General features: G+C 40.9%; 1 protein-coding gene, 1 non-coding gene and 1 pseudogene across 3 annotated transcripts; 1 reads left to right on the forward strand and 2 right to left on the reverse strand.

Moving 5' to 3' along the window:
* Positions 1-14,291: 14,291 nt before the first annotated feature.
* TTC27 (tetratricopeptide repeat domain 27) lies at positions 14,292-186,568 on the forward strand. 2 transcript variants are annotated; one of them, XM_040224606.1, is made up of 21 exons: positions 14,361-14,645; positions 16,202-16,382; positions 19,065-19,194; positions 25,852-25,992; positions 31,159-31,261; positions 47,379-47,543; positions 49,690-49,823; positions 57,498-57,610; positions 61,889-61,955; positions 84,600-84,713; positions 98,775-98,870; positions 102,116-102,238; positions 127,533-127,760; positions 147,775-147,873; positions 151,558-151,610; positions 158,126-158,291; positions 176,931-177,128; positions 178,408-178,519; positions 182,511-182,611; positions 183,794-183,855; positions 186,329-186,568. In XM_040224606.1, exons 1-20 carry the CDS (start codon positions 14,546-14,548, stop codon positions 183,812-183,814), a joined length of 2,445 nt encoding a protein of 814 aa, XP_040080540.1. In that variant the 5' UTR covers positions 14,361-14,545; the 3' UTR covers positions 183,815-183,855; positions 186,329-186,568. The 2 variants fall into 2 exon arrangements, with proteins under 2 accessions (XP_040080539.1, XP_040080540.1); XM_040224605.1 differs by lacking the exon at positions 183,794-183,855 and having other exon boundaries at positions 14,292-14,645.
* A 15,833-nt stretch (positions 186,569-202,401) lies between these two features.
* Positions 202,402-203,259, reverse strand: LOC120851657 (annotated as a pseudogene).
* A 41,196-nt stretch (positions 203,260-244,455) lies between these two features.
* TRNAW-CCA lies at positions 244,456-244,527 on the reverse strand. Its single transcript has one exon. It is a non-coding gene; the product is annotated as a tRNA-Trp (tRNA).
* Between the last annotated feature and the right edge of the window lie 43,831 nt (positions 244,528-288,358).

The raw sequence follows: 288,358 nt of genomic DNA on the forward strand, positions 1-288,358 counted from the left end.
CTACAGTTGCTTTTTTTTTCACCATATTATAGTTTTCCACAATTTAATACAGAGTTAATACTCTGGTATGTCCATGAGACTGGTTAGACCAAAAGATTCCAAGATAGAACAGACAGGCCTGCTGAATCAGCCTAGAGATGGGAATAGACCAAGCTGCAAACCTTGGTGGAGCTATATACTCAGGGCTGAAGTGGCAGCCAGGGTACAAGAGGACTGAGTTGAGGAGCTGCTACACCAAAGATGGTCAGAACATGGCAAGGCCTCAGGTTCATTTGGTTTGGTTTCAGTAATAGTGATAGTCATAATTCCAATGAGTGGAAAATACTGAAAAATACAAAAAATGAGATTAAACATTTAATTTTCTGGTATCTTCCCTTATATTCTTATTTTCTGTACTTTTCTATATAATTGGTATATTGTATGCTCAGTTTTATCACCTTTTTAACATATTACACACTTTTTATCATAAAGTTAATGGCTTCATAATATGGATGTACTTAGCTTCTTACTGTTGGACATTCAGGTTATTTCTGTTTTGCTAATTATAAACAATGCTCTAATGAACATGGTCTATATCTTTTATTTCCTTACGATAAAGCCTAGAATTACCAGGTCAAAAGGTTTGATATATAATTACTTACTGCTTTCCAGAGAGGTTGTATTGATTCACACTTCTAGCTTCAGTTAATGTTCCCATTCGCTGGCCAGCATAGATGATTATAATTTTTTAATCAGAATATTTACCTATCTTCATTAAACATGCTTTAGTCTGCCTTTTTTTCAACATTGTTTATTAGCCATTTGAATTTCTGCTTTGTCAATGATCAGTTTGTACCTTTTCCCCAGTTTGTTATGTATTGTCTTTGGATATTTTGATATAAATGAGCTACTTAAGTGACAGAATGTTAATTTTTATCATATTTGTGTATATTTTTTCCAGATGGCCCTTTAACTTAATTTTTCTCATAGAAGTTTTAAATTATCATGAAATCATCTATTGATCTTTTCCTTTGTGATTTTAATTGCTTTCTACTCTTTTTTAAGAGCTCCCCTCTGCAAAGACAAAAGAACCATATATTTTCTAACTTGGATTGATTCTGGTGTTGGTATAAGCCTGGCTGGACCTAAATTATAATGGGCTTAAAAGCTCCCCGCTTCCCCACCATAGGAGTCCAGCAGGGTGGTAAGAGTGTAGGGGCCACGCTTGAGTTTTAAGGTGTACAACAGTTTGAAAGGAAGCTCTTTCCTGTTTTCCTTGCTCTCAGCTTCCTATCTTCTGCTTCTTCAAACTAAAGGAACTCTCTGAACTTATGCATTTCTTGGTCAGAAGAGGCACCCTCTGGCCTTCTTCCCCTAGCCCCTGGATGTGATCCCATGGGCTTCACCAAAAAACGGGTTTTCTTTGCTTTCACCTATACGTGTCCATCCTCAGGTTACACCAGCTGTGTTTTCCAGTGCAGGAAGAGATTGTGTCAGGCCACCATTTTGATGGTGAGTTAGTTTTACTCACCTGATGATTCTCCAGGGAGGGAATGCCTAATCCAGGGGTGTCAGCTGCAGGCTGCCCTGGGCCACTAGAAGGCCCAGGTCCTGGGATAACACCTCTGCCTGCTGGGGTTCCTAGGAGAGTGATTTGATCCTCTTCACCTCCCTGGCCTCTTCTCTTTTCCAAGGGATAGGTCACAAGGATAGGTACCAGTCTCCCTCAAACTTGCCACCCCCACTCCCCTTCTGTTCCTTGCTACTGCTTTTCTCTAACCTTTCCATGGGTTTTGTTCTTTGGTTTATCTCTTTCTCTTTTTACCTCGCGGTCTACAAAGTTGGCAAACAGCCCCAGAGCACCTCCCATTTCCCTGGAGTCATTTTCATTATTTATAGGGACAAGCTAGAGCTCCTTTATCATGTTGGTGCCCCTTTTCTACAAGTGATTATTCTTGTTATCTTAGCTGTAACCATATACAGTTAGAAAAAGGTAAAAAAAAACCTTATAAGGTTTTTTGACCAGTTGGCTCCTGTAATTTCTCTGAAGCAAAGAGCCTAAGCATTGGCTACTGAATTAAAGGATATGCTTTTTCTGGCAGTGGTTCTTCAATATGTACAGTATTATTGAGATAATGCCCCTAAAGCACAGATTTAACATTTTCAATATTTGTACAAAAATGAAGATTTATAATTATCTAGGAATAATCAAACTGGACTCTAATGTGCTGATAATCTTCCTGTGTTTGTCCTATATTATTTATAGAGATTTATCTATAGTCTTGGTATTCTAATATCTAAATCAGCTATAATCTGATCCTCCATAAGAGCTACAGTACATTCTGTCTGGGAGCAAATCCTGAAATTGTAGGTGTTATGTCCCATAGAATAAAGAAATAATTCTAATAATGATTCCAAAAAATCTGTCATAGCTTAGGACATAGGCTTATTAGAGATTCTTACTACTTGAATGCTTCTCTTAAACCAATGCGAAAGTTCATTTCCCTTCAAGCTCTTTATACCCTCAAAAACACTTTTATCTTTTATTATCTTTTCCCCCCACACACTGGCAATTCCTCTTTTTTTCTTAAGAATAGTGAACTTGCTTTCCTTTTTGCTTTTCAGCTAACTTTAAAATTTTTCACTACAAGATTTTATGTTCTACAGTCAGGAATGAGGTAGATAAGGTGGCATTATATCAACAAGAATTATTATCCCATTATTATAGACAATTCTCCCTGGGAGTTAGAGGAAGGACACAACATTGTTTGGTGCTGATATCTCTTGAAGTTGTGTTATTAGGCCGATTTTGGACACTTGTCTTTTTTTTTTTTAAGGCAATGTGGATGAGTGTTTCTTTGAAAGGGCCTTCTGCTTGTAATCCATTCCATTATCCTTATATGTAGACTCACAAGTCTTAAAGAAGAAAGCCTCATTTTGTTCTTTTATATAGAGAGACAAATTATGTGGATTTCTCCCTTGTTTACTTTCTGTCTGGAAGTTAATAACTATACATTGAATTTTTTTTAACTGGTAATTTCATGTATTTTTTCATGTAGATTTCTGATTGAATTCAATAATTCATGCTTGAGCCCGTTTGTAAAAGAGGATATTAGGCTCCCTTTACCTTGGGTCTAGCATATTGGCCGAAACTTTCTTCAAGTCTTTTTGAAATCTTTACTTATTTCATGATTTTGAATCTTTAGGTTAATCCAACCTTAACAAAAAGGTTTCTGAACTTACTTTATGTAGTGTAATTTTTATTTTTAAAGTTTACATAGAAGCTTTATTTAAATCTTTTTTTTAATCCCATTATTCATAAACATTTTTTTGCCATCTTAGAGGAGTCTAACAGTTAATTGAACCAGTTGGTACAGGTCCAGTGTTATAACCTGCTTTAAATATCTTATTCCTTTATCTGTTTTCTTGAAGTTGGTGAAAATCCTTAATTATAGCCCTCTACTTGATTCTTGAGGGTAGTTTTAACTATTACACAAATGCAACTTCATGTCCTAGCCATTTTCTGATGTAATTGCTTTTTTGTTTGACTGGTTTTTGTTTGCTTTGATCTTTTTTGGGGTATTACACAAAAGTAAATTATTTACATTGAGAAAAGAGACCCTAATCAATGAATAACAAAATGCAGAAAAATAAAATACTTGAATTAACTGACAAATATCTTTATAATAATTTTTCCTTACATGTTTTGACTGAAATTAAATTTTTTTTTCTTGGCTGTAATCTTTTGATTACCTCTTCATAGAACCATAATTTTTGTAATATTTCCTAAGACTGAATAGGGAGAGAATTCATTATTCCTGCATGGTGGAACAAAGTCTTTTTTATTATTGATGGTAGGGATGCGTAAACTTCTCCCATGGACATATTCACTATTCATAGTATTCCAACAGGTTTGTGGCCCACCAGCACATAAATTTTGTATTCTGTGGTTCCCATAAAAAAAGAGGGGTGAGAGGTGGGAACGGGGTTCAAGAGGGAGGGAAGATATGTATACCTATGGCTGATTCATGTTGATGTATGGCAGAAACCAACACAACATTGTACAGAAATTATCTTAACAATTAAAAATAAACGCTTTAAAAAAATTATGATGGATATTTGGAGAAGGAAATGGCAACCCACTCCAGTACTCTTGCCTAGAAAATTCCATGGATGAAGGAGCCTGGTGGGCTCCAGTCCATGGAGTCACACACACACAAAAAATTATGATGGATTTATAGTGATACCCATTCTCAGTGTGAAAATCAAGTATATTCCTGATAGTGGATTTCCATTTTGGCCAGGAATTGATGAGGATTGAAACTTCTCACAATTTTACATTAGTCTGATTACTGGAAGAATTTTACATAGCTTCTGGTTGTGTGCACTTCAAATCTTGTTTTTCTTCCATTATCCACCTACTTCTGGTGTTGAGCAGCACAGAACTCATTCATTCATTTCATTCTAAGATCGCCAGCCTTCATTTTTGTTTCACGATAGGTCAGTACCAAGGCTGTAGGAATATTCTTGGAAGCCATTCCTACACTGAAGTGGTTAGCAATAGCCATAGAAATGACTGCATACTATATAAATCTATCTCACTAAACTTTGGCCACCTCATGTGAAGAGTTGACTCATTGGAAAAGACTCTGATGCTGGGAGGGATTGGGGGCAGAAGGAGAAGAGGACGACAGAGGATGAGATGTCTTGATGGCATCACCAACTTGATGGATGTGACTTTGAGTGAACTCTGGGAGTTGGTGATGGACAGGGAGGCCTGGCGTGCTGCGATTCATGGGGTCGCAAAGAGTCAGACATGACTGAGCGACTGAACTGAAACCAAAGTTAAACACGTCCCATCTCAGCTTCCCGGATTCCCCAGATTCCCACAGCCACTCTAGAGCTACGTGCTTAGAGAGAAGTGTATCTGCGTGGAAGACAGATTGAAGCTAACTGACATGACAGTATCTTCCTTTTTTGACTGTACAACTTGTGGGATCTTAGTTCCCTAAACGAGGATTGAACCGTTGCTCCCTAAAATGGAAGTGCTGAGTCCTAATCTCTGAACCACCAAGGAATTACTTAAGGTAACATTTTTTAAAAAGTTGTATTAGGATATATGTCACGCACCATATAGTTTACCCATTTGAGGTATACAGTGGTTTTTTAGTATATTCATATGGGCAACCATCACCACAGTTAATTTTAGAACATTTTCATCATCTCAAGAAGAAACCCCGTATCTTTTAGCCATCACTGTCCTCTCTCGCCTGTCCCCTCACCAGCCCTAAGTAATCATTAAGCTACTTTTTTATTACTTTTGCAGATGTTCTGCAGTCTGAGGATCGGGTTGTCAGGACTACATTATTAGGACCCTACCCAGAGCCTTGAGAGGGGCCATAAACAAGCTGCATTAGCTTTGTGGTTTATCTGCCTCTATACCTTTATTCTGCCAAAATCTGTGTATGTGGTTCCTTGTTGTTCACAGAGTTGATTTGATCTACTAGAGTATGTGAATTTTTTGTGAAAACTCTGGGGATAAGGAGGAGCTCATTTGGAAAATTAGGTAAAGCTGAGTAAAGCAAAAGAGTAACCTAAGGAGTTGGGAATGTCTTTCAGACTGTCTTGGAGTTTGAATTGCTTTGTTTTGTCTTTTGGGAGGCCTCACTTTTTCAATAAAAGAAACCAGTGTTGTCTATGTGGTGTTCTGTCTCCTAATTTTTTTTCCAGAATGCTTCTTAAGCATATTAATTTATTCTTCATGACATGTCAAAAGCTCCCCATGATGCCATTGTTATTCTAAGTTTTAAAAGATTAAATTTAAAAAAATTCTTCCATTTATCAAAGAAAATTCAAGAGTTAGGATTATGGTATAGCACTGTATAAGAGGCAGAAGTTCTTCCAGGAAGAAGTTTAGACTTGGACATAGACAAACCTATGACACACTGAGAAGAAAGCAGTGCAGTTGGTTGGTGACAGTATCTCACATTTTCCTTTGTCAGAATGACATCAGTCTCTTTGAATGAGGGCCCACCCTAATGACCTTATTTTACTTTGATTCTTTAGAGACCTTGTCCTCAAATACAATCACATTTTGAGGGGGTTCTAACTGGGGGTAAGACTTCAACATAGGAATTTGGAAGGCCTACCACAATTCAGCCTATAATGTATAGTGAGGTGTTGATGTAAATAATAAACAGTTTACAATAGGAATAGGAAAGAGTTTTATTTGAGCCAAACTGAGGACTATTGCTTGGGATACACAAAATCAAGAAGCACTTGAATTGTGTTGACTAGACTACAAAATTGGGGAGACTTATACAGGCAAAAATCAAAATGTTGCCTAAGTTGTTAAATATTAGGATTGGAGCTGGCAAGAACAGTGCAAGGACTGATTGGAGTCCAAAATGATTGCATATTTACAAGGGGGAACTTAAAGCCATCTGGTAACTGCTTCTGATAATTTTTTGAAAGTGGCTTAAGTTTGAAGCCATTCAGAAAATTCAGATTCTCAGTTGGTGTAGGAACATGTCTGAAACCACATCCACAGTGGCCACCTGACTTGACTTTGAATGCCTGAACCACAGTTAGTTCCACTTTTATTTTTATTGTTCAGCTGCTAAGTCATGTCGGCTTCTTTGCGACCCTGTGGACTGCAGCACACCAGGCAGACTTCCCTGTTCTTATCTCCTAGAGTTTGCCCAAGTTCGTGGCCATTGAGTCGGTGATGCTATCTAACCATTTCATTATCTGCCAGCCCCGTCTCATTCGCTTTCAATCTTTCCCAGCATCAGTGTCTTCTCCAACGGGTTGACGCTTCACATGTGGTGGCCAGAGTATTAGAACTTCAGCTTCAACATCAGTCCTTCCAATGAATATTCAGGGTGACTTTGATTTTCAAGTGATCTTAGCTATGTCCAGAGGGAAAGTCGTGCTGGCCAGGCACAGTCTCTCCCAGCAGAGCGGAGTGTTCATCTGACATAGGTTTGGGACAGTGTGGAGTTCAGGGGCCGGGAGACTCTGAGGAAGCAGGAATCAGAAATTGACGTCATCTGAGGTACGACTACCTAGTTGGCACTCATTGGTTAGTTGGCACTCAGAGGTGTGTTTATTTGAGTGAATCCATCCCTGACAGGATGACTGAGAAGCAAGAGGCTAACACTGATTGGATGGCTACAAAGGTCTATTCTGTGAAACAAATTTTCATTAATTGAGTAAATAGGTTTAGTGACTGGCAGAACAGCCATTCTTTCCCTAAGTGTTTGGGGATGTTATTCTCAAAAGTGGCTCTCGTATGTCCCAATTTCCTCCGAAAGTGGCCAAATATCTCTTAGTTCTAAATAAGGGAATTTGTGGAACTTTCTAGGCTGATTGACAGATTTTACACTCTGAATCCAAGTCAGTGATATTTTGTTGAGCAACAGAGGTTGGAGTCATCCTGGGTCCTGAGATCACTAGTTGTGTGGCCTCAGACAAGCCACATAACTTCTCTGAGACTCAGTTTCTTTGTCTGTAAGGAAACAATAACTGTCTCCCTGTGTTGTTAGAAGTACCAACAGCATAACTTAAGGGAACTGCCTAGTACACTGTGTGGTACACACCAGTTCATGGTTCTTGTCCCTGGCTTATTAGACTCACCTGGAGACCTTTGAAACCTCCTGAGAATAGGAGTCTCCCCACTTGCCAGAGCTTCTGATTTAATTAGGGTCAATTCCAAACAGGTGATTACAAAAGTCCCAGGATAGTTCTGATGGCCAGCCTGATTTGAGAAGTGTTAGTGACCGCTCCCCAGAGAAGGCAATGGCACCCCATTCCAGCACTCTTGCCTGGAAAATAGCTGGTAGGCTTCAGTCCATGAGGTCGCTAAGAGTCGGACACGACTGAGCGACTTCACTTTCACTTTTCACTTTCATGCATTGGAGAAGGCAATGGCAACCCACTCCAGTGTTCTTGCCTGGAGAATCCCAGGGATGGCGGAGCCTGGTGGGCTGCCGTCTGTGGGGTCACAGAGTCGGACACGACTGAAGCAACTTAGCAGCAGCAGCAGCAGCAGTGACCTCTCCCAAGAGTGGTGATGCTTTCTCAACCCACTCTCTTCTATCTGTATTAGTTTCCCCCTGAACTTGATGCCCTTCCCAATTTTCCCCCATAAGCCTGAGAAGAAAAAGCCATCCATATGCCATATGTGCCCAACTTTCGATAAGATGTCTATGGCTCTGATGTATCTCTAAAGTGGCTATCCTATTTTTTCAGTTAAGGGAAAACTGCTATATAACATTATATGTCTCAGGTGTACAATCTTTAATTCAACATCTGTATACTCTGCCAAGTGATCACTCCCCAAAGTCATTACCATCTGTCACCAAGCAATTGAACCTTCCCCTCCACCCCTTAGCCTCTTTCCCCTCTGGTAAACAGCAATCGGTTCTCTGCATCTATGAGTTTGTTTTTCTTGTGTTTCTTTGTTTAGATTCTGCATATGAGTGAAATCTTATATTTGTTTTTCTCTGACTTCACTTAGTATAATATCCTCAAGTTCCATCCATGTTGATACAAATGGAAAGATTTTCCTTTTTTAAAATATTCAAGTGGTATTCTAATTATATATATAAATATATATACATTTATATATACATCATATCTTTTTTATCCATTCATCCAGTTGATGGACACTTGTTTCCATATTTTGGGGATTATAAATAATGCTGTAGTGAACATAGGGGGTCTGTATGTCTTTTCAAATTAATGTTTTAGTGTTCTTTGGATAAATACCCAAAATGAAACAGCTGAATCATATGGTAGTCCTATTTTCAATTTTTCGGGAATCTCCCTACTCTTTTCCATAATGGCCGCACCAATTTACATTCCCAACAATAGTGCACAAGGGTTTGCTTTTCCTCCACATACTCTACAAAACTTGCTACTTTTTGTCATTTTGATAATAGCCATTTCAAGAGGTATGAGTTGATATCTCATTATCATTTTGATTTGCATTTCCCTGACCGAAGAATTGATGCTTTTGAACTGTGGTGTTGGAGAAGACTCTTAAGAGAGTTCCTTGGAGTGCAAGGAGATCCAACCAGTCCACTCTAAAGGAGATCAGCCCTGGGATTTCTTTGGAGGGAATGATGCTGAAGCTGAAACTCCAGTACTTTGGCCACCTCATGCGAAGTGTTGACTCATTGGAAAAGACTCTGATGCTGGGAGGGATTGGGGGCAGGAGGAGAAGGGGACGACAGAGGATGAGATGGCTGGATGGCATCACTGAGTCGATGGACGTGAGTCTGAGTGAACTCCGGGAGATGGTGATGGACAGGGAGGCCTGGCGTGCTGCGATTCATGGGGTCGCAAAGAGTCGGACACGACTGAGCGACTGAGCTGAACTGAACTGATGATTAGTGATGCTGAACATGTTTTCATGTGCCAGTTCGCCATGTGTATGTGTTTGCAAAAAGCTATGTTCAGAACCTCTCCCCATTTTTTTAAATTGGTTTGCTTTTTGTTGTTGAGTTGTATGAGTCTTTATATATTTTTCATATCAATCCTTTGTCAAGTATATGGTTTGTAAATATGTTTTCCCATCCAGTCGGTTGCCTTTTCATTTTGATGGTTTCCTTCACTGTGTATAAGCTTTCTATTTTGGTGTAATCCCATTTATTTATTGTTGCATTTGTTTCTTTTGCTTTTGGAGTCAGAGCCACAAAACATTGCTAAGACCAATGTCAGTGGTGGTGGTGGTGGTTTAGTCACTAAGTCGTGTCCAACTCTTGTGACCCCATGGACTGTAGCCTCCCAGACTCCTCTGTCCATGGGTTTCTCCAGGCAAGAATGCAGGAGTGGGTTGCCATTTCCTTCTCCAGGGCATCTTCCGAACGCAGGACTCAAACCCAGGTCTCCTGCATTGCAGGCAGATTCTTTACCGACTGAGCTAGGAGGGAAACTATGTTAGTTGGTTTACCGCTTTTACTTTCTTCCAGGAATTTTATGGTTTCAGGTCTTAAATTCAATCCTTTCAGCCATCCATTTTGAGTCAATTTTTGTGTGTGCTGTAAGATTTTGTATGTGGATGTCCATTTTCCCCAACACCATTTATCAAAGAGACTGTCCTCCCTATTGTATCTTCTTGGCTCTTCTGTTGTAAATTAACTGTCTGTATACATGGGTTTATTTCTTGGTTCTCAGTTCTGTTCCATTAATCTGTGTGTCTGTTTTTTTATGTAAAGTGGCTTTTTTTTTGGTATGTGAAGTGATTACCATTTTAATACATGAAAGTACATGTTACATTGATCACATGGATAAGAGAAGTGTCTTCAGATCCAAAACTGGAATTCAGAAGACAGGGAGACTAGAAGGTAACTTGTTCCAAACTGTAAAAGGACAATCACACCGAAGTCTGCCTACAACATTTACAGGGTTGTGAAATACATTCTATAATATGTCTTTGAGAAATATATCTTCATAGCAAAAATATGTGTTAAACTACATGTTTATATAAGTGTAGCAGCAGCAGCAGTCATTAGACTAATTAATTAAAATAACTTAGTGGGCCCTGGAAAGGCTAGTAATGTTCGGAGAGGGCTTCCAAGGTGGCACTAGTTGTAAAGAACCCATCTGCCAATGCAAGAGACATAGAGATGAAGGTTTGATCCTTGTGTCAGGAAGATCCCCTGAAGGAGGGCATGGGGACCCACTCCAGTATTCTTGCCTGGCAAACACTATGGACAGAGGGGCCTGGTAGGCTACAGTCCATAGTGTTGCAGAGTTAGACACAAATGAAGTGACTTAGCAGGCATGCAATGTTTGGATAAGTAATGAAATAAAGATATACACAATTAACATTACATGTTTATTCCATAAAATATATTTATCTTGCCTTTACTTCTATAAAATCATCAATTATATTTTAATACTTATATTAGTTCTTAAAGATGCTCTAGAAAATTACCACAAAGTTGGTAGCTTAAAGCAACAGGTGACTGGGGATTGGTGGTCCAGTGGTTAAGAATCCACCTTGTAATGCAGGGGACACAGTTTTGATGCCTGGTTGGGGAACTAAGATCCCAAGTGCTCTGGGGAAAGATCCCACAGTGGAAGACCTGATGCAGACAAAATAAATATATACATATTTTTAAAAAATAGCAACAAATATATTCACTCTCAGTTCTTAAGACCGTAAGTTCAAAATCAAGGTGTCAGCACGACTACTCTCTCTTTAAAGGCTCTAGGTGAGAATCCATTCTTTATCTTTTCCAGTTTCTGGTGACTGCCAGCATTTGTTGGCTTGTGTATGCATTATTTCAACCTCTGCCTCCATCTTCACATATCATTCTTGTGTGTGTGTGTTTGTGTGTGTGTAAAATCCCTTCTTCAGCGATCAATGCAAAGAAATAGAGGAAAACAACAGAATGGGAAAGACTAGAGATCTCTTCAAGAAAATTAGAGATACCAAGGGAACATTTCATGCAAAGATGGGCTCGATAAAGGACAAAAATGGTATGGACCTAACAGAAGCAGAAGATATTAAGAAGAGGTGGCAAGAATACACAGAAGAACTGTACAAAAAAGATCTTCATGACCCAGATAATTACGATGGTGTGATCACTCATCTAGAGCCAGACATCCTGGAATGTGAAGTCAAGTGGGCCTTAGAAAGCATCACTACAAACAAAGCTAGTGGAGGTGATGGAATTCCAGTAGAGCTATTTCAAATCTTGAAAGATGATGCTGTCAAAGTGCTGCACTCAATATGCCAGCACATTTGGAAAACTTACCAGTGGCCACAGGACTGGAAAAGGTCCGTTTTCATTCCAATCACAAAGAAAGGCAATGCCAAAGAGTGCTCAAACTACTGAACAACTGCACTCATCTCACACGCTAGTAAAGTAATGCTCAAAATTCTCCAAGCCAGGCTTCAGCAATACGTGAACCGTGAACTTCCTGATGTTCAAGCTGGTTTTAGAAAAGGCAGAGGAACCAGACATCAAATTGCTAACACCCGCTGGATCATGGAAAAAGCAAGAGAGTTCCAAAAAAACATCTATTTCTGCTTTATGGACTATGCCAAAGCCTTTGACTGTGTGGATCACAATCAACTGTGGAAAATTCTGAAAGAGATGGGAATACCAGACCACCTGACCTGCCTCTTGAGAAATCTGTATGCAGGCCAGGAAGCAACAGTTAGAACTGGACATGGAACAACAGACTGGTTCCAAATCAGGAAAGGAGTACGTCAAGGCTGTATACTGTCACCCTGCTTATTTAACTTCTATGCGGAGAACATCATGAGAAACGCTGGACTGGAAGAAACACAAGCTGGAATCAGGATTGCTGGGAGAAATATCAATAACCTCAGATATGCAGATGACACCACCCTTATGGCAGAAAGTGAAGAGGAGCTAAAAAGCCTCTTGATGAAAGTGAAAGAGGAGAGTGAAAAAGTTGGCTTAAAGCTCCACATTCAGAAAACGAAGGTCATGGCATCCGGTCCCATCACTTCATGGGAAATAGATGGGGAAACAGTGGAAACAGTGTCAGACTTTATTTTTGGGGGGCTCCAAAATCACTGCTGATGGTGACTGCAGCCATGAAATTAAAAGATGCTTACTCCTTGGAAGAAAAGTTATGACCAACCTAGATAGCATATTCAAAAGCAGAGACATTACTTTGCCGACTAAGGTCCATCTAGTCAAGGCTATGGTTTTTCCAGTAGTCATGTATGGATGTGAGAGTTGGACTGTGAAGAAGGCTGAGTGCTGAAGAATTGATGCTTTTGAACTGTGGTGTTGGAGAAGACTCTTGAGAGTCCCTTGGACTGCAAGGAGATCCAACCAGTCCATTGTGAAGGAGATCAGCCCTGGGATTTTTTTGGAAGGAATGATGCTGAAGCTGAAACTCCAGTACTTTGGCCACCCCATGCGAAGAGTTGACTCATTGGAAAAGACTCTGATGCTGGGAGGGATTGGGGGCAGGAGGAGAAGGGGACGACAGAGGATGAGATGGCTGGATGGCATCACTGAGTCGATGGACGTGAGTCTGAGTGAACTCTGGGAGTTGGTGATGGACAGGGAGGCCTGGCGTGCTGCAATTCATAGGGTCACAAAGAGCTGGACACGACTGAGCGACTGAACTGAACTGAACTGAAAATCTCCCTCTTCCTTTCTCTTATAAGGACACTTATAAGTGCCATCTCTTAGAACAGCACTTTGAACCCATCGGGTTCATTTTAAAATCCTTTTTCCAAATCAGGTAACAGGAATTAAGATTTTATATTTTTGGGGCAACTAGTCAACCTACTATAGTAATCAAAAATTTCCTGCTTCTATTAACACTAATTGACTAAAGGATTATAAAAATGTATTTTTATTTGAAGTATATAAAGTTTAAATGCATTTTTGGCCAGAAACAAATAGACTGCCAGATAGTGTTTCTAGCAAAGATAGGTTTATTCAGGATCATCAGAGAATTGCATTTTGGTACGCACAACCATGGTAAGTCATGGGTAAGTTCCCCTTTCTAATCTCCAATGTCTATTTAATTGAAGTATCTGTTTGTTACTTTTTTACATTTCCTTCTGTTGATCAAGATCTTTCTCTGAAAGTCTCCCTAATCGACAGTCAGGTTTTCTAGTTTCTGTGGGTTTTTGTTCCTCTATGACAGGAACGAGCTTTCTGGGGTGCAGAGCCTCACGTCAGAGGGAAAGTGAACAGATTGGACCTTCCTCTGATTGCAGGGAGCATGGGCTTCTCTCTAGCTGTAGTGCCTGGGCTTCTCATTCTCGGGGCTTCTCCTGTTGTCAAGCAGGGCCTCTAGGGAATGGGGGTCCAGTAGCATGGGCTTAGTTGCTTCATGCCATGTGGAATCTTCCCAGACCAGGGATCATACCCGTGTCCTCCTACATTGGCAGTCAGTTTCTTAACCACTTCATCACTAGTTAAGTCCAGACAGAGTTCTTATATGGAATTCACTGGACTCCTCTTCGTTGGGTCTCTAATTCCCTGAAATGGTACCTCAGTGTTGGTAGTAAGGGCCCACGTGCTTTGGCAGGATCGACTAAGGCTTTCATCAGATCGTCTGGAGGGTTCGGACTTAAAGAGGTTTAGGAATCAAAGCTGCAGTCTTTCCAATTATATGGCTGCTGGGGCAAGACCAAAACTCTGACCTCTTCCACCGGCCTCCTGGGTGGGCGGTGCAGAATGACTCCACGCCCTCCACTTCTTCCACAGCTCAAGGCTACGCCTCTGGGGGTGGGGCTGAGCGGACCAAGGCCCCTCCCCCAAGTCCCGCCCCTTTCCCCAGCTTGGGGCGGGTCATCCTCACTGGGCATGCTCGGTACTAAGGGCTCGTATTGGTCTCCTAGGCGGAAGCAGGTTCAGCGGATAGGCGTGTACTTCCCAGGGTTCTCCGCGCTGCTGTCATGGCCGCCTCCTTGTTTCGCTATCCGCACATGCTGTTCTAGGCTTTGTGTTTACAGGAACTGTCGCCACTAGTCGTCGGTGTCTTGGTCGCTCTTTTACTTTCTTCTTTTTGACTCCTGTGTGACCCTCGTAGGAATCTTTTGGCTGCAGCTATGTCCGGGGTGATGTGGATCCCGGAGCTGGCAGTTCTGAGGGGCTTCCCTACTCAGGCGGAGCGGCAGCAGTGGAAGCAGGAGGGAGTCGCCAGTTTGGGTGAGAGGGGTGAACTTGCCAGGGAGGGACTTAGGCCGCCGTGAGGACCGTGGGGAGAAGAGGTGGCGGCGGCTGGGTTGTCATCCCTCCTTTATGTTTTTCCTGCCTAAATCTGCATGATTTCTTAAGGCTTCAGGTTGTCGCATCCTTGATCTGGTGGGCGTGGTCTTCAGGTTCCGTACTTGTCTTCACCCTAAATTTTTCCCGATCCAGAGGTTCTTTACCGTCTGAGCTACCAGGGAAGCCCTCAGTAATAATGTCAATTATTTTTATAATCTCTTAACACTTATTCAGTTATTTAATCCTTATAATAGACATATAAAGTAGACAGTACTTTTGTTCCCTTTTTGCAGATGAAGACATTTAAGTAATTTGGTTAAGTAATTTATTCAAGGTCTCACAGCTGCTAAGTACAACAACTGAAATGAGGCAGCAAAGATGTAATCTTGTAAGCAAAGCACATTTACCTGAGAAACAAAGAGTTAAAAGGCACATTTACTACAGGGTTATAGGTACACGTTGTTGTGGGATTTAAGCTGGACCCAAAAGAGAAATAACAATTTAGGACAGTGTGAGTGTGTGTCTGTGTGTCTGTGTGTCTGTGTGTGAGAGAGAGAGAGTTTAACACGGTATATATGTATAAGTGGGATGTGTGTGTGTGTGTGTGTGTCTGTGTGTGTGTGAGAGAGAGTTTAACACGGTATATATGTATAAGTGGGATGTGTGTGTGTATGTACACACCTGTGCTTGCGTGTTATATACAATAGGTGCTTCAGGTGAGAAGTAGTTTCTGAAGTCTGAGTCTGGAAGTCTTATGGAAGAAATCAAACTTGACCTGATTTTTGATCCAAGGGTAAGACTAGTAAGTGGAGAAGAGATCTCCAGGAGGAAATCGCCAGTGTAAAAGTGTGCAGGCAGGAATGTGCATTTGGATATTAGGGGAACCATAAGTGCACCAGCTTTTCACCAGGGAGTATGGTTGGGCTTCCTTGGTGGCTCATAAACAGTAAAGAATCTGCCTGCAGTGCAGGAGAACATCAACCCAGGGATCCTGGGTTGGATCCCTGGGTCTGGAAAATTCCCTGGAGAAGGTAATGGCTACCCACTCCAGTATTCTTGCCTGGAGAATTCCATGGATAAAGGAGCCTGATGGGCTGCTGTCCATGGGGTTGCAAAAAGTCAGACAGGACTGAGTGACTTATCACTTTCATGGTGGGGGTAGTGGGGGCCAGATGGTAAAAGGAAATGTTCTAAGGAAACTTTTCTGTTCTCAGTAGGATTCCATTTGAATTCTCAGCAGAAGAATGATGTTTCTTGCTAATGAGAAATATTTTTTCTAGGTCTAACTTCTGCCTTACTGCTCATGATATGGATGAGCTCCTAATTCTAGGAGAAGTGATGGGAATTTGCACAGTGCTTTGTGATTAATTTATAGGAAGTGTTCTAGATATATACCTTTTTTTTTTTTTACATACTGAAATGGTAATAGTGTTACCCTTTACAATATGAAAATAGTAGTTTTTTGGATTATTGTACAAATTTTCTTTCTGTTACAGAGAGTGAATCTTACCTACAGTTGTTGCTGGAAGGGAACTACAAAGCCATATTGTTAAATTCATTGACTCAAAGCATTTTAAATTCAGCAACAATAACTGAAGAAAAGATTGACAGCTACCTAGAGAAGCAGATAGTAACATTCCTGGATGATGACTCAGCAGATTTGGACAAAACCAGAAGGTAGAATTTTATTTGAAATTTTCATAGAGAAATGAATTTTGAATACATTTGGTAGTGTCTTGACAATGTGTAAGGCACACTGACTTTTGTGGTTTTTGGAAAACCTGGCTTTACATTTAGTCAATACTCTTGATGTACATAATAATCTATGTAAAAGGTTCTGTCCAGAGGACCATCAAGAATGAAAAGGTGAAGTGGTGAAGGATGTCAGAGGATCATATATAACACTAACTTATGACTGGGTGGTAGCTGCCAACCACTGAGCTTCCAGTTGCTTAGGTCTCATAGGTTTTAGCCATACTTAAGACTTCAGACCTTCTTTCCTTTTAACATGAAAGTGTACACTATCCATCTGGCTATTTGTAGATTGCTGAGTGAGAATTGTAACTACTTTTATTATTTTTAGATTGTTATCTTTAATGTTTTTATTATGGAACCCTTGGTTTATCTTCTTCCACTGATGTTTATGTAATTTAATAGTATTTAGTATAAGGGATGGAGAAGGCAATGGCAACCTACTGCAGTACTCTTGCCTGGAAACTCCCATGGACAGAGGAGCCTGGTGAGCTGCAGTCCATGGGGTCGCAAAGAGTCGGACACGACTGGACGACTTCACTTTTCACTTTTCACTTTCATGCATTGGAAAAGGAAATGGCAAACCACTCCAGTGTTCTTGCCTGGAGAATCCCAGGGATGGGGGTGCCTGATGGGCTGCTGTCTATGGGGTCGCACAGAGTCGGATATGAGTGAAGCGACTTAGCAGCAGCAGCAGTATAAGGGATAGTTGCACGGCAGTTAACCTAATTTTTTCAGTGGCTTATATTTTACTCTTGTAAGTTTGTTAATATACCTTTCTTTTCTCCACTGGCTCTGGCAACCGCATTGTTTTAGTTTTCTTTAAAACATATGCAGTTTTGTTTTATCATAATTTGTAAGAAATGACTTCATTTTAGTTCTTCAACAAATCAACTACCGTGCTTGGTGTTGAGGTTGTAAAGATGAATAAAATGTAATCTGCATCTATTAGGAGTTCATAAAAGAATACTACTATAGACATTGTATTTTACTTAACAAATGTCATTCATTTTTATTTTTCTGGCCTTCTGGTAGCTTTTCCTTCCTCTTGTGTCGTTCCTGTCATTTTGCTATCAGGTGTTTGTGTGTTACCATAGCTTTGTGTGGTGCACGTGGGAACACACGTGTATACACAAATGCATTATACACTGGTTGACCAGAACTCTTGCTTGTCACATAGAGCTGAGAAGAGACATTTCAGTTACTTTATTTTGAGGTATTTGAAAATTAAACTGTATTCTTAGCTCTCCTTGAGGATTTTGATTTTTAGTTATGACATTTATTAAGGCTTACATTAAGATCTTGCTGCACACCTATTTCCCCAAGTTTCCTAAACTTCTGACTACAAACAGCCTCTATTCTTTCTTTGCTCTGCTCTCAGTTGCTCTGTGTCCAGAGCATTCTGGATACCATGGCTTGTCGATTTGATTTTTTTTTTTTTCTTAAAGAATCTTCCTTTTTGAGGTAGGGCCTAGGGAATATAAGAGGATTGCTATAGCTTCATGCTGAACAAAAAGTGAAAGCAGTCATCCTCTTCCTCCAATATTCCCTAGGCCCTACCGCAAAAAGGAAGATTCTTTAAGAATTCCTTGAACTGTATAGTCCATGGAGTCACAAAGAGTTGGACACAGCTGAGTGACTTTCACTTTCACTTGTGTCTTAATCTAAAGGTTGGCAAATTACCTCCGGTGGGTCAAGGCCAAAGTGTCTCAGAGTGTTGCTTACATTTTTAAAAGGGTTAGGGAAAAAAGAAACATATGTGACCTGTAAAGCCTAAAATTTTTTCTCCTTTACAGAATAAGTTTACCTACTTACTCCTGTCTTCAGTCAAAGCAGGATTGAAAAGAAATAGGTTCAAGTGAAGTATCTATGGTTTTTTTTGTTGTTGTTCTAATAATTTGTAGTGCAGATCAAGAAAATGTTTGGAAACAACTTTTTATTGTCAGTTTTCTTATGTATAAAATCAATTTTTCACCCAGTCAGTGTCAGAGCTGTTAAATAGAATGCAAGACAAAGTTCTCAGGATCTGATCAGGTGCTAAGCCAGTGCTGTTCGAGAGAATGTTCGTGACGATGGACATACTCTGTATCTGCTCCATCCAGTGCGGGAGCCAGTAGCCACGTTTGGCCATTGAGCACTGGAAATGTAGATGGTGTGACTGAGGGACTGAATTTTAAAATTTTATCTGTGTGTGGGTACATACATAGTTGTGTCCAATTCTTGGCAGCCCCATGGACTGTAGCCCACCAGGCTCCTCTATCCCTGGAATTTTCCAGGCAAGAATATTGGGTTGCCATTTCCTTCTCCAGGGGATCTTCCTGACGCAGGGATAGAACCCACATCTCTGGTGTCTCCTGCCTTGGCCCGTGGATTCTTTACCACTAGTGCCACCTGAGAATTAATTTAAAGAGCCATATGTGACTCAAGGTGATTGTGTTGGACTTTGTGGACCTAAACTGTGTAGATTTCAGAAATTTCTTTTGTAATACTCTCAGATAATCTCAATGTTGATATCTTACATTTTTCTTAATAACACTGAAATGAAATAGTAGTGTATTTGTGGTTATACATAATGGTTTATGTTTATTTCTTTATTCTTATATGCAGACAACAGAAGATATTCCTACTTGGTGTGAGCAGTTTGCAACTTTTTGTTCAGAGTAACTGGACGGGCCCTCTTGTTGATTTACACCCTCAGGATTTTTTGCCATCTGTTTTGTTTCAGCAGTTCAGTGAGGTACGCTTCTTGGAAATGTCATATATAGGTATTATTGTGTTTATTCTTTAGAAATGGATCTTTGTAAGCCAGAGTTAATAGTAGGTCAGAGAGAAACATGACTTTGTGGCTTGTACAGAACCTACTAAGAATGCTTGTTCATTGATCAGAGTTTTATGTAATTCAGAAGTTCCACTGTCAGTCTCAAACTCCTCTTCAAACGCTCCTCATTTTATGGAGCTCTGCTAGCTGCACTGTTTATTAAAGAATGGACTGCTGCACCGGTCCTCCAGATGAATATTTTACCACAGCTACACAAAGATGGAGAAGGCATTGGCACCCCACTCCAGTACTCTTGCCTGGAAAATCCCATGGATGGAGGAGCCTGATGGGCTGCAGTCCATGGGGTTGCTGAGAGTTGGACACGACTCAGTGACTTCCCTTTCACTTTTCACTTTCATGCATTGGAGAAGGAAATGGCAACCCACTCCAGTGTTCTTGCCTGGAGAATCCCAGGGACGGGGGAGCCTGGTGGGCTGCCGTCTGTGGAGTCGCACAGAGTCGGACACGACTGAAGCGACTTAGCAGCAGCAGCAGCACACAGAGATACTTTCTGAAGAAGTAGAAAGTCTGGAGATCTGTTTAATTTTGTTGCAGAAAAGTTTTGTGGCTGTGTTTAAAACAGTTCCTGGGGAGGTTTCCTTTGTGTCACAGATATTCTTATTTGTATGTACTTAAAGTGTCTGGCTCGGAGATGCCCCATGGTGATAATGAGTCTTAATATCCGTGTATGGAGATAATGTTATTCACCTGCATCCGTAGGTCATCAGTAGGGCTTGCAGTTTGAACACCTCAGTTGTGTTTGAGCACATGTACCCAGGGCTTGGGGGAATGTGACATGCCCTAAGAAGAAGAATGGTAACTGAGTTATCCAGCCACCTCAGAGAACTGGAGCATAACTATTGATCACTCAGCCTGGAAAAAGGGCACCTTAACATCTAGAACTTAGGCAGTCAAAGAGACCTGTTTACTGTTTCCTGGTTTCTCAGAATTAGAAATAGCTGATGAAAGGGGAATGGAGTTGTTAGAGATCAGTGTTAATAATTTGATGAGAATTGCAAGAGCAGTCATAATCTGAAGCCATAGCAGTCACTGCTGTACAGTCAGTTTACTGAGTCATAATCTTATATTGTGATAGAATAACTAAGATTCATAGTGCTGGCTCTAAATCATTATTGAAAGGTTAAAAGCCTTCCATATTTTATGTCTAAGAAGGGAATTTAATCTGTACCTTACAAAAGTTTTCATCCAAAATGATTACAAGTAAAATCCCCAAGATTTTGGCACTTAAAGAGATGCTTTGATTATCTAGAAGTTTACGTATATGGAACATCTCCCTTCCTCTTTGTGTATGAAACAGTTTCTGGCCTCTGTTGCTGCCCAGTGCAGGTTAGAAACCTACCAAACAAGCTTGCAGTTATGTACTGAGCACTGATGTGTGGTTGGAGTGGTGCTTCATTGCCGTGTGTTGTATCAGTTTGACATTTTCTGTTGATGAGAAGACTGAAGCTCACAGTGGTAAGAGAAACTTGCAGAGGTTTTATAGTTGGGTGATTGGAACCCACATTTTCTGGGTCCAAATCCAGTACTCTTTCTGCTGTGCTAGTGTGGAAGCTCATGTGGAGTCAGATAGCAATTCAGACAGTACAGAAATGGGTTACATGAGAGAATCAAACTATAAGAAGCATTGAAATGAATAAAGAGATGTGAGGAAAGTGAATTTTGCCTGAGAAGACCTTTTAGTCAAGAGTGGACCTTGAGGTAGAACCTGAAGGGTGATGAGGGAAATGGATCGGTAGAGAAGAGGAGGAAGTACGTTCTAGTTGTAGTCACGTGAGCACAAATTTAGAGGACAGAGGACTATGGTGTTGCGAGGGCTGTATGAGAGGGCTGCTTTGAGCCTGTTGGGGCAGTAGTAAAAGATGGGGCTTAGGCCACATTGTAGGAAATTTTCACTAAGACCTTGATTTTAATCTTTTTATTGTAAGTACATCTTACTCTCAAAAAAGCATACAAAATGTGTGCAGTTTAAATAATAAAACATCTTTGTTTCCACCACCTGGCTTGAGAGAGGGAACATCACCGGCCTTGGAGAATGGAACTTTCTGACTGCTCTTGCTTAGGTGTTGAGCCCCTTTGCCATTGCGGTGGCTCTGTGGCCCAGGGCTGGGAGAGCCTTGGAACTGGTCTCGTCTGGCTTAGCAGCCTTCTCTAGCTACCTGGTGTACACCACAAATCATAGCATCTTCTGCATGTGCTCTGACTTGGAAAAGCATTAGAAGGTCTCCTGTGTGTGCTTCTTGGTGACATCCCCAGCCCCCTTTCTCATGAAACATCTCATGAATTTGATGTTAACATTCCATTGCTTTCTTCATAGTTTTAGCACTTACGTATGTATGTATCCTCAGAGAACATACTGTTTAGTTTTGCCAGTTTCTGAACTTTATATAAGTTAAATAAGCAGGGTGGCAATATACAGCCTTGACGTACTCCTTTCCTGATTTGGAACCAGTCTGTTGTTCCATGTCCAGTTCTAACTGTTGCTTCTTGACCTGCATACAGATTTCTCAGGAGGCAGGTCAGGTGGTCTGGTACTCCCATCTCTTGAGGAATTTTCCACAGTTTGTTGTGATCCACACAGTCAGAGACTTTGGCATAGTCAATAAATTAGTAAATAAAGCTTATTTAACTTATATGCAGAGTATATCAGGAGAAATGCTGGACTGGATGAGGCACAAACTGGAATCTTGATTGCTGAGAGAAACACCAATAACCTCAGATATGCAGATGACACCACGCTTATGGCAGAGAGTAAAGAACTAAAGAGCCTTTTGATGAAAATGAAAGAGGAGAGTGAAAAAGTTGGCTTTCAACATTCAGAAAACTAAGGTCATGGTATCTGGTTCCATTACTTCATGGCAAATAGATGGGGAAACAGTGGAAACAGTGACAGACTTTATTTTTGGGACAGACTTTATTTTTGGGAGCTCTGAAATCACTGCCGATGGTGACTGTAGCTATGAAATGAAAAGACGCTTGCTCCTTGGAAGGGAAGTTATGACCAACCTAGACAGCTTATTAAAAAGCAGAGACATTACTTTGCCAACAAAGGTCTGTCTTGTCAAAGCTATGATTTTTCTGGTGGTCAGGTATGGATGTAAGAGTTGAACTATAAAGAAAGCTGAGCACCAAAGAATTGATGCTTTTGAACTGTGGTGTTGGAGAAGACTCTTGAGAGTCCCTTGGACAGCAAGGAGACCCAGCCAGTCCATCCTAAAGGAAATCAGTCCTGAATATTCATTAGAAGGACTGATGTTGAAGCTGAAACTCCAATACTTTGGCCACCTGATATGAAGAACTCACTCATTTAAAAAGACCCTGATGCTGGGAAAGATTGAAGGCAGGAGGAGAAGGGGACAACAGAGGATGCGATGGTTGGATGACATCACCAACTCAGTGGCCATCAGTTTGAGTAAACTCTGGGAGTTGGTGATGGACAGGGAGGCCTGGCATGCTGCAGTCCATGGGGTTGCAAAGAGATGGACACGACTAAGTGACTGAACTGAACTATATAAAAATGAAATAAATTGTGTTCTGTGACTTGCTTTGCTTAGACGTATATTTTTGGTATTATAAACTATTCATTTTTACTGTTGCATAGTATTCCAATTGTATGACTGGACCACAGTTTATATATCTGTTCTACTCTTGATGGCCACATGGGATGTTTCCTTTTTTGGCAGTATATTATGTACTATGCTGTTGGGAGCACATCTAGGATTCATTTGTAGGAGTTTCCAAGCACAGCAAAACTTAAAAAAGAATAATGTTTGGTGCAATGAGCTAAATGAAGGAGGCTGTTTTTACTGCCTGCCTCCTTCCTAGGGCTATAGTTAGGCTCCCTGAGGGCTGAGAGGACTGATGTTTTACCACACTTGTCAATGCTTCCCAGGACTGAGTTGGGAAGCTCTGCTGAGGGCAGGTACCCATGAGTGGAGTTGCTGTGCCCTAGGGTGTACGCACGGTCAGCTCTTCTTTCTTGTGTCAGGTTGTCTTGGAGAGAATTATTCAGTTTATACTCTTTACCAGCAATCTGACAATTTGGAAGATCGAGGGAGTTGAAGTTTTTAAATTGGGGAGTGGCATATCAGTATTTTCCAGTTGTCATTTTCCTGTGCTTATTGATGTTTTATAGTTCTTGTGAGGACAGATATTTGTGAATATACTTCATGGTCTTCGAGTATAGTCATCAAAGCCAAATTAATTTCCCCTGCCTCCAACTTAGGGCCTTGGCATTTTTAGCACTGCCGTGTGACCACTGGTCTAACCAGCCTCGGGAATAGCACTAGAGGTTAACGTCTGAGTATGTCCCTCTCACACATAAAAGTTGATCTTCTAGTAAACTGGTTTTATATCAGATGTATCTCAGGCTTCCAGATGTTGACTTTTTTTCACTGTTCTGATTAATAAGTATTTTTATATGTCTTATGCTCTCGTCACTGAGGAATTGTTGCTAAGGGACTTGTAACTTTCATTTTATCTGTTTTAGTTGAAAATGTAAACAGCCCTCTTTAAAATTCAGCCATTTTTCCAAACCTCTGTAAGCATGGTTAGAGCTTGGTTGGAATATCAGTGTTAGATCACAGGAGTAGATAGAGACTGCTTCACTTAAGCAGAAGATAGAAAAGCATTCAATTTTTTGATAATAATGATGCAAAATAACTTTGGGAAAAGAAATTTGTTTGTTTATTCATGCATTCACTCCTTTACTTATTTATTGTTTGTCCTGTTAATGACATTGTCTGAGAACTTAAAGAGAAGGAAGTTTAGTAACCAGCCTCTGACTTTGAGTATCAGAGGAAATGAGGTCCAGGTAGTATATCACGGAGTATCTCTTTGTGTAATTTTCTGTTTGTTGCCCTGTTAAGTCACCTGTTTGTTATCTTTAAGGATTTCATTAGAAGATAGTGATCTAAATTTGTGCTACAACAGGTGGATGTCTTTTTTGTCTCAGTGTGATTAGAAAAGGGTTCTTTTTCTTAAAGTCATATCTTGTACTGACCAGTTTGGTTGGGATGTTAGGAAATAAAGATTGTTAAGTCCACCTAAAAGGCAAGATGATTTGGTGAGGCTTCAGGTCCAGCTTGGGCATGTTAGGCAGGGTCTTCTCTCAAGTCCTTAAGCAGTAGACTTGCTGGTGTAATTGGTACGTCCACTTGGAGGTCTCACGGGGAACCTCAGACTCATCGCGTCCACACTGGATTCACGGTGAGCTTCTTCTCCAAACCAGGTCCTCTGCTGTGTCTGTGTCTCAGTTGCTTACCCCTCATCATGAGTTGTCCCAGTCAGAAGGCTGGCAGTGATCCTGGCCCTGTCCTTGTGCTTAGCCGAGGTCTGAGGGGAAGGTAGCATGAGATGGTAGGAAGAATACTGGCTTGGGAGTTGGAAAACCTGGGCTGTAATCTCTGTTCAGACGCTAACTTTGGTGTGATTTTGGACTGAACTTAACTTTTTTTGTTGTTTTCTTCTGAGATTGAGGCAGTTGTAATACTTCAGAATAGTCCCTTGATTATTGAACTTGAAAAAAAAAATTCATTCGACCCCCAGTGTAGGTTAACAGTAAGCTTTATTGGTGGTTTGCTGGTGGTCATTCACATTGTCTTTATTCCTCAAGTACACTTTTCAGTGATGATGAAGGGGCTGTTCCTTTTGTACCTTTATTGAATGTTTTTATAAAGCATTGAGCCTGGCACTGGCATCACTTGGATTGTTTAATCCTTATAAGAAACGTGTGAGGTGTAGATACTGTTATTTGATTTTATAATTCAGAAAACTGAGGCTCAGTTAAAAGAAATCTGCCTATGCCCACAAACTAATAAATGGGTAAAAGTAAAACTGATAAATGGGTAATAAACTAATAAACTAGTAAAAGGACTCCATCCTGTGTGGGTGACTTAGAGCCTGTGTTCCTGATGTTGAGCATTCCTGCTGTTAATTTTGTGGCAACTGTCAAAATTATTCAGCCCACATTTTAAAAACATGAGTGTCTGGTCCAGTGTAGAAAATCCATTCAGTTGAGAAATGGATTTTTCACAGACCTTCCTGTTGGGCAGGCTCTGTTCACGTTGGTCCGTGACTGTATGCCTGCTCAGCGTCTGATATGTAGGCTTTGTTCTTCTTTGGCCTGATAGTAGTTAAGGGGCAGCTGTGGTCTGTAATGACATTAGCTGACTGGTGAAGCGCATATGAAACGGAGGTGTTTAATATGAATACTTTCACATAGAGATGGCTTTACTGAGAAAACACTTTTAAATCTGGAAGATAATGGTGCCTCTTCAATTGTAGCATTTTCTTGATTGTTCTGTTCCTCTAAAGTATAAGCAGATGGGTGGTCATTGGTCAGGGCAGGCTGGAGTTGTAGATCTCTAAAGGCATTTATAATATTAGGACTTGGTCCAGTGCCAGTTGCTGTGTAATAGATTAATGATTGTGTTTCAGAGCTGATTAACTGGAAAATATGTATCCTTATAAGACATACAAAGGTTAATTTTTTTCTAAATTATTTGATCACACACACATATATATATATATATTTTTTTTTTTTTTTTTTCTTTCCAGATCAAAGGACTGGATGCATTTGTTCTGAGTCTGCTTGTTCTAGATGGTGAATCAATCTACAGCCTGACTGCAAAGCCTATCCTGCTGTTATTAGCAAGAATTATCTTAGTGAATATAAGACATAAACTGACAGCTATTCAGGTAAGGAAAAAAAGGAGCCAAGAGATTCAGACCCAGGTGTGACTTTTGTGCTGATTAGCATCAGACTTTAGATGTGATGCTGACAATGTCTTGGTATATTTATTTTCTAAGTCTTCCTTAGGTATTTAATTTAATCTCCCCTAATGAGATTAATGAGATCAATGCAAAGAAATACAGGAAAAGGACAGAATGGGAAAGACTAGAGATCTCTTCAAGAAAATTAGAGATACCAAGGGAACATTTCATGCAAAGATGGGCTCGATAAAGGACAGAAATGGTATGGACCTAACAGAAGCAGAAGATATTAAGAAGAGGTGGCAAGAATACACAGAAGAACTGTACAAAAAAGATCTTCATGACCCGGATAATCACAATGGTGTGATCACTCATCTAGAGCCAGACATCCTGGAATGTGAAGTCAAGTGGACCTTAGAAAGCATCACTACGAACAAAGTAGTGGAGGTGATGGAATTCCAGTTGAGCTGTTTCAAATCCCGAAACATGATGCTGTGAAAGTGCTGCACTCAGTATGCCAGCAAATTTGGAAAACTCAGCAGTGGCCACAGGACTGGAAAAGGTCAGTTTTCATTCCAATCCCAAAGAAAGGCAATGCCAAAGAATGCTCAAACTACATCTGCTGGATCATGGAAAAAGCAAGAGACTTCAAAAAAAACATCTATTTCTGCTTTATGGACTATGCCAAAGCCTTTGACTGTGTGGATCACAATAAACTGGAAAATTCTGAGTGAAATGAGAATACCAGACCACCTGACCTACCTCTTGAGAAATCTGTATGCAGGTCAGGAAGCAACAGTTAGAACTGGACATGGAATAACAGACTGGTTCCAAATAGGAAAAGGAGTACGTCAAGGCTGTGTACTGTCACCCTGCTTATTTAACTTCTATGCGGAGTACATCATGAGAAATGCTGGACTGGAAGAAACAAGCTGGAATCAAGATTGCTGGGAGAAATATCAATAACCTCAGATATGCAGATGACACCACCTTTATGGCAGAAAGTGAAGAGGAACTCAAAAGCCTCTTGATGAAAGTGAAAGAGGAGAGTGAAAAAGTTGGCTTAAAGCTCAACATTCAGAAAACGAAGATCATGGCATCCGGTCCCATCACTTCATGGGAAATAGATGGGGAAACAGTGGAAACAGTGTCAGACTTTATCTTCTTGGGCTCCAAAATCACTGCTGATGGTGACTGCAGCCATGAAATTAAAAGACGCTTACTCCTTGGAAGAAAAGTTATGATCAACCTAGATAGCATATTGAAAAGCAGAGACATTACTTTGCTGACTAAGGTCCGTCTAGTCAAGGCTATGGTTTTTCCAGTAGTCATGTATGGATGTGAGAGTTGGACTGTGAAGAAGGCTGAGCGCCGAAGAATTGATGCTTTTGAACTGTGGTGTTGGAGAAGACTCTTGAGAGTCCCTTGGACTGCAAGGAGATCAGCCATGGGATTTCTTTGGAAGGAATGATGCTGAAGCTGAAACTCCAGTACTTTGGCCACCTCATGCGAAGAGCTGACTCATTGGAAAAGACTCTGATGCTGGGAGGGATTGGGGGCAGGAGGAGGAGGGGACGACAGAGGATGAGATGGCTGGATGGCATCACTGACTCGATGGACGTGAGTCTGAGTGAACTCCGGGAGTTGGTGATGGACAGGGAGGCCTGGTGTGCTGCAATTCACGGGGTCGCAAAGAGTTGGACACGACTGAGCAACTGAACTGAACTGAACGAGATTAGTATAAAATGAAACATTGTCTCTTTAACAGAATTTATATATGTGTTGAATGTATGTATACATGTGTGTAAGTGTTCATTCTCTGAATCTTAAAAGTGGGTTTAGAAACATCCATCACAGTCTTTTATGAATTTCATGTAAGGATAATGAGCAGTAGCCAGAAGTATGCGTAGCACTTACAGTAGATCTTAATTACTATTACTGTTTCTTGGCTCATGTCCTGCATTGATTGATATTTGGGTTGGGTTTAGTAGAGCATTTGTTCAGTATCCATTGTATGGTTTCTCTAGGTTACATATAAATTAGTGAGAAAAGCTAATATGCAGTAGGAGGTGATAAGAACCACAAGGGAGAATTGAAGGAAGTCCTTGAGGTGTGTTGGTTCTGTTGCAGCTTCTCAACTATGTGCAGCTAACTCTCCAATCTGCCTTGCAGTGTGAAAGCAGCTGCAGATAATATGTGAATGAGTGTGACTGTGTACCAGTAAAGCTTCATTTATGGACTTGGAAATTTACATTTAATATACATTCACATGTCACAAATTTTTCATTTCTTTCTTTCAAAAATGTAGGAACCAGTCTTGGTTTGGGGCTAAAGGAAAACAGGTAGAGGACTGTTTCTGACCCACAGGCTTGAAGCTTCCTGATTCCTATCCTGATCATTGCAACATAGGCATGTAGACCTTGTATTGCCAGAAATAGTAAATCTAAATTTTATGTGAAATCTCCCAGTTTCCAAGTGTTGGCTGAGAAAGTTTAAGAAATAATATTTCTATGGATAAAATGGGGACTTGGTCTGTACTGTATAAGGGCTTATTTTCCTGAGTATTTAAGTTGAGGCAAAGAAGAGGTAAAAAGGGAATCATGCCTCTTTCAGCAACTCTCATGAGAGCTAGAAGGTTTGGAATCCGTTGTACCGGAAGGGTTTTTACTTGATGGGTTTCAGTGTATACTAGCAGATATAAGGCCTTATCTTTGATCTTTTTAGTGATGTTAGTTTGAATAAAAAAAGTATTTCCAAGTTGATTTGAGTTAAATGATCTTATAGACTGAGTAGTACTTGACCCTAAAGAAAGTATCATCAAGACATGAGGTTGCTAAATGGTATCATTTTCTTTCTAGTGAGACTAATGGTCATTATTGAGTTAGTGATACAGTTTTCTTGCTGGAAAACTTTCATCAGCAGGCATATTAAGCAGGAATGTATCAGGTTGATTTTTTATTAAAAATAACAATGATTTTATTTTTGTGAAATAATAAAAGATGATTTTTCCCCACTCCCTAGTCTGTGAAGTATATAGACCATTATTAGTTATATGTTAATGTTGAGTAAAAGGAATTTTGGCTTCGGAATCAGACCAGAGTTTGTCTGGCTTAGCCTCTCACCATCTCTGTGACCTTAGGCCAGTGAATTACTCTGAATATCAGTTTCCTCATTTATAAGGGGGACTTGAGTTGGCAGGCAGTTACTGGGTTTCTTTTGAGTACACTCATGCGCTCTGCCTTCTAGAAGATTACTCACTAGTATGACTTGTCAATCAGAACAAGTAATAAGTGATCTAGTCAGGAGACAGGATCTGGGAACTACCTAAGCAAGACTTTAAGTTTCCTTTTTCATTAATGCCTCAGATTTTCTATTAAGTGATTCTTGACAGATAGAAAAAGGCACTTTTATTTTCTAGTAAAAAAAATAGATCATGCTTTCTTTCTTTGTTTCACACTCCCCCTTCTCTCATGTGAAGATTTTGGATTAAAGAGTTAGTTTATGGATCTGATTTTTAAGAGCTGAGCATCTTAAGTCGTATGTTTTTTTAACAGGGCAGTCTGTTTGACTGGATCTGTCTTAATTCCCATGTCTAGAAAAGGAAAGAATATGTTGCCAGACCTGACTCACTTACTGCTGACAGCAGATAAGTACGGATAATTGGAATATAGACTGACTTCATTAGCTTTGTGATAGGAAAAGAATGAAAACGAGGCAACAACTCAGGGAATTAAATTAAAAATGATGTGCAATTTCTTTCTATTAGATAATTCTACCTTTCTTTTCCTTACATGGCCTGAGGAAATATCATTAGTAATTAGAAAAGTTTTTGTCATAGAGTCAAAATTCATTTGTGATTTTATCATTGTTGCAACAATTGTGTGTAGCAGTTTAGAAGGGAAACAGGCAGTTTTACCCCTTGATCAAATTAAGAAATTAAATTCAAGTAACAGAAAATGCTTTTGGTAATTAAGCATGATTTCCAATTAGTAGGTATTGCTATAAAAGAAAGAAAATTTTTCACACTTTTAGACAGTATAATTCAAAGTAACATAGTTGTAACTAATTTAGATGATTCAATGCATGATCATACTTGGTAATTTAATGAACCTATCAAAAATAGTTAATACTTCTTATTTGCGCACACAAACGTATGTATAGAGGAAGAGCCTAGAGGAATATAAACCTTTGTCATGGATTTTTCTGGGGACGGAGGATGATGCTAAGGCAGCAGAAGAGAGACTTTGATCTTCACTGTGTATGCTTCTGTATCGGCTTGTTTAATCAGGATGTGTTGAAAAGTAAGACAGTACCAGAGACTGAGAAAAGGCTACTGTGCTGTCAGCCTGTGCATTAGTCAAGACAGTGTACAGAACGCGGTCTCCACCCTCCACACTGTAAGGACCAGGTACTTACACACTCAAAGAACATGAGCTCTCCCGTGTGGTGCTAACTTCTAGCCACAGTGTGGAAGTTCAGGGGAGTGAGAGACCAGTGTGTGCTCTAATCTCTTCTCTGGGAGAAGAGGTTCCATGGAAGAAGGTGTGGCAGAGGTCTTCTCAGTGTGTGGAATAATCTGAACCCAGGCTATTTCTTACCTTGTAGCGTGCTCAGCATGCATTGCTTCAAGGAGGATACAGGGATGAGTGAAGCATGGTTCCTCATCTTGTTGGCTAGCTGGCTGACAACACTGAAAAGTAGGATGACATACACGAGTATGGAGGGCTGCGTTTGCAAAGAGAGGTGGAAACACGTGCTAGAAGTTGAGACAAGGGGAAGAATTACCCCACAGGAGGTTCTAGTGGGGGGCCTCCTGGGATGGTGGGTGTTGGATCATGGTGCTGGTAGAGTGCTGTAGCAGAGCTGGGCGATGACAGTAGGCATTTTAAAAGGGGAAATGGGAAGTTGAAAATGATGTCGGGAAGCCCAGCTGGCTTTGAGTAAACAGAGAAGAGATGTTGTTCTCGTGAAAGACAGGGCAGTGGATTTGGTGTTATTACTGAAGACGTAGCCGTGGGTGGGTAAGCTTCCTAAACAGTGAATTTAATCTCACAAATGTAAAAAAATTCTAAAAGTTGATTTGAGTTAATGTAAAATTTTTTCCCAAAGGGTCCTTTTATTTCAGCTTACGTTAATATTTCCTTTTTCTAGAGCTTGCCATGGTGGACGTTGAGATGTGTGAATATTCACCAGCAGTTGCTTGAGGAGCGCTCACCTCAGCTTTTTGCTCTTGCTGAAGACTGCATCGATCAAGGTATGCTGCAGATTTTGTCTGCTTTGAGCATGTAGCTCTGTTCTGTTTCCTTGGCTGAGACTTTGCTTTTTCATTTATTGCTTGACAGCATATGGTAACTTTTTGTCTGAGGTGGCTTCTCCACTCTTTCTGAATTTGGACTGTCACAAATTATTAGTGTCAGATTATAGGATTTCTTTTTTGAATTTCTTTTCTTTGAATTTTTAAAAAGTCAATCAGTGTTATTTATATTATTAATACAGACTTAAACAAGTGATTTATTCTGTGTAGTTCACCTTGATTTTATTACAAATTGCCTAAAGGTATTTAAATATTTTCTTGGTTTCTTAATGTAAGAAACCTTGTTAGAAACAAATGTAAACTCCCTTTATTAAGAAAATAATCCCTAACTAACTGGAACTGGAGTAAATTGTGCTGAACTACATGCAGAACAGGAAATTATTTATCCTATATCCTGAGTACATGAAGAAATAATTCATTTTTTTAATTAATAATATTTGGTAGAAAATAAGTTTAGTGAGGATGACAGTAGGTAGAGAGACATTTTTGTAGTTTTTTCATTATTTTCGTTGTAATATATAATGTACATATGGAAATATACCTAGGATAGAAATGTAAAATTTACCAAATACTTGTAAACCACATGCCCCTGTAAATGCCTTTGTTGCAAGTAACCCTTAGGCTTTTTAGGGAGGCATTACTTGTTTATGGCTATGCTGGGTCTTCCTTGCTGCTTGGACTTTCAGTTGCGGCGAGTTGGGGCTACTCTAGCTGTGCACAGGCTTCTCATTGCGGCGACTTCTCTTGTTCTGGAGCACGGGCTCTAGGGCCCGTAGGCTTCGGTCGTTGTGGCTTGCAGGCTCTAGAGCACAGTCTCAGTAATTGTGGCACAGGGCTTTGTTGTTCCTCAGCATGTGGAATCTTCCCAAATCAGGGATCGAATCTGCATCTCCTGCACTGGTAGGTGGATTCTTTGCTGAGCCACCAGGAGAGTTCTCGGGAAGCATTTTGAAAATAGGAGGAAATCTTGGACTTAGTCTATATTTGTTCAGGATTTTAGGTTATGTAAGACTGTGGAACACCCAAGGGCAATTAGATCTGACTTGTATATGTAAAAAAATATATTCTGAGCTTGAACTTGGTATATAGGAAACAATATTTGTTCTGCTATGAGATTTAAACCTAACATGTGGTAGCAGATTGACTTATTAAATGTAAGGAGTTTATTTTTCTATACAGTGATATTTCACTAAGTGTACAGTGATGCAGTGAAGTAACAGAACTGCGAAATGGTATTTCTTTTTCCTGTAGAAGTCTTTGGTTTAATGCATTTGGATGACAAGAGATTTTTATGAGCAAATATAGGCTACAGATGGGGAAACAGTGGAAACAGTGTCAGACTTTATTTTTTTGGGCTCCAAAATCACTGTAGATGGTGATTGCAGCCATGAAATTAAAAGACGCTTACTCCTTGGAAAGAAAGTTATGACCAACCTAGATAGCATATTGAAAAGCAGAGACATTACTTTGCCAACAAAGGTCCGTCTAGTCAAGGCTATGGTTTTTCCAGTGGTCATGTATGGATATGAGAGTTGGACTGTGAAGAAATCTGAGCACCAAATAATTGATGCTTTTGAACTGTGGTGTTGGAGAAGACTCTTGAGAGTCCCTTGGACTGCAAGGAGATCCAACCAGTCCATTCTAAAGGAGATCAGCCCTGGGTGTTCTTTGGAAGGAATGATGCTAAAGCTGAAACTCCAGTACTTTGGCCACCTCATGCAAAGAGTTGACTTGTTGGAAAAGACTCTGATGCTGGGAGGGATTGGGGGCAGGAGGAAAAGGGGACGACAGAGGATGAAATGGCTGGATGGCATTACCGACTTGATGGACATGAGTTTGAGTGAACTCCGGGAGTTGGTGATGGACAGGGAGGTCTGGCGTGCTGTGATTCATGGCATAACAAAGAGTCGGACACGACTGAGCGACTGAACTGAACTGAACTGATAGGCTACAGAATCATCGGTATTTTCAAGACTGTAAGCAACTGTCTAGATTGTGAGTTCCTTGCAGGCTGATTTTTTCTTGTTTCTGCTTAGCAGAATGCCCGGAAAATAATAAATATTTAGTGCATATTTGTTGAATAGTGATAGCTAGCATTTATTGAGCCTTTACTTTTTAAATTTTATTTATTTATTTTGGGCTGCACTGAGTCTTTGTTGCCTTGAAAGTGGAGGTTACTCTCTAGCTGTGTTGTGCAGGCTTCTCATTGCAGTGGCTTCTGTTGTGGTGCATGGGCTTAGTTGTCCCGAGGCACGTGGAATCCCCCAGAACCAGGGATTGGACCTGTATCCCCCGCATTGGACCACTAGGGAAGTCCTGTTGAGCCTTTTCTACATTCACTTTTCAGAGGAGACATTGTAGAACTCCATTTGCCCTCCATCTCGATAGCAGTTTTTATCTGAGTTAACTTCTGTACGAGCGTTTTTCAAAAAGTGAAATACAGAAGTTATGAGAAAATTAATCCTACCCAGATACCATATGGGATCTTGAATCTTCTCATAATAGTGTTGCCTAGGCGCGGAGTTCTCTTTCAAATGAAATATGAAGTTGGACTTGGAGAAAATTAAGACCTGATGCTCAATTTACTGGCATCATTGTCCTCTTTCTATTTTTAGTAAAATGAAAATTGTGTAGACTAAGTCTTCCCCCCATTCATGTCATTTCACATTTTTTAAATGAAGTGAGATACATTCCATAAACAAAATGCAAGGGAGAAAGAGAAGTGGGGATAAACTTCTAGTTAATGAAATTGGATGAAGTTTTGAAAGCCAGGGATGGGTTGAACATTACTGATTCTAATAGGGGAGAAAGTTGATTTTTCCAGAGGATAGTGAAAGCATTTGAAAGAAGATGGCATCAGTATTCAGCCACTATTTAATTTTGTAAAAAAGTAATTACGTTGTACTGTGTAGCATATTAAACAATTTCATATGCTTCATTATACTTTTATGGAGTGATGGTAAATGAGCAAAACACAAGATATCACTGGGAGTTTTATTTCTTTCTCTTAATGCAAAGGAAATCAAGTTTGATGCAGTTGCCAGAGGGAAAGCCACATCTTTTCCTTTTATCCCATATTATGTAAATCTACATTTATGTCTCTACCTTAACCACATCTCAGTGACTGATGTTCTTAATGATGACCTTTAATTATTAAAAGAAAAAAAATACCTTCTTAATGTACCATATTAAAAGGTAAGAACCATATGATGTGTTGTAGAGAGAATTCTAAGACGTAAAATATAGTTCTCTAAACAGAAAGGGTTAACTAAGATATCTGGAAAATATGAGTCTAAGTGACTCATTCTTCAAGTGGTCTGTTCTTTTCTGCAGTATATTTCAGCATATCATTTGCTTTGCCTTACAACTAAGTATTTTTTATGTTGCTGTTCTAGGCTAATCAGTGACATTTTTCATTTTATCTAGTCGTAAATTGGTCCATTTTGGCTATGTCTAAGTAAGTCTGCACATGGCATATTTTCATGGACAATTTTATTTAAAAAAATGTTCTGGGATTTAACCCAAATATTGACCAAGCATTCAGTTATATTGAAATATTGTTCAGTATCCAGAGAAGAATATTTTTGTATTTGAAATATCGCCCTTGAACAATCATCAGAAAGTTGGCAAAATTTTTTTTTTCAATCTGTGACATATAAGCAAGTGTGATCTTTATATTTTTGTCCAGGAACGTTACATCAGTATAGTGTAGTGGAATAGAGCCCATCAGAGTGTCAGCATAACTTTGCTGGACTGGTCACATCTATGAAAGGAGTGAGTTAGAATCTTGAAAAGTCTGCTCCTCAGCACACTCTGAGGTCCTCTTTTGGATCTCATACTAATGAAACTGTGATTCTCTGAAGAACTGCTTAAGGGCACACAATCATTTATTGAAGCATCTGGTACTGAAAACGTGTTCCATATAGCACATGAGATGTAATATTGAGGTTTAGGTGTTTGAAGATGAGCTTATGAAGAAGTCACTGTTCAAAGAAAACAGGCTAAAATACTTTGTCTGAGATTCCACTGTAACATCTCCAGACAGTTCTGTGACTCTAGGCTTATATTGTCTCCACATCCAAAGAGTTCAAGAGATTAGTTTCTTGGTGACTGATGTATGCATAAATTTAAAAAAATTTTTTTGATACTTTGGAATGAATGTCATTAAATATACTTATAATCTAATCACAAGTATCTGATTATCCATATGAATCCATAGGGATTTCATTTTTAAAATAGCATTAAAATAATCTGATGAGAAGAGATTTTGGTTTTAGCATGCATTTTAAATATAGTGGTTTGACATTTTGACCCAGAAGGTTATGATTATTCTTTATCATGGAGCACCTAAAGATTTATTAAAATGATAACTATATGTCTGTTGGGTCAACATGCTTTATTTGTTTATTTATTTCATCTTTTTTTTAAACTTCAGTTATCCAAATCTCAAAACTTTGTGTTCATGGTTGACTCACTGTTTTTCATCATTCTGTGTATCTCGCCAGTTCTTAAATCTTATCAGTTCTTGCCTAAGGGTTCCATATCCATCCTTCTTTTCCATTCCTACAACTCTTATCCTAGTCAGTGTCTGAAATCTGTAGTTTGGAAAGACCCATTAGAGATTATCTTGTCCAGCTACTCATTTCCAAAGAATTGAAACTCAAAGAGATTGTCCATGAACCAGAACGATGACCTGGAGTTTCTGACTCCCGATCCTGCTTATCTTCTCCAGATCCTCCAGATCTTCTCTTCATTACTTTTCTCTAAACTGGTCAGTAGGGCAGAATTCTAATATCTAATAGTTATAATGCAGTTCCCATTGCAGTAGTCCATACTCCATACCAAGCACTGTTCTAGGTCTTTAAATATATTAACTGGCTTATTCCTTGCAACAGGTCTGAGCTAGAACTGAAGACTTGACATAGGAAGGTGTAGTGGTGGGTTTGTGTGCCACCCTTTTTTAACAGTGTTTCTGGAGGGTAGTTAACCAACAGTAAGACAATCACGAAGGTGTGATCACTCACCTAGAGCCAGACATCTTGGAATGTGAAGTCAAGTGGGCCTTAGAAAGCATCACTACGAACCAAGCTAGTGGAGGTGATGGCATTCCAGTTGAGCTATTTCAAATCCTGAAAGATGATGCTGTCAAAGTGCTGCACTCAATATGCCAGCACATTTGGAAAACTCACCAGTGGCCACAGGACTGGAAAAGGTCAGTTTTCATTCCAATCCCAAAGAACGGCAATGCCAAAGAATGCTCAAACTACCACACAATTGCACTCATCTCACATGCTAGTAAAGTAATGCTCAAAATTCTCCAAGCCAGGCTGCAGCAATACGTGAACTTCCTGATGTTCAAGCTGGTTTTAGAAAAGGCAGAGGAACCAGACATCAAATTGCCAGCATCCACTGGATCATGGAAAAAGCAAGAGAGTTCCAAAAAAACATCTATTTCTGCTTTATGGACTATGCCAAAGCCTTTGACTGTGTGGATCACAATAAACTGTGAAAAATTCCTCAAGAGATGGGAATACCAGACCACCTGACCTGCCTCTTGAGAAATCTGTATGCAGGTCAGGAAGCAACAGTTAGAACTGGAGATGGAACAACAGACTGGTTCCAAATAGGAAAAGGAGTGCGTCAAGGCTGTATATTGTCACCCTGCTTATTTAACTTATATGCAGAGTACATCATGAGAAACACTGGGCTGGAAGAAACACAAGCTGGAATCAAGATTGCTGGGAGAAATATCAATAACCTCAGATATGCAGATGACACCACCCTTATGGCAGAAAGTGAAGAGCAACTAAAAAACCTCTTGATGAAAGTGAAAGAGGAGAGTGAAAAAGTTGGCTTAAAGCTCAACATTCAGAAAACGAAGATCATGGCATCCGGTCCCACCACTTCATGGGAAATAGATGGGGAAACAGTGGAAACAGTGTTAGACTTTATTTTTTGGGGCTCCAAAATCACTGCAGATGGTGACTGCAGCCATGAAATTAAAAGACGCTTACTCCTTGGAAGAAAAGTTATGATCAACCTAGATAGCATATTGAAAAGCAGAGACATTACTTTGCCGACTAAGGTCCGTCTAGTCAAGGCTATGGTTTTTCCAGTAGTCATGTATGGATGTGAGAGTTGGACTGTGAAGAAGGCTGAGTGCTGAAGAATTGATGCTTTTGAACTGTGGTGTTGGAGAAGACTCTTGAGAGTCCCTTGGACTGCAAGGAGATCCAACCAGTCCATTGTGAAGGAGATCAGCCCTGGGATTTCTTTGGAAGGAATGATGCTGAAGCTGAAACTCCAGTACTTTGGCCACCTCATGCGAAGAGTTGACTCATTGGAAAAGACTCTGATGCTGGGAGTGACTGGGGGCAGGAGGAGAAGGGGACGACAGAGGATGAGATGGCTGAATGGCATCACTGACTTGATGAACGTGAGTCTGAGTGAACTCCGGGAGTTGGTGATGGACAGGGAGGCCTGGCATGCTGCAGTTCTTGGGGTCGCAAAGAGTCGGACACGACTGAGCAAGTGAACTGAACTGAAGACTCATATTTAAAGTGTAGAATTGGTGATATTTTATATGTGTATATATGTATGAAATTATCAGAATCAAGAGAGTTAACAGAACCTAGAGTTTTAAGATCTGACTTTCAATTTCTATTCTGTCATTGACACCCTGTGTGATAAGGGAGCTTGTCTTACTTCCAAACCAAGAGTTTCTTTCTGTGTAAAGATGGTGTGTGAGTCTTTTCCAGGTGTAAAATGATGGGTTTCTTTGTAGGCCAGCTTCTTAATGCTGGGATCTGTTGAAAGATTGTGACCAAAAAAAGTTGTTTCCTCTTTCTTTGGGCTTTCTTGTTGGGATCCATAAAGGCTACAGAGTGCTTCCTTTTAGTAAATTAAAAAAAACTACTATTCTGTTGCCCGTAAGTGCTGTCTGGAGCTGTGCTGTCCAGTGTAGTGGCCACTAGCCACTACTGTGGCTAATTAAGAGAAGTAAAGAATTCAGTGTCTCAGTTTCACTAGCCCCATTTCAAGGGCTCAGAAGCCACCTTGATGGTAAATGGTTACCATTCTGGACAGTGCAGCTGTATTTAATATCATCACAGAAAGTTTTATAGGATAGCACTGATGTTGAGCAACAGACAGTTTCAGAGTAGATCTATCTATCCTTCCTTCTGTATGGTCAGTCTTGCAGCTCCTGAAGGGTGTTATCACTATCACTTCGAGTCTAAGGGTTGCACGTGACTTGTAGGCTCTTTCTTGGCCTTCCTTTCTTCTCCTTGTACAGCAGTACTGGACTGTTGTTATTTTGTTTGTTTGTGTTGTTTACCTGTTATTTGGCTGCACCAGGTCTTAGTTGCAGCATGTAGGATCTAGTTCCCTGACCAGGGATTGAACCGCAGGCCCCCTGCATGAGGAATGTGGAAGTCTCAGACACTGGACATTAGGGAAGTCCCTGGATGATTATTTTTACATACTGATTTCATCAGATCATTTTTTTAAATTAGGAAAATCTTTAATTATTCTCAGTTTTATTTTTGACTTTGTATTTCATGTGTAATTTGATACTTAATTAAAAAATTTTTTTAAATTTCTCGCTGTGATCTGGTCATTGGTAGTTGCTAGGGATATCATTGAACTCAGTGCGATGGAGGCTAAAATACAACAAGAAGAAATGGGCACAAAAAGAAGGGAATGACAGCCATTTTAAAAAAATGAAGCCTTGCTATTCGTGACGATATGGATGGGCCTTTAGGGCATCATGCTAAGTGAAATAAATCAGAGAAAGGCAAAAATTGTGTGATCTCACTTACATAGGGAATCTAAAAAACAAACAGAATAACGAAAACCAACTCATAGATACAGAAAACAAATAGGTGGTTTCCAGAGGAAAGGAAGGTGGGAGGGGCAGTATAGGTAAAGGACTCCAGTTATAAAATAATAAGCTATGGAAACTTAATGCAGCATAAGGAGTGTGGTCAACAATATTGTAATAATTTTGTATGGGGACAGATGGTTATTAGGCTAGCGTGGTGATCATTCATAATGTGTACAAATGTCAAATCACTATGTAGTACACTTGAAGCTGACATAATATTGTACATCAACTATATTTCAGTTAGAAAAACAGAGGAAGGAATGAAAGAAAGGATATGATTAGTCTAAACTTGAGACCAGAGAAGGCTTTGCAAAGTGGCTAATACTTGAACTGATTCTTGAAGAATGAGAAACAATTCATTAGGTAGTTGGAAAAGGCATGTAAGATGTACACAGAGAGGCACAGAGACTCGAGACATGTTTGTGTATTTGGGATTTCCAGTAAACAGTTTGGAATGGCTGGACAGTGTTGGGAGTTTGTGTCAGGTGATGTTGCAGCAGGCTGATAGAGCTAGGTGGATAGGAAATTGGAGCTCTGTGTCGTTGGTGACAGCCATCAGAGAGTTTCTAAATATTTGCCCACTGTTAGGATATTTACTGAGCACCAGCTATGACAAGTGCTAGGCTTAAAGAGCAGTGAACAAGACACATGTGGCCCCTTCTTTTGTGACCCTTACAGTCTAGAGGTGGAGTTATAACCAAATTCTACCTGTCTTTCAAGGCCTAGCCCTTCTGACAAGGTTTGTTCAACTATCCCAGCCTTACAGATTTTCCCCCTATGGTATTTATGGCCAGTACCTCCCAGTTTCAAATCAAATTTACTGTATATTGAATAATGATTATGTGTCTTTTCATCCTAGTGCTTCTTCCATCTTCCTTTTAGGGGAGCACAGGGCTTAACTTTGCTGTAGGATCTAGCCCAATTCTAAGCATGTAAAATAATTCAGTAGATACTGATTAGAATTGTAGGATGGAGAAGGGAAAATTGGAAAGGGGTGAGAGGCAGGAGGAGGATGGAAAAACCAGAGGGGTGACAGTTGGAGGCAAGCTTGGGAAGTATGGAGGTCAGGGAGAAGAGGATTTTAAAAAATTTTTTGAGGAAATGAGTTGGAGTAGGCCGGCACTTCCCTATGGTTGTGTGCCTCCCTGGTCTTCATGGCTTATGATGGATACCCTCCATCCAGCTATCGAGGATCCTACGAAGTTTCCATTTGGTTGGCATTTTTACTTAGGTGACTGCATTTGGCTCTGAAGGTGCCATCTGTCTATACATTGTAAGTACTTATCTAGTGATTTTATAATTCAGTCATTCCTTTTTTTTCCCCCTAGAATTCTTTTGTAAAGAAGAACTCCTCAACCAGGGTTATGTGAGAACCCTAAAATTTAGTCTGTTTAGGAAAGGCAAGATATGTTCTTAATTTTTTCTTTAATTGCTAATATTTTGGACTTAAATTTTTTTTTGAAACATAAATCTCTAGAAAAGTTGCTAGTACAAAGAACTTTTTCCCTCTGAAACTGTGTAAAATAAGTCATTGAATTGATGCCCCATCACTTCTGCACATTTTAGGGTGTTTTTCCTACGAAGGCATTTTCCTGTACAATCACAATACAACCACCAATATTAGGAAATTAAAACTGATTAAATACTAATATCTAATTACTGCTGTTCAACATTAGCCATTTGTGCCCAAGGCGTCCTTTATAGCAACATGATCCGGTCCAGATCATGGACTGCAGTTGTCGAATCTCTTTAGTGTCTTTCAACATAGATCTATCACGGGAATTGTGCTGTGGCATTCTCACTGCATCCTACCAGGTGGCACACGACTTCAGTTGGTCTCATTACTGGTGATACTGACTTTGGTTACTTGATTAAGATGGTATCTGTCAGTCTTCTTCCTTAGAGTTACCGATTTTCTCTGTACATTTTTTGTTTCTGAAACAGCTTTACTGAGATATAATTTACATACAATACACCTGACATACTTAAAATGTCAATTTGTAAAGTTTGGACATGTATTTACACCTGTGAAACCATCATCAAAACTGAGATAATGAGCATATACTTTGTTCCCCAAAACTTCCTCATGCTTGTTGGGAATCCCATCCTCTTATACCCTTCCTGATCTCTCCTTCAGCCTCTCAGGCTGCCACTGATCTGCTTTCTGTTACTACATATTAGTCTGCATTTCCTTGAATTTTATAAAAGAGATTTCATATAGTCTCACACTTTGTGTGTGTGTGTGTGTTTAGCTGGGTTTCTTTGACTCAGCAAAATTATTTTGATTCATCTATATTGTCACCTATAGCAATAGTTCATTCTTTTTAATTGCTAAGTAGTGTACCATTATATGGAAATACCATAATTTGTTTGTTCTTTTATCTGTTGATGGAAATTTGATTGCTTCTAGTTTTTGGTTATCATTCTTTATAATTAATTGTTGTATGGTGATGTACTTAAATATGATATAAGTCTCATATTCCTCAGTAAACTTTGAATTTATGCATTTATATATTGACATTAGTTTGCACTCACAGATTCCAAATTCATTCAATGGATTACAATTTGGCGTTCATTATGTCCCACATTTGGCCAATTGAGACTTGTTCAAGTTGGCTTCTGTGCCCTTTCAACATATCTTTGAGTGCTTCTTTATTTTCTGACATAAGAAGATGCTTTAGCCTTCCTCATTTTGTATTACTTTGCTCTGGCCCTGTAATCAGTAATTTCTCCACGGAGCTCTGGTTCCTTTTAAAGTCTTTCAATAGCCATAGCTGGAAAGTATGTATATGTGTATATGTAAGTACACATGTACATCTGTGTCTATTTCTATATTTATCTATGTATTAAAAATCATGAATTGCATCATCTCCAATTCCAATCCAATGTCACAGAATTTATTTTAGTCTTCTCTCTTCCAGATTTCTAACTCCTTCCTTTGACAGTGAAGAACCAGGCTCCCATTAGCCTCAGTGTAAGTGTGTGTACAGTCCTCCTGTACACAGTCAGTCTCTACGTTCAGGCTGCTCCCTTGGCCCTGACCTTGGGGAACCCACAGCTTAATCCGTGACCTGGCTCTTTCGAATGTTGGTTGAGTCCCTGGCCCTTTTGAGCACACCAGTTGAGACCCCAGTCCCCACAAACACTACTCTAGCCTCTGACTGGCCTCGAGCAGACTCTCTGGGTGAGCTGTGGACCTTGCAAACACGCTGGCTGAGCCTTTGGTCAAGTCGCCAGACCTGGTTTTGGGAACGCATAACACATGTTTCAGACTTAGGCAAGCAGCCAGCTGAGGCCCTTTTTTGAGACCGTTCTTAGCAAACACATTGGTTGAATCCCAGTCAAGTCCCTAACCCTGACCAAAGAGCTCCAATTAAAATTTAACTGTTCAAAGTGTTTATATTGATGTTTGTATGTTTTTCCTAAACTGAAAATCTTGTTAATAACAATGTTAACGTAATTATTTGCTTTACATATAAAATATTTCAATGGGAAAAGAATAGTCTTTTTAGCAAATGTGCTGGGACAGCTGGGTAACTATATGCAAGAGAATGAAATTGGACCCTTGCTGCTGCTAAGTCGCTTCAGTCGTGTCCGACTCTGTGCGACCCCATAGACGGCCCCCCATCAGGCTCCCCCATCCCTGGGATTCTCCAGGCAAGAACATGGTGTGGGTTGCCATTTCCTTCTCCAGTGCATGAAAGTGAAAAGGGAAAGGGAAGTCACTCAGTCGTGTCCGACTCTTAGTGACCCCATGGACTGCAGCCTACCAGACTCCTCCGTCCATGGGATTCTCCACTATATAGAAAAGTTAAATAAAAATGGATTAGAGTCCCAGTGTAAGAGCTAAAACTCTTAAGACTCTTAGGAGAAAATATAGGGGTAAATCTTTATGACTTCAGACTTGGCAGTAGATTCTTAGATGTGACACCAAAAGCATGAGCAACAACAACAAAAAAATAGGAAAGTTGGACTTTATAGCAAGATTATGAACCTGTAACAAGGTCTCTGCAGAAAATTTTCAAAACTTTTGTGCTGCAAAGGACACTATCAAGAAAGTGAAAAGACAGGCCATAGAGTGGGAGAAAATATTTGGAAATCATATATCTGATAAGGAACTTGTATCTAGAATATATAAAGAACTCTGACAACTCAGTAATATAAAAGACAAATAACTCAATTAAAAAATGTGCAAAGGATATAAATAGATGTTTATCTAGAGAAGACATTCTAATGACCAATAAGTACATGAGAAAACATTTGATATCAGTCATCAGGATGATGAGAATCAAAACTACAATAAGATATCACTTTACACCCATACGGATAGCTGTAATTTAAAAAAAGTGAGATAATCACATTGCTGAGGATATGGAAAAGTTGGAACACTGCTGGTGGAAATATAACATGGTCTAACCATTTTGGAATACAGTTTGGCTGCTGCTGCTGCTGCTAAGTCGCTTCAGTCGTGTCCGACTCTGTGCGACCCCATAGATGGCAGCCCACCAGGCTTCCCCATCCCTGGGATTCTCCAGGCAAGAACACTGGAGTGGGTTGCCGTTTCCTTCTCCAATACATGAAAGTGAAAAGTGGTAGTGAAGTCGCTCAGTTGTGTCTGACTCTAGCGACCCCATGGACTGCAGCCTACCAGGCTCCTCCGTCCATGGGATTTTCCAGGCAAAAGTAATGGAGTGGGATGCCATTGCCTTCTCCAACAGTTTGGCAGTTTCTTAAGTATAGAATCATCAAATATTTATCATCGATCAGCAGTTCCTAGGTGTATATACCCAAGAGAAATGAAAACATAGGTCCACCCAGAATTTTGTATATGAATGTTTATAACAGCATTATTCATAATAGCTAAAAGATGGACGTGTCCATCAACTGATATATGGGTAAACAAAATACTGTATGTTCATACAGTGGTTTCTGTTATACTATTTTTTAGCCATAAACAGAAATGAAGTGTGAAACATACTTCAGCACAAGTGAACCTTGAAAACATCATACGAAATCATAGAAACCAGATATGAAAGACCACATGATAAATAATTTCCTTTATATGAAATGTCCAGGATAGGTAAAGTTAAGATCAGAAAGTAGATTAGTGGTGTTTAGGGCTGTGGGAGGGATGAGGGGAAGAGAGTGATAGCTAAAGGGTTCAGGATTTATTTTTGAGGTGATAAAAATGTTTTAGAGTTGACTATGGTGATGGTCGCACATTTCTTGGAATATACGAAAAGCCATTGAATCGCACACTTCAGATTGGTGGACTGTCTGTGTATGAATCATCTTAGTAAAGCTGTTGAAAAATTTCACCTTACATACACAGCATAGTGACTATAACGAATAATTCTGTATTGTACATTTGAGAATTGCTGAGAGAGTGGGTCTTAAGAGTTCTCATCACCAGAAGAAAAATTGTAACTGTATGTGGTGGTGGATGTTAACTAGGCTTACTGTGGTGATCATTTTGTAGTATATTCATATATTGAATCATGTTGTACACCTGAAACTAATGGCATGTTATGTGTCAATTATATTTCAAAGAAAAGGTAAAAAAGATTTAACCGAGGAATTTCTTAAAATGTTCAAAACCAAAATGAAGTCAAGTGTACAACTTTACTGAAAAAATGTTAAAGGCATACTGTTGTCTCGAATAGGATGATCACTATTGTCAAGATGCCAATTGTGAAATTACAATTAGTGCAGTTACAAACATTTTGAAGAGAGAACTTGCCAATTGATTCTGGAAGGAAAAGTGTGTAAGAATAGTCAAGACAGTTTTTAAAGAGAAAGATAATCATGGAGACTTTCAGGTATAAAAGTTAGTTAAAAACTAGGGTAATTTCAACAGTATGATACTAGCAAAGAAATAATATGATTTAAAAAATTTAACCTTGCATTGTGTCACTATCTTTGATTTCATATGTGTGTCCTTTTTTTAAACTGAAAATCTTGTGCCAAACAATATAAGTGTAATGACTTGCTTTGTTGCATGTATAAAAAATTTGAGAGCAGCACCAGCATGCCAGCTAACAGTAAGACCACTGAATAAGGCTCAAGATGTCTTTGCAACTGTCTTTGTCCTTTCAATATATTACATTAAGGATATATACTGTGCTCTAAGTCATTTGCAATTACTCTTTGTCACCAACTTGTTATATACAGTTTTAGTTTTCCATTTGTTTTCAGTTTTTAGGGATTGCTTTTTTCTTTCTGATTTATTTTTTGATATGTAAAATAATTACATGATTCCAGAGTCAAAACTCTGTAACAAGATCTGTTCAGAGAAGTTTCCCGTCTGTCTCTATTTTCCTTCTACCCTAGTCTCCCTGCACCTCCACCTGCCTCTTTTTAAGAAAAGAGTTTATTGATTTATTTATTTGGCTGTACTGGGTCTTCGTTGCTGGGCTGGCTTTTTCTTGTTCATTGCTGGCAAGTGGAGACTACACTCTAGTTTGGGTGTGCAGACTTATTATGGTGGCTTCTCTTCCTGTGGAGCACAGGCTTAGGGCACGTGGGCTCAGTAGTTGCAGCTCCTGGGCGTCACAGAACAGGCTTAGTTGCTCCACAGCAAGTGGGATCGTCCTGGATCAGGGATTGAACCTGCATCTCCTGCACTGACAGTTGGATTCTTTACCGTTGAGCCACCAGGAGAGCCCAGATCCAGGTTTTCTTGAGTTTGGTTTGCATGGAGGGAATCTACTGAAGGATTTTCGCAGTGAGAAGTTCGTGTTTGGATGCCTGTCTGCCTTTTAAAGTAAGACATGTACGTCTTGATTTAGCTTCTTTGAGTTAAGAATCTCTTTAAAGGACTGGCAGTATATAAAAAACAGTTTTTTTCAGGCTCATTTTATTTTCACTTCATGATAAGATAAAGGGTGTCTGTTTCTTAGCTATAGGTTTCTGTCAGATTACTTGGTGAGAAAATGTATAGATTACGTTTTGCAACATCACCTCTACACCTTAGTCGTTCCTCTGCCAACTCCCTCTTCCCCTTTTCCCGACAAGTTTGGATTCAGATTTTGGCTTTGCCACTTCTCAGCCGAGGTGACTAGTCAGTAGGCTGACTAAGCTCAGTTTTCTCATGAGTTAAATGAGGTTGATGTCAGCCCTAAAGACATCATTGTGTGAATTAGCACGACATGTAAAATGCCTAGTGCCAAGCAGGGTAGGTGTCAGTCGATACCACTTTCGTTTCAGCTTGAATAGTAGAAAATGGATTCTCAGTCTTTGGACATTGTAAGTGTATCTTCTGTCATCCACCATCCTTCTGTTCCTGTGAATTGCTTTGTGAAATGCTGATCCTGTTACTAGAGACATTGTGAAGGACAGTTTGTCAAGGACATTGTAGAGGGATGGACGAGGTGGACAGCCCCTTGGTGTATGCCAGTAGCCCCTTTATTATATATATATATTTTACTTTGAAAGTCATCTTCTTACAGATACTATGTTATTAGGCTATTATACTCCCATCTTTTCATCTGAGGTGTTCAGAAAAATACAATATGACTGCTAAGCCAATACTTACTCATTTTCTACTTGATACTCATATTGTCTTAGATATATCCAGATACACATCTGTTTCTCCTTTTAAGGGAGAAATTCTACATTCTTTATGTGGAAAACTGTATATTGATCTCCTCTTCATTAGATTTTCATGTTGTTTAACTCTTTGCAGATTGACTTGGTAGCATCACCTATATTGCCATATTTTGGGCGGCATGATTAAGACAAACACTCTAAATAAGAAAGAGCAGGGTCATGAATGATATCTCTTAGGACTGTGTGGAGTAAAGGAGATAATGTATGTAATGTCCTTAGCTTCTAGGTTGGAACATATAAGTGCTCAGACAGTGCTTGCTATGAACTATTACAGTACATGTTCCTCATTTTCCAGATGTGAAATTCTTTTAAGAGTAGGAACTATGTAATATATGTATTTTACATATTATGGCCTAAATGTTTTACTAACTAATATATTTTTATTCTCATACTTAAAATATATATATATATTTTATTGAAGTATAGTTGACTTAAAATGTTGCAAGTACACAGCAAGGTGATTTCATTATTCAAATATACATAAATCATTTTTGAAATTATTTTCTGTCATAGGTTATTACAAGATATTGACTACTTTTCAGTGTCTCATCTTTTGTCTTACAGTGATGAAGCTAAAGGATCTGTTTGTGGATGATTCAGGTCGATGTTTGGCTGTTCAGTTCCATCTGGAATGTGCATATATATATTTATATTATTATGAATATAAAAAAGCAAAAGATCAGTTCAGTATTGCTAAAGACATCTGCAGATTACAAATTGATTTGACAGGTAGGATTTTTAACCTTTTGTGGATAATTTATGTATGATAAAACTAGTATATACATTGATGGTTTGGCTGTATTTTATGGTGGTATTTGATTATCTGTGTTCTCTTGGTTGCTTTACAAAAATACGTTTTTAAGATTTTATTTAAAGAGTTAACAGGTTTAGAACAAAACTGAAGCTATATTTTCTTTACTCTTGCAAATGCTCACGTATTTTCTAATCTGGTTAGACATTTGGGTAATGTACGATAGCTAGGCAGTACACAAATGAACCTCGCCCACTTAGTTGTGACTGTGGGCTTCCCAAGACCCCTCCAGATTCTCAAGTGTAGTTTGGCTTCTTACATTGCCCTTTTCTGCAGATACCCACCTGTAGCTTCTATCTTGCCTTTCTTGTATTCCTTAAGAACAGAAATTTTTTGACTTATGTTTAGATGCTTCTTCACTGTCTTAGAATACTGACTGGCATATAGTAGGCACTCAATAAACATTTGTTGGATGAACAAATAAACTACAGAATTTTTCCTAAAATCTGTGTTTCTTCTGAGTACCAAACAAGACACATTGTTTTCTTTTAATGTATCTCCTTGTCCCTAGCCTAAAAATATTGACATTCTCTATTGAAAACATTGATGAAAGGTAAACATCAGCAGTTGGTCACACCATTTACACCTGTTGAACTTGCACTGTGTGAGTGTTGAAACAACGATCTGTGAATGTTGAAATGATTGAACCTGTTTTTCCTCTCTAGGTTGGGTCTAGATGATCTTTGAGGCCCATTTTTAGTCCCTAAACTCTGTGCTCATTGAGGTAGTCCTGTCAGTAAAATCCTTAAGATATGAGGTAAATATAACTTAGTGGCCTAGTCTGGAATATTAGCCACCTTTTATTACATTGTTTGGGGAAAATTATTAAATATCTAACATAACTTTGGGAATAATGGCCATGTGTAACTTGGAGTCTTATATTTGAGATATAATTATATGTGATATGGATTCCTGGTGACTCAAACGATAGAGAATCTGCCTGTGGTGCAGGACACCCCGGTTTGATTCCTGGGTTGGAAAGATCCCTGGAATGGATCTGAAGAATGGCTATCCACTCCAGTATTCTTGCCTAGAGAACTCCGTGGACAGAGGAGGCTGGCGGGCTACAATCTCTGGGGTCGTAAAGAGTCAGACACAGCTGAGCAACTAACATTTTCAATATCAGTTGTGAAGTTAGTTTTAGAAATTATGTTTTGATCCTAATAGACTTTTTGGGGGGATCATTTATAAAACTAGTATCATGGTACTCAGCATAGTCAGCTTTAACAGTTGATGTAGTTACTAGTTAGTTCTTCATATTTTTTTTTCCAAGATAAGATTGAAAAGCTTAAAAATACAAATGTGCTCACAAATATAAAATGAGAATCAGATTATAATTTTTTTCCATTCAGCTCTCGCCTTACTATAAAAAAGTAAGCTGTGCTAGACCATCTCAATAGCTATTTTTAGTATAACATGTTTCAATGGTTGTTGTATAACATAGAGCCAGTCTCATCACAGGATGAAATCCAGACTTCTTAGACTGGTCTTTGTAATCAAGAGTCTTTGTAATCTGACTCTCACCAGAGAATAGATGTTAGAGCTTGTGCTTCTCTTAAAGCTGTTCTGCAGCTAGCTATTTCAGATACAAAGTAAAAACAATATTTGGCCTTATATGGAGCCAGATAATGTAATAGAAAGACTGGGATTTAGAATCTGCCAGACCCTGGCTTTAAGCTCTGGCTCTGATACTAAAAACTGTGTAATCTTGAGCAAACGAGACTACACTTCAGAACTTAACACTTTTTCATCTGTTGTATGGAGAGGAGAGTATTTCTTCTCCCTGTTATGTTGAATGCATTCTTTTTTGAGAAGGGAGGTAGTTTAATGCAAAGGTAAGTATGGGGAATTTCTAGTGGCAGAAATTTGAGTTCTGGGCCTATAGCTTCCTGGCTTTATAATTTTATGTCACTTTAAAGTCATCATGTGGCTTCAGGTTTCTCTTATTTGAAATGGGGAATATACCTCATAAGCTCTAAAGTACTCTGAAAGTACTACTGTTTATGATTGTATGGTATTCTGGTTGGCAAGTTACTAAGTATAATTTAATATATGTATTTTCAGGTGCTTTAGGAAAAAGGACACGGTTCCAGGAAAATTATGTCGCACAACTTATTCTAGATGTAAGAAGGGAAGGAACTGACTTTTCAAATTGTGAATTCACTCCAGCACCCACTCCTCAGGAATATTTAACCAAGGTGAGTAGGATCATAAGCTGTTTAAATTAGCATCCAAGTCTAATAGTTTCCATAGGGAAGTTTCGTAGAAAATACCAGATGGAGTGGGAAGAGGCTTTTTTGGACCCTTCTTGAGCTTTTACAAGGTGGCTGGATGTTAAAAAGAATCTAAAACAGAACCCATTTTAAAGCTGTTTTTATCCTCAGAGATAAACTATTGTTTCTCTTCTAGATTTCTGTAAGTATGAATTAATAATGTAGTTACTTATATGTTACTGCCCTGAAAAAAGTCAAAAAGGCAAACTGAGTAGAAACTAATTTTTCTAGTGGCTACTCTATTTTTTGCCTTCTGTTGATATTCTCAAGTATTAAGAGCCTTGATATTTCTTATGCTTCTTCTAAATATGTAAACAGATGATCAGAATTCCTTTTTACAAGTTTTCTGATCTGTCTTCAGCTACTCTTATTATTGGGCTGGTTTCTGCCATAGTATGTGTTTCTGACTTCGGTAATATATTCTCTTGTAGCTTAAATTTATAGTTTTTGGTTAGTTTATCCACTCAATAGCCTTTCCATCTGCTTCTGTGAAGGCTATTAGCATTTATATTTTCTTATCCCAGAGACCCCAGACCAACATTTCTGCTTGTAATTTGGTTGATGTTACTGTCCTTAAAGCCTGTGTTTTCCCACTTTTCATTCCAGACCTGTAAACAAATTTGCTTGGTGCATTGAGCACTAAAATTCTAACTGTACTGAAGATAATGCCAAGAGTAGGGGCTGGGAAGATGGGAAAGAAGAGTGGCAGCAATAGGCGTCCTGAGGAATGTCTCTGATGAGATCTTACATACTTCCTGGGCTTGCTCCAAGTTTTCTGTTTGTTTTTGTGATATTTTGGGGGCTGGTGAGCAGGGACAGCTATGGATTCTTAAGAGAAGAAGGAAGGGAAGAAGGGAAAGATGGAGAAACTCAGGGATGAGACCACACAGAGGGACAGCCTGTCTCTCCTGCAGTAGGAGAACCATGGCTGAAAGAGTGTTTGTACCACTGTGTGGCTGCTGGTCAGGGAGCTGTGATATCTGCTCCCATCCTGTCTTTACTCCTTGTATATACCAGACCCTCCTCCTGCAGTTTTTTTTTTTTTTAAAGCACACTGGCTTTTGTTCATTTATTTTGAAAGGTTTATTTTTGGCTGCGCTGGGTCTTAGTTGTGTATGGGCTTTCTCTAGTTGTGTCAAGTGGGCACTGCTCTTCATTGTAGTGCACAGGCTTCTCATCATCATAGCTTCTCTATTGCAGAGCACAGGCCTTAGGCACGTGGACTCAGTAGTTGTGGCCCATGGGCTTAATTGCACCTCAACATGTGGGATCTTTCTGGACCCGGGATCGAACCTGTGTCCCCTGCATTGGTAGGCAGATTCCTAACTGCTGGACCACCAGGGAAGCCCCTCCTCAACTTTTTGATGTAACCCAAGTCCCTCCCTGAGTCTTAATTTAACTACCATAGACTTGGTGTTTAGGCCAAAGCACAGCATCAATGAAAAAAAGTTAGTTCTGCAATCTAAGAATTTAATTCAGTAATCCATCATTGTTTATTTATGTGTGCATGTATACTTGTATGTATGTATTTATGTGGAGTTGTATGGAAAATTATCTCCTGTGATTATAAATAGAATATCCTGACTGTTATGAGAAATGCATAAAAATAATGTATAATTTAATATGAAATTTATTTAATCTTTCATATTTGAATAAAAGATATTCAGATAATCTTGTGATCTTCATTACCACTTAAAGATGGAAACTATAAATTATGTAGGTAAGGATTAGATAGAAATAGCTTTATACTCATGGATGGAGGATAAACTTGTTTTGTTTGATTAGTTATAGATCTTAATTCCTTTTGTCAAAGATACTGTTAGATTATGAAATATACCAATTCTGCTTGATAATGAAACTTTTCAGGAATAAAGGAACACTGTGATATCAATTATAATGATTATAAAATATATCATGATTAGAAATGTTAAAGTGTGAAGATGTATATCTTAATAATTGAGGAAATACAATAATTTTATTGTCAGTGAGGAGCATAGTGTTTCCCTTTGGGCCTTCCTATTTTTAATCTGTTATTAGCGGGGAATTTACATAACCTATAGTTACTAGACTTTAGGCTTTAATAATCCAACAGTTATGAGGAACCCCAATGTGCAAATCACAGGCACAGATTCTGTTCTTTATTGTTAAATCATCAGTGTGCAGTCTGAGGAGGGAGGATAAATTAAAATTGTACATTGAACAGGAAACACAAACACATGATCGGCATCACTGGTGAAAAGTATGCATTAAATGCTGAACAGATTGGAGATGTACTATGTACTAGTTTTTTTCTTTTATTTTATATTAAGCACAATACAGCAGTTTATTAAGATGCTTAGAATGACTACAAAGGGAAGTAAAGACTGCAAAATTATACATTCTACAGCTGTGTGTCATGTATAAGACAGTGTAGATGAATACATGAAGATGGTGTTTACAGGTAAAACTAAATGTCCCAAATGGCACTCACTGATGTGTTGCTTCAAGACAAAACCCTTTTGTACAGATCTTAAAGATGTCAAAATTAGTAGTCTCATAGTCAATCCTTGCATGTGATTTTAGCATAAAAGATTTTAGAAAAATGATCTGAAATATCACAGTTTTCATTTTTGTCAGCTGTAATGTCAAGGATTTTCAGAACAAGAAAAATGCAGTAATACAGGACAATCCAGATGTGTGTCTCATGTGACTAGCCTCTGTTGCGAAATTGTAAATGGTTATGGGCAAAAACTAAGTCTGTCCAGAAGTGCACACCTGTGCAGTTTCATGTTTTAGTTTAATAATCTAGATGGGCTCCAAAATCACTGCAGATGGTGATTGCAGCCGTGAAATTAAAAGACGCTTACTCCTTGGGAGAGAAGTTATGTCCAACCTAGATAGCATATTCAAAAGCAGAGACATTACTTTGCCGACTAAGGTCCGTCTAGTCAAGGCTATGGTTTTTCCAGTGGTCATGTATGGATGTGAGAGTTGGACTGTGAAGAAGGCTGAGTGCCGAAGAACTGATGCTTTTGAACTGTGGTGTTGGAGAAGACTCTTGAGAGTCCCTTAGACGGCAGGGAGATCCAACCAGTCCATTCTGAAGGAGATCAGCCCTGGGATTTCTTTGGAAGGAATTTTGCTAAAGCTGAAACTCCAGTACTTTGGCCACCTCATGCGAAGAGTTGACTCATTGGAAAAGACTCTGATGCTGGGAGGGATTGGGGGCAGGAGGAGAAGGGGACAACAGAGGATGAGATGGCTGGATGGCATCACTGAGTCGATGGACGTGAGTCTGAGTGAACTCCGGGAGTTGGTGATGGACAGGGATGCCTGGCATGCTGCGAATCATGGGGTCGCAGAGTCGGACATGACTGAGCGACTGAATGGAACTGAACTGAACACTTATTACACAGCAAGGGCAACACCAAAAGAAGAAACAAATCTGCGATGGGTACACAGTAACAATATCATAAGCATCATTTGAGTAGGTCTGAAAGACTGTAGCTGGTTTTTTTTTATTTTGGCCATGCCAAGAGGCATGTGGGATCTTAGTTCCCTGACCAGATATTGAACCCATGTCCACTGCATTGGGAGTTCACAGTTCTAACCACTGGACCTCCAGGGAAATCCCTGTAGCTAATTTTATGGTTCACTAGAATATTACGAGGTTGGCATGAGTCTAAAGTAGAGCCATCTTTTAAATTTGCAGTGTGTAGAACATATAGGCAAGTAGGTGCTGCAGCCGACCGGTTTTAATTTCAAAAAGTGCTAAATAGGAACACAGAGAATCTTGAATGAAGATCGAAGTTGTTTTGATCACCCATCTGTAGCTGACAAATAAATGCTGCTCTGTTGCTAAGGCTGACCTGTCTCAGGTCTTCTGTGGAGGGGTTGGGGGAGTCCTTGCTGGGAGGTGGAAACTTGGGTCCTTGTCACATCTTTATTGTCTAGCCGGACTGAGAACCTGGGAAGGTTATGATATTTTTAGCTTCCTCGTTTGTTTTCTCCCACATCACACTTTTTAAAGGGATCAGATTATATCTATCAAGACACTCCACAAACACTGGCTGTCATTAAGTAGGTTGATACATCCCTATCAGGATGTGAGAAGGTGGGAATTTTGAATACTGTAGAGCTTCACTGTCCAGTGTTGTAGCCACATATGATTATTAATCACTCTAAAGTTGCTTGGTCCAAGCTTAGATGTGCTGAAGTGTAAAAGATGTACTAGATTTCATAAACTGTATGAAGAGTGTATAGTATCTAATTGATAGTTTTCTATCAATGAATGTTACAGGGATAATATTTTTGACATACTAGGTTGCTGCTGCTGCTGCTGCTGCTAAGTCACTTCAGTCGTGTCCGACTCTGTGTGACCCCATAGACGGCAGCCCACCAGGCTCCCCCGTCCCTGGGATTTTCCAGGCAGGAGTACTAGAGTGGGGTGCCATTGCCTTCTCCCGACATACTAGGTTAAATAGCTTTTATTTATTTATTTTTTAAAGTATAGCTGTTAGAAAATTTAAAATTACATATGTAGGTTTAAAAAAAAGTTCTGAAAAGCATATGTTGAAAATGGTTGGCCACCAGGGTGCACTGTGTGCCTAATAGCCCAGCCTTTTGAAGTTGTACAGGCCAGGGAAGAAGAGGTACTTTCTCAGTGCCTAGCCGCCTGGAGTTCTTTGTTCCTCCTGTCAAGAGTTGTTGAAGGCTGTATTCTTTTCCCAAAACCTTATAAATAGAGCTAGGCCTACAGTTTAGTCTTCCTAGTTTAAGCTACTTTTATTGAATTGGAAGAAAAAATTAAATCGATTTTATTGAGGAATAATTTACATAAAATAAAATGCACTTATTTTAAGTGTCCAGTTTGGTAAGTTTTAACAAATAGACCCACATAACCACACTGTAATCAAAATACAGAACCATTTCCATTAGGCAGAAAAGTCACCCATACTTCTTTGCAGTCAGTCACTTTCCCTCCCTGCTTTCTGTCACAGATTAGAGCTGGTCTTTTTCCATAGACTTTCAAATAAATGGAATCAGATAGTATGACTATTCTGTGTCTGGTTTCTTTCACTTAGCATAGTGTTTTGAGATTCATCTTTGTTTTAATACCAACAATTAGCTCCTGTTTATTGCTGAGTGTTTATTATTTCATTGTATGGATAAGCCACAGTGTGTTTATCCATTCTGTTGGTAGATAGCTGAGTGGTTTCTAGTTTTTGGCTATTAGGAATAAAGCTGTTCGGAACATTCATATGTAAGTCTTCATGTGAATGTATGTTTTTAATTTTCACAGGTAAATGCCAAGGATTAGAATGGCTTGTATTAAGTATATTTTTAACTAGAGAAACGGTCAAACTGTTTTCCAAAGTCGCTGTACTATTTCACATCCCCACCCTCAGTATATGAGAGCATTAGTTGCTCTGCATCCTTGCTTGTGCTTGGTATTATCAGTTTAAAAATTTTTGCCGTTTTTGTGAGTTGTGTGTAGTGATTTCTCGTTGCTATTTTACTATCTTTTGATGATTGATTTTTAAAAATCTATTTTATTGAGATATAACTTACACATAGAAAAATTTTACTTATATAATTGGGTGGGATTTGAAAAATACATGCACCCAACCATTGCAGTCAAGATACATTTCATTACCCTAGAAGAGTTCATCCTGCCCCTTTGCAGTTAATTCCACACCTTCTCTGGCCCTAAATAATCATTGACTTGCTTTCTGTGACTATAGGTAGAATTTTATGTGACTAGAATCCTATAGTACATATGTCCTCTTTTCTATCTGGCCTCTTTTGCTCAGCGTGATGTTTTTGAGTTGAGATATGTCTGTGTGGTTGTATGTGTCAGTACTTTCTTTTTATTGCTGATTAGAATTTCATTAAATGCATATAGCATAATTTCTTTTTAATTTGTTTACCTGTTGACAGACATTTGGGTTGTTTCCAGTTTGGGGTTGTTACAGATAAAACTGCTATGAACACACACATACACACACACATCTTTGCGTGGACATATGTTTTAGTTTCTAATAGAGAACTACAAAGGAGTTGAACTGAGAGCTCATATGGTATATATGTTTATTATAGGAAACTAGCAAACTATTGGAGAAGGCAATGGCACCCCACTCCAGTACTCTTGCCTGGAAAATCCCATGGACGGAGGAGCCTGGTAGGCTGCAGTTCATGGGGTCGCTGAGGGTCGGACACGACTGAGCGACTTCACTTTCCCTTTTCACTTTCATGCATTGGAGAAGGCAGTGGCAACCCACTCCAGTATTCTTGCCTGGAGAATCCCAGGGACGGGGGAGCCTGGTGGGCTGCCGTCTATGGGGTCGCACAGAGTCGGACACGACTGAAGCGACTTAGTAGTAGTAGTTAGTAGTAGCAAACTATTTTCTGTGGTTGTACCATTTTACATTGCTACCAGCAATGTATGAAAGCTTGAATTGTCCCAGATCCTTGGCAACAATTGGGATTGTCAGTCTTATAATTTTATCTGTTTTATGCATGTGTACTAGTAGTTCATTCTGATTTTAATTAGTATTTGCATGTGGACTACTGTTATTGAGGCTCTCTTTGTTTGCTGATCAGCCAACCTTTTGTAAAAGGTCTTTTGTAAACTTCATATTTATGTTGAGTTTTTTATCTTCTTATTAAGCTGTAATTCCATACTTTGATTACAAGCCTTTTCCCAGATATTTGTTTGGTGAGTATGTTTTCTCAGTCTGTAGCTTGACTTTTCACTTTCTTAACAGTGTTTTCAAAGAGCGGAAATTTTTATTTGATGGTTCAAGTTTTTTTGTATCCTAATTAAAGACTGTCTGCCTACCCCAAAGTTGCAAGTCTTTTCTCCTATGATTTCTTTCTTAGAAGTTTTTTAGTATCAGCTTTTACAGTAAGGTCTGTGATTCATTTTGATTTAATTCTTGTGTATGGTATGCAATCTGGGCAGAGCATTATTTTTTCCCAAGTGGATATACAGTTCTTCTAACATCATTTATTGAAACAACTTTCCTTTGTTGAGTCATCTAGGCACCTTGTTGAAAATCAGTTGACCATATAATATGGGTCTGAAATTTTGGACTCCATTCTCTTTCTTTCATCTACATTTCTGTCTTCATGTTACTACAACACTGTGTTGGCTTTGTAGTTGTTCTTGAAATCAAGTACTCTACCAAGTTCTCTAATTCTTCAGGCTTTATTTCTTTTTCAATTGATTTTCTTTTTTTCCTATTCTAGATCTTCTTGAGAAACAGAGTTGGAAATCGATGTTTCAGATTATGATTTAGAAACCAATTAGAAAGATCTGAATATCAGTAGAGAAGCTTTTGCCTACTAGGCTCAATCAAACAGGGAATAGCAGTTATTGCCTATTATTGACGATGTCAGTGCATTCCTGGCGTATATAGATGGCATGTCCTCCATTTCTACACAGTAAATTGTCCCCATATATGTGTTTCACAAGGAGAACAGCCTATTGACTATGTATAGACACTGTAAAATCTTAAACAAAAAAATGTTATCCTACGCAGCAGTCTGTTGCATATAGTCTGTTGAATAAATCAAACTTAGTTTTTGTTTTAAATATTTTCTTTGGTATTCCACCAGAATCTTGAGCTCAATGATGATACCGTTCTAGATGAGATAAAGTTAGCAGATTGTGAACAGTTTCAGATGCCTGATTTATGTGCTGAAGAGCTTGCTGTTATCCTTGGAATCTGGTAAGTTAATGACTTACTTGGCCACCTTGAATTTCTTGCGTATTGATTCTCTTGTGTTGGGGAAATCTTTATTCAAGAAGGTCCCCAGAGTTCGGGATGAATAAGGAGTCTTGTAACGGTTATGAAGATAGAGAAGAGTTGGGCTACCAATGAAAGGGTTAGAGATTAGGAATCTCCTGTAAGTTGGTATACTTATCCGTCTCTTTTCTTCATAAAGAAAATTCCTTCTGTTAGCCTTGGCTGGTCTTCCCTCGTGGCTCAGCTGGTAAAGAATCTCCCTGCAAAGCAGGAGACCTGGGTTCAGTCCCTGGGTTGGGAAGATCCTGTGTAGAAAGGAAAGGCTACCTGAATAGAATCTTAATGAAATATTTAGGAGAGGTGACTCCTTTGATCTTTGAGGATATGTACATTCAGAGGATAGAATTTTTAATACAGTAGAACCTTATGTGTGGTAGAAATAGTTTTTCATTTTATGTTTTATTTTATTTATTTTTTAATATAAATTTATTTATTTTAATTGGAGGTTAATTACTTTATAATATTGTATTGGTTTTGCCATACATCTGCATGAATCCACCACAGGTATACACGTGTTCCCCATCCTGAACCCCCCTCCCTCTTCCTTCCCCGTACCATCCCTCTGGGTCATCTCAGTGCACCAGCCCGCCCCAAGCATCCAGTATCATGCATCGAACCTGGACTGACGATTCGTTTCATATATGATATTATACATGTTTCAATGCCCTTCTCCCAAATCATCATTTTATGTTTTAAAGTGATTTCAAATTTGGGCAAAGGTTGCAAGGGCAAGGCATTGCAAAGACTTTTTTGAGAATGATTTTTTGACATGATGTTCTCTCACCCCTAAATACTTTAGTGTGTGTCTTCAACAAACAAGGGAGCCATAATACATTTATAAAAATCAGGAAATTAGCACTCATGCTTTACTATCACTTTGTACTCAGACCCCATTCAGGTTTTGCCAGTTGTCCCAGTAATCTCCTTTATAGCACAGGATCCAGTCTAGAACATATGTGTTACATTTATGTTTGTATTCTTTCTGTCTGTTTGGAATAATTCTTTATTTTTGCTTGACTTTTATGATCTTGACACTTTGGAAATTTATAAGCCAGTTATTCTGTAGGATTACCCTCAACTTGAATTTTGTCTGATTCAGTTCAGTTCAGTTTGGTTGCTCAGTCATGTCCGACTCTCTGCAACTCCATGAACCGCAATACACCAGGCCTCGCTGTCTATCACCAACTCCCGGAGTTCATCCAAACCCATGTCCATTGAGACGGTGATGCCATCCAACCATCTCATCCTCTGTCGTCCCCTTCTCCTCCTGCCCTCATTGTTTCCCAGCATCAGGGTCTTTTCAGATGAATCAGCTCTTCGCATCAGGTGGCCAAAGTATCGGAGTTTCAGCTTCAGCATCAGTCCTTCCAATGAATATTCAGGACTGATTTCCTTTAGGATGGACTGGTTGGATCTCCTTGCAGTCCAAGGGACTCTCAAGAGTCTTCTCCAACACCACAGTTCAAAACCATCAATTCTTCGGTGCTCAGCTTTCTTTATAGTCCAACTCTCACATCCATACATGACCACTGGAAAAACCATGTCCTTGACTAGACGAATGTTTGTTGACAAAGTAATGTCTCTGCTTTTCAGTATGCTGTCTAGGTTGGTCATAACTTTTCTTCCAAGGAGTAAGCGTCTTTTAATTTCATGGCTGCAGTTGCCATCTGCAATGATCTTGGGACCCAGAAAAATAAAGTCAGTCACTATTTCCACTGTTTCCCTATCTATTTGCCATGAAGTGATGGGACCAGATGCCACGATCTTCATTTTCTGAATGTTGAGCTATAAGTCAACTTTTTCACTCTCCTCTTTCACTTTCATCAAGAGGCTCTTTAGTTCTTCTTCACTTTCTGCCATAAGGGTGGTGTCATCTGCATATCTGAGGTTATTGATATTTCTCCCGGCAGTCTTGATTCCAGCCTGTGCTTTCTCCAGCCCAGTGTTTCAAATGATGTACTCTACATTGTCTGATTAAATATATATATGTGATTAAATTCACATTCTGGGACTTCCTTGGTGGCTCAGTGGTAAAGCATCCAACTCCCAGTGCAGGAGACATAGGTTCAATCCCTGGATCGGGAAGATCCCATATGCCATGGAGCAACTAAGTCCGTGGGCCACAACTCCTGAGTCTGTGCACTAGAGGTAGTTTCTGGGAACCGCAACTACTGAGCCAACATGCTGCAACTTCTGAAGCTCCCTTATCCTCCCTAGAGCCTGTGCGCCCCAGCAAGAGAAGCCAGCCCAGTGAGAGCCCCATGCATCACAGCTAGAGACTGGCAGCTGTTCCCTACAACTAGAGAGAAGCCTACATAGCAGTGATGACCTAGCACAGCCAAAAATAAATGAATTCACATTCTACACCATTAGCAAGGGTATCAGAGAAGGGAAGTTTTGTGGTTCTTATAGCACCTCAGCAGGTAGAACACAATTTTGAATTTTATTAATACAAATAATATGTACATACAAAATAACTTATATAATATATAAACATAAGTTATATAATGTAATAATAACACGAATCCACCTCCCAGTTTAAGAACTTGAAGATTGCAAATACCACTAGCTCAGTCTGTGTGCTTCTTTGCCATGTTGTCTTCCTTCTTGTCTTAAAAGGTAATCAGTGTCCTAAATTTTGTCTTTGTCATTTTCTTTCCTTTTCAAAAAATTATTTACTCACATGTCTTTTATACTTCTCAGTCAATTATTTTATTTGTCTTTCAGCTTTATGAAAGTGGTATGTTACTATATGCAGTCTTCTGTGATTTGTTTTTTTCTCTCACCGATGTCTTTATGTGACTCATCCGTGTTGTTACTTATAACTGCAGTTTACTTTGCAGTGTAGCGTTCTCTTGGGTATTTTACAGTGTATTGATTTCCTTTTTGGACATTGGATTGTTAACAGGTTTTTCCTGTTACACACAATATTACTATGGATATTTGTGTGTATGCTTCCCGGTACAGCCGTTGAATTTCTGTGGGCTCTATATCTAGGCTGGAATTACTGAGGTTAGGATATGTGAATGTTCACTTTATAAGACAGTGCTGAATTGTTTTCTAAAATTATTCATACTTGGATCAGCAAGATCTAAGAATTCCCATTGTTCTGCCTCTTTGAGAACTTCTTAATTTTTGCCTGTCTCTTGACGATAGTAATTTTTTTTTTTGCATGAGTTTAATAAATAGGAATTGGTGCCATATTAATTATTTTCATTTTCTTTGTGGAGTGGCACAGATTAAATTTTTTCTTATAAAATAAATTGTGTTAACATTTAGTACACCACCACATTTACTTGTTAGCATTTTATTACTTCTGTGCTTATCTTTGGCACAGTCATCTCTACATTTCTAAATAATACAATAATATTATAATATGTGAGGAGAGTGAAAAGGTTGACTTAAAGCTCAACATTCAGAAGACTAAGATCGTGGCATCTGGTCCCATCAATCATGGCAGATAGATGGGGAAACAGTGGAAACAGTGGCTGACTTTATTTTTCTGGGCTGCAGAATCACTGCAGATTGCGATTGCAGCCATGAAATTAAAAGACGCTTACTCCTTGGAAGGAAAGTTATGACTAACCTAGACAGCATATTTAAAAGCAGAGACATTACTTTTCCAACAAAGGTCCGTCTAGTCAAGGCTATGGTTTTTCCGGTAGTCATGTACGGATGTGAGAGTTGGACTGTGAAGAAGGCTGAGTGCTGAAGAATTGATGCTTTTGAACTGTGGTGTTGGAGAAGACTCTTGAGAGTCCCTTGGACTGCCAGGAGATCCAACCAGTCCATTCTAAAGGAGATCAGTCCTGGGTGTTCATTGGAAGGACTGATGTTGAGGCTGGAACTCCAGTACTTTGGCCACCTGATGCGAAGAGATGACTCATTTGAAAAGACCCTGATGCTGGGAAAGATTGAGGGCAAGAGGAGAAGGGGATGACAGAGGATGAGATGGTTGAATGGCATCATCAACTCGATGGACATGGGTTTGGGTGGACTCCGGGAGTTGGTGATGGACAGGGAGACTTGGTGTGCTGCGGTTCATGGGGTCACAAAGTGTTGGACACGACTGAGCGACTGAACTGAATGTGCTTTCAAATATATAAATATAGTTTACTTGCCTCTTTAAAAATTGTATTTCATTCATTATGGCATGCATTCTGAAATTGATTTGCTTTTATTAATTTTTTAAATTTAAAGCACAGATTTCCAAAAGAATAACCCAGTGCATAAGTTAACTGAAGAGGAACTGCTGGCATTTACATCAGTGAGTAATGTCTTTTTCCTTTCTGTTTCTTTTTTTTCCTTGTAAATTATTTTGCCTCTGGTATGTTCTTGCCTCAGATTGCTGATTGAAATACTGTCAGCTAAGGAAATTAAGGCAGAAAAAAAAGCTTATCATTTTAGTTTCCAAGCTGCATATATCTTGATGCTGATTTAGACATAAGCATTTAAAATTTTTTCTTTATTTTTAATTGGAAGATAATTGCTTTACACTGTTGTGTTGGTTTCTGCCATACATCAACATGACTCAGCCATAGGCATATACATGCTACCTCCCTCCTGCCTCCTCCTCCATCCCACCCCTCTAGGTGTCAGAGAGCCCTGGGTTTGAGCTCCCTGTATCGCAGGAAATCCCCACTGGCTGGCTGTTTTACATATAATAATGTATATGTTTCAATGCTACTCTCTCAATTTGTTCCACCCTTTCCTTTCCCCACTGTATCTGCTGGTCTGTTCTCTACAGACATAAATATTTTTGTTTGTACTTGCTTGAATTTAAGGGCAGCGAATAAATATTTCTTTTTCTTTGTTTGATCTTTGTTTGCAGGGCTGAGTCCAGTATCTTGCACATAATATGTGCTCGATTAATGCTTGTTGACTGAGTAAATGAAGTGACAGAGCAAGAGTTGAGTCTTTACTCCAAAGCCAGTGTAATGTGCAACTCTTTCGGTTAAAATTTGAGGGTGATGCTTCATGGATGTAGTGGGTCCACGGGGTTCAGAGAGTGAGGGGCAGAAACCGGATAGCCTGGTTTATGGAGGCTCAGGCAGGAGACAGTGTCGAGAGCAAGGGGCACTTGTCAGCGTTCAGTGGTGGAGAGCAGTCAGGAGGAAAGGCCGAGGCTTTGATGGCTGGAGTGCATTGCTTATCTCTATGACAGGTTTGGTAAAATAGCTGGGTAGTCACCTCACTGCAGAGAAATAAGGAGAGAATGGTGTGTGAGAAAATAAAGTTGATAGATAAAGACCACAGTTGGAAAAAAATGGCCATGAAAAGGAAAGATAGGAAAATAGATGTTTGAGGGTTTGATATCAAAGAAGGCTTTTCAGAAGAGGAAGGCCAGAACAAGAGGGCAGTTGGTATCTTTAGCTTTATAGATAAAAAGATACACACGTCTTTAATGAACCCAAGTTACTCAAGATACATCATTTTTTCAAAGGCATTTTTATTATCATAGTTAGGGATCAAGTTAGAATTCTGGTGTTTTCTTCCTTTGTTATTTTTCAGATAAGGCAGAACTAAAGAACTTTTATCTGGTAGAAAGAAAGGCTAGCTTATTTTGTGCTGTAAAATAAATTTTGCAAGTTACTATGTCCTACATACAGTTTGAGAACTGGTTGATGTTAATCTTCTGAGTCCTCTGAGTGCCTGTTGTAGTTTCCCACTTCAGTGTTGTTAGAAATTTGCTGATTTTCATTATAGCATATGTGTGTTTAGGTAACTATGAGGAATGTCCCTAATTAGTTGTTACATAAATGGTAAGGAATTTGACAAGTAAAGTATTAAACCTTTTTTAAAAGATACATTTAAAAAAATATTATGCATCTCTTATTTACTTGTTCAACATAGATTAAATACTTAACACACGCCTTAATACTTAAAACTTAAGGCATTGTACTGGCTATTTGAGGATATAGCAGCCTTTTCCCTCTTGGAATTTTCATCCGTTTACATTCTTGTGAGGGAAATATATGGTAGACAAAGAAAGACAGATATCTGATAGAAGTACTCATTGTAAACAGAAAACAGTGTAGCAGAGTAAGAATGGGTGAGGGGTGGCTGTTTTAGGCGAGACGGCGGGGGAGCATCTTCATGGGAAGGTGATGCTGAACACGAGTCTTCCTGATGTGAGGCACCAGGAAGGACACATGGGGTCTGGTGTGGTGGGAGTCTTGAGTCAGTGTCGGGAAGTACAGAGCTGGGTGGGGACAGTCACTGGTGTGTAGCTGGTAAGTGATGGCCCGGGTGCTTGGGCCCATTCTGATGACAGAGGTAGACAGGATGCAGCCTATGACAGGAAGTGTTCCTGTTGGCCTCTCATGGAAAGGTGGTCACAGAAACATCTTCTTGGGATTGGCTTCATAAGCACATTATTGTGGAATATAGATTGTCCACAGTTAACCTGAAATGACATGAAAGTACTCTCGTCACATTCAAGCAGTTAACTTATTAGTGCTTTTTGTGGATGTGATATATTTCTTCTTTTCTTATCCTTTTTCTGTCCTTCCCTGCCCCCCCCCCTTTTTTTTTTCCATTAAATACATTTATTTATGTAGCTGTGCTGGATCTTGAGTTGTGGCATATGGGATCTAGTTCCCTGATTAGGGATCGAACGCAGGTCCCCTGCATTGGCAGTGCAGAGTCTTAGGGACTCTGGGACCACCAGAGAAGTCCCTCCCTTCCTTTTCTTTTTCTTTCCCTGTTCTTGTTCCTCTGTAAAGTGAGGTACAATCCTGCTGAAGTAATTAACTCTAGTAGCCTCTGCTGGTAGTAGCTCAGCGCTCCTAGCTTGCAGTGAAGGTTGTATTCTCTGGTTTTATGTTTTCCCCCAGGGCTTTATGATACATGATTGTTTTGCTCTTCTCCTCTAGATCTCCTCCAAGTCAGCACTGACCTGAGAACTGATGTCTATTTCAGGAAAAACTGTTCAGTGAAAGTGCTCCATAGTGCCAGTCCTAACACTTTCAAAGAGATGAGTTGGTTAATGCCAAATAAATTTTTAATTGATGAGAAGGAAGGCAAGGAACTTAAGAGTGAAGAGAGCTCTGAGGAGCTCCATGCATACTTTGGGCTGTGTAACACCCATTCCATTCCTTGTCCCCAGTGAAGCATACAGAATACTCCAGAAAAACCCAAGTCAGCTCTCCTTTTGTCATTCAGTCTTTCCGCCCTTCCTGTGCATGATTCTGAAGCAGATAATAAGGTGAATTGTAAATGGCCCCTGGTTTCAATAATTTCACTAAAATTTAAATCCTAAATAACTGTATATCCTGTACATAAATATCCTTTATTTATATCCTGTATAACTGCTGAGGAGTGTCTGAGGCAAGAGGGACCACCTTTAGCTGCTACCTTGCTTCTGAATTCTCTTTTAACAAAGATCATATTTGGGCTTACTGTAATTATTTATGTGTATGTCTTATCTTCCCTGTAAGACTCTAAACTTCCAGATTTAGGGACGGTCTCTGTCTTTCTCTGGGTCTTCTACAAGGCCTGCTACAAAGCTTTACTCATAGTTCTTGCTCAAGAGAAGTATGCAAAATACAGGAATGAATGAAGTATACTGAACCAGAAACTGGAGCTGACTACTCCACTTAGTTCTCCGGTGTAGGTAGTATGACAACCCAGTGTACAGTTGATACCTGGTGTGTCCTTCTCATCTTTCTCTTCTGTAAAATAAGGGACAGCATGTGTCCCTCCCTCGGCACTGAAAACTTGTTCTTAGGATCAAATCACAGAATATGTCTGAAAATTCTTCAGAGTGGGTAGATAGAACCTCATGCCCCCATAGCACTCAGTGGTGAGTCAGGTTATCTGGTCGGTGGTTTGTAGGACCATACTACTGTTTTCAAGGAATGGGAATTCCTAAGTGATTAAGGGCTTTTGGAACTGGCTGTAGATGTGGAAGAGAAGGGAATAGAGAGGAGAGAAGCCATGTCCTTTTCCTGAGCATCCATCTCCCTACTCTGGCTGCAGCATGGTGCCTGGGGTCTAGAGCAGTGAACTCTTGAGACTGTGAGGTGTCTCTCTCTGTTGACAGGAGAGCAAGTCCAGTAGAAATTTCACTCCCCCTACCAGAGGATTGTGAGCACTTGGAGGGACAGGAACCACAGTTGGTGGCCATCTGATAAATACTTAGGAACCAAATGAGTGGCTTATTGGTCCTGAATTTTGTTCAGTTTTCATCAACTGTCCTAAAGTTTACTATAACAGTGGTGAAATCTCTTTTCTGGAAGAATTTTTGCCAGTGTTTCCAAGTTGGTGTAGCATGTTGAGGTATGTGTGAGATGCACTGGGAAAAGGTTTTAATTCAGCAGTGGCAGAAGATTGTCCTAAGAGGTACACTTTCCTTTTTTTATTAACATTGTCATTATGTAATGCTATTCCGAGACATTCTTTCCTCACATTTCAGGAAAACTGAATGAGTCATAGTAAAAATAACCCACATTGTTCTAAAGAGCCATTTATGTTGTATTGGCTTGATAATTTAAAATTAGCTGTGTTATCTACGTTATTTCCTTTCAGATGAGCCAAGTCAATGACATTCAGTAATGCTTTTAATTTCCTTTCATTGTTGAAAATGGGAACAATTTAGTTAATTCATACAGGTGTTTCAGTTTTCATTGGCAAAAGTTTTGCTGAAGTGTGAATTGATACTGGCAGCCTGCCTTCTGACTGTCTGCCTGAAGCCCCAAGGACTCTGTCAGTGAAAAACGGAAAAAGACCTTTAGAAGTTATATATTATGTTGTATATATTTTCTCTTTCTGCTGTTAATTTTAAAGCTATTTAATAATCACTTAACTGTGAACTCAGAAGTTTGCTAGCCATTTTTTACAAATAAAAATGATACTTTTTTTTCTTTTAGGGTATTCAGTTCAGTTCAGTCATTCAGTTGTGTCCTGCTCTTTGCTACTCCATGAATCACAACATGCCAGGCCTCCCTGTCCATCATCAACTCCCGGAGTTTACTCAAACTCATGTCCATTGAGTCGGTGATGCTATCCAGCCATCTCATCCTCTGTCGTCCCCTTCTCCTCCTGCCCTCAATCCCTCCCAGCCACAAGGTCTTTTCCAGTGAGTCAGCTCTTCACATGAGGTGGCCAAAGTATTGGAGTTTCAGCCTCAACATCAGTCCTTCCAATGAACACCCAGGACTGATCTCCTTTAGAATGGACTATTTGGATATCCTTGCAGTCCAAGGGACTCTCAAGAGTTTCCTCTAACACCACAGTTCAAAAGCATCAATTCTTCAGCACTCAGCTTTCTTCACAGTCCTACTGTTAACATCCATACATGACCACTGGAAAAACCATAGCCTTGACTAGATGGACCTTTGTTAGCAAAGTAATGTCTCTGCTTTTCAATATGTTATCTAGGTTGGTCATAACTTTTCTTCTAAGGAGTAAGCGTCTTTTAATTTCATGGCTGCAGTCACCATCTGCAGTGATTTTGGCGCCCAAAAAAATAGTCAGCCACTGTTTCCACTGTTTCCCATGAAATGATGGGACCAGATGCCATGATCTTAGTTTTCTGAATGTTGCTCTTTAGGCCAACTTTTTCACTCTCCTCTTTCACTTTCATCAAGAGGAGCTTTAGGGTATACTTACTTCTTAATTTTAATTTTTTAAGATAGGCAATATAACTGCAAGATAGCCATGAGACTTCTGATAGTTTGTCCTCATGTTACATGATGACATGTCTGTCTGTATTAAGCGAGGTAACCCAGGATTTTGGTTTTCTTTCTGGTTTGAATACTTGTCCCCTCAGGTGTTACTCATGCATTTTAATTTAACAGGTGTTCTGGTCATGGGCCTTGTAGCTATATCTGGGTGATAACTTGGTAGCTTTTAGAGAAGGAGGAGATGGGTATGCTTTGTTTCAGTTTGTTGGTAAACTATTTTTAAACAAAGGCTTAAAAAATATTTTTTGACTAGAGTTGAACTAGATTACTTGTATGTATCTTATTTCAAGAATAGACAGAGCAAGAATGAGTAATAGGATTTGTGGGATCTTACATGACTCTCTTACCATCATCTACTTTGGTAACTGCTGGACAACTTATTCACAGTTAACCATGGCTTAAGCTTAATGCTTATTGGTGGCCTTATTTCTAGCCATGGTGGAGTAAAGTACTGGATGTGAACACTTGTAAACAACCACAGATCTGGGGCAAAATATATGAAATAGCAGTATATAAAAAGGATAAACTTTAATCCAGTTTTCTGTTGATGACCCACCTTCTGATAAAACGTGGTCCACTGGAGAAGAAAATGGCAAACCACTTTAGCATTCTTGCCATAAGAACCCCATGAACATTATGAAAAGGCAAAAAGATATAACACTGAAAGATGAACTCCCCAGGTTGGTAGGTGCCTAAAATGCTGCTGAAGAAGAGCAGAGATATAGCTGTAGAAGGAATGAAGAGGTTGAGCCAAAGCAGTAACAGCCCAGTTTTGGATGCGTCTGGTGGTGAAAGTAAAGTCTGATGCTGTAAAGAACAGTATTGCAGAGGAACCTGGAATGTTAGGTCCGTGAATCAAGGTAAATTGGAAGTGGTCAAATGAGAGATTGCAAGAGTGAACATCAACATTTTAGGAATCAGTGAACTAAAATGGACCAGAATGGGCAAATTTAATTAAGATGACCATTATATCTACTACTGTGGGCAAGGGTCCCTTAGAAGAAATGGAGTAGCCCTCATTGTCAACAAAAGAATCCTAAATGCAGTCTCAAAAGCAACAGAATGATCTTGGTTCGTTTCCAAGGCAAACCATTCACTATCACAGTAATCCAAGTCTGTGCCTCAACCTAATGTTGAAGAAGCTGAAGCTGAATGGTTCTGTGAAGAACTACAACACCTTCTAGAACTAACACCAAAAAAAGATGTCCTTTTCTTCATAGGAGACTGGAATGCAAAAGTAGGAAGTCAAGAGATACTTGGAGTAACAGGCAAGTTTGGCCTTGGAGTACAGAAAGAAGCAGGGCAAAGGCTAAGAGTTTTGCCAAAAGAATGCACTGGTCATAGCAAACACTCTCTTCCAAAACACAAGCGAAGACTCTACACATGGACATCACCAGATGGTCAATACCAGAATCAGATTGATAATATTTTTTGCAGCTGAAGATGGAGAAGCTCTATACAGTCAGCAAAAACAAGACTGGGAGCTCACGGTGGCTCAGATCATGAACTCCTTATTGCCAAATTCAGTCTTAAATTGAAGAAAAGTAGGGAAAACCACTAGGCTTTTCAGATATAACCTAAATCAAATCCCTTAAGTTTATACAGTGGAGGTGACAAGTAGATTCAAGGGATTAGATCTGATCGAATGCCTGAAGAACTGTGGACAGAGGTTCATAGCATTGTATAGGAGGCGATGATCAAAACCACCCCGAAGCAAAAGAAATGCAAAAAAGCGAAATGGTTGTCTGAGGAGGCCTTACAGACAGCTGAGAAAAGAAGAGACGTGAAAGGCAAAGGAGAAAAGGAAAGATACGCCCGTCTGAATTCAGAGTTCCAAAGAATAGCAAGGAGAGATAAGAAAGCTTTCTGAACTGAACAATACAAAGAAACAGGAAAACAATAGAATGTGCAAGACTAGAGATCTCTTCAAGAAAATGAGAGATACCAAGGGAAAATTTCATGCAATGATGGACACAATAAAGGACAGAAATGGTATGGACCTAACAAAAGCAGAGGATATTAAGAAGAGGTGGCAAGAATACACAGAAGAACTATACAAAAAAGATGTTAATGACCCAGATAACCATGATGGTGTGATCACTCACCTAGAGCCAGACATCCTGGAGTGTGAAGTCAAGTGGACCTTAGGAACCATCACTATGAACAAAGCTAGTGGAGGTGATGGAATACCAGTTGAGCTATTTCAGATCCTAAAAGATAATGCTGTGAAAGTGCTGCACTCAATATGCCAGCAAATTTGGAAAACTCAGCAGTGGCCACAGGACTGGAAAAGATCAGTTTTTAATCCAATCCCAAAGAAGGGCAATGCCAAGCAGTGTTCAGACTACTACACAATTGCAGTCATTTCACATGCTAGCAAGGTAATGCTCAAAATCCTTCAAGTTAGGCTTCAACAGTATCAGTATGTGAACTGAGAACTTCCAGATGTATAAGCTGGATTTAGCAAAGGCAGAGCAACCAGAGATCAAATAACCAATGACCCATTTGATCATAGAAAAAGCTAGAGAGTTCCAGAAAAAACATCTACTGCTGCTTCGTTGACTATGCTAAAGCCTTTGACTGTGTGGATCCCAACAAACTCTGGAAAATTCTTAAAGAGATGGGAATACCAGACCACCTTACCTTTCTCCTGCAAAATCTGTATGCATGTCAAGAAGCAACAGTACCAGACATGAAAAATGAACTGGTTCAAAATTGTGAAAGGAGTGCGTCAAGGCTGTATATTGTCACCTTGTTTATTTAACTTATATGGAGAGTACATCATCCGAAATGCCAGGTTGGATGAAGCACAAGCCGGAATCAAGATTGCAGGGAGAGATATCAATAACCTCAGATATACAGATGACACCACCCTTAAGCAGAAAGTGAAGAGAAACTGAAGAGTCTCTTGTTGAAGCTGAAAGAGGAGAGTGGAAAAGCTGGCTTACAACTCAACATTCAAAAAACTAAGATCATGGCATCCGGTCCCATCACTTCATGGCAAGTAGATGGGGAAACAGTGAAAAGAGTGAACAACTTTATTATCTTGGGCTTCAAAATCACTGCAGATTGTGATTTCAGCCATGAAATTAAAAGATGCTTTCTACTTGGAAGAAAAGCAATGACAAGCCTAGAAAGCATATTAAAGAGCGAAGACATTACTTGCGTACAAAGGTCCGACTAGTCAAAGCTATGGTTTTTCCAATAGTCATGTATGGATGTGAGAACTGGACCATAGTGAAGGCTGAGTGCTGAAGAATTGATGCTTTGAAACTGTAGTGTTAGAGAAGACTCTTGAGAGTCCCTTGGACTGCAAGGAAATTAAATCAGTCAATCCTGCTGCTGCTAAGCTGCTGCTAAATCACTTCAGTTGTGTCCAGCTCTGTGCGACCCCAGAGACATCAGCCCACCAGGCTCCCCCGTCCTTGGGATTCTCCAGGCAAGAACACTGGAGTGGGTTGCCATTTCCTTCTCCAATGCATGAAAGTGAAAGGTGAAAGTGAAGTTGCTCAGTCATGTCCGACTCTTAGCGATCCCATGGACCGTAGCCTACCAGGCTCCTCTATCCATGGGATTTTCCAGGCAAGAGTACTGGAGGGGGTGCCATTACCTTCTCCTAGTCAATCCTAAAGGAAGTCAATCCTGAATATTCATTGGAGGGACTGATGCTGAGGCTGAAGCTCCAATACTTTGGCCACCTAATGTGAAGCACCAACTCATTGGAAAAGACCTTGATGCTAGGGAAGATTGATGGCAGAAGGACAAGGGGATGACAGAGGACAAGTTGGTTGGATGGCATCACTGACTCAGTGGACTTGAGTTTGCGCAAGCTCTGGGAGATGCTGAAGGACAGGAAAGCCTGGCGTACTGCAGTCCATGGGGTTGCAAAGAATCACACACAACTGAGTTATTTAAGAACAACAAAAAGGATGATTAGTCATGACCAAATAGTTTTTATCTCAGGCATGCAAAATTGGTTTAACGTTACGTAGTCATTGAAGTTCATCTTTTAATACAGTAAAGGAGAAACCCTGAATGATTATCTCATTATATTTATTTATTTCAGCATTTGGAAAAATTCAATACTCTTTCATTATAAAAAACTTAGTAAGCTCTGAGTAGAAGAGAATATCATCAATCTGATAAAAGGTTTCTATGAAAAATCTAGAGTTAAAATCATCATTGATGAAAAACAATTTTTTTCCTCTAAGGTCAGGAAAGTGGCACTTCTTCTTTGAACCGAAAATCCCGGCTAGTGCAATAAGACATGAAAGAGATACAGAATGAGTGCAGATTGGAAATATACAAAATTATCATTATGCATAGTGAAAGTGAAGTCACTCAGTCGTGTCCAACTGTCAGTGACCCCATGGACTGCGGCCCACCAGGTTCCTCCATCCATAGGATTTTCCAGGCAAGAGTACTGCAGTGGGGTGCCATTGCCTTCTCCATTCTATAGCCATACTTTGTCCCTTATTCTTTCCCCATTCAGAATAGCCAGCTCTAGGACAAAATTACCCTTTTCCCTTTCAACAAAATATATTTGCTTTCCTCATACCTTCTGAAAACACACATCCTACTTTCCTAAAGCAACCATGAACTGTCCTCTATATTAGCATACGTCTCAAGGTGGCTCCAGCATTAGTTTCTCACAGGAAGACAAAGTGAAGTGAAGTCGCTCAGTCGTGTCCAACTCATAGCAACCCCATGGACTGCAGCCTACCAGGCTCCTCTGTCCATGGGATTTTCCAGGCAAGAGTACTGGAGTGGGATGCCATTGCTTTCTCCAAGTCATTATGCATAGACAACACAGTTCTTTACATGGGAAACCCTAAAGAATAGACATGAAAGCTACTAGAATTAATAAGCAACATCTGAGAATATAAGGTCAATATAAAAAGTCAGTTATGTTTGTATATACTAGCAGTAATAATTGGGAAAGTAATTTTAAAACCACACACAACAGCATAAAATATCAAATATTTAGTGATGAATTTGACTAAACTGTAAGACCTGTACACTAAAAATGACAAATATTGCTTTAAGAAATTGAAGAAATTTAAATAAATGGAGAGACTTACCATGTTCATGGATTGAAAGGCTTAATATTGTTGAATTGACAAGTCTTCCAGAATTACACAAGAATAAATCCAAACCTGAAAGATGGTGCTGTGAAAGTGCTGCACTCAATACGCCAGCACATTTGGAAAACTCACCAGTGGCCACAGGACTGGAAAAGGTCAGTTTTCATTCCAATCCCAAAGAACGGCAATGCCAAAGAATGCTCAAACTACCGCACAATTGCACTCATCTCACATGCTAGTAAAGTAATGCTCAAAATTCTCCAAGCCAGGCTTTAGCAATACGTGAACCGTGAACTTCCTGATGTTCAAGCTGGTTTTAGAAAAGGCAGAGGAACCAGAGATCAAATTGCCAACATCCGCTGGATCATGGAAAAAGCAAGAGAGTTCCAGAAAAACATCTATTTCTGCTTTATTGACTATGCCAAAGCCTTTGACTATGTGGATCACAATAAACTAGAATATTCTGAAAGAGATGAGAGTACCAGACCACCTGACCTGCCTCTTGAGAAATCTGTATGCAGGTCAGGAAGCGACAGTTAGAACTGGAGATGGAACAACAGACTGGTTCCAAATAGGAAAAGGAGTACGTCAAGACTGTATACTGTCACCCTCTTATTTAACTTCTATATGGAGTACATCATGAGAAACGCTGGACTGGAAGAAACACAAGCTGGAATCAAGATTGCCGGGAGAAATATCAATCACCTCAGGTATGCAGATGACACCACCCTTATGGCAGAGAGTGAAGAAGAACTGAAAAGCCTCTTGATGAAAGTGAAAGAGGAGAGTGAAAAAGTTGGCTTAAAGCTCAACATTCAGAAAACGAAGATCATGGCATCCCATCACTTCATGGGAAATAGATGGGGAAACAGTGGAAACAGTGTCAGACTTTATTTTTGGGGGCTCCAAAATCACTGCAGATGGTGATTGCAGCCATGAAATTAAAAGACGCTTACTCCTTGGAAGAAAAGTTATGACCAAACTAGATAGCATAGTAAAAAGCAGAGACATTACTTTGCCAACAAAAGTCCATCTAGTCAAGGCTATGGTTTTTCCAGTGGTCATGTATGGATGTGAGAGTTGGACTGTGAAGAAAGCTGAGCACCAAAGAATTGATGGTTTTGAACTGTGGTGTTGGAGAAGACTCTTGAGAGTCCCTTGGACTGCAAGGAGATCCAACCAGTCCATTCTGAAGGAGATCAGCCCTGGGATTTCTTTGGAAGGAATGATGCTAAAGCTGAAACTCCAGTACTTTGGCCACCTCACGCGAAGAGTTGACTCATTGAAAAAGACTTTGATGCTGGGAGGGATTGGGGGCAGGAGGAGAAGGGGACGACAGAGGATGAGATGGCTGGATGGCATCACTGACTCAATGGACGTGAATCTGAGTGAACTCCAGGAGTTGGTGATGGACAAGGAGGCCTGGCGTGTTGCAATTAATGGGGTCACAAAGAGTCGGACACGACTGAGTGACTGGACTGAACTGATAGCATCAGTAACTCAGGCCTAACTAAGTTTCCAGTGGTCATATATGGATGCGAGAGTTATACTGTGAAGAAAGCTGAGCGCTGAAGAATTGATGCTTTTGAACTGTGGTGTTGGAGAAGACTCTTGAGAGTCCTTTGGACTGCAAGGAGATCCAGCCAGTCCATTGTTTGGAAGGAATGATGCTAAAGCTGAAACTCCAGTACTTGGCCACCTCATGGGAAGAGTTGACTTATTGGAAAAGACTCTGATGCTGGGAGGGATTGGAGGCAGGAGGAGAAAGGTAAGTCAGAGGATGAAATGGCTGGATGGCATCACCGACTCGATGGACGTGAGGTTGAGTGAACTCCAGGAGATTGACAGGGAGGCCTGGCATGCTGCGATTCATGGGGTCGCAAAGAGTCAGACACTACTGAGTGACTGAACTGAACTGAAATCCAGTAGCAATCAAAATCCAGGTTACCCCCCCACCAACCTTTTGTTTTTCTTAGAAATTGACAGGCTGATTCTAAAATTTTTTGGAGTGCTTCTATGATGGCCAAGTAAGTTCTTTGGAAGCATTTGTCTGCAGATAACAATTATAAGCTATGGACAAAAAAAAAAAAAAAAAAAACTACCTGATGACTTTGGGATAAACAAATGACCCATAAAGAGAAGCTACGATGGTTAATATAACTAGTCATTGGGAAAATGCAAATTAAAACCACAACAATATACAACTATCTACCACTTAAATGGTGTGTTACCATGTGAGGTAGTTGAAATCCTTGTACATGGTAAATATAATGTGACATAAAATGGCACCACCACTTTGGAACACAGTTTGGCATTTTCTCATGCAGTTAATCAATTCCACCTTCAGGTATTTATCTATGTGAAATGAAAACGTATGGCTGCACAAAAATATACACAAATGTTCATAGCTGTTTAATTTGTAAGAGCTTAAAACTGGAAACAATGCAAATGTCCATCAACAGGTGAATGATAAACTGCACTATATGAATTTTATAAATAATGATAAGCTAAAACAGTCTCAAGACTCACATGTGTTTATAGTATACTTTATAACTTGCATTTTAGTTATGCTTAATCTTCTTTGTGTATCAAATAATAAAAAATAAAGTCTAAAAACCATTCTGCACAATAGCAAGATCATTTAAATATTATTTGATGAACCATTTTAAGGAATAGCACTGACATCCTTGTGTACATTTTACTTTTAAAGTGAATTTTACTGTTTTTTATTAGGGTGGTGAGAGGCAGAATCAGTAATGTGAAGGAAAAAACCTTATTTCAGTGGGTCTTTCAGTCCCCAGATAGGAGAAATATAAGGGGATTATAGTTAAGATGGTAACGCATTCGATATGGAGGAGTCTTATTCAAACTCATGGTTTTGTGCTTCTGCTTTTGGCCATCATTGAAGCTAAAAGTGTTAGGCCATCTGACATTATGAATTAACGTTGTGTTAAAGGATGAAAAATTCAGTTCAAAAATAATTTGTAAGATTTAAGTATATCTGCTTTTCATGACCGTGTGAAAGGTGCATCTGGCATTGCTGATGAAATAGCATCTCCAGAATGCAGATCTTTCTTTTTTGAGACAACTGAATGACTACCAGCTCGATCTCCCTGGTGTCTGCTTTGTATATAAAAATTTGCAGAGTGGAGAAAAGAGCTTTGAGAGCATTGTAATAGCAGGAATCCAGAATCTCAGGATTTGCCAAGCATGTTGCTAAATACTGTGGAAGAAATAAAGGTATAAAACATAAGACTTGCCTTCACGGAATTTTTAATTTAGCCAAAATCCGATAAACTTACGAAAATGTAATTAACAATACCAGGCAATTTAAATTACATTGATAGCACAGATAAATCCCTAACTGTTCAGAAAATAAGAAAATATCTGGAACAGGGCAGTCAAAGAAGGCTTTGTTACCTCAGGGAGGATCAGAGAGGCCTCGAAAGACAGAAGGGATCCAGATGCAGTGATAAGGTGGGAAAAGGCAAGGAAACGGGTGAGCTGTGTGGCTTTGTTGGGAGGTTGGTTTAGAGCAGTAGTAGGACTTGGGGGGAAAATAGCTTTGATTTTGAAATGGTCTACAGAGCAAGGACAGAGTGTTTGTACCACTGTTCTTTGTCTACTGGAAGTAATTTATAGACTACATTTGGAATTTAAGCTTACTGTCATTTGGTACTGATTTTAACAAATGAATGCTCTTTTAAATTGCTCATTAAGAAGGGGGAATAATTCTGCTTTTTATAGTGTTTCTTTGATCCTTGCTTTTATAAGGTCAGCCTGACCTGGGTGGGCATCATTTGATTTGGCTTCAGTATAGCCAAGCAGTTACACACTCACAGAAGAGATCTGAGTTGCTTTGATTTATATGTGGAAAAAGCAACTATCTGGAAAGCTCCTTCATATTTAAACGAACAGACTGGCTGGCTGTCCTGTAAAGGGCCCTAGTGACCTCTGGAAGAAGAATGTTTGAAATGTTCAGTGATAAGAATGAAAGGAAATTGTTTTTTATAGAAACAACACTCCAGGTCCTTTTTGATGGTGTTATAGAATTTTCTTTGCTACTTTTCTGGGAGTGAGGGCAGAGTTGCATATGGTGGGAAATTGTGAGCTAAATAAAATCGTGCCTGACTATGCATAACATGTCATAGTATTAAATTTTACTTTTTAGTGTGAGGTAAAGTGTAATAACACTTTACACATTGACTTTCATTTCAGGTAATGGCATTTCCTCAGATGGTAGATGATTAAAGCTCCTTTTTAAAATCTGAGCCCAAGCATCAGCTCAGGTGGCATATCTCAGTGAGAAACTCCTGCTGAGGCATGCAGAGCCTGCTCCTTTTTGTTCTCAAGGTATCTTGTTACACTCCTTATCAACAGTTGCTGAAGTGGATTGATTCTTTAACTTATAAAACATTCTAACTGTAAATAAAAGTTTATTTCAACTTTTACAGCAGCAATAGAAATATTAAAATGTATATGAAAAGTTATACACTTGTAAAAGCCTACTGGCTCAATGAATCACCTTTTGGAGGTTTTGGTCAGTGAGATGTGAGCAGTGAGAGAACTTTTAAGAGACACACAAATGTTACCATACACTTTTTAGGGGGTTTCTGACCTCTGCCCTGGTGTGTTAAAGTGGTGGAAATTCCATCTTACATACAAGTTTGTTTGCAAATGGCACAGTGTTCTGTAGCCTTGTCCTGATTCTCAAATTGCTTCCGGTTGAACACACCAGATTTCTTAAGTGTCTGATTTTTACTGTATTTTTAGATAGTACTCAATTTAGTAAAGCAGTGTTTCATCAGATTGCTTTAGTTAATAAATTCCAGGTAAAAATAAATGAACTTGTAAAAGACAGCACTTGCAACTGCATGATTCCATTTGTATGAAGTACCTAGAGTAGTGAAATTCATAGAAACAGAAAGTAGCATGGTGGTTGCACCTGGGTGGGGTGTGGACAGTGGGAAAATGTTTAATGGGTATAGAATTTCACTTGCAAGATGAGAAGAAATCTAGAGATTAGTTGTACAACTATGGATATATATAATTAAACTGTACACTTAAAGATGGTCAAGAAGGTACATTTTATATTACATATATCTTACCGCCATTAAAAAAATTAAAGAGCTTCTTGATAAAGATGAAAGAGGAGAGTGAAAAGCTGGCTTAAAACTCAGCATTCAAAAAACTAAGATCATGGCATCTGGTCCCATCACCTCATGGCCAATAGATGGGGAAACAGTAGAAACAGTGGCAGACTTTATTTTCTTGGGCTCCAAAATCATTGCAGATGGTGACTGTTGCCATAAAATTAAGATGCTTGCTCCTTGGAAGAAAAGCAATGACAAACCTAGACAGCATATTAAAAAGCAAAGACATTATTTGCCTACAAAGGTCTGTGTAGTCAAAGCTATGGTTTTTCCAGTAGTCATATATGGATGTGAGAGTTGGACCATAAGGAAGGCTGAGCACTGAATAATTGATGCTTTTGAGCTTTGGTGTGGTGAAGACCCTTGAGAATCCCTTGGACTGCAAGGAGATTAAACCAGTCAATCCTAAAGGAAATCAACCCTGAATATTCATTGGAAGGACTGATACTGAAGCTCCAATACTTTGGCCACCTCATGTGAAGAGCTAACTGATTTGAAAAGACCCTGATGCTTGGAAACATTAAAGGCGGGAGGAGAAGAGGACAATAGAGGTTGAGATGATTGGATGCCATCACCAATTCAATGGACATAAGTTTAAGCAAACTCGAGATGGTGAAGGACAGGGAAACCCAGCGTGCTGCTGTCTGTAGGGTCACCAGAGTTGGACACAGCTGAGTGACTGAACAATAGCAACAAGACATTATTAAGAGAAATTGATAAGGACCTAAATAAATGGAGGGATATACAGTATTCATGGGATATACAGTATATACAGTATATATATATATTCATGGGATATACAGTATTCATATACAGTACTCAATATTGAAATTTCAGGTCTTCTCAAATTAACCTCTGTTATCAATGCAATCCCTAACAGAATCCCAGTGGCTTGATTTTTGTTGTTATTGTTTCCTTTGTTGCTGCTGCTGCTGTTCTTTTGATTTTGTGGAACTCAAGCTGATGTTAAAATTCACATGGAAATGCATAGGGCTAAGAATAGCTAAGGGAGTCATGAAGAACTGAATTGGAGTACTTAGGTTGGCAGATACCAAGACTTATTATAAAACTGTATCAATGAAGACAGCTTAACATGTAGTGGTTCTTGGACTGGCAGCATCAGCATCACCTGGGGGCTTGTTAGAAATGGAATTTCTCCTGCTTCACTTTACTCCCTGTTGAAGCCGAGTCTTTGGGGTTGGGGCCAAGGAGTCTGTGTTTTAACAATCTCCCTAGATTATTCTTGTGCACTTTAAAGTTTGAAAAACACTGAATTAAGACATTTTGACATGAGGAAATAAAAACTAACCAGTGGAACAGAGAGTCCAAAAAACAGAGCTATACATACGTGGTTCATCTGACTTATGTCAAAGTTGGCACAGCAGTGCAGTGGGGAAGGGGTAGGTTTTTAGATAAATGGTACTAGATGATTTGTATTTGTATGGAGACAGTCTGTCTTAACCCCTATATCATACTAAATATACAAAAATCAATTCCAGATTGAATATGTAGAAGTGAAAAGCAGAACAGTAAAGTTTTTAAGAGGAAACTGTAGGAGAACATCTTTGAGACTTTAGGACAGTCAAAAACAACAATAAAGCTCTAACCATAAAACAAAAATGCTGAACTAGATTATTATTAATATTAAGCACTTTTTAAAAATTAAAGGATGCCATTAATATCTGTAAGGCACTTAGACCAGTGCCTTGCCAACACAAGTATGTGTTGTGTAAGTATTTGTCAAATAATAGTAATCTATCACCCTCCTCCAACAAAAAGACAGGGCTTGTGTCCAAAAAATAAGAATATTTAACAAATTATCAAGAAAAATTTTGACAACCCAGTAGAAAACAAGAGGCAAAGAACTTCAGTAGGAACTTATAAGAGAGGACTAAAATGGTTATTAACATGTTAAAAGGTGCTCAACTTTATTAATCATTAGAGAAATGTGAATTTGTTACAACATACAAGTTAACCATATGGAATACTACTAAATATTCCCCAGAATGGCTGAAATACAAAAAAAAAAAAAAAAAAAGTGTTTGAGTGTTGCAAGGTTGTGAAGCAACAAGAACTCTAATGTTTCTAATAAGAGTGTAAAGTAGAAAACCTGTCAGAAGATTGGAGTATTCATGAAAGCTCAATACTCTGACCTAGCAGTTTCACTCCTAAGTATTAATGCATGTCTAACAGAAATACGTGTTGAGCTAAAGAACCTGTTTTAGAATGTTCATGATGGCACATTCTGCCAGCACATTAGAATATTCATTGGACATCTGGTAGTTCCCAGATTGGAAAATACCTAAATGCCCATTAGCAGTATAATGGTTAAATAGATTGCATATTGCAGTGAAATATTATTCAGCAATAAAATGAACGTTCTGCAGCTATACAGAGATACAGCTATTAAAGCATGTATCACCTGTTTAATTTTCTTTTTGTGTATCCCATATTCTGATTGAGTCTTCCCTTGTGGGCAGCAGTGTTTTGTAAGATATATTAAACAAACCCTATCTGTAATTACTTCCTTTAGAAAGACTTTCCCAAGTCAGACATCTCCTAGCCAAACGTAAGATAAATGCATTCTTCAGTGATATCATTATCCAGCCAGTTCTTTCTTTGAAGCTTTTCAAATGTCTGTTTTTCAGATTGCATTTTACTTTCAGCATTTAGTGAGAATGTTTTGCTTGACCCTCACATTAAAGTCTCAGGCAAACTCTTGTTCTCATGCCAGCATAGAAAACAGTCTGAGATGGTAGTTTTCCTGAGGCAAATATCCCCCCACCCCCACTTTGGTGTACAAATCTTTTAAAGCTGGAATTTAACTGACAAGCCTACCACCTGCACTGGTCTGCCCCTTGATGTTATTAGTAAGTGACTGTGTGGCTGGGAGCTGAGAGTTTTCCTTAACCTTCTTAGGGTCCCAAGCTGGGTCTGAAAATTAAACTGACAAAGATTAACAGGAAAAAAGCACACACATTTACTTAATATAGGTTTTGTGTGACATGGGAGCCTTCATAAGGTTATAAGATCTGAAGAAACAGTTCATTCTGAGTATTTTATGCCTGGTGGCTCAGACGGTAAAGAATCTGCCTGCAATGCATGAAACCTGGGTTTGATCCCTGGGTTGGGAAGATCCCCTGGAGGAGGGCATAGCGACCCACTCTAGTATTCTGGCCTGGAGAATCCCCATGGACAGAGGAGCCTGGAGGGCTGCAGTCCATGGGGTCGCAGAGAGTTGGACATGACTGAGCGACTAAGCACCTGCTGGGTTTGACGAAGTGTGGGCAGTCATGGAGGAATATGATAGGGCAGAGGTAAGGACTGTGAACTGGGGGAGACTTAGGAAGGCTTGTTGGGATTCTCAGCATCCCTTTGTCTTCAGAGGTAAGAATGCTTCTTCCCTCTGGGTGTGAGGGGGTGGGCACCTCTCACAGAGTTTTATGACCTATTTCAGAGGTGAAGGTCAGAGTGATCTTCTGCTTCTGCTGATTCCTCAGGGTCCTTCAGCTGAAAATACTAAGTATGCCTGGGTGCCCTGTTTTGGGCGTTGCCAGTGGTTAGGGCTATCACCTGTGCCCACTCTGGATGGTGCCTTTCTTCTGAGGGTGAGAGAAAGCTTTGTAGGAGGAGAAATCCCGGTGGTAGGGGATGTGTTTTTCAGTAGGTACTCTCAGAGGCTTATTAAGCATCACCTATTCTTGCTTATCGTTCATAATCCTCACAAATTTGTGAGAGATGGGAATTACTGTTCCTATTTTAGAGAGATGAAAATTGAGATCCCAAGAAGTGAGGTGACTTCCCAGCTAATCACTTCCCTGGGATTCTGATCAAGCTGTGGCTGACGTGAGATGATCTGTCCTCTTTTACAGAGTCTTTTCCTAGGTGCTCTTCCATGATGTCATGAGGTTACAGAGACAGTCCCTTTAATAAAATGAAGAGAAAAAAGGCCACCCACTGTGGGTAGGAGAATCACTGTGCAGATTTACCTCCTGAAAAAAGTTTCATTCTTTGTTTTGAACTTAGTTAGATTAATAGAAGAATAAGATTACCTAATAGTCATTGCATTAGAATGTACATTCTCTGAGGGCAGGGACCTTGTTTGTCTTGCTTACTGCTTTGTCCCTGGGGCTTTGAGCACATTGCCTTGTGCAGAGTAAGTGCTCAAGTGAATTAATGAATGAACACACTTCAGTAAGAATGAGTTCTTCTGATTCTCTTCCTTATTTGTATATTTTTTGTTTACTCCTTCTACTTCCCTTTAATATAGCAGTTTCCTAAAGTTGTTTTTCACTGAATGCTCTACTTACATTGCTCTACCAGTGTTTCTTGGGTTCTGTCATCCACTCCCTTGGAGAAAGTGTTGAGAAAACAATACAGACGTTCTGCGGCCAAAAAAGGTGACATCTTGCTATTTGCGACAACATGGATGGATCTAGAGGGTGTTATAAGTCAGACAAGAAGGACTGCTTGACCTCACTTATATAGTGACCCTAAAAAACAAAGCACAAACACAACGAAACAGACTCAGAGATTCAGAGAAGAAACAGGTGACTGCCAGAAAGTAAGGTGGGGTGGGCAAAATAGGTAAAGGAGATGAACAGTTACAGACCTCCAGCCATATAATGAATAAGTCATGGGGATATAATGTCTTTGTATGGGGAAAGATGCTTACTGGACTTCTTGGGGTGATCCCTTTATAATGTATGTGAATGTCAAACCATCATGTAGTACTCCTGGAACTGGAAAAATATTGTGTCAACTATTTCAGTTACAAAGTGAAAATGGTTGCAGCTTATGCCAAAAAAAAAGTGTTGTTTTGGGGAATCAAGTGACCCCAAAAGTATTAGAATCAGCTTTTGCTACTAATGAAGGTGTGACATTGAGCACGTAACCTAATCTATTGTTCTCTTTTTTATGTCACGCGAGTGTACGTTCCTCAGTTCTTTGTCTTGTCACAACAAAGGTTTGGAGCGACGGACATTAAAGCCCTTGGCACGTCACGGCTCTGAGGTCTTGTACAAACCGTTTTATAGCTCTTAGGCAAATCAGTGTTACAGCTCTATTTTATTTAGAAGATAGCAGGAGAATCCATCCTCGAAGCGTGAGGGCATGCCAACCCACAGACTTGAAGGGAAGAGAGTGGAGGAGCACGTGGGGGAGGGAGAGAGAGAGGGGGAGAGAGAGAGAGAGAGCGCGCACGCACAAGGGAGAGAGAGCGAGAGAAAGTGCTTTGGCTCCTCCTTTTATATGTTTTTTCCTCCACCTGGGCCTGCCCTATGCAAATTGGGCTTAGCCAGGAGTGTTTGTTCTACCAGAAGTCTTCACTCTGGTCCTCGGACTTTCTTTTGTTCTGTTTTCGTGGGCTTTTCCCTTCCTTGTCTTTCAGCCACCGCCATTTTGGACTCCTTTTCCCTATTTTACCTACCTAACAATTATAAGAAAGTAGGCCTACATTTGGAGTTGAAAATTCCAGTACCCATAGGGTCAGGCAAATAATAGAAATGATGAAAGTGAGCTGGCCATTCATGGTACAGTAAAGAGTTGGAGAGACTGTGATAGAGTTTATACTCCATTGAAGAACTTATTGCTAGCTTTTAATGAGAATTTGTAGTTATTAGTACCTTTAACCAAAAAACAAATAATTGTGTTGCTTCCCTGGTGGCTCGGTAAGGAATCTGCCTGCCAATGCAGGAGATAAGAGTTCATTTCCTGCATCAGGAAGATCCCCTGGAGAAGGAAATGGCAGTCTACTCCAGTATTCTTGCCTGGAGAGTCCCATGGATAGAGGAGCCTAGCAGGCTACACTCCATGGGGTCGCAAAAGAGTTGGACACTACTTAGCGACTAAACAACACTTGTATTAGCTTAGCTTCAAAATTCTTCAGTTTGGCTGTCTTCGAATTATTTGGAGAGTGTTTGAAAAAATACTGATGCTCAGATCCTGCTCTCAGAGGTCTGATTTACCTTTTAAAATACCAAAAGCTTCTTCTAATGCACAGCTAGGTTTTGAATGACTCACTGGACTCTAGTTAACTAGGATTTTTTTTTTTTGATTTTTATAAATAAGTAAATAAGTATGTAGTCAGCTGTCAGACAGTTACGCCTTTTGCCTTTCTTCGAAGCAACCTTCACTGTAAGTTACTCTTGGGGAATGATCACTCAGGGTCGCAGTTGGTTTCCATGTCATCAGCAAAGAGCTTAAATTGTGTTCATTATACTGAGCAGTCCCTACTGTATCAGGATACATTTCCCCCCTGTTCTTGTGCACCCAGAACTCACTCACCCTCACCCTGTGCATTTGTGGACAGATTCAGTGGTTTCTACTGCACTCTCTGAACTGATGGTGGTCACAGCTTTCTCTGGGTCTAGGTTTCAGTGTGTGCATATTCATGATTTTCTTATAAGCCAGTCTTTCTTAAGATGTCCCTCTAGGATAACATTTAATTAAAATTAGAGACTCTCTACCCTAACCAGGACTAGAAAGTGTTCTCAAAAATGTTAGGATGGTTTCCTTAAACTTTGATGTGCTTTTGCATCAGGAGATTAAGGTATTTTTTAAGTGAAAAGGTACTAGATTTCTAATTTATTTGTTTTCATTTGTGAGTTTGGATAATTTTTAAAAATTTATTTCAAATTTGAGAAGTATGGTCTTTAACATTTGTATAACTTATGAGATAAAAAAGATATATTAATTAATGGTATGATTTATTCCATTTACTGTTTTGATTATCTGGAAATAATTCTGATTCATTCCTTAAGGAATTTAATCAGTTGAACAGGTCAGCTCAGTTAAGTAATGATTCTGCTCAAGTGGACACATTCTTTTCCAAAAACATTTGAAAGCACACGTCTTTTATTTTTCGCTGAGATGATTTTCAAATCGTCACTCAACTGTATCCTGACATATTAATTTTGTTATATTCAGAGTGGATTATCCAGTTTATCCATTTCTTTTGTGGTCTTTTTTTTTGCCCCCTCCCCATCAGTGTTTACTTTCACAACCCAAGTTCTGGGCCATTCAGACATCAGCTTTGATCCTCCGGACAAAACTTGAGAGAGGAAGCACACGCCGAGTGGAACGAGCAATGAGGCAGACACAGGTAAGAATTAATGTTGCAATTCTTGTTTTCCAACTCTTTATTGTTATCAGTAACCATGCATGTTTATTATGAGTATAAAATAATGAGATGGCTTTCATTTTACTCAAACACATTTTATTGTGTGAGAGTGTTGTTCTAGAATTTGCTTGACTCCAAAGCCCAGCTATGTACTGAGCTCTGTGACTCTAGTGTTAAACCTCTCTAAAGGAAAGCTGTTTCTCTGCTCAACACTTCTGACACCAAGTGTGTGGGTGTTTCCACACCAAGTATGTCTTCACTTCCCTGTGGACATCAATTGGGTGTCCTACAGTTTAATTCAATTCTGACACTGCATGGAGTTATTACAAACCCCATACATGAAGGGCTTAGTCCCATAAGACTGCCTCCGTTTTCTGATTCTGATTTCAAGTCTGATACTTCTGACTGAATGGCTATAAACTGGGAGTTTTCATGACCTCCTTCTCAGCTCGGGTTTGATCATTTGCTAGAGTGGCTCACAAAACTCAGGGAGACACTTAATTACTATTACTGATTTATTATAAAGGATATAAATGAGCAGGTGAATGAAGAGGTTTTGGGGCAAGGTCTGGAAGGGTGCTCAGCAGAGGAGCTTCTGTCTTTGTAGAGCTTAGGGTGCCCCACCCTCCTAGAACTTGGGTGCGTTTACTACCCTGGAAGCTCTGTCTATCCATTCTATTAATTTTGAGAGTCTGATATTGAAACTCCAACTAAAATTGGGTTGCTCTTCTCTTTTCCAGGGGATCTTTCTGACCCAAAGATCAAAGGTGGGTCTCCTGCACTTAGCAGGAAGATTCTTTGCAGTCTGAGCCACCAGGGAAGCCCACTTTAGGTGGTGGTGGTTTAGTCGCTAAGTCATGTCTGACTCTTGTGACTCCATGGACTGTAGCCTGCCAGGCTCCTCTGTCCATGGGATTCTCTAGGCAAGAATACTGGAATGGGTTGCCATTTCATTCTCCTTTCTTTATCATGAGAGCACATCTTTTCCTTCTTTGCTTTAGTATGGTAAAAGCAATATATTATGTGTATAATCTAAATCTGAGGCAAATTAATTGAAACCTCATACATTCAAAGTGAAAGAGAAAGTGTTAGTTGCTCAGTCATGTCCAATTATTTGCAACTCCATGGATCCCCACCAGGCTCCTCTGTCTATGGGATTCTCCAGGTAAGAATACTAAAGCAGGTAGCCATTCCCTTCTCCAGGGGGAGTCTTCCTGACCCAGGCATCGAACCGGGTCTCCTGCATTGCAGATAGATTCTTTACCATCTGAACCACCAGGGAAGCCCTACATACATTCATCTAACTTTTGTTCAAACCGAAAAAAAAAACAAAAAAAAAAACCTTGTGTAAACCAGATGTCATCCTTGTCTGATAATATTCATATTAATGGTAGATAAACTCAGCTCAGTTGTTGAGAATTAATGTTAGGTTACTTTATGTTCATTATTAAAATAGTTTTGCTGTTGAATTTTAATTACCCAGTTATCTCTTAAACCAGTTAATTTAAATTTAAATCTGCCCTTTTCCAGGTAGTTGTGCCTCTGAAGATGATTTCATGGCAGGAATCTTTTCCTTCACCCTTGAATTTCTGGGAGTTTGAGATTATAGCAGTTTTCTGTCACTGGAGACTATTCATGCTGCAATTTGACTTTCTTAATGGTAGAAGATAATTGAGATTTCACAACTTTTGAATGAGTATTTTTAGAACATCTGTTCTTGATATGTATTTTAGCATTTACTAAATTATATTTTATTCGAAAATCTTTCCATCATCACAGCTAGAATGTGAGCTTCTTGAGGGGTCCTATTCTGTGTCTTACTTATTTTGTATACTCAGAATAAGCACTTGGTGGATGTTTGTTGAATGCAGGATGTTGTATTTATTTATACCCTGCTCTTTTTGCCAACAAAGTATATAAAGTACTTATTTCTCTGTCATCATTCAGCTTTTTCCTCATCCCACTATGCAGCTAAACCATGTATGCCAAAAAAAAAAAAATCCATTTTGAATTATTTAGTCAGCAGCAGGAATAATTAAGAGTTAGCTGAATTGAAAGTTATATTCTCATCTGGCACTTGAGCAGTCTGAGTTGTAGAGCCCGGCCTTTCTAGTATCATTGCAGTCCAGATCTTCAGCCTAGTGCCAAAGCTAACAAGAACAGAGCAGTTGTTGTGATCACACTGAGGGTAAGGTCGTGGTCTTGGCGGGTAGTAATTCACGGTTTGTTTGGTTGTATTTTTTAAGGGAAAAGAGATAAAGGAATGTCAGCTTTTCTTACAGGGTTTCCTAAAAAATGATAAACTGCAACTACCCTCTGAAGTGATTAGAAGTGATAAGAGACTGGAGTCCATGAATTAAGTACTCGATTAACTGGAAGTATGTTCACTAGTCTATGGGAACTCGAGTAGAATGTGTATCTTCTGTCTTACAGGCTGGTCATTTGTTCTGCATTCCAGTCTTCGCTCCCATGTTTTAGTGTCAGAATGTGCTGTGCTGTATTATGTTTTCACATATCTTCTTCATGAAAGTACATCCACATGTGTTATGCTTGGCAGGCTCAGTATTGACCTTGATATGTGACTGTTTGTGTGGATGGAAAATATATGGCTGCCATTATGGAGCCACTGACTGAGGAAGGGAGGTGGGGTGGGAATGTGATCTAGTAGTTCAGGCTGACCTTGGTCATGTTTGGTTTGCCCACCAAGGGGGTGTGGCTTCAAAATTTGAGAAATTGTGTTCAATCTTTATACTTACTTTGAATATCCTTTTCCTAAATGCATGGTGCTTATAGAGGACAGATTGAAGCTCAGAGCTTTTCAAGACTCTTTATACTTCTACTTTAGTGCAATTTAAGAACAGGTCTTGGTAAGGAAACTTAAGGGACAAAAACCCAATTCAAACTTGCTATGAAAAGGGATATTTGTTGGCTTTTATAGCTGGGAAGTCTAGAGGTTCCAGTCCCAGAGGTAGTTGGATTCACGGCTCAAACAGATCATCAGGTCTTTCTCTTTTCCTGTTTCTCTGCTTTTCTCTGCCTGCTTCAGTATCAGAATGTCTGTTGTCAGAAAAGCACCAGATTTTGTTGTCTGTAGCCCTCACAGTCTAAGAGGAAGAGAGATCACGTACTGTGGTCAAGGCTGAGCCCTCTAACCTGTGCTTCACTTCCTCACCTGGAGGATGGAGAGAGCCGTCATTCAGATACCAAAGGGTTAAATGACTTCATTTAATGCTTGAAATAGTACCCGGCACATAGAAAACCCTCAGTGAATGTTAACTGTTACTATTATCCTCACTTTAAAGAGGGGGAGTCTGGGTACAAGAAAATAAAGCTGTCCAGTCCTTCACAGCTCACTGAAAGCAATCATTACTGCCTGGAAGATCTAAAAACATTGGGGTAATGACAGTGCTTCATGTTTAGTGTGCTGTGTCCTGCCGTGGAGCTTTTCAGGTATCTGAGATAAGAAATGTTGTCTTCCATTCTATCTCTGTACTTCACCTGCATGAATAACCACACGTAGCATTTGAAAGTTGTTGAAAAGCATACCAGAACTTGCTCCTGTGACTGTGGCTGTGCTTTAATTTTATTGGAATCATTGTAGTTACCATTCTTTGTTCAGAACTGTGTATAGTTACTGCCATTTACTGATCACTCAGATGGCCAGGTGCTAGATAATTCTAGGAAGTAGGTGCTACTTATATTTTTATTGATGAAGATAGTAAAGCACAGAAAATTTAAATGACTTACCCAAGATCTAATAGCTGGACTGGAATTCAAACCAGGTCTGCCTTGGGTTTCAAAGTCCATGCTTTGATTGACCATGTTGCACCCGTCTATGAAAGACTTGGCATCATCTGGAGGAAGGGGGTTGAACCAGCTTAGACAGGAAGAAGTGAACAGAGGCTTTTTTGAGCAAGGCTTGGTGGCAGAACTCAGCGTCTCAGGGCGTACAGTTCAGGTGAGAGGAGGGGAACGTGGAGTGCCCATACTATCAGGATGTGGTCCTGTGTGGGAACGGAATGTGCACGTGGCTGACTGAAACAGGCCAAGGCTAAGGCCAAGAGAGGATGCTACCCAGAGGGAGGCTGGTGGGCCGAACCAGGGTGTGAGTTTCATAATACTAGATTGATAAAAAATAGGCGACAGTTGGTTCATAGATAAGTGAGGTAAAAGAAGGGAGAAGCGATAAAATATATTGATAGTAAAAAAAAAATTTTTAATTTAGAAAGTACAGAACACTGAAAACTCAGGAATGGCAGAGGAACTTACTAGTGGGGTGAATAATGTCCACCACATGTCTAAAGGCACTAAATGTTCACTTCAGTCAGATTCCAGCTGGGGCTCTCAAGATTCTTTGACAGAATCAGATTGTGTTGGTTGAACTGACACACTGGTTTCCCCCGGGACAGCACCCTGTGTACATCTTAAGAGCCTTGTGCAACTTCCCCAAACTTGCCTGAACATAGGAACCACTTGCAAGGTGCTTATTCAAATAGAGCTCTTTAGCCCAGCCCACAGAAATTGAGGGTCCTGTGAGGGTGGTGATTATGGTCGCCTTTGGAAGAGCCTGCTCCTGGCTGAGACCGGCTGTTCATCTTTAGTAGCTCCAGATGTTTTCCAGTCTCATACCCAGGTCCATACAGAACAGAGGCTAAAGGGGCATTTGTCAAGGCCTGGAGGCCAGCGTTGTGATTTAACAGGGGACTGAGACCTGGAAGGAACCTTAGAGGTGTGTGTTGCCGAGGGCCACAGACTGGAGCCAGATTGAGCTCACTGAGGAACGGGCGCTCTGCATCTGACAGAGACTGCTTAGGAAAGTAGGTATAACTGTTATTAGATTTGACTGCTTTAACTTTCTTAAAAAGGATGATATTAGGAATTTAAAACATGCACTTAGGTTTTAATAATAAACATTCTTTGCACTCTTACCCCACTTTCAGACTATAAATAGACTAACTTTTCTCACTGAACTTTTAAGACAAGATAGTGAAGGAGAACTTCCAAGAAGGTCTCCCGGAGAAGTTTTGGGAGAAAGTTGGAAATGGGCAGAGCCTGGGAACAGCACGTGAGATGGTGCATCTCCCAGTTCTCAGAGGGTGATTGTGGAGCTCTGAGGCTCCTTAAGACCTTTCAGAGAATCCACAGGTCACAACTATCTTCACAGCAACATTGTTGTTGTATAGTCACTAAGTCGTGTCTGATTCTTTTGTAACCCCATGGCCTGTAGCCCGCCAGGCTCCTCTGTCCATGGGAATTCTCCAGGCAAGAATACTGGAGTAGGTTGTCATTTTCTTCTCCAAGGGATTTCACTGACACAGGGATCGAACCCATGTCTTCTGCTTGGCAAACTGATTCTTTACCACTGGACCACCTGGGAAGTCCCTTCACAACAATACTAAAATACTGTTTTACTTTGTCACTGTGTTGATACTGAATCAACAGAAGCAATGGAGGGTCAAACTGTTGGCCCCTTCACCAGAATCATGGTCGGGACTCCACACTGTGCTCTCAGGCAGCCTGTGCTTCATAGCCACGCATTTGTAGCTTTAAAAAAAAAAGACAGTTTTGTTTATGATTGTCTTTGATAAAGCAGTCAATATTATTTTATTAAATCTTTATTTGTGATGGTTTGCTTTTAAATATTTTATGTGGTGAACTGGGAGGTACTTGCAAAACATTTGTGCTGTGTGAAGTGCAGTGGTTATTCCAAGAAAACCTGAGCGAATTGCCTTTCCCGTTGTTGTTGTTTAGTCACTAAGTCCTGTCTGACTGCAACCCTATGAACTGCGGAACACCAGGCCTTCCCTGTCCTTCACTATCCCCCAGAATTTGCTCAAACTCATGTCCATGGAGTCAGTGATGCCATCCAACCATCTCATCCTCTGTCTTCCCCTTCTCCTTCCGCCTTCAATCTTTCCTAGCATCAGGGTCTTTGCCAATGAGTCTGCTCTTTGCATCAGGTGGCCAGAGTATTAGAGCTTTAGCATCAGGCCTTTCAGTGAAGAGTCAGGGTTGATTTCCTTTAAGATTGACTGGTTTGATCTCCTTGCTATCCAAGGGACTCTTCAAGAGTCTTCTCCAGCACCACAGTCTGAAAGCATCAATTCTTCAGTGCTTAGCCTTGTGGTCCAACTCTCATATCTGTACATAACTCCTTGAAAAACCATAGCTTTGACTATATGGACCTTTGTTGGCAAAGTAGTATCTCTGCTTTTAAATATGCTGTCTAGGTTGGTCATAGCTTTTCTTCCAAGGAGCAAACATCTTTTAATTTTATGGCTGCAGTCACTGTCCAAAGTGAATTTGGAGTCCAAGAAACTGGAAATCTGTCACTATTTCCATTGTTTCCCTATCTATTTACCATGAAGTGATGGAACCAGATGCCGTGATCTTCATTTTTTGAATGTTGAGTTTTAAGCCAGCTTTTTCACTCTCCTCTTTCACTTCATCAAGAGGCTCTTTAGTTCCTCTTAGCTTTCTGCCATAAGGGTGCTATCATCTGCATATCTGAGGTTATTGATATTTCTCCAGGCAGTATTAATTCCAGCTTGTGTTTCATCCAGCTTGGCATTTCGCACAATGTACTCGGCATATGAGTTAAATAAGCAGGGTGACAATATAGAGCTTTTCCCATGGAACATTGTTTTTACTTTGAAGAACGACTGACAGACTATGGGTATTCAGACTTGGGTATTATGGCCAAAATTTTCTCAAAAATGAATGAAGTGAGCTTATCACTTCTATTTGTTACCAGTGATAAAATTTTGAGCTTGAAGAAAAAAAATGAAACTTTCGAAAGTCTTGTATCTTTAGTTATAAGCCTGACAGCTTCCCATTGCTTCAGTTACTGGGATGAGAGTTTTTATATGAGCTTGCTGATAATATTAGTGCATGTAATTTTTAATATTATATGAAATATGTAGACATTTGCAAATATGCACATTTTCCCAAAATGACCCATGCAGGATGTGAAAAATCAAGCATGGGTAAAAGACCCAGTCAAAGTTCAAGACACATCAGTGTATGGGTTTGTTTTATGATTTTTTTTACTTAGACCAGTGGATTTACTATAACAGAGTATTTAATGTAACAGGAAAACTTTCATTGATAGGATTTCAAATTCCACATTGCAGATGACTCTAAGAAGCTAACCGCCTGTTGAATTTTGATGTAGTATCAAAGAATAATATGCAAAATTAACTTAAAAAGCTATTAAAATACTTCTCCCTTTTCTAACTACCAATCTGTGTAAGGTCAAATTTTCTTCATAAATTTCAACCAAAACATCGTATTGCAACAGATGGACTACAGAAGCAGGTATGAGAATCCAGCTGTCATCTATTAGGCCAGACATTGAATAGAGTTGCAAAAGTGTAAGTCATTGACAATTGTTTTTTCTTTTCTTTTTGACTACACCAGTTGGGTTGCAGGATCTAAGTTCCCTAACAAGGAATCGAACCCAGACCCTCGGCAGTGGAAGTGGAAAGTCCTAACCACTGGACTACCATGAGAGTCCCCAGATTTTGTTAAACTTTTAACGATTTTGTTTTTTGGGAAAAAATAGTTATTTTTCATAAAACATATTATGTAAGTTAATGTAATGGAGTCATTATTTTATTTTAGAATGAACTTAATATTTAAATTTAACTCAGTTTTAATTTCTAATATGATAAATATTGATACATTATAACCCACATAAACAAAAGCTCTTTATAGTCCCTCAGTAATTTATAAGAATTCAAAGAGGTCCTGACACCGGAAAGATTAACTGCTGAGGTGTGACTAAGGGGAATGCTCCAAGAGCTTTGTCTGCATTTCCTTGAAGACTTCCTCTTTATGTTCATCTCTTTAGTCTGGAATCATAAAAAAGACATCTAAGCTCTGCTAGCCCCTCTTAGTAGACCCAGTTCCTACCAGCCAACACAAGAAAGTCTTTGAAACAGGAAGCAGAAATCTTGGTCAGATCTCCAAATCTCCTAACCCTGACTCACTTATTATGGGATTAGGTGGGGGAAAACCACTAGAGTTTTCAATACTTTCTAGTGAGAAGCAGCTTTTTATTTTCACAGATCTGACCATTTCCACTTAAACTAGGAGGTTATGGTTTTGATGAAGCTGTCAGTATAGTGTTTGAAATCAGACAGGCTCTGATTCATAGCTTTCAACTTTGAGCACAGGGGCTTCCCTGGTGATCCATAGGCTAAAACTCAATCCTTCTAATGCAGGGAGCCCGGGTTCAGTCTCTGGTCAGGGAAACTAAGGTCCTGTATGCTGTGCTGCACAGCCAAAAAGCTAAAACAAAACAACAGCCAAAAAGAAAAAATTAAACTTTGGGCAAGCCATTTTTTTAATCTTTCTGAGCTGCAGTTCCCTATGCATGAAGTAAAACTGGATTAACAATAGGTTTAATGATGATGTTGATACTTGGTAGATACATTAATAGGTTTTGATTCTCATTCTCCTTGTTCCTATTGGAAGTTTTCTTAGGCTTGGAAGTTTGAGGTAGCAGTTAACTTGACCACAACTGTTTGTGAGTCACAATTGAATGACTGCAGACTCCCGTCAGAAAGAACTGTTCAACCCAACTGTTGGGTATATTTGATTAAGTACAGATTTTTATAATAAATCTCACCCTCCTAGACATATGCATGCATACACAGATTGCACAGAAAAGCAAGGTGATTTGGCATGTGATCAATCATACCTTTTAGATTATCAGCTAATTTTGACTTGGCTCTTCAGAAAGCTGATAAGCACTTAGATATCACACAAGCAAGAAAGAATAGCCTTCAGTGAAAGTGTAGGTCCTTAGGGACTAGCTGTGTTTTTTTCGAAGATATGTGTGCCATACTTTTAGATATGAGCACATAAATAAAGTCTAAATCGTACCAGACCTTGTTCTGAATTGTTCTTCAAAATTGTCCTAAATCATTCTCCATGTGCTAATTTTAAAATGTAGTCTTGATTTTCTCTAGTTTTTTTTGGAGAGGAGTTCTTTCTCTGCTGAAAACAGAGAGGGGCCATCATTGTTTTGTAGGGATTTATTCTTTTATTCCCCATTCCTTAGTGGTGTCCTCTGATTTCTGGTACTGGTTTCTGGAAGACTCAAGAGTTGTTATTGTCTGGGGTCAGAGAAACTGTATACACAGGCACATTGTCTCAACACTGAAAGTATAAATGCTTTGAGGTGGAGTTTGGGAAGAAAAAGACATTAAAAGGGAGTCTTAACACTTGAAAACAGTTTCATATAACAGTTTATGCATCATGAATGAAGTTGTCTGGTGTGTCCCAGCAGGTGAACCTGGATTTTCTGTCACCTGATTTTCTTATCATGCCACCCCCACCCCCACCCCCACCAACCTCTCAGTCTAGTCTAAGCTAGACTCTTCCTTACTCTTTTCTCATCATATTTCTTGTTTATCCACATCTCTCTGTCACCCTCCTAGTGTACAGTCCGCTTGCTTTCAACTCTTAATGATCGGTTTAGGGTGTATTTGTGTTTCTCTTTCGCTCTCCATTTTTGATGTTACTATCTTTTCTTAAAAACCAACTTCTCATGCCAATTTTAACTTATGACCAAGTGTTGATGACTTTCAGGTGTGAAATACATGAAATTTAGAAACTGGAGAGAGAAAATGGCAAGTGAAAGAATAGGACACTGCTTTAGAGGTCATTTACCTCAATTTCTGGGAATTTGTGAAAGCTTGCAAGGTACCCATTTGTCTCTGAGCTCCCTGTTTCTGTCCACATTCACACACATACATTAACAGTAGAAACTCAGGCTTCCCATTCAGCAGTCCCAGTCTCCTAGGACTTAGCGTCTTGCCTTTGTCTTTCGGACTACTTGGGTATGGTTTGTCCCTGGGGAATAAACCTGATACTTGTGTTTGGCTAATGGTGCCTGAGACTGACAGCCTTTTCAAATGCTGGAAATTCAACAAAATACTCTTTCTTAAAATGTTTTAAATTTTTGACTGTGCTGGGTCTTTGTTGCTGTGCAAGCTTTTCTCTGGTTGCAGCAAACAGGCTGCTGTCTAGTTGTGGTGCGTTGTTATTGCAGTGGCTTCTCTTGTGGAGCACAGGCTCAAGAGCACACGGGCTTCAGTAATTGTGGCGTGTGGGCTCAGCAGTTGTGGTTCCCGAGCTCTGGAGCACAGGCTCAATAGTTGTGACACTTGGGCTTTGTTGCTCTGTGGCTTGTGGGATCATCCTGGACGAAGGATGGAACCTGTGTCTCCTGCATTGGCAGGTGAATTCTTCACCACTGAGCCACCAAGGAAGGCCCCAAATACTCTTGATAAAGGCATATGCTCAGAGTGTCTGAAGTGCAAAAGATCGTTTAGAAAATCATGTAGTAGATGAGTGCCTTTGTGCTTAAATGATTTGACTTGTTGTGGGTAGACCTAGAACAGAATTCAGGCCACCTCACTTATCTACATTTTTCCTGTAAAGGACTCCAGTCCACTTGACTATAATTGAATTATTTCAGAATGAGTCACTATAAATAATCTTGCTCTGAAAAACCTAGAGATGAACTATGACTAAGTCCCTGTATTTGTAGTGACTTAGTAAATAAGAGCAGAGAAGGCAATGGCACCCCACTCCAGTACTCTTGCCTGGAAAATCCCATGGACAGAGGAGTCTGGAAGGCTGCAGTCCATGGGGTCGCAAGGAGTCGGACACGACTGAGCGACTTCACTTTCACTTTTCACTTTCATGCATTGGAGAAGGAAATGGCAACCCACTCCAGTGTTCTTGTCTGGAGAATCCCAGGGACGGGGGAGCCTGGTGGGCTGCCATCTCTGGGGTCACACAGAGTCAGACACGACTGAAGCAATTTAGCAGCAGTAAATAAGAGAGTACTTTGAATTCAGTAGAGGAACTAGACAACTTAATGTTCTTGGCTTTGTTGGTGGTTGTCATATTTAAGGTAGGAAGAAGTATATTCTATGCAGGAGTGAAAATAGGTTAGACTTCTGTTTTTAATCTTTATCACATACATGGTCTATTTGAATTCTTACAAAATGTGGCTGTACTTGTTCAGGAGCTTATTTGTGATATCAAATTCAAATAAATGTTGGTCCTCTACTCTCTGCAGTGGTCTTTGCTATTTTGGAGAGTATCTGAGAGTATCAGGAGCACTGTGAGGTCAATTAAAAGTGTCTGAGAGTATCTGAAATACATAATGTGTGTGCTAAGTCACTACAGTTGTGTCCGACTCTTTCGTGACCCCATGGTCTGCAGCCTGCCAGTCTTCTCAGTTCATGGGATTTCCCAGGCAAGAACACTGGAGTGGGTTGCCAGTAAATCTGTTTATTAATAAATTGGGAAATATTTACTGAGCATTGCTTAATATGTTTGAGCTAGATTGCCACAAATGCATGTGTTTCGTTTGAAAATCTAATGTTTTAGATGTAACTAAGACTTCATAAAAGTAAGTGTTGGGATGTTGCTTTTGGCATTTAATTATTAAATTGTTGTTGTTGTTCAGTCGCTCATTTATGTCTGACTCTTTGTGACCCCATGGCCTGCAGCACACCAGGCTTCCCTGTCCTTCCCCATCTCCCGGAGCTTGCTCAAAACTCATGTCCATTGGATCGGTGATGCCATCCAACCATCTTGTCCTCTGTGCTTATTAAATAAGCATTATATATTTTTTCTTTCCAAAGGAAGAAAAAGAATTTGATAAAAAGAAAAATTTGCCCCCTTAATGAAGTAATTCAGTGAGCCTTTTATTTATGTATTGTAACCATATGTACTCAGCCAGAAGTTTTTCTTCTCTCTTTCCTCCAACTAAATAGCTTTGGGCAGAAGTATGCAACCTTTTTGTTATTAAGTTTCTCTGAAGTAAGGCCAGAAAACTTTAAAAATATTTTGACCAAGATGGTTTTAGGAGTCTGGTTATGACTCAATTTGTTCTGACTGATTTGATTGAATAGCATCTTGGGTTGTCAAAGAAGTGATGCAATGAGTGTTTTCTCATTCAGCAGGATCTTCTTAGGCTAACAAATATATCTTCCACCTCATATAATATAGAGAACTTCCTATTTTCCCCAGCTGAGGAGCAGTTCCCCTACTCAGAAACTGGTCTCCTTTTACTGATAGTGGGATTTGTTAAATTCTTGTCCTTTTACGAGGAAGTTTGGATTTACTACCTCTTACTTTTTTTTTTTTCAATTTTAAAAGCTAATTTCATTAAAATTTAAAAAAAATTTCAAGCTTACAGAAAAGTTCTAGGTACAGGACCAACTGTCTTTTGTATCCTGAAGTTTTAGAAAGTAAGTTGCCAACACAGTGCTTCACCATTCTCAAATACATGGATGCTCTCCTTGTTCAGTTGCTCAGTTGTGTCCAACTCTTCCCTGTAGACTGCTGCACACCAGGCTCCTCTGTCCTTCACTATCTCCCAGAGTTTGCTCAAACTTAAGTCCATTGAGTCAGTGATGCCATCCAACCATCTTATCCTCTGTCGTCCCTTTCTTCATGCCCTCAGTCTTTCCCAGCATCAGGGTCTTTACCAGTGAGTCAACTCTTCATATCTGGTGGCCAAAATATTGTAGTTTCAACTTCAGCATCAGCCCCTCCAATGAATATTCAGTACTGATTTCCTTTAGGATTGATTAGTTTGATCTCCTTGCAGTCCAAGGGACTCTTCAAGAGTCTTCTCCAACAACACAGTTCAAAAGCATCAATTCTTTGGTGCTCAGCCTTCTTATGGTCCAACTCTAACATCCATACATGACTACTGGAAAAACGAAAGCTTTGACTAGATGGACCTTTGTTGGCAAAGTGATCTCTCTGCTTGTAAATACACTATCTAGGTTTGTTATAGCTTTTCTTCCAAGGAACAAGCGTCTTTTAATTTCATGGCTGCAGTTATGGTCCAAAGTGATTTTCGAGCCCTAGAAAATAAAGTATCCCACTGTTTTCCATTGTTTTCCCATCTATTTGCCATGAAGTGAAGGGACCGGATGCCATGACCCTAGCTGTTTGAATATTCCTACATAATCAATATGTGCATTAAAATTGCTGTATTGTTGCCATGCAATCTTTGTAAGACAGGCCTGTGAAACCTAGTCAGTTGCCAAAAGGAGAAAACTTGAGTGCTGCATTATGCAGAAAAGGTCATAATAATGCACAGTTGAAAGTGCTCAGTGTAAAACAGAACAAACATGTATATGTACTAGGTGACAAATGAAGAGTCAGGTCAAGATGATCATGGGAATGAGACTGCTGTCCGTGTGTTTTCTAGGACTCCAGAGTGCCTGCATTCATTTTGATGCTGAATATGTGAGGTCTTGTGATGCTCATTTTGTGACCACCAGTTAGTGGCAGCCTTTAGCTTTGCATTTGGCCTTGGTCCCCTTCTTAGAATCAGCCATCTTTGTCTTGTTGGCCTGCCCTCTGTAGGTTCTGCAGGTTCTGTTACCTAGTACAAAGTGCAGGTATTTGAGCCCAGCAGAGGGTTTCCTCAGTGCATGCAGGTTGAAGTTGTTCACTGGTCTTGAATGAATGAGCATCCTGCCTTATGGTTGGCTCTGTTGCTGAAGAGTAAGAGACTTTGCCCTCTGTGATCAAATAGACACCCTTTGACCTCATTTTATTCCTGAGAAAATATTCCTAAATGAGATTCTTCATGTAATTTATCTCTGATTTACATTAGAAAGGGCCATTGTCACAGTGACAGTACGGTTGTGAAGTAGATATGCTAAAAACAGTTCTTCTCAGAAAACAGAAAAAATAAAAAGATGGATTAATAAGGCTAGTTCTTTGAAAGAACTGCTGTAGGAAACCTCATTTTAAAAAATTGTTTTCTTATTATGTTTTTAATGTACGAATTACATAAATGTTGATTAATTTAAAGTATTTTTCTTAACATTTAAGGAAATTCAAGAAAATATTCACACATCCCAACACCTTATCAAAGTAACTTGTATTCTTTATTTTTTATATGTCTATTTGTAAAACTTTTGCAACAAAAATCTTGTTCATATTAAAAAGTCATTACTCATATAGATTCTGATTATGATACATGCTCTTAAGGCTCTTGCAGACCAATTTGAAGATAAGACTACGTCTGTACTGGAACGTCTGAAGATTTTCTACTGCTGTCAAGTGCCACCTCATTGGGCCATTCAGGTATTTTCATTGTTGTCGTTGGGTATGGAAAACACTTCCCTTTTGAAAGATAAATGCGTTAGAAAAAAATGACTGTAAATTTATGTTGGCGTTTTCAAATATTTCAAGGAAAAGAAAAAGTATCTAGCTCGGGATTGCCAGTTACTTCAAACTGCTATTTGAATGAAGTGGTACTAGACTTTTAAAACATTGAAAAGAATGTAAACTAGGTTAAATAGAATTCTTGAAATTAAATAATAGAGCCACAGAAGTCTTCATTTTCAAAATAACTTTTTATGTTTAAAAGCCCAGTAAGGATTTTCTGCTAAAGAATGAACCTTTTAAGCAAATCGTTTACAAATGGTAAAATAAAGCATTTATTTGATAGTTGATAATGTGAAATGCCCTTAACTACTTTCTTCTTTCTAAAGAGATGAGAACACCTAGTTTAGCTGCTGCCCTGTGGGTTCCCCTGTGCTACAGATGTCATTCCTCTATTTTGTAAAATTTTATTCACTGAAGACAACTTAGACGCCTGGTCTGGTCTCTTAATTTATAATTCTGGTTTCTTAATCCTTGGAAAAGAAATGGTGGCCCAGGGCAGTTATCAATAACTACACTTTTCCAGTGCTGATCACACAGTTCATGAGCATCTCTAGTTTCCCAACTTTTAGTCTAGTTTGCCTCCTTTCCTTTATCTTCATTGGGTTGTAATTATTCCAGAGAATAACAGCCAGCTTTTACTGCACATTTATTGCGAAGCGCGCACCTTTTTCTGCCTTTCACACACGTTATCTTATTTTTTTTGCAACAATTTTGTGAAATAATCCCGAATTACAAATGTGAAAGCTATGGCACAGAGAAGCTGCTGCTGCTGCTACTAAGTCGCTTCAGTCGTGTCCGACTCTGTGTGACCCCCAGAGATGGCAGCCTGTCCCTGGGATTCTCCAGGCAAGAACTCTGGAGTGGGTTGCCATTTCCTTCTCCAATACATGAAAGTGAAAAGTGAAAGTGAAGTCGCTCAGTCGTGTCCGACTCTTAGCGACCCCATGGACTGCAGCCTTCCAGGCTCCTCTGTCCATGGGATTTTCCAGGCAAGAGTACTGGAGTGGGGTGCCATTGCCTTCTCCCGCAGAGAAGCTAAGTGGAGTCAAATAATGCCAGCCAGAAATTTCTCAATGATTTAGTAACCATTGTCACTTCAACCAGCTTCCTGTCATTTCTTGTGGATTATGCACGTAGGTAGTGACTTAGAATTATAAATGCCAACCCACAATTCAGTGACTCAATCTTTACAAGATTTCTTAGAGTAGATTATTAGTATATTCGTAAGTGAAGTCACTCAGTCGTGTCCGACTCTTTGTGACCCGGTGGACTGTGGCCTACCAGGCTCCTCTGTCCATGGGATTTTCCAGGCAATAGTACTGGAGTGGATTGCCATTTCCTTCTCCAGGGGATCTTCCCAACCCAGGGATTGAACCCGGGTCTCCCGCATTGTAGACAGACGCTTTACCATCTGAGCCACCAGGGAAGTCCCTAGTATATTTGTAAGCTCAGGGTAAACGAGAGGGTCTATTATACATTGGGGTTCACTTCATCTATTGAAGACATCTCAATAAAACAGGCACAAAAAATTTTTTCATACCATCTCAAAAGGATAGATTCTTCATCAGAAAGGTGTTAGCAATTGGAACTTTTTGGCATGTTTTTAACCCTGATCTGTGAAATTTGTTAAGTGCTTTGTCTTTGTGCTATGTAGTTTGTGGTGTATAAACAAATCAAACTCTGAGCTATTATTATGACAAAACATGTCTGTTGAGGGTGTAGCTGTTACTTTCTGAACAGAAACATTAGGAAAATTAAATACTGTTCAAATAGGCTCAGTGTTTATTTTATCTGCTTAGGAAGCTGTGGATTTGGGGAACTTTGAGCAGTTAGATAAACATCCTCTTTCATTAAGAAATTAAATCAGTTTTATTTCTGGGGAGTAAGCATATCTTTATATATTATTTTTAAAGATCAGGAAATAACAGCACAGTTTATTACAAAACATATTCGTCTTTACTCCTAGTTAGCCATATCAGCTTAGATGCCATAACTTTGTCACTATTAGAAAGATTGAACTCCTTACTATATGAGCATTGATTTATTCCAGCTCCCACATGTGATGTTCAGTTTTTGAAAATGTCCAATCACATATTCTAAAATAGCCAAATTCTCCTATATTTCATGGGATGCAGAAGAATTGAGCCATTACTTTTATTTATTTTTATGTTTATAATATATTTTTATAATATATATAATATATATTTATTTTTATAATATATATTTTATATAATATATTATATAAATATATGTTAATAATATATAATGTAATTTTCATTATAAAATGAAATTTTATAGTTTCATTTTACTTTCTGAGTTTGTTAGTTCTGCATGTTCCATGTCTGTTAGCTTCTTAGCTCTTAAATATGTATTGAATTTTACAACCATACCTTACCCATTAGTTTTACCTAGTTTTTAAACCTTTTTAATATTGTTTTTCTATTCCTGCAGGATGGACCACTTATAAAATATACTATTTTTATTTTTGAATATACTTAACCTTCACTCACTTTATCACAGTTTGTCCCACTTTATCTGGGAAGTACTGTCCCATTTTATCCCAAGTACTGGGAAACTAGGTAGCTAAATTTTTTAGAATGTACTTATTACAATAAATTAGTGTTTTTGTTTTCCTCAGTTATATATCCGGAAGTGGAATTGCTATATCATATGGTAGCTCTGTTTTCAGTTTCTTGAGGAATCTTTATATTGTTTTCTATATTGGCTGCGCAAATTGACAGTCCTGCCAACAGTGCACAAGAGTTCTCTTTTCTTCACATCCTCAGCAATATTTATGTTTGTCTTTCTGATAAGGGCCACTTTAATAGAGTTTTAAAAATTGACTTATTTGATCTCAGCTTTACAACAGAGATTGTCATGTATAGACTTTCTGGATAATAAAGAAGTGCAGATTTTGCGTTTTAAGTTCTGAATTCGTGGGAAAAATTGATATATTGTGTATTTTGAACAGTTCCTGTATGTTTTTCAACATGTAGGAAACATATATGTTTTTTCAGCAGAGGGTGAATTATAGATATTAGGCATTTTTTGCAATAAGCAGATGCTTAAAATGGCAGATTAGATATACCTACAAATGGAACAGAAATCTGTGTGTGAATCTGTGCGAAGGATTGTTCATTATTTTAATTTGATTTTTCCAGCGCCAACTTGCAGGTTTACTCTTTGAGTTGGGATGTACCAGTTCAGCCCTTCAGATATTTGAGAAGCTAGAAATGTGGGAAGATGTTGTCATTTGCTATGAAAGAGCTGGGCAGCATGGGAAGGTATGTAATAGTGAAATTTTATGCTCTGGCCAGACCCTTTCATCTTTGAGCCATCATCTTACCTATTTTGTTTTTTAAGCCTACTTTTGCCAACAGTTCGCTTATATTCCTTTTTTCACTTTTTTCATCAGAAATCTTTTTAATGTTTTCTCTGATTTCCGTTGGGGCAGATTATTTTATGTCTGCATGTGTACTATAAAGGAAAAAAGCAAGGCCCCAAACTGATACAGTGTTTGATGTTTATGAATAAATAATGAAAGACATTTAAAGACATTGCACATTTTCATCTCTTTCCTTTATTAACTCTCCTTCTGTAGACAACTTCAAAGTGAACTATTAGGAAATATTTTAAGCATCACTAGGTTGCCTGATGGTCAGAGGCTGTGAGTCAGCAGCCAGGTTACGTAGGAGAGAGGGCAGCTCGACCTGCAGAAGATCCAGAGGTTATGGCAGCCCCTCCCCACCCCCACCTTGGGGCAGAAGAGTTGTCAAGTGTGTAATGCACGTTTAACTCCATCCTTTAAACTGGGTCAAGAGAGAAAATGTTGCAGTATTTGCATTTGTTATTGATCTGTTGTTTTTTCCCTCATAAATGAACCGAATATTTAAAGGACTGTGCACTGTGTATATCTCTTAAAATGGACACGTTGAAGTCATTTGTTAATTTTGGGCTAAATTTTAAATGGTAAATTTCTGTCATAAGTATGGTACACAGACAGAGTGAAACCCACAAATTGGATCATTTGTATCTATAGTCAGACTTTGCCATCATCCTGAAAAAGAGAAATAGTGGTACATGTATGTCTGTTAATACCTTTCCTAAGTGTGTGCATTTTAGAATAATAGTAAAAGTTACTATTTTCACTAGTCAGTAATGGTGGTGAAAGGCTTTGAATTTTATAGGGTTAAGGAGAGGCTACCATACGGATAACATTTTATTATAAAAGATTATAGAATTATAGTATTTTCGTCCTGGGAAGGGACTCCATAATCATCCATTCCAGTTCCTTCCTTTTCCAGATAAGGAAAGGAGTCTCTAATGATTCAGGTTAAGTCACAGAGCTAGTTATTGATTAATAACTTAAGTGACCACATGACATAATGGTTAAACACATAGCCCAGACAGTGAATTCAAAAACTAGCCTCGGCACATGCTAACTTTGTGATATAGGGGCAAGTTACTCAGCGCCCCCACCCCAAGCCTCAGCTCCCTCATCTGGAGGCACATAATCTACCTACCCGACAGATTTTCATGGCATAACATATGAAGAGTACATAGAATGGTGCTCTTTCCTTGTGCTCTGTGTTTGCGGCTATTACTGATCCTAAGACTCACATTTTTTCCTGCATTTCAATAGCTTTGAATTTGGGCTGTATCTGCTGCTTGGTGGCCTCTGTCAATTGCTGTCAGGTGGCCATTTGGCCAGGTTGAAACTGCTTGTGCTTGTACAAGTTTCAGTTGTAGCTGTATTTAGTATCATCATTTCAATTGAGTTATGTACAGTATCAGCTCTACATATGCTGGATTTAATTGCCATTTAAAATATTTTTTAAAACATTCCATTATGATTTGGCATTGAAACAGAAATGGTAAAGGACCAAAACAGAGTGGAGAGATGTGAATTTAACATTAGTGAAGTAAACATGTGTCGTTGGTAAAATAATCACAATTCCACTTACTTTTTAAAAACAACAACTAAATGCTTTATGGGAGCCAAGAAAGGAAGACACCCCAATGTAGATGAAGCCATGTTTCATACTAAGATTCATAACAGAAAAAAAAAATTGCTGTTTATAATATCAAGCAGTGTATTGGAGGCAGGAAAAATTGCCAGATTTTTCTGAGTAGATTTAAAAAATATCAAGCAATGAGAAGCTGATGTGATTCATCCAAGGCATTATGTCATAATGTAATTGAAAACATTTTTTCTGTATTAGTTAAGAGTTAGTCTTAAAATTGATGGCATCTCAAATTTGATGAAATACTGTATCATATTTCTTCACGGACTTAAGTGTTTATTTAGTGCCCTTTGGCATACAAGTAGTATTCGGATATTTGTTTAACAAGGAGGTGAATTATTTCTTGACTCCCAGGATACCATTGATGTAGTTACCATTGCATCATTCTTCCTATTGGTCAGTGAACAAATAAGTAATAACTGTATATAAAAATATGGAAATTTTTGAAGTAATTAAGCAAGTTGGTGAATCCCAAATACCCAAAGCATACCTTGCTATATTAAATTTATTTAGTTATTTTTAGTGAGTATGGAAAGTAGAGATGCTCTTACTGGAGAATAAAAAATAGGAGTCCATTCCTTTCAGAGAATGTATTTGACTAAGTCCCCCAAATTAGTAGTGGTATTATTATTTCTTAAATATGCATGTAAACCTTGTAAGAAATGTCTTATAGTAATGATAAATTCCTGTGTTTTAAATCACTCTATAAAATGTGTGTATTTTAATTTTTAGAAATGTACAGTTATTAACTTTGTCTCAAGTCTTTTGTGAGTTACAGCCAAACATCCTTCAAAAATCTTGATTTTTAAACATTGATTTTAGTTTTTCATTTGCCATATAAAAGACCCCTTATTTATTTTTCATGCTGTATTTGCAAATCAGTTTAATCATGGACCCTAAAAAGTTTTGCTTCAAGCTGGAACCAAATGTTTTATTTCTAAAACAGCTGAGATTCTTTTAATATTTGATTGCATACCAGTAGTTGTCATCACATTTAGAATTAACTGGAAGTTTGTGAAATTTTAATCTTTGCCTTTAGTGCTTAATGGCATAATTTATTTTTAAAAGACAAACTCAGAAAAGTATCTAATTATTGTGCTCTGGTGCTCATGTTTGCACCCCACTAGTAAGATCTCAGACTCTCTAATTTAGAAACTACCTACAGAAATTTTTGTTTTTTAATGACCGTTGGCAAAATAGCGAAGAGTAATTTTGCTTGACCTTGGGGTCAGAACTGGTTCTCATCTGTTAACATTTAATTTTTTAAAGCTATCTGGCACACTTAATGCAGTTTCTCCAAGCTTTTCTATAATAGAATTTTTATTTTGTTAAGCAAATTGAGTCTAAAATGAAAAGAGAAAGACTGAGCAGGTGTTAAGTTGCCTGGAGAAGGCAGGGTGGAAGGAGGTGGAGAGCTTTAGGTTGGGACCTCTAGTATTTTCTCTTGTTTCTTAGGAAAGAAGGCTTACCTGAGCTGCACAGCCTTATCTTTTATTATGCTATATTAGCAGATGATTGTGGCCATTAGACTTTAAAAAATTTCCCTTTTAACTTGCCAAACAAATCTTTTATTTCTAAAACAGCTGAGATTCTTTTTAACATTTAGTTTGGGTTTGTTTTTTTTTTTTTCTTCTAAGGTAGTTTCTTTATGTGATTTAAGAGAGTTCCCACGTGTTCTTCTCTCGCACTGCAGTCAGAGCAAGCTTCCTAAAGGGCAGATATAATCATGTCATTCTGACTGTACGAACTTCGCTGTGTTCTTAGGATTAACTCAGAGCTCTTAGTGGAATGATCTTCGCTTCATGATCTGACTCCTACTGACATTGCTGATGCTTGTCTCCCTCCTCCATTACCTCTGCCTCGTCCCCTCTTTGTTCTCGTTCACCCAGGTTGTGTCCAAAGTTCTGGCAGGACTGAACTACTTGGAATTGTTGATTTTGCAGGGTTGTTTGATCACAGAACCTTCACACATGCTGTTGTCTGTCTGGAACTTGTCCTCCGTCAGCCAACTCCTTATTCCTCAGACTTCTCCTTGGTGATTGCTTCCTCCAAGGAGCTTTCCCTGAAATCTCCCCCAGAGATCTGGTGATGTTCTCCTGTGTGCACCTCTAATACCCAGCACTACTCTCATCATCCCTTGTGCTGACTTAGCTCACCTGCTCAACTGTAAGCAGTTTAAGAACCAGACTTGTGTCTATTTTATTTATAGCACAGGCCTGGCACCTTGGGGGAACTCACTTATATCTGCTGAATGAAGGACTAGTAGGTGTCCATAGAATAGTTACTGCATTGAAGCAGATCTTCACGTGGTTATTCTGTATGGACCCTACATGTGAAAGAAACTTCTCCAAGCCCTGCTGTATAGTCTCTCTCCAAAAACTTATTGTGAGATCTCTCTGGTCTTGTTTTAACCTCTTAATTTTAAGGAACAGAAATAGAAGAACTTTCACTTTTGCTCCATAGATGCTAAGGTACTGTGAGCATGCTGTTATTATGTAATGCAGTTTTAAAGCCTCTTATGTGCTACATTCCTTATAGAATTATTTTGTCCTTGTCATTTAACAACCTACAAAGTATGAATTGTTTTTTGCCATTTTACCGATTAGCCTCAGTAAGTGGCAGATTTTGGAATCCTAATTCAGACCTGCCTTTCCTCTAAAGCCCATACGCCTTCCCCAGCAGCTGCCCACCCCTATCCTTGTTGTTAATCCTTTAAATTTTGATGGTCAATTTGTAAGGTAAAACCTGTTGTGTTCACTTGAATGAGGAAAACAGGCATAACGCTCACTGAAAATATCACTTGGTGATATGAATAGGAGATGATCAACTAATCGGATAACAAGGCCTGTTTTTAATTATTCTGTTTTATCTTGGACCTGGGATATTTATGTTGGCAGGTCTCCTTTGAAAAATCAAGCCAGACTGTGGTGCAGTCATACACATAGACGTCCAGAGCAATTAGTGAGCTGTCAGAGAGTGAGTAGGACTGGGCATCACCCCACGGAAGAGGGGAGCAAGCACCCACAGTGAGTTGAAGTGTCTTGTAATTTTCACCTCTCAATTGCCGCTCACAGAACCAGAATTCAGGCTAGGGAGAAAGTGCCTTTTTGCTAGAAGGATTGTGCGGGAAGCCATAAGAGTCCAAGGTTCTATGGTGCTCTTTTAGTTCTGCCTTGTCATCCTTATTCACTGTGTCACGGGTAGTGGAGCACCTTTCCAGTGGTCTAGCTCCCTTTCCTTAAGAACCAGCATCTACTATAGTGACAATCAGAAACCATTTTCCTTTGTGCTTCAGAGAAGAGACTGAGTTAGACTATGCCCAGAATTGATTGAGCACAACATACACAACACAAATACATTTTTAAAAACCTGAAGCTATTATCAGGTGGCCAGATCTGACTAATAGTATGTCCTTAGATTCTTAGCCTGCCTTTTTTTTTTTTTTCCCTTTGGAGCAGTCTTCTAGTCATTAAGCCTAACTGTGTCATTTCTGTCATCCTCAGAGGCACTTGTTATGATTAGTACCATCTCTGGGTCTAGAGCTCATTTCCCCATCTTGGCTGTTTTGCCAGAAGAGCTTCCTGGAGTTGCTGGTTTCCTGGTAACCCTGCCAGTACACTGACCAGATACAGTGTCAGATGAGGGCCACTCTTATCACACATTAGAGTTTTTAATTCCTTCCTCAATTTTAATTCACAAAATCAAGGCACAAATCACAGCCAAGAAGGGTAGTTTGTTTGGCTGATTCCTTCTGACTCAAGTATGAATAATTTTCCTGAAAGGTTTTCTCTTTTTGTCAGAGACTGAACTGAACTTTCAACCATATTCTTTTTTTTAAAATTAATTAATTAATTTTAATTGGAGGCTAATTACTTTACAACATTGTAGTGGTTTTTGCCATACATTGACATGAATCAGCCATGGGTGTACATGTGTTCCCCATCCTGAACCCATCCCATCCCACAAAGTCATACCAGTGCACCAGCCCTGAGCACCCTGTCTCATGCATCAAACCTAGGCTGGTGATCTGTTTCACATATGATAATATACATATTTCAATGCCATCCTCTCAAATTATCCCACCCTCGCCTTCTCCCACAGAATCCAAAAGACTGTTCTTTACATCTGTGTCTCTTTTGATGTTTCTCATATAGGGTCATTGTTACCATCTTTCTAAATTCCATATATATACATTAGTATACTGTGTTGGTGTTTTTCTTTCTGGCTTACTTCACTCTATATAATAGACTCCAGTTTCTTTCACCTGATTAGAACTGATTCAAATGCATTCTTTTTAATGGCTGAGTAATACTCCACTGTGTATATGTACCACAACTTTCTTATCCATTCATCCACTGATGGACATCTAGGTTGCTTCCATGTCCTGGCTATTGTAAATGGTGCTGCGATGAACATTGGGGTACATGTGTCTGCTTCAGTTCTTGTTTCCTTGGTGTATATGCCCAGCAATGGGATTGCTGGGCCATGGCTGTTCTATTTCCAGTTTTCTAAGGAATCTCCACACTATTCTCCATAGTGGCTGTACTAGTTTGCATTCCCACCAACAGTGTTAAGAGGGTTCCCTTTTCTCTGCACCCTCTGCAGCATTTATTGCTTGTAGACTTTTTGATAGCAGCCATTCTGCCCAGTGTGAGATGGTACCTCATTGTGGTTTTGATTTGAATTTCTCTGATAATGAGTGATATTAAGCATCTTTTCATGTACTTGTTAGCCATCTGTATGTCTTCTTTGGAGAAATGTCTGTTTAGTTATTTGGCCCATTTTTTGATTGGGTCACTTATTTTTCTGGAATTGAGCTACAGGAGTTGCTTGTATATTTTTGAGATTAGTTGTTTGTCAGTTGCTTCGTTTGCTATTGTTTTCTCCCATTCTGAAGGCTGTCTTTTCACCTTGCTTATAGTTTCCTTCGTTGTGCAAAAGCTTTTAAGTTTGATTAGGTCCTGTTTATTTATTTTTGCTTTTATTTCCATTACTCTGGGAGGTGGGCCATAGAGGATCCTGCTGTGATTTATGTCGGAGCATGTTTTGCCTATGTTTTCCTCTAGGAGTTGTATAGTTTCTGGTCTTACATTTAGATCTTTAATACATTTTGAGTTTATTTTTGTGTATGGTGTTAGAAGTGTTCTAGTTTCATTCTTTTACAAGTGATTGACCAGTTTTCTCAGCACCAGTTGTTAAAGAGATTGTCTTTTCTCCATTGTATATTCTTGCCCCCTTTGTCAAAGATAAGGTGTCCATAGGTGTGTGGATTTATCTCTGGGCTTTCTATTTTGTTCCATTGATCTATGTTTCTGTCTTTGTGCCAGTACCATACTGTCTTGATGACTGTGGCTTTGTAGTAGAACCTGAAGTCAGGCAGGTTGATTCCTCCAGTTCCATTCTTCTTTCTCAAGATTGCTTTGGCTATTTGAGGATTTTTGTATTTCCATACAAATTGTAAAATTATTTGTTCTAGCTCTGTGGAAAATACCATTGGTAGCTTGATAGGGATTGCACTGAATCTATAGATTGCTTTGGGTAGTATACTCATTTTCACTATATTGATTCTTCACATCCGTGAACATGGTATATTTCTCCCATCTATTTGTGTCATCTTTGATTTGTTTCACCAGTGTTTTATAGTTTTCTATATATAGGTCTTTAGTTTGTTTAGGTAGACATATTCCTAAGTATTTTATTCTTTTTGTTGCAATGGTGAATGGAATTGTTTCCTTAATTTCTGTTTTCTCATTGTTAGTATATAGGAATGAAAGGGATTTCTGTGTGTTAATTTTATATCCTGCCACTTTACTATATTCATTGATTAGCTCTAGTAATTTTTTGGTGGGTGGAGTCTTTAGGGTTTTCTATGTAGAGGATCATGTCATCTGCAAACAGTGAGAGTTTTACTTCTTCTTTACCAATTTGGATTCCTTTTATTTCTTTTTCTTCTCTGATTGCTGTGGGTAAAACTTCCAAAACTATGTTGAATAGTAGGAGTGAGAGTGGGCACCCTTGTCTTGTTCCTGATTTAAGAGGAAATGCTTTCAATTTTTCACCATTGAGAATAATGTTTGCTGTGGGTTTATCATATATGGCTTTTATTATGTTGAGGTATGTTCCTTCTGTGCCTGCTTTCTGGAGGATTTTTATCATAAATGGATGTTGAATTTTGTCAAAGGCTTTCTCTGCATCTATTGAGATAATCATATGGTTTTTAATCTTTCAGTTTGTTAATGTGGTGTATCACATTGATTGATTTGCAAATATTGAAGAATCCTTGCATCCCTGGGATAAAGCCCACTTGGTCATGATGTATTATCTTTTTAATATGTTGTTGGATTCTGTTTTCTACAATTTTGTTAAGGATTTTTGCATCTATGTTCATCAGTGTTACTGGCCTGTAGTTTTCTTTTTTTGTGGCATCTTTGTCTGGTTTTGGTATTAGGGTGATGGTGGCCTCGTAGAATGAGTTTGACGTTTACCTTCCTCTGCAATTTTCTGGAAGAGTTTGAGTAGGATAGGTGTTAGCTCTTCTCTTGATGTTTGCTAGGATTCAGCTGTGAAGCTGTCTGGTCCTGGGCTTTTGTTTGCTGGAAGATTTCTGATTACAGTTTTGATTTCCATGCTTGTGATGGATCTGTTAAGATTTTCTATTTCTTCCTGGCTCAATTTTGAAAAGTTATACTTTTCTAAGAATTTTTCCATTTCTTCCAAGTTGTCCACTTTATTGGCATATAGTTGCTGACGATAGTCTCTTATGATCCTTTATATTTCTGTGTTACCTGTTGTGATTTCTCCATTTTCATTTCTAATTCTGTTGATTTGATTCTTCTCCCTTTTTTTCTTGATGAGTCTGGCTAATGGTTTGTCTATTTCATTTATCTTCTCAAAGAATCAGCTTTTAGCTTTGCTGATTTTGCTATGGTCTCCTTTGTTTTTTTTTTCATTAATTTCTACCCTAATTTTTATGATTTCTTTCCTTCTACTAACCCTGGGGTTCTTCATTTCTTCTTTTTCTAGTTGCTTTAAGTGTAGCTAGGTTATTTATTTGATTTTTCTCTTGTTTCTTGAGGTAAGTTTGCATTGCTATGAACCTTCCGCTTAGCACTGCTTTTACTGAATCCCATAGCTTTTGAGTTGTTGTGTTTTAATTTTCATTCATTTCTATGCATATTTTAATTTCTTTTTTTATTTCTTCTGTGATTTCTTGTTTATTCAGAAGCGTGTTGTTTAGCCTCCATATGTTTGTATTTTTAATAGTTTTTTCCCTGTTCAGTTCAGTTGCTCAGTCGTGTCCGACTCTTTGTGACCCCATGAACTGCAGCACACCACGCCTCCCTGTCCATCACCAACTCCCGGACTTCACTCAGACTCACGTCCATCGAGTCGGTGATGCCATCCAGCCATTTCATCCTCTGTCATCCCCTTCTCTTCCTGCCCCCAATCCCTCCCAGCATCAGAGCCTTTTCCAATGAGTCAACACTTCTCATGAGGTGGCCAAAGTACTGGAGTTTCAGCTTTAGCATCATTCCTTCCAAAGAACACTCAGGACCTATCTCCTTTAGAATGGACTGGTTGGATCTCCTTGAAGTCCAAGGGACTCTCAAGAGTCTTCTCCAACACCACAGTTCAAGAGCATCAATTCTTCGGCACTCAGCTTTCTTCACAGTCCAACTCTCACATCCATACATGACTACTAGAAAAACCATAGCCTTGACTAGATGGACCTTTGTTGGCAAAGTAATGTCTCTGCTTTTCAATATGCTGTCTAGGTTGGTCATAACTTTCCTTCCAAGGAGTAAGTGTCTTTTAATTTCATGGCTGCAGTCACCATCTGCAGTGATTTTGGAGCCTCCAAAAATAAAGTCTGACACTGTTTCCACTCTTAGCCCATCTATTTCCCATGAAGTGATGGGACCAGATGCCATGATCTTCATTTTCTGAATGTTGAACTTTAAGCCAACTTTTTCATTCTCCTCTTTCACTTTCATCAAGAGGCTTTTTAGTTCCTCTTCACTTTCTGCCATAAGGGTGGTATCATCTTCATATCTGAGGTTATTGATATTTCTCCCGGCAATCTTGATTCCAGCTTGTGCTTCTTCCAGCCCAACGTTTCTCATATTTGACATCTAATCTTACTGCATTGTGATCAGAAAAGATGCTTGGAGTGATTTCAAGTTTTTTGAATTTACCAAGGCTAGATTTATGGCCCAGGATGTGATCTATCCTGGAGAAGGTTCCGTGTGCACTTGAGAAAAAGGTCAGATTCATTGTATTGGGGTGAAATGTCCTATAGATATCAATTAGGTCTAGCTGTTCCATTGTATCATTTAAAGTTTGTATTTCCTAGCTAATTTTCTGTTTAGTTGATCTATCCATAGGTGTGACTGGGGTATTAATGTCTGCCACTATTATTGTGTTACTGTTAATTTCCCCTTTCATACTTGTTAGCATTTGCCTTACATATTGCGGTGCTCCTATCTCGGGTGCATCAGTTCAGTTCAGTTCAGTCGTTTAGTCATGTCTGACTCTTTACGACCCCATGAATCGCAGCACGCCAGGCCTCCCTGTCCATCACCAACTCCTGGAGTTCACTCAGACTCACGTCCATCAAGTCAGTGATGCCATCCAGCCATCTCATCCTCTGTTGTCCCCTTCTCCTCCTGCCCCCAATCCCTCCCATCATCAGAGTCTTTTCCAATGAGTCAGCTCTTCACATGAGGTGGCCAAAGTACTGGAGTTTCAGCTTTAGCATCATTCCTTCCAAAGAAATCCCAGGGCTGATCTCCTTCAGAATGGACTGGTTGGATCTCCTTGCAGTCCAAGGGACTCTCAAGAGTCTTCTCCAACACCACATATATGTTTATAATTGTTATATCTTCTTCTTGGGTTGATCCTTTGATCATTATGTAGTGTCCTTCTTTGTCTCTTTTCACAGCCTTTATTTCAAAGTCTGTTTTATCTGATATGAGTATTGCTACTCCTGCTTTCTTTTGGTCTCCATTTGCATGAAATATCTTTTCCCAGCCCTTCACTTTCAGTCTGTATATGTCCCTTGTTTTGAGGTGGGTCTCTTGTAGACAGCATATATAGGGGTCTAGTTTTTATATCCTTTCAGCCAGTCTTTGTCTTTTGGTTGGGGCATTCAACCCATGAGTATGCTCCCATTGCCATTTGCTTTGTTGTTTTGGATTTGAGTTTATATACCTTTTCTGTATTTACTGTCTAGAGAAGATCCTTTAGCATCTGTTGGAGAGCTGGCTTGGTGGTGCTGAATTCTCTCAGCTTCTCAGCTTTTGCTTGTCTGCAAAGCTTTTGATTGCTTTTTCATATTTGAATGAAATCTTTGCTGTCATCCATATTCTTTATGCCTAATCTAGGGCCTTGTTTCTAACAGGGTGCTTCCCAGAATCCTAGTGTGCTTAAGGTAGGGACCCTCCCTCAAACCTTGAATATCCCATGTAACAGCTTATAGAAAAATACACCATCATAAATGTAAATAAGTCCCAATGTGGCATATATTTAACTTTTATATGTTAACTTTTTTGCTTGTATTTATCTGAAGTTCTCAGCTACTTCTCAACACTGGACTGTTTGGTCAAAAGTTACATTACCAGGGTAGGGACTCAGGCTGTCAGTTTTGCTCTTTGATGTTTTTAGTCCTCAGAGTCTCTTCTCTCTCATTTTGAATATTTATATGTATATTTGGTGGCACCAGATCTTAGTTGTGTCATCAGTCATCTTCGTTGCATTATGTGGCACAAACTCTCTAGTTGTGGCTTCAGGGCTCAGTAGTTGAAGCTCATGGGCTTAGTTGCTCCATAGCATGTGGGATCTTAGTTTCTGGACCAAGGATTGAACCCATGTTCCCTACGTTGCAGGGCAGATTCTGAGCTACTGGACCACCAGGGAATTCCTGAGAGTAACTTCTTAGTTGTGACAACTTGGGTGAGAAGGGCTTATGAAGTTCAGATTCTGCTGTATGACCTCTCTGCTTGGAGTGACTTGTTAGATCAGTCCTAATTTAGTCACACTCAGTGTTGATGTCAGCCAGCCATCCTTAAGGTGTTCTCACTTTGTTCTCAGTAGGAAGAATCTTTTATGTTTCTTTAGAATTCTTAGAATCTGAGGCCTTTGGGATTTCACTGTTAGTTTCAGTTGAATTCATTCAGTACTTTATAGAGCACCTACTATGTGCTGGGCAGTGGTATTCCAAGATGGGAGAAAAAAAAATTACCTTCAAGGAGCTTATAGTCTGATACAGCAGACATATGTAGATTCCAAATTCTGTTTGACCAGCAAAATATTTCTCCCTCTGCTATCCTTGTAGAAAGCAATGTTCTTCTAGGTTTGTATCTTGTACAGATTCTTTCTCTGAGATCTCTAGGCCTCCTCCTATGGCTACACATTTTCATTAAAAAAAAAAAAAAATGATGTTTGGTTGAAATAAGCCTTATGTGGAATAAGTCAGCTTTTTAACCTGGTAGCATCAGTACTTTTTCCCTTTGACCTCACTTCCTCCAGTCCCATTGGCCTCAGTTACATAAACAGCTATTTAACAGTTTAACAATAGTAATTCTGCTATCTGTGGAGAAACTGTACAGAGTTAATTAGTATGATTGTTTATAGAAAATTTTAATGCTTCTAGAAGCTGTTTCAAGTTTCTTTCTTTCTTCCTAGGAGTGAAACCTCAAGCTTCTTGCTTTTCAATCAGGTTTTCCAGTAGAGGGATTGAGAAGGAACACAAACATTAGTTTAGGGCTTACTGTGTGCCTAACAAAATCCTAGGTACATTTCACATGTAATTCTTGAAGGTCATGTACAAATGAAAAACAGACTCTCAACATATTAGTGAGCTTACTCATGGTCATGCCTTTAGTAATTAGGAGAACTGGCGTTTGAACTGTCTTTCTGACAAAAGGCACCTACGTTCTCATCGATCTTGTAGTTGGAAGTCTATAGAATGAATTATGCAACAGAATTTTCTAGGGACGTGTTAGGACGGTTTTGGTTGTAAGAGATCCAACATATACTAGCTTAGGCAAAAAAAGGAATTTATAAGCTCATGCAACTGAAACTTCTAGTTGACTAATAATGATAGTTGTATCCAGGGGCTGAGATGGTGTCATTTCTCCAAGAGCCAGCCAAGAAGGCCCCTGAAAGCTCGAGTTTAGTAATCCTGGTGGACTCAAGTCAATTCCATGGTTCTCACAGAAAAGTTCTGAACAGCCTGAGGAATGTGACCTGGCCTCTGATAGGCCCTGCCTCTGTACTACATGGAATGGTTTCTGTTCAGTTCAGTTCAGTTCAGTCGCTCAGTCGTGTCCAACTCTTTGTGACCCCATGAATCATAGCACGTCAGGCCTCCCTGTCCATCACCAACTCCTGGAGTTCACTCAGACTCACGTCCATCAAGTCAGTGATGCCATCCAGCCATCTCATCCTCTGTCGTCCCCTCTTCCTTCTGCCCCCAATCCCTCCCAGCATCAGAGTCTTTTCCAATGAGTCAGCTCTTCGCATGAAGTGGCCAAAGTACTGGAGTTTCAGCTTTAGCATCATTCCTTCCAAAGAAATCCCAGGACCTATCTCCTTTAGAATGGATCGGTTGGATCTCCTTGCAGTCCAGGGGACTCTGAAGAGTCTTCTCCAACACCACAGTTCAAAAGCATCAATTCTTCAGTGCTCTGCCTTCTTCACAGTCCAACTCTCACATTCATACATGACCACTGGAAAAACCATAGCCTTGACTAGACGGACCTTTGTTGGCAAAGTTATGTCTCTGCTTTTGAATATGCTGTCTAGGTTGGTCATAACTTTCCTTCTAAGGAGTAAGCGTCTTTTAACTTCATGGCTGCAGTCACCATCTGCAGTGATTTGGGAGCCCCCCAAAATAAAGTCTGACACTGTTTCCACTGTTAGCCCATCTATTTGCCATGAAGTGATGGGACCAGATGCCATGATCTTCGTTTTCTGAATGTTGAGCTTTAAGCCAACTTTTTCACTCCCCTCTGTTTCTGTTCAGGGAAGAGTAATTCTGTAATCATCAGATCAGAAAATGGATGCTGAGCAGGAAAAAGAGCAAATGATGTCCACTGTAGGGTGGGAGTTTAATTTTCTAAATCTTAAGTTGCAAGAGGTATTTTGTTTGACTGACATAGTGCTTTGAAAAAAAAAATCAGAGTAAGCACATTCAGGTGATATCATCTAAAAATCTAGATTTCTTGGCTTCTCTTAAAAAAATCAAATGATGTGGAAACATTGGGCCAGATTCCCACATTATTGTGCTAACTGGGTAGAGTCGAGGAGTGGCTTGTTCCTTTGTATGTTCAATTGCCAGCTTACTTTATTCATTCTCAATAATTGGCAAGAATTTCTGGGCATCTTTGTGTGTAACGCTTGCTCTAAACACCACAGATTTTCCTGATAAAGTAAGGAACATATTATTCTAGCCATAATTAATAATGTTGGCTGACTTTATTTTATGCTGAGATTCACTGTGTGTAGTCATTGCTATAAAGTTATATGAAGATTAATAATTATTAATAGTTGTGTGGAATTACAAAATAAAGTAGATATATGTAAGAGACATATGTTTGTGTGGGAATGATCTTCAGATTTGCAGGTTCCTATAGGCACCCCAGGTTCTTTGTAGCCATTTGCCATTTCAAGTATGCCTTTGAATGTTTGGGAATATATTTTTATCCTACTTAATAGATGTTAAGATGAGAAATTTCTTATATCATGTAAGAACATACATCTGTGTTTTCCAGTAGGGAAGTCGCAACCCATAGTCAGAAATACCAAAGTTTTTCACATTCTGTGAAAATTTCTCCCTACCTACATTTCGATATTGGAGAAGTGATTTCAGAAGCCCTTGTGCTTTATGTTCACTGGGCACATCTTTGTCATTCTTTATTTGGTAATTATATAAATTGACTGGGTAAATGAGGAGGGAAGAGAAAATAGAACATTTTGGAGAAAGTGAGGAAGACTGGGGAATGCAATGTGACTAACTGAAGAAAGGAAATACATTGCCTGCAAGCATTGACCTTGAGGAAGCTAGGTTTGTTGGCAGGACCAAGAGGTATCAACTCTTAAGGAGAAATAGTTGACATAGCTGAAGAAACTGTGTCTTCCCTGATGGCTCAGACAGTAAAGAATCTGTCTGTAATGCAGGAGATCTGGGTTCAATCCCTGGGTCAGGAAGATCCCCTGGAGTAGGAAATGGCAACCCACTCCAGTATTTTTGCTTGGGAAATCCCATGGACAGAAGACCCTGGGGGACTACAGTCCACGGAGTCACAAAGAATCAGACATGACTGAACAACTAACTTGGGCTTCCTTGGTGGCTTAGCTGGTAAAGAACCCACCCTCAACACTGGAGACCTGGGTTCAATCCCTGGGTTGGGAGGGCTTCCCAGGTGGCGCTAGTGGTAAAGAACCCATCTGCCAGTGCAGGAGACACAAGAGACGTGGGTTCAGTCTCTGAATCAGGAAGATCCCTTAGAGGAGGGCATAGCAACCTACTCCAGTATTCTTGCCTAGAGAATCCAATGGACAGAGGAGCCTGGTGGGCTTTGGTCCATAGGGTCACAAAGAGTCAGACATGAATGAAGCTATTTAGCATGCACAAACTATGGGATAGGACTGTGAGGAAAAAACAAACAAATTTAGACAAAGCTATGTCACTGCTTTAGTGTTTCTTAGCTTCTGTAGGAAACTGTCCCACTCTGGCCCTCTGGAGCCATCTTCCAGTAGATAAAATACCCAGAATTAATATTTGTTATTAATATATAGACATTTATAATTATAAGCTTTCCTCTAAGAACCATTTTTACTGCATTCCATAAGTTTTGGCATACTGTAGTTTTGTTTACATTTATCTCAAAGTGTTTTCAGTTTCCCTGTGATTTCTTTTTTGCCTTATTGTTTACTTGACAGTATATTGTTTAATTCCCACATATTTGTGAATTTCTCAAATTTGTTTGTTATGATTTCTAATTTTATCCCACTGTAGTTGGAGAATATACTTTGTATGACTTCTACACTTGCAGATTGTGGTTTTCATTCTGTCTTACCTCTGATGGATGAGGATAAGAGGTTTGTGGAAGCTTCCTGATGTGAGGGACTGGCTATGGGGAAAACTGGGTCTTGCTCTAGTGGGCAAGGCCATTCTCAGGAAATCTTAATTCCAATTTTCTGCTGATGGGTAGGGCTGTGTTCCCTGCCTGTAATTTGACCTGAGGCCAAACAATGGTAGGGGGTACGGGTGACCTCCTCCAAAAGGACTTAATGCCAGCATGCCACACCTCCCAGGACTGCTGCAGTCAGTGCCCCTGACCCTGTGGCAGGCCACTGTTGACCCATGCCTCTGCCAGAGGCCCTCTGGCAAGCCTGGCTCAAGTCTCTTGTGGGGTCACTGTTCCTTTCTCCTGGGTCCTGGTGCACACAAGGTTTTGTTTGTGCCCTCCAAGAGTCCCTGTTTCCCAGTCCTGTGGAAGTTCTGTAATCAAATCCCACTGACCTTCAAAGTCAAATGCCCTGGGGGGTTCTCAGTCCCTTTGCCGGATCCCCAGGTTGGGAAATCTGTTGTGGGGCCGAGAACTTCAGCAACAGTGTGAGAACTTCTTTGGTGTAATTGTTCTCCAGTTTGTGAGTCGCCTGGCTGGCGGCTCTATTGCGGGGCTAATGGTGACTTCCTCCAAGAAAACTTAGGCCACATGCCGCGCCACCCAGGTCTGCTGCTGCTAGAGCCGCTGTCCCAGCGGCAGGCCACTGATGACCATGCCTTTGCACGAAACACTCAAACACTCAAAGGCGTGTCTGGCTCAGTCTTTTGTGGAAGTCACTGCACCTTTCCCTGGGTCCTGGTTGCACACAAGGTGTATGTCAAGGCTGTATATTGTCACCCTGCTTATTTAACATATATGCAGAGTTGTTGTTCCCTTGTTCAGTCATGTCCAACTCTTTGTGACCCCGGGGACTGTAGCACACCAGGCTTCCCTATCCTTCACCATATCCCAGAGGTTACTCAAACTCATTTCAGTTGAGTCTGTGATGCCATCCAACCACCTCATCCTCTGTCGTCCCCTTCTCCTGCTTTCTCTTTCCCAGCATCAGGGTCTTTTCCAGTGAGCTGGCTGTTCATATCAGGTGGCCAAAAGATTGGACCTTCAACTTTAGCATCAGTCCTTCCAATGAGTATTCAGGATTGATTTCCTTTAGGACTGACTGGTTTGATCTCCTTGCAGTCCAAGGGACTCTCTCACCATAGTTCAAAAGCATCAGTTCTTTGGCACCCAGCCTTCTTTATGGTCCAACTCTCAGGTCCATACATGACTACTGGAAAAACCATAGCTTTGACTATACAGACCTATATCCAGAGTGCGTTGTGTGAAATGCCAGGCTGGATGAAGCGGTAGCTGGGAGAAATATCCATAACCTTAGATATGCAGATGACACCATTCTTATGGCAGAAAGTGAAGAGAAATTAAAGAGCTTCTTGATGAAGGTGAAAGAACAGAGTGAAAAGTTTGGCTTAAAACTGAACATTCACAAAACTTAAGATCATGACATCTGGTCCTATCATTTCATGGCAAATAGATGGCGAAACAATGGGAACAGTGATAGACTTCATTTTCTTGGGCTCCGAAATCACTGCAGGTGGTAACTGCAGTCATGAAATTAAAAGAGGCTTACTCCTCAGAAGAAAATCTATGACAAACCTAGACAGTGTATTAAAAAGCAGAGACATTACTATGCCAACAAATGTCCATCTTGTCAAAGCTATGGTTTTTCCATTAGTCATGCACAGATGTGAGAGTTGGACCATAAAGAAGGCTGAGTGCCAAAGAATTGATGCTGTTGAACTGTGGTGTTGGAGAAGACTCTTGAGAGTCCCTTGGACTGCAAGGAGATCAAACCACTCAGTCCTAAAGAAAATCAACCCTGAATATTCATTGGAAGGACTGATGCTGAAGCTGAAGCTCCAATACTTCGTCCTTGATGCAAAGAGCAGACTCATTAGAAAAGACCCTGATGCTGGGAAAGACTGACGGCAGGAGGAGAAGAGGGTGACAGATTGAACACAAGTTTGAGTGAACTCTGGGAGATGGTGAAGGACAGGGAAGCCTGGTGTACTGCAGTCCATGAGGTTGCAAAGAGTTGGATATAGCTGAGCAACTGAACAACAACAACACTTTCAAATTTACTGAGACTTGTTTTGTGACTTACCATGTAGTATATCTCCTGGAGAATGTTCTCTGTGCACTTGAGAAGACTGTGTATTCTGCTGTTACAGGACAGAGTTTTCTTTACATGTCTGGTGGATCCAGTTGGTTTATAGCATTGTTCAAGTCTTCTATCTCTATCTTCTGTATAGTTCTATTCATTATTGAAAGTTGAATATTGCAGTCTCCAGCTATTTTTTTCCCTTCAGGTCTGTCCATTTTTGCTTCATATAACTTGGGGCTGTGTTGTTAGGTGAATATAGACTTGTAACTGTTGTATCTTCTTGAAGGAATGGTATCATGAAAATACGCCTTTCTTCCTTCTAGTAACAAGTTTTGTCTTAAGTGTATTTTGTCTTCGTGTAGGCACTCCAGCTCTCTTTGGTTAACATTATGTGTTGTCTTCCTTTTTATTTGGGGTGTGTCTGTGTGTTGGGGCATGCTTTCAACACATAGGCAATTAACACTTCTGCCTTAACATTCATTAACTGCTTGTGCAAAGCCTCAAGGTCAGCCTAAGGTAAGAGCATAGGCCTCATATGTTTTCTGAGCATGTGCACAGCGCCACATATGCATGGACTCCTAGATTCCCACCAATATGTTGGAGTTTTTCAAAGCCCTTTTTTATATCTCATTCCCTTATTTTCCTTTTAAGTGTTTTGATTAGCCTATTGTTTGCCCCAGGTGTTATTTACCACCTCAGGCAGCTGCAAGATTAATTAAATGTCTCTAATTGTCTTTGACAAGGTTTTGTCACTGGACAAGTTCAGAGTTAGGTTAAATAAAGACAGCTTTGCAAGTGGGCTCTTCAGGTAACCACCAGACTGTTTTCTGAGAATGAGACTTCATAGGCGCTCCAAATCCATTTTGTTGCTTCTGGTGGCTGCCTGGCTGTTAATTTTCACCATGCTAACATGCTGTTGGTTTTCAAGGCCAGTGCAGAGCTGGAGAAGAGGGAATAGGAATGGTGCGTATTAAAACAACACAAGCTTGCTTTCCTTAATAAGACTTGATCATTTTCTTGCATAAACACTCTCTTGATTATTTCAAATCTTTGATTAATTTCCAGAGTTCTGAAAAAGTTGATTCTAACATTTTGCCAGTCTTCTTACTGCTTTTCAGGTGCAAGGAATTTTTAGAGATCCTTGCACCACCATTTTTACTGATGTGAAATGGGAAAAGTATTGAACCTGAAATCAAGGTCCTGTTTTTCAGCTGTTATCTTTTGGTTTGGGACTTACCAGTTGATCAAGGAGTCTAAACTTGTATTTCTTTGTCTTAAAAATGTGGATGTTATTATCTACCTCTCAGAATTATTATAGAGATTAAATGAGATAATACATTTAATAATGTGCTGAATAAAACTAATCCATGAATCACTATCAGATGGAAGGACACTTAAGGCACTTAAAAGACAAAAATGAATAAAAAGATCATCTAATATTGAGGCTTTGATTATGAAAGCAGAGCCACTTTGAGTATTTTGGGGAACAAGAGGTTTGCTAAAAGAATTAAGTTCTTCTCACATGATTGTGGGAAGGGCAGTGAAGGTGTAAAAGAGGGAGTAAGAGGATCAGGGAAAGAATCACTTACCATCTACTTGAAGCATTGGCACAAGTAAGTCAGAACTTACAGGGAAATCTGAGAAGGCAGGAATGTCCAGCCATTGAAATGGGAGGATATATCAGGAACTTGTGGAGAGATCTGTGGAAAGTTGTTGGATCTGGCCTTCCCTGGTGGCTCAGATGGTTAAGAATCTCCCTTCAGTGCCGGAGATCTTGCTTCGATCCCTGGCTTGGGAAGATCCCCTGGAGAAGGAAATGGCAACTCACTCCGGTATTCTTGCCTGGAGAATTCCATGGACAGCAGGAGCCTGGCAGGCTACAGTCCTTAGGGTCGCAAAGAGTCAAACACGACTGAGCGACTGACATGCACTTATCCGTGACAACCTTCCAAGAGTAAAGGATGTTTGTTGCTTTACTTCTGCCATTCAAATCCTTAGCAAGTTTCCCTTCTCACCGACTCTAACATGAAATCAGAAGGAAAAGAGATTTTAGGAAATATAGTTCCCAGATTAAGCAAGTACATAGCATAATCCAGTACATATGATTGTGCAGTGGTTTAACCCTTTTACTTGAAAGTTTACATATTTGGAAAGTGCCTAATTCTAATAGGTCCAGAGTATTGCATTGTATTGTATTTATTTATCTTTTTTTGACTACACTGCTTGGCATGTGAGATCTTAGTTCCCCAACAAGGGATCAAATTTACTGGACTGCCAGAGAATTCCCAGGCCCAGAGTATTTTAGAGATTATGTTACGTAGGTAATAAATAATTTCTGATTTGAGGGAAAACTATAGCTTCTTCAAAAGAGGTTCAGATAGTGAAGCATTCTGAGAGGATGTAAGAACAAAAATAACTAGAAATAATAAACCTAAAATACAAACATTTATTTTACATATGTTATTTTAATAGATGAGTTCCTTATAGGGAATGTATCAAATAAATTTTTACAAACTGAAAATTTTCCTAATAACAAGTTACAGTGTTAAGAGTGTGTAATTTCCAATTGGATTTTGGTTGACATCAGCACATAATTTTTTAGTTTCTTGTGTTTTAGTAGCATGTCATCAAGACTGTTAAGGTCTAATGGGATGGTGAGACAGTCAAGGTCCATGCAGACTGAATTACACTATAAGTCCGTGTAATTCTGAGGAGAGATAGGGAAAGTCCACTTCTTTCTGTGCTGCGTCAAGCCCACCGCATTTGATGTTGTCTGGGTTTTGGGTAGAGAAAAGCGTATTTGCTGATATCAGTCCCTGCTTGGCATATGTCAAGGACTGTGATGATTTACTCCAGTAAAATGAAACGGTAGCTATAATTAGGGCACCATTACATTTTGTTTATAATAATCTATGACATTTCCCAGGACCCGTCTTTGTTCTCAATTTAAATGGACAGATTAAATCGCACACACGTGCAAACACACACTCTTTGCAGTGTTTCTCAAGTTTTTGGTAGTGGCACACATTTCTGTAGTTTACATAGATATATATATGTTTGGAATTTCTCTTTTAATGAGAAGAAAAAGTTTCAAAGGCTTTCACTTGGCCCTTTATTCCAAAGTAGCCCTCACTGTGGGCTCTGCTTCTTGCTGGATGTATATAATTTCACCTCTGTATTCAACTAGTAACTACTGGGTGGGTTCAGAACTTACTAGGGCTACAGTGGGATGGACTAACTCCCATAAACCTCCTAAATCATCATGGTGATAATCTGAGTCCTCAGGAATTAATGTAACCAAGAGCCAATCAACCCTGAAAAGAGGAGGTATTTCTTTTTCCTCAAGATACAATTACCTGGTCAGTGATTATAATTACCTTTTGGGGAAGACTAGGGATGAAGAATTATGATATATACTTCTTACATTATCACAGGGTCCTTTTTCACTAGTATTGGGTTGCTTACTTATTATTTATTTGTATGTTTATAAAAGACTCTGAGTCTGTGAAATGACTCAGGGATACGAATTGGGTGAAGGTCAGTGTTTTAGAGGTTATTCAGGTCAAACATCTGGTTTCCAAACCTAGATTTTTTTTGTTTTTTAAAAGTCTTATAAAGATCAAGTTTGTCCTTAGTTGGCTGTTTATCTAGTATGGTTCAAAACCTTCATGATCAGTTGGTCATCACCTTTGATCCATGCAAGTCTAACCATTCTACCTACCATTCTGGCTGTGCCTGTTACAAAGAAAAATGGTCATCTTTCAGCTAGAGGTTCAGTGCTATGAGTTAGTCTCTACTACCTTGGCTTTAATCATTCCCATTGAAATCAGGAAGCTTATTTCAACAGAAGGACCTCTCAGCTTCACCTCTCAGCTTACACTGGACATCTGCTATAGCACTTTTCAAAATGCTGGTACTCTCATGTACAGTGTATTTCTCCAAGTCAGAGTGAAAGAAATAACCCCTTGACCCTCATGAGGACACAGGTAGGGTGAGTGAACAAGTAACAAATGATAAATTAACAACAGCCTTTTCTTCTGAGTTGTTGGATTCTCTCTTCATATTACACCAAGGCATTTTTGTCATCTCAACTTTATTTTTGGCTGTGTTTGTGTCTAGATTTTAGTCAAACAGTTGAGCAAATAGTTTGGAACCATCCCCAGCTACTCAAGCACTGTCAATCAAAATCTTCTGATGATTATCTAAATTCAGCTGATTTAAAATTACGATCCTCTTTGTCTATGGTCTAGCCCCCTTACAATCTTTTTCCCATGGTCTCCAGGTTTTCTCTCTAGAAAGTAACAAAACCTTGCAGTTCTTTTTGTGTATATGTCTGTAAGCTTGGCGACAGTGTGGGGTGGGGGGCGTTGCTAGATATTAGGAGAATTGGCATGCTCTTGCAAGGTAACTCCCTGAGGTATAGTTGTTACATTGTCCTTAAGCAGGTAAGTAAGACAGGTGGCACCTGTCTTATCACACAGAGGAGGATTGCATCTGCTGGTGTAGGAAACTCCATAGTTAGGAGTTTTTCTCTTGTCTGAGTCATTCCAAATGTCCCCACTTAAATTCTTGGGTCTGGCTCTTTTGTAATCAGTGGCCCCTTCTCCTGGCCATGATGAAATAACTGATGTTAGAGTAACCCTCTTGCTTTAAACAACTTAAAATTATCATTGGTGTGTAACAAACCACATCAAAAACAGTGGCTTAAAACAATAGCAGTCTTTTATCTCTCATTGTTTCTGTGGAATAGAAATTTAGGAAGGCAGCTTGTGACATGAGAAAGGTGAGATGATACAATATTAAGTCTAAATGAACTTAGATAAATTAAAGATGCACATGAGTAGCCCTAGAGCAGTCATGAAAATTAAATGATCAAAAGCCAAGAGGCAATAGAGGAAACAAAATGAATGGCTAAAGACGGAAGGCAGGAGGAGAAGGGGGTGACAGAAGATGAGATGGCGGATGGCATTATCGACTCAATGGACATGAGTTTGAGCACACTCTGGGACATAGCAAAGGACAGGGAAACCTGGTGTGCTGCAGTCCATGGGATTGCAGAGAGTCAGACACAACTGAGCGACCGAACAACAACAAAGCATATTTGGTTAACCCCATCAAATGCCCTGACTTTTATATAGAACTCGTGAAACTGAATTCACTCTGTATCATAATTCAACAATCCTACAAGAGCAGCCCTTGCATCTGACTTTTGGCTATACCAGCTTGGCAGCTATTGGGAAAAGGAATTCTTTCAGGAAATCGCCTGGCTCTCTGACCTTGTGGATTTAAAACCCTGAGTGTCGTTTTCTTTTTTGTGCTTCCAGCGCACTTAGGAACAGTCCTGTGCTCCCTCACAGTGTCCTGTCACCGAAACCACGAAAGCCTTGATTAGATAGGTTCTTCACTCCAAATCATTGTGGATATAATTTAAGCAGCCTCTTCATCACCGGATGTCATGGACTACTGATGTTAAACCCTGTCATAATCACTGGATCCCCGTTGTTTTCAAATCTAACCAGATCAGATCACCAGGCACAGAGTTTCACTTCTTTCAGGAGTGTATTGACTGTAATCACTTCTGTACCCAGTTACTGTAATGGTTATTATTTAATTGCAGACTGCAGAATCCACTCAACAGTTTAAAGCAGAAGTGAGAGAGTGTGGATATAAAATTTCAGTGCCATGCTGCCAAAAGAAATGCCTTCAGCTACCCTCTAAGGTAGTAAAAATCCTGCTGTTGGTACAGTCTGTTATGCACAGTTTGGCTGAATACATATATATATATAGAGAGAGAGAATATAAAAGATATTGAAATGTATTGAAAAATCAATTTATTGAATATAGAATTACAGTTAGATACATTAATAGCTATTGTATTATCTATGAATAAAGGAATTACATGAATTATATTTGAAAACTTCATTTTTATTTTGACTGTTTAGAACTTAGAACTGTTTTCCCATAGAATCTGTTTTATGAATTCTAGTTTCATTTTCAGACTAGGCCTAAAAGATCTAAATAACCTGTGCTGTATCAAAACCGCAAAAGAGATGGCATCCAAAGATACCTTGAGAAACACAGCTGTCTTTTAAAAAAATCTCACAAAATGTAGACTGCCCAAGAATTACAGATATGTTGAAAATAAAATACACAAACTTTCAGATTGCCAGCCACTCAAGGTAGGCAGGGTGTGATCTACCCTTTTAGCTACCAGAGGCTGGCTTCCTGGGTAGCTTTACCCTCTAGCTACTCCATGGCTTTCTTGGCATGTTTGGTGACCCCACTGCTGTTTATGTGAAGCTATTTGTATGAGGATGGAAAGTAGAGCTAACACCCTGCTTCTTGCTGTCTGTTGAAATTAATCAGAATTGGACACGGGTGGGGGGATTGGGTAAGATGTTGTAACAGGTCCTGAGTTAGCTTGTGACAAGGTGAATCTGAATTGTGGATGCATGGGACTAATGCCCAAGCTGTGTATTGAGGATGGTCTGTAGTTTCTAAAGTGAATGGACTGTCTGGAAGCAGATAGGTCTTGTGTTGGCAGATTTTATCTGTGAGGCAAAGTGTAGTTTGATTAAGAGGCAGGTGTTTAACAATGCCTGTTAAATTGTACAGTCTTCCTTCTTTTGTAAATTTTTCAGCAATCCCAGGCTCCCTGAGCAAAGCATTTTTTAAAAAGGGAAAACATACTGTTCACTCCTGTTGAGTGGAGGTGATTTAAAGGTTCTGCTCTAACAAATGGTCACAGTGGTGACAGCTGGAACAAGGGAGTGTGAAAACAGGGAGCTGAATGACGCCCCCAGTATCATGAAGTCGTCTCTCTTTGATGCCTTTCGTGGAGGGTTCACATGCCAGCAGAGCATGTTCACCTCTTCTTTTTTAAAAAAATTGATTTATTTATTTTTATCTATGGCTGTGCTGGGTCTTTGTTGCTGTGTGAGGGCTTTCTCTAGTGACGGCGCTCAGGCTTCTCGTTGTGGTGGCTTCTCTGTCGCGGGAGCACAGGTTTTGAGGCTTCAGTAGTTGTGGCACACAGGCTTCGTTGCTCCGGGAAATGCGGGATCTTCCCAGACCAGGGATTGAACCCGTGTCAGGGAAGCCCCACCTTATACTTCTTGTTCCTCAGTTACTTTGTACCATGTTTATCTTCTGTTGTGTCTTTTTTTCAGCCTGTGTCCTAGATGCATGAAATAAGCAGGTCATCTCAAACTTTGAAAATAAAATTTTGGGTCATGTAACACAAAAGACTGTATAATGTGCTGAAAAATAGGCATTGGTCACTGTTCAGCAGTTTATTTATTTTTGTTGTTATCTCTAGGCGGAAGAAATCCTGAGGCAAGAGCTGGAGAAAAAGGAAACGCCAAGTCTATACTGCTTGCTCGGAGATGTCCTTCGAGACCACTCTTACTATGACCAGGCCTGGGAGTTGTCTCAACGCCGCAGCGCTCGAGCCCAGCGCTCCAAAGGCCTCCTCCACCTGCGAAGCAGGGAGTTCAAAGAATGCGTGGAGTGCTTCGAACGCTCGGTGAAGATTAATCCCATGCAGGTTGGACAGTTCATAAATCCTCGTCTGCTCTCATCATTTCTGCTTTTCTTTAATTCTAATTCTTGCTGAATGAATACCCATTTTCTGTCATAAAGACTGGTGAGCTCATCTCTGGGCTAAGAACCTAGACTCTAATATACTTTTTGCTTGTCACCAAAAGTGGACAGGTTAGTTTTCTCTTGCTCACTTTCTTTTGTGTTTCTGTTATTCACTTTTCTGTTTCATTTTGTTATTTTTCTCTGTTAAGTGTCCTTCCCACAAATACAGCTATTAAAGTTGGGGTCCATTCTGAGTAGATATTCTAGGAAAGCAGTGAATGATTGTCAGAGTTACAGACAGTGTAGGACTTGTCAAGTAATTGCTAATGTCAGTAATGAGAAACAAACTTTCATATAAAGTAACATATAGAATGGATAGTTGATCATTTTAGGAAAGTGTCTATGTTTGTATTACAAATACAGAAATATTTTAAATTGTTTAACATTTTTCAGGATTTGAAAAAGTAATACAAAAGGAACCTGGATATTTAAAATAAGTAAGCGACAAGATAAATCCATAGGAGAGGATCTGATTTTGAGGGAAAAGAGATCAACTTATTTTGTATTTAATGATACTCATTTAGTAAGATTATTTTAGTCCCAGAAACAGTGTTTTTTCTTTTAACCAGACTTTCTTTATGACTGCCTTCCCAATCACCAAAGTCACATATAACTGTAAACCATGCTTCTGATAAACATGTGCACTGACTTGATTTAATTTTAGTTCTAATAGTAACTTAGAGTCAGCTACCTTTGCCGATGAAGGTCTGTATAGTCAAAGCTATAGTTTTTCCAATAGTTATGTGTGGATGTGAGAGTTGGACAATAAAAAGAAGGCTGAGCGCTGAAGAATTGATGCTTTTGAATTGTTCTGAAGAAGGCTCTTGAGAGTCCCTTGGACTCAAAGAGATCAAACCAGCCAATCCTAAAGGAAATCAACCCTGAATATTCATTGGAAAGACAGATGCTAAAGGTGAAGCTCCAGTACTTTGGCCACGTGATGCAAAGGGCTGACTCATTAGAAAAGACCCTGATGCTGGGAAAGATTGAAGACAGGAGGCGAAGGAGATTACAGAAGATGAGATGGTTGGATGGCATCACTGACTCAGAGTAGACATGAGTTGTGCAAAGTCTAAGAGATAGTGAAGGACAGGGAAGCCTGGCGTGCTGCAGTCCATGGGATTGAAAAGGGTTAGACGTGACTGAATGACTGGACAGCATTAGTCAGCTACTAATGTTTACTGAGCAATTACAATGAGCCAGTGCCTCATTGGGCGTTTTGCCAGTATTTGGACCCAATCTGACTCCAGAATGAATGTACACTCTTTTTTTTTTAGGTGGTAAAAAGCCTGTAGCATAAAATTTACCATCTTAACCATTTCTAAGTGTACAGTTCAGTAGTGTGAAGTACATTCACTTGTGTGGCTACTGCAACTGTACCCATCTCTACAACTTTTTTCATCCTGCAGAACTGAAACTCTGTACCCAGTAAACAGAAGCTCCCAGTTCGCCCATAACTCCAGCCCCTGAGAACCACTCTGCTTTCTGTCTCTGAATTTGGCTCTTCTGAGAACCTCGTATGAGTGGAGCCATACGGTATTTGTCCTGTTGTGACTAGCAGATTCCACTGTGTCGTATCCTCGTGGCGCATCCGTGTTGTATCGTGTGCCAGACTTTTCTTTCTTTGAAGGCTGAATAACGCTCCCTTGTATGGCCACACCAGTTTTTATCTATTTGTTTGTTGATGGCCGCTGGGGTGTTCCTCCTGCCTGACCATTGCGAGTAGTGCTGTGATGAATGAGATTGTGCAGAAACGGTCGCTTTTGAAGTGGGTAGATTTGAGGCATGTCTTTTGGCAGCAACCATCCAATAAATGTGCACAGGTTTTTTTTTTTTTTTCTGTACTGGGAAGCTTGGAGGATCTTAGTCCTCTGACCAGGTGTTGAACCCCAAGCCATGGCAGTGAAAGTGCTGAGTCCTGATCCCTGGACCACCAGAGAATTCCCTCAGGGCATATCTTTTTCATTGAAAAAAAAACCAGGAAACATTTTTTTAAGACAAGTTGCACTAATTGCTTACTTCCTTCACTCTAGATAGTGAATACAATGCAACTTTTCCTAGTTTGTGGGCTGGTGAGAGGCCTGCAGAAGACTGGAAGACAGGTTTAGAGCACCAGCAGAGAGTGGCAGTTGCATTTCTTGGCAAGGACACTTAACATGGAGATGGTCTTTGTTGCCAGCTCGCTCTAACTCAGAGGTTCTCAACTGGGGACGATTTTGACCCCAGGTCCTTTGGCAGTGGGAGGTGAAGGGTGCACTGCTGACATCTAGTGGGTAGGGACCAGGGATGCTGTTAAACATCCCATAATGCTTAGCACAGCCCCCCTACAATAAAGAATTATTCAGGCTAAAATGCCAGTGGGGCCAAGGGTGAAAAACTCTACACTAACTTGATTATCACCGGACTCTGTTTTCTTTGGTAGAAACTAGAACTCATTATTGTGTTATTAAAACTTTATTTTTATGGAAACCTGTGTCATATCTTTGCTTAACTGCTTAAAGTTTACTCAGCCATAGCTGCCATAAGAGGTGGGGAGAATAAATTCGCTCAGTTAGTCTCCATCATCTGAGTTAAATCAGCGCCGCCTACCTCACACACATGAATTATTTTCTGAGCACGTAGTCTCTGCTTAACATCCACCCATAACATTGTCCTCCTGCCTCACTGGCTTCGCCTTCTTTTTTTTTGTTTGTTTGTTTGCTGGTTCCTAGGTCTTAGTCCTTGAGCTTTATTTCCGTCTACACTCCCTCCCTTGATCTCATCTAGTCCCATAGCTTTAATAAATACACTGTCTATGCAGACAACTCCCAGAAGTTGATTTTGAGTCCTGTTCTCTCTCTGGAATTCTAGATTGCTGTATCTTACAGCTTCCTCAGTCTCCCTTTCTGTTCCTCTGACTTAACATTTCTAATATAAAGTATCATCCTAGAAGCTTTTGCTGCCAAGACCACTGCCATCCCTATAAATGACATCCCATTACAAATAGCTGTGAAAAGAAGAGAAGCGAAAAGCAAAGGAGAAAAGGAAAGATATACCCATTTGAATGCAGAGTTCCAAAGAATAGCAAGGAGAGCTAAGAAAACCTTACTCAGTGATCAATGCAAAGAAATAGAGGAAAACAACAGAATGGGAAAGATTAGAGATCTCTTCAAGAAAATTAGAGCTACCAAGGGAACATTTCATGCAAAGATGGGCTCAATAAAGGACAGAAATGGTAGGGACCTAACAGAAGTAGAAGATATTAAGAAGAGGTGGCAAGAATACACAGAAGAACTATACAAAAAAGATCTTCATGACCAAGATAATCACGATGGTGTGATCGCTCACCTAGAGCCAGACATCCTGGAATGTGAAGTCAAGTGGGCCTTAGGAAGCATCCCTACGAACAAAGCTAGTGGAGGTGATGGAATTCCAGTAGAGCTATTTCAAATCCTAAAAGATGACATTGTGAAAGTGCTGTACTCATTATGTCAGCACATTTGGAAAACTCAGCAGTGGCCACAGGATTGGAAAAGGTCAGTTTTCATTCCAATCCCAAAGAAAGGCAATGCCAAAGAATGCTCAAACTACTGAACAACTGCACTCATCTCACACGCTAGTAAAGTAATGCTCAAAATTCTCCAAGGCAGGCTTCAGCAATACGTGAACCGTGAACTTCCAGATGTTCAAGCTGGTTTTAGAAAAGGCAGAGGAACCAGAGATCAAATTGCCAACATCCGCTGGATCATGGAAAAAGCAAGAGCGTTCCAGAAACACATCTATTTCTGCTTTATTGACTATGCCAAACCCTTTAACTGTGTGGATCACAATAAATTGTGGAAAATTCTGAAAGACATGGGAATACCAGACTGTCTGACCTGCCTCTTGAGAAACCTGTATGCAGGTCAGGAAGCGACAGTTAGAACTGGACATAGAACAACAGATTGGTTCCAAATAGGAAAAGGAGCACCCTGCTTATTTAACTTATATGCAGAGTACATCATGAGAAATGCTGGGCTGGAAGAAGCACATGCTGGAATCGGTTTGGCAGGAGAAATATCAATAACCTCAGATATGCAGATGACACCACCCTTATGGCAGACAGCAAAGAAGAACTAAAGAGCCTCTTGATGAAAGTGAAAGAAGAGAGCAAAAAAGTTGGCTTAAAGCTCAACATTCAGAAAACGAAGATCATGGCATCTGGTCCCATCGTGGCAAATAGATGGGGAAACAGTGGCTGACTTTATTTTTTGGAGCTCCAAAATCACTGCAGATGGTGACTGCAGCCATGAAATTAAAAGACGCTTACTCCTTGGACGGAAAGTTATGACCAACCTAGATAGCATATTCAAAAGCAGAGACATTACTTTGTCAACAAAGGCGATCTAGTCAAGGCTGTGGTTTTTCCAGTGGTCATGTATGGATGTGAGTTGGAGTATAAAGAAAGCTGAGAGCAGAATTGATGCTTTTGAACTGTGGTGTTGGAGAAGACTCTTGAGAGTCCCTTGGACTGCAAGGAGATCTAACCAGTCCATCCTAAAGGAAATCAGTCCTCAGTGTTCATTGGAAGGACTGATGTTGAAGCTGAAACTCCAATATTTTGGCCAACTGATGTGAAGAGCTGGGTCATTTGAAAAGACTCTGATGTTTGGGAAGATTGAAGGCAGGAGGAGAAGGGGACAACAGAGGATGAGTTGGTTAGATGGCATCACTGACTCAATGGACATGAATTTGGGCAAACTCTGGGAGTTGGTAATGGACAGGGAGGCCTGGAGTTTTGCGGTTAATGGGGTCACAAAGAGTCGGACACGACTGAGCAACTGAACTGAACTGATTTGGTTTTGGAGTCATCCTTGATTTCTCTTTCCCTCATACTCTTGTCTGATCCATCGGTAAATCCTCAAGTATATCCAGGATCAGACAACGACTTGCTTCCTGCCACCGTTCTGGTCAAATCCCCATTGTCTCTCACCTAGTTAATAAGCTACCTCCTTACTGGCCTTCTTGCCTCTGTCTTAGTTGCTCAGTCATGTCCAGCTCTTTGTGACCGCATGGACTGCACAGGTTGCCAGGCTCCTCTGTCCATGGAATTCTCCATGCAGAATTACTGGAATGGGTAGCCATTTCCTTCTCTAAGGGCTCTTCCCCACCCAGGGATTGAACCTGGCTCTCCTGCATTGCAGGCAGATTCTTTATTGTCTGAGCCACCAGGGAAGCCCTCTGTCTTATTACCATCTGCCTGTATTCAGTGAACATCGGAGTTGATCCTTTCGAATTTGGGTTCGACATGTCATTCCTGTGCTCCATTGCCTGTGGTAACAGCCAAAGTCCCTGACTGGCTCTCGAGGCTTTTCCAGCCTGAGCTCCTGTTGCATCTCTACTGTCCCCTCCCATTCCCCACTTCACTCACCCAACATTGGCCTCTTTGTTCTTCCCTGAACATTCCAGGCACATTTCTGCCTCTGTGGTTTAGTACTTGTTCCTCTGCCTGGAATGTTCTCCTTACAGACAGACATCTGCATACCTTGCTCCATTACCTCATTCATATCTGGGGTCCAGTGTCCCTTTCCCACAGAGGCCTTCCATGTTTATTCTACTTAAAATCTCACTGCCACCTTCCACCCTTCCTTACGTTCCTTCTCCTCCCCTGCTTTATTTTCCCCACAGCATTTAGCACCTTCTAATATTATATACAGCTTACTTAAAAAAAAATTCTATTCTTCCTCCATTGTAATATAAATTCCATGAAGGCAGAAATTTTTATCTGTTTCATTTATATGTTCCTAGTGCTTCTAACAGTGCCTAGCACATACTGGGTCTTTAATAAGCAATTACTGAATGAGTGAGTAAATAATGTCTCCAACCAGTCATTCCGTCAAGTACACATTCACTGTCTGCTGTACGCATGGCGCTGAACCAGAGGAGGAGGCAGTAGCTGCAGGTCACCAGGTGGTCTGATTTGCACCAAGACGGCTACAGTCTAGTGAAATGGACATGGACAAAGCTAGGCAACAGTACAAGGAATCACAGAAAAGCCCAGAGTCATTTGTGAGGTGCAAGTTTTATAGAATCTAAGGAGACCATTTCAGCCTTTGGAAGACAATGGAGGATGGTGACTTTGACTTTGAAGGACACACAGTATTTGAATAGGCCAAAGGAAAGGGCAGTGATAAGGGTCTTCCAGGTAATGAACAGTATGAACCCAGCCCCAGAAACAGAAAGAGAAGATGTGCGTGTGTGCCTGTGTGTGTGTGGGGTGGTGGTGGGGGGGAGTTGTGTGTGTGTGTGTATGTGTGTCGGGGGAACAGAATATTAGTGAATAGGCTAGTTTTTTCGAGTGAAAGGTTATAGGACAGTGCCAGTAGGAAAGCTAGACTGGAGCCAGATCACAGAAGGTCTTGAATGTGAGGCTAAACTCTGGGTTTTATTTGGCAAATAGGGAGCCATTGAAGGCTTGATTTGTGTTTGGCTTTGTTTCGAATGAAGGAATGTGGGTGTGTGGAGGTGATTTGGGAATATTGTTTTGGCCACACTGGCCACAGGGGTTCCTGGATGAGGGCAGGCTTAGGAGACTGTAGTGATGGTCTAGAAAGACAGTTACCAGTTTGGGAGGGGCAGTCAGAAAGAAGGGATGAAGTAAGGGAATTTGCAAAGGAGGACTTAACAGGGCTTGATGGTTTCATTGTACAATTTTAAATTAATTACTTAGCAAGGCAAGCTCCAAGCAGCATCACAGTACAAACAGATATTATGTGAGGGTGTCTTACAGTTTGTCATATGGATCCAATTCAGGCAGTCTGTAAGCCATGCCAAAACATGCAGGCGTTTGATGCTGCAGTTGTACATAACTACTACAGGATGCAAGCTTGAGGGCCATAGACATAACTTGTGATGCAAGTTTGAACTGTCTTTGCAGAAGGAGAGCTCTTACGTGCTATTGTCTCCTCAGAATCTTGGAATGAGAGAAAATAGAAAAATAGAATTAAAAAATTCTGTCTCACCTTTTCAGACATACCCAGGAAATAGGTTTAATAACAAAACTCAGGCAAAATGAGAGTGATAATTGAATGGCTTTTGTGTATTTTAATGGCTTCCTGAGGTCAAATTGGTATAAAAATAGGAGTGTTTGGTTTTATATCAGGGATGGTCTGCGAAACTCAATGAATTTGTCTGTGGTGCATTTGTTTGAGAACCAGAAGGTATGTGTTCCATTTGCACTTGTGCTTTTAAGATTGCTCACTGTCATTCACTTAACACCTATCTATTTCATTTTCCTAAATAACTTCTGAAACCTCTAAAATTCAGCCTTAGACTTCTGGGAATTGTGGGCTGTTAGAAGCTGAAGAAAGTGGGAAGAAGTGGTCCAGTGGTCACCAAACCTCCCAAGCAGGATTTTATAGACTCAGGATCAGAATTAAAGCATACATCCTTAGGTCTCCTCTTAGGTATTTACTATTCTCATTGCTCCTTACTTTGAAGCAAAAAGTAAACATAAAGAAATTGCTCAGATATCAAGCTAGTCTGTGTAGCCCTGCAAAAGGAGAATGTGACTTCCTGTCACTTCTTGAACACTCCCTCCCTCAAGACTCATACTTCATTCCTTTCATCTTGTCAGTTTTCCCCATGCCCCTTTTAAAATTTTTAAACTTTCTTCCTCAATTAACTAGTCCTCTTTGTAAGGTTATATGATATTACACACACACAGACATATATATACACAAAAGACACTTGTGTAGACAGAAGGACTGTAACCATAGAGAGGAGGTGAGGGGTCTCTGATGGGACAGAAGTTAGCTTAGATTTTCACCAATTGATGCAAAGTCAGTAGACGTGCCAGGAGGGAACTGGCTTGACAATAGGAGAAAAGCGTGAAGAAAGGTGAGGATTTGAGAGTTTACTCAGTGTCCATGGCTATCCCACTCTGCCTGTTTTCCTGATAGCCCATCCAGTTTGACCTCATTTTTTAAAATGTTTAAATGAAGTGCTTGGGGGTGGGGGCGGCTTCCCTTGTGGTCTTGTGGTTAAGACTGCATTTCCACTCCAGGGGAGACTGGGTTCTACTCTGATAGGGGAACTAATAAGCTCCTACATGTTGCACAGTGCTGCCGCTCCCCATAAAGATTTACAGAAAAAAAAAAATCAATGGAGTGCTGTTCTTAACAGTTCCATTAAAGGAAACTGGAATGGCTTTTCATAGACATCCACTTTGCGCTTCCATCTTCTCCCATAGCCTCCTCCAGTATGGTGTTTAAGATATGTGGTAGATGGAGCTCCCTCTTTACGACGTGCAAAAATCTGAAAGATGGCCAGTAGGTGCCTGTCTCTTTTTTCCCCAACCCTTTCCAGAGGCAGCTTAACGACTCTCACCCTTTCAAGGACATTGTGCAGGAGGCTTGCTGATAACACCGACTATGCTTGCTTTGAGAGGCTGAGGATAGCCGACTGCTTGGGTCTTGGGTGGTGATAGGAGAAATGTTGGAGGCAGTGTCTCTGTAAGCTCCTTGTTGTACATCAGACATTTGTGCCAAGTTGCGGCCTGTGAGCTGCATGAGGTTGCCTGGCTACCAGTTGGCAGGATTAGTGGGAAATGTGGGGAATTGTAGGCCGGATAGATGTATAGGGAGTGGAGGCAGAGCAGTCCGGCCAGAAATAAAAGCGCATGAAGAATAGTCTGAATTCTCTAGACACAAGGGTTTGGTCACTTACTGTATGGTCTAAATGTACCACTATTTCCATATTATATAGTTTATAATAAACCCTTTTGGCAGCAATCATCTCCAAAAAGCAAACAAATTTTAAACATGTGTTTTTAGAGAATAATTAAGAACTTAATTTTTACTTGTCAAGAGAGGAAATGAATGTGTAACTTGCACAAAATGTAGTTGATATAATTACGTTCCACCTCGGGGGCTGTAATCATTTCACTAATCACATGAAAACCAAAAACGCACGTCTTCTGAAGAAACATTAGCATTTATGTCAAAAGCTACTTTTTTCAGGAATTCCAGGACTCCATAGTTCCACTGCCGAGGCTCAGTCCTTGGTCAGGAAACTAAGATCCGGCAAGCCCCATGGTGCAGGCAGTGGGGGAATAAAAGTAGTTTTTGTTGTTGTTGTTTTAATAGGAAGCATGTCCAAAGATGACAATTTAATACACAGCTGTAGGAGGTGCATTTTCATGTTATTCTGTGAGACTGGACTTTTTATCTAGTGCAAATGAAAATGAGCAACATTAGTTTAGAAAATTAGTTGATACCAAATATTCTCATGTGTGTATGAAAAGTGAGATCATAGCTGTTAATGTGCTAGCTCTTTTAGCAGAAGTAGTTCATTAACAGTTGACTTTGCCAGTTTTATATCAGTGACATCAGATGCTTCAAATAGAAAACTCATTAATTTGGTTCTCACTATTCATTTTTTTCACCTGATTAGTGGATTCAACATAAAATTTTTGGTAATGTGCCATATCAAAGGTGAAACATCTGACGTTATTCTGAATGCTATTATAAACTCAGTTAAAATGTTAAACATCGAAGATTAAAGGATACAAATTTTGGTGGATCATGGCAGGATGGTAAAAGTAATGCTCTTTCTGAATTAAGAAAACCAATGGAGTAGAAATATACTGGGAGAAGGTTGTAGTGATGGGCATAATATAGTCAAACAAGCTTCTACCAATAATAAAAACTGTTGTCATTTACATATACACACACACACATTATTTGAACATATCCATGATGTCTGCACAGGGAGGTGTCTGTCACCTTCTCAGCTTTAGTCAGACACTTAATAAATTGTGACCAGTTTTTAGTTACTGCACTTTTTAAATTTATTTAGCTTGCTGTGCTGGGTCTTAATTGTGGCACATAGGATCTTAGATCTTCCTTGCAGCATATGGAATCTCATTTCCTCATCAAGGATTGAACCCAGGCCCCCTGCATGGGGAGTGCAGCGTCCAAGCCATTGGACCAACAGGGAAGAATCCTTTTGTTATTTTTAAATATTCAGATAATCAACATTTTAAATGTTTCACTTTAATACATTTTTCAATAAATAATTTCAGTTTTGAGTTTGTATCCTCTGATACAGTAAAACCAATTTGTTGGTCAGTAAATATGGTCTTTTTGAGGTCGTATAATTTTAATGATTTTTTAGTGCCTTGTTTCACTTTCAGAAATGTTGCGGTTTGAATGTGGTTCCCTAACTAGCATTATTGAGATCCTGCTGTGAACCAGAAATGGATGGGGAATGAATTAGACTGTGTCAGTCTATCAGCAGAGAGCAGGGTTTCCTCTGGGAAATGATATGGACAGAAGTAGTTTATGGAGGACGTTAAGGATCCTTCTTCAGAATTAGCTAACCATATAGATGTTGAGGTCTGTTGTGGTTTTGAATAAAAGAGTGATATGACAAAGGTGATACTCTAGGAAGTTTAAATAAAGGATGAATGTCATGGATAAGCAATCAGTGGCTTTAGCGATAAGGATGGAAAGATAGGGCTTCCCGGGTAGTACAGTGGTAAAGAATCCACCTGCCAATGCAAGAGACTCAAGAGACATGGATTCAACCCCTGGGTCAGGAAGATCTCCTGGAGTGGAAAATGGCAACTCACTCCAGTATACTTGCCTGGAAATTTCCATGGACCGAGGAGTTTACAGTCCATGGGGTTACAAAGAGTTGGACCTGACTGAGCACACACACACACACACACACGGAAAGACAGAACGGTTTGAAGCTGTTTATAAAGGAAATTTTTCTGGGATTTATTCCTTGGGTTGGCAGGACTGAAGGAGAGTTTGGAATCTGAGAACATGCCAGTTTTCTCAATTGTTTGATTAAGAAGGAAATATTCTTATTGATAGACACAGAGGATATAAAAGAAAGGGAAAATAGGGAATAGTGATGTGATTTTGAGTGTCAAACATGAAGGGATGTTGCTGTGTCTTGAGCAGAGATGGCCCACAGTCCACTGGGCATAAAAGCCTGAAGCGTAGGAGTGAGGCCGAGCTGGGCTTGCGGTTGGGTTTTCTGTGGTAGTGAGGCAGATCCATGCAAGTGAATGAATTCTTTATAGAAACTGTGTTGGAAGAGAACCTCAGGCAAAATCTTGAACTTTGGACATCTCCAGGGGTTGGAGGAAGGGAGAGGAAATAGCATCAGTGAAATATGATTCATGCAAAGTACACCAGAGTCTTGATCAGAGGGAGAGAAGGAACCTCAAAGAAGGAATTCATGGAAACTAAAGGAAAAACAAATGTCAATGAGAAATGTCACCTGGAGTGATAAAGTCTGAAGAGGGCTAAGAAGAGTTCATTGGATTTGGAACTAACTATTGATCTTCAATACCAGCTTCAGGAGGTTAAAGAGTGAGGATGAAGAAATTGATATAACGTCTATAGACTGTTCTTTTAGGAGCATGTCAAGGAAGTGAGAGTCAAAATGTAGAGTGTTGTACCATGGGGCAGCAGAATCAAGTAAAACTTTTCAGGATACTGAAGACTTTGGGGGGTTGAAGGGCTTCCCTGGTGGGCTCAGACAGTAAAGAATCTTCCTGCAATGCAGCAGACCTGGGTTCAGTCCTTGGGTCAGGAAGATCCCCTGGAGAAGGGAAGGGCTTCCCACTCCTGTGTTCTTGCCTGGAGAATTTCATGAACAGAGAAGCCTGGTGGGCTACGGTCATTGGGTCACAAAGAGTTGGACATGACTGAGCAACTAACACTTTTCACTTATGGAGTCGAATCCAGTGAATGAAGGAGAGACTGAATGTCATCAAGAAAGAGGGGATGACACCTAGGAAATGTCCTTCTAGAGAAGAGTGGGACGAGAAGAGGTGAAGGCGTTAGCTCTGGGAATAATAATGTTTCAAGTGAGATGAGAAAGAGGAGGAGAGTGTTAACATTATAATAGCAATTTCTATTCATTAAGCATCTTCTGTAGTGTAAGCTAGAACGTAAGTGGAAGTGAACTCTTTCTAAATCATTGTAAGATATGAACTAGGAGAAACAGTTGGGATTTAGATAGGAGGCAAACATTAAGAACATTTGTTTCAGGAAAGGAGACTAGCAGATGCAAAAACCAAACATGTAGCAAAGGTTTCTTGGTAACTGTAGGTTTTGACTATTTATGTTTAGATTGAGTTATAATAGTAATACTAGCAGCTAACATTGAGTATTTACTGGCTGCCAGGTATTGTTCTAAGCATTTTGCATATATTAGTCCTCAGCCCAGTCCCTGAGGTACTTAACTGTTTTTTCCCTCATTTAACAAGTTAGGAAATAGAGGCCTAATTAGTTTACACCAAATCCCATAGTTTATGTGAGGAGTGGAGCTGGGATTTGAACCTGGGCTTTCTGGTGTTACAGCACTCACTCTTAACTTCTTTGCTGTTTTGCCTCTAAAGGATGTTGTCTTATGTTAGGAAGGAATGGTGGATTTGGCTGAGGTCAAGTTAGAAGTTATGGAAAGCTTTGAATACAAGACTGTGCAGTTTGAATGTTTTTCTTCCTTTAATTCATAACTATCGGGGCTTTCATCAAGAGCACAGTGAAGTTGTAACTTTGGTGTATGGGACCGTCCAGCACATGAGAGCTGGTGAGTCTCTGTGAGACCAGGAAGTTTTCAAGGGACCACGGCAGCCCTTCCCAGCCCGTGCTGTGTATAAGACCAGACTTTTATGATGCACTGATAGAATTGTTAATTATCCTGAGCGCTTGTGTTCTTCCAGGATTTGCGGGGGTTAACTTTCTCTTTCATGTCAGTTTTTGAAAGAAGAAAATGTATTTGTACTAGAGTACAGAATTTCTGTTGTGTACTTGTGTTATTGTGATGGGGAGGTCCAAGGAAACTGGAGCTTACATTCTAGTGGAGAAGACAGAATGAACATATGCAAATAATATGTAGAGAAAAGAGATTATTTCCTTTTTGTCCTTCCTTTCTCATATTGGTAAGCAATAAAAAAGGAAACTCTTAAGGTCTAACTTGCCTAACTGCCAAGAAATATGAGCACTGAGATAACATCTGGGCCGTAGCTGGAACCAAGGGGTAGAGGGAAGGGTTCCGTTGCCATAGACCTGACTCCAGATCCTAGTAATCTCTAGGTGAATCACTCTATCTTTCTGAGCTTCAGTTTTCTTGTTTGTAAAGTGGAGATGTAATCCCTACGTCAGTTTGATCTAATTGGACAATTAGAGCCAATATATATGAAGTGTCTAGCGTATTTCCTGGTCCACACTAAGTTCTCAGTGGCGTTTTACATCCTGACTGTTGCAGCGTGCTAGTGGTGTGGTAGGAAACCATCGAAACCCCATTCTCTGTAGCCTGAAAACAGCGAGCTGTGTCTCGCAGGAGAGTCCATGCAGGTGATATGTAAACACCCTGTTACTCACACTGAACTGGAAAGAGTGGGTGAATAGAAGACTCAGTGGTAACCCAGTCTAGGATGGGAGTAAGAGGGAGACACTAAGAATTAATACCCTTTCTGAAAGTGAAGTAGCTCAGTCGTGTCCGACTCTTTGCGACACCATGGACTGTAGCCTACCAGGCTTCTCCATCCATGGGATTCTCCAGGCAAGAATTCTGGAGTGGGTTGCCATTTCCTTCTCCAGATCTTCCCGACCCAGGGGTTGAACCCGGGTTTCCTGCATTGTAGGCAGACGCTTTACCATCTGAGCCACCAGGGAAGTCCAAAACCCTTTCTAGTGAAAGAAAAAAGTGCTGCTTCTGTAGTTTAAAAGAAGACACTGACATAGAGGAAACCTTGAGAGAGAGAGAGAAACTGACAAAGCTAGCGGGTTAACATTTGTGTTTCCTTAGGGAGGAGAGGGAGAAAGCAATGGCACCCCACTCCAGTACTCTTGCCTGGAAAATCCGTGGGCAGAGGAGCCTGGTAGGCTGCAGTCCGACTGAGCGACTTCACTTTGACTTTTCACTTTCATGCATTGGAGAAGGAAATGGCAACCCACTCCAGTGTTCTTGCCTGGAGAATCCCAGGGATGGGGGAGCCTGGTGGGCTGCCATCTATGGGGTCACACAGAGTCGGACATGACTGAAGTGACTTAGCAACAGTAGCAGCAGCAGGGAGGAGAACTTAGTATTTAATAGTAAATGAGAAATTTGGTTATGAAAGAATTGGTTGGTGGTGCACAGTTTTTAAAAATATGAGCACCAAACATTATTTTAGGAAAAGCTACTACCAGACAACACTGATATCTCTCTTGAGTTTGGCTTGGGTCATTTCCTGTTTAATGAAGTCACATTCAACCACGTATCTGCATTTGGGGTCATGGGAATGAGTCAGCGATGCAGAACAGAGAGAATGGAGAGTGTTGTTTGGCATGAGGATTCAGTTATAACATGTTGCACTTTATATACAGAATGTCAGAAAAATCCAGTCAACGCATAAGGAAAATTAGTAAACTAGGTGAAGCTACTGATTATTCAGTTGTTCTGCAGAAACCTTGAGGAGGAAGGAAATTTGAGTAAGTAGGCTCATAAGTTAAGAAAGTAATTCATAATATCATATAAGCATATGGCTTCTATTGTATATGTGCTTTAGATAACCTTGTAAAAATTAACTTCCTAATTCTAAGAGTAATCCATGCCCATTGTCCAGTGGTGCTTGGTCTCTTAGTTCTCAGGGGAACAAACTGTTCAATTCTGTTTCAGTTATTGATGTTTAATAAGTGTTGCTGGGCTTTCCAGGTGGCACTGGTGGTAAAGGACTCATCTGCCAATGCAGGAGACATTAGAGAAGCAGGGGTTTGATCCCTGGACTGGGAAGATCCCCTGGAGGAGGGCATGGCAACCCACTCCAGTATTCTTGCCTTGGAGAATCCCATGGACAGAGGAACCTGGCCCGCTATGGTAAAGAGTCAGACTCTGAAGCGACTTAGCATACAGTCACTCTCTTCACCACAAGTATTGCACAGCAGGAACCAGGAACCATTGTGTGACTTCAGGCAAATCACTTCCTTTTCACACCTCATTTTTCTTGTGGCCTTTTTTAATTGATTTCTAAGCCTCAGTTCATTTCTTAGTTCATCAAACCTGCTGATTCTGTTTGCATCATCAGTGTATTTGTTTTGCCACTAGATGGCAGTAATGTACCTTTGAACCCTGTGGCCTCTGCGTTTTCAGAATCTGGGATCTGAAGGAGCCTCAGAATTTTTGCTTAATCCCCCCACCCACCCATTTAACAACTGGGGAAGTGAGACTCAGAGGTTAAATGACGTGGCCAAGGTCATTCAGTTCTTTAGAACCTCTTGAACCCCAGTCAGTCTATCTTTCCCTCTATTCCTGTTTCTCTCGGGGGCTTTTCAAGGAAGTTCAAAGAGAGATGATGTTTTCAACCATTCCTGCTTTTGGTTAATTATCTAAAAAATAATTTAAAGCCATTCTTCAAGTATGTATGTCATATTCAAACTAGTCTGCTTTTGGGGCTCTGTACTGGCTTCTTCCGAGTAGAAAACTGGACCGTCAGCTTCTAAAAGGCCTGCCTAGAGCTTGCCTGCCTTCACAGTCCCCTCTGGAAGTAAGCATCACAGCAGTCTCCGCCAGAGCCTCTGTGATGGTTACTATCTTTCTCCATTCTTGCCCAGTCCCTTGGTGAGAGGTTTGCCTTTCAGTTCTTTCTTCCAACTAAACATCCATTCTTCCGCTTCGTCTTTATCCATTTGCCTATCAGGAGAACTTTCTGAGGGAGAGGTAGATAATGCCCCAGTTCTTAAAAACTTGATCTCCTGGGTCTTCCCAGCATGTGTTAAGTGGACTGTTTCCTTTCCTCCACCCCCTTTGCTGCTGACAGGAATGGCATTGCTGTGAACCATGGCTGCATGTGGGCAGAACGGTGTAGAGGGAGGCAGCGTGGTCATGTGGAGATGACATGGCCTCTGGAATCACGCTGACTGGACCTCAGATCTCTCCTTCATCGCTGACTGACTCTGGTCTGTGTTCATCTCTCCAGTGAGGGTGCTGTCTACCGCCTTGCAAGGCCGTTTGTGAGGAATAGACAAGGTGATGTGTGGAAAGCGCATAGTATCAGTGCTCGGCTACGTAGTAGGTGTTCATCGTTGTCATTCAGTCGCCTAGTCACATCCAGCTCTTTGTGACCCCATGGACTACAGCATGCCAGGCCTCCCTGTTGCTTACCATCTCCTAGAGTTTGCTCAAACTCAAGTCCATTGAGTCGGTGATGCCATCCAACCATCTCATTCTCTGACGCCGCCTTCTCCTTCTGCGCTCAATATTTCCCACCATCAAGGACTTTTCCAATGAGTCTGTTCACATCAGATGACTAAAATACTGGAGCTTCAACATTAGTCCTTCCAGTGAATATTCAGGGTCGATCTCTCTTAAGATTGACTGGTTGGATCTTCTTGCTGTCCGGGGATCTTCTCCAGCACCACAGTTCGAAGGCGTCAATTCTTTGGCGTTCTGCCTTCTTGGACATCTCTTACAACTGTACATGACTACTGGGAAGACCATGCCTTGACTATACCGACCTTTGTCAGCAGAGTAATGTCTCTGGTTTTTAACACACTGTCTAGGCTTGTCATCACTTTCCTGCCAAGAAACAATCGTCTTATGACTTCATGGCTTCAGTCACAGTCTGTGTGATTTTGGAGCCCAAGAAGAGGAAATCTGTCACTACTTCCATCTTTTCTCTTTCTGTTTGCCATGCAGTAACGGGGCTGGATGCCATGATCTTAGTTTTTTTAATATTTAGTCTTCAGCTGGCTCTAGGTGCTCATTAAATGCTAGTTATTCTGGTTGCTATTGTGTGGAGAGGAACGGGAATGACTATGGTGTATGAGGAGCCCAAGAGTGGGTCTTAGCCAGAGGAGCCAGTTTTTTTTTTAATGGAAAGCAAAGGAAAGGATGCAGAATGTTAGGGTCTCTGTCACTGTTGTAGAGAAATAGTGTAGAGTTGTGCTGCTCAGTATGGTAGCCACCAGCCTCGTGTGGCAGTTGAGCATTTGAAGTGTGGCTGGTCCAAACTGAAATCTGCTGTTAGTGTAGGACACACACCAGGTTTCAAAGACTTCAAATGAATGAAGTGAATATAAAATATCTCACTGATATTGTATATTAATAACATGTGTCAGTGATAATATTTTAGATATGTAGAGCTAAGTAAAATGTTGTTAAAATTAATTTCACTCATTTCTTTTTACTTTTAAAATGTGACTGCTAGAAAATATAATGAGGCTAGCATTATATTTCTATCTGATAGCGTAGGAGTTGGAGACTAGGAGATGGAGACCTTTTGTACGCAGGCATATACAATGTTAACTTGGGGATTCATGTGAGTTTTAATTTTTTAGAGTTTTTTTAAAGCCATTTCATGATTCAAAAAATAGGGTACATACAGAAGTCATCTCCCATCTTAATTATTTGTCATTAGTAGATGAAAACCTACTAGCATTTAATGATCCTAGAATTGTTTTAGATGCAAATTATTGAAGCAGTTACACAAATGATCAAGAGTAAAAAGAAAAGGGAATCACAATACTATATATTAAATTGTTATCAGCTTGATTTTTATTAAACTTATTTTGGTGTTAAGACATTAGTTATAAAGCATTGACTTGTTTTAAAAACTTACATAGTAATCTCATCACCAGCTTATGTTGGAGCTGTAAGATAGTTGCTAATTTCAGACATTTATATAATCTTTGCCTTTTGAGGTGGATTGAAAAATAAATTTTCAATTTTTCTTTTCATTTGAATTTATACTCACTGTTTTTTATGACACATATGAAATAGTTCTGTTGTCAGTTTGTTCTTTGCTGATGCAGGAAGCAAGCAGGGCATATGCATTTTGAGAACTTTGTGGGCACTTCTCATTTTTCTTGATTTGAGGTATTCCTCATTCCAAGTAAACTTGCTGCCATGATTCTTTGAGGGTACAACATGCTGTCACTTGTAAGAGGCAATGTATTTTAAGTGCCACCTTGTATAGAAAATTAAATGCTGACCTCCTAGGTGGCGCAGTGGTAAAAAAAAATCTACCTGCCAATACAGGAGATCCAAGAGAAGGAGGTTTGATCCCCTGGGTAGGGAAGACTCCCTGCAGGAGGAAATGGCAACCCACTCCAATATTCTTGCCTGGAAAATTCCATGAACAGAGGAGCCTGGCAGGCTACAGTCCATGGGGCTGTAGCAAAGAGTTGGACACAACTGAGCAACTGAGAACACACACATGCACAGTAAAAGTCTGATCAGCTATTGGTTATTAGCATTCAGAGAGGTTAAATGGAAAAAAAGTGCACCTTATAAATGATGAATTATAATACACAGATTTTGAAACTTTCGACTAGATTAGAAGTAAGCTTGTTTTATACATTAGCATCAGACTTTAGGCCCTCTCAGAGTGAGTCACTTTCAGTGAATGTGGTTTAGTGCATTGGGACTCTCTTCATTTGATTCTTTAAATAACCAGACAAAAGAAGAGTAATGAGCTACTTTTTAAGTTGCTGGAGTCCCTTGATTCAGAAAAGGGAACTTCTAACTTAATTTCAACCTCTGTATCCCCCACTGACCCCCAGACACACACCCACCCTGTTTTCAGCCATTACCTATGCTTCTAACAAAATTTGTTCTCTTAAAGGCTGCTGATAGCAGTTATTTATAGCCTCTTATGAATTCAAGACAAAGTGTTAAATTGCCCAGGGATGTTTGCTTTCTAAGCCTTATCTCTAATTATCGGCTAAAAATCTTTATCTTATTAAAGAACTTTCAGGCCTCAACTAGCCATATGGAACAAGTTTTGTATGAATTGGGGGAGGGTAGGGGCAGCCTCCTGTCTGCCTCTGTGGAAGGCCATGGACCAGAGGCCATGGACGGATAACAGAGCAGCTCATTTCCTTTCCCACCCTGCAGTGTTCAACCAAGTCTGTCTGCTGGCTCACTGCCCTCATTCTAGAAGTCAGAGAAAGTAAGAACGCAGAATTCATTCTACCATTGGCCTTACTGACTATATCTGAGAGGAAAGCAGAGTTGTAATAGCTGCATTTCTGACTAATTTCATTGAATTTTTATCAGTTTTATCTTCCTTTTGATAGAGGCTATTGAATTTTAAGGAAACCCTGTGAAATAAAGAATTCTTTTGTAATTCTCAATAGCTACTTCCTACTTACCTGTTTTTTTTTAATTAATATATTTTTTAAATCAGAGGTTAATTACAATATTGTAGTGTTTTTTGCCACACATTGCCATGAATCAGCCATAGGTGTATATGTGTCCCCCAGCCTGAACCCCCCTCTTACCTCCCTCCCCATCCCATCCCTCATAGTTACCTGTTTTCTACATCTCTAAATTTACAGATCTTCCTGACTTAAATCAGGCTTTCCACTGTGAATGACTCTTTGGTAATCCAGATTCTGAGCCTACTTTTTCTAAATTCTTTCAGGCATGCCTAGACCGGTGCATGCCTAGGCCGGTACATGCCAGGGCAGTTTGGCTCTTGGTTCAACAGCAAAAGTATACTTGTGGTCCATCTTGAAGATGGAAGCAAAACTTTTTCCTCTCAAGTTTGTAACACATTCATCAGTTGTGAATCTGCTGATGCTTTGTATACTTTTTACATAGTTACATTGATGCTCAGTAAAAATGTAAAGTTAATTTATCATATCGGGGCTTATCAACAGAGCTCTCCATTGTGTTCATGGAGTCGGTTAAAACAAATGGGTGTTACTCAATTAAAGATGTGCAGTGTTGCACGTGCTTTCATTTTTGAATCATAGTTTTGAAAACTACATGGAAAAATACCATCTCCGTAGCTCAGTTTTCTCGTTTAAGATGCAGTGTAAGGCATCTTTCTGATACGGCTCTATACACTACTAGTGTAGTGTGTTTGTCGGTAGCATCCTAAGGGATTTTCAGATTAATCCTATAAATGTCTCTATGTGTTTGAATGGCTTCGTCTTTTGGTCTTGCAGCTCGGGGTGTGGTTTTCTCTGGGCTGTGCCTATCTGGCCTTGGAAGACTACGGAGGTTCAGCGAGGGCGTTTCAGCGGTGTGTGACTCTGGAACCCGATGTAAGTTTGTTTGGTCTTCTTTCCTTATCACAGCTCTTTGGTCCTCTCTAAATTATTTGAACTGAACTGTAGTTCAGAACAGCAATTCCTGCAAGTATGTAGTTTCAGTTATGCAAGATGATTAAGTTCTAGAGGTTTGTTGTACAACATTGTGCCCACGGTTAACTGTACTGTTGTGCACCTAAAAATTTGTGAAGAGGGTGATCTCATGTTAAGTGGGGTTTTGTTTTGTTTTTTCTATTAGCTTAAAAAAATTTTTTTTATTGGAATATAATTGCTTTACAATGTTGTGTTGGTTTTTGCTGTATGACATCATGAATCAGCTGTATGTATACATATATCCCCTTCCTCTATTTTCTCTCCACCCCTACCCACCCATTCTACCCCTCTAGGTCTTCACAGAGCACTGAGCTAACTCCCTGTCCTCTACAGCAGTTTCTCTCTAGCTTATCACAATAAAAAGAGAGGGAGAGAGAAAATAAGGCAGAAAGATTCAAACTTTCTATTATTTTTATGTCCAAGAAAAAGAACATCATTCCTTTTGTGTTGGAGGAAAGTGTACCATTGGTAGAAGGTCATTCCCTAAGGTATATGATTTATAAATCTAGAAGTAAGTGTTTTCTTATAATATCTAAGGTATTCATAGTTTGTTTTGAAAGTAATTTTAATAAAATAGTTTTTTAGTTAAAAAATATACTTTGCTGAAATACACAGCAAAATGTCACATATGTTTTGTCACTCCCCAATATGGGCTGCCTGTTAATTGCATTATTAGAAAGCTCTTTTTTTGGTAGTTTATGGTTTTTAAATATTTAACAGCTTTACTGAGGTGGTAAATAACTCACATACCATATAGTTCATCCAGTTAAAGTGTACAATTCAGTGATTTTTTTTTTTTTTTAGTGTATTCAGAATTGTGCAACCATCACCACCATTTTAGAACATTTTTATTATTGTAAAAAGAAACCCCTGTACCAGTTAGCAATCATTCCCCATTTCACCCAGAGACTTTCCACTCATACCTCCCACCCCCACCCCTAGGCAACCACTAATGGATATTCTGTCTCCATACATTTGCCTGTTCTAAATGTTTCATACAAATGGAATCATAACAACGAGTAGTCTTTTGGTGGCTTTCTTCACTTAGATTAATGTTTCCACAGTTCATCCATGTTGTCTCATATATCAGCACTTCATTCCCTTTTATGGTCAAATACTATTCCATTGTATGCTCATATCACGTGTTATTTATTCATCCATCAATTGATGGGCATTTAGACTGTTCCACTTTTCAGTTACTGTGAATTATGCTGCTGTGAACATTTACTTACAAGTCTTTGTGTAGACATGTTTCCGTTTCTCAGCGTCTTTGTCGACACTTGTTATATCTGTTTGATTATAGCTATCCTAGCAGGCAGTATCTTGTTGTGGTTTCATTTTGCATTTCTTTGACAGCTGATTATCTTGAGCATCTTTTCAGGTACTTATTGGCCATTCGGGTATCATTAGAGAAATGTTTACTCACATCCTTTGCCCATTTAGGTTATTGGTCTTTTTATTGTTGAGTTGTAAGAATTCTTTCTGTATCCTAGATATAAGCCCCATATCAGATATATGATTTGCAGTTTTTTCCCCCATTTTGTAAGTTGTTTTTCACTTTCTTATAGTGTCTTTGAAGTACAAATGTTTTTAATTTTGATGAGGTCTAACCTGTTGCTTGTGCATTTGGTGTCATATTTAAGAATCCATTGCCAGATGTAAGGTTATGAAGATTAACTTATCTTTTTTTCTAAGAGGTTTATTGGTTTAGTTCTTATGTTTATGTCAAATCTAGTGTTAAACCTAGTCATTAAGCTTACCGTACTGTGTGTGGTGGTGGATATTCACTAAACTTATTGTGTAATCACTTCACAGATGTATACATGTACCAAGTCATCATGTAGCACTTCTAAAACTGTATATGCTGTATGTCAGTTACAGTGCTGTATATCAGCATTGTACAGTGCTATGTATCAATTACATCTCAAAAAATAACATTGTTTCAGATAATGTGCTTTCTTTTAGGTCAAGAATTTTTATTCGGTTCTTTTTACAATGTTTGTGTTTCTACTGAGATTCCCTAATTGTTCCCTTATTATGTTCATGTTTTCTTCAAATATTTGATTATATTTATAACAACTGCTTTGAAGTTTTTATATGTGTATTCTAATATCTCCTTAATTTCTGTGTCTGTTTCTATTAACTGATTTTTAATTTGGTTATGGATGAATTTCCCTGCTTGTTTGCCTGTCTACCAATTTTTTTTTTAAATTATCATATCCTACACTTCTGGATGCTATGTTGTTGAGTTTTAAGTTTTGTTGTCTTCCCTTGAAGGTAGAGGGTTTTTTGGCATTTGGTTAATTCATTCTGGATCAGCTTAATTTTCAGCTTAGAGTAGGTCTGTTGTTGTCTTTATTTTAGAGCTGCAGTCACCCTTCTCTTGAGGTATAACATTTTGGGGGCTGAATTTAATCCCACGGCTGATGAGTAAGAATTCTCCACTAAGACTGGTTGAATCTTGACGAGCTCCCAGCACTTGGGTGACCTCTAGAATCTCCATTCAGCTCACAGCTCTCTGGTAGTTGTTCTCTACCTGGCCTTTGGAAGTTTCTCCCTGCACAGTATAGCTTAGTATTTAGCCAAGGATTCAAGGAGTTGTGAGATTTCTGGAGCTTATTCTCTGAACAGATCTCTCTTCTCTGTAGTTTGTCTTGCAAATTCAACTACTTTTGCAGCTCTGAACTCTGAACTTTTTCTTCCTTTCAGTAAGACTTGCTGTGTTTTGTTTGGTTTCTGTCTTTCTGTACTGTAGCCCTCTAAGTACCTCTAGCTAGAAGTGCAGGTTGATTTTTGAGACACCTCTTCTCTCAGGGATCACAGTCTGTGCTGCCTACTGTCCAGTTTCTCAGAAACAGTTGTCTCCTAAAATTTTGTCCAGTTAGATATCTTTTTATGGTAATAAGACTAGTCTGGTCCTAACTGTATTCTGTCCATAAGCAGAGGTCCATTGCCATTAATTTTTAAGTTGTGTCTTTGGAACTTCAGAACTACACACTTTGTGTTTTATAAAATGTGGAACGAAGAAGAGCAAGCATAATTTATATCATTCTTGTTAGAATCAACATTTATACAGACTTTATTGTCATTGCATAGAAAAATAGGTAGAGAAATGCGTTTGATGAAATACGTGGCTTTAACGTTAGAGAACACATACTCCTTTATTCTCCTGTCTGATAAAGGATGATGGTAAAATAGCAAACCCTTTTATGATAGGAAAAACAATATTCTGCACTGCTTTAGATTTGTAATTGATCTATATATTGTGTAAATACTGTTATAAATTGCCCAACTATTTTGTAAATCTAAATTTGGAAACAGAATCTTTTCTCAATTCCAAATTAGGGCTATAACAGTTATATCATTCTGTTGATTGTTTTTGTGACTTTTTAAAAATTATAAATATTAAGTTTAATTATAAATGTTAAATTTAATTTAATTTTCTTATATACTCTAAACATACCTTATTGAAAATTATGATTGTAAAAGCACATCTTGAGCTAAGAAAATATGTTATATTTTTGTTGGCAGCAGTTATACCTAAAGGAGATAATAGTCTGTAACTGAATTCTCTTATCATTTCAGAATGCTGAAGCTTGGAACAATTTATCAACTTCTTATATCCGATTAAAACAAAAGTAAGTACACCAAAAAAGATGAAGAACTTTGCTTCCAAAATAAATGAATGAGATTTTCTTCAATTGAACAGTGAAACATTGTGCCTTTCCTCGTTATCTTTTCCCCTTTCTTACCTGTATCTTTGAGTTACAATGACTTAATTTAGCCATTTGCATTCTAAGTGTAGTTTATTTCTTTAAATCACTTAGTATGTAACAAGTATTTTTTTGAACTCTTTATTTGAAACTGAAATTTTGTGTCCTAAATTTCATTACATGATAACAGCAAGCATGCCTTTAGTCAGCTCAACAGATAGAGTTTTTTTTTTTAATTTTTTACTGGAGGATAAATGCTTTACAATATTGTGCTGGTTTCTGCCATACATCAACATGAATCAGCCACAGGTACACATATGTCCCCTCTCTCTGGAACCTCCCTCACATCTCCCACCCTCCAGCGTGTTGCAGAGCACAATTGCTTGCTGTGAACTGAACATTATTGAGAAATAGAAGTATGAACCAGTGACTTCAGGGAGTGTGGGTTTAGAAAATATTATGCCATATTATTTTAAAAATTGATTAATAATCTAGGTCATATGTGGTAAATTTCAATGAGAAGTACCAAGAGGGCTAGGATAGTAGGTAATATTTGTAGAACACTTACATTCTCTACCACTTGTATAATCCTCTGAGGATCTCAGAGAAGAGAACATGTGTGACGTGGATTTGGAAACACTTCTGAGAGATTGTTAGACTCAAGCTGTAGTTTGAAGAATTGGTAGAGGGGACAGGCTTTGGAAATAAATGGTCGTTAATAGCTGTGCTTAGCCCTTAGCCTTTTGAATTTGGGTGACAGGCATGAAAGCTACACTTCAGGGGACCGGAAGTAAAGTCATCCAGCTCAAGACTAGTGAGAGCCATGGTGAGAGATGAGACTGTTGGTAATAGGAAGCCAGAGACTTCAGTGGGGGTCATTTCATGAAGAGAGAAATTTCTTGAGATTTCATGAAGAGGGAAATTTATCTGATGACAGTGTGTGAGATGGACTAGAGAGGAAACTGGGGGCTGGGAGACCAGTTAGGAGACAGCTGTTGTAATAGTCCAGGCAGGAGATAGCTAGGCTGGAAAAAGAAGGGGCAGATGCCAGTTTATAAAGGGGACAAGCAACTGGACTTACTGACTGGCTACAGAAAGCCAAGGAAGGGGAAGAGGCAAGGATGGCTGTTACCCTAGTTTTAAATAAATGAAAGGATAGATATATTTCCATTTTTGTTTGCCCTTATTTCAAACTTAGTTTTCTTTGTGGATTCATGAGTATTTCTGGAGATATCATAAATCCACATTACTTCGAGATCATGAAATGCTTCTGCTGTTCTCGGATGATAACTACATAAATAAAGTACTGTTTGTTCCACCACGCTCTGTGGAAAATAATATTGTGTTCTTGATTGCAACTGATTGTGTTAAAACTCACTAGAGACTCTTTTGGTGTAAAGCAAGGGGAAGGAAAATCGCTGCCGGAACCGTGGAATGCTCTCAGTGGGTTTTTCTAGTAATCTTGATCATTGTGTATGTAACGACCTCTTGGCCTCCAGCCCATTAACCCTAAGAATTCTAATTGCTTTCTCTCTTGGTGGTTCTTGCACATTGTTCCTCAGCTTCTCGTTGACACAGTTTTGTCTTCCTGCAGCCCCCTGAATAGGGTTTTGTGTAAAAGTGGGGTTGTAAGGTCAGAGGTAAATCATTCCTTTATTTTTGCCATTTTACTTTGCTTTCTTTGCTGCCACTGCTCCAGACATAGCTCATTCTTCACTCATGAGATTGTTACTGCAAGGGCAAATCATTACTACTCCTCTCAGAAGAATCCTATCCCTGCCTTAAGGTGACCCTTTACACTCCCTCATCTCTCACTCTGCTGTTGCTGGGTTCTTCACTAAAGTGCTGTTTTCCCTGTTTCATCTGATTCCCTGAGGCATCATGGCCCTACCAGTCCCATGGGAAAGTTTTCCATCTTCCTATATAATTGTCAGAGTGCATTATCATACCATCATGGTTTGATAAATGAATCCAGAATTGAAGCTCCCTAGAAAGAAGTCATACTTTCCAAAAAAACAGAATTTTATTGCAAAAATTGTGTGGGCCAAGCAACTATGATTAGAGGATAGGAGGACACACAGGAAAAAAAATAATCCTCCTGGTGTGGGATGCTGCTGGTTGACATCTTTTCCAATAGGATAACTTCATCCCTACCCGTATGTGGATGGGAGACCTTGGGAATCTCAGTCCACCTCAGGAATCTCAGTCCGCAGTTGATATCACGTGTGATGTGTGCCGAGGGAGTGGAGAAAGGGGGAAAAAATTATATGGAAACAATTTGTGGCTGAATATGAAGAAGTGTTAGAGCAAGGGTACTTCCATTTTTAGCTATAAAGGAGGATGGGTCGTGGGTAAATGAATTAGTACATTCCATGACAACTTTAGGTAAATTGTTTAATGTAGAGAATACAAAACTAAACTGCAGTGAATTGGTTGTTATGAAAAGACTAAAAGACTAATGGTAAAGAAGTCATTTCAACCAATTGATTAAATGATTTGTGTGTTCTGTGACTAGCTGAGAAAGTTACTAATGGTATGGGCACACTTCTTTTTAAGTTCTTAAGGGGATGACTCCCAGACCAATGGCCTGGATCGGCCAGAAGAACCTCCATCATCACCTCTAAAATATTTGCCTTGAAGTCAGCAAAAGGGAAGTCTTGATGAAACACTTTGAGGCTCAGCAGGAAAAGAGACGTGGACCTTGTGGTCTTAAGTTAGCAAATCAAATGCAAAAAGGCTGTTGGAGAGGGACAGATAGCTTACCCTTGAAAGAGGTTACTATAGTTGTCCAGTAAAACATTTTTGATCTTTAAGGGAGCTATAGTGTTTGTTCAGCCAGTAGAGTAAAGCATTAAGCATCTTTCTGATAGTTAAGATGTTTAACTTTTAAAATAGGTGACATGAAGTTTTGTTGATTTCCTTGTCAATATCCAGTTCTTAAGTCTTTTTCTGTTTTCTGAAGTAGCTTGGATAAGGCAAGGATTCTGCGATGGCTTGATAAACTTTTTCTGTAAAAACCACCTAACCTGGTTTTCATTTTTATTGGTTTATTTGGCTTTGTACTTGTTAAATCATTTTGCATAATTTGTTTGTGATGTTCTTATGATTTTTTAAAATAATACTAATTTTATTTATACCATTTTTCTAAATTCTAATGGAATTTCTCATGTTGTACTCTGCATATAAGTTAAATAAGCAGGGTAACAATACATAACCTTGACGAACTCCTTTCCCAATTTGAAACCAGTCTGTTGTTTCATGTCTGGTTCTAACTGTTGCTTCTTGATCTGCATACAGATTTCTTAGGAGGCAGGTCAGGTGGTCTGGTATTCCCATCTCTTTAAGAATTTTCCAGAGTTTGTTGTGATACACCCAGTCAAAGGCTTTGGCATAGTCAGTAAAGCAGAAGTAAATGTTTTTCTGGAACTCTCTTGCTTTTTCAGTGATCCAGCGGATATTGGCAACTTGATATCTGGTTCCTCTGCCTTTTCTAAATCCAGCTTGAACATCAGGAAGTTCACAATTCACATACTGTTGAAGCCTGGCTTGGAGAATTTTGAGCATTACTTTGCTAGCGTGTTAGATGAGTGCAGTTGTGCAGTAGTTTGAACATTCTTTGGCATTGCCTTTCTTTGGGATTGGAATGAAAACTGACCTTTTCCAGTCCTGTGGCCACTGCTGAGTTTTCCAAGTTTGCTGGCATATTGATTGCAGCACAAGCTGGAATCAAGATTGCCGGGAGAAATATTAATAACCTTAGATACACAGGTGACACCGCACTTATGGCAGAAAGTGAAGAACTAAAGAGCCTCTTGATGAAAGTGAAAGAGGAGAGTGAAAAAGTTGGCTTAAAACTCAACATTCAGAAAACTAAGATCATGGCATCTGGTCCTATCACTTCATGGCAAATAGATGGGGAAACAATACAAACAGTGGCAGACTTTATTTTGGGCTTCAAAATCACTACAGATGGTGACTGCAGCCATGAAATTAAAAGACGCTTGCTCCTTGGAAGAAAAGTTATGACCAACCTAGACGGCTTATTAAAAAGCAGAGACATTACTTTGTCAACAAAGGTCCGTCAAGTCAAAGCTATGGGTTTTCCAGTAGTCATGTATGGATGTGAGAGTTGGACTATAAAGAAAGCTGAGTGCTGAAGAATTGATGCTTTTGAATTGTGGTGTTGGAGAAGACTCTTGAGAGTCCCTTGGACAGCAAGGAGATCCAACCAGTCCATCCTAAAGGAAATCAGTCCTGAATATTCATTGGAAGAATTGATGCTGAAGCTGAAATTGAAACTCCAGTACTTTGGCCACCTGATGTGAAGAACTGACTTATTTGAAAAGACCCTGATGCTGGGAAAGATTGAAGGCTGGAAGAGAAGGGGACAAGAGGATGAGATGACTGGATGGCATCACCGACTCAATGGACATGAGGCTGAGTCAACTCCAGGAGTTGGTAATGGACCTGGAGGCCTGGTGTGCTGCAGTCCATGGGGTCACAAAGAGTCAGACAGGACTGAGCAACTGAACTGAATGGAATTTAGCTAAACATTTGTTTCTTTTTTTTTTTTTTTTCATAGAGCCAACTTTTGATTTTGTTGATCATTTGTTTCTTTGTTAACATTTCTTTTCTTCTTAGAATTATTTGGTGTTCTTCTATCAGATTAAATTGAATATTTTAACTCATTTCCCATCTTTCATAATTATAAGCAATCCATGTAAAAATTATAAAATTTTCTCTCAATACTGCTTTTTGTCTCTAAATACAATATCTTGCAGATAGTGATATATACTACTTTATTTAAATTCTAAATATTTTGTACTTTCTAATATGAATTTCTGCCCCCTCATTGGTTTCTTTACTTTAGGAGTGCATTTCAAGTTTGTAGGCATATGTTTTTTTAACTCTGTATTTACTATTGATTTTTTATTTAGTTGCAAAGAATATAGTCTACAGACTTTTAGATTTACTTACTAAAAACACAACTCATAATTATTTTTGTGCTCAGTAATTAAGTTACTGACATGCTTCCTCTGTTTCTCTTGTCATCATTGAATATTTCTTATATCCCTTTCCTTCTCTTTGGAAGTCCTATTATTTTTGCAAGAGGGGACCCTTTAATAGTTCTTTTAAGTAAGGGCCAATGGTAAAGTTTCCTGTTTTTTGTACATGTTAAAATTTTTGATAGTGCATTGATTCCTAAGTGTTAAGTTTAGTTGATGATAAAATTTTAGGCTGACAGTTATTTTCGCTTAACACTTTATAGGTAGTGTTTTATTGTCTTCTGTCATCTTTTGCTGTTTGTGAAATATCTGCTGTTCTCTGTCATTCTTTTATATGTTTTAGGATTAGCTTTATGTACTGCAGTTTCACATAATATGTCTTGGTGTTGGTTTACCATTATTTAGAATAACAGTACACAAAATACACTTTTGATCATAGAATTTAGATCTTTGTTTAGTTTTGGAAAATGCTCAGTTATTATCTCTTCAAATACAGTGTCCTACCATATTCTGCTTTTGTTTACTCTGCAATGTCTATGGAATGTGTACTTGAGTCTTACCTCTCATTCTTCCCTCAGTGTCTTTATTATTCTTTTTATTTTTTAATCTGAATTCATTTGAATTTCTCACTGTTATCTCCCAGTTCGTCAATCCTCTCTTTGTGTGAAACTAGTTTTTGTCAGATGTTGAGTTTTTTTGGTTTGTTGTTTTTAAGGTCTTTTCCAGTTTCAGATTTTCTTCTTGGTTTTTATTCGTGGATCCGTATTCTTACTTCATTTCTAACTTTTATTTATTCATTCACTTACTTATTTGGCTGTGTTGGGTCTCAGTTGCATGATGCAGAATCTTTCACTGCAGTACACGGGCTCTCTAGTAGTGGCATGTGGGCTCAGTAGTTGCAGCACATGGGATCTTAGTTCCCCAGCCAGGATCTAACTCGTGTCCCTTGCATTGCAAGGTGGATTCTAAACCACTGGGCCACCAGAGAAGTCCCAGTTCCTACCTATTTTGTTTGCCGTTCTCTGCTGGGAAATTCAGGGTGGTTTCAGGCTGTTTGGACCTCTAATTCTGTTTGTTAACATGAATGTTTCAGGAGTGATGGAACGTTCACATTAGCATTTTATACATTTAGGTATGGCTTATTTAGCTGTGGGGGCTTCCCTGGTGGCTCAGCCGGTAAAGCGTCTGTCTATGATGCGGGAGACCTGGGTTCAATCCCTGGGTTGGAAAGATCCCTTGGAGAAGGAAATGGCAATCCACTCCAATACTGTTGCCAGGAAAATCCCATGAACAGAGGAGCCTGGCAGGCTACAGTCCATGGGGTCTCAAAGAGTTGAACACGACCGAGCGACTTCACGTTCATGTTATTTAGCTATGGTTATTCATTATTGTTTTTTTTTTTGTTTGTTTGTTTGTTTATTTGACTTTCAATAGAGTAAAAGCTTTTAGAACATTACAAGAAGCCCTCAAGTGCAACTATGAACATTGGCAGATCTGGGAAAACTACATTCTCACTAGCACTGATGTTGGAGAATTTTCTGAAGCCATTAAAGCTTATCATCGGCTCTTGGACTTACGAGACAAATACAAAGATACTCAGGTAGGGTAGTCATATTTTGTTATTTCAGTTTGTGTTTAATATTAATACTTGATTATAGAATATAAATTGTTCCCTAGACTCTACACAGGAAAAATTTTTTAAACTCAAGTAATATATAAAAGAATACTTTTCTTGCATAGTTGAATATGCTTAGTTACATATTAATTCTGACATTCCAAAGTCAAATATGTTTATGTAATCATAGACTAAATATCACTGTGACTCAGTAATATGTGGTTTACATGTATATAGTCAGCTTGCAGAAACTTATGCTTATGTTAATTTATTACTTTGGTTATCTCAGTGTAATAGCTGGAATAAATCCCATACTCATTTATTCACTCATTAAACAGTCATCTGTATACTTTCAGATTGTTTGAACAATATAGAAATGAAGACTAACATTTTCCTTGTACTGTTTAATAAGATAGTCTTCATCTTAGGATGAAGTCAGAACTGGTTAACTCTAACAGTACAAAAATTACTATATCCTTTCAGAAACTGTGGGAATCTTGAAGGCCCTGGGTTTTACATCCAATAGGATTAAATATAAAAGACCTTTTGTGGGGTTAATTTGTGAAGAGACTGTATAAAGATAGAGTGTACAGGAGCTTACAGGTTACAAAATCAGGGGGCTCGAAAATGTAACATTATATTTGTAATTATCAGCATATGCTATTAGCGAATTTGGAATTATGTAAAAACAGAAATAAGATATAATATATGATAATATCACACTACTCTCATGACTTACTATATATATATGCACTCCAACTATTCCAAAATTTACCTTGTCTGGTCTTGTTTTTTTTAGCTGTAACCCTTGATCTGTATGAATGCTTTTGCAAATTCAGCTATATAATCGGCTAAATTGTTTTAAAGCTCAGGTTTTGGGCAGTTCACTTAAAGATCTACGACTTTGTGAAAGTCACTCAGTTGTGTCCAACTCATTGCAACCCCCTGTACTGTACGGTCCATGGAATTGTCCAGGCCAGCATACTGGAGTGGGTAGCCTTTCTCATCTCCAGGGGATCTTCCCAACCCAGGGATTAAACCCAGGTCTCCTGCATTGCAGGCGGATTCTTTACCAGCTGAGCCACATGGGAAGCCAGTTCTGTGACTTCTTAGGTAGAACCATATACCTACTTACAGGAGCTATGTTGACCCCTTCAATTACTTGTCTTTTCCTTGTTTTTATTTTGTTTTGGCCTTTTTAACTATTATATATTGACCATCCAGTATAGAAAGAAGGGACTTGAGCTTTGAGTGAAGATCACTTAAAACATGTTTGGAAGCATAGCAGAAATTTTCATCCTAGAGAGGATAGGAACCCTTGCTGGTCTGTTTGCACGCTCCTTCCTCCCCTACCCCCGCCCCCCATCATCTTGCACTTGTCCTGTTCACTGTTGTGATGGCTTTTCCTCTTCTGCACTCAGCCCCTAGGCTCTGAGCAGGTCTCGGTATGTTGCCAAACCACTGAGGCTGGAACAGAGATTCCAAAGCGCCTGTTTCTTGTTTACCTCAACTGTAATTTTTTTTTAAAGGCCCTTATTTACTGAAGGAAATGGCAACCCACTCCAGTGTTCTTGCCTGGAGAATCCCAGGGACGGGGGAGCCTGGTGGGCTGCCGTCTATGGGGTCGCACAGAGTTGGACACGACTGAAGCGACTTATTAGTAGTAGTATTTACTGAGGAAGCTTCATGAAGGCTATTCTAAAATCTCATACTTGCTTAGTTGCTTCAGTCATGTCTGACTCTTTGGGACCCTATGTGCTGTAGCCTGCCAGGCTCCTCTGTCCATGGGATTTCCCAGGCAAGAAAGAATACTGGAGTGGGTTGCTATTTCCTTCCCATCTGAAATCTCAGTGGAGGAAAGTGAAAAGAAAGTGAAGTCACTCAATCATGTCCAACTCTTTGCAACCCCGTGGACTGTAGCCCTCCAGGCTTCTCCGTCCATGAATTCTCCAGGCACGAATACTGGAGTGGGTCGCCATTTCCTTCTCCAGGGGAATCTTCCCAACCCAGGGATTGAACCCAGGTCTCCTGCAGTTCAGGCAGACACTTTACCATCTGAGCCACCAGGGAAGCCTCAGAGAAAAGGTAAATAAGCTGCATTGCTGGTATATTCCATTTTACCCTTGAAGTAAATTCTTTTTTTTTTTTTCTTTCACAAAGCTTGTTCAGAATGCACAAAGATACATTTTGAGCAGTTTTCAGAAAAAGAAAAAAGTAAAAGAACGAAACCTTCTCCCAGCATAAATGGAGATGCTTTCATTTAATTTTTATTTTAAATAGATTTTCCAAATGTATTTTAGTGATCATGTTCAGTTTTTTTACTCCTTCCAGCAAATCTAATTATAAGAATTTTCACCCACAGTAAAATTGTATTCTGATTCCCATTGAAAATTTTCTAACCCTGTACCTGTTTTAGCAGATTATTTAACTTATATGATTTCTAATTTAAGTGAAAAGTTAGTAGTTTCCTACCTAAAGAAAATTATTAGGATTTAGTTTAAATTCATGGCCAGCTAATATTTTAATTTCTTTTTTTCCTATAATTCTTCTGTTCTTCAAATTCATAATATGAACCAAACCTCCTTTTGATGAATTTGAAATTGGTTTTTATAAAAGTTCAGTAGCTTTAGAAACAGTTAAGGGTGGCATGCAGATTCGTTAGACTTCCTTCTCACGGCACTGCTGCCACACACAGGAGCATTGAGAATCGTTCCTGTTAGAAAAAATACTGCTTGTAAACAAAGCACTTAGAGAAGCATATGGTGCCGTAATGATGCCAGATGTTATGGCTCTTTGCTTAATTTTTATATTTGGATTTGGGGAAATAATACTGAGAACACCAGAGCTAGATAACCAGTGACATGTTCAAGCCAAAGGATCATCTCTAGCGATTTATAAGAGGGAACTTTAGGGTATTTAGATGGAGAAATAGCCATAGTGAGATAATTTGCTAGTTTCTATGAGGCCCTGTGAATAGCCCTCTCCAGAAGTGTCACAGAATGCTGATGGCCACGTTTGGTCTCTGGCAGGTGTGGGGAAACTCGCTCCGTTGTGGTTAAGTCATCATCGAAGGAAGGTCCTCAAGGCTAGTGCGGGCTTAGTCATATTTAGCTTTGTGACATGCTTGTGTCTGTCATCATGCTTTCTCACCACTCGTCAGCACGGACAGAGACAATTGATAGATTGTCTGGAATATTTTTATCTTGGCTAAAATAATTTTACTTAATTTGACTCCGCAAGTTTGGTAACAGGTGTCTTTAAAAAAAACTCTGATATTCTTATGTTTGACACTACCTGACCTCATTCTATTTTTAATTTGCTTTAAAATTCTTTTTGTCCATGCTTTTTCTACTTTATAGATATGATTATTTTCATTTAAATTTTTTTCTATTGTGTGTGTGTAATTTCATACTCATTTTAATATAGACACAGGATAAATCAGCTATAAATTGTTTTACTCACTATTTGTAATAAGAGAATGTGTGGGTAGTTATACTACCTTTAGCATTTCCTGCCTTTTCTGTCTGTCCTAATTTTGACTACTGCATAGATTAGTATAGCTCAAAAATGCTTTTCTGTAATAGTAGATATTCATATTCATGTCTGGATTATATATACTTTTATTAATCTATCATAAAGCTTAGTTTTGTATTTTTGTGTAATTAGTCCCTGTTCCATTTTCCAGTTTTCTACTATTAATTTACTACTGTTAATAGTGCCATGAATATCCTTATAGATAAATCCTTATGTATATGCTTCTTTCCTCAGGATGAATTCTAATGTTATTTGTTCATGTTTTTATTTTTCTGCTCTTTCCTGTTTCCCTCACACCCCCTCCCCTTTCTCCTCTTTGAGAACTTATAGTCACTTTGGGAAAAGAATGTAAGTATTGTGCTATTGCATCTCATTTGCTGTTTATAAATGGAAGAGGAAGGGAAAACGATTAACATATATCAAGTGCTTACTATGTTCTTGGCACTATCACGGACTACCTTTTACAGTTCAGTTCAGTTCAGTCGCTCAGTCGTGTCCGACTCTTTGTGACCCCATGAACCACAGCACGCCAACCCTCCCTGTCCATCACCAACTCCCGGAGTCCACCCAGACCCATGTCCATTGTCTCGGTGATGCCATCCAACCATCTCATCCTCTGTTGTCCCCTTCTCATTCTGCCCTCAATCTTTCCCAGCATCAGGGTCTTTTCCAGTGAGTTAGCTCTTCATATCAGGTGGCCAAAGTATTGGAGTTTCAGCTTCAAAATCAGTCCCTCCAGTGAACACCCAGGACTGATCTCCTTTAAGATGGACTGGTTGGACCTCCTTGCAGTCCAAGGGACTCTCAAGAGTCTTCTCCAACACCACAGTTCAAAAGCATCAATTCTTTGGCACTCAGCTTTCTTCACAATCCAACTCTCACCATACATGACTACTGGAAAAACCATAGCCTTGACTAGACAGACCTTTGTTGACAAGATAATGTCTCTGCTTTTTAATATGCTGTCTAGGTTGGTCATAACTTTACTTATAAGGAGTAAGTGTCTTTTAATTTCATGGCTGCAGTCACCATCTGCAGTGATTTTGGAGCCCAGAAAAATAAACTCAGCCACTGTTTTCATAGTTTCCCTATCTATTTGCCATGAAGTAATGGGACCGGATGCCATGATCTTCGTTTTCTGAATGTTGAGCTTTAAGCCAACTTTTTCACTCTCCTCTTTCACTTTCATCAAGAGGCTTTTTAGTTCCTCTTCACTTTCTGCCAGAAGGGTGGTGTCATCTGCATATCTGAGGTTATTGATATTTCTCCTGGCAATCTTGATTCCAGCTTGTGCTTCTTCCAGCCCAGCATTTCTCATGATGTATTCTGCATAGAAGTTAAATAAGCAGGGTGATAATATACAGCCTTGACGTACTCCTTTTCCTATTTGGAACCAGTCTGTTGTTCCATGTCCAGTTCTAACTGTTGCTTCCTGACCTGTATACAGGTTTCTCAAGAGGCAGGTCAGGTGGTCTGGTACTCCCATCTCTTTCAGAATTTTCCACAGTTTATTGTGATCCACACAGTCAAAGGCTTTGGCATAGTCAATAAAGCAGAAATAGATGTTTTTCTGGAATACTCTTGCTTTTTTGATGATCCACTAGATGTTGGCAATTTGATCTCTGGTTCCTGTGCCTTTTCTAAAACCAGCTTGAATATCTGGAAGTTCACAGTTCACCTATTGCTGAAACCTGGCTTGGAGAATTTTGAGCATTACTTTACTAGCATGTGAAATGAGTGTAACTGTGCAGTAGTTTGAGCATTCTTTGGTATTACCTTTCTTTGGGATTGGATGAAAACGGACCTTTTCCAGTCCTGTGGCCAGTGCTGAGTTTTCCAAATGTGCTGGAGTATTGAGTGCAGCACTTTCTCAGCATCATCTTTTAGGATTTGAAATAGCCTCAACTGGAATTCTATCAGCTCCACTAGCTTTGTTCATAGTGATGCTTCCCTAAGGCCCACCTGAACTCACATTCCAGGATGTCCGGCTCTAGGTGAGCATGAGTGATCACACCTTCATGATTATCTGGGTCATAAAGATCCTTTTTGTACAGTTCTTCTGTTTAGTCTTGCCACCTCTTCTTAATATCTCCTGCTTCTGTTAGGTCCCTACCATTTCTGTCCTTTATTGAGCCCATCTTTGCATGAAATGTTCTCTTCGTAGCTCTAATTTTCTTGAAGAGATCCCTAGTCTTTCCCATTCTATTGTTTTCCCATTCTATTGAGAGATCTGACAGAATGTGGTCCACTGGAGAAGGGAATGACAAACCACTTCAATATTCTTGCCTTGAGAACCCCATGAAGAGTATGAAAAGGCAAAAAGATAGGACATTGAAAGATGAACTCCCCAGGTCAGTAGGTGCCCAATATGCTACTGGAGATCAGTGGAGAAATAACTCCAGAAAGAATGAAGGGATGGAGCCAAAGTGAAAACAACACCGAGTTGTGGATGGGACTGGTGATAGAAGCAAGGTCCGATGCTGTAAAGATCAATATTACATAGGAACCTGGAATGTTAGGTCCATGAATCTAGCAAATTGGAAGTGGTCAAACAGGAGATGGCAAGAGTGAACATCAACATTCTAGGAATCAGCGAACTAAGATGGACTGGAATGGGTGAGTTTAACTCAGATGACCATTGTATCTACTGTTGTGGGCACGAATCTGTTAGAAGAAATGGAGTAGCCATCATAGTCAATAAAAGAGTCCGAAATGCAGTACTTGGATGCAATCTCAAAAATGAGAGAATGATCTCTGTTCATTTCCAAGGCAAACCATTCAATATCACGGTAATCCAAGTCTATGTCCTGACCAGTAACGCTGAAGAAGCTGAAGTTGAACGGTTCTATGAAGACCTACAAGACCTTCTAGAACTAACACTCAAAAAAGGTGTCCTTTTGATGATAGGGGACTGGAATGCAAAAGTAAGAAGTCAAGAAACACCTGAAGTAACAGGCAAGTTTGGCCTTTGAGTACAGAATGAAGCAGGGTAAATGCTAACAGAGTTTTTCCAAGAGAACGCACTGGTCATAGCAAACACCCTCTTCCAACAACACAAGAGAAGACTCTACACATGGACATCACCAGACGGTCAACACCAAAATCAGATTGATTATATCCTTTGCAGCCAAAGATGGAGAAGCTCTATACAGTCAGCAAAAACAAGACCGGGAGTGGACTGTGGCTCAGATCATGAACTCCTTATTGCCAAATTCAGACTTAACTTGAAGAAAGTAGGGAAAACCACTAGACCATTCAGGTATGACCTAAATCAAATCCCTTATGACTATACAGTGGAAGTGAGAAATAGATTTAAGGGCCTAGATCTGATAGACAGAGTGCCTGATGAACTATGGATGGAGGTTCATGACATTGTACAGGAGACAGGGAGCAAGATCATCCCCAAGAAAAAGAAATGCAAAAAAGCAAAATGGTTGTCTGAGGAGGCCTTACAAATAGCTGTGAAAAGAAGAGAAGTGAAAAGCAAAGGAGAGAAGGAAAGATATACGCATTTGAATGCAGAGTTCCGAAGAATAGCAAGGAGAGGTAAGAAAGCCTTCCTCAGCGATCAATGCAAAGAAATAGAGGAAAACAACAAAATGGGAAAGACTAGAGATCTTTTACAGGGCATACAGTATTTGAGGTGGGCATACAGTATTTGAGGTGGGTACTGAAGAGTCCTCATTTTACAATGTATGAATATGAGACCCAGAGAGATTATGTAACTTGGCCAGTTACATAGCTGCTGCTAAGCTGCTAAGTCACTTCAGTCGTGTCTGACTTTGTGCGACCCCATAGACAGAAGCCCACCAGGCTCCCTTGTCCGTGGTTGGAACCAAAGATAGGAATCACATTTAGGCATGTCTTTTTGAGTGAATCATGCCTTGAAGTTTGTTAGAAGATTTATATTAAACAGCATATTTCCCCTATCATATTACTATGCTTTTGAATTATATCTGACAGAGGTTTTTTTTTTTTTTTTCCAAATTGGGGTATTTACACATAAGAAAATGCAGATCTTAAGTGTAATTTTGATATGTTTTGACATTGTGTATTCTTATAGAACCACTTCCCAAAACAGGTATGGAACATTTTCATCACCACAGAAAGTGCTATTATTCCCCTTTCCAGTCAACTGAACCACCACCCTTTCCCTTCAGCCAGGCAACTGCTTTCTGATTTCCGTCCCCACAGTTCAATTTTGCTTTCTCTTGATTGTCGTATAAACAGAATCATACAATATGTATTCTTTCTTATGGATGTTGTTCTTTGTGTGGATTTCTCCTTGGGGAAGGAGGGAGGTGGTGTTGATGGTTGGTGAGAAAGATTGCCAACTTGATTGAAGTCCTAGAGCAAGTGGTGGCGGGGCTTACCTGAGGGTGAAGAGTGGAGGGAATGGATGTATTCTATATGGATTCTGTCTCTGTGAGGTAGATATTATCTCTGGTTTACTGCTGAAGTATCTGCAGCTTGCTGGAGAAACTAATAAAGCTGATCTTTCACAGCTTACAACTAGTCAAGCCAAGATGTAAAGTCTGAAGTTTGGCCTTTTTAACCTAAAGCTTGTGCATGCCATTTCCTCATGCAAAGGATTTTTTTTTTTTCTTTTGCTGAAAGAGTGAAAAAGACAATGTTAAGCTGCCTACCTCTCTGTGATAACTGAGGTATGGGGAAGCCAAGGGTCAGGGTTATCAGGCCAGGAAGCAGAGCAAGTTCTTTAGAGAGCTCCAAGTGGAGCGGGGACATGGCCAAGCCAGGAGGCGGAAATGGCTTCATTCCTGGCCTCCAGCCCTCCTGGAAGTGTTTGTAACTGGACCTGAGGCGATCCTGTTCCTGCTGTGAAGACCTCCAGGATTCAAAGGGCCAACGCCTTGTGCTTTTGGCCAACGTTTTAGGGAGACTTGGCCAAGGACCTCAAGGTTAGTGTTGGAGAAGAAAACAGTTAAGCTTTCCTCTTTGTGGAGATTAGGATTGCTGCTCCTCCAGGTGAGAAAACTTCAGCTCTCTTGAGGGGGCTGGTGGTGGTTCCCCACAGTCACACACTGCTTGCTGCATTCCATGGTACATGATGTGAGGAAAAGAATGCAGCAGAAGTGCCCCATCACTGAAATGGCTGGCGGTGGGGGTTAGGGAGTTAGAAGTCATGACATAGAGTTGGTGCCGTGGCATTGGTTTAGTTAGGAAGTGAGGGATGCAGGGCTGTTGATACTGATTAAAGTGAAATCCCTCTAAGCATCCAGGCTCAAAAAATATACTTAGATTATTTTATGATACACCAAATGAATTCCAAATGGGCTAAATATATGCTAAATATTTTTTCATCTCCTGGAAAAACTAGGAATACAAGTGAGTACCTACCAAATTTCCTGAACTTTGAAGCAAGAAAAGAAAACTTGAAGGAATTTTTATGACTTCATGAAAAAAATATGTGACAAAATATTTGTAACAAGTAGGAAAGATAAAAAGGTAATGATATCCTTATTATATAAAGAGTTAACATCTGCTACAGGAATGAAATGAAACAGGAGAGAGGGTTCAGAAACACTCAAGTAAGTGTGAGAATGTAGTTCATGATAAGGATGGCATTTTAAATCTGTGGGATAAAATAAAATATTCACTATGCATTGAAATAGTTGGCCAAGCATTTGGGACTCAGAATGAAAGCTCTGCTTCACTCCTTAAACCAAAATAAATTCAAGTAGTTGGTTAAAATATTTAAATTGAAATGCCTTGAGAAGCAGGATGATGTTGTAGGTAAGAGCATAGATTCTGGGGTTAGACAGCCTGGGCTTCCAGGCTACCTCCCCCAGCTGTGTGACCTGAGCAAGTTACAAACCACTTGGTTTTTCACTTTCATGAAACAGGGATAATATTAGTACCTCACGGGACTGCTGTGATGATTAAGTAAATAGCTGTATGAAAAGGGCAGAGAATATCACCTGCCGCATACAAGTGCTGTTTAAGTATAGCTGCCGTCTTCATCCTTATCATCATTACTGTTAGGGAAGATGTAAAACCATAAAAGCACTTGATTGAAAATATTTTTATAAGCTTGGGGGTAGAGAAAACGTATTTTATCATGACACACAAGCCATACCCCATGAGGGCAAATATGGAGAGATTTGAATTGAAAACTACATATGAGGCAAGGAGAAGGGGGCGACAGAGAATGAGATGGTTGGATGGCATCACCGAATCAATGGACATGAGTTTGAGCAAACTCCGGGAGATAGTGAAGGCAGGGAAGCCTGGTGTGCTGCAGTCCATAGATCGCAAAGAATTGGACATGACTTACTGACTGGACAGAAACAATGAGAGGGCTGGACGTCAGCATACTGAGTGGAGACAGGCTGAGGCATGACAGCTGTTCATTTAGTGCTTCCTGAACTGAAATGGGAAGAGGATTAGTGGAAGCCAGGTGAGTGTCCAGGAGGCGTTTGTCTGAGTGTTCTCAACGTTGCCTTGGTCTTTCTAGGTAAGACTGCTGGATTCGTTACCTGGGACTGCTATGTCAAATTACTACAAACTTAGTTTCTTCAAACAATAGAAATCTATTCTCTTCAGTTCTAGAGCTAGAGGATTGAAATCAAGGTGTTGGCTGAGCCATGCTCCCTCTAAAGGCTCCAGGGAAGAACCTTCCTTGCCTCTTCCAGCTTCTGGGGGTTCCTGGCTTTCCTTGGCTTGTGGCAGCATGATTCTAACCTGTTTCCCTCTTCACCTACTTCATCTCCTTCCCTATGTCTCTACGTGTCACCTCCTTTTCTTATAAGGACATTAGTCATTGGATTTAGGGCCCACGCTAATCTAGTATGACTTTATCCTAACTAATTGTTATTAACTATTTCCAAATGAGCTCACATTCTGAGGTTCTGTTACGACATGAATTTGGGGCGAGTATTCGACCCCCCCACAACTTTCTCATTCCTTTTCAGAGGGAAAGCGGTGGCTTTGAGAATAGTGGGGCTGGTAGAGGTAAGGGGATGTGTCCAGCACACACCTCACTGGGAGCTTTGGTGGGAGTAGAGGCAGCATGCACAGAGGCACCCTCTGGAGAGGCTGGAGATGCCTCAGCTCATCTCTCGAAGGACTCGCCTAACACAGTGCCCGAGACGCGAACGTCGGAAAGTGACGGAAGGGGTAAAGAGGAGGAGGAGGGAATTGACAGAAAACTGAAGAAAGCTCTTCAGAGAAATGCACTTACTGAGTCATATGCTGTACTGAGAGATAAGACTGAAATCCCAGGCCAGCTTGGGTGAATTAGAATTTCTAAGAAGGATCTATTACTAGGCTTCAGAAGATTGTGAGATTACCCAAAATATCATGGGAAAAAAAATTGTATATGTGGCTGTGTAACTACCTCTTCTGGGTAGAGGATTCAAAACTCTCAATCAGATCCACAGGGGTGTCCAGAACCCCCCGAAAAAGCCACAGACTAAGTAAAGAATGATCCTTGGGGTAGCATATTAGTATTAGTTTTCAGATAAAAAGGCAAGTGGACCTTCTCTTATAATCACCATGGGTTAAATTGTACCTGTATAGCTATATTACAAATGCGTTTATCATTGCACTTGTTTTTAAAAGTTCTCAGTGTTTCCAAGCTGTGCACAAATAATTTATGCGCCCCCCCCCCCCCAATCCCCACCCCACGTCTCTGCTGTTCTTCAGGACTGACCCCTTGGGAGAAGCATCTTGCCGCAGTCTCCACGTCCCTTCCCTCAGCCCTCCGGTGTCTTAGCCTGTCTGTGGCACTTAGCACAGTTGATCCCTCTTCCTTCTGACACTTTCTTTAGCTGGCTTCCAGAATGTCACCGCTCTTATGCCACCAGCTGCAGCTTGCTCATCCCCTTTGCAGAATTGTTCTCGCCTTTTCTTCCCTGTGAACAACCCCAGGCTCAGTCCTCATACTCTTCCTTCCCCATTTATACTGCTGCCCAGGGGATCTTCCTTGGTTTTTGCCTCTCATCTTCCTGAGGGTATGTATTATGAAAACAAGTTTTCCTCCCTATGCCCCTTTAATTATTTTTCACATAGGCTGTTCAGTGTGTTTATTTCATTTTGGCTGCACTTTTCAGACGTCTAATTTTGTCCCTATTGGCTCATCCTCCCCTGGGGATATTGGCTCTTCGACTGGTAATGTGTGCTTGGTGGGAGGGCCTACAGCAAGCCCAGGACCAGATTGTGCCTCTCCTGGTGAGGTGAACTTATCTCCTAGAAATACTTTGCCACTGCCCTCTCCCATCACCACCACCACCGCCGCCGCCACCACCCAAGTGGCCTGGCTCCTCAGGAAACCTTTCTGATCCCTACCAGGCACTGCTTTCTTCCAGTGCTCATCTTCCTGAGTGGCCATCCAACCTCAACGGATTGGGGGCTGACCTTCTATACCTGCCTGGTCCCTGGCTTGCACTGGGCTGGCACTGTTGTATTTTGGTCTCTCCAGATTGGTGGCAAGTGGCACATAGAGTAGTGTGTGTAAGGAAAAGAAAGCACAACCAAAAAGCTTTTCCCAGGCTCCCAGGCCATCTGTGAGCCTTGGCATCTCGTACTTTTCCACCCTGGACTGCTCTTCTCCACCAAACCAGGACCCAGCCAATCTCCTTCTCTCCAGGATTTCCCATGTGTTTGCTGTTACTTTTTCAGATTCATCAACTTTCTCTTTTTTCCCAGCAGTGTACAGAATTGGGGTTTAGAAAAAGAGGCTAGCAACGTGTTAGTGCATCAGCTTGTAGTCTGTGTAATTTCCATATGAAGATGAACAGTAAAATTGTTTCCAGATTGGAAAATGAGTTCCATACAAATCAAGAAGTAATTTAAATATCTTAAAAAGGGAATATATTTATTCAACAAACATTTGGAAAGAGATTTAAATTCACATAATAAAAGTAAAACTAGAATAGTAGCTGCATATATCTTTAGTGGAACAAAATAGCATACACACCCAGTACTGGTGATATGCAGTGAAATGACATATTTCCATACACTACTAATAGACGTCTAAACTTGATTTAGTCCTTTTTGGAAGTATCCAGCTTATCTCTAGAGTCTTAAATTGTTTATTCCCTTGATTCTATAGTTCTGTTCCTGGAATTCTAACTTAGAGAAGCTTCAGTATGAGAAAAATCTTTAGGCACAAAGATATGCAGTGAAATGTTATATATAGTAATATTGACAATGGCAACACATAGAAACAGCCTAACTGCAGTTGTTTTTTGTTTTTGTGTGTGTTCAGTCATGTTTGACAATTTGCGACTCCATGGGCTATAGCCCACCAGGTTCCTTCCTCTGTCCATGAAATTTTCCAGCCAAGCATACTGGAGTGGGTTGCCATTTCATACTTCAGCAGATCTTCCCAGCCCAGAAATTGAATCCATGTCTCTTGTATCTCCCGCATTGGCAGATGGATTCTTTACCATTCGTGCCTCCCAATGGGAGGCTTTGAATCTATTAAAATGATCTATCTAAAGAATATATGAAAACGTGAAAAAAATCTGTGACATAATGTTAAGTGAAAAACAAAGATAAAACAGTTTACAGAGCATTAGTATTAAAAATTTTATGCATAGCAAAGAAACGAGAGAAATTAATGGCAACATTAGTAGTGCTTGCGTTTGGGAATTTTATTTTCTCTTTATTTTTTATTAGCACCAACGTCTTGGAGAAATTTTTAAGTTAAAAAGCTACAAAAACCTGTCTGGTTTTGGTTGATTCAAAATTTGGCAAAAAAAGAATAATGAAATGATCAAAGTTATTGGTGTGCATATTTCATAAAAGAGTAAATCTTTCCAACGTAAAAGAACTTATTAGAAAGGAAGAAACAGCAGAGGAGTAAGGAACTCTCCTTTATAACTTAATACAGCAGGTGCTTGAGAGCAAGCGCTGGGACGCGAACTGCAGGTTCAAATCCAAATCTGCCTTCCCTTAGCTGTGTGACCTTGGACAAGTTAAAGTTCTCTGTGCTCCAGTTTCTTTACCTGCAGAATACAAATAACAAGAGCACCTTCCCCCTAGAGTTGTTAGGAGGACTGTGTTCATAGAGCTCCTGGCTCACAGGAAGGGTCATATATTTAAGAGAAGACAAATACTGATAGTGGATAATATTCATATATATACTTCATAAAAGAACAAATCTTTCCAATGTAAAAGAACTATGTATATATGAACATTATCTACTATCATTGTTGTCTTCTCTTTATCCTCATCAAAGCTCATGATTCCAAAAATCTCTGGTGTTTAAAACCCAGGTACATAACTCACTTGCTCTGAGCCCTTGAGAAGCTCACTTTGTCTTTCAGTTTCTGTGTAAAGTGGGGATAATAAAGTCCCTGCTTCCTAGGGTAACAGTGAGAACCAAATGAAATCAAGTTGGTTGTGTACTTAGCATGGGGCTCAGCCCACAGTGAGTGCTCAGAGCAGAGGTTTTGGGAGGTATGGAGGGCTGATACCGAGGTGGTAGAGTTTGTTTCCCTTTAGGTCTGTTTTAAACCCTCAGGAAGTATGGGGGCACATACTGAGTGGGCAACGATGAGGGCTTTGCTGTCCCCTTTTGACAGTGAGGGTCAGTGATAATCATAATGGTTTATACTGCTTTACAGTTTTCAGAGCTCTCCACATGTATGTTGACTCCCTGATAAAACAGTTCACCTGCCCTGGTTAACAGAAGACCTGCACTTATTACTGCTGTTTACAGACTTCCTAGCCATTCCCGCATGTTTGTGCTGGACTTCAGCGACTGACTGTGTCTGTCTTCCTCTCCGCTCTAGAGCTAGCTGTTCTTGAACACTTGGTTTTAGGCAGATGGCACGATTACTTTGCACTTACCCTTCTTTGTCCTCATCTTACTCCACATGTGCAACCCATCCGAGTGCCCGTGTCTTGGATCCTGTTTCCCTGAGAATTGCCTCTAAATTCTTACACCGTTCTACCCTTCAGCCTGTTACTACATACTTAGTAATTTATAATTTTAACTGTAACTGGCGGGTTCAGTAATCAAATGTTTACCCAGTTTACAGTAGATAAAAACATTTATCTGTTTAAAAAGATTTTCTTTTCACTTTAATGCAAAGGACTGTAATGCAGGTAAACTTTATGGACTGCCCAGGAGAAAATCATAATATTTGGTGGTTCATTTTATCAGAGAAATCCAAGGCAAGATCTTTTGCTTTTTTGAGTTAAAAATACCTATTTTCTAAAGAAGGGTTAAATATATGTTACTATTTTTGTAGACAATCTGGATAACTAGAGGGTTATTTCTCTCACTTAACAGTTAAAGAGAGGAAAATGGTGATATTAACCAGTAAATTATAACATTAATTGTGTTTTTAAAAATTTATCGAAGTTTTTAAGATTACGTATTAGCTCCATTTGTTAATGTATTTTAATAACTCACTTTTTTCCTTCAGTTTATGGGACTTCCTTAATTGGAGGAAATACCTTTTTAATTAACTTTTATTCAAATACAGTGAAAATATAGAAAAGTATACAAATCGTAAGTAAACGCGCGTTTTCACGAAGGGAACACACCTGTGCGCCCCACCCACAGAGTGAGAGTTAGGCGTCGCCAGCCTCCCAACGTCCATGCGGCCCCCTTTGGAAAAGGAATATTTTTGTGTGCTGTCGTTCTTTGTTTCCTGTTTGCCAGTTTTTGAATATATTTATTCTTTTTCTCTATTTTTAAATGAAATGTTTGTATTTTTAAAATAACACCGCTTTTACAAGTTAAGTCGTAGTGTAAGACTTCCGACAGAGTACAGCGATTTCCTGCTCCACTGCTCCCCTCCTCAAGATACTTCTTGCCAAAGGGGAGAAACCCTTTAGAATTCTTTTGCCATTCTCACATTTCCATATTTCATAATAATAATAACTATATATGGCTATTTTTATTAACCCAGTTTTAGGTATTATCCAGAGAAGGCAATGGCACCCCACTCTAGTACTCTTGCCTGGAAAATCCCATGGATGGAGAAGCCTGGTAGGCTGCAGTCCATGGGGTCGCTGAGGGTCAGACACTACTGAGCGACTTCACTCTGACTTTTCACTTTCGTGCATTGGAAAAGGAAATGGCAACTCACTCCAGTGTTCTTGCCTGGAGAATCCCAGGGACGGGGGAGCCTGCTGGGCTGCCGTCTGTGGTGTCGCACAGAGTCGGACATGACTGAAGTGACTTAGCAGCAGGTATTATCAGTTGACCTCTTCTCATAGTAAATAAGGACTTAATTATCTAATACTGGCATTTCTATTACTTCCATTTCTTCCCAATATATTTACACTAAAAATTTTGGTTATGTGAATATTTTCTATTAACATTATATGTCTGTGCAAATTATATTCAAAATGGATATTACATAATACTGTGATCGAGGAGTATTGTTTGCTTTTTGTTTTTTAACGGCATTAATGCTTGTGTTGGTTTTCACATGGTTCTCTGGGAGCCTCTTGCCTAAAATCCTCATCTCTCCTGCCCTGCCTTTTCTGGCTTTAGCTCTGGATGCAGTCACTAACCCTCGAACTTGCCAGTCCAGCAGTCTTCCCGTCCTGATCTTTTGTGGATGTACTCTCCTTGTTACTTTCCTTCCCTGGTTTCCATGACATCACTTGCTGCCATCCTTCCTTAGTGCACAGACCTCCATTCGTCTCTTCTCCTCTTAAATGGTGTTTTCCTTAAAGACTCCATCCTCGGTATGATTCTTACCCCACACAGTCTCTTTAAGCAGTATCTGCCAGGGCCACGTGTGACTGCTATCTATTCCTCCATATGGAACTCTCTCCTCAGGCCCAGATCCAGCTATTTAAGCACTGAACATCAAACAGAGAGTATAAAAACAAATTTGGTATTGTCTTGCCTTCTCTTCAGGACCTCTCTCCTCATGGTATCTGCATGTGAATTGGGTAGAGGTGTGTTTGGTGTCTGCACCCTGACCCCAACAGAGGCACTGTACCTCCTTGTCATTTTACACTTCCTTTTCTGCACCCACAAATACACACACACACACACACTCACACTTTACCAACTTTTCCCCTCTCAAACACCAGCACTACAGCTCTCCATCTTAATTGGCAAGAAGAATAATAGATTTCTCTTCCCCCTTGGCTACTCATCATGGCTAAAATGAGTAGATAGGATGTTGAGCCAACTGTGAGAGCCCAGAAAAAGCAAAGAATTTTACTATTTTAGTATGCTTTACTTGTCCACCTTAGTAACTGTTTCACTAAACCATCTCTTTTGAAGTATGTTAATCCTTGAAATGTTTACAGAACAATTACTTGAAACAGGTAGTGCACATTCATACCATTTCTCCTGCATCGTGACTTTCAGGCTTAAAACCATGAGTGGGGCTGTAATAGCAGTTGAATTACTTTCAGATTTGAAACTGTACATGTTGAATTATAATGTGAATTTATGGGCAGAGACAATTTACCTTGCCTGTCACAAAAGAAAAAAAAAGCACAATTGAGCGTTCTCCCGTCCACTTGTATCCCTGGATGTAATTAGGACCATGAGTCTGAGCTCACATTCCTAACAGTCAGTGTTCACGGGCCAGAAGGGCCTTGATTCCTTGGCTGCATCTCACGTCTGGATCAGAACGCCCTGCGGGGAGACAGAGTAAGGTGTCAGTTGCATTTCTCTTAGCAACTCTTTCTGCAAGAGGTGTGTTCGTGCAGTCTTTCTTTCAGGCATGAGTCGTTTATTGCGTCAGTACTGTGTGCCAGGCACGATGTTAGACATCAGGGACACGAGTTGATGAATGTGGTCCTCTCCTTGAAGTTCAGAGTGAGAATAAAGATGTGGCACCCTGTCTCTTGGAACCTTGCCACTCAGAAGAGTGTGTAATCTGTGGACCGTCAGCATAAGCACCACCCGGGAGCACGCTAGAAACGCAGACTCTCAATCCGAGATGGAGCGGCATCTCATCCAGGATTCTGCACTTACAGCAGGCTCCTGGGTGAGGCCGCTGCTGTCAGTCCAGGGGCCACGCTGAGTAGCAAGGTCTGAGGGTACTCTCCTTGAGCTGGTTCTTTAGGTAGACCCATGTGTCTTTGCTGGCCCAGTATAGCTGGACCTTGTCATAGCAGTGGGGCTCAACTTAGTTCATCTATCAGCGTTCAAAGTGTCTGGGGTAGAATGTGTAAAGACTAATGAAAACGAGATGGCCAAGAAGTTGCCAAATGGTGAGTGGAACTGGGGTAGTTGGAAGGAAAAGAGATACTTTCTGGGAAGCCTGCATGCCTGAGGCAAATGCATTGGTAGTTTATCATTCAACATTGAGGAAGGGCCAGGACCACTTTAAGCAGAATTCTAATTCTGAGCATTATTGCTGTGATCTGGGTGGAAAATAGTGAGGCCAACATAAAGGAGGAGAAGCTAGATTTAGGACTCAGGGATGGCATCACCAACTCAATGGACATGAGTTTGAACAAGCTCCGGGAGTTGGTGATGGACAGGGAAGCCTGGCATGCTGCAGTCCATGGGGTCGAAAAGAGTCGGACACGACTGAACTGAACTGAGGAGTGTTGAGTCAGATCGGTTACATGTGGCCCAACCAGGAGAGAAGAGAATCTAGGTTGGTGCTCAGGGGGCAGGCTCTGAGAGTACAGGAGGAAGAGGGATCTGGGATCGAGGTTTCCCTCTAGGGTAGGTGGAGGGTAAGAGGTTGATGGGACATGTCTGGTAGGTATTGAGCTGCAAAGTCCTGGGGCTCTGTCTGGAAGGTGGTCGGGCTGGCACTGCACCCACAGTATTGGGTAGGTACTTGGTCATGGCGGGTTTGCAGCTCCAGGCGTGGATCAGATCATTCGGAGAGGACCCTCAGAGTGAGAAGAGAGGTGCGGAGCCTAGGGCCCTGTGAAGCAGAGCCCTCCGAGGAGCCCAAAAAGGGGACACCAGGAGAGGTCAGATCACTGTCTGCGATCCCAGACAGTGGTTCCGGATGGGCTCATCTTGTTTTTCACTCTTTAAAAGTGGCGGAGTGATATTCTTACAGGCCTGACATGGTTTGTCCCTGTCATCATCGTTGATGGTGAGGGTGGCCCTCTGTTTCTTTGTTATTATTTGGTTGTTTCTAGTTTACCAGTTTCTTCTGTGCATTTTGTAAGGTCCTTACAATCCTGGTCAGGGCAGTGATGGATGGGATGGCCGATCGTAGTGGCGATGTTGCAACTGGCCTCAGAGGAAAGCTGCAGGAGTTATTTGGCAGAGTGACTTCAAGAGTGACGAATGATGGAGAAATCTGGAGGCTGTATGCCCAAGTGTATGGAAACGGGCAGAGTGACAAGCCTGACGAAAATGAAAAGGTGAGTCCTTCCCAGTCCTCTGGGGCTCTTACCTTCTATTTGAACACAGACAGGGTGAATCTGCTTTTTTGATGGTTGGAGGGAGACTAATAATTTGAAAGATAAGATTAATATGCTCATATTTTCACTTATAATGCAGAGTCTTTTAACATAAGCACCCTGAATTGTGGACAGGTTAGGATGTGTAAACATTGATCTTTTTTCTTTCCATGAGTTTTTCTTAAATAATTGTTCTCTATTTCCCAAAAAGGGTCTCTTTAACCTGCTTTCCTTACAAGCCGTGAACAGCTGGTTCTCGTTATTTACTCCACACCCCTTTCTGCAGGCTCCTCGCTGAAGACTAAGGTAGACGTTACAAGGACAAAGGAGTGTTTAAATCTGAGGTGGAGACTATGAAAAGGAGAAAGAAAAGGAGCTCGATAAGACTATGGGAAAGGAGCTTTTAAAGTCTAAACATAAATGTTATGCAAAGGTTGCCCTGCCCCTTTCTTGCAAGTGAGGGGAACACGGTTGTGTTCAAGTTATGCTTTCAGCTTCTTATCTTAGAATGTAAAAGGGGCCTCCAGAGTTTCCAGGGTTGGAATACTAAATGTTTTGTGTTCTTTTCAAAACATCCACAACAAATCAAATGTACTTGTGTAAGTTTGGAATTAGCCACAGTACAGCTAATCTGTGGGATTCTTAGCCGTTCTCTCCCCCGCTTCAGTCCACCCAGCTGGCTTCCGGCAAAGCCTTGTCAGCCTGGAGAATACATACTCGCACGCATGTGTGCACACATTCCTGCTTTCTGTCCTTCTATTCTTCTTGAATTCTGTCCTCTCTTGCATATGCGGCATTAAGGATACTCTGAATTCTTTGATATGTGATTTCTCCCTCAAGGGTGGGGAGGTTGTAAAATTGTTTTAAGCATCTGTGTCATTACTCACCTGCCAGTAATCCCACAGTTTTCACCAAGTTCACACCTTGTTCTCTAAACTGGTCTCTTAAGCTGATGTTTACAAATGCCAGGGAAATGTGTATACTTCTTATAGATTTGCAAACCCTGCCTTTTAATTTTTGGAGGGAAGTGTCTCCAGTCAGACATGCTCATTTGATTTAACTGCTCGTTGCTGTTGGATGTGCATCTATATCCCTTCTTTGATGAGAATAATGCGGAGACTGTGCTGCATAACGCAGAGGCTGGCTTTTCAGCTGGAATTAGTTCCATATGACTTCCAGGAAGCAGAGTTTGAAATGTGAATTCTGCTTGTTCTGAATGCTGTTCTTTTTCTTTCCTCAGGCATTCCAGTATCTCTCTAAGGCATACAAGTGTGACACACAGTCCAGTTGTTGGGAGAAAAATATTACGTCATTTAAGGAAGTGGTTCAAAGAGCCTTAGGACTCGCACATGGTACTTGATGTAACGTTTGATATCCATGGTATATTTTAATGTATTTCTACTGATAGGAAAACATATTAGTCAAAAGCGAAATTCCATTTCAGATATTTCAGATTATTTCACTGTATTAGAATTTTTGTAGTTAATTTAGCAAACATTTATAGATTAACTATTATGTAGTAGGCATCCTTGGAGAAGGCAGTGGCACCCGACTCCAGTGCTTTTGCCTGGAGAATCCCAGGGACGGGGGAGCCTGGTGGGCTGCCGTCTATGGGGTCGCACAGAGTCAGACACGATTGAAGTGACTTAGCAGCAGCAGCAGCAGTAGACACCGTAGAACAATGAGAAGAAATAGGCTAGAGGCTTAAATAGCGTTTGAATAAGTGACAGATGGGTAGGAAATACCTTTACAGCTGTGTTTAATCTTCACACGGAAGTAACCTCCTGCATTGATGATCTAGTAGTAAGAAAATCTGAACTCATATTCTTCTTTTGTAAATGAAAATATTAAGAGTACATAGATTTCTGGAGTGCATAGCAGTATATTTTAATGTGTGGTATTTGAGGGGAGAAATAACCTTACCTAGAAAATTGTATGCCTTTTAGGGAAAGATATTCCAGATAAAGGCTGCTTTTAATTATTTGCATTAATGAAAAGTATACCAGTTACAGGCAATAATGCACTTTTATATTTATGTTTGAACACAGGCATGTGATGCCCTGGGAATGCAATTCAAATAAAATAATGAAGCCACACTGTCAAGGACTGAATTACAAGGACTGTGAATCTATCCTAAAGTCCTCGTATAACTTCTGCAACTAATAGTTGCCGCAAATAGGGCACCAACAAGGGGCAGTTATAAAGGGCAGACCTGTGGACTCAGGTGGCCCTGAGCTCCAGGACCAGCTCTACCACATGCTAACTCAGTGACTTGGGGTCACCATTACTTACCTTCTCTGACCCTTAGTTCCCTTGTCATGAAAATGGGGATAATACCAATGGTTGTTACGAAAAATACTTAAAAGCATATTGAAACACTTAACAGGATCTTACACATGGTGTAAATGTTAATCCCATACCTCCTCACCCCCGCCCTGTTCTTTCTGTAGTAGAGGATCTGAGTTGGGTGATAAGGGACCCAAAACTAAAAAGGGAAAAATGAGTAAGAATAAAGCTTAACTTGGCCTTGAAAAAAGTCAGGGAATGTTCAAACAGTTTAGAAATGGGCTTATTAGTTAATAATTCTACTTGTCATTGACAAAAAGATATAAATATCCAATTTCCTGGGCCACCCACCCCTTGACAGATAAGGTAGAAGTTAGACTCTGTGTAGCTGAAACTCAGTATAGAAGAGGTTCAGATACTTTCTGACAGGCCAGTGGAAGGAAGGTCGGGGGTGGCTGGAATTTACAAAGCTTGTGCTGGCCTCAGGGTAGGTGGGCTCAGCTGGAGTTCATTCTTTAAAAGTTCAAAGGCCTTTGGCCTTTGTGGATACGGGACTACTTCTGGAGGAACCCTTGCTAAAGTATATTATCTACACAGTTATAGCAGGGTGCAGTTTGCTTTGAAGAACTTATCTGAGCTATTTCAACTTGCCAGCCCTAAACATTTCTGTGAACAGCAGGTTCTGTATCAGTCAACACCAAGATATTTTCTGTAATCACTAAGTGGTAGTGTTAAACCTGTCAAATATAAATAGGCAGGTTAAAGAAGTACTCCAGGGAAAAAAATCTTCATTTTGCACCTTAAAATTGATTTCAGACTATTTTTGGCATGCTTTTTTCTCCTGAGAAATACTTAGAGAAAAACAAGTGTCCCTTTACGTTTCCCTTTGACTTGAATGAATTATGTGTTCATGCTCCTTATGGCATTTTAAGCATACCTGAGTGGATGCTTAGTGTTCGTTTCTAGTGATATTTTAGATTTATAAAGATAAATCTTAACCTTGTCTTTGTTGCTTTTGTGTAGCCATGCTCCATGGAAGAATAAGCTGAGTTTCTCTGTTACTTCTGTTCTCTTTTTTTATCTTTCTCCCAATCACTGTGCTCCACCTCACCCAATTCTGGAAAAGGAAATACGACATTAAAAAAAAAATCTCTATATGATTTATTCCTTTTTGGGTTGCTATTTTGAAGCATAGACATGTGCTCCAGAAAGCTTGGTAAGGGTTTCCACATAGGGTTGGAGACCCTTCTATAACGATGTTGTCATTGTGTACCCGTTGTTCTGTCTGGAAGCTATTCATTTACAGTCTGTGTTGTTCTGTTTTCTGGGAAAGGGTGGGCAAAAGTTCATTCCTTCTTTGCCATCCAGGAACTTTTAAAATCATAGTTATGCATTTTAACTACAGTCTGCCTGGAGGAAGCATAGCTGTCTTGGATTTCCTGATGATTTGAAACAGCAGGTTATTTCTCTCTCTCTCTCTCTCTCTCTCCGTCTCTAATGCTTCTTGAAAATAGGATTGAGGGGGACTAATAGAGTGTTTGTCTCTTTGCTCTCTGTTTTGTTTTTCTCAAAATGACAAGGATTGAAAACAGAATCACAGCTGTTTTTGATATGTCACTAGGTACTAAACAACCCAAGTATCTCACTTATGGTAGTTACAACCTTCCTCTATTATGGGACACAGACATCATAATCCTCAATATCTCCAGGTTATCCTATGCCCTTTAAAAATGAGTGTGACATTGTTGACTCCCATGCATCCTTTCAAAATCTAGTTATTATTTTGGAATAGGAATGCCAGACATAGCTCTCATGCCATAGAAGGTATTAATGAATGACAAACCTATTTTACCAGGCACACACAACCTCTGCTAGTTTACATACAGGAAGAAATCTGTTGTCTACCCCTGTTCTAAGATACAGGGTACTGAGTAGACTTCAGTTGCTGCACTGTTTGCTGCTAAGTCGCTTCAGTCGTGTCCAACGCTATGCAACCCCATAGATGGCAGCCCAGCAGGCTCCCTCGTCCCTGGGATTCTCCAGGCAAGAACACTGGAGTGGGTTGCCATTTCCTTCTCCAATGCATGAAAGTGAAAAGTGAAAGTAAAGTCGCTCAGTCGTGTCCGACTCTCAGCGACCCCATGGACTGCAGCCTACCAGGCTCCTCTGTCCATGGGATTTTCCAGGCAAGAGTACCGGAGTGGGGTGCCATTGCTACACTGTTTAGTGGAGTTTTAAAATAGGTTCTGGTTATTGATCTGTTTGTAGGAACAGAAACAAGAAGGAGTCAGTGGAGAAATCTGAAGCATTATATTTTTACAAAGCTCTTCACTCATTCTTAAAAAACCTTAATATCCAGGCCTTCTGCTAGAAAGGGTTATAGCCTCTGTTCATAATTCAAGTTTAGGGAAAATGGGCTCCTCAGAATGCGGGAGGCAGAGTTGTTGGAATGAGTGACCGTCTTCTCCCCTGCTCGGTGCTAATGGTTACCAGGCGTGGCTCAGTGACCGGAGAGCCTGGTCATGCTCACCTTCCCTAAATGCAGGCACCTGGGTTGTGGACATCACTTCTTCCAGAGTGGTGATACAAGCCCCAAGTATGAAATACAGTGAGAATTGAGCTATGAGTATCTGGCATGTCACTTCCTTGGGCTGGTGTCATTGGCAATTGTGAGTCCCCACCAGGGACACAGTACTTTGGGAAGCCATGTTAAGATGAACTACGTCTGTTTTTGTGTGGGCATCTTGTCTCTGCCTAATTTCAATAATCTGTGCTTCTGTGTTTTTTTAGAGTCTATTCCCAACAGTCTATAACTCACCAGAAAACACTCATTTTCCTCAAAAGTCTCCTTTGAGCAATAAATTATCCTTTTTAAGGGATAAAAGGGAAAATTATGCACATAACTTCTTTTCCTTTTACTAAAATAAAGACTTTCCATGTAGAAGCATTTCTAAAGTCTGTTACTATAAAATGCTAATGAAATAATTGGATTTTGTGCCTTTAAAATATCATCATTATCAATTTTTAATGGATGTGTTCCATGTATTTCTCTTCCAGTGGCTATTAAATGCAGTAAAAACAAATCCAGTCCCCAGGAGGCTACACAAGTGCTGTCTTCGGTTCGACTCAATTTGCGGGGCTTATTATCTAAAGCAAAGGTGAGAGTGAAATGTGAAGTATTTAGAATTATCATAGGAAAAAAAAGTTTTTGGTGTCAGCCAGCTGCTCTTAAGTTTTCTTTACATGAGGGATAACTTTAGGCCCACGTTTTATTTTATTTTTAAATTTTGTTTATTTATTTTTGGCTGTGCTGGGTCGTTTCTTTGCACGGGCTTTCTCTGCTTGCAGTGAGTGCGGGCTGTTCTTTGTTGTGGTCTGCGGCTTCTTGTTACAGTGTCTTCCCTTTGTGGAGCATGGATTCTAGGTGCGCAGGCCTCATTGGTGTTAGGCTCTAGAGCGCAAGCTCCACAGTGGTACACAGGCTTTGTTGTCCTGAGGCACGTGGAATTTTTCCCAGAGCAGGGATTGAACCTGTGTCCTCTGTAATAGCAGGAGGATTCTTATCCACTGTACTTCCGGGGGAGTCCCTCCCATTATATTTTAGATATTAGCCCCCAGGTGGTTGTGCTGGTGAGGAGATCATTGACCTACTGACTAAACCACCCTACTCACGGGTAACTTAGGAATCTTTGAAATTAATATTTATAATCCTGCTCTTGATGCTTTCTTTAAATTAAACAGTGCTCTTCTACTTACATCACTTTTTCCCCAAATGTGGCATATATACCACTAGTAGCACTCGTGTAGATGTTATTTTAATATATATTTATTTCAGTGCATGTTAGAAAAAGTGTAAGTAGCAGTCAAATCTATAATTTCATGATATTATTGCTTATTTTCTATTTACAGTAGTGTTCTAATGTTTTCCTTAAAAAATACTTTTATTTAAATAAAAAAATTTATTTAGAGACAGATATTAAATAGGTGATGTATGGCTTGACAAAAATGTTAAGGTAGATGTCAAACTCAGGTTTGACAACTAAAACATATGCTGTCAGTTTACAAATACCACCCTGTGAACCGGTGCTAGAAGGGGGACAGCTGAGAGTCATGAGGGAGCTCTTGAGGAGACTGGACTCCACATCTCTACCTGTGACAGATCAGGTTTGGGACAGAGAGCCTGGGAAATCTGTATTCAGTTTCCCAGGTAGTTCTAACATGTAAACTAGGTTTGGAGTATACCCCTGGGAACAAAATTTGAAGTAATATAACTTCTAGTACAAATTAGCACTTTCTTTTCTAATCTTTATTTGCCTTCCCTTTTTAATCTTGGGTTGCAGCTAATCTTAACTCACTTCTGAGAGCCAAATTCATGGCATGTGAAGGTCACTTTTGGACACAGGTAAAGACCTTTCCAGAGGGTGCATTTTTATTAATTGCTTGATCTTTTCAGATCAGAGCACCATTTTTGCCTCTGTGTAGATTATTAACTCATTTGCTATCTTAATGAGTGTGTATTTTCTCCCAGCTTGACAGCACAGCTTCAGATTATGTGTCTCTCAGAAAGCTGCAGGAGCTCTCTTAAATAAGGTCAAGGTAGCAAACTTTTTTTGTGACTCTTATTCCCAAATTAGGGGCTCAGTTTCCTAGTTTCGGTGAGGTCATCAACTTACCCATGATTGTTTATTTCTTCAGGATGTACTCCACAAATTTCTCTTCTCTGTGCAAAGCTTATAATATATTAATTTTACATAAACCTAACTTATATATGCCTTCAGTAGTCTTTTTGTAATGTAATTTTACTTATTTATTTTTGGCTGCACTGGGTCTTCACTGATGCACACGCTTTGCTCTGGTTGCAGTGAGTAGGGGCCGCTCTCTAGTCACGCTGCCCGAGCCTCTTCCTGCAGTGGCTTTCCTTGTTGCGCAGCATGGGCTCCAGGGCACGTGGGCTTCAGCAGTTGTGGATCCCAGGCTCTAGAGCACAGGATCAGTAGCTGTGGTGCACCAGCGTGGTGGCTCTGCGGCATGTGGGGTCCTCCTGGACGAGGGATGGAACCCGTGTTTCCTGCATTGGCAGGCAGATTCTTTACCCCTGCGCCACCAGGGAAGCCTGACTTAACCAGTCTTGTCTGTACTGTCCAATCCATTCATATTGTGGAATTCCAGACATTGAAAATGAGGCCTCAGAACATCATCTGTGTATAGATTTTGTTCTCATTAGATCTCAACTGGATTACCCAAAAATGGGAAGAATTGCTTCCCAATACCTCCTTTGAAAGCACCTTTTTGCATATAATATTTGGGAGCCCCTGATTTTGTAGTAAATCATTTTTACTTTTCTGCTTTATAACAAATTGGATTTGCTAAAAAGAATTGCCTTCCAAAAGAACACTTTTCCAGAACACTTTAAAAAGTGAAAATGACTGAGGATAACTGTGTTAAATAATAGGCTCAGTTCGCACGAATCTCTGGTCCTTTCCTGCCAGGCCTGGCACGTCATGGAAATAAACTCCTAGATAGAACCTAGAAACTCACCTGAAGTCATCCAGTTCTTGTTCGGCCAGGACAGGGTAATTCCTCAACCCACAGCACCCCATCCTTGTACAGATTTGCTGCCAGGGCGGTGGGGGTGGGGGGTAGGTGGCATGAGGGCAGTTGGTGAGAATGCCAGAGAGCCTGGAGACGGAGCAGATAGAGCACTTACGCTCCATGGGACCCTCAGCAAATTTTTCTTTTCTGCCTAAGCCTCAGTTTCTCTCTGCTGCCTCCTTACTTTATAGGGAAGTGAGGCAGATTTGTGATGATTTACAAGCGCTGTAATTCTTAGTAAAAATAAATATGCCATGTAAGTCCAAGTTACTTTGCTCAGAGGTGTTTTTTCTACTGATCACATCACAGCGGTTGGTATGTCAGTCTGTTGTGAAATGCTGCGTAAGACGTGACTACACAGTTATGTGGCAAAGCTTTACAAAACAGCTCTGTGCTCCATAAATCACTGTAGGAAACTCTAAGCTTATCATGGTGATGACGCCTTCACTCAGAACATCTTCAGGATTCCCTTTTTAGAATAGCTGTCAGAATGATTGCTGTCATCTGTGGTGGTGGTGGTGGCAAATAGTCATATTTTAATGATAAGTTTGATTTTTGTAAACAATCTCAAGTGTGATGAAAAAGATAGATGGTAAGCTGAGTAAATTACATTTCTGATTAAAACACACACACAATGTGGTCATAAAATCCTGAAGCTAGTTTTCCTGGGTGCCTGTACTGACTCCGGAGGCAGTTCCTAGAAAGGCATTCCAGAATGTGCCAGCCATGGTGGTGTTACTGAAGGATGTTGTGGTATTCCCCCACCCCAAAGCAATTCCTTTTGCAGAAGGAGCTCACTTTTGTTTTAATGTGCTGGACTTTTTTGTTTTTACCCAGTCTTGATGATTGTTGTGGCCTCTGAGTCCTAAGCCATAATTAATTTTCAAATAGCAAAAAGAGTATGATTTATATGAACTTGAATATAAAATGTATTTGTTTTGTTTGTATACACAATGAATAGATTTGTTTTGTTTCGATGAATAATGTCTATTTATCCAGAGACCATCTTATGACATTGAAATGAATAATACAATCAATACTCAGGATAACCATTTCCAAGAGGAGAATCCATTTGAATTTACAAGTTGAAGCATGTTGTTTGATTCATCCATTGTTGCAGCTTGTTCATTTCCAGGATGGTGAATGGAACAAACACGACTGTTGCTGCTATAATGTTGTGTTTTTATTATACAAAGGGAATTTCAATTCTGTACTCTGTGTCTGTGTTTCTTTAAAGAGATGGTCATTGTTTTGATAGTTCTGCTTTGTTCTTTATGCTGCAGCAACTTTTTACAGATGTGGCAAGTGGAGAAATTGCCAGGGAATTAGCTGATGAAATAGCAGCTATGGACACCTTAGTGACCGAGCTTCAAGACCTAAGCAATCAATTTCGAAATCAGTATTGACCATCCTGGGAACAGTTTCTGGAAAAGGTGTTTCACTTTCTAGAATTTCTTTTATATCCGTGTATCTGAAACTCAAGATAGTGATTTTTTAAATAAATTTTTCTTGTATGGCTAACATCCTTGCTTTTGTGATTTTTTCCAAATGCTTGAACTTTGTGAAATACATTAAATAAAATGTTCCTTTCCTCTTTCTTTAGGCTTAATTACAGTTGAATTCACTATTTTTATTATTCTTGAGGTATTTCAGCACAAAGAGAGGGGAAAGTGTAGTTTTCTTTTTAGCATGGAGTTTATTCTCTCTCAGCCTAAAATGAATTAGATCATTCTCTGGAAAAAGTCTAAACAGGGGAAAAAAATCACACACTGCAAGTTTGTGGAATCATTAGATTGGCTGGTATATTATCCAAAAGTGATAAAAGAGTACGTTCGATGATGGAAACCTTTACACTTCTTGAGATTTTGTATTTGGGTCAGAAAGATACAGACTTGGCTAAATTAGGAATATGGGTATGGTTTAACTTCTAAATCAGGAAAATGAGAGAGAAAAAATGACATAACTCAAATCTTGACTCCACCACTAGCCACTAGTAACCAGACTGACCCTCCTCATTGTGCATAGTGCCAGCCTTAACGATGGTTATTTAATAAGGTTATGATGAGTGAAGACAGCTATAAATGGTGCCATATTACAAAAATGCCAAAGTAAAATGTTTTCATAGTAATGTCTATGGAAACAAATATTGAAGGCAGCAGCTGAATTTAATAATCTTACTTCAAAAGTCATAGTAAGGAATTTGTAGTCCTGGCTTTGGTTGCTGAATGTTCAGTCTTATGCATAAGTCATTGACCCTTGCTATTTTCCATGTTCTTATTTATAAAATGTGAATAATTTCTATTCCTTACTGCTTTGTGACTTTCTGCTGCCTTTGGAGATTTAAAAATACAGAATGTAAGTATTCTGAACATTAAAAAAAAAACTTTTTAAGAAACTGTCATCAGTGAAATTTGGTTATAAATGCTTAGCAGTGCTTCTTTTCCTTAACCACATGCTTCTCTTTCCTAGTATCATATTGGCCTTAAAAAAAAAATGTTGATATATGTCTCAAAGCAGTTTCTCTTAGAGGAGACACAGTAACTATGAAAAAGAACAATAAGATGGTGCGGTAGCATGGGTTAAAGGTAAATGCCCACTTGTACCTTTTATGGAAGCCATTGAGGAGTAAGTGGATAGATGGGTGGTTGGATAGAAGGAATGAGATTTTAAGATTAAAACCTTTTTATTAGTGTCTAGCTATGAATCCCAATAGAAGACTAGTACTGAAAAGGGTAAAGATTTTAGGAATTAAGTAGAAGATTGAAGAGGAATTTCCAGATTTTTAGTTCTCAGTTTGCTTTCTTTGGGTTCAAGGTAGAATGGCGCTGGTAAATGTGAATTGTCACTAATCAAGTCACTAAAGGATTGTTGCCTTCCAGTCTGTTCTCAGATGCTATAGTGAACCAAAATCTCCAGAAGCTGCCCTACACCTCTCTTTTCTTGGATTGGTTTCACAAAAGAGCTATTAGGTACCTTCTTTTAAAGATACAGACCTATTAGTTGTTTAGTAATCTTACTAGGTGAGTGAATGTTAAGTGAATGTTTAACATAGTTAAAGGAAATGTTGTGGTATTGGGTGGGTGACTATGGTAAAGTAGGAAAAGCTTGAGTTTTAACAAAACCTTGTCTCTTCCACCTCCTAACACTTGATACTTAACACTGTGGTACTTGATTTTTCCATCTGTAAAATAAGTGTTGTGATAATAGTACCTCCTATCAAGTTCTTCATATCACTTACAGCACTTTAACCTAGCTGCAGAGTCAGTAACACAGTATCTGTTTAAACAGGTATATTTCATTTCCTATAGGGTCTTTAGTGCTCTGTATTGCTATGTTATGATTTAAATATTTGCTGTTTCCAAATGAAATTATAAATTTCAGCTTTGGTTTTTTAGTCTTAATACATTTGTCTTCAGAATTATTTTTTTGTTTTGTCAACTAAAATATATAATAGATATTATCCTCTGATCTTTATTGAGTTCCCACAGTATGACTTAAGTACTCTGAAGGTTTGTGATATCACCAGGAAACTAAAGGTCACAAACTCTAGAAAGAGAAATAGCTGGAATTCAAAGACTGCTAAATCCTGCATTCTCTTACTATGTTGAGGCCGGAAAAGGCTCCAGTAGTCAGCTGATTTCAGTTTTCTCTTCCCAATAGTGCAACTCCTGGAAGGTTTGCTTGTCATTGTTTATAAAGTTTTTCAAGGAGAGAAATTCTGTGGAGTCTTAGTTAATGATTACCTGTGGTCTATTAAGATTATTTAGGGTTATTTGGTCTTTAGTTTAATAAATCTTTCGTTAGCCTTTTTCCAAAAAGACAGCATAGTAAAGTGAAAAGTGTGTTAGTGACTCAGTTGTGTCCCATTCTTTGCGACCTCATGGACTGTAGCCCAACGGATTCCTCTGTCCAGGGGATTCTCTAGGCAAGAATATCGGAGTGGTTGCCATTTCCTTTTCCAGAGGAGCTTCCCAACCCAGGGACTGATCCTGGGTCTCCTGTATTGCAGGCAGATTCTTTACCAGATTCTGAGCCATGAGAGAAGCATAGTAAATGGGGACCCTAATTGCAGACGAGTTAACTAAACCCCAATGGAATAAGAAATCTCTTCTTTACACCCAAACCCAAAACTCAGGAAGCTTGGAGAGTTGGTACATCTAAGGTGTAGAGCCATAGGGTGTGTGATGAGGGATGGGACCTAGAGTAGTAGATTCAGAACTACAGAATGCCAGAGTGGACTTTGAGGTTCCCATGTGGAGGTGGAGAGCTTCGCCTTACATCAAGTGGAGCCTCAGTACAGTAATGAAGACCCCAAACATCAAAAGCTTGCTTTGACTTATTTGTGTGTCAAGGCTCTTCTCTTCATGCTATACTTGTTTCTGTTGGCATCTATAGCAGAAATGTAAAGAAGAAATGGTATCGAGTATGTGTAGTAAATCTACCTACTTTCCAGACTACATTCAAACATTGTGACATAAGAAGTTTGGCTAGTTTGGGCTATTTGTGACCATTTATCCAAATTATGATAAGTCTCCTAGGTTAAAACCCTAGGTGAGTCTTGTGAAAAGTATTCTTTTTTTCCCCACTTCTGTTTGTCTAACATCCCCATTCATCTAAATTGCTGTTTAGATGAGGTAACTCTGCTTTACTGGCCAAGAGTGAGGAATAAAACCTGCTAAGTGGATGCGGCACACTTCATTTCTGCCTGTTCATTCAACGGGCTCTGTAGTGAAAAGGCAAAGAGCCTTTATTCAGACGGTGGGCGCCATGCTGTGGTGATACAGATGGATTTTTCACAACACGCAGAAGTGCTTATAAATAGATAGGTTTCAGTCAACAGGCAGCTTATTCAGGCATGTGCTCAAATATAGTAGCTGCATTCATTAGACAGACATTTCCACTAATCCCAAGACTATGCCAATAAAAGAGTAATCCCTTATGGGGTAAAGGTAGTGCTGGCTTGCTTTTAACTCTTAGCGAGTCTTTCACAGACCAAGGCCTAATAATAATTGTAGCTGCACTAGGTTTTCAACAAGTGGACTATAAAAGCTGAGCTTATCTTGAAATTTTTTCGTTTCCTTTTTTATATTGCGGTAGCTCAGTGGATAAAGAGGTACTTTTTACTCAGGATATGCAGCTCACAACAAAGCCAATTTAGAAACCAATTGTGTGTGCGTGTTCTCGTTACTTTATTATAAAGCTCCTTCTCTTCCACCCTGGTCAATAAAGTGGTTAATAAAGAGTTTGTTTGAGCAGATCTTATTTTTCCCTTTGACTTTAAGATAAATAAGTTTATGTCAATTTTGAGAAGATTTGTAAACTTTTAGAGTGGTTAGACTTTATATGCAGACTTTTTCGAGTTTGGCCTTGTCCAACAAGGTCTTCACTCCTCCCACACTATTCAGAGCTAGATGTAATTAGTTCACTTTTCACAACATTCAAATTTTTCCCTTTTTGCCAGTGATGTCAGATCTGCTTTCCTGTCTATTATTCTGACTTCTTATAAATTGCAGTGACCTGTGAGTCAACCACACCATCTCTTGGCCCTATGCCAACATTGTATCTATGAAGAGGGACCCCTGCCAAGGACTGTGAAGCGGAAAGCTGAGATTATGAAAGTGGTCCTCTGAACAGTAAGTATCAGCCTTTTTTGAATCTTTTTGTGGTGGTGTTGCCAGAAAGGGGTGAGAGGAGGTAATGCCATGCATTGCTAGCTTTTTCCAGACTGAGGGTGCAAATGAATGTGAGCATCTATAGGCATACAGACATTATTACACAGTGCTGCTCAGAGAGAATCTTGAAGACTATTACTGTGGGACTTGAGGAAGGCCTTGGCCTCTCTCTAGCCTGTCAGGGATCCATGTGACAGAGATGTTATTGCAAGATAAGTTGAGAAGATGCATATAGAAGTGCTTTGAAAGTAAAAATAATAATAGAAATAGAAATAAGAGTGTCTTAGAAACCACTTGGTAATAAGCATCGATATAACCTTTTCTGGTCTCCAGTTTGGAGCTTAATGATGTTTAGTGCTGTGGGACCATGTCGTTGATTCTCAGCAATTTTCATTGCAAACTTTCCACATTTGCAAGTGCAAATAGGGAAAGGGAAGAAGGAAAGACTGGTACGCTTCTATGAAATGAAAGAGAAACACAATTAAGTTCTTATCATCAGGATTTCTTGGGTTGGTGCTAGGAAAAGGAAAGAGAAACAGTGACAAGGGAGAATAAGTAGGCAGACAAGGTTAGAGAAGAGGTAAAACAATGGTGAAATGGGGAATTGACTCCCTAGGATAAACTTGGGGTGAAAAGACCTAGATTTAAGTCCCAACTTCACCCGCTTCCCAGTTGAGACCACACCTGAGCACCTGAACCTCTTTGGGCCTCTGTTATATTCTCAGCTATAAAATGTGAACAGCCTACAGACCAGACAGAATTGCTGTAGGGGTCATATCAGTTGATGTGCACACAGTGTTTTGTGAGCAACTGAGCACAATTTGTTCTTGTTAGAGTCAAGAGAAAGGGGCATTGTGGACGGTCTTTCGAGTCCCAGGGACTGCTGGAGTCCCTGGGTGGGGCGTCCAGCAACTTGGCTCCAGTTTCCCTAATCCCTTGGGGTCATGACCTGGAGCTTGAGAAATAATGCTGCAGAATTTTTTTCCATCTTCTGTGTGCCCTTCATCACTACTTACTGAAATCAGTTGGGTCTATATAATGTCTGGTGCCAGGGTTGATCAAAACTGTCTTGGTATTTTTACAACCATCTGGCCAGAAAACCTGTTTATGCCCCCACTGTTATTTTTCACAAAAAAATATGTATCAGCAGCAGAACTAGAGCATGCTTCACATGCTCAATGGTTCCCTCAACTGGCTTCCTAACCAGTAGAAACGAGGTTATGTATTTGACTGGGGAGGGGGTAGGAGTAGGCACGCCTGATGTTCACCTCCCCACTTTAAGTTAAACACGTGTTCCTTCCATGTTCTCTGTCCAAAAATTAACAAAGACAAATAAACTAGAAGAGAAATATTAAATCACCCCAAATCCCACCCCTGTAGGAGATAACCATATTAACATTTTCCTGCATATTATTCTAGACTATTTCCTATATGACCATGCACATATACATCTGAGAGAGAGGAAGAAATAGGCTTTTTAAAAAATATAATTAAGCTTTATAATTAAATACATGGAAGTAGGCCTGCCTTTGACATGGTGAAGCTTCAAGCCAAAGTTTAAATGGAGGCCCACATACCATGTATCTAAATTATTTAAAAGTTAAAAGTCAAGCTAAGAAACAGTTAAAATTTGTTTTGTCTTTTGATCTTAACAGATATTCCTTCATACGGATTTGGGAGGACACTTAAAATTTTTTTATTATTAAAATTTTTTGTTGAATGACAGATTATTTAAATTCTATAGTGCTTTACAGTTTTCAGATGTTTCAAACACATGATTTCATATAATCCCATAATAACCCTTTGTTCCCCCTACCTGTATATGGTTACCTGGTAACCACTAGTTTGTTTTCTATATCTGTGAGTCTGCTGCTTCTTTGTTTTATTCACTAATTTGTTTTATATTTTAGATTCCACATATGAGTGGATATTATACAATATTTGTCTTTCTCTGTCTAACTTATTTCACTTAGTATAATCCCCTCCAAATCCATTCATGTAATGGCAAGATTTCATTCCTTTTTATGGCTGAGTAGTATTCTTGCCTGGAGAATCCCAGGGACGGGGGAGCCTGGTGGACTGCCATCTGTGGGGTCGCACAGAGTCGGACACGACTGAAGTGAGTTAGCAGCAGCAGCAGCAGTATCCCATTGTATATATATATACCATTCTTCTTTATCCATTTATCTGCCGATGGTCACATAGGTTGTTTCGTTCCTTGGCTATTGTAAATAATGCTGCTATTGGGGGCAGGAGGAGAAGGGGACGACAGAGGATGAGATGGCTGGATGGCATCACTGACTTGATGGACATGGGTCTGGGTGGACTCTGGGAGTTGGTGATGGACAGGGAGGCCTGGCGTGCTGCGATTCATGGGGTCGCAAAAAGTTGGACAGAACTGAGCGACTGAACTGAACTGATGAACATGATGGTGGTGGGGGAAATGTATCTTTTTGAATTAGTGGTTTATGTTTTTGTTTTTTTCAAGGTGTACCCAGGAGTAGAATTCCTGGGTCATATGGTAGCTCTATTTTCAGTTTTTTGAGGAACCTCCATACTATTTTCTACAATGGCCGCACCAATTTACATTTCCTCCAACAGTGTGCAAGGATCCCCTCTTCACATTCTTGCCAACATTTGTAATTTGTGGTCTTTCTGATGATAGCCATTCTGACAGGTGTAAGTTGATATCTTGTTTTGATTTGCATTTCCCTGATGATTAGCAATGCTGAGCATTTTTCATGTGCTCAACATCTGATGAGCTACTGGCCATCTTCATGTGTCCTCTTTGGAAAAATGTCTATACAGATCTGCCTATTAAAATTTTTTTAATGTATAAACTTCATATATGTTGGATATTAACCCTTTATTGGTTATATTTGCAAATATCTTCTCCCATTCAGTAGATTTTTTTTTTTCCTTTGCAACCACTTTTAAGGTTAATTAGGTCCCATTTGTTTTTGCTTTTGTTTCCTTTGGTTTAGGAGATGGATTTTAAAACTTATGCAGTTTATGTCAAAGAGTGTTTTGCATATGTATTCCTCTAGTACTTTTATAATATTTGGTCTTCCATTTAGGTCTTAAATGCATTGTAAGTTTATTTTTGTATGTAGTGTTATAGAGAATTTTCTGATTTCATTCTTTGACATGTACCTGCCCAGTTTTCCCAGCACCACTTACTGAAGAGACTGTCTTTTCTTCATTGTATATTCTTGCCTCCTCTGTCATAGATTAATTGACCATAAGTATGTGGGTTTATTTCTGGGCTTTCTGTTTTCTTCCATTGATCTGTGTCCATTTTTTGGTGCCAGTATTATACTGTTCTGATGACTATAGCTTTGTAATATAGTCTGAAGTCAGGGAGTGTGATTCCTCCAGCTCTGTTCTTCTTTCTCGATTGTTTTGGCTATATGGGGCATTTTATGCTTCCATGGAATTATTAAAATGATTTGTTCTAGTTCTGTGAAAAATGCCACTGGTAATTTGATTGGGGTAGTATTGAATCTGTAAATTGCCTTAGGTAGCATAGTCATTTTAACAATATTAATTCTATAAGAGCATTTTTAAAAATTGAAGACTGGTTGACTTACAATGTCAGGGTATATTTTAACTTAGAATATTCAGAACCTCAGAATTCCAGGCCAGAAGGGGGTGGCGCATGGGAGAGCTGGCCCTTCCTCAGTGCTCCCTGCTCGGCAAGGCCCTCATGTGCACAGGTGTGCTCACCCCAGCACAACTCTCAGGTCTATCACAAACACTTGCAGTGCTGCTCTTCAGAAGTTGTTGTTGTTCAGTCGCTAAGCGTATCTGACTCTTTGCAAGTGCCTGAACTGCAGCATGCCAGGCTTCCGTTCACCATCTCCTGGAGCTTGCTCAAACTCATGTCCATTGAATCGGTGATGCCATCCAACCATCTCATCCTCTGTCATCCCCTTCTCTGCGTTCAGTCTTTCCCAGCAAGGATCTTTTCCAATGAGTCGGCTCTGTGCATCAGGTGGTCAAAGTATTGGAGGTTCAGCATCAGTTCTTCCAATGAGGGTTGATTTTCTTTAGGATTGACTGGTTTGATTGCCTTGCCATCCAAGGGACTCTCAAGAATCTTATCCAGCACCATAATTTGAAAGTATCAGTTCTTTAGCACTCAGCTTTCCTCGTGGTCCACCTCTCACATCTGTACTTGACTACTGGAAAAACCATAGTTTTGACTATACAGACCTTTGTCAGCAAAGTGATGTCTCTGCTTTTTAAAACACAGTTTTGTCATAGCTTTTCTTTTCTTTTCTTCCAAAGAGCAAGCGTCTTTTAATTTTGTGGCTCTAGTCACTGTGATAATTTTGGAGCCCAAGAAAATAAAATCTGACACATTTTACCCCATCTATTTGCCATGAAGTGATGGGCTGGAGGCCATTATCTTAGTTTTTTGAATGTTAAGTTTTCAACCAGCTTTTTTACCCTCCTCTTTCACCTTCATCAAGAGGCTCTTTAGTTCTTCACTTTCTGCCGTTAGAGTGGTATCATCTGCATATCTGAGGTTGTTGATATTTCTTCTTCAGTCTTGATTCCAGCTTGTGATTCATCCAGCCCAACATTTCACATGATGTACTCTCTGTGTAAGTTAAATAAGTAGGGCAACAATATACAGCCTTGACGTACTCCTGTCCCAATTTTGAACCAGTCTGCTGTTCCATGTCAAGTTCGAACTGTTGCTTCTTGACTTCCATACAGGTTTCTCAGGAGGCAGGTTAAGTGGTCTTATTCCCATCTCTTTAAGAATTTTCCACAGTTTGTTGCGATCTACACAGACCTAGGGGTGCACAGACCAGAGGCCGCTCTACCTTTAGGAATATGGGCCTGGACAAGAGGTCTACACAGCCCCGTGATGCAGGCTTTGTGCATTTGGGCAGGAGACTTTGGGATCTCAGGTATCTGAGCATGGCCTAGAAGGTGGGGGTAGTACAGGCTCTGGATGGGCATGTCTCCTTGGTCCCATAAGTGAGGGATATATGTAGGAGCGATGTAGAAGGGCCCATCAAAGTGAAAGGCCAGGGCAAAGGCCCCTCTTGGTTGGTTTTAAGGGAGATATTGACGGGGAAAATGGCATCAGATGTAGGAGCTGTTGGAAGGAACACTTATTCACCCATCCTTAGTTTTCCTTAGAAGAAAGAGAATTTCTGTTCCACTTGCTCGGAAGGAAAAGAATAGGAGGAATAATTTGGTATCTTTGCACTCCACATTTATTTCAGTGCAGTAATGACTTAAGGAACTAGACAAGTTCAGCCCTCCTTCTGCCTTTCCCACCTTCCCCCTTCTTAATTTTCTGCCAAAAGAGAGGGTGTATTCTCTTCCCACCCCTACTCTCAATGGAGACACAAAAAGTCAAGGCCCAGGCTTGTCTGAGAGAGAGCACTCCTCTCCCTAAAGGTATGGTGAGAATGGATCTGGTCTGTAGTTCTAATCTTCTTGTCCAAGAGCTAAAATTCAGGAGAAATATCAGGAGGCCCAAATGTGATGACACGTAGAAATAATAAAGTTGAGATTTTGATTTCCAACTGTCTCTGAGTCTAGCATCAGTCTCTCAGTTAGTTTCAAAATCAGTTCAGAGAGGGGAAGGGAGAAATATTAGAGTCAGAATTCTTGGATTCAAGCCCTAGCTGTGTTCAGTGAGTTGTCTAGTGGGTTTTTTTAAAACCATGATGAATTTTTAACCAGTGCTGTGAATCAGAACCAACTAAAGAATTTTACAGAAAACAAAAATCCTAGATTCAAATCTTGGAGATTTAGATCCCCTAGGCCTGAGCAAATGTTGTTTTTGTTGTTGTTGTTTTTAAAGCTCCAAAGGTGATTCTGATACCTGTATTTGGAAATTGCTGAACATAATTAATCTTTAGAAAATGAAAAGAATTCCTATATTGCTTTGTAACAGACTGATGATTAAGATTAATTGCAAAGCACTGAATGGTAAAGGGCTTTCTCTGTATAAAATATTGTTACTTCTATTTGAATAATTATTTAGTATTACTAGTATTAATAATTATCTACTGTTCTTGCCTGAGTCAGACACGACTGAGGACTTCACTTTCACTTTTCACTTTCATGCATTGGAGAAGGAAATTGCAACCCACTCCAGTGTTCTTGCCTGGAGAATCCCAGGGACAGGGAAGCCTGGTGGGCAGCCATCTCTGGAGTCCCACAGAGTCGGACATGACTGAAGTGACTTAGCAGCAGCGGCATTATTCATTTCTATAACAGTAAATTATATTTGGAACAAAGTACAGTAAAATAAATATCAATGTCAATTGCTAACAGTCTCATTGATTAGACATCCAGTTCAGTTCAGTTGCTCAGTTGTGCCCAACTCTTTGCAACCCCATGGACTGCAGCACACCAGGCTTCCCTGTCCATCACCAACTCCCATAGTTTACCCAAACTCATGTCCATTGAGTCGGTGATGCCATCCAACCATCTCATCCTCTGTCGTCCCCTTATCCTCCTGCCTTCAATCTTTCCCAGCATCAGGGTCTTTTCAGATGAGTCAGTTCTTTGCATCAGATGGCCAAAGTATTGGAGTTTCAGCTTCAATATCAGTCCTTCTAATGAACACTGAGGACTGATCTCCTTTAGAATGGACTAGTTGGATCTCCTTGCAGTCCAAGGGACTCTCAAGAGTCTTCTCCAACACCACAGTTCAAAAGCATCAACTCTTTGGCTCTCAGGTTTTTTTATAGTCCAACTCTCATCCATACATTACTACTGGAAAAACCATAGCCTTGACTAGATGGACCTTTGTTGGCAAAGTATTGTCTCTGCTTTTTAATATGCTGTCTAGGTTGGTCATAACTTTCCTTCCAAGGAGTAAGTGTCTTTTAATTTCATGGCTGCAGTCACCATCTGCAGTGATTTTGGAGCCCCCAAAAAGAAAGTCTGTTACTGTTTCCCCATCTATTTGCCATGAAGTGATGGGACCGGATGCCATTATCTTGGTTTTCTGAATGTTGAGTTTTAAGCCAACTTTTTCACTCTCCTTTTTCACTTTCATCAAAAGGCTCTTTAGTTCTTCTTCACTTTCTGCCATAAAAGTGGTATCATCTGCATATCTGAGGTTATTGATATTTCTCCCAACAGTCTTGATTCCAACTTGTGCTTTATCCAGCCCAGCATTTCTCATGAGGCGTGCTGCAATTCATGGGGTCGCAAAGAGTCTGACATGACTGAGCGACTGAACTGAACTGAATTGAACTCTGCATATAAGTTGAATAATCTGGGTGACAATATACAACCTTGACATACTCCTTTTCTTATTTGGAACCAGTCTGTTGTTCCATGTCCAGTTCTAATTGTTGCTTCCTGACCTGCATACAGATTTCTCAAGAGGCAGGTCAGGTGGTCTGGTATTCCCATCTCTTGAAGAAGTTTCCACAGTTTGCTGTGATCTACACAGTTGAAGGTTTTGGCATAGTCTGTAGCAGAAATAGATGTTTTTCTGGAACTCTCTTGCTTTTTCCATGATCCAGCGGATGTTGGCCATTTAGTCTCTGGTTTCTCTACCTTTTCTAAAACCAGCTTGAACATCTGGAAGTTCACAGTTCATGTATTGTTGAAGCCTGGCTTGGAGAATTTTGAGCATTACTTTACTAGTGTGTGAGATGAGTGCAATTGTGCAGTAGTTTGAGCATTCTTTGGCATTGCCTTTTTTAGGGATTGGAATGAAAACGGACCTTTTCCAGTTCTGTGGCCACCGCTGAGTTTTCCAAATGTGCTGGCATATTGAGTGCATCACTTTCACAGCATCATCTTTTAGGATTTGAAATAGCTCAGCTGGAATTCTTTCACCTCCACTAGCTTTGTTTGTAGTGATGCTTTCTAAGGCCTACTTGACTTCACATACCAGGATGTCTGGCTCTAGGTGAATGATCACACCATTGTGATCATCTGGGTCATGAAGATCTTTTTTGTACAGTCCTTCTGTGTATTCTTGCCACCCCTTCTTAATATCTTCTGCTTCTGTTAGGTCCCTACCATTTCTGTCCTTTACTGAGCCCATCTTTGCATGAAATGTTCCCTTGGTATCTCTAATTTTCTTGAAGAGATCACTGGTCTTTCCCATTCTGTTGTTTTCCTCTGTTTTTTTGCACTGATCATTGAGGAAGGCTTTCCAGAGAAACCCATATTTAAAAGAACTAAATATACTGGATAAGACATTTATTAAAAATTTTCTTTTAGGGACCTCCCTGGTGGTCCAGTGGTTGAGACTCTGCATTTCCATTGCAAGGGGTGTGGGTTTGATCCCTGAGTTGGGGAACTAAGATCCCACATGGTATGCAGCATGGCCAAAAAGAGAAAGAAAGAAAGTTTCCTTTTAAAGCGACAGCTGAATTGGTGGGAAAATAGGGAAATTCTTGCTGGTCATACAGATGAATCAGGTCAATAAATGCTAAAGGTGCTATGTGCCTGGAAAGTATCTACTAATTCCTGTGGGGTAAACTTGGGTATTAATGGGTGGAGCATGCTTGGAAACATGAGGTAAAACCTAGGATCCATCAGAGTAAGGTTGGTTCAGGGAACCTCTGTATCCAGGACCATCATCCTCCATGAAAAGTGTAACAACTGCTACAATAAAACCCACTATATAGAGGAACATTGATGGGGTACGTAACTATCTCAGACTTGACTCTGGGTTACGGGGGAAATGAAATATCCCTTCTCTGAAAATTCCCAACAGTAAGGCTGCTTTTATATTGATATTTATACCCTCTGTGTGGCCTAAAGATAGAAATTATATCTGGCCCACCCAGGTTGATGTGCCACCAGATACTAGATAGAATAAACCTCTTTGGAGGGCTCAGCTGGTACAGAATCCACCTGCAGTGTGGGAGACCTGGGTTTGACCCCTGGGTTGGGAAGATCCCCTGGAGAAGGGAAAGGCCACCCACTCCAGTATTCTAGAGGCCTGGAGAATTCCATGGACTGCAAAGAGTCTGAGCGAGTTTCACTTTGAACACAGACCTCAATGCATTATTCCAGTAAGGTTCTAAGGAATATGAATTCACAATAAAAACTCATAAATGCAGATTTGCAAATGATATATCTAATAAGGGGTTAATATCCAAAATACAATATCCCCCCCAAAAAAATTCCAACAACATGAGCTACTCTTTCAAACGTATTGAGCAAAGGAAGCCAGACATGAAAAAAAAAATGCATGCTGTTTCCATATATATGAAGTCCAAAGGGTAGCTGAAATTATAATACTTCTTCATGCATGCAGGAGTGTCAAAACTTTAAAGGAAATCGAGGAAGTGATTAGCACAAAAGAGTGGACAGTGGTAATTCTTGTGGGTGCACAGGGTGATGGCTGGGAGGGTTATAAAGAGCTGGGGAGTTGGCAATATTATTAACTTAAGTCATGGTTAACATGGTTCTTTTGCCAAATCATTGCATTACCCACTTTTGTTCTATCCTTTTTTCTGAATGTGTGTTATTGTTCATAGTAAAAAGCTTTGAAATATTAGAAACTATAGTTTCTATGCTGAATGTGAATCTGAGTGTCCACTTTCCCCTCCAGAACTTTGCACTTTTCTACTTTGGCTTTTCCTTCCTTTTAAGGAGACCTGATTTCCTTTTCCTTGCAAATCATAAAATTGACTTCTGAGAAAGCATGCTTCTTTTTGAGGTGAAATTTAGCATCACAAGCCCAAACTTAACCCCATATAACTTTAACTCTCCATCCACTCACTCCAGCCTATCAAACACCTTAAAACATTTTACAGCTCTCAGGTGGTTTTTCCCTAACACTAAAATGTGGATAATTTGACAGTACACTCTAAATTCTCTGTTTTTCTTTTGTTTAACACAGTTTACATGCTGTGGTTTCCACAGTGCTGTCTGGATCAACAGCGGGGAACTAACCTGAGGGACCCTGACCAGCTTTGACTCACTGATGGAGTGTGACCATCTTGGTGAGCAAAGCCAGCTTCTCACATTTCTTCTTGAAAAGCATGGTGTTGACATGTTTAATATCCTGTGGCATTTCCTCTGGGTTCTATAGTCTGATGGAAAAAGCCCCTGTTGATGTCTATAATGGCCAAGTTGAATAGCAAGACCTTGAGACCCTCCACTCCACAGCTCTGGGGGGGTAGCCATTTCCCTTGAAGTTGTAATAGGAATCCCAATGGTCATATTTGGCAGGATCCCCATGCTACCACTTGCAGGGAGAGCATTTACGTGTGGCTAGATGGTTTTTGAACAAACTAAGATGAAATCTCACCCATAAGTTCATAGGGAATAATAAAACCTAGCACGCTACCAAAACAGAAAGAAAAAGATAACCCTAAGATTTGAAGCTTTTCTGGAAGAATTCCAAAAGTACTTATTTTGAAGGAATTTCTCAGGGTCAACCCTAAATAAACTGGTGACCTACAGATCAAAGACATGATTTTATTTGCCATCTCCTGGCCCAGCCAATGTTATGGTCCTCTGTTACATGCATTCAGAAAAACCCTCCCTGTCTTTCCTTTCTTCCTCTAAGAATCACAAATCAGCCCTAACAACATTTGGTTTCTCATCTTCAGGAATGTGGCTGGTACCTTTAAGTGAAGGAAGCCATCCTAGGAAAGGGTATGAACCAGACCAGACAGAAGGAAGAGTATCTTATTTCATCTGCACAGAACAAAAGAGTCCTTTCCCAGCACCTGTGTGAGTCTGGCTTGACTGAAAGCAGACTGGCTGGGCTTCGTCATAAGGACAGAGTCTCAGCTGGCAGTGGAGAGAAGCTCACTGAGGTGAGGGGGACCACTTGCCCTGCTCCAAGACTCTTCTTAACAATAGGGTTCCAGCTTGCAAAAATGGCGGAAAAGTGATTGACACAGAGTTATTTACCCTTGATTGTACCGTTCCCCCAAAAGACATTGCTTCCCGCACTGATCCCAAGTTCTGTAGGTTCATTTGGAATAAAATTATTAAAACGTGATTGTATGGCAGAAATCAACACAATATCATAAAGCAATTATCCTTCAATTAAAAATAAAAGACCTGATACAATAAATAAATAAATATTCTTTAAAAGAAGCTAGAGAAGAATTTTTTTAAATGAACTCTAAAAAAAAAATTCTGAGTTTCCCATAACTTTAACGTGTGCTTGGAAGTTGGTGAGGTATAGACAGCTCCATGTCACTTCCCTGATTAGGTTATATAAGTCTTACAAGCAGACTTTCTCCCTTGCTGGCTTTGATACAATAGGCCTGCATGTGGGAGAGATCAGGTGGTCAAGGACTGAGGGTGGCCTCAGGTCTTGTAAAAAGCCAGGCCCTGAAGGAAGCAAGGACATGAGGTGGCCCTTCAGTCCAACAACCTTCAAGAAACTGAATTTTGCAAACAAACACTTGCTTTTGGAAGCAGGTCCTTCCTCAGCTGAGCCTTCAGATGAAACCCAAGTGTCAGCTGATGCCTTGATATCAGTTTGGAGAGAGACCCTGAAGTACAGGACCTGGCTCAGCTGGCCCTGGATGCCTGTCTCACAAAAACTGTGAGATGAAAAATGTGGGCTTTAAGTTGCTAGGTTTATCCTAGGCGTCTGTTAAATAGCAATAGAGGATGACTGCAGTAGACTCCACCAGTCAACCTTCCTTTCCATACATGAATTTTTTTTTTAATGGACAAGTTACTTAATTAGGTTCTCTGCAAGAAGTTCAGAACACTACTTGGTGAGGATAAATTCCATTTGTGAGAGCAAACACAGAGCGGAGGTCACCGTGGAGCTGAGGGACAGCTTTGATTCTTTGCAGAATTTGTGAGTCCACAGCTTTCTGATCAACCTTGTGCTGCTCTGTGATCTCTCTCTGTGTCAAAGATCTCAGCCTCCTGGTGTCTGGGCTTACACAGCTTCTTCTTGAAGTAAGCGTCAGTGAGATGTTCTGGGATTTTCACATCACTGATACCGATTTTGGTGGAGGTGGCGATGACACATTTCTGGTGTGTTCTCTGCAGAGGAGCTCGATCGAGGGACAGAGGCCCAGTCACAAGTAGCAAGCCACGGCCCAGCTGCTTCAGGAAAACGACCCTCTTGCCTCTGGCACCCAGTGAGGATGATCAAAATGGTCCCATGCGTGCTGGGGCAGCAGCTGCCTCACATGCTTACTGAAGGGGTTTTTTTGCCATGACTCAACAGCTTCCAAGGCACGTCTTCAGTAGGGTAATACCTAGGCATTTTGCAAAGTTTGACCACGCAGGTACCACCATTCTTGTTGCCACCAACTGGTTTTGTGACAGTAGCAAGAACCCTAACATTTTTCTTTTCGACCTTGGATTTAGCTGCTGAATACTTCCTCGTGTACAAGGCCTTTCTGGAGTACATAGCTGATTGGGAATATCTGCCAATGCCTCTGCCCAGGACAGGGTTTCAGCTGCAGGGGGGCTTCCCCTTCTTAACCTTCTTCACCTTTTTATCCTTGTCACCAGCATCAGCCTTCTTGGCTTCAGGTTTTTTCTCCTTAGCATCTGGCTTCTCAGCCTTTTCACCTGCCATCTTGCAAGATGGGAAAGAGCCATACATGAATCTTTAATATTCGCTAATAATTACAAAATAGATCTTCTTTGGAAAACCTTTCCACTGCTACCTCTGAGATTGTAGACTGACACACACATGAAGCTCAGTGTGTTCTCGCTGTGTCTCATACTACGTTGGAATCAGTCATCTCCTTAGAGAGTTGTATGTGGAGTAACATGGTATAAGGTAAACATCACCCAGCCTCTAGGGTCTAAAATGTGGCTCTAGTTAGGTCCTCCCCCCACGTAAAGACCTTTCATAGTTCTCCATGAAGTACAGACTCCTGGTGTGGCATTTGTAATGTGACCCAAACCACCTTTCCAGGCTTTTTCCCCATTACACCACTCCCTGCCCTGCCTCCCTATGTATGTCTTCTCTCCTGCCCCCGGTGGCACGCTTCCCTCCCCTCACCATCTCCTGTCTGCCAGGGGAAAGCCCACCTCTTCCATGGGGTGTCTCCCTGATCCCACAAGCACCCCACCCCACCCCAAGCTCTGTCTCCCACTTTCTGCCCCCACACAGCTTTTGGCCTTGCTTGGAAACCTGTGCTGACCTTCTTCTGGCTTGAGCTCTGCCTCTTCTCTGATTCTGCCTTCTCTCTCCCACAGGAGACCAAATGCTCCCCAAGGGGAGAGACTGTCCATCATTCTCTGTGTAGCCCTTCCCACACGTGCAACACCACCTCAGGCTCAGTGAGGAGGGCTTACTGGTGTTTGTGGAGCTGAATGTAATGAAGGGCAGATCCCTATGGGGGTGCAGACATCCAGAGGGTGGGGAAAAAGTTTCTACTAAAGAAGTACCCTCTGGCCAGAGGAGTTTGGAAAGCAAGGTGTGTCCTGTCCCTCAAGAAGTATCCCCATGGATATTAGATGATTCACGTTTCTAAGAAGTGCTGCAGTAAAGAAATGGGCACCCCAGCGTCGGGCTCTGGTTGTGTGTCATGCTGGGATTTGGGCAGGAGAACTGGAAGCACCCTAGTCATGTGTCTACAATGCCACTGCCCATTTGAATCTCAGCTCACAGTGGGTGCAGCGTGTTGGCTTTTCTCATGGTCAGGCTGTGTTTATCTAGCCAAATAGTCATTCATTCCCCTGGTTTATTCACAGGCGATTCCAGAATGGTTTAAATTCATGATGCTCTGAAAGGATTCTTTAACTCCCGAAATACACAGATCCTACTGTTAGGAACGAAGCTAGCCACACTGTGTTCAAACTGTGTTTGATAAGTAGTTTGACCTGACCCTGTCCTCCTTGGATTATCTGTTCAAAGTTCCAGAGACTGTATTTAAAGATTTCAGATGTTAGAGACTCACCTTTTCACCCACCTTTGCCAGAGTCAGTCCGACTTAATGGATGTTTAATAAGCATTTCCTGTGTGTCAGGCACCATGCTAGGTGCTGAGGGTACAAAACTCAGTAATAAACGGTTCTTACCCTAAAGGATGTATAGCCTGACTCAGAACACGACAGATTCTCCTCCTACAATTCTGTGAGTGCTGGAATCCTGATATGCACAGGGTCACAAGCAAGAGTGGAGGAGGAGACACAGTCTAGAGAAGGCAGTTAAAAGATGCCAAAGGTTACTCTGGGAATAAAGGTGGAAAAAACAAGTCCAATTCAACAGACTTGTTTTTTTAACACTCACCCTCTGCCAACAACTCTGTCTGCCAGGTCCTAAGGGTTCTAAGATGAATGAGACACACTCCCTTCCGTCCAGGACCTTAACTGGGGGTAGTGGGGGCAGAGGTCAGGTGACGCTCATAATGGGGGTCAGGTGAGGGGCTGGTTAATGGGCACATGCAATTCAAGGACCGTGTGATGAATTGCCGGTAGAGGAACCTTCCATTTTCATTTAGGCAATCATTTCTTGCCTCTACTCTTTTTTAAAAAGAGCTAACATCATTCCTCTTCGTGTCTTGAGCCCATAAACCTGAAGACCTAATAGCTGTGAGCTTCAGAATTTCCATCTGGTCTCTGATACCCCCCACCTTAAATCTCCTCCTCATCCTCTCTCTCCTCATGCTTGGCTTTCATGAAGGGCAGTTGCAGGGAAGGTAAAGGAGGGGGGCTTGCCTCCTTTCGTGGTCTTGATGACACCGCACCTGGGATTCATTCTGGACAACCTACAGTAAAGTGACAGTGGTAACTAAATCTGGAACATGTGTCCAGAGCTGCAGTCGGGGGTACTTTTGAGTCTGTTGCTTAGTTATTGTGTGTCCCTGGGCCCATTTCCTAAGTTCCATTGCGTGTTTATGTCATCTCTAAAATGGGGTAAAAAGTACACTTCATGGGGCGTGCACGGATGGTATTCTGTGCTGAGCAGAGAGTCTTCATGAAGGCTCAGTTGGGTGCTTAATTAATGCTAATTCTCTCCCTCATTTGCCTTAAAGCAGGGAATCACATGTGTTCAGTGTATTAAGAAGAACGGTTAACTTTCAGCTCAGGAACTCAGATATCAGGATCACTGATTGTAGCTTTGAAGGGTGGATTTTTCTACAGTGACTGTGGTTACAGGCAGGCTGTTCCCTTTTCCTGGTAAGTGCAAGAGTTATCCCTCTTCTGTTGGAATTGAGACAATTTGGCCATTTTATTTGTATCTAAAACAGGTGATGTGGAAACTTTTGTTCTGTTCTTGGAGAATTCCACCATCTCATTTTTCTCCAGGTTACCTTGAGACAGCCAGAGGAGATGGTAGTTTATGTTGGCACACGGGATTGAGAGAGAACATAAAATTGGGTGGGACACATCTTAGTGACGGATGGAGATGTGAATAGTTTTGGCTTACACATCAGTTTTCTTTTGCTATTGTTCTCAGGCCAAGGAAGCACCAGTTACTTTAGGTCTTTCCTGGAGTAATTAATTCACCTGGAATGCCTTCATCTCCTCCCTTCCTTTCATCCTGTCCCCATGAGTTATTTCTCTTTATTCAGATAATACTTACTTTTTTTGAGAGAGAGAAGGAAGTTTTGGGGTTTATGTATACAAGAGAAGGAAGTGGTACCTGTACAAAAAGGAGCTGCTAAGTCACTTCAGTCATGTCCGACTCTGTGCGACCCCATAGACGGCAGCCCACCAGGCTCCCCCGTCCCTGGGATTCTCCAGGCAAGAACACTGGAGTGGGTTGCCATTGCCTTCTCCAATGCATCAAAGTGTAAAGTGAAGTCGCTCAGTCGAGTCCGATCCTTAGCGACTCCATGGACTGCAGCCTACCAGCCTCCTCCATCCATGGGATTTTCCAGGCAAGAGTACTGGAGTGGGGTGCCATTGCCTCCTCTGGTACAAAAAGGAGGGGACCCCCTTATTCCTTTCAGGGGCTGAGGGACTGAGTGGCTGGGCAGGAGGCAGTCAAGACGGGCAGGCCTGCCCCATTCCTTGTCTGAGTGTGAAGCATCTGGCCTTATGGCTATCAGTACAGGGAGAAGAGAGAATGGATGCAGGGGAGGCCTGCAGGGGAAGCAGCAGAACTGAGATGAGGGATGGGTTTGGGGGCTTGTGGGTGGCACCTAAAGAAGCACAGATCAGCAGGGATCCACACAGAGGAAACCCGGGGGTGAAGATGTGGCCGGCAAGGGTCCGCTCCTCTCACAGCTCTGTGGGTCTGACCCCCTTCTGGATCGTTTTAGTTACAATTCGTTACGAGCTTCTATCTTGGGGAAGCATCCAGTGGGTCAGGCCCTGTCCTGGAGCTGGTTGTTGCTGTTCAGTCACTCAGTCGTGTCCGACTCTTAGCGACCCCGTGGACTGCAGCACGCCAGGCTTCCCTGTCCTTCCTTCCGGAGTTTGCCCAAACTCACGTCCATTGAGTTGGTGATGCCATCCCGCCATCTCATTCTCTGGAACTGGGGATATGAACAAAACTGGGACGTGATCCCAGCTTCTGAGGTGTGGCAGCTGGCTTCCCAGTCAAATCAGTCTCCCGGAACTTTGGAGCGTTTCTGACTCAGCAGACGGCAAGGCTGCCACCTCGTGAATGAAGAATGAGCAGGAGCTCAGGGCCCCTTTTCTGCCGGCCCCAGCGCTAAGGGCCTCACGTAAGAAGAGGTAAAATAAGTAAACATTGATGTGCTGGCACAGCTCAGCTTACAGGAATCAGTTATGCACATTCCTTGACCCTTGACGTGCAGTGACATCACAATGATACTTTGAAGTCAGCCATGGAGGCATTATTTACACCATGGAAATCAGTAAATGTAAAAGTAACTGGTATTTCCCTTTCTAGAAAGCCAGTTGTTACCTGTGTGTGTGTAATGTTCCCATTTAATTTAATCTTCACAATAAACTCAGATTTCATGCATGGAATAATACTTTATAGCTTTCAAGTCATTTTAAATATGTTATCTTCCCCTCCATATAATCCCAGGAGAGTAGGTAGGGCAGGAGCATTATCTCCATTTTAAAGAAACGGTGGCTCTGAGAGGCCACACAGCCAGGAGGGCCGTACCTGACATGGAGTCCACGTTAGATTCTTGACTGCTCTCCCTGCTCTGGCTGGCACCGCCCAGCGTTTAGAGCATTCAGAGGCTGGTTCTGAGTCAGTGTCCTGACCACAGGGGCCGGGGGTACCAGACCTGGCCCTGTTCTAAAATATCTGATAACAGGAAGCTTCCCAGCACTGGCAGGCGTTGCCAACCCTGCAGGGTGACCAATGGCCTTCCTTTATTTTTGTACATGGTGCCGCCTTCTGCTAGGTTCAGGGCCTAAGCAGGCAGGCGGAGAGGGGCCTCCAGTCCGGGGGTGTTATATTTTGAAGGGAATGTCGTGTTGTGCCAGGGAAGCCTGCCCATGGCTGGCATGGAAAGAAGAGAATCCGGAAGTTTAAAAAACCTGCTCCATTCAGGTCTTGGCCGAGGCCATGGGAATTTCCAGAGTTCACTTTTTCTAACTGAGGTAGCTGTGAGTATGTGTTAGTGGGAAGCCTAGAGATTTATGTCACCATGGAAAAATCCCCAGTAGAGAGGGAGCTAGTTCTGAACTGGTGAAAACAGTGGCAGACTCAACCGGCTCCACAGGTACTGCCTGCTGTGGAAACAATGTGTCCTGAGGAAGAAAAAGTCCTAATTCCTAGCGCTTCACTCTGCACACTTCTGGTTTTGTGGACGCCTACCTGGTCCCTGCTGCGAAAAACAACTGAGTGAAAAGCTGGTTACGTCATGGAAAAATCACAGGGCGAGACCTTTTCAAGACAGAATTCTCCTTTCTGTCCGGTGTTTGGGCACCTGGGGTTGTTCCACTCGCGTGAGCAGACACTCTGGATTGCCACACCCTTCTCAGCTTGGCTCTCCCTTGCTGACCGTGACTGGAAGTTCCACAGAGGGTGTCAGATGTCACTTCCTCTTTATGTCCTGATAGTCCTGTCTGAGGGATGGACTTCTGGGTGGCCCTGGATGTTAAACTTGGAAGAGTCATGATTCATATTGCTGTGGGCATGAGAGGGCTTCCAGGCTGCAGAGTTCTCAAATGGACAGGCCCAGCATAACTGGGCCTGTGGGTAGCTGACCCCTTCACCAGGTGCTTCCCCGTGCCCCCTGCCACCCCCAGGGCTTGGCTCCACGGTGAAAATGTGTTTTCTTTGGAATCCATATACATGAGGGTGCCCAGGAAGTGATTCAGACCTCCGGAGTCAGCAGCAGTCCCAGCATTGTCTGTAGAGTGCCCCCTCAGGCTAAGGCTGTTGATGGGGATTCTGGGACTCAGCCCTCCCTGGTGGGCCCAGCCAAGGAACCGGCCTCGGGAGCTCTGGTGCTGGGCAGAGCGATGTAGATGAAACCAGAATTTCACACTCGGGATGTGAGGGGAGACTGGAGGCAGCTTGTGTAAACAAAAGAGGCAGCTGCAGAAAGGGGCAAGAGAAAGCAGAGTCACTGGTCAATGCGGCATTGTGGTTCCCAGCTGCACTGGTCTTGCTTGGAATGTTAGGAATGCAGTCGCAGACCCCACCCCACCTGCCTGACTCAGAGCCTGTGTGTTAACAAGAGCCCAGGGCATTCCCATGCAGTTCCAGCTTGAGCAGCTCAGCTCTGCATGAAGCCGGGCCTTTGCCAGCTCCCCATGACTCTATCTGCTGACCAAGATGAGGTTCAGGGCACATGCAGGTGCCAGAATATTTATTATACTCTAAAGACATTCACGGTAGAGTTCAGTGAGGGAGATCTCTTCTCTCTCACACACACATGCAAGTATATTGTATCATTAAGAACCCAGACTCAGAAGAGATTTCAGTTGCGTGCTTGACTTTGTCACCTGATCTTTGTGGAACCTTCACCAAGTCCCGACTGCTCTGAAAATGTTCCCTCTCTAAAAAGGGGATGCTGGGCCCTCACAGGTAGCAAGCAATAACATGTGTTGACATGCTTCACATGTGTTGACTCACTGAATCCTCTGGACAACCCATCCAATGGGTACCATTATTGCCCACGTTCTCCAGGTGAGGGCCTGGAGGCAGAGTGCTGACCAACTTGCTAGAGGTCAGACAGCTTGTGGTGGGTAGAGCGGCTTCGGCATCTGGGTGGTCTGGCTCCGGAGTGCCCACCTGCACGTGCCTCATGCTGGGACACAGTGGAGTGCCCGGTAGACTTGTGCAGATTACGTGGCCTGATGGGTGTAAACCACATAGCCCAATACCAGCACCCTTGGTGAGTTATTACTTGTATCATTATCCTTTATAGGTGAAGCGCGGGAAGGATATGCCTCAATAGGTGTGGATAGTGATTTCTCCAAGATGAGGGAATTCTGGGTGTCTTTGCTTTTTATTTGAATTTTCCCGATATAAACATGCTCTAGCTTTTGCATGAGAACTAAGAAATTTTCATTTTTAAAAAACCCTCTTGATTTGCTTATGTGACTCATTGTCAGCATGAGGGAAAGAAGGGTACAAACCTTTCGGAGCCTGAGCCAAACTCCTGCCTGTGGAAGCACAGAGGACACTGCAAAGGGAGCCCACCCCTCATCCCCATCCCACCCTCCAAGAGACGCAGAGCCTGCCACTTGCAGCCGCACTTAAGAAACTCTTAAGTTTGCATTTTAGCATCTTCCCCACCCCAGGGACCAGCACTGTGGAGAGGGTAGGGGGACTTCCCTGTGCCTCCTTGGTTCTACTGCATCCAAAATGAACACCCTTGACAATAAGGCTTTCGATGCCTAAAGTAAGGGCAGAAGAATGTACCATGTTAGAGATTCAACGTTAATGTTTCTAAGTGTGGAAAAATTTCCTCCAAAGTGTTTCCACCTACAGAAAATTCACATAATAAATGATGAAGTTTCCTAGACCTTGGCAGCAGCAGTAGCAGAGGTCAGAGTGAGGAAGGAGAAGGAATTCTCAATTCCCAGGGCTCGGCATCCCACACAGTCTTCCCAGCTACTGTGCTACCGATGGTCTCACACTCGTCCCACCCAAGGGCTCTTTAGATAAATAATCCAAGTGGGAAATCAATGTATTACTTTTTTTAAACAGTCATTGACAAAGTCCTTAAAATAAACTGCATTTCTCCCAGTCTTTCTAGACTAGAAATGTTTGGGGAGTTTGAGAATGTCACTGGTCACGTGATTCTTTTCTTTCCTGTCCCTAAAAGGGTTTGTTGTTGTAGGGTTATTAAAGGCTGTCAAATCCCCACATGCCCCAGGCGTTTTTAACCTGCTAGTAGCTTGTTGGACCAAACAAACTACCCCTGATTCTCAGCTGACTGAATTCACCAAAATTAGGTCCTATAATTATCAGGTTGCTGCCTAAACCAAAGGCTACTTCCAGCCTTCCTGGCTGAACCATCTTTAGCTTCTGGACAGCTGAGCACCTCCTCACTCCCATGGGTGGAAGAAACCAGGAGGGGTGCAGCTGATGGGAAGACTGTGGACACCTGCCTCTCTTTCATGTGCCCATACCTTCCTTCCCTGAAGCAGGGAAGGGCCTGATCTTGGCACAGAAAGGATACTCAGAGATGGATCAAAAGTGCTCAACAGAATGGAAATTATGAATTAATGTTCCTGAGATCATAGCTGCATGAACAGCTCTATGCCAACTCTAGCTAGTCCCCAAAGAATGAGGAACCTGTCAGAAGTTCCCAGAATATCTCCTCAAAAATCAAAAGCCCCAGAGGAGCCCTGAGCTTTAAGTGGGACGCCAGTGGAATGTCCTAGCTCAGTCCCTTGTCATAGCAAGAGACCTGAGTGCTATGTTGGATAAGAAGTCGTGGCTGAGAACAGGTTGGGACTTATTCTCCTGGGAGATTATCAGGGGTTGCAGGGCACATGTTTTGACTCAGAAAGTCCTAGGGGAATAGAGGGGAAGGTCACCATGTTATTTTAAACTCAAACTTGATCCTTGGATGTATTAATGGCCTGACATACAGAAGTTGAAAAATACCTTCCCACTGCCCTCGCCACTGCTCAAACCCTCACCACACATCATTTTGGGGTTTGGACTCTACATTTTGAGAAAGATTAAAGTATCCAAAGAGATTCCAAGAAGATGGAAGAAAACCAGTATGAAAAGAAAGGATGAGTTAGGTCTTACGCAGAATATTTAAATGTATTGGGAGGAAAGCCACAGGACAATGAAGTCGGTGTGTTTAAGGAAAAGAAGGTTGATGATACAAACAGTGCTTGTTTTCTATTATCAGCCAACTAAATGATTTTATTGCCTGACTCCCATGGGGTTCTATCTTGGGCAGTGTAGGCACTGAATAAGAGCATTTTCTAAGGGAAGACCCTGAGAGTTCTGTGGATTGGAACCAAGAAGCAGATTCACCCTCCATGATCCATGCAAACACGGGCCTGTCTGGTTTCAGTGGCACTTCCTGGGCCTACCTGGTGACCGCAGGTGATATAGAATCCGGGCTCCATTCTAGACAGGAAGTTTGAAAGACATAGTGGATAAGAGACAAATAAGGAAGCACGTAATTTAAACGCTATGAAATAAAAAGTGGAATTTCTTTCCATGGAGAGTCTTAGTGTGGGAGCCACGTTTGTTATTTTAAGGATGCTCTTGCCTGGAGACAGAGGGTTGTGTCAGTTATCCTCTCCAGAGTCCACCTGGTTTTAAGAGTCTGTGATGTATTAGGACTGTGAGAACGGAAACCCCAGTCTGGCTAGTGTGGACAAAGGGACAGACATAGGGCTCATAACCGGTCTCCAATGGGGCAAGTTTGCAAATGGCCTGGGGACCCCTGGAACCAGGGAGTGGTATGCCACCAACACTCTATTTCACACCACATCCTTTCTCACAGCAAACGTCATAGTCACCGAGAAGCCTGGATTTGTGTCTGACTCTTCACTGTTAAAAAGGAGCTGCCTCTCTTTCTCTGATTCCAGAACAAAACATTCTAGAGAAAGGCAAGTTCAAGTATGTACCTCTGAAGGGAGGCAGCCCACCCCTCACTGGTTGGAGTGAAGGCAGAAGCAGATCCCAGGAAGAAGGGCTGAGTAGACACACCATAGCCAGCCAGCATGGTACAAGCAAGATGCCAGATTCTAAGAATGTATGATTGGTGGGGAGAAAAGAGAGAGACATAGGAAAAAATGTCCGGGAGAGCTGGAAGAGTGGGGGAAAGGGTCCTTCTGTAGCATAAGCTGGTAATTGGAAGGACATTCAGTTCTATTCCTGAACAAAGATGCCTCAGGCCATATACATTTCTTGCCAATTTCCTTTCAACCTTAACTAATAACTTTTCATCTTTAAACTCTGTCTGAGCTAGTTGGCATAGTGTAAAAGCATTTTCTGTTTGTGTTTGGTATAGTTAGAGAGATTTCCATGAAGCTTTTTGCCCTCATCATCTTGTTTATAAATTTCTACCCAACATGAACCTTTCTTAATAGGCTACCTGGGAAATGCATTGGTATTCAGTCACTAAGTCGGGTCTGACTCTTTGAGACCCAACGGACTGCAGCATGCCAGGTTTCCCTGTCCTTTGCTATCTCCTGGAGTTGGCTCAAACTCATGTCATTGAGTTGGTGATGCCATCCAACCGTCTCATCCTCTGTCCCCTCCTTCTCTTCCTGCCCTCAACTTTTCCCAGAACAGGTGAGAGGTAGCAATATTCATCAGTAGCTGCATCTTTTTACTTGGTAGAATATATCTTCCAGTGATGAGCTCTAGCTGTACAATGGAAGCATGTTTACCCCTGAAACTGGATGTGGCAGCAGGATCTTAACGATCCCAGAATGGAACGCCAGCCTGGCGTAACAGGGATGTGCAGTGGAGATGACCTGGCATTAGAGCCGCAAAGCCTAGGACTTGACTCCAGGTTGTAACGTAAGGACAATAGTGACTGAGGACTGACTGAGTCAGAGCTGTAATGGAGAAGGTAGCCCAGCATCCAGATCACCCTTTCTGGCTAAAGCTCTTTCCCCAGCTGCTGGGAGTATTCGGGGCCGATCCCTCATTGCTGAGTCCCTTCTTCCTGGATGTTGCCATGGCTAAGGGACCAAAGTTACATCTCTCTCAGAGGCCCAGTGCTCTTACCTCAGTCAAAGGCAGTTTTTAATGTATCCCAGCTCTGTAATTCCCATGGGATCTGCTGTGGCCCTTTTTGTGACTGCTTCAGTGTTCAGCCTCTCCTTCTGGCTTCTCCTGTTTCCTCACTCCCTAACTACTGTTGCTTCAGAGAGTACTCCCCAATAATTTCCTGCATGCAAATGTACATCTCAACATCTAAGACAGATATTTACCTTGCATGACATTATCCACTGGAGTTAAAGCCAATGTATGTCTAGAGCAGGTGTAGCTCAGCTGGTAAAGAATCTGCCTGCAATGCAGGAGACCCCACTTTGATTCCTGGGTCAGGGAGATCCTCTGGAGAAGAGATAGGCTACCCACTCCAGTATTCTTGGGCATCAGTAGTGGCTCAGACAGTAAAGAATCTGCCTGCAATGTGGGAGATCTGAGTTTGATCCCTGGGTTAGAAAGATCCATATCAGCCCACTCTAGTATTCTTGCCTGGAGAATCCCTATGGATAGAGGAGCCTGGTGGGCTACAGCCTATGGGGTTGCAAAGAGTTAAACATGACTGAGTGACTAAGCACTGTGGTTCAGTGCCAGAGTTAGATAGAATACAGTTTATACAATCAGAATAATGTCAAAATAACTCAAGTCCTTTCAGAGAAAGATGTTGGTTGCAAGCCATAGAAAGCCCACTAAGATTGTTTAAGGAGAGGAAAAGTATATCTGTGTGATCACATTGTTGATGGGGAGAGTTTACAGAAGTCCAGAGGTAGACGTTTAAGCACATTGGAACCAGTAACTTGGTGTGTTCACCAGGACCTCGTCTCTTCCCTCCTCCTCTCTCTGTGTTGACCCCATTCTCAGAGTCTTTAGCCACCTGGTAAGATGGCTGCCATTACCTGCAGTGTCTACACCAAGATTTCAGCCCTCCAGCTCATGTCCAGTAGAAGAGAGAACAGCTCCTTTCTAGATGCTCAAATAAAACAGGTGTGTTGTATAGTGGTTAAGAACATGGACTCTCCCCGCAGAGCGCCCAGGCTCACATCCCAGCTCTGTCCCTTACCAGCTGTATGACCAAGGCTGAATTACTTATCCCTTTGTGCCATAGATCCTTTTTCTGCACAGTGATTGACAATGGCCTGTCCTTTTCCATGGGATTACACATGCAAAATGGGTGAATATTTGTACAGTGTTTAGAAAGGTGCTAAACATATTATAAACACTACATACGAGTTTGTTAAAATTAAAAAAAAAAAAAACACAGCTAAGTTGACTTGGACCACATTCCCACCACTAAATTTATGAATGAGGACCAGACTGAAATGATGTCCAGCTTGTCCACCCTGGAAGTGAAGGTAGAGTTAGTGCCACCAAAATATACTGTCTGAGGTAGGAGGTTCTCCAAATGCATTCAGACATCTGTTACCAGGTGAAGGAGAATAGGTGCTGGGCAGGAAAATGACAAATGTCCTCTTGATTCATATTTTTGAAAAACTTAAGACACACCATAATTTAGCAATAGCTTTAAAAATCTTTTTTAAAATTGATACCTTTAAAATGAAATGACCTGCTTGACACCAGATACATCCAAGTGAAAAAAATTAGCATCACCTCAACTGAAACAAATCTTATGCTTCCTACTTTAACACAATGAGAAGATATTCTCCTTTATTATCTTTGAAAAGTTTCCTTGGGACTATCTGGAATTGTATGTGACATGAAACTCCAAATTCATTTCTTCTCCTATATGGATATGCACTTTCCCTGGAACCATTTATTGGAAAGTTCATCCTTTCCCCACTGTTCAACTCTGTCACTTCAGTTACATATCACCTGTTCATATAATTGCAAGTTTATTTCTGGCTTTCTATTATGTTCCACTGGTCTATTTATTTCTGTGCCAATACCATACTGTTTGCATTACTATACAGGGAAAAGTGAGAAGGTTTAACAGATAGAAGAAAGTTCTAAAAAGAAAGGAGATTTAAAAAGCCAAATAAATCTAAAATAAGATGAATAGACAAATATTAATAATAATATAATTAATGAGTACACAAAGAAGCAAGAGAAAACAGTAACAATCAATTCATACCAAACACATCAACTAAAGAAAATTAAAAAACAAATGGGAAGTCTTAAAAAAAGCTAGAGAAAAAAGACAAGTTACTTATTAATGAGTGACATTTGACTTCAGTGGAAACAATGGAAGAAGAAACAGTAAAATGATATCTATAATGTATTGAAAGAAACAACTGCCATCCTAGAATTCTGTACCCAGTGAAAATATCCTTTAAGACTGTTGGTTAAAGACATTTTTAGCAAACCAGAAGATTAATTTGCTGCCAACAGGAAAGGAAAATTATCTAAATGGAAAGTCTTAGATATAAGCAGTAAACAGCAAAAAGCTTGGTAAAGGTGACTGTGATAACAACTGTAACGGCCATTTGTGGTGGGTGTTTTGGTTGTCCATTGTTTGTCATCTCTCATGATTCCCTGTGTTGGCTGGACGTGGCAGTTTCTGCTAGTTTCACTTGGAATGTCTCACAGCATTAGATGTTACCTATGGCCAGTCATCCAGAGGCTCAACGGGCACACCATCCTATCTGGGCCTCTCTCACCCTCTACTTGGTGTCAGGGCCTCTTCTTCCCTTCTGTTCTCTCCAGCAAGTTAGCCAGATTTGCTTTTAAAAGGTAACTTTATTTATTGTTACTTTTGGGCACGGTGGGTCTTTGTTGCAAACACTCTTTGTTGTTTCTCTACTTGTGGCAAGCAGGGCCTACTCTAGTTGCAGGGCACGGGCTTCTTATTGCAGTAGCTTCTCTTTTTGCAGAGCATGGGTTCTGGGCACATGGACGTCAGTAGTTGTGGTGCACGGGCTTAGTTACCCAAAGTCGTGTGGCGTCTTCCCAGACTAGCTATCTAACTTATGTCCCCTGCATTGGCAGGAGGATTCTCAACCACTGTACCATAGGGAAGTCTGCCAGATTTCTTATGTGGTATCTCAGGACTCCTAAAAGTGCAAGAGGGAAAACTTCCAGGCCATCTTAATATTTGGTTGAAGAAGTTATTTCCGTGTTAGTCAAGGTTCTCCAGAGAAACATGGTGTATATATATTTAAAGAAACTTATTGGTTTATGTGATTATGGACCTGAGAAGTCCCAAGATCTGTAATCAACAAGCTGGCAACCCAGGAGAGCTGATGGTGTATTAATAGTTCTAGTCTGAGAACCAGAAGGAGCTAGTCATGTATGTTCCAGTCCAAAAGTTGGCAGGATTGAGGCCTGGAAAGAGCCAATATTTCTATTTGAGTCCAAAGACAGAAAAAGACCAATGCTGTAGCTCCAACAGTCAGGCAGAAGGAATTCCTTCTTTTTCTTCAGCCGTTATGTTCCATTCAGGTCTTCTATTGAGTGTATGAGGCTCATTTGGGAGGAAATTTACTTTATCAATTCAAATATTAATCTCATTCAAAAACACATTCAAAGACACACCCAGAATAATGTTTGACCAAGTATCTGGGCACCTTGTGGCCTAGTCCAGTTGTTTTATAAACCTAACCATCACAGCTTCTATTGACTAAATCAAACCATGGGCCAGAACAAATAGAAGCCCAGTGTGGTTAAAGAAAATTTGAACTATACTATAAACTTATTAGATTGAACAGAGCACATGCTAAACCATAAAACAATAAGTTCAAAAGGATTGAAATCATACAACAACAGTGGAATGGATCTAGAAGTCAATAACAGAAAGGAATTTGGGAAATTCACAAATGTATGGAAATTAAAACAACACACTCCTAAATAACCAGTGAGTCAAAAAGCAATCACAAGAGAAATGAGAGAATACTTTGAGATGAATGAAAATGAAAACACAACATAGCTACCAAAATCCACCTTTTACAAAATCTGCATGTAGACCATGAGTGAACGTGTTAGTCACTCAGTTGTGCCTAACTCTTTGTGACCCCATGGGCTATAGCCCACCAGGCTCCTCTGTTCATGGAATTTTCTAGGCAAGAATACTGGAGTGGGTTGCCATTCCCTTCTCCAAGGGATCTTCCCTACCCAGGAATCGAACCCAGGACTCCTGCTGCATTGTAGGCAGACTCTTTACTGTGTGAGATACCAGGGAAGCCCTGCAGATCATAAGAGCAGATAGGTTTTGGCATGTAGCTGACTAAAGAACCTAGGCTGCTCCGTTTTGTTAAAAGAAAAACTCCATTTGGTAAGGTTCCAGGAAAGAAGCCTTTGGAAATCCCCTGACCTCACCCCACGAGCCAATCAGACCCCAGGCCAAAATCTCCTGACTTAACGCTCAGGAACTTGTGGTCTACCTAGACAGTAGGGACCAATCAAGAACCAAAACACAACCCTTCAAAAGAAAGTGACAAATCAGACGTCCCCCTACCTAGAAATCCTTTCTTTCCATGTATACTCCCTATATAAGCAATGTAATCCAAAACCCGGGGCTCCTCCCTATAGCCGCTGCATCAGTAATGGTGGGAGCCCCAGCTCGAGCTTGGTAATAAAAAGTCTCTTGCTTTTGCATCGGATATCGGCTCCCTGGTGGTCATTGGGAGATTTCGCGACTTGGGCATCACAACTGCTTCTGGCACGTCCTTTAGCTGAAGCATTTCCATGTGCAGGCTTTGAATCTCAGTAAATGCAATAGTTCCTTAGAAGTCACACTCAATTTATATCAGTCATTTACACCTCAGTACTAACCAGAGACTTGTGTTAGGTGATCTTTAATAATTTGACAAAAAGACGTATTTCAAAGCCTTGGGGAGGAAAGGAACTTTATTGAAGGGTGGGTAAAGAGGCTGGGTGGCAGGATCAGAGCCCAAAACTTACCTCACTCACTGTTTAAGTCTCCACGTTACCAGGCTTGCTTAGGTCCTTTGCAGATAATAAATGGCCAAGGGTCTCTCCTCCAGGGGATCTTAAATTGGAATCTTAGTACAAAGCCATGAGTCTACAATAGCACAGTTTTTGATGCATACCAGCAGGAAGGGAATAGGTTTGGGAGCATCAGAGACTTCCTAGAGTCCCTAAAATCACAAATTAGGTCTATAGTAGAATCTGCTGACAGCCTCCTAATGGATGTCCAAGTTGTACTTACTGCAGAGATTCTACACTCTTCCCTGGAGGTCATGCTTCTTTTAGAGATTGGAGGATATATGAATCTTTGAAAACTGCTGTATAAATATTGACATCATAGTTATTTTGACCTCAGTAACCCTAAACTACCAGCAATGGCAGAGGAGCCTGAGGGTTCAATGTGACTGGCCAGTCTGAGTTTTTCTCTTTGATTTCAAAAGACCAGTGAAGTGTGTTGGGAATGGAGATGGTAAACAAGAGATGTTGCTTTCTTCTGACATGGTGGTCTTCCATCTGAGCCTCACATTTCAAGTCCTACCTATACCTAGCACAGCCTTTGGCGTGAAGTGCTTCCATGAATAAATGAATGCTTTTAAGTGGCTTGCTTAACTCTGCTTTTCTGCACACATTCAGTGAGCTAATTCTATTAGCCCAGGCTGTTGATGGTCTAAGAAAAACTGAAGGAGTTCATTTTTGGCAAAGACTCCTCATTTGTAATGGTGGTGGTTACCGCACCCAAGGCTTCCAACTTAATTGGAAACAGTGGAATGTAATTTAGTTGTGGTTGTTTCTCTAGCTGTTAATTTAGCTGATTTGAATACCATTAAGGTTTTAATGGAAACAATTCCTGGCTAATTAAGCAGAACTTCCATCTGCTGGTAGCTGATTACAGGTAGGATATGCACAGAGTTCACTCTTCCATGCTTCTTAAAGCAAGCTCTGCAAAGACACTCAGCCCTAGCTCGGAATACATTTGGCATCTAAAAACTCTGGTGTTTGTAATCAAAATCAGAGTCTGTTCAGTGACCAAACACTAAAGCTGCTGGGTTTTGTTTTTCTAGCTGAATTTCCAATGATAGAATATTGAAGGCGTTTTGTTTATTGGCTCTTCCCAGGAGATCTGCTGCTCAGATAAGGTTAAAGCTTTATAACTTTGTTTAAAAAGAGAAGCATCTTAAGAATTGCCTTAAAAATAAAAAAGAGTCAATACTTTCCACTTCATTATTTTAATAAGACTTTGAAAATCTGATATTGTCTGCTCACTCTTGTAGACTGATTGTGGTTTTCTAAGTTTTCCACAGGAGGGTTCAAGGTGATCAGGCAGCCCTCTGCTCTGAAACCTTTACAATACAGGAACAGTGATCCATCTCAGCCTTTTCTCCAGGTCATGAACCAACCTCAGCCCAGTTCTAAGGAAAGAGACCTGAACCCCAGCTGTTTCTGCTTTGGGCAAATCTAGATGCTTCTGTCTCCCTTATATAGTTGATTCTGTGCCATGGAACTCTAAAACCAAACTTTCTTCTACAGGGTCATGGTAAAATATTAATTATTAAAAGATTTTCAAAAAGATTTTTTAAATATTGTTTATTTGTCTGTGCCGTGTCTTGGTTGCAGCCTGTGGGTTCACTGACCAGGGAGCAAACCAGGGCCCCTGCATTGGAAGCACAGTCTTAGCCACTGGACCACCAGGGCTAAAATGCTATTAAAGTTGCAAAAGCAAGCGTCGCCAGAATGAGAGAACTCCGAGGCTGTGTTCTCGGCATCTTCTCCATCCCCACTTCTTTGGCAGCTGAACCTGGGAGGTGTTCCTCCTTCGTCCTTAAGAACACATTTCACTGCTTGTAACTTGCCTTAGTCTTCAGTGGCAGCTTAGATGTTCCAGTTCAGTTCAGTCACTCAGTCGTGTCCGACTCTTTGCGACCCCATGAACTGCAGCACACCAGGCCTCCCTGTCCAACACCAACTCCCAGAGTCCACCCAGACCCATGTCCATTGTGTTGGTGATGCCATCCAACCATCTCATCCTCTGTTGTCACCTTCTCCTCAATCTTTCCCAGCATCAGGGTCTTTTCAAATGAGTCAGCTCTTCGCATCAGGTGGCCAAAGTATTGGAGTTTCAGCTTCAACATCAGGCCCTCCAAAGAACATTCAGGACTGATCTCCTTTAGAATGGACTGCTTGGATCTCCTTGCAGTCCAAGGGACTCTCAAGAGTCTTCTCGAACACCACAGTTCAAAAGCATCAATTCTTTGGCACTCAGCTTTCTTCACAGTCCAACTCTCACATCCATACATGACCACTGGAAAAACCATAGCCTTGACTAGACGGACCTTTGTTGACAAAGTAATGTCTCTGCTTTTTAATATGCTGTCTAGGTTGGTCATAACTTTCCTTCCAAGGATCAAGCGTCTTTTAATTTCATGGCTGCAATCACCATCCTCAGTGATTCTGGAGCCCCCCAAAATAAAGTCTGACACTGTTTCCACTGTTTCCCCATCTATTTCCCATGAAGTGATGGGACCAGATGCCATGAACTTAGTTTTCTGAATGTTGAGCTTTAAGCCAACTTTTTCACTCTCCTCTTTCACTTTCATCAAGAGGCTCTTTAGTTCTTCTTCACTTTCTGCCATAAGGGTGGTGTCATCTGCATATCTGAGGTTATTGGTATTTCTCCTGGCAATCTTGATTCCAGATTGTGCTTCATTCATTCTTCAAGAGATGGGAATACCAGACCACCTGACCTGCCTCTTGAGAAACCTGTATGCAGGTCAGGAAGCAACAGTTAGAACTGGACATGGAACAACAGACTGGTTCCAAATAGGAAAAAGAGTATGTCAAGTCTGTATGTTGTCACCCTGCTTATTTATGAGAAACACTTAGATGTTGGCCGCTCTTTAGTCTGGGATCAGGAGCCTGCAGTCAGCACATTCACTTCTGAGGTCCAGTGGGAATGTGTGTGACCACACAGTGACGAGGAGATTCTAGCAGCCACATGGGGAAGAGCCTCGTTACTTCACTGTGATGTCATTTGGAGTAAATAGTTATTTACTGAATGTCTCATCTGGGATGTCTAGATTTTCCAAGATAGCCTCATGTAAAGAAATTTTGATACTTTCCATAAAAGCAATTTGTTAACTATATCTTAAATATGGTATAATATTTGAAAGGGAAAGTGTTAATTGCTCAGTCATGTTCAACTCTTTGCAACCCCATGACCTGTAGCCTGCCAGGCTCCTCGGTCCATCGCATTCATTCTCCAAGCAAGAATACTGGAGTGGGTAGCCATTCCCTTTACCAGAGGATCATAACCCAGATCTCCTGCACTGCAGGTAGATTCTTTACCATCTGAGCCACCAGGTTCTTATAAACATACAGATTAGGAAGACAAAAAGGTGTCAAATTATGTGTTCCATGTTCGAAGTTTGACTGTCTGAACACCTCAGCTGTGTTAATGTCTTTTTTAGAAGCAGAGATAAATAAGGCAAGATCTTGCTTTAAACCGTTCACACGTAGCCAAGGATGGGAGGCGTGTATGTCAGTAACTGTAATAGAAGGTGGAGAGGGACAGGTGTGAGAAGGAACTGACTGGGCTGCCCAGAGAAGATTATGCTTGCCTAGAAAGGCCAACTGGAGGAAGTGTTTCAGCTAGTGTGAAGGACACCAAGACTTTGAGTTAGCAGCAGTGTGGTGTAGGGCGTTGAAGGCAGGCAAAGTGTGTGAGCAGGAGTCTGCAAAGAGGGGTAGAGGAGTTCAGTGCATGGGAGGGGTGTACAGTGAGATGGAGAGGGCATGATAAATCCACCCAGAAATCTCAGGTCAGGGAGAATGGACATCACTTTGTATGCAGTGCGGGTGGAGTGAAGCTGATTGTTAAGGTGGCTCAGGGGTTATCACTGATCTGAAGGCTGATATGGCATCATGAGTAGGATGGGGGTGGGCTGGGGAGGCGGTGGAAGGGGACAAAGAAACACAGGAAACCTGGCAGGTGGACGGCACCTTCCACGGTGCTCAGGAGATGGTCTTCCCCACAAGCCGGAGGCAGAGGGCTGTCTGTGGAAATCTGTGGACACATGGGGGTGTGGGGTACATCCTAACGTCTCACAGTGTACGTGGCCTCAGTCTGGCAAAACACTCTAATCAGGAGAAAAGACCTCTGGGTGAGTTACAGCAGCACTTCTCAAAATTTCCTGTGTACACACACCATGTGGGGATCTTGTAAAAATGCGGGTTCTGAACGAGCAAGTCTGAGTGGGGCCTGAGGCCCTGCATTTCTAACAGGTTACCTGTGTTGAGGCCCATGCCGTTGGTCCAGGGACCACTATGAATAGCAAGGAGCCAAAAAGACACAGTTGCTGGTTTTAGGCAATGATTTATAACAGCTGAAAATCTGAGAAAAGTGACTCAGTTGTTTCTTAGTGTGGTCATTTCTTTAAATCTCATTCTCAATGCGGCAAGAAGCTGACACATGGGTAAACTGTTTTTGGTTCTAGCTTGACCCGTGCAAACCAGCCCTCTTTCCAGAGAGAGGGTGTGAACAGGCATTGTGGGTGCCGAGGTCTCAAAGGAGACTCCACATGGTTGTGAGGAACCCTTTGAGACAAAGCACACACGGCTGCCTTGGGTCAGCGGGTGGATCCCTCCTTTGCTCCAGAAGATTCTCTCCTGTACTTGAGGTCTGATGGCCTAAAAGGAAGGAAGAGTAGTGTTCAGAAGTGGCAGATCCTCGAATGCACGGTGCCTCAGTGTTCTGACGTCAGGTTGCAGCCTGGGAGGGGCTGGGGTTGGCCTGGAGGTCTCACGGTGGGTCAGTCCCCAGAGGAGAGCAGCCACGGCTGTGTTTGCAGTGGGTACTCAGGCTGACGGTCTCCTGTCTGCGGAGCTGCTCCCCACAGCTCTGAAGAATGCTGCCCCCTCAGTCCCTGTTACTATAGGAGGCTCTTCATTTTTGGGGAGACTGGCTGCAGCTTCATGCTAGCCCACCAGAGGCAGAGACCCCTGGCCTCTGTGAATCAGAAGAACAGGCTTCGAGCTTCTTCTCCTGGAGCTGGACAAGGGTGTGCATGTGTCCACGTTTTGAGTGACCCACTTATAAATATGGGGAAACTGTTTATCCCCCTTCCTTATCTTAGACCACAAAGAAGGCCATATTTCTCTTAATAATCAGTAGTATTCAGAACCACCATCCACTAACTTGGGCCGTGTAAGTACATCCTTCTTTCCTCTCCTGAGATAGTCTTCTAGTCTCAACTCTGCCAGAGCTCCAGCTGGATCCAGAAGGCTGGGTGCTGCTCTGGACTGTGGGGCTTGTGGGCCCTGTGCACAGCCCAGGCCCAATGCTGACCAGCCACAGCATCGTCCAGGAGGCTGGGAGCTGGTGAATCAGTCTTGCCATCACTCAGGATTTTTGCAAAAGCCTGTGACTGTGCATAGTGTGCCTGTGAGCTTTGCTGAGTGAGAGCAGCTTCTCAGGGTGGTGGGGGCAGTAGATGGTTCCACCTCCAAGCCTGGGCCCAATGCCGCTGCAGCCTTGTGGGTTTCCACTCACGTCGGTACTGCCCAGAGGCCGCACCATAGGGGTCCTCATCACAGTTCACCCCAGACAGTGAAGGTCCTGGGATGGAGCTGAGGTCAGGGGTCACCTGGCTGGTCTCTCCTTCTCTCAAAGGGGTTCCCACGTGTCATTTTCACCCCCTGATCAGCACTTGGGCCCAGTAACCATCAGTGACTCTAATAATTAGAGGTCCGCATATGGAACTTCTGGAATTGAACAGGGGGTTCAAGTCCTAGTTTACCGTGTGGTGCCATGGCCTGCTCATTAGGGCATGCGCTTTGGAGCCGGCCTGACTGGGACCTACATTCCAAATCCTTGTCTTCCTTGTTGTTAGACCTTGGGTAGTTCATGTAGTCGTCGTGAGCCTGGGTTTTCCCGGCCATAAAACAGAGATGATGATGCTCCCCTGCCTCCTGGGGTTGTGGGAAGGATGGGGACGCACAGGGGGGTCTTTCACACTGTGTGTGGTCCATGAGAAGCACCCAATAAATATTAGCTATTACTGTGAAATGATGCTTATTCAACAAGTAAGGAGTTTTGGTTTTATTAGAAACAAAGTAGGTACGTCTGCTGCTTCGTCCCTCATCCCTCTGGCAAGCCACGAGCTCGTAAATGCACAGCGTCCACCTGGTGGCTGCATCCCCAACCTCTCGTCAAAAACCTTGAAGGAAATGAAAAGGCTTGTAATTTATAAAGCAAGGCTTCTCCCAGGGGTGGGGGGAGAGGAGAGCACACACTCAGGCTTTGTGGGGGCTGCACAGGCAGCTCAGAAACAAAGCAGCACTTTGCCCTATGACTTTGTTTCTTGTCATAATACTTGACTAATTTTGAAATTTCAAATTACATTAAAGGAAAGTGTGACATATTTACATCTGTTCAAGAAGGGAGCATGGATTTAAAAGGTTGAAAGCTCGTCTACAACCTGGAAAACCCAGCCAACTGCACAGGAAGAGGACAGGGACAGGGAGGTGTGGCACTGTGCGCCTCTGCCCAGCTCACTGCAGAGGCCCACCTATCCCCAGGCTGGCAGTGGGCAGGTGGAGCCCAGGAGCCCTTGCAGTCAGACTATTTGGAAAAAGCTGGCAGCTGCCCAGGGTACTTCTGTGTCTGGACCCTTCCTTTGGCTTTGTAATGCTGCTGAGTGAAACTTGAACAAACATTCCTTACAACCATTTGAAACATGATACTCTTTCATCCTTGGGTTTTCACTGTTATTCCAGCGATCCTTTAGGATGTGGGGCATCAATCCTTTATTCATCCTGAGAGGTCCATTTACCACCCTGGCTAAATAAAACTTCTTCATGGATCCCCCCCCACCCAAGTTCTAATTTTCTTTACATTTAAGACTTAAAAACTTAACAGTTCATAATAGTGAAAAATGTACTTGCTGAAATGTGCACAAGTGCGAATCATTATGACATGGATGGAACCAATCAAAAAACAGTGTTACCATCCTCTCTCCACATGCCATGCCCCACCTGAACTCAGTCAGGTCACTGATCACCCCCAGAAAGGTGAGCCCAATCCTGGCTTCAATAGCCCAAAATTATTTGGCTTGTTTCTGGACTTTAGTTAAATGGAATCACACAGGACATGCTCTTTGGGGTCTGCCTTTGTCCAGTGTTTTGTTAAGAAAGTGTGATGTAGATAGATCATTCCTCCTCAGCTCTGTCTAGTATCCACTGTGTTGTCCCGCACGATTGCAGACATCCCTGGAGGAGGTGGGCGTGTGTCCCTGACAGTATTGGTCTCAGGGATGGACATGTGGCCTGTGTCAGCCAACTGGGATTTCCCAGACCGGAAACCGGTCACATCTCTGTTCCTTGTGCGAAGCAGCGTGTCCTAGCCGACTCTGGAGTAAGGTCATCTGAGCCTGACTCTGGCTGTGTCACTTACTAGCTCTGGAATCTGCTCTGAGGTATTTAACATCTTCATTTCCCATTTAGTTTCCTCTTCTGTAGAGGATATAATAATAATAGCATCAATACCATAGAGTCGTTTCAAAGATTAAATGAATGCCTAGAACCACACCAGGTGTATGTTAAATGCTAATAGGTGGATGTTTGTTCTTGGGCTGTGAACTCTAAAGGTGCAAGGGCTGCAGTGGCAACTGAGTTCTCTTCAGTGTGAGCACTGAGTTCTTGCCTCATGCCCGCCATGCCTCTGAACCCCTGTACATGCGGTTCCCTCTGCTTACCCTGTCATCCTCCTTTGATTCTCACATAAAACTTCGACCCTTCTTACATGTCTCAACCCCAAAGGACCAGAGTAACTACTTTGTTTCTAATAAAACATCATCCCCATCTCTGCCCCCATCATCATGCCCCAATAGCTCCCAAAGCATGGTCAGCAAACCCCTGGGGCGTCCTCCTAAGACACCGTTTCCTTTCCCACTTTGGGGACATTTGCACTGATAATACAAAAGCAGCAGTGAGTAAAACTGTAGCTGCTTAACATGAATCAAGGCAGTGATACCAAACCATACTACTGGACACTGGGTCCTTCCTCACCATGTACTAATAAAAAAGAAAACAGTTTCACTTAAGAATGCCTTTGATTAGTTTGATGAGGCAGGAAAAATTGTTCATTTTGACCCTTAAATGCCTGTTCTTTTAAATTTCTGGGAGACCAAATCGGAAGTATGTATAAACCCTTTCTTAAGTACATGGAAGTAGGATGTCTGTCTCAAGGCAAGCACTTGAATGAATGAGTTGTGAGCAGAATTGGCTGTTTTTTCCATGGAATTTCATTTTTACTTGAAGGAACAAATGACAGTTAGGCAGATGGTGGTTCTTCAGAATTATGTGTCTGGCAGGCATCTTCTTGAACCTGAATGAAGAGATCATGGCATGTCAAGGAGAGTATCGGTCAGTTTGTGCTGCCAAAGATAAAATCCGAACTTCAAGTGAAAATTGAAAATTTTGAGAACATGTAAATGCCACCATGAGCATAACAGCTTCCCGCTACTAAGAGACTTTTCCAGTGAGATGGGGGGAGACTAACAAACGGGGCTGGGCCGGAATCTCGTGTCTGTCTTTGCACCAGTGTCTCCCCGCTCTGGCTATGGGAATCCTCCTCTTCATACTGATTCCATCCCATTTATCATCTTCCTCCAGCTACTGTCCTGCCCTTCACATCTGAGTGCCACCACAGATTTCACAGAACTGTCCACCCAGGGAGGGGCTGAGATGACCCCAGGACAGCTGCCCGTGGAAGATACCCTTGGGGGAGACAGCACTGCTGTTTGTTCAGGGACCCAGAAGGAATTTGGATTCTCATGGTGGGAGGCTAAAGCCAGTTGAGTGCAGTAGGCTGGCTCCCTAGTGGGCTGACTCAACACTCAATGAATTGTTGTTTAGTCACCAAGTTGTGTCCAACCCTTTGTGACCGTGGACTGTAACTCACCAGGCTCCTCTGTCCCTGGGATTCCAGGCAAGAATACTGGAGTGGGTTGCCATTTCCTTCTCCAGGGGATCTTCCTGACCCAGGGATTGAACCCCTGTCTCTTGCATCTCCTGCATTGGCAGGCGGATTCTTTATCACTGGGCCACTTGGGAAGCCCCAGTGAATCACAGAAAATGTGTATTACATTCTTATTGATAATTGAGTAATATTACTCCTTAGCAATTATTGTGAAATACCTTTTCAAGTTCCTTTTGAGGAATGTTCTAGACATCAGAATCTCTTATGTCTCATTTCTTTCTTTCTTTCTTTAGAAACTTTTTAACATTATTTGGAAATAATGCTATACTAAAAAGAAGGTGCAAAAATAAGACAGTGAGTTAGTTCCTCAATACCCATCAAACAGCTTCCCCCAATAATAATGTTTTCCTTAACATGTCTGTGTATGTGCTAAGTTGCTTCAGTCGTGTCTAACTCTTTGTGTCCCTATGAACTGTAGCCCACCAGGCCCTCTGTCCATGGGATTCTCCAGGCAAGAATACTGGAGTGGGTTGCCATTTCCTTCTCCAAGGTTCTTCCCAATCCAAGGATCAAATCAGCATCTCTTATGTCTCCTGCATTGGCGGGTGGGATCTTTACCACTAGCACCACCTGGGAAGCCCCTTTACCTAACAAAGTAGTAGTGTTAGTCGCTAAGTAGCATCTGACTCTGCGACCCCACAGACTGTAGACCTCCAGGCTCCTCTGTCTATGGGATTCTCCTGGCAAGAATATTAGAGTGGGTAGCCATTCCCCTCTCCAGTGATCTTCCTGACCCAGGGATCAAATCCAGGTCTCCTGCATTGCAGGCAGATTCTTTACTGTCTGAGCTATAAGGGAAGCCCCTTACCTAACGTAGTCCATTATGAATACTGGGAAACTGACATTAGTGCAATGTTATTAACACTACACAGTGTACTTAATCTATTGACACATAAAGAAACTCCTTTGTGCTACCCCTTTATAATTGTACTCCATTCATCTTTTAAAAATAAAATAGTTTTTAATTCAATGAAAATTATACTTCATAAAAATATCCATGAATGGAAACACTAGCGCTGAGCATAGGGCCATGAATGTGGGATTTAAGCTTGAAAGACTCACTATAAACGTTGACTTGTGGCTCACTTGCTGTGTGATTTCAGGAACAGAATGCCACCTCTCTGAGCCTTGGGGTTTTTTTTTTAAATACTTATTTCTTTACTTTTATTTTTGGCTGTGTTGGGTCTCAGTTGCGGCAGGTGGGATCTTCGTTGTGGTATGTGGACTTTTCTCTAGTTGGGGTGTGTAGGCTCTGTAGTTGTGTCACTTGGGCTCAGTTGCCCCACAGGATGTAGGAACTTAGTTCCCCCAACCAGAATCACACCCTCGTCCCTTGCATTGGAAGGCAGATTCTTAACCCCTGGACTGCCAGGGAAGTCCCAAGCCTTGGTTTTTATGAGCTACCGAATGAAACTATCATCTCTACCCACTCGGGTACAGAGAAGCTACACAGGTAAGATGCAGCACGTGAAGTGCCTGACACATCACAGGTCCTCTCCCCACGGTCAGTGTCTTAGGTCACATTATCCAGAAAACAGTCTGAGATGGAGCTCCGCCTACAGGCTGCTTATGGGGCGTGCTCGAGGGATCCACACTTATAAACTAGCTGGGACACAGGACTGGGAAGGAGGAGAGGGTGGAACTATGACGCCATTGCAACAAGAATTATTAGATGACCCTGCGGGGAGGCCTTCAAAGATGTCTAGGCCTTTGTGTTTCCCTGGTGGCTCAGTGGTAGAGAATCTGCCTGACAGTGTGGAGATGCAAGAGATGCAAGTTCGATCCCTGGGTCGGGAAGATTGCCTGGAGGAGGAAATGGCAACCCATTGGGTATTCTTGCTGGGAAAATTGCATGGACAGAGGAGCTTGGTGGGCCACAGTCCATGAGGTTGCAAAGAGTCAGACATGACTGAGCATGCACGATGACAGGCCTTCAGAGCCCTGCATCAGCTAGCCCCTGGGTGGGGGCTGCTCTGAGGGAAGAGGGTGACTCTGGGCAGGGTGGCTCCCTTCAGCCGAGGGCGAGGCCTAAGGACAGACCCAGGGAGCCTCTGCACTGCCGGAGGCTCTGGACAGGGTTTCACTGCGTCTTCTATGCTCACTGTTGTTATTACGGCTCTGAGGAAGGGGGGCATCAAAAGGGGAGATGGTCATATGTCCTCATCCTCCCCATGCGTTAACCACATCAAACACAGGCATATGTGAATGGCTTGATAACCCTAGAAAAAGCTGTTTCCTTTTCTGTTAGACCATTGAAGGGAGTCTGTTTACATCTTCAGGAATTGCTATTTTGGGAGAAAGAGGGGAAAAAAGCAGCGGATCCTACTCTTCCTTCTAGCTGCTAAAGGGAATTTCCTAAAACTCTCTTTGCCAGCCCCATGAAAGAAACCCATCTTGTACTATCCTGCCCCGTGTAAGGATTGCCTTGAAGTGGGATTTGGAGGCAGACTTTTAATAACTTTTCAAGAAATCCCTTCTCAGCTTGCCAAGAACAAGTTGGTATCAGTGGTGTTACCAGTAATGTGTGTGTTTAGTAATAGCTGGAAAGTGAAAGTGGCAACCCACTCCAGTGTTCTTGCCTGGAGAATCCCAGGGACAGGGGAGCCTGGTGGGCTGCCGTCTATGGGGTTGCACAGAGTCAGACACGACTGAAGCGACTTAGCAGCAGCAGCAGCAGTAATAGCTGGAAACCTATTGGAAGTCTTGACACTGAGCTAAGGCCCTTGGAGACACCAATGAAGAGATACCGGATCTCTAACTGGAAAGATCCCATTTTGTGCCTTTTCCCCCATGCACAGCTGCTCGGAGATAGAACAGATAGTTGGATTTTGAAGTACAGTCTTATTCTGATTACTCAGTGGATGTGGGTTAAGATCCTGATGGTTCATATGGTAAACTTAGTTCGTTTGGTCTATAAACATTATGAGACCATGTCCCCTTTTATAAGGCAAAGATCATTTATATTTAAAGTAAAGCATATCTGTTCTCTGAAACATCATGAATTTCAGAGTCAATTGAAATAAATTTCCTTGGTGTGTGAATTCTCTGGAGTAAAGTTCTTTGGCCAGTTATCCAAGCAACTATTTGCTTTAATTTGTTTGTAAATAAAGATACAGCTCCATTGTACACAGTGACAGTGAAATGATAACTTGAGAAAATTTCATAAATTAAGGAGATTATTTTCTGCCAGGAAGCCTGATACACACTTTTTGCCATGCTAGATGTTTAGGCAGGTGGGGGGAGGCTGGATGTTTACACTAACACAGAGAGAGACTGACCTGGAAACTTCTACATCCGTAACAAGGGTACAAGCCCCTCATCCTCTTCAGAACTGGGAAGGGTTCAACTCAACCCTGCTGGCCACTGTCCTTCAGCACTCTGTATCTTTGTCTGTCTCTCTCCAGGCTTACAGACAGCCGTGGCTTTCTCAGCATGGGATGGGGAAACAGGGAAGAAGCCAGCTCAGGGCCCTGAAAGGCCCTACGATGAAGCTCTGCCAGGGAAAGAGCCCTTGCAGAAAGAGTGAAAGGAGGTGAATGCCCATCACCCCAGGAGTCTTAAACAGCACAGGTCACCCTTGCCTCCTCACTCTAGGGAAAGGTGTCGGGGCAGGGGCCAGATCGAATTCCCTTTGTGTCTCCACAGGGCCTCGCACAGATAGAGTTGGGGACTGAATGGACTTTCCTGTTACCCTTATTAACTGCCAGAAAGTGACAATATGAGTTAAGCAGCACTGATCAGTGCCACAAATTAGTCATCCTTAGAGGCAGCAGGATTTTGACTGTTACATCAGAGATCTTGGGTTTGTTCCTGGAAACTTCCCCGGGCAAGTGTCCTTCGCAAATCAGAATCTATGGTGAACTCATCTAGTGGATGATGCTCACTTGTCTGCGAGTCAGAGGAGGCCTGGCCTCAGGTCCTTCCCCAGCTATGTGACCTTCGAGAAGTGGCCAAACCACCTTAAGGCACAGTTTCCTCAGTGGTTTAATTGGTGGATCCAGTGCTGCCTCTCACAGACCTGTTTTACGAGTCTGATGAGCTCACGTCTGCAAAGCATCAGGCTCACCCCAAGTGCTTAATAAATGGTGGCCAGTTTTGTCATTACTAGGATAGCCATATAATACATCATCCAAATCAGGCTACTTTGACCGCCAAAGGGGGCATAAAAGCAGTTAGGATGATATTTTTTTCTGAAAAATTTGCTTCCTGACCAACAAATTGATGTCTTATTTTGGTAGACCTGTTAAAATGCTTCTATTCAGGAATGATTTTTCAAATGTAAAATTTCTTAGAAGAAATAAAAGAACATCTATCTCTGTGAAGTGAAGTGAAAGTCACTCAGTCATATCTGACTCTTTGTGACTCCATGCCAAAATACTGGGGTAGGTAGCCATGCCCTCCTCCAGGGGATCTTCCCAACCCAGGGATCGAACCCAGGTCTGTACCTTAAAGCAAATTTGAAAATGTTTATGTTAATAATGTGAACCTTACAAAACATTTAAGCAGAATAATTATTCTTGATAGGGACTTATGTGGTTTAATCAGTTTCTTAGCCTACCTGTCATCTTATTCTTCTGCAGAATTCGGTTTTCAGTACTTTTATTTTATAATTTTTATTTATTTATTTTTGGCTGTGCTGGATCTTCCATGCTGCCAGGGCTTCTCCCGAGCTGAACTGAGCAAGGGCTACTCCTTGCTGCAGTGCACGTGCTCCGGGGTGTTTGGGCCTCAGGAGCTGTGTATGTGGGCTCAGTAGTTGCAGCTCCCGGGCTCTAGTGCACAGGCTCAATAGCTGAGGTGTACAGGCTTAGCTGCTCCACAGCATGTTGGACCTTCCTGGACCAGGGATCAAACCCATGTCTTCTGCACTGGCAGGCAGATTTTTTACCACTGAGCCACCAGGAAAGCCCAATCATTTTATTATTTTTAACTTTTTTCATAAAGTTGTCTGCATTGTGAGTTTAATAAATTTAGACCCCCATACTCTTCGATTGACTTCTCTACAGACCGTGATATATTCAATAAAGAAAATGCTCTCTACTGGTAAGGAAGTACCTGATAAGCCAGGAGAAATTCTGCTAAATAAAGGCTATTCTCAATTCAAACTTAAAAATATTGAAATGTATAAATAATTCAGTCCAAATATTTCCTCAGGTAATTTTGTCCTCTATTCAGAGTACCTTCTGTGACAACTATTTTTATAATACAGCTTGCTGAGTACGTTGTTTCTATTTATGATTCTTTTGAATGGTTCCCCAAATTTAGAGGATTCAAGATGGTAGTTCTCAGTTACAGCCTATTCTGGGATAGAATCTAAATTTATCCGAATAAAAATAGGGGCTCCATCAAAATCTTATCATAGGTAGAGATCAACCAGGGCACAATTATAGAATTTCAAAATTAAATCTTGTACTTTATCAGAGGATCCGTGGTATCCACCACCCCTCTTACTCTGAAGGATGCGTTTCACTTTCTTCCTGTTTGCAGAGCTGGCTTTGTGATTTGTGCAGCTGCACAGAAGCCAGTGCTGAGAAGGGTTCCATAAACAGCAGGTTTATGGCCCTGCTGTTGCCATCTTGAAATTTTTAATTTTTTTGACAAAGGATTCTGCATTTTCATTTTGTACTGGGCCCCAAAACCCATGTAATTGGTCCTGCCTGTTTGTCAGCTTGGTTTTCAGTCATTGTATCTTTTTAAAATATTCAAGCTCAAAAGCTGCATTGAAAAAAATAAAAGCTTCCATTCACTCTATACTGTGAAGACTTACAAATGATTTTGAACAAAAGGAAACCAAAATTCAGAGCATTGTATGACACTTAGGTTGATTTTAACAAGGTAGTTTATCATGAAGACTCAGATATTCTAAATCAATTGATAGGCATAAAGGAGAATTTTGTGATACAGTTACTGTGTGTGTAAAATTTGACATCTTGGCTTCTGTTTCCATTGGGAGACCACCACAGCTTGTTTGGACAAAAATACTAATTATATACATACATTTCACTACCTCATCCAAATAAGTTTCTGTTCCACAGGTTTTTCATTTAGTAAGAATATTGTTTCTACAAGGACTCCAGGAATCAAGATCTATCACCCACAAAACACAGTTTCTCTTCAATGATGAACTATTAAACTGGATTTATAACATCAACCAGAATAATGTCAGACTTTTCACCTTTGATGGAATGAACTTTCCAAAGGTTTAGTTATATTTCATGAATTGGGTTTTGAAAAAAGCGAACCCTCATTAGAAGTAACAGATTTCTCATTTGAAGCATCTGATGACCTTGATATAAACCTTCTATCATTTCAGTGTTTACATGGTTCTACTTCTGCTAAAAGGGAGCCATTAGCAGCTAATACTTCATTTTTCCTGCATGCCCAAGAAGTGAAAGGAGTTTAGAAGAACAGTCATTGCATCTGAATGAAAAATTAAGCTTCACAGAGTGATGAAAACACAACTTGTGCAGCTTCTAGTGGTAAATGATCATCTCTGAACATGAGCTACTTAAAATAATAAACTTTTGAAGCAAATGCTGACGTTTCTTCAGCAAATTTGTGTTTTCTGGCTTTCCTGTGGCCAACAATGGCATTATGATATCCCCAAAGTAGAAGCAAGGTACCACCAAATATTTTATACAAGTTATACATTAATCTACAATTTTAATGCTTTTCCTTTTCCGTAAAAATATACTTTGATCCTTTGAAGCTGACTGCTCCCCAAAGAGATTATTGTAAAAGAAAAAATGTTACCCAACAGTGCAAAAAATGCTCATTGCAGATAGCAATTTGTGGTAAATGATGAAACCACTGTAAAAAAAGAATATTCAAACTATAGCTCCTACATCTGACGGAAGTCCTCAGCCTCCCCTTCCTGAGTGTCATTTCACTTGCACATAGCCTACCCGTTCTCCCCTTTCCCCGTGACTCTGCTGGGGAGTGGCCAAGCAGTTTCACGGACTTCCCCAGCTACAGCAGGGACAAGGGGGCGGTGGCAGGCAGCAGGCTCTGTCACCACCGTGAGCTCCTAGGGACCGGTGGTGACAGTGTTTTGTCATGTTTTCGGTCCAAGAGGGTGTCAGGCGCACCTCATCAGGGAAAAGAGAAAAAGAGAGAAGGTTGTTGGAGGTCTACTAAACCCGTCCCAAATAGTTTAATTCCACTATTATATATAAGTTTTGTTCCAAAAATGAAGCATCTGTTAAATTGCCTGGGACTGACCTAGGAAAACTGGGCTGTATAGTCACCCAGGTTATCAACCATTGTTCTGGTTTTCCTGTGACTTGCCAATGAAAGGTAACCTTGCACTAACTTTACACACAACTTGTTGGTGATAAAAATGGCCTTTTGCTTAAATGGGAAGGAGAGGGAGGTTGGTGCAGTTTAGAATGGGATCATGTAAACCTAAAAGATGAAAGGCAACTCGGGCTCATTCTGACATCGTGACTTCCCTCTCCTGGAAGCTCAGCCCCAGGGACAATTTCTGATCATTTTCTTACCGCTCTGGAGTGATTTCCAGTTAAAGCAGGCCGAGGTCTCGAGGGGAAGGGGTAGACTGGGTCAGTTATCTTACTCTTGCTTTGTAAGCCTAGGGTCTGCATAAATGTAGGCCTACAGCACTGAAATCCCCTTTTAACTGGGCCCCAAGTGGAGTGTCAAGAAGTCACTGCTTTTAGCCTATTCTTTTTTGAGGAGGTGGCGTTAGAAGTCCAAAGTTGTCTTCGAGACCAGCTGTATACAAGTTGTATAAACTTCATTGTCTGAGGGCTTCATCACCTGTAAAATGGTCTTCACAGCATGGGGCTGCCAACACATCTGGGTCAGAACAGCTGGGAACAATTTTCAATTGGAAAAATGACTTATGTGGAAAAGGAGCATAAACTTTCATCATATATTGGCTGGCTATAAACGAAGGCCGGTCAGGGAGAAGTTCTAATGACTTGTTTTTCTATTTGGTTGTAGTCAGATATTTGGTATAAAGCACACATTCTCCAGGTGATAGGACATTGTAATAATGAACCAGATAGATTTCTTACGTTTTTGGAGTCCTTTATTAGTGGATTTTGGGAAACAGATGCTGAATGTTTAACAAAATTTGTTAAACTAACAATTTGTTAAAATTTGTTAAACTTTAAAAAGCCCTAAAAACTTTCTTAGGGCTTTTTTTTACAGCAACCTGATCTACACAGTTTAGACAGAGTGTATCGAAGTGAACAAGTGTGACCTAACACAGATTAAAATTGCATTTTTGTTAATATCATACATACATCATGGGTGACCAGATTCCTGTAACTGGAGAGTACAGATAGGAATAAACAGAAGACAGGGTCCTGTCCAGAAGCAGAGTAAAGCCATATTTCAAGTTTGGACTCTCTTCTAGTTTTAACCATCAGATATCCTGTTCTTTTTCTGGTTTAGGAAGCAAAAAGCGTGAGTGGACCTCAATACACTGAGTGTTTGAGAAATAGAATTACTCAAATTCTATTCTGTGGTTTTTGTCCATTCTATGTAGCTTTTTATCTTCAATTCAGTTCAGTTCAGTCGCTCAGTTGTGTCTGACTCTTTGCGACCCCATGAACTGCAGCACACCAGGCCTCCCTGTCCATCACCAACTCCCAGAGTTCACTCAGACTCACGTCCATTGACTCAGTGATGCCATCCAGCCATCTCATCCTCTGTCGTCCCCTTCTCCTCCTGCCCCCAATCCCTCCCAGCATCAGAGTCTTTTCCAATGAGTCAACTCTTCACATAAGGTGGCCAAAGTACTGGAGTTTCAGCTTTCACATCATTCCTTCCAGAGAAATCCCAGGGCTGATCTCCTTCCAAATGGACTGGTTGGATCTCCTTGCAGTCCAAGGGACTCTCAAGAGTCTTCTCCAACACCACAGTTCAAAAGCATCAGTTCTTCAGCACTCAGCTTTCTTCATAGTCCAACTCTCACATCCATACATGACCACTGGAAAAACCATAGCCTTGACTAGACGGACCTTTGTTGGCAAAGTAATGTCTCTGCTTTTCAATATGCTATCTAGGTTGGTCATAGCTTTTCTTCCAAGGAGTAGGCATCTTTTAATTTAATGATTGCAGTCACCATCTGCAGTGATTTTGGAGCCCCCCAAAATAAAGTTTGACACTGTTTCCACTGTTTCCCCATCTATTTCCCATGAAGTGATGGGACCGGATGCCATGATCTTCGTTTTCTGAATGTTGAGCTTTAAGCCAACTTTTTCACTCTCCTCTTTCACTTTCATCAAGAGGCTTTTGAGTTCCTCTTCACTTTCTGCCAGAAGGGTGGTGTCATCTGCATATCTGAGGTTATTGATATTTCTCCCGGCAATCTTGATTCCAGCTTGTGTTTCTTCCAGTCCAGCATTTCTCATGATGTACCCTGCATAGAAGTTAAATAAGCAGGGTGACAATATACAGTCTTGACGTACTCCTTTTTCTATTTGGAACCAGTCTGTTGTTCCATGTCCAGTTCTAACTGTTGCTTCCTGACCTGCATATAGGTTTCTCAAGAGGCAGGTCAGGTGGTCTGGTATTCCCATCTCTTTCAGAGTTTTCCACAGTTTATTGTGATCCACACAGTCAAAGGCTTTGGCATAGTCAATAAAACAGAAATAGATGTTTTTCTGGAACTCTCTTGCTTTTTCCATGATCCAGTGGATGCTGGCAATTTGATCTCTGGTTCCTCTGCCTTTTCTAAAACCAGCTTGAACATCTGGTAGTTCACAGTTCACGTATTGCTGAAGCCTGGCTTGGAGAATTTTGAGCATTACTTTACTAGCATGTGAGATGAGTGCAATTGTGTGGTAGTTTGAGCATTCTTTGGCATTGCCTTTCTTTGGGATTGGAATGAAAACTGACCTTTTCCAGTCCTGTGGCCAGTGCTGAGTTTTCCAAATGTGCTGGCATATTGAGTGCAGCACTTTCACAGCATCATCTTTCAGGATTTGAAATTCAACTGGAATTCTATCACCTCCACTATTACCAACTCTAAAGTCTTTCTGTTTGCCCAAGAGGTTAATTTTTTTTTTTTTACAATTCATTTGATCTATTTTCAAATTGATCTATTAAAGTATTTTATAATTTCTAATTTAAAAAAATTGTTGTAGTAAAACATAATATTTACTATTTTAATAATTTTTAAGTGTGTGATCATCACTGCTATCATTTTTTAAATTTATTTTGGCTGCATCAGGCCTTAGTTATGGCCACAGGATCTTTGTTGTGGTGAGTGGGCTTCTCTCTGGTTGTGGCTCTTGGGCTTAGTTGCCCCGATCTTGGGATCTTGGTTCCCCAACCAGGGATTGAACCCATACCCCTGCATTGCAAGGCAGATTCCTAACCACTCGACCACCAGGGAAATCCCACCACTATCTATTTCCAGAACTTGATTTCTAAGTTTTTAAACTTCTTCAAGTTATGACAGTTTGGTATAGAGGAGGAACTACATGATTTTGCTTTAAAGTGGGATCAGTAAGCAGCTGTTGCTTTCTTCCTGCCTGGGGATGGGGGCTCACCGAGACAGCTCTTAGTAGGTATGTCTGTAATTGTCAATGCACTGTGCTTAACCCTTTTTTGAACTCAGCTTTTAATCTGGGATGGTTGTAAACCAGGGAAAAGCTACAAAAACCTATATATGCTCTGAAAAGAAATTTCAACAGAACTAAATGGCTGGTGTAGGAGCTGAGGAGTTTGTTATGGTCATATATGGAAGAAAGGAAAGTTGTTCAAGACCCACATGGTTAGATGTGGCTGTGTGTTAACTAAATAGGGGGATAGATAGGACTTTGGTTTCTGTTTATTTTATTTATTTTTCGTTGTGCTGGGTCTTCGTTGCTGCATGCAGGCTTTTCTCTAGCTGTGGTAAGCAGGGGGCTCCTCTCGAGCTACAGTTCATGGGCTTCTCACTGTGGTAGCTTCTCTTGTTGCCAAGCATGGGCTCTAGAGCTCACAGGCTTCAGTAGCTGGGTCTCCCGGGCTGTAGACCACAGGCTCAGTAGTTTTGGTGTGCAGGCTTAGTTGCTCCGAGGCATGTGGGATCTTCCTAAAACGGGGATCAAACTCGAGTCTCCTGTGTTGGCAGGCAGATTCTTTACCACTGAGCCACCAGAGAAGCCCAGGAGTTTAGTTTCTAAACTTCTGCAGCTCAAATTGTGTATGGATGTTATGTCAAATGAAGATGCTTGTAAAATGAAACCTCGAAGTATATATGCATTAAAGGAAATCAACAAAGCATAGACCTGAGTAACTTTAGACCTTGTTCCCCCAAAGCGCCAGCTCATCAGATCTCACCACTTTGGTGTTTATGGAACATTTGTCTCTCCTAAATGCCCTATTTAATGTCCCCTGCAGACTCCCTCACTGCCCATAGCCCATCTCTAGGTAGCAGTGAAGCCCCGTTGAAGTCCCGTTTAGAATATTTATGGTCTATTCCTAAACCCATGTCTCTTCTGTTTTGAAATCATGATTACAAAAGGCTCAGAATTGAAAGGTTTCATTGTAAGATGTCCCTTAAGGAGAAAAATGGAAATGGGACTCTTAGTTTAACTTATTTCATGAGTCAAGTAGGGATATCCATCATTATAATTGGTTTTGACAGAAATATGGCAAAATGTTAGCATTTGTTAAATTATTATGGCTACTATATGGATGTTGGTTTTACTATTCTCTATATTTTTCTGGATCTACTAGTACAAAAAATGAATATTTACAGTTTATAGAATTGACAAAGCAGGCAGCCTTATTCTTCAGGGGTAGGCAAGGAAAATTTCAACATTCCATTAATATGGAATTGACTGGGCTTCCTAGACTAAAGTTGCTTCCAAACTGCCAAGCAATCTTATCTGCACATCTTTTGAAAAAAGACTTAATGGTTGCATTCAGCCCAAGGATGGTCTTATAACATTGCTTCAGGGGCAGTAATGCTTACAGTGAAAGAACATTGTCAACAAATAGTAAAGACTGTCCATATGTTGGCTGGTTCGGAAACTGGGGTAAGTGAATTCAGAAAGTAAATTGTTCTGATTCTTTTGAGCTTTGAGGCTTTGAACCAAATAATGAATACCCCATAGTAATTAACATGCCTTGTTTGTTTTTGGTTCTTTTGAAAGCAATCAGGGAAAAGGAATGGGATGGAGAGAAGTGCTTAGAAGGCCCCCAAAGTGCTTTGGCACTTCCAAAGCAGACAGACGATGAATTACCCAGTGGGGGTAGATGGCTAAATGGGTCCTCTTTTTGTGTTGCTCACTAACACTAGGAAACATGCTTTAATTCAAAGCACTGTTTCTCTTCAACTGTCTTCAATCAGCATCACGTAGCTTTTGCTATTGCTAGAGTGATTTCAGTGTTCCAAGTGTCTTTGAGTAGATGTCTGAGGGAATAAAGCTAAGGAGAAGAAAAGGGTAGACAGAGGGCATTTGACCACAAAGACTGAGAATTTCATTGGTTTGTGGAAAAATTCCTTGGCTAGTACCTCTGGGAAATAGGATGGTTATAGCAAGATTCCCAGGCATACATGTTCTCAGTAACAAAGAGGCTTTGGGATGCTGTGTGGGTGAGGGTGCTTTTAGCTTCAAGAAAACTCAGACCTGATTCAGGATGTCTTGAGCCATGAGGAGATTCATTATCTTGCATAACAAGTCCTAAAGTAGGCATACTCCACCCAGGTCATGCCAGGCCACTGCTCCACTTCTCTGTGGCTTTTTGGATTTGTCCTTTTCTCCATGTTGGCTTCATTCTGCAGCAGCTCTGAACACAATCGTGTTTTGTGGTCTGTTTAGCCCCAGTCTTGCTGGGCAAGTTCATATTCACTAGGGAATCTCAGGGATTGAGTTTTCTGTTTCCTTTTCAAAGTACTAGTTGACTTACAATATTGTGTTAGTTTCAGGTATACAAAAAAAGTTATATCTATATATCTATATCTATCTATCTATCTATCAATATATATGGCTTCCCTGGTGGCTCAGAGGTTAAAGCGTCTGCCTACAATGCAGGAGACCTGGGTTCAATCCCTGGGTCGGGAATATCCTCTGGAGAAGGAAATGGCAACCCACTCCAGTATTCTTGCCTGGAGAATCCCATGGACAGAGGAGCCTGGTGGGCTACTGTCCACGGGGTCACAAAGAGTCGGACACGACTGAGCGACTATATATATATATGTTACATAAGATATTACCACTGCTGCTACTGCTGCTAAGTCACTTCAGTCATGTCAGACTCTGTGCGACCCCAGAGACGGCAGCCCACCAGGCTCCCCTGTCCCTGGGATTCTCCAGGCAAGAACACTGGAGTGGGTTGCCATTTCCTTCTCCAAGGCGTGAAAGTGAAGTCGCTCAGTCGTGTCCGACTCTCAGCGACCCCAAGGACTGCAGCCCACCAGGCTCCTCCATCCATGGGATTTTCCAGGCAAGAGTGCTGGAGTGGGGTGCCATTGCCTTCTCCATAAGATACTACTATAAAATATTAAATGTAGTTCCCTGTGCTGACTCTTCTCAATAAGGAGGTGCTGGAATCAGCTGCCACTGTGGACAGCTGAGGTTGAAAAAGCTGAGGTGTTATAAAAAAAAGTAAGACATGCATAATTGTAAGGAGATCAACCCAATTGTTGAGGAGGACACACCCACCTTCAGTTACTAGTTTCTGACTTCTGGGATAAAACAACCAGGAAATCAAGTGAAACCAAGTTGAAAATGGTGCTGCACTCCACAGATCACTGCCAGCATAATGTTTTAGGGACAAAATCTCTTCTCTAAACTAGTCTTAAATGAAAGAAGCCTCTAGGTAGAGAGGATATTTTCCATATTAACACAATAATACTGCCTTCTATTTGTGTAATACGGGCAGCTTGAGGACATGAGTTTTGTCTAGTCAACTTGTTCACCTGCAGGACCTAGTTGGAAGAATAGCCTAACTAAGAAGTAGGTTCTCAGTAAATATAAATACTCATTCAAAAGAATGCCAGCCCTGTCATTTACCAGCTATGGAATCCTTTCTGTGCTTTAGTTTCCTCTTCTGTAAAGTGGGGATAATAGAAAATTTCTTCATCAGGTTGTTGTGAAAATTGAACGAGTTAATAAGTGTACAGCGCTTAGTGCTAGGCCCATAGGGAGCCCTCAGGAAGTGCTGTTTATTATCATGACCACCACTATTCGTTTCTTAATTTCTGATGAACCTCTTTGCAGGGCAGGAATTGAGATGCACCCGTAGAGAATGGACTTGCAGACACGGTGGGGGAAGGAGAGGGCGGGATGAACTGAGAGAGTGGTGCCACATACGCGCACTGCCCCGGGCGAAACAGACAGCTAGTGGGAGGCTGCCTGCGGCCCAGGGAGCTCAGCTCAGGGCTCTGTGGTGGCCCAGAAGGCTGGGGTGGATAGGAAGGAGGCTCAAGAGGGAGGCGTATGCGTGTTTACTGATAGCTGATTCATGCTGTATGGCAGAAACCAGCACAACATTGTAATCAAAGTTAAAAAAATTCTTAACTTCTGTAAACCTCAATTTTCTCATTTGTAAGATGAGGATAATAAAAGCTACCCCCTTTTGAGGATTAAATGAGACAGCGTTTGTTCCTTCCTTATGACTGCAGGCATGGTGTTAGGAGGCTGGTCAAATATCACTGTGATTCCATATCTAATTCTGGTTTCTCCTTCAAGAAATGAATGATCCTCCATTTGAGGATGGAGAAATGAATGATGATGGAGAGATGAATGATGACGGAGAAATGAACGATGAGCTGGGCAAGTAACATAGTAGAGGAACCTATAATGCCAGAAAGTAAGGAAGTGTTTTTTTAAATAGGTGAGGGTATGTTGAAGGGACACCTGAGCCAACTGAAGAGGCTGTCAATGATCAGAGCTTTTTATGTTTCAAAGTTATTTTTATCCTCATACCATGTTTCATCCCCACAACAAACTGGTGAGAGAATCAGTTAAACATTTGTCCCTTTTGGAAATTGAGTGTGTGTGGTCAGTTGCATCTGACTCTTTGCCACCCCATGGACTGTAGACTTCCAGGTTTCTCTGTCCATGGAATTTTCCAGGCAAGAATCCTGGAATGGGTTGCCATTTCCTCCTCCAGGGGATCTTCCTGACTCAGGGATTGAACCCATTTCTCCTGCATTGGCGGGCGAATTCTTTACCACTGAGCCACCTGGGAAGCCCAAAGTGGAAATTGAAGTGCTGAACAATTAAATATGCCTCTTCAGACTCAGTTGAGACTTGGGTTCAATCTCTGGGTTGGGAAGATCCCTTGGAGAAAGGAATGGCAACCCATAGTCCATGGGGTCACAAAGAGTTGGACACAAATGAGTGACTAACACATTAAATAAGACTCAATCAGTGGGCAAGGAGAACATCCATAAGTCAATACACCTATCGTCTGATGCTTTACAGTATAGATCTTCCACCTTTTATTTTTTAAATTATTTTATCTCAGTTCCCTCACCAGGGATCAAACCTGGGTCCTTGGCAGAGAGCTCATAGATTCCCAAGCACTGGCCTGCCAGGGAATTCTTGATCTTAAACCTTTTAAATATTTAAGCAGAGAATTTTCAGGGCTCCATGCTGATATTGAGCAAATGTGTACTATTGGCTCAGGACGAAGGTCTTATACAGACTAAGGTGAAACATTTCTGAGTGGGATAATTGAGGGAAAAAGTGACCAGGACAGGAAATAACATTTTTAAAAGAACTGCTCTTAAGCAGGGGAAGTTCGAATGAGCCATGTGATACTGGGTTGGAGCTGAAGACCTAAGTATGAACTCATGTTTAGTTTATTAAAGGTACAGATGGTTGCATAGAGAATTTTTGCAGCTATGTGTATATATATAAATATACATAAATATATTTACTTGCTCTGTCAGCTGAGAGGGCCTAGAAGTAACAATATCCAGTAGCAATAAGCAAAAGCAGAGACATTACTTTGCCGACTAAGGTCCGTCTAGTCAAGGCTATGGTTTTTCCTCTGGTCATGTATGGATGTGAGAGTTGGACTGTGAAGAAGGCTGAGCACCGAAGAATTGATGCTTTTGAACTGTGGTGTTGGAGAAGACTCTTGAGAGTCCCTTGGACTGCAAGGAGATCCAACCAGTCCATTCTGAAGGAGATCAGCCCTGGGATTTCTTTGGAAGGAATGATGCTAAAGCTGAAACTCCAGGACTTTGGCCACCTCATGCAAAAAGTTGACTCACTGGAAAAGACTCTGATGCTGAGAGGGATTGGGGGCAGGAGGAGAAGGAGACGACGGAGGATGAGATGGCTGGATGGCATCACGAACTTGATGAACGTGAGTCTGAGTGAACTCTGGGAGATGGTGATGAACAGGGAGGCCTGGCGTGCTGCGATTCATGGGGTCGCAAAGAGTCGGACACGACTGAGCGACTGAACTGAACTGAATAGGTAAGCACAACTAGCATGCAGATCTTGGTTTCTAAAAGCTTTTTCCAATAAAAGCAACAAAGGCTCCCTGGGGAAGATTCTAGAGCTGGGCAGACAACATAGAAGAAAAGCTTGTAGTACCAGGAAGTAAGAAAGTGCTAAAATTTATCTGTCTGTCTAGAGGAGTATGTTCAAGTGACACAGGATCCAACTGAAAAGGCTCCAAGGATCAAAGCTGGAACAGTTTGAACAATAAAATAAATAACATAGTACTAAATTATCACTTAAAGTATAAATAAATATATTTGAGTTTCTACTAATATAAATGAGAGTGAAAGTGAAAGTGAAGCCGCTCAGTCCTGTCCGACTCTTTGCGACCCCGTGGACTGTAGCCTACCAGGCTTCTCTGTCCACGGGATTCTCCAGGCAAGAATACTGGAGTGGGTTACCATTTCCTTCTCCAGGGGATCTTCCCGACCCAGGGATCGAACCCGGGTCTCCTGCATTGGAGGCAGACGCTTTAACCTCTGAGCCACCAGGGAAGCGAGAGAAGAGCTAAATCTCCCCTGCGTAAGAATTCTAAATAAATTATATCTCTCTCAAAGAGAGATATAATCATCCCCTGGTGGCTCAGAGGTTAAAGCGTCTGCCTGCAATGTGGGAGACCTGGGTTCGATCCCTGGGTCAGGAAGATCCCCTGGAGAAGGAAATGGCAACCCACTCCAATATTCTTGCCTGGAGAATCCCATGGATGGAGGAGCCTGGAGGGCTACAGTCCACAGGGTCACAAAGAGTCGGACACGACTGAGCGACTTCACTTTCACAAAGAGATAGAACATAACCCCTTACCTTTAAGTGTGGAGTGTGTATAAGGCTTCTTTCCAAAAAGTCAGATGAAAAGTGGGAAGAAAAGAGTAGTTTTATGGTGCAAAAGCCTGACAAGCACTCAGAGAGGGGATCAAGGTCAACATCAACAGGAATAAGTCACATACTACTGTACACGTCCCTGATAGGATGCCATGAGAATAGTTCTTTATCTCTATGATATTCCTTCCAAAAACCCAGTCTAGTCTTGAGAAAAACATGAATAAACCCAAGTTAAAGGATATTCTATAAAATACCTGACTCAAAAATTACTCCTCAAAACTGTTAAGGTCATCAAAAACAAGGAAAATCTGAGAAACTGTCACAGCCAAGAGGAGTCCAGGGAGGCATAACAACTAAATATCCTGGAACAAAAAAAGGGATATTAGGTAAAACTAAGGAAGTCTGAATAAACTGTGGGCCATAACAAATAATGATGTATCAGTATTCATTCATGAGCGGTGACAAATGCATCATACAAATGTAAGATCTTAACAATAAAGAAAACTGGGAATCAGATATACAAGAACTTTCTGTATTATTTTACAACTATTCTAGAAATCCAAAACTATTATAAAATTCAAAGTTTAATAAACAATATAATAAGGCTGGTAGGACAGTAACAATAACAAAAAAGGTACAAAAAAGTAAAAGAAAACATAGAAAATATGGGACAAAAAGAAAACAGACAGCAAAGATGAATATACTACTACTACTACTACGTCGCTTCAGTCGTGTCCGACTCTGTGCGACCCCATAGACGGCAGCCCACCAGGCTCCGCCGTCCCTGGGATTCTCCAGGCAAGAATATTGGAGTGGGTTGCCATTTCCTTCTCCAATGCATGAAAGTGAAAAGTCAAAGTGAAGTCGCCCAGTTGTCTCCGACTCTTAGCAACCCCATGGACTGTAGCCCACCAGGCTCCTCTGTCCATGGGATTTTCCAGGCAAGAGTACTGGAGTAGGGTGTCACTGCCTTCTCCAAAGATGAATATATACTAAACCACATAGATAATTGGGCTTCCTTGTTAGCTCAGCTGGTAAAGAATCCGCCTGCAATGCAGGAAACCTGGGTTCCATCCCTGGGTTGGGAAGACCCCATGGAGGAGGGCATGGCAACCCACTTCAGTGTTCTCACCTGGAGAATCCCCATGGACAGAGGTGCCTGACAGGCTGTAGTCCATCGGGTCACAAAGAGTTGCAACTGGGGCAACTAAGCACAGCACAACATATAGATAATTATGTTAACTCTAAGTGTTCTAAATGTTATTTACTGATATAATATCTGATCAATTAAAAGTCATCTATTGTCAATTAGAAAGATAAACAACCCAATCAAATATGAACATAAGGCCTGAATAGACATTCTGTTATCCAAAGAGGACATACAGAGAATTCCTTGGCAGGCCAGTGGTTAGGACTCTGCACTTCCAGTGCAGGGGGCCTGGTTGCAGAATTAAGATCCAGCAAGCACAGCCAAAAACAAAACGAACAACCCCAACAAAACAAAAAAACAAAGAAGACATTTGGATGGCTAACAGACACATGAAAAGAGGCTCAGTATCATTAGTTATTAGAGAAATGCAACCCAAAACATGTGATATCACCTTACACCTGTCAGCATAGCTAACATCAGAAAGTCTACAAATAAATGCTGGAGAGGGTGCAGAGCAAAGGGAAGCCTTGTACATTGTTGGTGGGAATATAAATTGGTGCAGCCACTGTGGAAAACAGTATGGAGGTCCCCCAGAAACCTAAAAATGGCCCTAGCATATGATCTAGCAATGCCACTCTGGATATCTATCAGAAAAAACAAAACACTAATTCAAAAAGTTACCTGTACCTCAGTGTTCATGGCAGCACTATTTACAATAGCCAAGATGTGAAAGCAACCCAAATGCCCATCAACAGATGAATTGACAAAGAAGGTATGGGATATAACAATGGAATATTATTCACCCATAAAAAGAATGAAATTCTGCATTTGCAATGACATGGACAGACTTAGAGAATATTATGCTTAGTGAAATAAGTCAGACCGAGAAAGACAAATACAATGTGATATTACTTACATGTGGAATCTAAAAAATGATACAAGTGAATGTATATGCAAAACAGAAACAACTCACAGAATATAGTGGTTACCAAAAGGGAGAGGAAAGGGGGAGGGGAAATTAGGGATTACAAGATCATATTACTATGTTTACAAACTACAGTGCCATCCTGTCTCATCTGAAAGTGAAAGTCACTCAGTCGTGTCCAACTCCTTGCAACCCTATGGACTGAATTCTCCAGGCCAGAATACTGGAGTAGGTAGCCTTTCCCTTTTCCAGGTGATCTTCCCAATCCAGGGATCAAACTCAGGTCTCCCACATTGCAGGCAGATTCTTTACCAGCTGAGCCACAAGGGAAGCACAACAAAATTGGCGTGGGTAGCTCATCCATTCTCCTGGGGATCTTCCCGACCTAGGAATTGAACCGGGGTCTCCTGCATTGCAGGCGGATTCTTTACCAACTGAACTATAAAGGAAGCCCAAGTCTCATCTGAGGGGGTAGAAAAACAATTCAGAAATATTTGTGAAGTTCATAGTCCGGAGGCCTAAGCTCACTAAAGACTGAGACCTAATCATAGGACCACTGAACGCTTCTCCTCCCCCACAGCTCAGCCACATCACTAAAGGCCCATTTATAACAGCCCTTAGATTTATGGATAATAAATGAAGCTGTAGTTGCTTTACACCCCATGGTGCCTAATCCTTATACTCTATTGTCTGAAATTCCTGGATAAGCCAAATATTTCTCAGTAATTGATTTAAAATATGCCTTCTATTCTGTGCCTTTGGTGGATGAAAGTTGATTCCTATTGGCTTTTGAAGAACCTACTTAGCCAGCTTCACAGTTAACCTGGACAGTTTTGCCCCAGAGATTTCATGACAGCCCCCACCTGTTCGGGCAAAATTTGTCACAGGATCTACAAAACTTTAATAGCTCCGAAGCAGTGGTGCTGCAGTATGTAGATGATAATCTGCTCTGTGCTGCCACAGAGGAAGCTTGCTCACAAGCCTCAGATTTCTTAAACGTTCTGGCAGGCTGAGGTTACATGCCCTCAAGTGAAAAGGCTCAGCTTTGCCAACAATCTGTTAGATATCTGGGCCTAATCATATCAGAAGGGACAAGGGTCATAGGCACTGAGAGAATTAAACCTATACAAAATCATCCCCTGGTGGCTCAGAGGTTAGAGCATCTGCCTGCAATGTGGGAGACCTGGGTTTGATCCCTGGGTCGGGAAGATCCCCTGGAGAAGGAAATGGCAACCCACTCCAGTATTCTTGCTTGGAGAATCCCATGGATGGAGGAGCCTGGAGGGCTACAGTCCATGGGGTTGCAAAGAGTCGCACACGACTGAGCGACTTCACTTTCACTTTTATCTAGTCAGTCAGTGAAGTTGCTCAATCGTGTCTGATTCTGCAATCCCATGGACTGTAGCCTACCAGGCTCCTCCATCCATGGAGTTTTGCAGTCAAGTCAAACTAAGTCAATTCCATCAATCCAATCTCATCAAATCCAATCAATCTAGATTTGATTGGTTATGAATTGACAGTGATCTGCATCAGCTCACTTCCTCAGATATTCCCCAGAAATACTTTATTTTCTTTGATTGTTTAAAATATTCCATGGACTATAGCCTGCCAGACTCTTCTGTCCATGGAATCCTCCAGGCAAGAATATTGGAATGGGTTGGCTTTCCCTTCTCCAGGGGATCTTCTTGACCCAGGGATTGAACCCGGATCTCCTGAATCGCAGGCAGATTCTTAACCATTTGAGCCACCAGGGAAGCCCCTTAACATATCCTACTTGTGTGTGCTCTTGGCTCTCCTGGGATGCAGGGAGAGCCTCAAGGCCATCTTTCTCATTTTCATGTTCTTTCCTCTTGCCTACTGCCCTGGCTCTCTACTAGCACTTTAGCAATTGCTGCAATTCCCAGTGATATGCAGGCCATTGAATGAATAGAAACCTTCACACATTAGTTATTTAACAAATTGGTAACGAAATTATAGTTTATGTGCAGAGCACCTAACCATTTTGATGTGTTTTTAAGTCCAACATCTCATTTTTTTCCTCTACAACTTCCCTTTGGACTCAGTAGTGTGGACGTGTTAGTAGCTCAGTCATGTCCAACTCTTTGCAACCTCGTGGACTGTAGCCCACCAGACTCCTCTGTCCATGGAATTCTCCAGGCAAGAATAGTGAAGTGGGTTGCCCTTCCCTTCTCCAGAGGATCTGCTCGACCCAGGGATCAAACCTGCATCTGTTGTGTCTCTTGTGTAGCAGGCAGATTCCTTACCACTTGAGCCATTGGGGAATCCCTAACTAGGAGTAACAGATCAGAAAATTGAAGTCTGGGAAGTTGTTGCTTACAAAAGGTCATACTGTGAATTATTGGTTGTGTTCATGTTAGGATCCATTTCTTATTCTGCTGTCCTTGCCTTGACACCAACACTGTGATGATGTTTAGTTCATCCAGTTGACCCACAGTGAAGTTATTATTTCTTCCCATTTCTGCAAGCGGGAAGGAGATGGAGGCCCAGTCATTTGAGTTTTGACCTGGCTCTAAATTGTGCCAATAGGACTGGAACTGTGGTCTCCTTGATTGAACCTGTTGCTGTTTAGTCACTTCAGTCGTGTCTGACTCTTTGTGACCCCATGGACTGTAGCCTGCCAGTCTACTCTGTCCATGGGATTTCCCAGGCAAGAATACTGGAATGGGTTGTCATTTCCTATTCCAGGGGATCTTCCTCATCCAGGGATCAAACCCGTATCTCTTGCCTCATCAGGCAAGTTCTTTACCACTGAGCCACCAGAGAAGTCCCTGGATTGGTGAATGTCAATCAAATCTTCCCTCTATGGGTAACCCAAAGGAGCAGACTTGTAGTTCTGAACCACACCAGGTAAACCACAATACCAACTCTGTCCATTTTCTTAATGTAGCATCTTAATTAGGTCAAGTTATTTTGTTGGGAGTGATGGTGGGAGGCTCCAGGTATGGTGAATTCCAGAAAGGAAACCTTACTCATAGGTGCTTTTGGAGACTCATGGAGCACAGAGGATGACACAGATTGTTTCCTTCCCCATCAGGGCACTGCTTGTGCATATAGGAGCCCACCCTGGAGGCTAACTGGGATCTCCCTTCTCACTTCCCTTCCCCTCTGCTCTCAGACCACCCCTCCCAGGGCCCTGTCTCAGCTGAGTGCTTTCAGGCTGAAGGAGCAGCAGCAGATTATTCTGGTTTTCCCCCCGCAGAGAAAATGGGGCTTCCCCAGTGGCTCACCAGTAAAGAATCCACTTGCAAAGCTAGGAGCTGCAGGGGACCCAGGTTCAATGCATCAGATTCTTCCCTGGGTTGGGAAGATCCCCTGGAGAGAAGGGCATGACAACCCACTCCAACATTCTTGCCTGGAGAATCCCCGTGGACAGAGGAGCCTGGAGGGCTATAGTCCATGGGGTTGCAAAGAGTTGGACACAACTGAAGTGATTTAGCATACATGCACACCAGTGAAACCAAATCCCCCAACTCAAACCACATTTATCTTGCAGATGTTAACCAGTTTTCACGGCATAGCATCCGTGAGTTACTATGCTAACCGAGCATCAGTCTCTGCTTCATTTTACAAAAGATATCTTCCCAGCAAATATCTGGGAAGTGAAGGTAAGAGAAGGGTGAGAAGGGAAGAAAACCCCAGCCTGTCCCACTTAAAGTTTTGAACATGATCATACATCCAACTTTCTCCCACTTGTTCATTCAACAATTGTTTATTGAGGATTTGCCTTGTGGTAGGAAATACATTACGGGACGTAAATGCGAATAGGACACAGTCCTTTACTTAAGGGAGATCATGGTTTATGAAAAGAAAAGGGTTTCTTTTAAAGAGGGTGGTATTACAGGGATAGAGAAATGTCCAGCGTAGCAGGAATGAGAAGCACCTGTAGTCCTGGAGGGAGGTAAGGATACTGGAGAAAAGGTTGTTTGAGTTGCCCCATTTTGCACGTGAGGAAATTAAGACTCAGCAGAGAATCTGTGGCCAATCACAGACTGCAGTGCCAGCAGGGGAAGAGCTTTGTTTCCATTTCAGTTGACTGTGGCACGAAGAGAAGTCTGACTTTACCACCAGTAAGAGCCTGGGTGTCGTCAGAGTGGACCTGGGCAAACGCAGCCCACAAGTCTGAGGAGAACTTCTGGGAACAGGAAGAGGACCCTCAAGTAGCTGGGAGGAACTGGTGTGACCCCTTAGGGGTTCACATGATGAGGTGTGAGGACTTTGGGGTTCTGGCAAAGTCCTTAGGGTGGGGTGGGACAGCAGTGGAGGAGGAAGATTGAGAAAAACTATTAATTTGTTGGAATTTTATAAAACATCTTCCTTGCTTTTCCCTGCATACACATGTAGCCTTGCAGCACTTAATAATGGTTTTACTAAGCTCAACCTCTGAATATGTCATTTCGCTCCCACAGCAGCCCTGCAAGGGAGAGTCTTTCATTATCTGTCTGTCTTTAAAAATAGATGAATAACTGTGGTTTCAGAGGTTTAGCAACATATTCCTGATCACACCTGGAGTTTGAACCTTGGCACTCAGACTTCAGGGGGTCTTAGCTGTCGCAGAAACACAGAGACACAGAGGCAGCCTTGACCTTAGAGTAAATCCACAAATACCAGGTATTAGACCAGTACAAGAGGAGCTTGGGAGTGTACTAGCTGATATTTATTGTCACCTATTGAGGACTTCCCTGGTGGCTCAGTGGGAAAGAATCTGCCTGCCAAGCAGGAGACGTGAGTTCAGTTCCTAGGTTTGGAAGAGCCCCTGGAGGAGGAAATGGGAAGCCACTCCTGTATTCTTGCCTGGGAAATCCCATGGACAGAGGAGCCTGGGGGGCTACATACAGTCCATGGGGTCTCTAAGAGTCAGACACGACTTAGCAACTAAACAACAACATTGAGAGGTTTGTCTTGTTAATCCTCACAACATCTCTATGAGAATAGCCCAGTTATCACTCCATTTTACCAATGAGAAAGTTGTGGAGCAGAGATATTATGAAAATGAGCTAATGCCACAAATGTTTTAATATTCTAAATCAGTGATTCTCAACTGGGGCAGTTTCACCTTTTAGGAATTTGGCAATGTCTGGAGACATTTGATTGTTGCAACTGGGAGGGGCATGCTGTTGGCATCTAGGGACAAGCCCATGGCAAAGAACTATCAACATGTCAGGAACGCGGAGGTTGAGAACCCTTGTTCTAAACTGTAAACAAATTGTTTGTTTTGAAGAAATAGCGTATTTTCCTTTCCACCATGAATTCCCAGATTGAAGGTCAGAGGATACTGATTATGACTTCCTTCCAACTTTACTTTGCTCATTCCAGAAACTGATGGGTCATGGGAGCACAGGCTTTCTTTGCAGTCCTCATGGATTGGATGATGTCAGAGCCATTGGTGGTCCCACCATGGCCCTGAGGCCCAGCTGAGACCATAGGAGCTACCTCCCCAGCCACCAGGTCTAAAGCAGGAACACTGGCCCAGGACAGTGGCTAAGGGCAGGGCTCCTGGGAGGCAAAGCATCCATTTCTTATTTGGTAGTTGTTGGGTATTGTCGACTGAAAAAAAGAACAACAACAATGAAAACAAACTGACTTGAAAGTTGAGAGGTTTTTTAAAAATTTTTATTTATTTGGCTGTACCAGGTCTTAGTTGTAGCACACGGGATCTTTCCTCTTTCTTGCAGAGTGTAAGATCTTTAGTTGCAGCATGTAGAATCTTGTTCCCTGACCAGGGATCAGACTCATGCCGCCTGTACTGGGAGCATGGAGTCTTAGCTACTGGACCACCAGGGAAGTCCTGAGAGTTGTGTTATTTAGGGAACTTGCTGAGGACTACAGCCCAGGAGATAGCCTATTAGATAGATAGCTCTGAGGAACTGTTCCAAAGACGTAAGGGAAGAGACAGGATATTTAGGAGTTTTTGCTAGAAAAACAAAAAACATGCAGTCAAACATCAAAAGATTGCTCCTAATCACAAAACCCAGACATCTCAAAATCATGACTTTAATGCTTTTCTATGTATGGGAAGATGCACAAGTTTGGGCTTATTGGAATTTTTTTTTTTTTTTGATAAGCATCTTAACTGTCTAGGCCAGTATCCTGTTTTTCTCCATCCTGAATGCCCTGCAGGGCACACCACAGGGGCGGCTGGATTGGCTGATGGCTTGATGCTGGGCAACATTCATTGTTCACTGAAATGGCAGGCAGTGTTTTGTTTTTTTTTTTTTTTTTGTCCACAGCATTCTCCAGATTACAAATTTATCCTTTTCCAGTTTGAAGAACTTTTTGAATATCAAAATATCATGACAGCAATGCCTTTTCATGCAGGTCACATGCTTAGGGATGAGTTGGGGCGGAACTCTCTGGCTTGTCTTGATCTGATTTGCACAAAGGCACCAAATGAGCTAGCAAAAATCCGATGCTTCAGGTGTGCATAGCTGACTTTAGAGTCTTTTGATTGAGAAAATATGTGATGACCCCTTCACTACTCTGAATTTGGTAGCTTGTTAAAGTGAATTTACATTTTATTAATCAGTCTACAGTTTTGAAAGACTGTAGTGCCAGTAGAAGCCGGAGATTATTTACTCAATCTGCAGACACTGCTTTGCCCACATGGATTTATGGACCCTTTACAATAGCTCCAAGTTCTCCTAAGAGTTTGGGACTACAGGTCAGACAGTCCTGCCCTAGCCCTTCATGCGTAAAGTACTTCTATTCCCCAGCTTAAGAATTTATTTGAGGGGCAGAGGGGCCAGTTGGTAATGTATGAAAAGTTTTAAACATTATTGTTACACAAATAAAAAATGTAAACTTTAAACATTTTTCATTTCCCTGGTTGTTTAAAAGAAATCCTTGGTTTTTAATCCAGGTATTGATAATGGTATTGTAAACCTCCTCCCAACCGCCTGTCCTCCCTGGGTCTGCCACAACTTTGTTGCTCTGTATTCAAAGACCTCAGTTGTCCTATAGACCAGCCCCATTCAATTAAAATATAAGGTAAGCCATATTTACATGGTAAAACTTTCTAGTAGCCAAATTGAGAAAGAAAAAGAGATGGAATTAATTTTAACAATATATTTTATTTAGCCCAGTATATAAAAAAATCTTACTTCAACATGTAATTGATATCTTAAAAGTTATTAGTAAAGACTAGAAGTAATATACATACTGACATGCACTATGATAGTAATACCGTCCATGATCCAACAGTTAAAATCAAGTGTAGTCCAATCAATACAAAGTTTTGTCTAACATAAAAATATTTTATACTATATTCTATTTTAAAATTTAAATTAATTGCAATTGAAAAGGATTTAAAACTCAGTCACGTTTCAAGTGTTCACCAGCTACAGGCAGTGTGGCTACTGTATTGGATGGCACAGCTCTAGACCTTTTGTGTGTTTTAACAGACCTCTATCTAATCCTCATAGGCCCCTTTATCATACATAATTGGTTTGGGGAGAAGTTCCAGAATCTTTTCTGTGTAACATTAGAGCAGATCTATAGTGAACTCCGGGAGCTGGTGATAGACAGGGAGGCCTGGCGTGCTGCAATTCATGGGGTCACAAAGAGTTGGACACGACTGAGCGACTGAACTGAACTGAACTGATAGTTGCTATTAGGATGCTCTTTGTTTATGTTGAACTTAAAATCTTCCTGTAGTGTTTGTCCATCCCAGGCTGATGGTCTCCTGTAGAGATGGAGAATACTCTGCTATTTCGAGTCCTGTAGAGATCGCCATCCACAGTTGAAAGCCATTCCCAAACGGAATGGTTTTCGGAGAGCTGTGCTCCTTTAGTCTTGTCTTCAGGAGTGTAATTTTCTAAAGAATGAGGAAAGGCAGGATGCAGAGGAAAATTTTCATGGGCCAAGGTCCAAAGGGGAAGCTTAGGAGGGGAGCGGACATTAAGATGGAGAAACTCCCATCTCTGAGGGAAATCCACCCCCACACTAGAAGGAAGCCCTGTGGTGTGGTCAAAGTTCAGAGGAAGAAAGAGGGTTAAAAAAAAAAATTCAGGCAGAAAAGTTTACGTGGACACAGAGCAGCAAACCCAAGCTCTACACAGTTACTATGAAACAGCACATGGTCAGTACCTCTACTGACCTCTCTTGGCTATTCCATAATATTTTAGTAATCAGCCACACCCCAGACATGTTTAGCATCACACCACCTGCTGCTTCTCACAGCCAGCATTGTCATCAAATTTGATCCCAACATTTGCCATATTATTAAATATCCTATTAAACAGAATCTAAAAATGCACTTTTTCTCCCTCTAAATCAACCCTAACTTTACAACTGAGGTTGCTACTATAATATTGTTGCTTATTTTATTTTTTCACTTTCAAGGATTAGGGTAAAACACTAAACTCCCCATCTCATGCTAGTCTCTGCTATTTGTACTTGGTTTGGTATTTGAAGAATATATTTCTAAATTAAAACTGTGCTACTTTTTATCTCATGCAGATATATATCCCATGCAGTCCTGGGCTTCTAGCCTCGCTGTATCTCATAAAGTTTTCCATCAAGCTGGACACATCCAGTCACTCCCAGCTGATGTTCCTCAGCTGAAGTTATTTTCATCTGAGAATCTCTCCAGAGCTGTTTCTGTTGTGAAGGATAAAAGGGATAAAGGATTCACAGCTGCCCAGAGTCCACACCTCTTTAAATACAGGTCTTGCTTCCAGAGTTTGATTTCTTCCTTTTATGGAGAAGTCCTCCTGTCAAGGATGGAAGGATTCAGGAGCAGTTGAAGTGGCAGGTTTCCCTGGGCTTGTGCTTTGCTCAGGTGTGGCTGCTGAGGGGCTTTTGGCACATTCTAAGAAGGCCCATTAAAGCAGAAAAGGCCCTTAGAACCAACTCTGTTGCTGCCAGTATAGCTGCTAAGCTTAGAATGTTTCAGAGAGCTGCTGGTGCTGCTTCTCTGTGTGTGTAGATGTGTGTATATGTGATTCTATTTTGACCGGGCTGGCTCTTTGCTGCTGTGAGGGCCTTTCTCTAGCTGCAGCAGGCAGAGGGCCACTCTCCGTTGCAGTGCGCAGGCTTCTCACTGCAGTGGCCTCTCTTGCAGCAGCACGTGGGCTCTAGGGCATTCAGGCTTCAGTATCCTAGCACCTGGGCTCAGCAGTTGCAGCTCCCAGGCTCTCGAGCACAGGCTCAGTAGTTGTGGTGCACAGGCTTAGTTGTTCCCCAGCACGTGTGGTCTTCCTGGACCAGGGATCGAACCTGTGACTCCTGCATAGGCAGGAAGATTCTTTACCACTGAGCCACCAGGGAAGCCTTGCCAGTGCTTCTTGTGCCCCTCTAGCAGCCCGTCGATTCTGCCTTATGAGTTTCTGTAGACTTCTTGAAAACCCTTGTTAGACTTAGTTTAGTGAAATGTATCAGAGACAAAAAAACACTTGAGTGAGTGAGTGGAAGTCGCTCAGTCGTGTCCGACTCTCTGCGACCCTGTAGACTATACAGTCCATGGAATTCTCCAGGCCAGAATACTGGAATGGGTAGCCTTTCCCTTCTCCAGGGGATCTTCCCAACCCAGGGATTGAACCCAGGTCTCCCGCATTGCAGTTGAGCTATCAGGGTTTAGTGAAATGTATCAGAGACAAAAAACACTTGAGTATTGATGGGAAAATCAGTTTTCAGAGAGAAACATATATTTCTTTATTTTCATATTCTGCCAAGCACCTAATTCAAATACACAATTGTTTCCAGGACCTATGACCACACCATATTTTATCTGTGATGGGTAGCTAGGTTAAGACCTTAATTTCTGCTCAATTTCAAGTATGAGAGACCACATTTTTTTTTTCCCCCAGAAAGGTACATTGCCTCTGACTCTTAAAACAGATTTTCTTCTTGTTTTCTCACTTTGTAACTGCTGTATGCAATTTGTTATCATTCGCTAGAAAGAATTAAATGTCTTAATGACATTAACCTCAGATAGAAATAATTGGCCCCTAAACTAAACTTGATCTTTATGGGAAATACAAAACTCTAAGGGATTCTAGTCTTTTAGGATCATCACAGAATTTGTCCAGGAAGTATGACATTGGCAGAAAGGGAATATAGGTACCTTTGCTCATGTTTATATGAACATGGATTTTGGGTTTTACAGATAGAGAAACACTGTACAAGTCCACAGGGATAATGAAGTGAAATGTAGAGAGAGAAGGAGAAAGATTTTATTGTATTTTAAAAATGAAGTAGTATAACCAAATCAGAGAAAAGGGAGTACAAAGGTAAAGCTATTTTGACATTGTTTGCTCTTTACTTCCTATATGAGGCATCTCAGAGAGAGAACACAGCTTCACAACTTGGACGGAAGGTGTAGTAAAGTTTTTAATCTAGAATACCAGAAACAACCTTGAAAAAGAACAAAGTTAGAGACTCATATTTTCCCTTTCAATTTTTAAAATAATCACAATTTATTTTTCATTTATTTAAAAATATATTTATTTATTTGGCTGTGCCAGGTCTTTAGTTGCAGCCTGTGGGATCTTTAGATGCAGCATGTGGAATCTAGCTCCCCGAGCAAGGATCGAACTTGGGCCCCCTGCACTGGGAGCAGAGAGTCTTAGATGCTGGACCACCAGGGAAGTCCCTGCCATTTCAAAACTTACTACAAAGCTGCAGTAATTAATAAAGACAATGTGGTATAGGTTTAGGATAAGCATGTGGACCAGTGGAATCCAAGGAGTCCTAGGAAAAAAAGCTCATACATTTATGGCTAATTTTTTTCAACCTGAGTGTCAAGACGATTCAGTGGGGGAAAATAGGTTTTTCAACAAATGATGCTTATCCACATGAAGCCAATGCGTCTTACCCAGAGTGAGACATCAGTCTTGCAAGAATCTGGGAGGGAAGTACTCCCATGGAGAAGAAGATTCCTCCCAGAGTGGGATCTGAGAGGGGGAATAGGCTTCCCCTACCTCCTCCAAACCATCCCCTTCTCAGTAACTTGCTGTGGTACCTGCAGTCCCAAGCCCATCCCTTGGTTTAATGAAGGGCTCACAAGTGGGAAACCCTATGAAAGGTTGAAGGCCCTGGGAGAGAGCAAAGTAGGTGAGCTGGCAAGCTGGGACGTACACCCCTCATGAAGGTGCTCAGGAGCTGTGTTCATGAAAGAGTCTGGGAGTTTGGAGTCAAGCAACAGGTGGCTTCTTGACTCAGCCTAAAAGTTTTGGCACGTGGGCCATGCTAGCCCCCATGGTCCAGGGGCTAGCTCTGACATCCTGAGGGCTCAGAGATGTCATCATGGAGCGCCAGACCTTGCAGGGTGGGCTATCTTCATGAGCACCAGCTCCTCACACTGGTTTGAAACTGGAACCAGTGAGCGAGGGTGGGCTTCTCCCGAGTCACGTGCTCTGCTACCCCACACCGCTTTGTTCATCTTTAAGGAGGTGATGGCTAAAGTTCCATAAGGCGGCTAAGAGCCATCATAACTTGGGCCATAATACTGTGCTCAAGGGCCAGCACGCCTGGGGAAACTTAGGATTCATTTCTAAAACAATATTCTCTGTTCTGTAGCACATAGAATATTTTATAATCCAAATGGGCTGATGGCCTCTTGGCTTGCATTAGTGCAATGCTATTATCTCAATAAGTGTAAATCTCCACTCTGTTGGTTTTGGACAAGTTTTGGGGCCTCAGATTGCTGTTCTATGGTCTTGCTCTGAACTTCGCTAGGAACATACAAATGTGCAGATGACAAGAACAGATGTCAGAGCTCCTAGAAGATCAAAGTGTCGGCACTGCCTTAGAAAATCTGCCTAGGCCACGTAGTTCTCTGAATCTGCAGGAAGGCTGTCATAAATATTCGATACAGATCTGTTCAATGGAATCAGCTCTAAAGCAGCCCCATTCTTTAGGACTCTTCCCTAAGGCTGGTGCATTGGCGGCCGTGACTGAAAGCCAGTCATGGGGTGGAATTCCTGGGAACATTTGTCCCTTTCCCCCACATCCTAATTAACTTGGTGCAAAGAAAATTTTCTCTCCTCTATACTAAAATCTAAAACTGTTTCCATGGTTATTTGTCTTTTCAAAACAGAAAACTTAAGAACATACTGTTTCTAGCGTTGTGGACAGTGATTTCAGACAAGGGGAAACCAGAGGGTTTTAAGCCTTGGGAAGAGAGAGTTCCCAGAGGGGCCCAAGATGTTTTTCTTCAGTTCTTCCCTATTGCTGTTCTCTAAATCTCTTTTTTGATTATTTTTCAGAGTTTTCTCAACTTGCCGCTCCATCCTCTGCCTTTCTCTTTGCTGCCTTCCTGTGTTGCTTCTCTGTGTTGCTGGTCCAGATTTCTGCCTGGGCTCCCCTTTCCCATTTGTGCAAAAGCTCAAAAGTATTTTTTTCCTGTTGTGGATAAAAACAAGCAGAAAGCCAGAAGGATGGTTTTCAAAAAGAGAAGCTCCCCCAAATGTCCATTCCTGACTACGCTGAATCCTTCTTAGGGGAGTGTGCTTAATTGACACGGCATCATCTTGCAAAGTTTTATTCAACTGGCTGACTCTGTTACCTCTTAAATTGTGTACTTTTCTATAAAGATGTTTCACCAGTACAGCTGGATAAAACAAATGTCAAATGGAAAAAAAAAATTCAGAAGTAGATATTTGTAAGACCTATCCTTAACCTCATTAAGGTTGTCTATGCCAAAACCGGCGTCTGGTAGTAAAATCTGTCTCTTTCAAACATTGTTTTTCTCCAAAGAACCCTCCAAAGGTTGCTACTGTGAGAAAGTCCTTTAGCCGTTTGTAGGTTGTGGTTTTTTTTTTAATTTTAACAGCCATGTCTTCCTGACCGACTTTGCCTGGTTGAGGTTATCCCCCAGCACTCAAAAGACACAAAGTTCTGACAAAATCATGATGTGCAGTTGAAGAAATTACCTGCCACCAAAGATGATAATTGACAAGAGTTGTGCTTTTTGCTGTATGGCATGAGCTGTCTCTGTCCCCAGATGTGTGACTCTCATGGGGTGACAAATTGTTTGTGGGACAACACACGTTACGCCCAGACGGTTAGACATAACACCCCATTGGAGTTGAAACCGCAGCCTAGACCCCTGCATGAGAAACGTGCAGAATCACACCTGCTGGCCAACACTGCACCTCGTTTCCCTCCTCTCTCTCTTTTTCCCTTACAACAAAGAACATGAAATGTCAGATGAATTTAATGTTGAGAAAAGGACCCTGGGTTAGGTTCCCACATAAACTTCTTTCCATCAGTGATATTTTAGGTGGCCTAACTATGGATAGCTTGAGTGGTGTGGCTGAGGTCACGCTATTCGTGATCTGGAATTTAAACCGTAATGTTTGATTGATGCCAGAAGGCTGTGACATAGATGGTTGACAGGACAACAGATCTAGTCTCAACGGTTATCTGTGGTTTAGGCCTGGTTATCTTTTAAAGACTGATATATTCCAGCAAAGAATTCTTGCTGCAGTTACATTCTTATGTGCATGGCTGTTAGCACCCAATATTTATGATACTTGAAGGTAGGAATTTTTTTGTAATGGACAGTGAGATTATTGGGAGTGAAGTAGGAATGAGAAGACTCGTTTGGGGGATCTCTTCTGATATGAGAAAAGCTTAAGTCTTAAATTTCAAAAACTCCTCTCTTCAAGAGAGCTGCTTCTGATGACGTAACAAGATGAGAATGTTACGCTGTCTTTAGCAAAATTTGCACCATTTGTGTCTATTGGTTATTAATGTTTATTATGGGCATTGCAAGCATGAATGCCTTCTGTATTTTAAACTTTGAGCAAAGGACTACAATTTTATAAGCCATATATGTATACAATATATAGTACATAGTACATATAATATATGTTTATGTAATATAGGAAAGTATATATGCAACTTTGCTAATTTTCTTCTTGTTTTCACTGGGAACACTGTGAGTTTCCCTAGAAACGTGATTGTGATAAAGTTTATAACCAGTGGCAGTTTAAGAATTGTGCCAAACCAAAAGCCTGTTTTCTGGAGCTTTAGTAGACCCACAGCATGAAGTAGGCACTTGAGTTCTGTTGTCATCATTGAATCAAGTGCAACCTCAGTCTTTCCACTCCATCCTGCCAGCCCAGTTCCTGGTCCCATTTTGCAGTGTCTTCTCAGGCAGTCCTTCAGATCCTGCCACCCAAGTCCAGTTTTGTGTCATTCCAGGCATTTTTCCTCCTTTCCCTCAAACCCCGTATTCAGTTCGTCAGTAAATTCTGTGTATGTTACTTAAAAAAAATCCAAATGAACTTCTCTCCAACTTGACTGCACCCCCTCACTTCACACTCTGCCTTATCTAAATACTACGGTAGTCTCCTAAATGCTCTCCCTGCATCCCCCTCCCAGCCCCCACCCCCCGTCCACACAGATCCATTTACCACAGAGCATCTGGAATAACCATTAAAACACACTCGTCAGTCAGGTCGTGTGACTCCTGCTCAAAATGTTCAACAGCTCCCCGTATCTCTTGGAACACATCCTAACATTCCTTAGGATGGCAACGTCTTATTCCCTGATTCCTGCCTCTCTCTTCAACCGTATCTCACAATCTCCTGTTTTCCTCTGCCTTGCTCACTGAGGTTAGTTTCCTGGCTCCTTCCGGTTCTGGGAACAAGTGAAGTTCTCTCCAGTCTCAGGGCTTTTGCACCTGCTAATTCTCTCTGCCTCCCAGTGTTCATCCAGCTCTACCCTTGTTGCATAGGTCTCAGCATAAATGGCGCTTCCTCAGAGTTTTCCCTAAAACCATCTTTATATGGATACTCACTGTTATTCTCCATCTTTCCCCATTCTTTCCCTCCTGGCTTTGCTGTAATCTGTGCTATGTTCCTTGCTTACTTAGTTATTGTTTTCCTTCACAGGACTAAGTTGAATGAAGGTGAGAACTGTATTTATCATATATTCCTCAGTGCTTAGCATAGTATTTGGTGCAAAGCAGGTGCTCAGTAAATACTTGTCGAATGAACAGAAAATACTTTCAAATGTTAAGGAAAAATCTGCCTATTTAAGGTTTCTACTGTTGATTTTAGTTCTGGTTTTGAAGGCAACATAAAATGATCCTATGGCTTCTTACACAAACATTTCAAATCACTGATACCCTTCTTAGTCATCTGATTTCTGTGCTGTACATACCACTGAGCCTTCCCTTGTTCAGCATGGCTTTCAACTTTCTCATCACAGTGTTCATTCTTTGTTGGAAGATTCTAGTTTCACAACAACCCTCATTGGCAAAGCAGGTGTGTTCTGATTCCCACAGGGTCCAGCAGGGATCACCCTCTTTGAGAACTGTGTCCAGCTTATGGATCTTTAGTTTTCAGGATATTGCAAACTAGAACATTTCCCAAGGTTTCTGGCATCTTTACCATTCTTTATGATTTCTCAAACTCACTGCCAGTGGCTCTGAGATTATATGTGCAAATTCTTTTTTGCACTTTGTAATGTAATTTGTCTGAATCTGGAGGTTTGAAATAATCTATATGCCTAGATTTTTCTTATTCTCTAACATATTATAGGCCCCACTTTATTCTTTTCATGGTCTCCTTTGCTGCACAATTTGCATTCAAAATCTAGTCTCCTTGCTCTAGAAGATGGAATTTGAGTATTTAGCAGTTTGGACATTTAGTTGCTTGTTAACATGACACCATCTTTCTGAACCTGTCGCTTCCTTGTTCTTCTCCTCTTCCTCATCTCCGTCCTTCTTCTTCCTTCTTTTATCTTTATGTTCTTTTATCTTCTGTTCTTACCTCTCTCCTTTTCTCCTTTCCACCTTTCCCTCTATCCTTCCTTCCTTCCCTTCCTTTCTTCCATCTCTCCCACCTCATTCTCTCTCTCTCTGAATTTGTCATGGAAGACCTTTTAAATCACTCATGTCTCTTGGACTTCCCACTATTTAAGTCTTTTGTTGTGTCATGAAGTCACTCAGTCGTGTCTGACTCTTTGTGACGCCATGGACTGTAGCCCACCAGGCTTCTCTGTCCATGGAATTTTCTAGGCAAGAGTACTGGAGTGGGTTGCCATTTCCTTCTCCAGGGCATTTTCCCAACCCAGGGATCGAACCCAGGTCTCCCTCATTGCAGGCAGACACTTTACTCTCCTAGCCACCAGGGAATCGACTAAGTCTTTAGTCTTCCTGAAAATCATCATTTTTGTGTGTTGGTTTTTGACTGTATGTCCCTCATAATCTCTCTTGAATTGGTTCTTTGAAAAACATGAGTTCATGAGAAAGTTTTCTGTGTGATCACGCTAGCTTAATAGTTTACTTATCTTTTTCCTTTTCACTGGAATTCTTCATTATTACATTGCCTTAGAATGTATGTAATGCTCCCTTTCCTTGCTATTATAGACTCCCAAAAGACATGTTCTCCCAAGGTCCCTGTAATTCCTGTACAGAAACTAGTTCTTTCTCATTGGTTAAAATTATATCCAGAATGACAGTTTTTCCTTCTAATCTGAGCTGAACTTGTTAGCTAGGAATGTTGAAAATTTTTATAAGCAACTCTATTTTAGCAAACTGTGAATTCCAACAGACATATGGATAGTTTAAGTCCCCCTTCCTGTGATTGCTCACTTGTAGTTATGCAATCTGCCTTCAGAAAGCCTCATCCTTGTCCGGACCATTCGTGGTAAAGGCTCATCTCAGAAGCACCCCTGTCTGTATTTCTCCTGTAATTCCATCCTGCTTCCACTCTTCCTGAGTGTTTTTCTGTATAGGACAATGGCATCTTTGGCATCTCTCTTTCATGCACAAGTCTATGTCTTCCTGCTTCTTTTGAACCTGCTGTTTCCTTCTCCTCCTGCATTTCAGGCAGATGACTCATCTCACCTGGGTGAGAATGGCCATGCTTCTGTTAACATTCCAAGTTCTCTTTCTTTGAATCCCATCCTTTGTGAATCAAAGTCAGCAATCTTTTAGTACATAAGGGTTTCTCCTGATGCTTCTCTCGTTTTCAACTAAGGATTAGGTATGAGTTACCACCAGTAGTGGGGCTTCCCCAGTGGTTCAGCGGTAAAGGATCCGCCTGCAATGCAGGAGATGCAGGTTCAATCCCTGAGTCCAGAAGATCCCCTGGAGGAGGGCATGGCAACCCACTCCTGTATTCTTGCCTGGAGAATCCCAGGGACAGAGGATCCTGGAGGGCTACAGTCCATAGGGTCGCAAAGAGTCAGATACGACTTTAGTGACTCAGCACACGTGCACGTATCGCCTGTAGTGGGCTTCTGCGGTGGCTTAGGTGGTAAAGAATCCACCTGCAAGTACAGGAGATGCAGGTCTGATACCTGGGTCAGGAAGATCCCCTGGAGAAGGAAATGGTAGCCCACTTCAGTATTCTTGCCTGGGAAATTCCATGGACAGAGGAGAGTGGCAAGCTACAGTCCATGGGGTCGCAAAGAGTCAGACACGACTGAGCGATTTAAACAGCAACTACCTGTAGTGGTCCAGCCATTTCTCCAGACTGTCCCATTCTCCTCACCCTTGACTCCCGTTCTCCTCCATCTCTTCATAAGGCTTTCTCTCTGACTTCCTAGTGCTTCATTCTTCCTAATATACTTATCTTTTTTTCTTTGCTAATTATCTTGTATATGGAAATGTGTTCCTCTAAGAACTCTATTGGTTAGAGTGATTAACTTTGGAGTCAGATTAAATTTGAGAGCTGGTTCTGCCATACTAACAGCTGTGTGATGTTGGGCAAGATACTTACCTTTCTAAACCTCATTTTCCCCAACTATAAAATGGGAACAATTATAGAACTTAGGGTTGTCATGATTAAATGAGACAATCCATGTAAAGCAACCAACCCAGTACTTGACGCTTAGCAAGGGCTTCTGAAGCTGGTGTCATTCTTACTAGTTGCGTTGGTCATTTTGTTCTCCCTCTTGCCATCCCCAACTGTGGGTCAGGAGAGTTTGGTTGCCCAGTGAGAGAAGGAAGGAAGCCAATGAGCAGAAGACCCCAGAAGGCATGAGAGAGATCCAGGCCCTTGGGAGAAAGGAAGAATGGATGGCAGGAGTAGTTGGAGAGGACAAGCTCAGAGAGGATGTGGGTTTAGGTGGATGAGCACCTGGCACTCTTGCTTTTATTCTTGTCTTGTGCCTTTTCCATCATTTTTATGGGCTGATGTGTAGACATTTGCTGAGAGGGATATTCCACCTGGATTTCATTGAAATTATATAGCCTTTTCCTTCACCGAATGTTTTGCTATCCCAGTGACTATATGAATGTTCCATTTGTGATGTAACTGCTCTGTTTCAGATTTTCTTCCCTAAACTAAAGACGAGAGTTATCCAAAACATTCAAGACAATGACTTGAACGTAATGCTTTGTATGACGCATTCTTTATTTCCTAAGTTTTGCATTTTTGCCCCTATTTAGTCATCTACCTCTGGCTGGAGGTGGAGGCTCCAAAGGTCAGGGGTTGCATTGTGAAGAGGATGGAAAGATGAAGGGAATGACTTCTGTTGTAAATTTTCCACTTCCTAGAGAGTAGAGGGAAACATGCGTTAACAGAGGCAGCTTTCACTTGTTTGGAAGTACAGTCTCAAACTTATTTTGGTTGCTCACAATGTCTGCAGAAAACAACCAGCTTCTGCCAAAGTTATTTTTATAAAGAAAATATTCTGTTGCTTTAGCTGCCTATGGCAGTGACTTTTTCTTAAAAGTGTGTGAACCTCCCTTTTGTTTCATGATTCTGCCAAATAACCACACATGGGAGGAGAAGGTAAGAAGGATGAATGCACCAGGATTTAACTCTGACCTTTTTAAAGGTTGAAAATGGACTGCATCTTGCTTAGTGAGGAGATGAGATAGGGCATGAATTATTTAGTTGTGGTAAAGTGGAAGGAGTAGACCTGAGCTCACTCTAGGGGAGAAATCTTCATCCCTCATGCTCGCGTTCTCAATGGCTCCTTACGTTTTCCTCTGTCCACCCACCTGCAGCCCACAGCCTTGACCGTGGAGTTGTCATCAAGAGGTTATCCAACCACCAAGGAGAGCACCCTCAATCCTGACTGAAGCTTTGGGAAAAGGCTTCTCAGGAGGTGGTGCTTGATATGGGCTTTGCAGGGGGCTGAGCCAGTTGAGAGGCAGAGTTGTGGGAGAATAGTATCCAGGCAGGTAGAGAAATGTGAGCAGTCATGGAAGTGATGTGACTTCATCTCCCATGAAGATGGAGAGGAGTCTTGCATGCTTGGGTTTTACTCTGAAGGCAATGGGAAACATCAGGGGTTTTTGAGCAAGATGGGAACACGATGAGTTCCATAGTTTGGAAAATAAATCCAGCAGCAGCCATGGGAGATGGATATTCAAAGTAAGGAAACCCACAGTGTTTGGTGGTGATCTTGGTGAGACATGGACCAGGAGCAGTGGGGATGGAAGAGAAAAGAGGGACACAGTTCCATTTTCATCAGGGAGGGTTGGAGGAAGATAAAAGGCTTTTCTGAGCTTCCATCTGGGAATGTTGAAGGGATGGTGATGTTAAGTGAGTTGGAGTTCAAGGAGGAAAGATGACTGGGAGGAAGATGATGAGTTATGGATGAGAATAAGGAGGATCTATAGATCTAACTGAAAGCAGTTGGAAATACAGATGAGGAAAAAAGATGAAGTTGAGTTGAAAAGTTGGGCTCATTTTCATATGAATGTCAGCTAAAACAAAGAGGGGGAGAGATCATCTAGCAGAAACCTAAAGAAAGGAAAGAAAAAGCAACTGAGCATGGAATCATGAAGAACGACCCTATTTAAGGATGAGCAGATGAAGAGGAGCCCACAATAGACACAGAGAATCAGCCTCCATTCACTCATGAAGTCAACAAATGTTTATTGGGCACCCACCATGGACAGGTCCTAGGCATCAAGGTTCCAGTGGGAAGCAAATGCTGCCTCCCAGAGCTTATGGTGAGGGAGGTGCTTAGAAAAGTGCAGCATCCCGTGGAGGCCTAGAAACGCACGGGGTTGGGAAGAGCAGCAGAGGGGGTCTGATGGTGTTGACTGCACTGAGGCTGGGAAACAAAGAGGGAAGATGATAGTGGAGAGAGGTGGGGGAGGAAAGAGAGACAGGTGGGAGAGGAGACAAGACAGAGGCCCAGAGGGGAGATGTGCCTCCTTCCCAGTGCCTCTAAGAACCCCCTATTCTTTTCTCCTGCCTCACCTGGAAACAGAAGGAATGCCAGCCTAATCAGGTTTACCTTGGTAGCCACAGCCTCTGGGTGAGGCTTTGCTGCACATTCATAATACTTTTAAGTGAGGAAGTTACTTTATATCAAGTTACGCGCTAATTAGAAATACAGCAACACTCCTATTTCTTAAAAACGTTCTCTTAAAGGCTTGCCATGTTGTCTTTTTCCAGAAGTCATTTTTCCTGTACTATTTCATTCACAGAGATTCTGGGCCATTTTATATATATATATATATATAAGCTGACAAAATATTAAAGATTTAAAATAAAATTAGTCTGTTATCTGATTACGAAAGTGCTCATTGTAAAAACTTGGAAATAGAATATAAAGTATAAAATACAAATTATTCATTTCCCTATCATTTAATATTCTTTTTTCTTCCTAATCCTGTTTCTAGACACATTTTACTACATTAATAATTTTTTGTGATCATTTTGTATTTACACTTTTATACATTGTTTACTAATTATATCATAGATATTTCCCCATGTCACTAAGTAGCTATAAAAACATTTCATTCTACACGAGTGTCATATTTTACCCATTCCTGTGTTGTTCATTTAGGTTCTTTCTAATATTTCTCTATTTTAGTGCAGCAATTAAAATACATAATTTTGTATCCTTCATATATATATCCACATTTATACATAATTTTTGTCTCCATCTATTCAAATCTACTTGTACTTCAAAATGATTTATTATATATTTCCCCCTAGAATCCTTACATTTAAATGAACAATGTCTCATTAATACAATGAAAAGTGATTTCACCATCTTTTGTCTCAAAATTCAGGCTGTTTTGAAATGGTAACTGATTGTTTTGTAAACTCCATTTTTAAGAAATTTGACCCAAACTATGCTGTGCTTAGTCGTTCAGTTTTGTCCAACTGTTTGTGACCCCATGGACTGCAGCCAGCCAGGCTCTTCTGTCCATGGGGATTCTGCAGGCAAGAATACTGGAGTGGGTTGCCATTTCCTACTCCAGGGGATCTTCCAAAGCCAAAGATCAAATCCATGTCTCTGGAGTCTCCTACACTGGCAGGCAGATTGTTTACCACTGCACCACCTGGGAAGCCCTTCTCTTACTAAAACTTTAGTAAGGGCTTTAACTCTTTCAGCTTATAGACTATTGTTATTCAATATTTTATTTCTATTAAAAATGCTTTGCAGGATGTCACTGGCCTGAACCAGAAGCCACCTCTGGGCTGCCGGACTGCACATTGAGGAGCTGGGCATTGAGGAGGCTATTCTCAGCCCTGTTCTGAGGGGCTTGTCATCCGTTCGTGGGTCCACTGAATGTAGGTGACTGCCGAGGTGGGGCCAGGTGGCAGAGTCCATGGTCTCCTCAGTCCTCCGTGTGTCTCTCGGTGAATGTAGGGTGTGAGGTGATGATTAAAGATGTTTTATCAATGGGGCTGTATAGATGGAGAAGTCTTGAGGCTACTGTAAAAAGACTGAAAACCAGAAGCAGGAGGCTTAAGTCCAAATCCTGAGAACACCAGAGAACTCCTGACTCCAGGGAACATTAATTGACAGGAGCTCATCAAATGCCTCCATACCTACACTGAAACCAAGCACCACCCAAGGACCAACAAGTTCCAGAGCAAGACATAGCATGAAAATTCTCTAGCAACACAGGAACACAGCCCTGAGCTTCAATATACAGGCTGCCCAAAGTCACTCCAAACCCATCAACATCTCATAACTCATTACTGGACACTTCATTGCACTCCAGAGAGAAGAAATACAGCTCCACCCACCAGAACAGCGACACAAGCTTCCTTAACCAGGAAACCTTGACAAGTCACCAGTCCAACCTCACCCACAGTGAGGAAACTCTACAATAAAGAGGAGCCACAAACTGCCAGAATACAGAAAGGCCACCCCAAACACAGCAATATAAACAAGATGAAGAGACAGAGGAATACCCAGCAGGTAAAGGAACAGGATAAATGCCCACCAAACCAAACAAAACAGGAAGAGATAGGGAATCTACCTGATAAAGAATTTGGAATAATGATAGTGAAAATGATCCAAAATCTTGAAAACAAAATGGAATCACAGATAAATAGCCTGGAGACAAGGGTTAAGAAGATGCAAGCAAGGTTTAACAAAGACCTAGAAGAAATAAAAAAGAGTCATTATATAATGAATAATGCAATAAATGATATAAAAAACACTCTGGAGGGAACAAATAGTAGCATAAGAGAGGCAGAAGATAGGATTAGTGAGGTAGAAGATAGAATGGTAGAAATAAATGAATCAGAGAGGAAAAAAGAAAAATGAATTAAAAGAAATGGGACAATCTCAGAGACCTCTGGGACAATGTTAAATGCCCCAACATTCGAATCACAGGTGTCCCAAAAGAAGAAGACAAAAAGAAAGACCATGAGAAAATACTTGAGGAGATAATAGTTGAAAACTTCCCTAAAATGGGGAAGGAAATAATCACTCAAGTCCAAGAAACCCAGAGAGTCCCAAACAGGATAAACCCAAGGTGAAACACCCCAAGACACATATTAATCAAATTAACAAAGATCAAACACAAAGAACAAATATTAAAAGCAGCAAGGGAAAAACAACAAATAACACACAAGGGGATTCCCATAAAGATAACAGCTGATCTTTCAATAGAAACTCTTCAGGCCAGCAGGGAATGGGAGGACATACTTAAAGTGATGACAGAAAATAACCTACAGCCCAGATTACTGTACCCAGCAAGGATCTCATTCAAATATGAAGGAGAAATAAAAAGCTTTACAGACAATCAAAAGCTGTGAGAATTCAGCATCACCAAGCCAGTTCTCCAACAAATGCTAAAGGATCTTCTCTAGACAGGAAACACAAAAAGTGTGTATAAACTCGAACTCAAAACCATAAAGTAAATGGCAACGGGATCATACATATCAATAATTACCTTAAACATAAATGGGTTGAATGCCCCAACCAAAAGACAAAGACTGGCTGAATGGATACAAAAACAAGACCCCTATATATGCTGTCTACAAGAGACCCACCTCAAAACAAGGGGCACATACAGACTGAAAGTAAAGGGCTGGAAAAAGATATTCCACACAAATAGAGACCAAAAGAAAGCAGGAGTAGCAATACTCATATCAGATAAAATAGACTTTAAAACAAACGCTGTGAAAAGAGACAAAGAAGGCCACTACATAATGATCAAAGGATCAATCCAAGAAGAAGATATAACAATTATAAATATATATGCACCCAACATAGCACTGCAATATATAAGACAAATGCTAACAAGTATGAAAGTGGAAATTAACAATAACACAATAATAGTGGGAGACTTTAATACCCCACTCACACCTATGGATAGATCAACTAAACAGAAAATTAACAAGAAAACACAAACTTTAAATGATGCAATAGACCAGTTAGGCCTAATTGATATCTATAGGACATTTCACCCCAAAACAATGAATTTCACCTTTTTCTCAAGCACACACAGAACTTTCTCCAGGATAGATCACACCTTGGGCCATAAATCTAGCCTTGGTAAATTCAAAAAAAATGAAATCATGCCAAGCATCTTTTCTGACCACAATGCAGTAAGATTAGATCTCAATTACAGGAGAAAAACTATTAAAAATTCCAACGTATGGAGAGTGAACAATACGCTGCTGAATAACCAACAAATCACAGAAGAAATCAAAAAAGAAATTAAAAAATGCATAGAAACAAATGAAAATGAAAACACAACAACCCAAAACATGTGGGACACTGTAAAAGCAGTGCTAAGGGGAAGGTTCATAGTAATACGGGCATACCTCAAGAAACAAGAAAAAAGTCAAATAAATAACCTAACTCTACACCTAAAGCAACTAGAGAAGGAAGAAATGAAGAAGCCCATGGTTAGTAGAGGGAAAGAAATCTTAAAAAATAGGGCAGAAATAAATGTAAAAGAAACAAAAGAGATCATAGCAAAAATCAACAAAGCCAATAGCTGGTTCTTTGAGAGGATAAATAAAATTGACAAACCATTAGCCAGACTCATCAAGAGAAAAAAGGAGAAAATTCAAATCAATAAAATTAGAAATGAAAATGGAGAGATCACAACAGACAACACAGAAATACAAAGGATCATAAGAGACTACTATCAGCAATTATTTGCCAATAAAATGGACAACTTGGAAGAAATGGACAAATTCTTGTAAAAGTACAATTTTCCAAAACTGAACCAGGAAGAAATAGAAAATCTTAACAGACCCATCATAAGCATGGAAATTGAAACTGTAATCAGAAATCTTCCAGCAAACAAAAGCCCAGGTCCAGACGGCTTCACAGCTGAATTCTACCAAAACTTTAGAGAATTCTACTCAAACTCTTCCAGAAAATTGCAGAGAAAGGTAAACTTCCAAATTCATTCTATGAGGCCACCATCACCCTAATACCAAAACCTGACAAAGATGCCACAAAAAAAGAAAACTACAGGCCAATATCACTGATGAACATGGATGCAAAAATCCTTAACAAAATTCTAGCAGTCAGAATCCAACAACACATTAAAAAGATCATACACCATGACCAAGTGGGCTTTATCCCAGGGATGCAAGGATTCTTCAATATCCGCAAATCAATCAATGTAATATGCCACAATAACAAATTGAAAAATAAAAGCCATATGATTATCTGAATAGATGCAGAGAAAGCCTTTGACAAAATTCAACATCCATTTATGATAAAAACTCTCCAGAAAGCAGGAGTAGAAGGAACATACCTCAACATAATAAAAGCTATATATGACAAATCCATAGCAAACATTATCCTCAATGGTGAAAAATTGAAATCATTTTCCCTAAGGTCATGAACAAGACAAAGCTGCCCACTTTCACCACTACTATTCAACATAGTTTTGGAAGTTTTGGCCACAGCAATCAGAGCAGTAAAAGAAATAAAAGGAATCCAAATTGGAAAAGAAGAAATAAAACTCTCACTGTTTGCAGATGACATGATCCTCTACATAGAAAACCCTAAAGACTCCACCAGAAAATTTCTAGAACTAATCAATAAATATAGTAAAGTTTCAGGATATAAAATCAACACACAGCAATCCCTTGCATTCCTATACACTAATAATGAGAAAATAGAGAAATTAAGGAAACAATTCCATTCATCATTATAAAATAATAAAATACTTAGGAATATATCTACCTAAAGAAACAAAAGACCTATATATAGAAAACTATAAAACACTGGTGAAAGTAACCAAAGAGGACACTAATAAATGGAGAAATATACTGTGTTCATGGATTGGAAGAATCAATATAGTGAAAACGAGTATACTACACAAAGCAATCTATAGATTTGATGCAATCCCTATCAAGCTACCAACGGTACTCTTCACAGAGCTAGAACAAATAATTTTACAATTTGTATGGAAATACAAAAAACCTCGAATAGCCAATGCAGTCTTGAGAAAGAAGAATGGAACTGGAGGAATCAACCTGCCTGATTTCAGGCTCTACTACAAAGCCACAGTCATCAAGAGAGTATGGACTGGCACAAAAAATATAGATCAGTGGAACAAAATAGAAAGCCCAGAGATAAACCCACGCACCTATGGACACATTATCTTTGATGAAGGAGGCAAGAATATACAATGGAGAAAAGACAATCTCTTTAACAAGTGGTGCTGGGAAAACTGGCCAACCACTTGTAAAAGAAAGAAACTATAACACTTTCTAACACCATACACAAAAATAAACTCAAAATATATTAAAGATCTAAAGGTAAGACCAGAAACTATAAAACTCCTAGAGGAGAACATAGGCAAAACACTCTCTGACATAAATCACAGCAGGATCCTCTATGACCCACCTCCCAGAATACTGGAAATAAAAGCAAAAATAAACAAATGGGATCTAATTAAAATTAAAAGCTTCTGCACACAAAGGAAACTATAAGCAAGGTGAAAAGACAGCCTTCAGAATGGGAGAAATTAATAGCAAACGAAGCAACTGACAAAGAATTAATCTCAAAAATATACAAGCAACTCCTGAAGCTCAATTCCAGAAAAATAAATGACCCAATCAAAAAATGAGCCAAAGAACTAAACAGACATTTCAAAGAAGAAGAAGAAGACGACATACAGATGGCTAACAAACACATGAAAAGATGCTCAACATCACTTATCAGAGAAGTGCAAATCAAAACCACAATGAGGTACCATTTTACGCCAGTCAGAATGGCTGCTATCCAAAAGTCTACAAGCAATAAATGCTGGAGAGGGTGTGGAGAAAAGGGAACCCTCTTACACTGTTGGTGGGAATGCAAACTAGTACAGCCACTATGGAGAACAATGTGGAGATTCCTTAAAAAAACTGGAAATAGAACTGCCATATGATTCAGCAATCCCACTGCTGGGCATACACACCGAGGAAACCAGAATTGAAAGAGACACATGTACCCCAGTGTTCATCGCAGCACTGTTTATAATAGCCAGGACATGGAAGGAGCCTAGCTGTCCATTAGCAGATGAATGGATAAGAAAGCTGTGGTACATATACACAGTGGAGTATTCAGTCAGTTCAGTTCAGTCGCTCAGTCGTGTCTGACTCTTTGCGACCCCATGAATCGCAGCACGCCAGGCCTCCCTGTCCATCACTAACTCCCGGAGTTCACTCAGACTCACGTCCATTGAGTCAGTGATGCCATCCAGCCATCTCATCCTCTGTCGTCCCCTTCTCCTCCTGCCCCCAATCCCTCCCAGCATCAGAGTCTTTTCCAATGAGTCAATTCTTCGCATGAGGTGGCCAAAGTACTGGAGTTTCAGCTTTCACATCATTCCTTCCAAAGAAATCCCAGGGCTGATCTCATTCAAAATGGACTGGTTGGGTCTCCTTGCAGTCCAAGGGACTCTCAAGAGTCTTCTCCAACACCACAGTTCAAAAGCATCAATTCTTCGGCGCTCAGCCTTCTTCACAGTCCAATTCTCACATCCATACATGACCACAGGAAAAACCATAGCCTTGACTAGATGGACCTTAGTTGGCAAAGTGGAGTATTACTCAGCCATTAAAAAGAATACATTTGAATCAGTTCTAATGAGGTGGATGAAACTGGAGCCTGTTATACAGAGTGAAGTAAGCCAGAAACAAAAACACCAATACAGTATACTAGTGCATATATATGGAATTTAGAAAGATGGTAACGATAACCCTGTATGCAAGACAGCAAAAGAGACACAGATGTATAGAACAGTCTTTTGGACTCTGTGGGAGAGGGAGAGGGTGGGATGATTTGGGTGAATGGCATTGAAACATGTATAATATCATATGTGAAACAAATTGCCGGTCCAGGTTCAATATATGATACAGGATGCTCAGGGCTGGTGCACTGGGATGACCCAGAGGGATGGTACGGGGAGGGAGGATGGAGGAGGGTTCAGGATGGGGAACACGTGTACACCCATGGCAGAGTCATGTTGATATATGGCAAAACCAATACAATATTGTAAAGTAATTAGCCTCCAATTAAAATAAATTTATATTAAAAAATCAAAGATAGTGTTAAAAAATGCTTTGCAAAACGTATGATACATAGAAGGGAAACAGCATGTACACTACATGCATTCATGAACACCTATGTGCCTACTATTTTGTATCTGCTATTATAAGAGACAGAATATTATCTCTATTTATGTGCCCCCATTTTATAAACTTCACAAATTAGATGTTATTAATGTTGATGCTTATTTAGGTTTATCCATATGATTACCATTTTCTTGGCTCACCTGGTTACCAACCTTAAACCTCAAATCTCCCTTCTGTGGTCCTTTTCCTTCTTCCTAAAGTATATATACTTTTAAGAAGTTCCTTTCTTTTTTTTCAGTTTTAAATCTTAAGAGGGTCTGTTGACAATAAACTATCTTAGCTTTTGTTTGTATAAAAATGTCTCTATTTCATCCTCATTCTTTCAAGTTTGTTGGATATGCAATTATAGATTGACATTTTTTTTTAGCACTTTGAAGACATTGTCTTACAGTATTTTGGTATCTGCTAATTGTTCATGAGAAATTAGATATAAAGCAGATACGATGTCTTTCTGGGAGGCAAGGGGTCTTTTAAAACTATTCAATTAGTCTTGAATTTTCTGCAATTTCAAAACTATGTATATTTTTGGGAATATTTTATAGATCATAAATATTAAGATCCATGAAAATTCTTGAGTATTCTTTCTTCTCATTCCTTCTGGAAGTCTGACTAGATGAATGCTAGAACTTCTCAGTCAGATTTCATGCCTAGAGATCAAATTGCCAACATCTGCTGGATAATGGAAAAAGCAAGAGAGTTCCAGAAAAACATCTATTTCTGCTTTATGGACTATGCCAAAGCCTGACTGTGTGGATCACAATAAACTGTGGACAATTCTGAGAGAGATGGGAATACCAGACCACCTGACCTGCCTCTTGAGAAATCTGTATGCAGGTCAGGAAGCAACAGTTAGAACTGGACATGGAACAACAGACTGGTTCCAAATAGGAAAAGGAGTACATCAAGGCTGTATATTGTCACCCTGCTTATTTAACTTCTATGCAGGGTACATCATGAGAAATGCTGGACTGGAAGAAACACAAGCTGGAATCAAGATTGCCAGGAGAAATATCAATAACCTCAGATATGCAGATGACACCACCCTTCTGGCAGAAAGTGAAGAGGAACTCAAAAGCCTCTTGATGAAAGTGAAAGAGGAGAGTGGAAAAGTTGGCTTAAAGCTCAACATTCAGAAAACAAAGATCATGGCATCCAGTCCCATCACTTCATGGGAAATAGATGGGGAAACAGTGGAAACAGTGTCAGACTTTATTTTGGGGGGCACCAAAATCACTGCAATGGTGATTGCAGCCATGAAATTAAAAGACGATTATCCTTGGAAGAAAAGTTATGACCAACCTAGATAGCATATTCAAAAGCAGAGATATTACGTTGCCAACTAAGGTCCGTCTAGTCAAGGCTATGGTTTTTCCTGTGGTCATGTATGGATGTGAGAGTTGGACTGTGAAGAAGGCTGAGCGCTGAAGAATTGATGCTTTTGAACTGTGGTGTTGGAGAAGACTCTTGAGAGGGACTGCAAGGAGACCCAACCAGTCCATTCTGAATGAGATCAGCCCTGGGATTTCTTTGGAAGGAATGATGCTAAAGCTGAAACTCCAGTACTTTGGCCACCTCATGAGAAGAGTTGACTCATTGGAAAAGACCCTGATGCTGGGAGGGATTGGGGGCAGGAGGAGAAGGGGACGACAGAGGATGAGATGGCTGGATGGATCACTGACTCGATGGACGTGAGTCTGAGTGAACTCCAGGAGATGGTGATGGACAGGGAGGCCTGGCGTGCTGCGATTCATGGGGTCGCAAAGATTCGGACACGACTGAACGACTGAACTGAACTGAACTGAGCTGAACCTCTCTTTTGTATTTTCCTCTTCTGTCTCTCTGTACAAAATTCTTGGTAGTTTTGTCATATCCAAATTTCAAGTTGCTAATGATGTTTTTCAATTGTTCAAGTCTGCTCATTAGCTCATATGTTGAATCCTAAGATTTCAACTAAACCTTTTACTTCTAGAAATTAAGAATCTGCCTGTATATTAATGATAGTGTTTTATTCCTTGCTCATATATTAAATTCTTTAAATATTGGAAGCATACTTTAGAGCAAAATCTGACATCCTCCTCATTTTTGTAAATAAAGGTTTATTGAAGCACAGCTAAGCCTATACATATTGCTTATCTGCTTTCACTCTAGAATGGTAAAGTTGAATTTTTTTGATAGAGACTACATAGCATGCAAAGCCTAGGATATACACTACCTGGGCCTTTATAGAAAAAGTTTGCCAAGCCCTGCTACGTAGGATATCTGACTCCTGAAGGCATTATGTGTCTGGTTCTGCTGCTTGATGCTTCTGCTGACTCTGTCCCATGATGTCTTGCTCTGTGAGTGGTTTTCTGATTTTTCATTGTGAGCGTATTTTGTTGTGGCCTTATCTGGGAGAGTTTTAGGGGACTTGAGAGAATATTCACTTTATTTGTGTCAGCGTTGCTATGTGCTTGGGAAGCTAATAATCTAGGACAATTTTAAATTAGTTTCCCTGGTTTAAAATAGTTTCAGAATGGGCAAGTAGAGTGAATTTGAACTCAGGCTTGAGGCCTGGGTTATAGTTGTTACTTTTGGTTGGTACATAGGGACTTCCTTTTTTTCTTCCAACCCGAATCAAAACCAGGACTCAGTTTCTTTTCCTTTCTTCCTTTGCAGGGCAAATATTTTTTAGTCTACTCTTTCACTGAAAATTTGGGCCTTTGGGGACCTCATTCCAGTGTCTCCCTACTGACACACTTGTCATGTTCCCCCCCATAAATGCCATTAGGGGCCCATTGCCTAAATGAGTGAGCATTTACCATGCCCGTTCTGGATTTTGGCTTCTACGTCAGTTACAAACCCTGAAGGTTTACGTTAATTTCTTGCCAAGTCATCTATTCATTTTTTATCCAGAATTTTCTAAGTGTTTTTCAGAGAGAGATTTTCATGATATAGAGTCTGTCAATGCTGGAAATAAATGTCATAAAAGTTTAAATTAAACAATGTTAGAATAATGGAAATGGGAAAGTTTTATAATGCCCCTACAGGCTCCAAACCTACCTAGTATTTACTTAAATCTGAATTATGAGCAGTGTCTCTGGAGTCAGACAATCTGGGTTTGGAACCAGGTATTGCGTAGAGTAGAGGGAGACAGGGAGAGTGGGCAAACTCTGAAAAAAGCCAGATGGTAAGTATTTTCAGCTTTGCAGGCCAGGTGCAACTACTCAGCTCTTGCAACAATACCATGAATGCAGCCATAATTACATATTATATAGAGAATGGGTATGGGGGTATTCCAATAAAACTTTACTTACAAAAACAGGCAGTGAGCTAGATTTGGTCTACAGGTTATAGTTTGCAGACCCCTGACCTTGTGCAAACTAATGAACCTCTATAAGCATAAGTTTCCTAATCTCTAAAACGAGGGTAATAATACTCATATTACACATAGATTTTTATGAGCATTAAATTAGAAAATTCATGTACATGCTGATATTAAAATGATGATGCTGGCAATGTTGATGGTGGTTTCAAACAAGTCCCCTGATTTTATAAGATTATCAGGTGTGTCTTTACTTCAAAACCTTCAGATACATCCAGCGCAGCAGCCGAGGACTCCTAAGAGAAAGCTAACAATACTGCCGTTCATGGGGTCACAGAGTCGGACATGACTTAGCGATTGAACAACAATACTTTGGCAACAAACAACCTTAAAATCCCAGTGGTTAAAGAACTCAGATATAAGTCTCGCTCACATTGGGTTCCAGTACAATTGACAGGAAACTCTCTTCACTGTAGTCCCTCTGGGACCCAGGCTGATGGAGCAAACACCATCTTGAGATTGCTGGTCACCAAAGGTGAAAGGAGCCCTGAACAGTCTTGCAACAACAATTCAGTGCTTGGTTTGCAATTCATATGCATAATTCAAGGTCAGAATAGGTCACATCTTCCCTCCTCTACCCTCTACTGCCCCAGTTGCTGGGCATGCTGTCAGCTCCTCCAAGAGTGCCTGCGCTACAGAGCAGACTCCCTTCCCAGGGCAGCCCACATCCAGTGACTGCTCCAGGTGAGGGTACCAAGGCCCAGCCACTCTGATCCACGTGGGACAATGCTAATGGCCATTTTAGCTTCAGAGATCCCTGTAGGTTCAGCTCAGCCTACTGTTGGGTAGCTGGACTTCTCCTTCTGCCCAGTCCTCCTTCCTTCTCCTTTCCAGAGAGTTACGTCCAAGGTGGCAAGGTCTAGAAATATCCCCCAGGGAGCACCAAGGAGTACCTCACTCAATAAGGTAAGCAGAGGTAGCACATACAGGAGGGTCTAAAATCTGAGCAACGGTAATAGTTAATCTTTATTATAGAGTGTTGATCTGCTGCATGCTGTACAAAAATATGTTGCTTGGATTAGCTCATGTAATCCTCCTTACACCTTATGTATTAGACCAGGGGATGGGACCAGATGATCACAAACTATGGCCTGTGGACCGCATCTATTCATGCCCATTCCTTTCTGAACTGTCCAGGCTGCTCTCATTTTAGAATGGCAAAAGTGAGCAGTTGTAACGTAGACAGTTGTTATTGTTCACTTGCTAAGTCATGTCTGACTCTGCGATCTCATGGACTGCAGTACACCAGGCTTCCCCATCCTTTACTATCTCCTGGAGTTTGCTCAAACTCATGTTTACTGAGTCGATGATGCCATCTGATTGTCTCATCCTCTGTCATCCCCTTTTCCTCCTGCCAGCATCAGGGTCTTTCCCAGTCTTTCCCAATATCAGGGTCTTTTCCAGTGAGTCAGCTCTTCACATCAATTGACCAAAGTATTGGAGCTTCAGCTTCAGCATCAGTCCTTCTAATGAATATTCAGTGTTGATTTCCTTTAGGATTGACTGTTCGATCTCCTTGCTGTCCATGAGACTCTCAAGAGTCTTCTCCAGCACCACAGTTCAAAAGCATCAATTCTTTGGCACTCAGCCTTCTTTATGGTCCAACTCTCACATCCGTACATGACTACTGGAAAAACCATAGCTTTGACTACATGGACCTTTATCAGCAAAGTGATGTCTCTGCTTTTTAATACTGTCTAGATTTGTCATAGCTTTCTTTCAAGGAGCAAGTCTCTTTTAACTTTGTGGTTGCAGTCACCGTCTACAGTGGTTTTAGAGAGACAGAGACTGCATGGTATACACAGTTGAAAGTATTTACTATCCATCCCTTCTCAAAAAAGCTTGCTAAACCTTGTGTGTATTATTCCCACTTCATAGATAAGAAAATTCCCACTTTCATAGATAAGAAAATAGAAGCTTAGAGAGGTGGATGGTTTATTAAATGATGGAATGTCATTTTTTGGTTACAGAAGCAAGTGGCTGTGGCATGTCCCACTTCAGTGATAGCAGGTGCAGAACCCTCCTGGGCCATTTATGGACCTTTGTAGGTGCTCAGAGAATGAATATGAATAGCTCTCTTCCCTTCCCTTCCTTCCACCATCTCCCTTTATAAAATTGAGATCTCCTCTCCTGTCTCTGCAGGCTTCCCAAGTGGCTCAGTGGTAAAGAATCCACCTGCCCAGCAGGAGACATGGGTTCAATCTCTGGGTTGGGAAAATCCCCTGGAGGAGGAACAGCAACCCAGCCCAACGTTCTTGCCTGAAAAATTCCAGGGACAGAGGAGCCTGGCAGGCCACAATCCATGGGGTCATAAAAGAGTCAGACCTGACTGAGCACACACACACTGAAACCTTTCTCTACCAAGGGAAAAACACAAGAGACTCATTAGTTTTGTATATCTTTGACTCTGAAACTCCTGGAGGAAGTTCCATTTTTCCAGAAATGACAACGGAAAGAATTAGGGCAGTAAGTGTGTAGAGACTGGGGAAACACTTCTTGATTACTAAGAAATTACTCTTATGCTGAGCCATAAAGTGATTAAAGAAAGAAAGCAAAGCAGCCTTCACACATCAAAGGCTGAGATTATCTATTTCCAACTGCCTCCAGCTGAGAAGCAGTTCCCAAGGTGACACTGAGTAGCTCAAATACATCCCCTCATAAAAGTGATTGTTCAAGGGGGATTCAGGAGTCTAGTTCCTTAATTCGCAGTGGCTGCCTCCTAGATTCATCAAGAACATAGCCTGAGGCATCCGAGTTTACTCCAAATTTAGAAGCAGAACATATATGTATATACACTACATATAAAATAGATATCTAATGAGAACTTAGGGTAGGCTTCTAACCTACTATACACCTATAGCATAGGGACCTCTACGTAGTTCTCTGCAGTGGTCTAAATGGGAAGGAAATGCAAAAAAGAGGGGATTTATGTATATACGTATAGCTGATTCACTTTGCTGTACAGCAGAAAATAACACAACATTGTAAAGCAACTATACACCAATTAAAAAAAAAAAAAAAAGAACCGAGTCCAAGTTGTTTGATGCCAAAATTTGTGCTTTTAACCATGCATTCTATTCCTTCTTGGCAAGCAAATATCCAGGATTATGTACTTACATCCTACAGATGCTGTTCTAAGTGCTCATAGATTTTCTGCCAATGATTTTCTAGCAATCAGCTGCCAGAGGACTGTAGGAAAAGATACCATCTATTTATCTGCTTATCCCATCCCTTCTAAAGAAAATGTACCCAGTTTTCAGAGAGAATCCTTGCATATATTCAGGCATATTAGATCCCTTAGCAAAAATGTCTAAAATCCATTCCCCATTATTAGTTAATTAGAAAACAACTGGGGGAATTCCCTGGTGGTTCAGTGGTTAGGGCTTTGTGCTTTTACTGCCAAGGGCCAGGGTTTGATCCCTGGTCAGGGAACTAAGATCCTGCAATTACATGGCATAACCAAAACACACACACACACAATTGGCTCTCAAAAATGGTTGCTGAATGAATAAATGAGTCAGTGAATCAGTCTCCAGACCCTTGAAAACTTAAGGATCTTGAGCAAGGTTTTTTCTTAGGATGAATAAGAAAGATAGTTGGAGATTTCTTACTGGGGACTGTTCACAGCATTTAAGTGTAGTCAGTCACTCAGCTGTGCCTTCACTTACAATGAACATTTGCTATGCTGTGCACACTGTGTTAGGTGCTGGGAATATGACACACCAGGTGTGTACCCTCAGCATAGGTTTCCAGGGATGATGGAGGCATGGAAGTCAGCGTTGGTGCAGGTAGCTTCATGGGGGTGGGGAAGAAAAGCTTCATAGGGGTCGGCTGGCTACTTGTGTGTTGGGAAGAAAACATGGGGAAAATATAAAGCCAGAAGGTGCCATTCTAAGTGAAATGCAAGTGTAACAAGCAGGTTGTGGATTGAAAAGGGTTAAGTGGAAAGTTCTGGGCTGGCAGATGTAACCTGATCCCTCTCAGCAGTAGCTTGGGCTTTAAAACCGGGAAACCTGGAGGAATCACAGACACTGGGCTGGTTTTACTGGTCTCCCCTCGCTGTACAGAAAGCCAGGCCTCTCCTTGCACAGCTGGTTTCCTCGGTGGTGTGAGTCACCTCTGTTATGTTGCTCCGTTCATCCATATTATGTAGATTTTTACTAGCTGCCTTCTCAGAGTATGTCCTGGCCTCCCATAACAGAGTAAGTTGAGAGAGCAACAAAACAGCGAGGTTATAAAAGCCTTGACTGTTTTAATGGTATTACTGGGAATGTAACAGTTTGCAAACAGAAATAAGATAAAATTCTTTCTACAGAACGTTTCAAGCCATTGATTCAGAGGTAGAAAACTTTTTTTCGTACCATGGCTTGATTCAACTTAGTTTAGGTTTGGGGGGAAATTTGGGCAGAACCCTGCCTTTAATGAGCTAAAGAAAAGTCACTTTGTCACTGGTCATTGTAACCAAACCTCAACTGTAATTAACCAGGACTTGCCTTTGTTCTGGTTTATCTTAATAAGACCAAGAAGAAAAAAAGGCTTTGGCTTTAAAAGGTGCTCTATGTCTCCCGCAAAGCATGTGTTCTGTGCTTAATGCCTGAGATGGATGATAAATGCTCTAAGAGGAAGTGAGAGTAAAGCTCTGTTGTTTAGTTGCTAAGTCATGTCCGAATCTTTGTGACCCCATAGCACTTTAGGATGGTTCAACGACCTTCATGGAAGTAAAGGATCTTGAATTCTATTTTGAAGGAGGAAGAGGATTAGCTGAAGAGATGACAGGCTGTCAGAAGAATGATGCGAGGGATGGTTCGAGGCAGGAATGTGGATATCCTTTCTTTGCAGACTAGGGGCTAGCTGCCTTTTTTTTCTCTTTCAAAGAGAAAGAAGAAAAATGGGTAGATAAACGTAGTTGGACCAGAGGTTCATTTGGGGGAGTAACCCAAGATGAGGTTAAAAGAAGGAGAAGGAGGCAATCTTTAAAGGGTCCTGGGTCTTAGAAGACCAGACAGGCTGGCTAGAAATTGATATGTAAAAATGGTACAATAACTTCCCTTGTTTTCTTCTTTTTTTCTAGGCTGCTTTATTCACTGCATGATATTTCAATCAATTTGTTGGGGGGCAGAGAGAATATTTTGGAAAAAAAATAATTAGGATCAAGTATTAAACTCAGGCGGGGCTTCCCAGGTAGTACTAGTGGTAAAGAACCCACCTGCCAGTGCAGGAGACGTAAGAGACGCAGATTTGATCCCTGGATCAGGCACATCCCCTGGAGAAGGGCGTGGCAACTCACTCCAGTATTCTTGCCTGGAGAATCCCATGGACAGAGGAGCCTGACAGGCTGCAGTTCATAGGGTCGCAAAGAGTCGGACACAACTTAAGCAACTTAGAACATACATACGCACATTAAACTCAAGCAGCATCATGCACTTATGCCATTGGGTGAAAATCCTAATGTAGTCAAGAGAACAACTAGTGTTCTGAAATTTACATAAAGAAGCAATTACAGCAACTCTACAACCTGGGAAGCATAGAAACTGACACGGAACATGAGGTTCCTCTTAAAATTGGATCATGATTTCTAACGAAGCTGTATTTGAGGGGAGAGAGTGTTACTCTGCTCGCCTACCTGACACTAAACCAGCCTTGCAGTTGTCTGGGCATCTTTGAAGTTAGATTTAAGCAGGGAATTTAAGTAACCTTCCATGCACTAATGGAAGGCCAAAGTGTTTATAATTGGGATATCAAAGTGAAATGTAATTTCTTGGGGGCTATGTTGTGATCAAAAGGCAAGTGTTTCATAGAGTTGAGGTGCATGTCAGTTCAGTGTACATTCAATTATTTTCAAAGATGCAAACTCTTTGAGAGTAAGAACACATTTCCTATGTGCCCTCTTGAACGTTGTCCAGCTGATTGACCCAGTGAAGTTTGGAAGTGAATGAACAGTGTAAATAAAATTGCATTGATAACTACCTAATTATTACATGGTTTCATATTTAATGTCCAAAAATTTGAATAAATGGGTATGAAAAACCTCAATGAGAGTAAATTAACGAACAGATTTTGGTTCCCTGTAGACAGGCATTTCATTGCCTTTGGCAGCCGCCATTGTGTGATACTTACCCTTGATTATACTCAAGGTAAGTAAGAAAGGACCAAAATAATCAGAAAGGGAAATTTAGTGTACCCCAAATTTACTTTTGGTGAATTTTCCTTTTGTGGATTGGCTCTTCAAAATTTGTAGAGTGGTAACCGATACCCTTTACCCTTTTCCTTTAATGGGTCTCATTTCCTGCACTCGTTTATTCAATACTCACCATACATGTAATTATACCTCATTAGACTCCACGTGAACGGGGTGTATCTTGCTATGGCTGCGCACTCAGGGTTAGCACAAAGACACTCACTGGCCTGGGGGCAACTTTGGGTTGCAGTCCAACCAGGCTTTATTTAAACTTCTCCACCTGAAATGGAAGTTTGTTTTGATTTTGCTGTAAGAGTTATGTAGGCTATCTGAGGGCTGTAGGGTTTAGGGCCCTAAATGTTTGTTGAATGACAACTAGGGATGCTTAGCTTTCAAACCTGAAGCATCAAAGGGAGGGAAAGCCTGGGGGTAAACTTTGGTTCTACTTGTTGCCCAGTCCCAGGAGCACCTCATTCTTCTCTGAAAATGGGCCCCGTCTCCAACTTGCTGACACATCTCAGGAGAAACATGGATACCTTCAGTGGATGAGTCTCTGCTTTAATTCCTCATCAGAAAAGCTGTGTGATTTTTCATGGATGCTGAGTTAAACGTGGAGGAATTCCCACATTTGTCATCTCCTTCACCTCTGCTTTTTTTTTGAGGCAGTAGTTGGAAGAACAAGGGAGAGGACTACGACAATAGATGAAGCATCTCCTTGCAGGCATCTGGAGCTGAAGCTGTGGTCTGTGGCCTTCTGCTCTCCCGCTTTGCATGTGGTGTGTGGCAGCCAGCCAGCCTCCATTCTAGCACCTTCTAAGGGCACAGGCTTAAATCTTGCCCAAACCTGGACAAGCTGATGTTCAGGTCAGAACCGGCCGAGGTTCAGAAATGGCAGGATCCTGTGAGCAACCTGAGAAGGTTAGCTCACAGATGCTGGGTATAATGCTTCTCACCCGATAGTTCCTTTTTCCTCTCCCCTTCCTCCTGCCTGTTTGCTCCCACTTCTTCCACCATTTCTTCTTTTCCCTCCTTCCACTGCATCCCCTCTCTTTTGCCTTCACACTTCCTCTCTTGTTTTCCCTTTCTTTTCCATTCCTCAGTCTCTCTCTCTTGCTTTCACTCTCCTTTTCTCTTTCTTTTACCTACAACTCACCGAATTCTTGTTTATCTCTTTCCCTTCTGCCTTCTCTTTCTCTTTCTAAGAATTTCTTGATGACATTAAAAGAGAACTAAGAGAGGTTCCATGAAATCCTTGGCTGGAAGAAAACCTGAGCAGAAGAAGTTCTGATCAGAGGCAGCCGCTCAGTTGATTTGTAGCTGATCTTAAATATAGGAAAAGATTTCAATTACAAAACTCATAAAGCTTAAGGATGAGGGAAACTGGCTGCATTTTTTAATTTGACTAATGGTTTCAAAGTGCTTTAAAAGTTTGGCATTTGCCAGCCTTCTTTTCTTCCTCTAATCCTCAAACCCATGAGTTTTTATGTGAAACATAATCCTCTTTTCTGATTCATTTACACTTAGCTCATCTGAGTATTGTTTTGTAAAAACCATCTGAAGTCCAAGAAGTTTTATGAGATCTTTAAAGACTTGTTTCTTGAACCAGGAAGTTGTGTACTGCCAATATAAATGAACCTTGAAACCTAGGGGGCTTGGCATTAAACAGGGTCTAGACTTGGCAATGGCTGGTCCCCAAGCCTGACAGAAACTGGGCTTTCACTTTCAGAGCAACAGTGAGTTCAGTGTTTTAGATGAGTGACCATCTCATACGATAGTACATAGGCTGCACAACACATTTTTCAAGGATTATCTTGCTAGTTGTATAGATAGCAAGAGACTGATGTGGAAAAACTGTGACTTTGCTAGAGTTTCTTGACTAGACCGCTTGCTTCTATGTATGCATGTGTGTATGCTCAGTGGTGGCCAACTCTTTGCGACCCCAAGGACTGTAGCCCACTAGGCTCTTCTGTCCATGGGATTTCCTAGGCAAGAATAACAGAGTGAGTTGCCATTTCCTTCTCCAGGGACCTTCCTGACTCAGGGATCTAATCCACATCTCTTGTGTATCCTGCATTGGCAGGCAGATTCTTTATCACTACGCCACCATATTATGACATTAATGGTTGTGTATAAATAAACACACATGTATACAAACGTATATGGATCATTTACGGATGAGATTAACATTTACATTAGAGATTCTTCCTGTGGTTATGTTTCAGAGAAGATCTAATTGTGATGTATCCAAATATGTCATAAGGCAGGTTGTAGTCAGACTGAAGATTGGGGTGAAATACTCATCTCTGTGGATCAAGAGAAAGGAAGATTGCTTTTTAAACATTTTTCTGCAGAATCACAGAGCATGGTTAATGCCATTGTTCTCCTCAAATGTGAGGACCTTGGGTGGACCCCCAGGCCCTCTGGAAATAGGCTTGTAGGGGAAATGGCTTGCTCAAGTTCCTGTGGAAAGTGAAACAGCCAGGCCGCTCCAGCCCAGCCCTTCGGTTCCATGTCCAGGCTCTGCCCTCTGCAGGCAGCTGCCTCTCACTGACCAAAATGGGCTTTGATGTGTGCTGTCCATCTGGGTCCTGGAGTGAGTCACAAGAACAGCTCACCCACCACCACAGACTAAAGTCTGGTCCTTTGGTGATGCTGTCCATCACTATTTCCTGAGCTTTCTTTCACCTGTCTGACATGCATTCTTTGCAGTCTAGACTCTTCAGAATGGAGCTGGTGCTTCTAGACATCCCCTCCCTCATCCATTTCAACTGCTGCCTACCTGAGAGATTAACTGGCTTGAATTGCAGGTAGAAAACGTTTTCCGTACATGTTGCAGATTCTCCGTGAGATGAGAACAAATTACAGGTTGTACCGTGACACTGGTGGTGGTTTAGTTGCTAAGTCGTGTCTGACTCTTGAGACCCTGTGGACTGTAGCCTGCCAGGCTCCTCTGTCCATGGGATTCTCTAGGCAAGAATATTGGAGTGGGTTGCCATTTCCTTCTCCAGGGGATCTTCTTGACCCAGGAATCAAACCTGGGTCTCCTACATTGTAGGCAGATTCTTTACCATCTGAGCCACCAGGGAAACCCACAGTTGTATTGGCCTCTCACAAATCAAATCCTGCCTTGTGAGAGTTCTGTGACTGTTTCAAACTGTTGCTTCACTGAGTTATTTATCTTTTTAAAAAGCTTTTGTTTATTTACATTTTCTCTCTTGAATAGGATAGGAAGCTTTTCCAGAATAGAAAGGCTGTGCTTCTGATATGATGTATCTGCAAAGGGTCAGCCTCTCTGCCTCCAGAGTAGCACTTCGGAGATATTTATTAGCTTGCGCTGTGTCCTTTCTCCAGGATCCCAGGCTGGGAGACAGTTTCTTCACCCACCCTCCTTCCTCAATCTTCTCAGCTGGTTCCCTTTGGCCTGACTCAGAGACTGACCTCGAGTGACCTCACTCATCTTGTCCACAGGGACCCTGGATGTTCTTAGAGCCACAGACTCTTAGGGCTGGAAGGAAGTTTGAATCCAACTTCTCTGTGTTGTAGAGGAGCAAGCTGAGGTGCGGAGAGGAGAGGTGAGCTGCCTGTGGTCTTTCGGCTACTTAGCGGCAGTGTTAGGACTGAACTGAGGTCTCTCCCTCCAGCCAGATGCTGTTGATTCTGCAACTGTGGCTCTCAGAGGGTGTTCTCACATGAAACTGGGGCTCAGGCAGATGGACTGAAGCTCTCTCCTGCCAAATCAAATATCGGAGGTCTTTCCCCAATCTACAGAAAAAATAGATTAAGGGATTAAGTTTCAACTTTCTTTTCCCTTAATTCTTTTTAAACCATTGTCACCTGCTACCAACTGTCCACGAGCCAATGCAGCTTTTCTATTGCATTCATGTAATTAAAGCATGAATTCTGCTGGAGAAACTTTTAAATTCAAATGCTAGAAGTAAATATGATTATTTCATGGTTTCCCCCCAAAAGCACCCTGACCCCAGACCCTCTGTCCCCTGGGACATCTGCCTCTCCCTTAACGTGATTTTGGTTTCAATAGGGGCCCAGGGAACTGATCTTTTTTTTTTTTTCGGATATTATTTCTTTAAAAAATTATTTATTTTAATT

Source organism: Oryx dammah, unplaced genomic scaffold (assembly GCF_014754425.2).
Source record: "Oryx dammah isolate SB20612 unplaced genomic scaffold, SCBI_Odam_1.1 HiC_scaffold_25, whole genome shotgun sequence".
Taxonomy (NCBI): Eukaryota; Metazoa; Chordata; class Mammalia; order Artiodactyla; family Bovidae; genus Oryx; species Oryx dammah.

Bases quoted from the DNA above. Each gene is read 5' to 3' on its own strand.
- TTC27 (XM_040224605.1), top strand. From the start codon at position 14,546: ATGTCCGGGGTGATGTGGATCCCGGAGCTGGCAGTTCTGAGGGGCTTC. The intron at 19,195-25,851 runs GTACGCTTCTTG...TTTTCTTTCCAG, and splicing joins TGTTTCAGCAGTTCAGTGAG to ATCAAAGGACTGGATGCATT. The intron at 151,611-158,125 runs GTAAGTACACCA...GACTTTCAATAG, and splicing joins TATATCCGATTAAAACAAAA to AGTAAAAGCTTTTAGAACAT.